The sequence below is a fragment of the Macaca thibetana genome, chromosome 14 (assembly GCF_024542745.1).
Source record: "Macaca thibetana thibetana isolate TM-01 chromosome 14, ASM2454274v1, whole genome shotgun sequence".
In the NCBI taxonomy this organism is placed as follows: domain Eukaryota; kingdom Metazoa; phylum Chordata; class Mammalia; order Primates; family Cercopithecidae; genus Macaca; species Macaca thibetana.
The window spans coordinates 54,695,352-54,941,958 of record NC_065591.1 but is presented as its reverse complement, the minus strand read 5'-3'; the positions used below and the strand labels follow the sequence as shown (position 1 = coordinate 54,941,958).

The 246,607-nt window shown below is 44.1% G+C and overlaps 3 protein-coding genes, 1 long non-coding RNA gene and 1 other non-coding gene across 13 annotated transcripts; 2 read left to right on the top strand and 3 right to left on the bottom strand.

The window, feature by feature from the left end:
* Positions 1–3,471: 3,471 nt before the first annotated feature.
* IRAG1 (inositol 1,4,5-triphosphate receptor associated 1) lies at positions 3,472–129,067 on the bottom strand. Of its 9 annotated transcripts, none has more exons than XM_050757396.1 (21): positions 128,599–128,866; positions 87,671–87,828; positions 69,362–69,468; positions 68,738–68,808; positions 66,291–66,464; positions 65,500–65,577; positions 64,725–64,777; positions 64,472–64,519; positions 62,729–63,346; positions 60,561–60,639; positions 46,091–46,214; positions 43,091–43,121; positions 40,766–40,906; positions 33,310–33,441; positions 31,054–31,195; positions 24,299–24,348; positions 23,641–23,748; positions 21,688–21,752; positions 12,255–12,374; positions 10,843–10,977; positions 3,472–6,990 (listed from the first exon to the last, which is right to left on the bottom strand). In XM_050757396.1, exons 1-21 carry the CDS (start codon positions 128,663–128,665, stop codon positions 6,747–6,749), a joined length of 2,745 nt encoding a protein of 914 aa, XP_050613353.1. In that variant the 5' UTR covers positions 128,666–128,866; the 3' UTR covers positions 3,472–6,746. The 9 variants fall into 9 exon arrangements, with proteins under 9 accessions (XP_050613353.1, XP_050613354.1, XP_050613355.1 ...); XM_050757397.1 differs by having other exon boundaries at positions 69,362–69,465; positions 128,599–128,851; XM_050757398.1 differs by having other exon boundaries at positions 64,472–64,516; positions 69,362–69,465; positions 128,599–128,851.
* On the top strand, positions 24,266–30,060 carry LOC126935668 (uncharacterized). Its single transcript, XR_007719273.1, has 2 exons — positions 24,266–24,381; positions 29,819–30,060. It is a non-coding gene; the product is annotated as an uncharacterized LOC126935668 (long non-coding RNA).
* Positions 129,068–182,808: 53,741 nt separating the features above from the next.
* On the top strand, positions 182,809–211,732 carry CTR9 (CTR9 homolog, Paf1/RNA polymerase II complex component). The gene is made up of 25 exons (XM_050757382.1): positions 182,809–183,481; positions 184,698–184,796; positions 186,989–187,228; positions 187,710–187,827; positions 188,782–188,871; positions 192,186–192,334; positions 193,953–194,060; positions 195,455–195,562; positions 195,667–195,903; positions 196,136–196,225; positions 196,329–196,457; positions 196,569–196,752; positions 198,411–198,499; positions 199,825–200,010; positions 200,089–200,176; positions 200,358–200,506; positions 202,229–202,345; positions 202,506–202,651; positions 203,567–203,638; positions 204,537–204,672; positions 205,142–205,288; positions 206,031–206,188; positions 207,235–207,331; positions 207,544–207,656; positions 210,673–211,732. Exons 1-25 carry the CDS (start codon positions 183,437–183,439, stop codon positions 211,097–211,099), a joined length of 3,522 nt encoding a protein of 1,173 aa, XP_050613339.1. The 5' UTR covers positions 182,809–183,436; the 3' UTR covers positions 211,100–211,732.
* Positions 211,733–229,713: 17,981 nt separating this feature from the next.
* On the bottom strand, positions 229,714–242,547 carry EIF4G2 (eukaryotic translation initiation factor 4 gamma 2). Its single transcript, XM_050759241.1, has 24 exons — positions 242,390–242,547; positions 241,690–242,333; positions 241,420–241,431; positions 239,956–240,082; positions 239,519–239,584; positions 238,595–238,735; positions 237,664–237,766; positions 237,064–237,195; positions 236,916–236,982; positions 236,678–236,829; positions 236,253–236,363; positions 235,985–236,068; positions 235,808–235,906; positions 235,081–235,222; positions 234,825–234,985; positions 234,361–234,474; positions 233,640–233,765; positions 233,387–233,491; positions 233,088–233,303; positions 232,746–233,004; positions 232,212–232,416; positions 231,883–232,094; positions 231,667–231,788; positions 229,714–230,541 (listed from the first exon to the last, which is right to left on the bottom strand). Exons 1-24 carry the CDS (start codon positions 242,545–242,547, stop codon positions 230,476–230,478), a joined length of 3,624 nt encoding a protein of 1,207 aa, XP_050615198.1. The 3' UTR covers positions 229,714–230,475.
* On the bottom strand, positions 234,166–234,308 carry LOC126936752 (small nucleolar RNA SNORD97). The gene has a single exon (XR_007719559.1). It is a non-coding gene; the product is annotated as a small nucleolar RNA SNORD97 (small nucleolar RNA).
* Positions 242,548–246,607: the final 4,060 nt, after the last annotated feature.

Below are 246,607 nucleotides of genomic sequence, written 5' to 3'. Positions count from 1 at the left end.
ATAACTTTCTCTTAATAACTCCTTTAATATTCTGGTAGGCCAGAATTCAAGTGAGACTCCACCTTTCTTGTTCGATGAACACGAGGTTTATCTGTGCTGTGTACTAGCAGAGTGTACTCTATGTTTTTCTAGCTGGATTTTCAGTGGTTTGTGCTTCATGGTAATTATGGAGTTCCGGCTTGTAAGCAATGTCTTGGGCAAAGGTTTATGAGATTTTTCCAAAATGAATGTTTTTTATAGGAAAAGTATATGGATAATGAATTCTTTTTTATATAAGTGGTACTGGTCATAAAGTTAGATATTTTTGTGAAAAATATCAATCAAAAGAAAAAAGAATCTGCTCTAAACAAATGCAGGGAACTTCTAAGAGACCAGGGAAACAGCCCTTACACATCTCCAATACAGACCTCATGACCTGGGTGAGCACAAGCTCCAGTTTCCCAGAGACATGCATGAGTCTATCATCACAGTACCAGGGAGGAAGACAGTCAGAGTCCTGGCCTCTTCGTGATTATTCTTAAAACCTAACACCATGCCCGAAAGAGAGCTAGCTTTCTAGCATTTGTTCACTTATTACAATAAGAACGAAGGAAGACAGGAAGGGGAAGAATGAATCATGGAAGGCAAGGCTTTGTGTCAAGGAGGAGAATGAGAGCCACAGCGATCACCAGCCATAGAATTTCTGGAATACCAACGAAGAGGCCTGAGAAAGGCCGCTGTGCCAGCTTTCTATTGCTGTCCAACAAATTACGATAGACTTAGTGGCTTAAACAGTACTCATTTATCATTTCACAGCTTCTATATATCAGAGGTCTGAGTGGGTTCAATTGGGTCCTCTGCTTTGGGTCTCAAGAAACTGACATTAAGGTGCTGGCTGGGCTGGGCTCTTACTCAGAGGCTCTGGGGAAGAATCCACCTCCAAGCGCATTCAGGTTGTTGGCAGAATTCATTTCTTTGAGGTTGTGGGAATGAGGTCCCTGTTTCCTTGCAGGGTGTCAGCCGGGGACCATTCTCTTCTCCCACAGCCCTTCTATTTTCAAAGCACCAATGACGCACTGAGTCCTTCTCATACTTCTAGTCTCTCTTTCACTTCTACAGTTAGCCAGAGAAAGCTCTCTGCTCTTTTAAGAGACAGGGTCTTGCTCTGTTGGCTGGAGTGCAGTGGCGCCATCGTGGCTCACTGCAGCATCTACCTCCTGGGCTCAAGCAGAGCTCTCTGCTTTTAAGGACTCATCGGCCCACCTGGATAACCTCCCTATCTGAAGGTCAACTGTACCATCTAATGTAACACAACAAGAGTGACAGCTCCTATTCAAAGGCTCCAGGGATTGGGGTGGGACATTTTTGGAGGGCTATTCTAGAAATTCCGCCTTCCACAGTCACTTAACCTTGATTTGATTCTGATCTGCTTTCTGAGAGAAACTCCCACATCCACTGTTTTCCTCAGCCCTTTGCATCCCTCTGGGAGATTAATTTGTATATAATCTTCCTTGTCCACATTTGAAGTGGATATTAGGGAGTATGCCCTCCTTGGGAATAGCACAGCCTTTGCAGTCTGCTTCCTGCTGGCATAAGCTAAGATCCCAAAAGTCTTCTTAATTTTTGTTAAAATTTTATTTTTAATCAATACATAATTATACACATGTACATTTTGATGTTTCCATACAAACAAGATGTAGTGATCAGATTAGGCTAATTAGCATATTCATCATCTCAAACATTTATCCTTTGTGTTCGGGGTGTGCAATATCTTCTCTTCCAGCTATTTGAAAATGTTATCATTATCTACAGTCACCCTATAGTGTCATAAAACACTACAACTTGTTCCTCCTAATTTTATGTCCTTTAGCAAATCTGTCTTTTCCTTTTCTCTTCCCTTTCCAGCCACTAGTATCCTCCATTCTGTTTTTTACTTCCATGAGGTCTTTTTTTTTTTAGCTTTTTTAGCTTCCATGAATTAGAACATGTGGTGTTAACTTTCTGTTCATGGCTTATTTTACTTCACATAATGGCCTCCATTTCCATCTCTGTTGCTGTGAATGTCAGGATTTTATTTTTTACGGCTGAATACTATTCCGTCGTGTATGTACACCATGTTTTCTTTATCTACTCATCTGTTACTGGACACATGTTAATACCACATCTTGGCGATTGTGAATAGTGCTGCAATAAACATAAGGGTGCAGGTATCTCTTTGGTATATTTTCTTTCCTCCCAAAAGCTGTTTCCTCACTTGAACGATCAAAGAGGATTTTAGTCCTGACTTGTGTTTCTTTGTAAATTTCCTCACAAAGTTAGATTTCTGCTTCCATGTGCCAATAATCATACCCCAAATCCTTTCCCAGTCATAATTCCCAGAAGTATTTCTTGTTTCTCAGCACCATACCCCTCAAGTTTAGTGGTGAATACACTAAGTTCATTTGAACTCACAAAGGGCCACATCCTTAATCTAGCCTTTGCCGTAAGGCTGAGTTGATCTGTTCGACTGAGACATTTTATTGGCTCCCACTCCAAGCTCTTTTTAGTCTGTCTGGGATTTAGAAGTTGTCAGATTTTCTCACCCTTCAATCTTTCACATTTCTGAATACTCTATATTCTTTTTCATTTCTGCTCCCACATAGCCAATTATTTCTCCTATAATACCTTGCTAAAGGCAGCCGAGTTTCCATACTCCAACACTGATCCTTTCCACCACTTATAAAGCAATAGGCTAACCATGAGATGCTTTCCAAGTAATCACAGGTAAGACTTTACCATCTTACCATCTTTCTAGCAGTTTTCTTGTTTCTCGCCACATAGCTGGTAAGCTAGAATCTCATATTTTGGAATTTTGCTATTAAAGTACCCAATTTCTGGTTCAAATGTATGCATTAGTAGGGTAGGCTAACTATTATAAACATTCTGGAATCTCTGTGGCTTAATACATAAAAATCTTATCTCTTATTCATGTCACAGTTCAAAATTGGGAGTGCTCATTCAAAGATCCAGCTTCCATCTAGTGGTTCTGCCATGTTCTTGGGTCTCAGTGTTCTCATCTGAATCCTCTGGCTTTGGTAGGCAAAGAAGGGAGTAAAAAAAGGTGTGAAGTATTGGGCGGGAGAGTTTATTTTTAGGGAACTAGATTTGGAAAGTCCACATTCCCCTGCAGCTAACTGTAAGAAAGACCAAAAAACAGTTCAGCTGTGGAAATCAGGTTGGTTAAAAACTCAGCAAACTCAATCACAGCAAAATGTGTTAATTAAAAAAATCATAGACCAGGAAGATACAGGAAACTGGGATCAGGAATGGGGAAGGGAAGAGGAGTAGGAACTGATTCAGCCCCTGTGAGGTAGCCCATAGTACAACGACCAAGGGTTGGGGACCTCTGACTTGGTTCTGGGATGCACTAATATATCCAAAGGCATCTAATTCTTGGTTGGGGTAAGACTGTAACTCAGCTCCATAAAATGAGGAGGCATTTGGCTGCTGCCAGAGGTTTGGAAATGTGCTTTTATTTTCAAACTCAGGTATGTGACACTCTACAGTTCAATGCTAGCACACCTGTGTGAGGCTTAACAACATGAGGAACTGACAGCCAGTGATACACGAATCCAGCACTCCCTCTCCATTTACTCTGTCAGGCTGTATATGGGGAGCAACACATATGGCTTTGTGGCAGCCAGAAAGTGAAGGTCTTTTTAGGAGGTGACATCAACAATGACACAAACACATTACTCTGCAACTGAAGACAGGGAACAGACTCCTAGGGCTAAGCAGAGATGTCAGACTTCAGAGGCATTTGGGGCGACTCTTCTTTCAGATCCACATCCTCATTGAAAATCCAGGGCCTGTTTCTCTCCAGTTCACTACTGCTTGGGCAGCAGCTCCCACTGCTTCAGGCTGGTCTTTGCTTTCCAGAAAAGATAGACCCATGAGTACTTTTTCAGTCGTGCCCTTGCACATATGGCTACTCTTATGCTCCCTTTTGGAGATGTCCTTTTCCTTGACCTCCCTTCTTACAAATGGAATAGGGTGGGAGAGGGCCTGTGCCTGGAAGTACTCTTGCAGGCCTTTCTGTGGGGCAGCTGGAGGTGCAGGAGCTTCCACATCTGCCTTCCTGGCCGTTACTCATCCAGAAACAAAGGTGGGAAAATTGTGACCAAGTGAACAATAAGAGAGGCAGAGATTGAACATTCCCCACCCGGAGTCCTGCTTCCATGGCCACTCTCTGGAACTCCATTTGCATCCTGTCTTTGGCTCTGAGGGCCTCATGTAGCTAAAGCTCCTTCAGTTGTATCCAGACCCCCTGGAAGAGGCCAGGAAAATCATCCACTTGTGCCTCCAAAGTCCCTCTGCCCTGCTCTGTAGCTCTTTACCTTAATGGCACATCCTTGATCAACCCTGGCTTGGGCCTCAGTCATTTTCTAGCTACTGTAAAGGATGCCCCCTTCGGTAAACATCCTGTTTTAAAGTGGGGCATCCTTGGGATGGGGGTCTCTCTGAAGGAGTGACTGCATTGAGCCCAGTCCTTGAGCTTGGAAACGATGTTGCTAGTCTGGTCTCATTCCTGCTCTCTCACAGAGTAGACTGAGAAACAGAATAAGCTGAAGTTAAGAGAGATGTTGCTTTTTGCATTGTGATGGTGGTGATGGTGGTGGTACTGGGAAGCATGCAGCATGTCAGCTGTCCCCAGGCTGCTCTCCACCACCTTGAATGTTTGTTTGTTCTTTTGAACAATATTTACCGACCAACATTCGAACAACGCTCCCAAGCATCAGCCACCATGCTAGGCACTCACCCGAGAGATGGGTAAGACATGGTTCTTGTCTTTGAGGAAAAATGCTAGGGGAAACATAAATAAATAGGCTGTGATATACTATAGGTAAAGGTCAATAATAATAATGTTTAAAAAGTGCCAGAAAACACAGAGGAGAGTGTGACCTATTACATTGTGTCTGGTAAGGAGTATGGAAGGAAGGTCATCAAAGTTGGTATGGAGGGGATAATTTTTGCACTTGGTCGAGAAGAGTAACCTGAAGAAAAGAGAAGAACAGCTGGAGAAAAACTAGTGAGTGGAGGTCCAGTGCTATGAGAGAAACTGTTTAGTTTGGGAGCCAGAGATGGAGTAGCTGATGGGCCACTTTGGGGAGTAAGACTGGAATGTGAGGCTTCCAGCTAGGAGACTATCAGAAGAGTCAAGGAGAGCACAGCTCTGGAGCCAGCCTACCCTGGGGTTGAGCTCCAGCCCCATGATTTACTAGTTGAGTGTCCTTGTCAAGTTACTTGTTCTTTTTGTGCTTCAGTTTCCTTATTTGAAAATGGGAAGGGTAGTATCCACTTCATATTTTTTTTCTTTTTCTTTAGGACTTAAATGAATTCATGCCTATATAATACTAAGAACAGTGCTTGGTTCATAGTAAGTCATATATGAGTTTTAGCAATGAAAGCAAACAATATCAATAACAAAACAAAACCGCAAAACAATGACAATAAAACCCACATGGAAATCAACACCCCTACAAAACTGATGAAGGCAGTGGCTGTAAAAGTGGGGAGAGAAGTTGAAGAGGGGATGTGCTCTTTCCATTCTGTGCTAAACAACTGGGGATGCTCTGAAACATCCCCAATTATACTTGGGTTGGAAATCCTATTTGAACTGAAGCACTGAGGTGCAAGTTTACCCTTGCATGTAGTCACACACAGAGTAAGAGACTGAAGAAGAAAGCACATCTTCTCTCCTCATTCACCTGTGAGGTGGGTTAACTGTTTTCAAAGAGAGAATAGGGAATAGATTGTGCTGTACAGCAGCTCAGAGTCAGCGTTTGAAATGGAGACTAGTGAGTCTGCCATTGAAGCCATGAGTTTTCAGTGTTTTTAAAACATCTTCAATCCATGTGGACAGCTTATTGAACAGGTGCCTGGTAACTGCCCCACACTAGTGAAAATCTGTGGGTTGGCTTGGCATGCATCTTATTTATCCAGAGGTACATACCCAGAGCACACTTTTGAAGGGTTTTTGGCTCTGTGCACATGCATGTTGTATGTGTGTACACAACAGTGTGTGTGGACAGATGCATATATATAATAATTCATATCTTCCCATTTCAAGCACTGAGCTAAATTCAGCCTGTACTTTTTTTTCTGAGAGCCTTTCCTACTTCTGTAAAAAGAAACTCTCATTCCAAAGGAGAGAATGGGAGGCTGAAGTTATTGAAAATGAGATGGGAAATGGGAAGACAGTCACTTTGCAACTCCAAATTCCAGGTCTGATCCTTAGGGTATTAATCATTAAGCAAATTCTTCCTGATAACTGATTACAGAGAGGAAAAAAGAGAGTAAGTTTTTTACTGCCCGCTACCTCCTCCTCCCCTATGCCCCGCTCCCTACCCCCAACCACCAGTGAAGGTGTTTTAGTTCTCCCCAGCCACCTGAGCTAGGGGCAGGAGACCTTCCCTTCCAATAGAGCTCCTTGGTGAAGGTGACTTCTTTATCCACTGGATGCTTTCCCAGGGCAGTTTTGTTGATCCTCAAAGAATATCAAGTCACTGTGTATGAATAGCTCCCACAGAAGTGCCAAATGTTAAAAGAAACCTTCCTCATGACCTGATGGGATGGGATGGGATGGGATGGGATGGGATGGGATGGGATGGGATGGGATGGGATGGGATAGGCGGCAGTGCGTCCACACCTGGGCCTGACGTTATACTTGGGGAAAGGGTGGTAGTCTGAGTGTCTCACAGCAGGGCACTGGCTAGGTGTGAGGTTTCCTACTGCTCTGTAGGCTGCTCATGCTGGAGTCCTGAGCTCCACCAGGAGTCCCTCTGGGCTGCAGAGCAAGTGGATCTTCCAAGGGGCCCATCAGCCTGCTCTGCACAAGAGTTATAGGAATTGTAGAGCCCCAGCACAACAGTCAAGACCAGCATCACTGCAGCCATCATCCAGATCACTTGCCAGTGCTGACACAGTTTGGGATACATGACTTGTAAGAAATGGACCAATTCTTCAAATTTGCTGTCAATGAAAAAAACAGGCAGAGGCTTTAGTATACGGGGCACACATATGATACACAGACCCATAGTTCTCTCTGCGGATAGCTTCTATGCTGTCTTGAGCAATAGTTCTCAAACTCAGCTGTGCCTAGATTAGGTTGGCAGTAATTGTTCAAAATACTCCAAGCATACTGAACGAGGATATCCAAAGTTATGGTCTAGGAATCATTGGCTACATTTTCCCAGGTGATTTTGATTCCACCAGTCCACAGCCTTGATGTTGAGAGCTACTTGTCTAGATCATTCTACCTACTTGTTTGATCATCCATCCATACATGCCCTCATCTATTCATGGGGCGATTCCTGATATCTGCACTCTCCCAAGCCTGGGAGTAGAGGTTTGGCTGGCCATGTATCTTTTTAGCACCTAGCTGCATTAATGGTGAGTTCCAAGCTCTAACCTGTCCCTTGCCTCAGATGCATAATTCATTGTTCTCAGTTCCACATCTAACTGTGTCCAGAGTGGAAGGACTGTGCTAAACTCTAAGAAGCTTGATATCTAGTGATAAATGACAAGGGACTAGATCAACCTCAAGAGTTCCCTTCAAAACATTCAAGAGCAGGCAGAAGATTAGAAGCCTCTTGCAATGTCTGGGTGGTTTGTTCATGATGTTATCTCGACCTCATTAATATTTATTCTCTAATTTCTCCCTCTTCCTCCTTTTCTTTCTTCACTCTCTCCACACTTCTTTCTCCTTCCCTTTCATGTGTCTCTTCCTCTCCATTTTTGCCCCTTTCCCCTCTTGATTCCTTCCCAACTATCTTTCATTTTGTCCTCTCTCTCTCTCTCTGTGGTGTGGTGAAAAGACAACAGGCAGATGGCCTGCTTTGACAAGTCCATTCTAGAGCTCTCTGAAGAAGCCCTGAGCCCCTTCATTAAGCTAGGATTTCCTGCTGTTTTTAACCTCTAATTCAATTTTAAAAAATAATATGAAAAATGAGAATACTGAGGATTCCTAAACCAAGGAGGTGGGGAAAGAGACGAATGTGCTTTCTGAAGATCCTGAGGCTCACACACACACTGCAATGACCAAGCCATTGGCTGAGAAGCAGAGAGCTCAAATTCAGAGCTAGCAGAAAATGCATGACTTGCAATGGATTGAAAGACCCAATAAATGCCATCCTTAGAAAGGGACCAGATGCTCAGAGTGCCTGCCTGGGATGCTAAGGCCACAGGGAACATTGACAGGTTTCTCTTCCATGCGGGAACCCCATCAGATCATTTCAGTCACAATTAAGGGAAGCACGAAAGTGAGCACATTTGCTGATTTGAAAATCATTAACTATTTTCACAACTGTTGGGAAGGGAGGGTTTAGAAGTGGAAGCTTTTTTTCTCTCAGCCCTTTGTAGATTCTCTAGATTCTATTTAGACAGAGTTGGATGCTAAAATGGAGACTTTGGGGCTGTATTTCTATCCTCCAAAACAAGCTGCCGGAGTGGCCTCTCCCTACTCTAATCCCACTCTTAATTGTGGCTCCAAAGGAAGAGACCAAGATCTGGCTGTGTGACCTTAGCTGGTCACCCCATGCCTGGCCTATAAGAGAGGTTAGAAATAGATTAGAAATAGAATTTCTTTAGAAGTCAATTTTTGGCTGTTATAAGTAAACTTCTGTTTCTTGAGAGTTATTGGAAAAGTAAAGGAACCAGAATGTCCTCTTAACCCCACAGAGCTGGTTTGAACAGCTGTTGGGAGAAAAGACAAAAGTTTTATTTTGTCCCCTTATGAGTCTCACTTGTTCAATGTCAGAAGGCTGTGCTCTCTTTTTTAATATGGTTAAGATATTGGGGTTCACCCAAAGTTTATTTAAACTGATCCTCAGGAGAGCAATATTTGTAATATAAATTGTTATATATAACAGATATGTGACTCAGACAAAAAGACTTTAATGTGTGATGTTGAATCTCTTAAGTGATCAGCAGCTGGGCTGAACCCAGTGTTTTAAAAATGCACTAAGTAGGACATGGAACTTTTAATAACCTCAAACCTTGCTTGTGAGTGAGGTACCAACATTTCAGGGGAGAAATCATGTTTGAGAGCAGGTGCATGATAAATGTTACAGGCACCATTGCCACGCACTGATGACCAGGAGCTGGACAGAAAGGAACCAACCTAAGCCTTACTTCCCCGGGGGTTTCATGAAATGGGAGGGAGCCAACAATTGCCTGAGATTGAACTAGCTAGATAAGACATTGATCCCCTTGCTTTGCAAACCAGACTGTTTATATTCCATGTACTCTCTCTCTCTCTCTCTCTGTTTATTTCTCTTTTGTTCTTTCTCAGTGTTTGGAAGTGTTAGAGGTTCCAGTTGGTTTCTGCTGTATTCACGGGTGCCAGAGGAAGAGCTTTTTGTCCAGGGCTTTGGTTGACCGCATTAAAGGGGAGGAGGGCAATGTGGTGGCCTGAGAAATACGAGCAGAGAACCCTCAGGAGGGAGGTGAGGCCTAAGGAGAACAGGATCTGGTTGCTTGGAGTAGGGATTGCACTTTAATTGTTAAACCTGGAGGTTCTTTCACTGGGAAGGCAGTGTGTGATTTGTTTTCAGTGGAGAAGCGTTTCTCCAGTTCTCCTAGTGGCTCTTCCCTTGAACAATGGGGTTGATTAGCATGGGTGGAGACCTCTCACTTTAGTTGAATCCTCCACCAACTGGGCTCTGTTGGTAGCTCCTGTGTGCCTATCCATTTTGCTTCTAATCTTCACTTCATTACCTATTTGTTGCATGCATGTGGTTTCCAGAGTTTTCCAGCAATGAGGCACAGATATATACCCGGATTAGATAATATTTCAGCAGCTGGTTAGATATTTTGTCTGGAGCTGCCCTGGACCCCAAGATAGCCCAGGGGTCTAAAAGCAAATATTTTGGTAAAGTTTTTCCAAGGTGGCTATTACTACATTTTAAAAAATCAAGATTCAAGACTTGTGGTTTAAATACACTAATAGAGACAACACAGCTGAATAAATGAAATTGGGCTGTCCTGAAAATCCAGAATGTTGGCATGGTTATTGTATCTATGGGGTAGAGTGTACCTCTTCTATGGGTGCTAGTTTATCCTATCCCTAAGCATGTACTTCTGCGGGATAATTCAGGCCAGGTGGGGCGAGACCTCATTCCCATAATACTTTATTGCATGGAGTGCCCTGGAACTAAATGAGGTCATTTCTATGATTCTGCATCCTAAAGGCCAGGCAGGAACCACAAGTGGGACAAGATACAGGTCTATATTCTCTTTATCTACATGTTATATTCTCCTCCCCCAACTTAGGGGAACGTACCTTTGAAATAGAAAGTATTTTAAAAGAAAACCCCAAGTATTTCCAAACTAAAGTGAAAACACTGTCTGGGTGACCAAGCTTGATTGGTCAGCATGGTAGGCACCTGCTGGAGACTCACCTTTGCCACTGAGCTGAGTTTGCCCTCTATTCCATGTGTCCTCCCTGTCCCTGTTCTTGTAAGAAACACACTCCAGGCCTTCAAGTCAACTCTCTTGGTCTTGGGCCTTTTCATGCGGATGGCTACCCATAATTTCGTCTGGGAAATGAGCTAACCATGGCTGGGCTGGGAGGGACTCCACTTAGGGCCCTTCTCCCTTCCCATGACTGCCCCTGACCTCTCAAGCTCTTGCAAACTTCTCATTGCTAGCTATCTTGGCTCTTTGGGATTTCCTCTACTTCCTTCCCAACATGCGTGCCCTCTTGGTTTCTTTGGCTACTCACTGGGGCCCGAGATTCACTGCTGCCCTGGACTGGCAATTCCAAATTAGACGAATTGTAACCCATTTCAGCAATGGCAAGGACTCCAAACACAGGCTTCCTACCTGCTTCTTGGGCCCTTTTCCTCTTCCTCAGTTTCTTCTACCTCTTCAGGTTCCTCAGGACTCTCACTCTTCTGTTCTTCCTCCTCCTCCTTCAGGTCTTGAAGTTCTTTGGTCTTCTTTAGACCTTCTTGGAATCTGGGGGGCAAAAAGGAACAGTTGAGTCTGGAAAGGCCAGGTGCAATGCATCCTCTCCTGAGTTCCTAGGGGAGGGGACTTGAGCAGCACCTCCAATAATTATGCGCTTCCTGTGGTTCCACAAAACAGGAAAAAGCTGGGAAGCTCCACTGAATCCCAAGGCAGCTCGTGCCAGTACCATTTCCCCTCACTCCTCAGTCATCCTTCCTGTTTACGTGAAAGTGTGATAAAACTGACAGGGAAAAAATGTGGCACAGGGTCTCCTGACTGGGTTCTTAACCCACAAAACATTCTGTAGGGCTGAGATTGTATTTGTTCTCCACGTGACCGTGGAGCTTCAGCCTCTCATCTGTAAAAGAGGAAGGGTGACACTCATTTCGCACGGTGTTGGAATGTTTTTTGGAAGTGCCAGGCGCATGGCTTAACCTAGAGAGGTACTCAGTAAATGTTTACAAAACCAATGAAGGAGTTCATGCCTATGCATTCCAAGGATAGAGGACAGTGGTGGGTGAAAAAGGCAGACTTTCCAAGAGAAACCTTTGTGGTTTTTCTCCCCCAGGATCAATATTACCCCAAACATACTCTGTTCACTTGTCCTACGCTGAGTGTCTAACACTAGCAGTTTGGCTGGGCAAACCTACCACTGAAGTCCATGGGTTCTGTGTCAGTGGGAAGCTACGTCTTTCTCATGAGCTATGGAGACAGGAGACGCTTAGGGCACCATACATGGTTGGAGGTCATTCTCTACCTTGAGGCTTGGGCCCTGCTCAGGACTTGGTCTCTCCAGTGCTGACAATTGGCCATGGGTGCTATTGAAGCTCAAATGGAGGAGGAGGCAGTTGGAAGTTGAAGAGACTCCATTTATAGGAGGAAGGAGTAACCAAAGCAGTTCTAGGAAGCAGAGCTGCAGCTGCTCCTGGACACTGCTGGCTGCAACATGACTGCTCTGAGCACGTGTCAGGAAGCCTCAGGCACCACCAAGAGGAACCCACCCAGGGCCCCTGATTTCCAGACTATTCTTAGCGGTGGCATTCTGGTGGCTCCCTGCCTAAAAAGAGGGCAGTCTCGTTATTGTCTAACCACACCCTCTGACCCTGCTTCCTCCTGTCCTTCCTGTGGAACAGTCTTGCTATTTCCAATGTAGTTCCTTCCCGTGGCAAGGAGGTCCTGTGGCCACTGGTTACTTCCCTAAAGCCTCTAAGAAACAGGAAGGACCTGTGGGAAGGCATCTTCTGAGACCTGCCAGGTGCCCTCCGGGTGGCTGAGGTCTGACTCACCCCTTGCTGTAGGCTTCTTCCTGCATCCTGGCCTTGGTCTCCTGACTAAGCTCCTCCAGGCAGCTCAGGGCCAGCGCAGGAGCACAGGCTTCACAATCTGGGTCCCCATTTGTCTTTCCACTAGTGAGAAGAGAAAAGTACAGGGCATCATTTCAGAAAAAGGTGGAGGCCTAAAAACAAAACCATGTTTTTGGCCCGATTCCTGATGAGGAGTGAGGAAACTCAGGCTTTTTCAGTAGCTCTCAGATTTTTTCTCAATCCTTCTACCCTGAGACAAGATTTTATAAAGGTCCTAGTCCATGAATAGTCCCCAGCCCATTAAATACCTCACCAGCTCTCCTTCTCCTCATGCTCCCAAACTGGCATTTATTCTTATTCCAGGAGGTGCTGTAATGGGTGCTCTACAGCACTGAGATGAGGAAAATGGGGGCAGACCAGCATGTTTAAGGTCATTCCATTCCTGTTGTCTTTCACCGGAAGACCCTCACTCATTTTTTCAAATATCCACTGAGCATGACTAAGCCACAGGCACATTGTAATGTGCTGGGGGCACATTAGAAAATAAAGAAATGGTTTTTACCAACATGGAACTTAGCAGAAGGAAAAACCCCAAAAAAGGAAAGAAAAAATATGTGATTAATTACAAATTATAACTTTTATGAAAGAAATACTGTACAATGACAGAAAATAACAAGGAGAGAATGTGTTTAGAGTGAATAGTTAGAAAAGGCCTCTCTGAGGTGCTGAAGTTGAAGTACAGGCCTGAAGCATGAGAAGTCAGATGTATTAATAGCAGACAAGAGGGCTGGGAGCGGTGGCTCATGCTTGTAATCCCAGCACTTTGGGAGGCCGAGGCAGGTGGATCACCTGAGGTCAGGAGTTTGAGACCAGCCTGGCCAACGTGGTGAAACCCCTACTCTACAAAAAATTCAAAAATTAGCCAGGTGTGGCGGCACATGCCTTTAATTCCAGCTACTCGGGAGGCTGAGGCAGGAGAATCACTTGAACCTAGGAGGCAGAGGCTGCAGTGAGCTGAGATCACACCACTGCACTCCAGCCTGGATGACAAAGTAAAACTCAGTAAAAAAGCAGAGGAGAGATCATACCAGGAAGATAATGCAGGTTATTTAAAGACTCTGAGACACAAAAGGTGCTGAGTTGTTTGAGAACTTAAATAGAGGCAGAGTGGCAGGAGTTAACTTTTGGACAAGAGATATTTGCAATGCCTGTGAGGTATCCAAAGGGAGATGTCAAGTATACAGTTGAATTCATCAAAGTGAGTCAGGGAAGAATTTTAGGCTGGAGATATTCATTTGATGTCATCAGAACATAAATGTTACTTAAAGCCATGGGGATGGACAAGATTGCTTAGGGAGATAATATGAGGAAAGACAAGAAGAGGAGCCAGGACCAAGCCATGAGGCTTTGCCACACTTGGCTCAGGTGGAAAAGAAGGCATCTTCAGAGGAGGCTGAGCACTAGCAGCCTGAGAGGTAGGAGGAAACCCAGGAGCGGGTGGAGTCTTGGGAGCCAGGAGATAAGAGCACATCAAGGCGAGAAGAGTTAACAGTGCCACACACTTCTGAGTTTGAAGCACACAGACAAGGTGACTATTAGATTTGATAATACAGAGGTCAAGAGGAGCCTCTATGTAATGGTGGGAGCCAAGCACAGGTTGGAATGTAAAGTAAAGAAGGGGAGGTGGGAAAGGGGAAGTTACAGACACAGCAATTCGAGTAGGGAGGAGTGTAGAAGTGTGTGTTGGAGGGAGTGTGCAGCTGAAGTAGGTCAAGGGAGGATGCACATTTGAAGGTAGGTAGAAATGATCTAGTAGAGAGGATGAGAGAAAGGGATGCCCAAAGGAACTCAGTCTTTGCAAAATGAAACAGGGACAGACTTTGGAAAAGTAGAGAATCTCTCCTTGTTTGTAACAAAGGGAAGATGATGATGAAGTTGTTGGGCTGGAGATCTGGCGAAGGAAAGTGAGAGGGCTCCTATGGGAGTGTAGCTTAGGTATTCTCTATAAAGTAGACAGCAAGGTCATCTGCTGAGAGTGAGAGGTAGAGGGGTCTAGGAAGGTCTGTGGAGAGAGGAGAGGTGTAAAAGAGTTATATGAGAAAGAAGAAAAACAGACATGCTAGAACATCATGGTAGGATGTCTGGGTGGTGCTGGGAGATCATTGCGGGTATGAGATCACAAGTTTAAAGGAAGTATCCAGATGGCTATGCTTTCCCTAGAAATCCTGCAGCCCACCTTCGTGTCCTGATTCCCAATGGGAGCAACGTCGTCATGGAGGAGTCCTCCAACAAGGCAACACTGTGAGCAGAGCTTTCTAGCCAGGACTCTGAAAGATCACAGCTGCCACCCTCCCTGACCTCTTAGACAGGGTTTATGAGTGAGCCTTGTATCTTCTCCTCATTCTTGGCATCAGTTTCCCATCTCTTAGTTTTCCTCAGACCTTTTAAAATTTACATTTAGTCAGGCTGGAAACCACAACCCATTGTGAACAAGAAAGATAACGCTCTAAAAATACCAGCTATTCATAACATTTCTCTTTTTGCAAATTACATTATCCACTCCCTTCCATGTGACCTTGGCCTAATGTGCAGTTTCCTATTTATCCAAATCACTAGAGCGAGAGGAGAAAAACACAGCTACAGCCAAGGGCAGGGAAAGTAATTCTTTCATGAAATATATATATATATATATATGAAATGAGATACTGGTATTAGACTTTTGATTTATACACAGCTGTCAGCCTTAGAGGTTCCTTAAGGTTAAGCATGCATGAAGGAGGACAGTGTAGTATAGAGGAAAAAAATTTGCCTGAGGCAAACTTGGATTCAAATCCCAGCTCCAAGACATGTAAATTATTTAATCTTCCTGAACTTCAGATTCTTCAACTGTAAAATGGGGATAGTAATACATACCTGATGGTGGGGGTGTAAGAATTAATGAAGAATTGTAAATAAACTTTCTGGAATATGTTTATTTACATACTCAACAAATTATTATATCTGCTATTATTATTGTTATATAGGAAATGTATTGGTTCATTTTGGGAGCAATCTGAGCTACCTCCAAATATGACTCATAAAAAATCCAGGCAATTATTTATATCATCAAGGAAGAATTTGTTATATATTACTGAGACACGTCAGAGTCAGAGGAACCCTAAATGTGAACCAATTTAAGGTATGGTAAAATTAAAATTACATTTTCATAAAATGGCTTTAGGAAATTTCTCAGGTGCACATGTATTGCATGTCATCACACACTATGCACCTTAGAATTTTGCAGAAGAGTGACCGTAAACAAAGCTCTCATTGTCCTTGGGTCATTGATCTCTAGAGAAGAAAACTTTTCCTTACCAGGGCCAGGAAGCCCATTTCCTTGACCCTTTTACATGCAGATCTTCTGTCCATTTCAGCTCCCCTATAGGGCTCTCATATACATCCTCTCACTTGATCTTTCCAATGATGAGAAGAGCTAAAAATTAACTTATATGTATCAGACTGTGGTCTAACATCTCACTTACGGCTCACAAATGACCCAAGAAGGTTTTACTGTTCTCTGTTTGACAGATGAGGAAACCAAGGCTCAGAAAAATTAGGCTGAGGCATGAGGATCGCATTTCAAGTGATTTCATATCTGTCATATGATCTTGGGACCAGCCCAAGATCATACAACCAGTGTGTGGTAGAACTCAAATTTTACCCTGTGCAGTCTGATATGCACCCATTCTTCTGACTACACTATCTGTCACCTAGGTGGGGTATTATCCCATTTCACAGATAAGAAACCCGAGCTCAGGTTGACTAAGTGACTTGCCTAAATTCACGTTATTGGTGCTGGGACTCTCATCTTGGTCGTCTACGTTTGTGTCAAGATGGACTTTCCAGCCCCCATGAACCCCTGCCTTTCTTTCAATAGAAGTCTCTTCCTTTCACTCTGGTGAGTGAAGCCCTTCCTGCCCTCAGACTGGACTGTGGCTTCTATGGTGTCCCTCTTTTCAAGGCTGCTTGTCTAGAGTGTAAGTGGTTGGGAGGGCCTTTGTTTAATGTGTGTGTGGGGGTTAGGGGGGAATGGGGAGGAGTTGTGGGTAGGGTGGGAAGTGGGGAAAACACAATATGTAAAATGTTTGCTGTCCTCTCCTGACCTCTGAACTGAGCTTGTAGTTTTTTAAATATCTTATCTAACTATCTGGAAGTTTCTCCCTAAGCATCTTTAAGACTAAGCTCAAATGTCTTCTCCTCTGTGAAACCTTTGCGGGTGTTCTCCCCTCCCTCACACCCTCTGGTTAAAGTTGATCTCTCCTTTTTTTTTTTTTTTCTTGAGACAGGGTCTCGCTCTGTCACTCAGGCTGGAGTACAGTGGCATGATCTTGGCTCACTGCAACCTCCATCTCGCAGGTTCAAGTGATTCTCCTGCCTCAGCCTCCCAAGTGGCTGAGATTACAGGAGTGCACCATCACGCCTGGCTAATATTTGTATTTTTAGTAGAAATGGGGTTTCACCATGTTGGCCAGGCTGGTCTCGAACTCCTGGCCTCAAGTGATCCACCTGCCTTGGCCTCCCAAAGTGCTGGGGTTACAAGTGTGAGCCACCGCACCTGGCCCTCTCTCTCCCTTTATTCTGCAACCACACCTCTATGACAGCGTGACTCACAGGGAGGGCATTGATGTTTCAGATACCTGCATATGACTGTAATCATAGGAAGGAGGACGGTGTTTAGGTCACAATAGTGCCTGGCACACAGTGGATACCTTTAAGTGCCTGTCAAGTTGCATCGGTTTCACTATGACTTATCCAGTCCCCACCTAGGAATGTTGTAAAAGGCACAAGTCCTCTCTGTAAATGGTTATTTCCTGAGAACCCAGTGTTTGGGTTGGGCTAAAGAAATCTGTAATCATGGCTGTAAACTGGAGCTGAGCACAGCCTGTGCCTACCCTAGGGATTTCTGGCCCAAAGGCTCATGGATCTTGGCATCTGTTCCCTGCCTGAAATCCTATGTGCTTTCTTTCTGAGATGATTCATGGAAATGAGGCTCATTGTTCTCACACATGCACCAGGTCAAAAATGTTTGTCATTGTGCTCAGCTCTCAGTAATGTGAAGAACTATTTAGTCAAAATATGTTTTTGGGCAGGCAGGTATATTAGATTCAACTTTTCCCATGTGGAAAACAATATTTGAAAGTGACTACTATCCTTTGTGATGGGCATATCTTCTTGGGCTCAGCAATGTTTCCAAGTCACCCCCACTGACATGGTTCCCTCTGACAAGCCCAGCCCAGGGAACCCAAGCTTCCTTACTCCCCGTTACTCAGTCCTAGATACCTGGGGTCCTCCACAAGTTTATTGGGGTGGTGGAGAGGGGGGCGGAATTCACTCCAAAATACTACCAGCAAAGGGGAGTTGCTGACTGTACACATTTAGCGTCCTACGAAATCTTTCAGGAATTTACCCTGGGTGCTTCAAGAGTATAGAAACATGGCTAGTTTTAGACAGTTAAAATTGCTCTGTGATACATTAACATAATAATCCCTTTCTGACACTAACGCTGTGCATCATCTACATCCTGGTTTTGCTGATCCCTCTGTGAACGGTTCCATGCATACCCTGTCTCTCACCCAACTCTACTCTCCATTCCATGCCCAGTTGGTCACCAGGCTCTTTCAAAAATAGCTCTTAAATTCATCTTCTTCTCTATGGTCACACTGAACTTTGTTTTATCCTTCCAGTTGGGCCGTCTATTAAAAGGGTAAGGGCATGTGCTCTGCTATCTACCAGCTTTGTAACCTCAGGCAAGTGACGATTTCTCTGAGCTTCAGTTTCCTCATCTATAAAACAAAGATATTAATAGTATACCTACCTCATGGGATTACTGTGAGGATTAACTGAGATTCTTAATACAAAGCAATTAGTAAAGCACTTGGCATAAAACGAGGTGCAGTAAATAGTTAGCAGTAATTGCCATTGTCAACAGTGCAGTAAACAGTCAGCAGTAATTACCATTGTCATCGGTTATCATTGTCATCCTTATCATTATCATCATTCCTTGAATACTCCATACTTTGTCACATGGACAAAGCCTGGAATGTTGCTAACCTCCTGGTCACCTAGTTAATTATGTACCCTTTAGATTTTACTTTAAAAGTAAGTTCCTAGAGGAAAACTTTGTGGGTTTTTTTTTTTTTTTTTTTTTTTTTTTTTTTTTTGAGACAGGGTCTTGTTCTGTCACTCAGGCTCCAGGCTGCAGTGCAGTGGTGCAATCTCAGTTCGCTGAAACTTCTGCCTCCTGGGGTCAAGCCATCCTCCCACATCAGCCTCCTGAGTAGCTGGGACTACAGGTGCATGCCACCATGCCTGGCTAATTTCTATATTTTTTGTAGAGATGAGGTTTCATTATATTGCCCAGGCTAGTCTCAAACTCTTGAGCTCAAGTGATTCACTTGCCTTGGCCTCCCAAAGTGCTGGGATTACAGGCGTGAGCCACTGCCCAGCCAAGGGGAATCATTTCCTAAACTCCCTCTTCCCCCTACTTCCCCCCTTCCCCCAACCTTACACCAAAATCGGGTTAGGTGCTCATTTTCTGCTGCGTCATTCCCTTAGCAACCTACACTTCCTTACGATCCCACCCATCGTGTTGTATTAGAATAGGCTGCTTCCCATCTGTCTTTCCCGCTAGACTGTGAGCTCCCTGAGTACATACTATGTGCCTGGCCCTTGGTGATTAATTGTTAAAGGAATGAAAGAACAAAAGACTACAATTACATAGCTATTTCTACTTGCAGAACTGCTCTTGGGCTTTGTTTTCTCTTCAAGACTAATTTTAAATATCACTCTCCACCCATATGTTTAAGTCTACAGATTTCTAGGCCCTTGTTGAGTGAAGAGCAGTTCATTACTAAATGACCTCCAAGAACAAGGCTCAGCATTCTCTGAAATCTCACGGAGCAGTGTAATCAGCTCTCAAGTATTTTCCTGTCAACTAGCCACAGGGTATTTGACCTTCTTATCCTTTGCTTAGCCAGCACCCTTCCTGCTTCGTCACTGTATGCTTAGGAAAGGTGAAATCATTTTAATACAAAGCTGAATACAACAATCTCTGAAGCAATGTATATTAAACTATAACACATTATTTCTCTTTCGCAATATGGCTAGGGCAGCTAGAATTGACTAAGTATTTGTGTATAGGACAGAAGATAAGAATTCACTTTTACTCATATATTGTCTGATTGTTACTGCATTGGGAATCAAGTAAATGTTTCCAGTTTTTATTTATTTATGTATTTATTTATTTGTATTTTTAGTAGAGACAGGGTTTCACCATCTTGGCCAGGCTGGTCTTGAACTCCTGACCTTGTGATCCACCTGCCTTGGCCTCTCAAAGTGCTGGGATTACAGGTGTGAGCCACCATGCCTGGCCATGTTTCCAGTTTTAAATGGAAATCACTTAACATCTTTGAGAAATCCAGAAGGGGAAGCTGTTGTTCATCCTGAACCCCTCTTAATCTGAAGATGCCCTCCCCTCTTTGCAACCATTCTTACATGGGTATATTCCCAACTGGAGAGTCAACCCCAGTGTGCTTGACTTGCCTTAATCCCCACTCTGTCCCTATCTCTTCAGGTTCTATAAACCCCTGGAAAGGTGATGGCACTATTGACCATTACCCATTGACGTTCCTAATTTGGGGCTGCTGCTTATTGTCTCCAATTTTGTATCTCAGTTTCCCTTACCAAGGATAATTCATGTTTTCATGATCCCCACTGCCTTGGACAGAAGTGCTCAAATGGATTGGCATAAGTTCTACAGAGTTCAGGCCCTGCTCTGTCATGATTAGAGTCTGTTGAAGAGATCTTCTGCCTTGAGTGGCTCTGCAGGCCTAGAGCTGGGAATGGGGCTAGAGTTGAGGGTTCTCTGAAGTAGGGATTCATGCACCCAAAGGGAAGGTTGGCAAGGAGAATTTTAGTGGGTTTCTCAGTCAGAGCATCAGGTGACCATTTCTGGAGAGATTCTATGACTCTAGGGTGAGGATGAGGCCCTATGACTCTAGGGACTTGGTAAGTTTCTGTAAACTCGGTCACTTCCACGTGGTCCACATGGTGGTGGTTGTGTCACCTCTTGACAATTTCCCTGTAGTGATCAAGAAAAGGCAGAGAGAGAGACCCCAAGAGACCCTCTATAACACGAAGGACCTGTGAGCTTATGGGGGTGAGGTGGTAAAGAGAAGAAATGCTGGGCAAACTTCAAGACTAACAGGTGACAAATCACTGGGTGATAAGCTGGTGGCTGCACATAATGAGAGATGTAGGAAACAGGCTGGGTCTGGAGGTGGGAGCCTGTCTGTATTGAAAAGGGTCCCAACATACACTTTTCCTGCCAGATAGCAAAACTTTTCTGACAGCAAAGAAAAACGAAGGACTAAAGCTGTCTTGAGGCAAGAAAGAAGGAAGAATAAGGTATATGTTCTACCAAGTGAGAAAAGACACAAGGGGAAAATTCCGAGAGGCAGCAGGTGTGATCCAGATGTTTTTCAGCAAGCAAATGAAAGAATTTGAAAAGTAAGCTATGAAGTCCTCTGAGTGCATAGAAACAGCCTCCCTTCCTCTGGCTGAGGATGAAAAGATCTGCACATTGCACAGATGCCTAGAAAATCACAGACACTGCTGGCTGCCAATCCAATATGCATTTTCCTTCCTCGTTCCCAACAGCAACATGATTCTGTTTAGGAATTTACTCTTCTTCATGGAGTCATTTTGCTTTTTGGGAAGCTGACCCTCTCACCAACCCCAGGGAATAGTGTAAATCCCATGATGACAATCCCATTCCCAAAGTGATTCTTTTAGAAAGGGACCTCCTTCCAGATTTGTCAATGAGATAATAGGGAAGACTGGTGAAAGGTTTCTGGGTTTATTCCTAAGAAAGGAACGCGGCAAGAAACAGGCCCTTTCTTCCTCTAGGTATTGTCTTGTCTGGAGGGGATGCCAGGAACTACCAGCCGTTTGCCACAATCCTGATGATGAAGTTAACATACAGCGTGGCCAGAGGCAAGGAAGTTGTAGGCATGCTGAGCTAGAGCCCTGCTGTGCCGTACCAGAAGCAGCTCTACCTCTGGACTTACTAAGTCCCATTGAGTTGGGGCTTTCTTTCGTCTGTAGCCCAAAGAATCCCAACTGGCAGAGAAGGCTCCAGTCTTCTCTGGGCTCTCTCATATTGGGTACACTTGGCCTCAGTCAGGGCATCTTCCCGGTTCAAGAATCTTGCAAGCGGATTCTGAAATCTTTGTGGGTCTCAGACTCTCATTCATTTCCCTTAAAACTTAATTTGCTTTCCCCTGCATTTTGGGGATGAAAATGGGAGGAAGGAAAGTAAAATGGGGAAATTTTCCTGAGAGATCCCTGAAGCAAAGAGGAAAATCAACAAACTTACTTTTCCAAAAGTGCAGGCAGTGCTGAAGTGACAGGTAGGCTGCCTTTCCCATTGGGTGATTCCGACTGAATGAAAAACAGAAGACAGAGAACTGAGGATGTGCTATGCAAGGTAGAAGCCAGAGCTGCTGGGTTTCTGATGATGGGAGGGGGCTGCTGCTTCTCCTCTTTCCTCCATGCCCCCACTTTCCAATCTTCATCTGAGCCCAGACCTTGGCCCTTTCCCCTCGGGCCTTCCCTGTCCTCCTTTCCTCAGCATTCCTTTCCTCTACGGCACATGCAGCTTGCTCCTTTTCCTTCGCCTCTGCTAAGTTTCCTTAAGCAAAGAGGAGAGTTTACATCTTGAGGCTCCATTCTGGAGAGAAGCCATCAGTTTTTCTCTGTCCTGTTTACTGACTGTGACTGAACACCAGTGGGCCTCCTACAAGTGCAGGTCCCAGGCTCCCTGTGATAGATTCACACAAGCCCATCACTGTCCCAAGAGACACAGCTCCAGGTACAATTCTCAAGAGATGCCAGTACTATTGAAAGCTCAAACAATCAGAAATTTCATTACAATATGTTCCCCAGGATTTCCACGTTGTGTTGTTGCAATGGATTTGGTTTAAGTAATGGTTCTCAATGTTGGCTGCACATTAGAATCACCTGGGGGAAGTTTTAAAAAAGTATTGATCCACTCCAGAATCTTGGTGTGGGGCCTGGGGGAAGAATGTTTTAAAAGTACCCTGTGTGGTTTTTAATCTATGGCCCTGATTGCCAGCCCCTAGTCTAAAGGAACATATATTTGGAAAATAAATTTATGCTTTTAGGCAAAGCATGGGAAATAGAACTGTTAAAACACACTAACCAGTCCTCTCCAATATCCTTAAACATTTTTTTCAGGTTGTTCTATTTTAATGGGTAATTTGGGAGTTTAGGTTGATTTCATACATGATTGAAATGCTTGAGGCAGGAAACAGTGAGTACCACCCATTGGTATTACATAGGGCTTGAATTTCCAATTGCTTACACAATCAGATTGTTTCCTTATACGGTAGTGCTAGTCATAGGCAGGGGATAGAGAAACCACTGAAGAAAGAATTAGAGAGAATTAACCAGATGCACAAAGGCCTGGGATACAGAAAATATTTTGTTATATCCAAACTGTCTTTGCCTAAAAGAAATGGAAATGTATTTTTCCTGATTATTACTAATACATTCGTATTATAGAAATATAAAAAGGCATCAGGAAGAAAATAGAAATGAACTATTTTACCATTGCCTAGAGATAACCATTGTTAGCTGTTTCACGTATCTTCTACCAGAAATTTCTGTCTACGCACAGAAACACACTCTTTTAAATAGTACAAAACAGAATTATACTGTTTATACACTAGGTTTTGTATATCCTATTTTACTTGCTTTTGATTCATAATAAATTATGGACCATTCTACAGAAACCCCTTATAGGGATATCCATTTGCTTAACCAGTCTTTTATTAGTGAACACGGAGTTGTTTCCCGCTTTTCATTGTTATGAACAATGCTGCAATGAACTGAGGCAGGAGAACAATGGGTTGGTTGAAGAACTCAAGCTCCTGAAACAGAGAACCTAGGGTTCAAAGCTGTTCTACCACCTATCACACATTACAAACTTCAGCTACTTAAGCCCACTGCAGAGTAGAAAAAAATTATAACCACCTTGGTGGATTGTGGTGTAAGCACAAAAAGAGTTATCGTTTGCAAAGAATGCTGAGCTGCCAACACCATGCTCAAGGGCAGTAGGACTTCCCAGAGTAGTAGAATACATGCAGCCTGATCTGTATTGGGTTTTTGCGCCTATCACTCAGATTCTATTCTGGAAATTTCCTCTCCTTGTTGACCCTGCCCCCATTTGGTCACCCCCCTAGGACTGAGTATGAAGGAAAGGTTATTTTACTATTCCGTGCTGGGAGGCAGGCATCATCATACTTACCAAGGCTGGTAAGGAGGGGATGGGTGATGAACTGGGAGTTTGGCCAGGCAGATTCAGGGCATTAAACTTGGGAACAACGGCAACGCTGACCCTCCGGCGAGGCATATTCTGTGGGGAGAGAAGTGACCAGGCTCATTGTCTTGGAGGTAGCAATAGCCATAATTCAGAAGGGCTTGGGAAAAAAACCTACTCATTTCTAATGCTGAAATGGCATTCACTGGATATTTTGGTTTTGCAGTAGCAATGATGGAATTGGTGCGGAGAGAGTGGCCAAAGTTGACCCAAATTTCCCAAATTGGTGGTGAGTGAACGCTCAATCTGTTCTATTTTAGCTTATGAGATCTTGGAGATACAGAATGGAAATGACCCCACAGTCTCTGGGTAACACCCTGGAGACTGTATTAAAGCTGCCTGTAGCAATATGAAGGCTTATGATCATTTCATGTTGATTCAAGGGATGTATACATAGTTAAGGAAACCACGAGCAAGAAAGGTAAGATGTCAGAGGCTAAACTTGAGACCGTGGGAAGCCGAATAGAAACTCTGTTCAGAGATTCTCTGGCATCCATGGATCCCAGAATGAATGATTGTTTGGGTGACCATGGAAACTTCTGTCATACTCTTTCCAGGAGCCCTGGTATTCCTTGAACATGCATACCTTTCCCAGCGTGAGGGACATGGACCGTGCCGTGCGAGGGACCCCATCTTCTGCAGCAGGAGGGAGCAGAGAAGAGAACACAAGTAAGTTTCAGACTAGGCACCAGCAGGAAACAGAAACTAGGCTATGGTATCCATGAGCCAGAACTGGCCCTCAAGGGATAGCCCAAGGATCTGGGTGTTGGGGACGCTGAGTTTGGCACTTCATCCTTTGAGATGGGGCTGCAGAGTGGAGGGTTTTTTTGGACAAAACCTTTATCCTAACTCCGCTTCTCATTATAGGAAGCCCCAGTCTTGGACCTCTGATCTTTATCTGACCCCACTAAACACACTCTGCATAACACCCTAGATAGTGTATGACAACTACTCAGCAATACCAAGACTTATTGGGTTATTTCATGCTCGTTCAAGGATGTACAGTCAGAGAAACTATGAGCAAGGAAGGTGTGGTGCCAGTAAATAATGAAAACTTGCTGACAAAAGTAGTTTCAATATGTTACCTACCAAATGACTCAGAACAAAGGAAGTTACCACCCCAGGATTTTCTTCTCCTTACTGCATACATTAAGTGATATAACTCATGTAATATGTTTAAACTTCGTACCTGGATAATACTACCACCAGGAAACACCTGAGTACTTTCAGAGAAAGGTATTTGCTAGCTCAATTCAATTTGATTCAGTTTGACCAATATTATTTAGCCTGCATCTCTCTCTCTTTCATATCCATGCATTTTTGGTGTGTCTCTTGAAAAGCACATAGCTGGTTTTTTTTTTTTTCAAAAAAAATTTTTTTTTGAGACTGTCTCACTCTGTCACGAAGGCTAGAGTGCAGTGGCACAATCTTGGCTCACTCAACCTTTCGCTCCTGGGTTCATATGATTCTTATGCCTCAGCCTCCCGAGTAGCTGGGATTACAGATGTGTGCCACTATGTCTGGCTAATTTTTGTATTTTTAGTAGAAACAGCATTTCGCCATGTTGGCCAGGCTGGTCTCCAACTCCTGAGCTTAAAGTATCTGTCTGCCTTGGCTGCCCAAAGTGCTGGAATTACAGGCATGAGCCACCACGCCTGGCCTGTTTTTTTCATAATCTAATCTAAGATTCTCTATTAACCAATAGATTTATACTATAGTTCTTGTGATTAATATATTTGTATTTATTTCTACCACGTAATTTTATATTTTCTATTTGTTTTATTCATTGACTTTTTCCACCCCTCCTCCCACCCTACACATTTGTTTGGAACTTATACATTCTATTTTTAACCTTCAGCATGTCCTCTTAACTTTTGAACATATTGACTTTAAATTTAAAATTAAACAAGATCTCTATTCTTTTCTTGAATAAATCTTAAAATAATAACCCTCCCTCTTAATTATATTGCTTTCCAGTATTTTTATTTCACCTTGCTTTTGTATTCCTAAATTATTCATTATGTTTGTTGGTTTCTACAGAGAGTGCTTATTTAGATTTACCTACATGTTTACAAATGTCTTTGTTGACTATTCCTTCTTGTATCCTACTTGTTTCTTTTGAGCTCAATTTTTTTTTTTAACTTTTATTTTAGGTTCAGGGTACATGTGCAGGTGCATTACATAAACTTGTCATGAGGATTTGTTATACAGATTATTTCATCACCCAGGTACTAAGCCTAGTAGACAGTATTTATTTTTTCCGTTCCTCTCCCTTCTCCTACTTTCTACCCTCAAGTAGGCCCTGGTACCTGTTGTTCCCCTGTTTGTGGCCATATGGACTCAATGTTTAGCTCCCACTTCTTAGTGAGAACATGCAGTATTTGGTTTTCTGTTCCTGTGTTAGTTTGCAAAAGATAAGGGCCTCCAGCTCCACCCATGTTCCTGCAAAAGAGGTGATCTCATTCTTTTTTATGGCTGCATACTATTCCATGGTGTATATGTACCATATTTTCTTTATCCAGTCTGTCATTGATGGGCATTTAGGTTGATTCCATGTCTTTTCTATTGTGAAAAGTGCTGCAATGAACATTTGTGAGCATGTGTTTGAGTTCAATTTCAATCTTCCTTAGGTACATCCTCTAGTTGTTGTTTCAGCGAGGGTCTGTGAGAGGTAAACTTCCTCAATTGTCTCCAAATGGTCTTTACCAAGCCCTCAATCCTGCATGGTATCTTAGCCATTTGTGTTATCTCTAGGTTGACCGTTATTTTCTCGTAGTTCTTTTAAGAGATTATTCCATTGCCTTCTTCTACTATTGCCATTGAGAATTGTCATTCCTTTGTAAATAATCTTCTCTCTTTGATGACTTTTAAGATCTTCCCTTTGTCTTTACTGTTCTATAGTTTCTCTTTGGTGTGTTTTTATTTTTCCTGCTTGGAATTCACTGTATTTTCTGAATCCAATGATTGATGACTTTCCTTAGTTCTGGAACATCCTCAGCCATTCTTTCTTGGAATATTTTCTCTCGTTATCTTTCCCCTTTAAGGATGGACCAATAAATGTATTTGGGACTTTCTCATTCTACATTCTATATCCCATATCTCAATGATTCTTTCATAATTTTAATCAATTTATTTCTCTGAACTGTACATTGGGTAACTTCCTCAAACTTATCTTCAAGTTAACTAATTTTTCTTCAGCTGTGCCCAATTTGATTTAAATGTTATAATCAATCAGGCTAAGCTAGGTTATACTAGTTTAACAGCATAGTAATAATAAGCAACTCCAAAGTATTAGTGGCTGATAACAAGGAAGATGTGATTTGCTTATGCTACACGCCCATTTACTTCTGAGTCTGTAGCAGGCTTGGTTCAGTGTTTCCTCATTCTGGACTCAGCCTAATATTGGCCTTCTAGTATTCTGGAGCAATGATGGTTATCACGTTAGGAGGAAGAAACATGGCAGATTGCATACTAGTTCTTGAAGGCCTAGGTTCAGATGTGACACGTCCTTCTACTCACATTTCATTCACCAAAGCAAGTCCCATGGCCTTGCCTTGTGACTTTAAGGGGATGGGAAAATGTGCCCAGAAGGAGATCTGGAATAACGAAGAATAGCCTCAAATATAGTAACTAACACACCTAAACTCTTGAGTTTTTAATTTCCGTGACTTTATTCCTCACTTTGAGAAGTTCTATTTTATTCTTCTTTGATAACTGTTTTCTTTTACTCTGTTTTTGATCCATTCTTTTATGTCTCCAATGATTTTTAAGTTAGAGACAGGGTCTCGCTCTGTCATCCAGGATGAAGTGCAATGGCACGATCACAGCTTACTGCAGCCTTGACTTCCTGGGCTCAAGCGATCCTCCCACCTTAGCCTCCTGAGAAGCTAGAACTATAGGTGCCCACCACCACATCCAACTAATTGTTTTTTATTTTTATTTTTTGGAGAGACAGGGTCTCACTTTGTTGCCCAGGCTGGTCTCAACCTCCTGGCCTCAAGCAATCCTTTCACCTTGGTCTCCCAAAGTGTTGGGATTATAGACGTAAGCCACTGTACCCAGCTACCCCTAATAATTTTAAGCTTATCTTTAAAAAAATTATCAGATCATTTTATTTTCTGAGGTTCTTAGGATATGATCCTATTCTTTGGGGTACCTGATGATTTTTGTTCATGATGAATTGTTTTCTTGCATATTTTATAATTTTAGGTTGTGAAGTCATCTTCAGTGAGGCTTTATTAGAGGAATCCTGTGTGTCTGGGTGCAGCGTCTGTCTCTCCAGAGTGCTTTTCTACTTATTTCTAATATGTCTTAGAGGCACCATCTTGCTGTTCTTTTCAAATCCTCTGCATATTGCATCATCACTGCTGTCACTTTGTGAGTATGTACTTTTCCTATGAGGAAGGAGAAAGTGTTTTTTCCTACTAGAGCCCAGGGTGAAACAAATTTCCTTGTTTCTCTGCTGGTTGGTGATTATTATTTTTCCTTATCCAAATTCCATCTGAGGATCTAGTCCTTGGACAGCCTTAACTTTCTGTGGGAATCTGTGTCAACTCTCTACCATAGGTGTTCCAGGTCTTGTCTCAGATCACAGGCAAGTGTAAAAGCTCAGCTCCCAGATAACTGAGGTTGCCACTTGTCCCCAAGGAAGCTGCAGGGTCAGCTTGGTTTCAGTTCTCTTTTCTTTTCTCGTATCTGGATATTTCAATTTCTTTTCTTGTGGATTCAGCTATTTAGACATAGGTTTGCTTTATTTTGTCCAGCAGAAATTTCTAAGTGCTTGTGGTCAAAAGATTCTCAAGTTTTCCAGTCAGCCAAAACAGCAGAACCAGAAAATATTCTTTACATGTGAAGAGTTCATATACATTAGTAAACTACCAAGCTTACAAGTGGACAAAGATCATAAATACAGAATTTTTAAAAGTAGAAATACAAATGTTCCATAAACATTTGGAAAGGCCGAGAAATACAATTAAACCAGTAAGATAAGACACAATTTTGGTCTATCGAAGTCATGGATACTTACCAAAAGAAAGAACAAGAATGGTGTCAATGGCACAGTGAATTGAGTATTGTAACCCATTCAGTGAAAACATAAATGGGTTATTTGAAAATAATTTGCTTTAAGAGCCTTAAAAAATTTCTTTCCCCTGAGCTAGTATTTATACTTCTAGAAATCTACATTAAGGAAATAATCCAAAATGCAGACAATTGGTAAATTTCATATTCAGAAAGAAACATATTATTTTAAAAAAATGTATATCACCCTCCTTGAAATCAGGGATATTTTATTTACTGTAGTCTTCAAAACCCCAGGCATAGACAAAGATTGCAGAGGTTGTATAAAAGGCTTAAGACACAAACACTATTAGGGAACAGTCATAGAGTGTCTTATGGAAATACCTGCTGAGTGGTTACGGCCCCTCTGCCTAGCCCAAGCTGAGGTATAGCTTGGAAGAACAACTGGAGTGGAAACAAATATTGGAAAAACATGTACAGCTATCGTTGACCTTTGCTATGGTAAGCGTTTTATCATCCTCCTAGACTGAATATGGGACTCTGTCGTGTGTTCTCCTTGGAAGTCTGCTTTCTTCTGTCATAGCACTGGCTACACTGCCTTGACTTCCCAAAGGTTGGGAGCTCCTTCGGGTCTGTGACTGTGTGCCCTTTACCTCTATATTCCAGTATTATATGGGGCAAGCCAAAGGTACTTAGTAAATGTCTGTAGAATGAATGAATGAGACTCATGGGTAACTGCTCATCCTATAAATCTTAGATAAGGTAGTTTGCAGGAGGCCTTGTGCAGCAATAAATGTAGGAGCCCATGGCATTAGGATTCCTTTGGCGGCAGCTTCCCCAGCTTGCAACATGGACGGAAAATGGTTTGTTAGAAGCCTAGGTGCATATGGGTCAGGAGCCTTGCTGACAGATCCAAAGCAGACAGTCTGGAGCATGTGTGCATGCTGCCTTTGGACTCTGGGACGTGTCACTGATATTCTCCAGGAAACTTGTGAAACCTCCTGTTTATAAAGGTTTCTCCATCTGTTATACTTTCTGTACTTTCCCTTCTGCAGCTCTTGGTAACACGGATGTTTGCATTCCACAGGGATTCCTGTTGCTAAAAGGTCTGTTTTCTCCTGCTGGCCACCCTCATCAGCCAGAGTCCAAACCCTGACAGTGCCCACAGAGAGATCTGGTCCAAGGCACCAACCTCTTCCTGCTGGACTGAGAAAGAGTCTCCGACTGTGTGTCTCTTTACCTCAGCTTTTGCACACCTCCAATATATTGTCCACTGAAGTCAGAATAATCTCAAAATAAAGCCTGATTACATCATGAGGTATAAACTTACCATTAACTCCCCATTGCCTAGAGGTTTAAATTGCTAGCATGGCCTGGCATGTGGCCCTGGTCTACCAAGTCTCACTTTCAACCTGTCACTACCACACCCCGACACTGCCACTATGGAAAACTGTTTGTTTCATCTTCTTTTCACCCCCAATCTCCACATCTTTGTCCATGCTGGTTTCTCCACCTGGGATGTATCTTCCTCTATTGACTGGAGAACTCCTATTTTTACTTTAAAACACCAAGATACCATCCCTCTTTGAAGCCTTCCTTGTCTCCCTTCAAGCAGAATCAGGTGGGCCCTCCTCTGTGCTCCTATGGCAATTCATATAGAACTTCTAAACAAGAATATTTCTTTGAAACATTTGTCTTATCCATGAGTCTACTGTTTTTCTCTGTAACATCTTCAGCCAGACTCGCACTCCACCCTAGCTGCCCAGGTTTCACCCCTCACCTGGACTGTTGCAAGAACATCTTCATGGAGTTTTCTGTCCCTGGTTTGTCCCAGTAATGTAATTGCCACACCATAGTTCAAGGGAATCTTCTTAAGCTACATATATGATCAAGTCATTTTCTTGATTAAAATCATTGGCTGGATCCCTAATGCTTTCCAGAATAAAGCCCAACTTCCTTAGCATGTGCTGCCTAAAAGGGGGTCCCAAAGCACACAGACTTACAGGGTCTAGGGTCACTCTCAGACCCTATAAGTCCAAGAGTTCTAGTAGCCTGTGGGCTTTGTCTCCATGGTCAGCCACTGTGATTTATTGCTTTGGGAGTTAGGAAGTCACTTTGGGAATGCTCATGTTTCCTGCTTCCAGACTGCCCTGCCAGGCCCACTGAAGCAGCTGCTGGGAGGCCCCTGTGGACAGTACTGGACAGGGGTGCTGCTCAACTGGAAATAAGTCATGGGGCTGCTCTGACAGCTCCAATCCTAGCCAAGAGCTCTTGGAAGTCTACCTTGTAGGGCCAAGATGGGGCAGGAGCCTAGGTCCTTACCAGAGGGGCCACAGCTGCGGCTTGAATTCTGATTTGCAAGCTTTTTAAACTCCATGAGCTCCGCATGGTCCTTCTCATACGTCCTCTTTAGATTCTCCACATACTGCATCATCACTTCTGTTGCTTTCGACATGCGCTTTTCCTGCAGGGATGGAGGGTGTGAGTACATGAGGCCACTGGAGGAAAGGCTCCATTGGCACTTATTTGCTCTGATCAAGCCCAAGGGTCTGGGCTAGGAGAATCAAAAGGATACAGGGACGAGACTCTGCCTGAGCTGAGAGGTGGACTCAGCACCTGCACTCAGGGAGAATGGGAAAAACACAGCCACCACACTGCAGGAGGTGACAGGCAGAGGAGAGTTGTTTCTGCTTGCAGAGAACAGGTCAGGGGAGGGTTCATGGAGATGGAATGAAGTGGATATAGGATGTGAACAGCATCTGGGCACATAGACAAGGGCAGGAGGGACAGAGCATTCAGGCCAGGGAACTCCAAGAGGATTCTAGAGGCAGGGAAGCACAGGGCTTATATGTAGATGAGGTTTTATCCTCTGGATAGGAGTCCTCTGGAGAGTGAAGAAAGGCACTATGACAAATTGTGCTGGGACAATCGACATAAACCAGGGCTGCCCAGAAAGCCCAGACACTACAGGTCTCCTGCCTCTGTAGGAATCAGCAAGCAGTTGGGTCTATTTGTAAGTCTGGGTTGTGAAGGACCTCGAATGCTAGACAAAGGAACTTGAACTTACTCTGAAGGAAAAGGGAAGCCATTGAATATCTCCCTTAAAGTAAGAGAGTAACATAATCAGGTCACAGATAGAGATGGGACTCAAGGGAGTGAGACTGGTGTCAGTGAGAGCAGCACGGAAAGACCGAATGAAGCCTGACCTGGCCCAGTGGAGCCAGAGAGGAAGGCAAAGACTGAGGCATAGAAGCCAAGACGAGGGAGCCATTTGGAGAAGGGAGCAGATGGCGTGAGTGGCAGTTGGGCTTAGGCACACGTTTGGGAAGCCTGCACACAATGAGAACAATTTCTCTCTGCTCATACCCTGGTTAGATCCCTCAGAGGATCTAGCTCAGGCCCTGCCTGGCCACAGAGGGACACACCCAGTGGCTTTGCAGGAACAGGTCCCACAGCCATGCATGGCTGAGACCAGCCACTTCCCTAGAGTCCTCCTGTGTTGCTGCTCCCAGCTGGAGTGACTTCCTGCGCACCACTGCTGAGTCAGGTGTCCTTGTCCTGAAGGACACAGGGTGGGACGGCCCAGCGGCAAAGTCCTTTAACAGGAACTGCTCAGGGCTGCACCATCCCAGGAACCTCCTCTCTTGTAACCAGAGCAGCAGGACATAGATTCATGTCATAGCAACATAATAACAACATCTAAATGCTTTACAAGTACGGCAGCAACCCGCTATGGGAAATACTGTGACCATCCTCATTTTATACTTGAAAAGACTGAAGCAGAGAGACCTCGGTAAGCGGCCCAAGGTCACACAGCGAATGAAGGGTGGAGCCCGGATTGGAACTCAGGCAGTGTGCTCCTGCTAAAACATGCGGGGCCAGGGCGGGGCTCTCTGTGGTTCAGGACTTCAAAGTGGCCAAGAGAGAGACAGACCTGGGCCTGTGTCCCGCTCTGCCACTCACTAGTGCTTTTACTTTCTGAGACTCTGCATCTTCATCTGGGAAACAGGATATTTATAGGGTTGCTGGGTGGATTTAATGAGACAAAGCAGGTTTTCCTAAAGCATGTTTTGCCAAATACTAGCTCGATGGGAGTTGAATAGGTATTTTTTGAGAAAAATAAAATGGAGGGCTGTGGGGGGAATTCTTCAGTTCAATATGTTTGGGAACTACGTAGGTAAAGTGAACCAGCCTTCTCCAATCAAAGCCTTGATTAGGCCAACGTGTTAGACACCACTATCCTCCAATCAAAGCCTTGATTAGGCCAATGTGTTAGACACCACTATCCTCCAATCAAAGCCTTGATTAGGCCAATGTGTTAGAAATTTCCAAGAAAGAAAGATAGTATGCAGTAGTCCCCAAACTTGTGCGTCCACAGAAACCTTTTTCCACAAAGCCCCTTGAGGGTTCAGTGATCTGCCAAAAATACTCTGAATAATACTGCAATGGTATACATAGGATGCTTGGCCCAGAGGCAGCCACCTCTAAGTGGTATCTGTAGTTGCCGCTGCTTGGGTGATTGCTCTACTTTATGTAAGTGGAGCAGAGTTGGCAAGACTGGGGGCTGGAGAGGCTCACCTGGCGGACGGCACCCACCACCTCAGCTCTACTGGAGAGGCGGGCAGCCAGGCGGTGCAGGACAGCGATGTCCTCCAGCAACTTCTGGTAGGTCTCCCGGTGCTCACAGTGGTGCCAGAGTGAAGCTGAGGACTGAAGAGGAGTAGGAGCATCAACTGGGGTCCTCAAATAATGTTATGGAGTAAATCAGCAGTCCCCAATCTTTTCGGCCTCAGGGACCGGTTTCATGGAAGACAATTTTTCCACAAACCTGGTGGGGGCGATGAAACTGTTCCACCTCAGATCATTAGATTCTTATGAGGAGGGTACAACCTAGATCCTTCGCATGCTGGGTTCACAACAGGGGTCGTGACCCTGTGGGAATGGAATGCTGCTGCTGATCTGACAGGAGGTGGAGCTCAGGAGGTCATGCTCTCAGGCAGCTCACCTCCTACTACGCAGCCTGGTTCTTTTTTTTTTTTTTTTTTTTAATTAATTTATTATTATTATACTTTAAGTTGTAGGGTACATGTGCATAACGTGCAGGTTTGTTACATATGTATACTTGTGCCATGTTGGTGTGCTGCACCCATCAACTCGTCATTTACATCAGGTATAACTCCCAATGCAATCCCTCCCCCCTCTCCCCTCCCCCCTCCCCATGATAGGCCCCGGTGTGTGATGTTCCCCTTCCTGAGTCCAAGTGATCTCATTGTTCAGTTCCCACCTATGAGTGAGAACATTTGGTGTTTGGTTTTCTGTTCTTGTGATAGTTTGCTAAGAATGATGGTTTCCAGCTGCATCCATGTCCCTACAAAGGACACAAACTCATCCTTTTTGATGGCTGCATAGTATTCCATGGTGTATATGTGCCACATTTTCTTAATCCAATCTGTCACTGATGGACATTTGGGTTGATTCCAAGTCTTTGCTATTGTGAATAGTGCTGCAATAAACATACGTGTGCATGTGTCTTTATAGCAGCATAATTTATAATCCTTTGGGTATATACCCAGTAATGGGATGGCTGGGTCATATGGTACATCTAGTTCTAGATCCTTGAGGAATCGCCATACTGTTTTCCATAATGGTTGAACTAGTTTACAATCCCACCAACAGTGTAAAAGTGTTCCTATTTCTCCACATGGTCTCCAGCACCTGTTGTTTCCTGACTTTTTAATGATTGCCATTCTAACTGGTGTGAGATGGTATCTCATTGTGGTTTTGATTTGCATTTCTCTGATGGCCAGTGATGATGAGCATTTTTTCATGTGTCTGTTGGCTGTATGAATGTCTTCTTTTGAGAAATGTCTGTTCATATCCTTTGCCCACTTTTTGATGGGGTTGTTTGTTTTTTTCTTGTAAATTTGTTTGAGTTCTTTGTAGGTTCTGGATATTAGCCCTTTGTCAGATGAGTAGATTGCAAAAATTTTCTCCCATTCTGTAGGTTGCCTGTTCACTCTGATGGTAGTTTCTTTTTCTGTGCAGAAGCTCTTTAGTTTAATGAGATCCCATTTGTCAATTTTGGCTTTTGCTGCCGTTGCTTTTGGTGTTTTAGACATGACGTCTTTGCCCATGCCTATGTCCTGAATGGTACTACCTAGGTTTTCCTCTAGGATTTTTATGGTATTAGGTCTAACATTTAAGTCTCTAATCCATCTTGAATTAATTTTCGTATAAGGAGTAAGGAAAGGATCCAGTTTCAGCTTTCTACTTATGGCTAGCCAATTTTCCCAGCACCATTTATTAAATAGGGAATCCTTTCCCCATTTCTTGTTTCTCTCAGGTTTGTCAAAGATCAGATGGCTGTAGATGTGTGGTATTATTTCTGAGGACTCTGTTCTGTTCCATTGGTCTATTTCTCTGTTTTGGTACCAGTACCATGCTGTTTTGGTTACTGTAGCCTTGTAGTATAGTTTGAAGTCAGGTAGCGTGATGCCTCCAGCTTTGTTCTTTTGACTTAGGATTGTCTTGGAGATGCGGGCTCTTTTTTGGTTCCATATGAACTTTAAAGCAGTTTTTTCCAATTCTGTGAAGAAACTCATTGGTAGCTTGATGGGGATGGCATTGAATCTATAAATTACCTTGGGCAGTATGGCCATTTTCACGATATTGATTCTTCCTATCCATGAGCATGGTATGTTCTTCCATTTGTTTGTGTCCTCTTTTATTTCACTGAGCAGTGGTTTGTAGTTCTCCTTGAAGAGGTCCTTTACATCCCTTGTAAGTTGGATTCCTAGGTATTTTATTCTCTTTGAAGCAATTGTGAATGGAAGTTCATTCCTGATTTGGCTCTCTGTTTGTCTGTTACTGGTGTATAAGAATGCTTGTGATTTTTGCACATTCATTTTGTATCCTGAGACTTTGCTGAAGTTGCTTATCAGCTTAAGGAGATTTTGGGCTGAGACAATGGGGTTTTCTAAATATACAATCATGTCATCTGCAAACAGGGACAATTAGACTTCTTCTTTTCCTAACTGAATACCCTTGATTTCTTTCTCTTGCCTAATTGCCCTAGCCAGAACTTCCAACACTATGTTGAATAGGAGTGGTGAGAGAGGGCATCCCTGTCTTGTGCCAGTTTTCAAAGGGAATTTTTCCAGTTTTTGCCCATTCAGTATGATATTGGCTGTGGGTTTGTTATAAATAGCTCTTATTATTTTGAGGTACGTTCCATCAATACCGAATTTATTGAGCGTTTTTAGCATGAAGGACTGTTGAATTTTGTCAAAAGCCTTTTCTGCATCTATTGAGATAATCATGTGGTTCTTGTCTTTGGTTCTGTTTATATGCTGGATTATGTTTATTGATTTGTGAATGTTGAACCAGCCTTGCATCCCAGGGATGAAGCCCACTTGATCATGGTGGATAAGCTTTTTGATGTGTTGCTGAATCCGGTTTGCCAGTATTTTATTGAGGATTTTTGCATCGATGTTCATCAGGGATATTGGTCTAAAATTCTCTTTTTTTTGTTGTGTCTCTGCCAGGCTTTGGTATCAGGATGATGTTGGTCTCATAAAATGAGTTAGGGAGGATTCCCTCTTTTTCTATTGATTGGAATAGTTTCAGAAGGAATGGTACCAACTCCTCCTTGTACCTCTGGTAGAATTCAGCTGTGAATCCATCTGGTCCTGGACTTTTTTTGGTTGGTAGGCTATTAATTATTGCCTCAATTTCAGAGCCTGCTATTGGTCTATTCAGGGATTCAACTTCTTCCTGGTTTAGTCTTGGAAGAGTGTAAGTGTCCAGGAAATTATCCATTTCTTCTAGATTTTCCAGTTTATTTGCGTAGAGGTGTTTATAGTATTCTCTGATGGTAGTTTGTATTTCTGTGGGGTCGGTGGTGATATCCCCTTTATCATTTTTAATTGCGTCGATTTGATTCTTCTCTCTTTTCTTCTTTATTAGTCTTGCTAGTGGTCTGTCAATTTTGTTGATCTTTTCAAAAAACCAACTCCTGGATTCATTGATTTTTTGGAGAGTTTTTTGTGTCTCTATCTCCTTCAGTTCTGCTCTGATCTTAGTTATTTCTTCCCTTCTGCTAGCTTTCGAATGTGTTTGCTCTTGCTTCTCTAGTTCTTTTAATTGCGATGTTAGAGTGTCAATTTTAGATCTTTCCTGCTTTCTCTTGTGGGCATTTAGTGCTATAAATTTCCCTCTACACACTGCTTTAAATGTGTCCCAGAGATTCTGGTATGTTGTATCTTTGTTCTCATTGGTTTCAAAGAACATCTTTATTTCTGCCTTCATTTCGTTATGTACCCAGTAGTCATTCAGGAGCAGGTTGTTCAGTTTCCATGTAGTTGAGCGGTTTTGATTGAGTTTCTTAGTCCTGAGTTTGATTGCACTGTGGTCTGAGAGACAGTTTGTTATAATTTCTGTTCTTGTACATTTGCTGAGGAGTGCTTTACTTCCAATTACGTGGTCGATTTTGGAGTAAGTACGATGTGGTGCTGAGAAGAATGTATATTCTGTTGATTTGGGGTGGAGAGTTCTATAGATGTCTATTAGGTCTGCTTGCTGCAGAGATGAGTTCAATTCCTGGATATCCTTGTTAACTTTCTGTCTCGTTGATCTGTCTAATGTTGACAGTGGAGTGTTAAGTCTCCCATTATTATTGTATGGGAGTCTAAGTCTCTTTGTAAGTCTCTAAGGACTTGCTTTATGAATCTGGGTGCTCCTGTATTGGGTGCATATATATTTAGGATAGTTAGCTCTTCCTGTTGAATTGATCCCTTTACCATTATGTAATGGCCTTCTTTGTCTCTTTTGATCTTTGATGGTTTAAAGTCTGTTTTATCAGAGACTAGTATTGCAACCCCTGCTTTTTTTTGTTCTCCATTTGCTTGGTAAATCTTCCTCCATCCCTTTATTTTGAGTCTATGTATGTCTCTGCGTGTGAGATGGGTCTCCTGAATACAGCAGACTGATGGGTCTTGACTCTTTATCCAGTTTGCCAGTCTGTGTCTTTTAATTGGAGCATTTAGTCCATTTACATTTAAGGTTAAGATTGTTATGTGTGAACTTGATCCTGCCATTATGATATTAACTGGTTATTTTGCTTGTTAGTTGATGCAGTTTCTTCCTAGCCTCGATGGTCTTTACATTTTGGCATGTTTTTGCAATGGCTGGTACCGGTTGTTCCTTTCCATGTTGAGTGCTTCCTTCAGGGTCTCTTGTAAAGCAGGCCTAGTGGTGACAAAATCTCTAAGTATTTGCTTATCTGTAAAGGATTTTATTTCTCCTTCACTTATGAAACTTAGTTTGGCTGGATATGAAATTCTGGGTTTAAAATTCTTTTCTTTAAGAATGTTGAATATTGGCCCCCACTCTCTTCTGGCTTGGAGAGTTTCTGCTGAGAGATCTGCTGTTAGTCTGATGGGCTTCCCTTTGTGGGTAACCCGACCTTTCTCTCTGGCTGCCCTTAAGATTTTTTCCTTCATTTCAACTTTGGTGAATCTGGCAATTATGTGTCTTGGAGTTGCTCTTCTCGAGGAGTATCTTTGTGGCATTCTCTGTATTTCCTGGATTTGAATGTTGGCCTGCCCTACTAGGTTGGGGAAGTTCTCCTGGATGATATCCTGAAGAGTGTTTTCCAACTTGGTTCCATTTTCCCCCTCACTTTCAGGCACCCCAATCAGACGTAGATTTGGTCTTTTTACATAATCCCATACTTCTTGCAGGCTTTGTTCATTTCTTTTTCTTCTTTTTTCTTTTGGTTTCTCTTCTCGCTTCATTTCATTCATTTGATCCTCAATCGCAGATACTCTTTCTTCCAGTTGATCGAGTCGGTTACTGAAGCTTGTGCATTTGTCACGTATTTCTCGTGTCATGGTTTTCATCTCTTTCATTTTGTTTATGACCTTCTCTGCATTAATTACTCTAGCCATCAATTCTTCCACTTTTTTTTCAAGATTTTTAGTTTCTTTGCGCTGGGTACGTAATTCCTCCTTTAGCTCTGAGAAATTTGATGGACTGAAGCCTTCTTCTCTCATCTCGTCAAAGTCATTCTCCATCCAGCTTTGATCCGTTGCTGGCGATGAGCTGTGCTCCTTTGCCGGGGGAGATGCGCTCTTATTTTTTGAATTTCCAGCTTTTCTGCCCTGCTTTTTTCCCATCTTTGTGGTTTTATCTGCCTCTGGTCTTTGATGATGGTGATGTACTGATGGGGTTTTGGTGTAGGTGTCCTTCCTGTTTGATAGTTTTCCTTCTAACAGTCAGGACCCTCAGCTGTAGGTCTGTTGGAGATTGCTTGAGGTCCACTCCAGACCCTGTTTGCCTGGGTATCAGCAGCAGAGGCTGCAGAAGATAGAATATTTCTGAACAGCCAGTGTACCTGTCTGATTCTTGCTTTGGAAGCTTCCTCTCAGGGGTGTACTCCACCCTGTGAGGTGTGGGGTGTCAGACTGCCCCTAGTGGGGGATGTCTCCCAGTTAGGCTACTCAGGGGTCAGGGACCCACTTGAGCAGGGAGTCTGTCCCTTCTCAGATCTCAACCTCCGTGTTGGGAGATCCACTGCTCTCTTCAAAGCTGTCAGACAGAGTCGTTTGCGTCTGCTGAGGTTTCGGCTGTGTTTGTTATTGTTTACTGTGCCCTGTCCTCAGAGGTGGAGTCTACAGAGACAGGCAGGTTTCCTTGAGCTGCTGTGAGCTCCACCCAGTTCGAGCTTCCCAGCGGCTTTGTTCACCTACTTAAGCCTCAGCAATGGCGGGCGCCCCTCCCCCAGCCTTGCTGCTGCCTTGCCGGTAGATCACAGACTGCTGTGCTAGCAATGAGGGAGGCTCCGTGGGTGTGGGACCCTCCCGGCCAGGTGTGGGATATGATCTCCTGGTGTGCCTGTTTGCTTAAAGCGCAGTATTGGGGTGGGAGTTACCCGATTTTCCAGGTGTTGTGTGTCTCAGTTCCCCTGGCTAGGAAAAGGGATTCCCTTCCCCCTTGCGCTTCCCAGGTGAGGCAATGCCTTGCCCTGCTTCAGCTCTCGCTGGTCGGGCTGCAGCAGCTGACCAGCACTGATCGTCCGGCACTCCCCAGTGAGATGAACCCAGTACCTCAGTTGAAAATGCAGAAATCACCGGTCTTCTGTGTCGCTCGCGCTGGGAGTTGGAGACTGGAGCTGTTCCTATTCGGCCATCTTCCGCAGCCTGGTTCTTAACAGGCTATGGTTCGGTACTGGTTTGCGGCCCAGCCCAGGGGTTGGGGACCACTGGGCTAAATGTGCCCCCCACAAAATCATCTGCTGACTTTTGTGGGGACATATCCTAACTCCTCAATGTGATAGGGAAGTGGGGCCTGGGTGAGGTGATTAGGTGAGGAGGGTGGAGCCCCCGTGAATGTAATTAGTGCTCTTATAAAAGGGACCCCAGAGAGTTCTGTTCTCTTTCCACCACGTAGGATATAATGGAAAGGTGGTATTCTGCAAGCCAGAGAGGGCCCTCACCAGAACCCGACCGTGCTGGTGCCCTGATCTTGGACTTCCAGCCTCCAGAACTATGAGAAATAAAGGTTTGCCATTTAAGCCACCCAGTCCATGGCCCTTTGTTACAGCAACTCAAACTCACTAAGACACACACCAAGCCTAGACTAAGCTCTCATGAAACCAGCTCTGGGCCCCATCCAGGCTGAGAGAAGTGGCCTCTGCCAGGCCTGGGCCATAGTTTCTTCTGGTGCTTGGAGAAACTCGATGTGAACACACTATCCCTGGCTGGTCTGAAAGGAGGAGTCATACCCAGGCCACCCTGCCCCCTTCTGAGAAGCTCCCAAGGGTTCGGAGGACTTGCCCACAGCCCTGGGGGAACCAGGCCTTTGGGATCTCTGCCTCAGTTCCCCCCAGCTCTCTGAGGAACACTCTGTCAGAGTCTTGGCTCAATTTTTCACTTCAGGAGACTCTACTTGGTACCTGAGAGAAGGATGACACCCTGTATGGCCCTTGGAGACAGTTCCTGCTCCAAGGATTCCTCACATCAGGCTCCACAATTACCGTAATGGAAGCTTTGAAGTTTTCCAGTTCCTTCTCAGTGTTCTCCTCTGTCAGGTTGCGTTCCCTTTCAGCCTGGTGAATTCTAGATTCCAGAGTGTAGCTGTCATTTCTAAAGGCCAAGGACAGTTGTACAAACACGTTCTGTTGGGAACAAGAGTGTGAGAGAGGTGCTAGGAGGAGTTATTGCAGAGGACAAGGCTACAGGTGTGTTCCTTGTACAAGCATTTTGCAGCAGTCCCTGGAACCAGCTGCCAAAGCAGCCATGTGCAAGTGAAATGCTCACTTCACAGGAAACCACAAAAAAGATGGTAAAGCAGTAACCCAAGGCCCATGCTAGGCCCTTCCCAGAATTAGAGGGCCAAATGTATTCTACCAAAAAATAAGAGAATAACACTTCACTTTTCCCTGAATTTTAAGAAAATAACATCCTGTATCTGGATTTAGATAAACTCAGGCCTACACAGCTAATTGTGTAAGCATTTGGATTTATGCTGGGATTTATTGCATGGGGGGTTTTGGAGATTTTGCATGAAAATACTGTGTTGAAAGAAACTCTGTGTGAGATTTAAGCATTGGTGACTTAAAGCAAACTTCAACCAGCATCTAGCCCGAGTATTCCAAATTGTATATCGATAGGAGCTTTAAGTAGCTGCCAGGATATTAAATAAGGCCAGGTATGATTCTGTTAGGTTAAGCTTTCTGGAATAAATAAATATTTCATGCCAAAATTGCAGGCTGCATGAACAGACTTTGAAAAGGTAGTATTGGTTATACATGGAATTCCCGGAATAGTAGGAAACTACTAGGGAGAAGAAATAGACAGATGGACGTCACTCAGGAAGGAAGCAATGGTCTTCAATTTTTTAGCCATCATCTGCCCTGAGTGGTAGCAGATTTATACCCTGCGGGGTCAGTAACCACAGGGGCTTGTGAAGTTCATGTAACATGGCCCATGGAAGGCAATCATCTCCAGATATAGAACTGAAGGCACAGAATTGACCCAATGACGATGTTTATGGCAATATTGAAAACTACTCCTTGTTGAGCATCTACTATATGCCAGCACTGCTATTCACTCTACAAATTCATGTGATCTCACAATAACCCTCTGGGGTGGGAACTGTTATACCTGTTCATGGGTAAAGAGACCAAGACCAGAAACATCATTAACTTGTTCAAGGTGACACAGGGAGTAACGGAGCCAGGATTTCACCTCTGACTATCTGATTTGAAGCCTGTTTTATTTCCACCATGCTGAAAGCTGTGTCCATATACATCTGCGGTCAGCATTTGGACATTAAACAAACCGCCCGTGGCCCATCTTCACAAATGTCAGGGGGTGGGCTTTGAACTCATAGCCCAGTGATGGAAATTTTCCGCCTTATCCTGACTTGGTCAAGTCTATGAATAATGCTCAATGCTTAATTTTCTATACTTTGATTACCCCTTAACAGCAGTGTGACAAAACAAGTTCTGAATTCAGTGAGAACACTCGGATCCAGGTCTTGGTTTTGCCAACTATAGTATCTAGAAACTTGGTGCGGTTATTTACTCACTCAATTTCCTCTTTTGTGCTGATTCTTGCTTCTTTTCAGAGCTGCTGGGAGGATCAGCTGAAAGGATGGCTATGAGTGTGTTATAGACCGCAAGTGCAATGCCTATGTGCAAGTTATTGATACTATCTGCGGTAGATACTTCATACTGTCTGTCTTCCTCTGCTCATCTGGTCCACATCAGCGATTCTCACTGTCTCACCTCTGATAAGTTCTCTTTGTCCACCACAGAATGAAATGCAGATTCCCCTCAGCTCTCTCACAACCCTGCTGGGACAAGGAGGCCCCAGTGAGGAATCAGGGAAGGCCGGATTGCTGACAGCACAGCTTCCTGGCTCTGCTGAGCTGGCATTCTTGTAGCTGAAACCCTGAGGTGGCCAGCCCCCTTTCCCACTAAACCAAAGCTTAGAACTTGAAATCTGATCATTGTTCAGTAATTTTGAAATAAATTTGAAACAATTCTGCAGGCTCCCAGCTGGTTTTGTGTATCTAAGTCGCACATTTAAAGAATATAAACGATCCTTACAGAAATGTAAAATTTCCAGCTACCTTCTCCCCTCTGCCCAAATTTGTCAAAATCTTCCATGAACGGATGTGGGAATGGGGATCTCATGGTTCAAGAGGGCTGGTCATGAATGTTCATATTATCCCACAGTCACTCTTTCTCATTTTTGTCTAAAAATGTCAGGGCTAGAGTCTGGAGGAAGAAATGTTTTAAATAAGCCCAGTCAAGCACAGGCACTAAATTTCATAACACACTTGAGCCACTTACCTCAACTTCCTTTTCAGTGAGTGGAGGGGCACTGTGAAAAAGAAAACACACAGTTGAACTTTATGCAACCTAGTCAATAGACCCAAAGGTGACTCTGAATGACCAGCAGACCATGTGTTTCCCGGGGTGGAGTAAGCTGTGTTGGTGTGAAGGAAAAGATGCAATGTCCCCTTGCCTGTGCTCTGTCACCTGTGAGATACTGACTCTTACAGCACCACAACTATCTCTGTGACTTTGGACAAGTTATTTAATCTCTCTAAGCCCGGGCTTGCTCATCTGCAAAATGGGAATCATATCACCTACCTTACAGAGGTACTATAAGCACTATACGTACTCATGTATATATGTATATGTGTTTGTATGCATAAATATATGGCATCCACACTCAGTGGGCTCTCAGAAAATGTGACCTGTTCATGTTAACTATGAACTCACAGCCTTGCTGTGAGAAATAAGAAAATGCCTGTGATAAGGACTTGATAACTCACACACATCTAAGTTGCCATTGTAGTTGTTCTGGGGATATCCACCCAGGTCTGCAAAGCCTCACCCTCCTCTGTCTGTGAGGGCCATGACAAAGGTGCATGCAGGCCAGAGAATAAATGGTAGGAGAGAGTGACCAGGGTTCTTCTCCACAGCAAGAACTTCTGATGGCTAGAATCACAGAGTGGCAAGAAAGCCCCAGCCGACACAGAGGTGTCCTTTTGAGCAGCTCCTCCTCTGTGCCATTCCCACAGCCAGGGCTCTCCAGCCATAGGCAGTCCCTGTATCTGCACGTCCACTCGGTGTTGCTGCTGCTGCTGCTCTTGCTGGTAACTAAAGCTGGTCCCATCTGAAGCCCAGACAATGTAAATAATACACAGGCCCTTTCCTGTGCTGGGGCGGGGAGGCTTGGGAGGGGTCCTACCAGCATCACAGGACTTGGCAACAGAGCATGCCATTGATAAGCTTCTCAGGAAACACAGCTTCCTCTCTTGAACGGGTGTGAAGGGACCCCAAGAGCAAAGGTAAGGGTCAGCCATCTCTGCAAGGGGCTGGTTCTCACCCCTAGGGAATGATATGAGTGCCTTCCTGTCAGGATGAGGTGACAAGACCCCATGGCCATGAAGTCAGCAGAGTCCAGAACACGGGACAAACAGCTGCAGGGATGTTTGATGCTTACAGTTCTTGTCACACCCATCAGACCCTTGCCTTAACTGTCATCTACAGCATACACATGTGATTTAAATGATTTGGCAAAACTTGCCAGGTTTGTTTCTGACTCCTGGGTTTGTTGGGATATTATGTGAAATGTACGTATTTTTGTAAATTATAAACCAAACATTTTTCTATTTCAATGACTAACATTCTGCTTTTTTGCTATAGAAGACACCCACCTTATTTTTATTTTATTTATTTATTTCTGGGGACAGGGTCTTGCTCTGCTGCCCAGGCTGGAGTGCAGTGGCAGGATCACTGCAGAGGTGGCTTACTGCAGCCTTGAACTCCTGGGTTCAAGCAATCCTCCTGTCTCAGCCACCAGAGTAGCTGGGACTATGGGTGCATGCCACTGCACCTGGCTAATTTTTTCTTTTATTTTTTATTTCTGTAGAAACGGAATTTCACTCTGTTGTCCAGGCTGGTCTTAAACTCTTGGCCTCAAGTGATCCTCTTGCCTCGAGCCTACAAAGTGCTGGGATTACAGGTGTGTGAGCCACCACAGCCAGATAGAATATACCCACCTTAAAAAAAAAAGTGGGGGTCGGGAGGAAGCTCTGAGGACTCAGAGAAGTATGATTTAGGCAGAGAAGCTACATGGCATGTCTGGTGTCTGATACAGATAACTGTGCCTCATAAATGAGCATAGGTACCCGGGGGCAGAACTGTGAGCCTCTAAAAGGACAGAGCATCTTTTTATGTGACCATTTGTATATCTTCTCTGAAGAAATGTCTATTTAAATCCTTTCCCCATTTTGAAAAATTGGTTATTTATCTTTTTATTGAGTTGTAAGACTTCTTTATATGCTCTAGAAACAAGTTCCTTTTCTGATAAGTGATTTGCAAATATTTCATTCTGTGGGTTGCCTTTCACTTTCTTGACACTGTTTGCAGCACAGAAGTTTTTATTTTGAGGAAGTACTATTTATTTTTAAAATCTTGTCTCTTGTGTTTTTGGTGCCGTATCTAAAAAACCCAAAGACATGAAGACTTACATTTTTTCTTTGAAGAGTCTTATAGTGTTCTCTCTGACATTTAGGTCTATGATCCATTATGAGTTAATTGGTGTGTTTTATGTGAGGTAGGGGTCCAACTTCACTCTTTTGTATGTGGCTATCCAGTTGTCCCAGCACCATTTGTTAAAATTATGATTTTTTCCTCTGTAAATGTTACCAAAACCCTTGCATGAGTGGCTTCTTTTTGTCATTTGTCATTTGCACATCTCAAATTATTACTTTATCACAGAGGCCTTCCTTGACCTCCTACCCAATGTCCCACTCCCATGCTATTCTCTAGATGTGCCCTATTTCATGGTCTTTCTACCAACTTTACTTTTTCAAATCATTCATTTGGTTACTTAAATGTTATTTGTACTTTGGGAGGCTGAGGTAGAAGGATCACTTGAGGCCAAGAGTTTGAGATTATCTTGGGCAACATAGCAAGACCCTATCTCTACAAAAAAGCTTTGAAAACTTAACTAGTCATGGGTAAATGGTGTATCTGGGATTGAAACCCATGTCTCCTGGCTCAAAGTCCATTCTCTGCTGCCATGAGCTTCTGGTGACCTTCATGCCTTCATGAGCTGTGCCCACCTAAGAACCCCACCTGGTCTTTGAGTTGAAAACACCCAGCCTGGCCTTTCATTATTCTTTTTGTTTTGAATGCATTATCCCTATCTAGACAATTGGACTTTGGCCCTTCTGGGCTCAAGAATTAATACTGGTGTTCCTCTGTGTCCCACCTAGAATCCAACACAGGGGCCACTCCGTACAGGGTCTTCTGTAACCCACATCCTGATTTTACCTTCCAGGGAGACTCTTGTGGACCCGCAGTTTGCGCAGCAGCACATCAGAAATATTAGGCATGACATCTAGGCCACTCTTTGACTCTTCTTCCTCAATAGCTGGGGAGAGTTCAGAAGAAAGCCCTGAAAAAAAAGTGCTTACTTATGAAATGTCTCTTTGAAATCACAGTAGTAGTGTTGGCAGTTAGCTTCAGGGGGCAAGGAAGAGCTTTAACATTTATAAGTATCCAGTTCTATGTTATGGGTTTTTTATTTGTTATCTTACATTATCCTCACAATAAGCTAGAATTTAGTCATCCCATTTTACATGTGGAAAAGCCAAGGCTCAGGAAGGTTAAGTCACTTGCTCAAGATTACAGAACTAGCAAATGGCATGGCCAGACTTCAAGGTCTACCTGCTTCAAATGTTATGTTCTTCCCTTTGCTTCCCACAGTATTAAGCTGGCAATTGGAAGCTGGTTGGCTCTTTGGCTATAATGTTTGGGGAAAAAACCTACTCCTTGGCAGGCTTCTCAGGAGACCTGTTGTGCAATTATTCCTCCTCAGATAAATTAAATTGTTCTATATTCTGTATACTACTTAGAAATTAGCATCTGATTCCATACCCCATAGATAAGAGATTTTCCAGAGTAAACCTAAGGTTGCTAGATCTTTTACAGATCTCAGAAACATAAGTGCCTCCTAGTCAACAGAGACAATGAACAGCTTTTTGTTTTTTAACCTTCTAAAACTATCTTGGGTCTGTGCTTTGAAGACAGAATGAACAAACCAAGTGTTCTCTTTTCCATAAATCTTTCTCTGTTTGAAAATAGCTCCTGTGCCTCTCTAAAGCTTCTCTTCTCCAGACTCCATTTTTCCAACAGCTCACTGTGGTCCACTGTGGCCCATGGTCTCTAGACACCATCCCATTCCTGCACACATTCTGATTTGTTGCTGTTCCAGAGGCCCAGATGTTCTCTAACAAGCTCTTAGCACAGGAGGACTTTGGTAAATGTCCCTGGCATTGATGTTTGTTATCCATGCAGCACAGATTTTGTATGCCTGACTACAGGCTTACAGTATACTTAGCATTAAGCAAAACTCTCAACCTCTTTAGTTGACCCAAATCAGGCATCCTCATCCTGTACAATGGTTACTTTCCATTTGCATGCAGAACTTCATATTTATCCATGTTTTACTCTTTCTCATGGATTTTAACCTAGTATGTTTCCAATCTGCTCAGTCATTTTCCAGGATCCTAGGCTAGGCTAGAGACCAGGACTATAGGCATAGTTGTAGCCACCTAAAGAGTTAAGATTGGGAATCATGTGAATAGAAAGAAGTCTCACCAAGGGAGACCATGAAGAAACAAGAGGATATCTAGTTTGGCTCAAGGTAAAATATATTTAAATACTTTGAACTTGCCAATAAGAGAATGGTAGGCATGGATTCCTTGGTACTCAAGGTATCCAAGTGAGTTGAAGGATCATCTGTCAGAGATGGGTCAGTTAGCAACTCTTCTTTGGATATAAGATTGAACTAGAAGTTATCTTAGCTACCTGTTACCTCTGTGGTTCTGTCCTGGCATTTATAGCTCTCTGACAAGGTTTCTGTGGTAAACCTTGTGGCACCCCGGCATCATTCTACCTTTATGTTTGTATCCCTATCACACTCAAAAGAGAGTCAACTGAGCAGCAAACTCCTGAGATATCTATAGGATGATTGAAACATGTGAGGTCTAATAATCAAGTGAAATCCATACCAGGGTTTTTGCCTAGAAAAGTTTCCCAAAATGGTGCCTGAAGAGTAATGCCAGAATTGGTGGGTTCCAGGAACCAACCTCCTTTCTCTTGAATTCAACCAAATTAACAACAAAACACTTCAGAACAAAGAAAAAATATACCAGAAACTCTAAGATACAAGAAAAGGCAATAGTCTTTAAAAACATTGACTACAGAAAGAATAAACATGACTAGGAATACATGTAGGGCTTCCACCCATGATAGCCCTTTCTTCTTCTCCAAAGAAACAGTATTGAAAGGAAGATGGGAGAGAAAAAATTCTTACAAAGAGTGCAACACCACAGAATAGAGAGGGAAAGGGATGGAGGGGGCAAGTAGGCAGTTGTCAGAGGAGATTCAGAAAGTTTCCCTAGAATAGAAGGTTCGCCATTCCATCTTGCCAGCATTTCAAAGAGAGAAAAAAACCGCCTGGGCTGCCTGCCATTTTGCTTTTCTTACTGATGAGAAGAAGAGAGGAAAGTCAGAATGATTGCACAGAGTGGATTATCTTGAATGATATGAAGGGATTTATAAGGAAGGAAGACTAAAGATAAAGTAAATAAAACATGCCCCTCTGAAGGAGTGAATGGCAGGAGACACATGGAAAGCCCCAAATACCATGTTCTCCCCCAACTGCTGAAAACCAGTGGCTAAACTCCTTGGAATTGTCTTTTTTATCCCTTCCTTTCCTGGCAGAGGAGTGAGAGGCTGTTGGGAAGCATTGGGTCAAATCTGGAAAATAAACCCACGGACAGCCTGTCTCTACAATTCCAACCCAAATTGGTGAAACAATCTGAAACCCACTACTAACCAACCTCCAAAGGAATAAGATGTGCCCCCAATTTGGTATAACAAACTCATGTTTTGGACTATGAAGAGAGTCATGGAAAAAGAGCAGAAACCAATTCTACAAACAGCTCTATCTTAACTTCCCCTTTTCCCCACCACCCAAGCAGTAACAAAACAAACACAAAATATACAATCCTCAACTAAAGCACTAAAGGGAAGGCAAAGAGATCTCAGCTAAGGTGGGAAGGAGTCAACAAAAATTAACTTACAATACAATATATCTAGGGAAAAGGAATCAAGGTAGAAATGTACAAATCAGAAAGAAAGAAAACGAAAACAGATGGCATGGCAACTATACAAAAATACTACAGACAAAAGAGGAAGGATGGTAGAAAGGAAGGAAAAGGGAAACTTGAAGGAGACAGATGTCAGGATGGAAACATAGTTGCAAGAAACACATCAAAAAATGCAAAAGTACACTTCTGTGCAAAATATATACCATAAATACTTTGACTCTAGAAAAAATAAGAACTTGAAAAAAAATTAAGAAATTAGAGTTGGGATGAGAAGATCATGCAAAGATGGAAGATGATTGCTATTTAAGGAATCAAATTGAAGACCAAAATAAAAGGACTAATCAAGAAATTGGGAAATATACAACCAACCAATTTATTGGAAAAATGAAGGAATAAAGCAGATATAGCTTCAAATGGAATTACAGGAGGGTGGTAGAGATTGGGTAACCATAAGGAATGCAAAGAAGGAAAGAAAGATTGAAGTATATAGAGATAAAATAATGGACCTTGAGTTGAGACACTGATGATCAATCTATGCGTTATGTCGTCTCCAAAGTAGTGAACAAAACAAATGGAACAAAGGACATATTCAAAGATATAACAGAAGAAAAATTTTCCTCACTTGAGGGGAAAGTTGAACGCTTCGGGTTGACAGACCACATCATGTTGAAAAATATATTCAAATGCTTCATACAAAAAAAAAAGGCAGACATCTACAAGGGAAAGTGAAGATTAAGAGGTGCTAGAAATCAGCTGGTCCCAGCCTTCTCCATAACTTTGAATACAGTGGAGCAACATCTACACAGTTCCAAGGAAAACAGTCGCCCAAGAATTTTATAACCATGCAAGATGTCCTTCAATAATTAAGACAAAATTTTCAAATGTGATAGAACTCAGGGAACATAGCACCTCTGAACTCTTTCTGGAAAATTGTTGGAAAACAAAATCCAGCTAAACAAGACATAAATCAGAATAAATTTGGGAAATATGAACCATGGTAAAAGGACCAGTGGTGAACGTGAGATCCTTTTACATTTAAGTCTAAGGCTAAATAACTGTGGAAACCATAATTACAGAATATGGAATGTAAATGTTATAACCTTGACGATGTACAAAGAAGAATTCAAGATGTGTAGAGGTAGAAATGGAAAGGTAGGAAGAAACGTGAAGGTGGGAAGATATTCGGCCATTCTCATCTTTTCCTGCAGGAAGTCAGTAGCTACCACTGTAGTGACTAAATATTCTTATCTTCTGTATTCTTGATGTTCTGTCACTTGATGACTTAATCCTGGAGAGACAGCCCCTCTCAAGGCTAGCTGATTCTTAGAGTTAGGAAACAACTCTCCTTCAAGTGCGTCTTTGAAATACAAACCAACCAATACAGAACCCATACCTGCAAACATCGCCTTTATCAAATTTTCACACACCAAGCCAGTACTCCCCCTAAATCACCCCAGGGCCAGTACCTGACAACTGGGGGCCTAGAACCTGCCAAAATTATTCACACTAGCCAACTCTAAACATACTCAGGGTACCTACCCTGCCTCTACCTTTCCTTCCCAAGAAAACCCCAGTAAAGGCTTGGGGCCATCATTCCCCTCACCACTTCTACCTTCTGACCCACCCTGGTCCTTCCCTAAGGGGCTTTGTGTGATGTGCCACATGTCCTGCTATTAGGCATCTGTGAGTACATTCCTTCATGAGAATCATTTGCAGGTCTCTATGTCATACCATACCTGATTAAAACAAATGCCAGGTCCAAAGTTTAGATCAAATTTAAAACATATAGTACAAAAACACTACCTCAGTAACTCCAAACCCTTTATGCATTTTATAATACATTTTTTGTACTTTTAGAAACCAATTTCTCTTCTTTGGAGGAAGCAATTATCAAAATTCAGCAAGTCTTATAGTTCCACTTCAAATTCAATTAAATTCTAATACTTTTAATTTCAAAAAAGTATATGTAGTATAATCTCCCTCTTTTTCCCTTCTTCCTTCTGTATTTGTGGGGGAGGAGGTGTTTAGTGTAAGCTATTTTTACTTTCTTCCTTGTATTTTTCACTATTGGTTGAATTTTTAGATATGAAGATAAGCCACTTTCAACAAAAGTAATACAATTATTTTCAAATATATCTCCCAGTACTATCTCATTCCAATGAAAATATTTGTTTCTGACCATGTCAGCAACTTGCAAAAATTGCTTTTGGGGCTCTGGTTAAAGATGCTCTGAGTCCCAGGATGGTTCCGAAAAGTCAAAGCTGCTAGTTGGGGATAAACTTTCTTTACCTCTTTCTTCTCAGGGAGGCCTCTTTCCTGCCCGAGACCTGAGGCTCTCAGTCTAGACTGGGGGTTTTGGAAGGACTGTCCATTCAATGTACTTCTCTGCCTCAGCCTACATGTCCCTCAAAATCCAGGTCCAGATAGCCAGCTACCTCCTAGATATTGCCACCTGGATAAGGAGAATAAAAAATCATTTCAAGAGCCACCATTTACTGAACATCAACTATGCAGTAGATACACTTTGTTACTTCTTACAATAGTCCTGCAAATAAAAAATAGCTTAAACACATCCTTATCCACAAATACAGAAGTAGCAAGGGAAAAAGAGGGAGATTCTACTAGATATACTTTCTTGAAATTAAAAGTATTAGAATTTAATTGAACTTGAAGTGAAGTGAAACTGTAGGACTTGCTGAATTTTGGTCATTGCTTCCTCCAAAGAAGAGAAATTGGTTTCTAAAAGTACAAAGAATGTATTATGAAAGGCATCTTCTGGAGAAACTGAAGCTCAGCTAAGTTAAAGTGATTTTCTAGGGTCCAGCTCATCGCTGTAGAGCCAGAATGCAAAACCACGTTTGTCTGTTGCATTTAAGTTGTTTTCCATGGGCATTTGACATGTCCAAACTCAAATTCACCGTCTTCCTTCTCAAGCAGACTCCTCCTCCTGCCTCACAATTCATCACCCTCACAGCCATACAGACAGGTACCTGGTGGTATTCCTGGTCTGCCTCTCAGCTCCATCTCCTCGTCAAGTCCTGACAAGCTGATCTCCAATAGCTGTCAAACTGTCATGTCCACATTCACTACCACCTCATTACCTCTCACCAGGCTACTTCCCTATCCTTTTACCTGGTGTCTCCCTGTCTCTAGCCTCTCCTGTTTCAGGCCAGCTCTCACAATCTGTCCAGAAGAATTATTCTAAAATATAGATTTGATCCTGATGTTTCCTTACCTGCAGGCTTCTCTGACTTTCCAAAGTGTCCTAAATGAAATTCAAACACATTAATTGGCCTTCAAAGCCTCCACTTACCCTGGTCCCAGCCCACTGTTCCCACCGTGTTGCCCACCTCTCTGGGACATGTAGCTCACACTTAGTTCACATGACATTCCTTCTGTTCCTGAAGTATGCCAAGCACTAAAAGATGCCTACATGCTTTTGCTTCTGCTGTCGCCCTGCTTGGGATGACTTTCTCTTCCCCAGATCAAGGTGGCTCCTCCTGAAAGCCTTCCCTGACTCAACCCCACTGAGCTAGCTGCTTCTTCCTCTTTGTTCCTAGGTACTTTACGGCCTGTTAAAGTTTTATCATAATTTATCGTAGTGACTTTTTCTATCCTTACGTTTCCTCTCCTAGACAGTGAAGGTGAGCTCATTTGTTCACACATTTATTTAATGTTTATTGAGTGTTTACTATGTCCCTGACAATGAGCTGGGAGCCAAGGATACAATGCTAAGCAAAACTGACATGCCACATCCTCTGGAGCTCATTGTCCAGAGGGACAGAGATTAATCAGAGAAACATCCAAACAATTTCACACTGAGAGATTTTACAAAAGAGAAGGGATCTGAAGGTACCAGCAAACCCTTCCCAAGAAAAGTGACGTGAGCAGATATCTAAAGATTGAGTGGGAGTTCATTAGGCAAAGAGGGAGAGAGGAAGAACATTCCACGCCGAAGACAGCATGTGCCATGCCTAAGAAGAGGAAAGAATGAGCTGCTGAAGGCAGGCCAAAATATTGTGAGTGAGAGAGTGTGGCCCTAGAATATTCTGGGGAAGTGGGTGGGGTTAACCACCCAGGAACTTGCAGGTTCTACTGAGGATTCAAGTGCTCTTCCTAAGAGCAGAATGAAGCCTCTGAAGATGCTGAAACAGATTTGCCTTTTAGAGATCCCTGCAGCTGCTATGTTGGCCATGGTGTGAGCTGGGTTGGGGGTTGGGAATGCAGGGAGAGGAATCAGGTTGCAGGCTGTTGCGATAGCCAAGGGGACTGATAATGGTAGCTGGGACAAGGCCTTCTCCCTGATGGTAGGGCCTGAACCCTTTCCACTTAATGCATCCCCAGCACACAACCTAAGAACTGGCCCAGTGTCAGTCTCACATCTTTGGCTTGAAATAACCTGCAAATGATCAAAGATCAAAACAGCATACAATAGAGTTTCTGAGAAGGGAACTGATTGTGTTGTTGGAAAGACTAGATGCCGCACAGAAATGAGCCTCCCAGTCCTCACAAACTGAAGCAGAGCCAAAATTCTTCAGACTCCAGAATGTTCTGATAATTATCTTTTCCCATTTCTCAAAGGAACAGCCAACAACCATCATAAGAGACTGGAGTTTTCCCCACGAGTTCATATGCAGGGTTGTATTTAGAGCCTATAAACATAATCTGAGCCAGCTCTCATAAAATGCTCCCAAAGCCTTTTATCCTGGGTATGTGAGGGGATGGGGCTCTTTGATGGGGCTTTCAGAATATGAGAAAAGAAAGTCACAAGTCTGCAAGTATTCATTAAACACAGAGGGTTGCCCACCACATCTCTAGCACTGTGGAGCACAGTGTACGAAAATATCCATTTGGCTGGCAAGATAGAGTTCTGCAACCTAAATGACAGAAATGAAAATGTATGCCAGGTTCCTGCTGGAATAAAGACCAGTATCACATGCAAACATTACAGCAGCTTAGTAAAGTAGGTACTATTATTAACCTCCTTTTAAAGATGAACAAACTGAAGCATGGAGAGAATTAGAACTTTGACCAAGGCCTTGCAGCTGGTAAGTGACGCAGTTTGAGCTCTTAAGCATCCAGACCCTAGAACTGACAGAAAATGAGAGGGAGTATATGTTGTTGGACACCGACCATGGTTAATTTTAGTTTTAAAATTTGGTGCTTATAGGAATCAAATTCATTTGACTGATAATTTTACTTCTAAGATCCATCTTATGCCCTATTAATATTGGATAATAAAGTTTTGCTGTAGGTAGTAGATGTCTAAATTGGTGTATTTTTTGTAAGTTAATCTGGCAGTATGCACATATATATTTAAAAGTAAATACTTTTAATAAATCAATTGCAATTCTAGAATAGTAGCCCATGGAAAAAACAGATCTCTATAAAGATCTATGTAAGAGTGTATTCATTATAACATTGTTTTTAATAGAGAAAAAAGTGGAAACAACATAAATATTAATGAGATAGGTCAAATAATACAGTGTTTCTTACATAATACAATAAAACAGTTAAAAATGTTTAAAGTTCCATATGCTTTAAATGAGAAACTGTCTACAGTATGTTGTTCAGTAGAAACGACAATGCGACAGAAGCACCTAGTCATCCCCCAACATGTCTTGTCTGCCTTCCATGCAAATGGAGTTTAATTTGGGCATAGGGCCAGCTGTCCCACCAGCAGTCACATTCCCCAGCTTCCCTTGCTGCTAGGTATGGACACGTGACCATCTTATCACCCACGCAGTGGGAGCTGAAGGGGTATGTGCAACTCCTGTGCTAAGAAAGGAAGCTTGGACTTCCATTCTCTCCCCTTCCCTCACATGAGAAGCCAGATTTGTCCATAATCCAGCTTTGACCTTGTATCAAGTCTGACACCTCAGGGCATGGCAAAATGACAACAGGGAAGGAGTGAGGGTCCCCAGATGATCATATGGAGCACTGCCTGCTGCTAACCTGATCAGTTCACCTTGGAGTTGTTTCTTGAGAGTGAAACAATCTTCTCTCTCCTATACATTATTGTATTTGGGCCTCTATGTTCTAGCAACTTAGATGTTATCTTAACTAATGCAGGAAAGTTGCAGAGTACTTTAAAAGAAATACTCATGTATAGAATTTGGTAGTACATATAAAAGAAATAAACTATGATCAAATGAGTTTCACTGTCACACCACAAGGGTTTATTTCTATGGAAAATCATTTTCATATATGGGAAATATTTATTAAATATAATACATGATTTTTCAGTAGATATCCATAGCACATTTAACAAAATTCAACATATATCTTGAAACTTGAAAAATATTTTCTTAAAGAAATAAAAAGTTTAAATTCTGTATTTTAGTATTTTATATTACCTATCATATACTTTAGTTTATAACTATAAAATAAAAATTGAAATTGTGCCTCTATTTAGTAACAAGATACAACATGATGCTTGACAGAAAAATATAAAAAACAACTCAGTTAAAAACAGAAACAAGGCTGGCCGTGGTGGCTCACACCTGTCATCCCAGCACTTTGGGAGGCCGAGGCAGGTGGATCACGAGGTCAGGAAATCGAGACCATCCTGGCTAACATGGCGAAACCCTGTCTCTACTAAAAATACAAAAAATTAGCTGGGCATGGTGGTGGGCACCTGTAGTCCCAGCTACTCGGGAGGCTGAGGCAGGAGAATGGCGTGAACCCGGGAGGCAGAGCTTGCAGTGAGCTGAGATCATGCCATTGCACTCCAGCCTGGGTGACAGAACGAGACTCTGTTTCAAAAAAAAAAAAAAATCAAGGCACATGTTCTCCTTATCACCATTATTGAATTAGGGAATATTGCCAAAGTAGTAAAACATATACAGATACACACTGAGAAATACACACACACACACACACACACACACACACACGCATACAACTAAGACAAATGGCGAATTGGATAAAATAAAAATAACAGATGGTTTGATTGTGAATTTGAAAAAGAAAGGTGTTCTGCAAAGTGGTCAAGAGTCTTTTAAGTTAGACACATCTGGGTGCCAGTTCTGGCTTTAGCAATTAATAACCACGTGACCTTAACTTCCCCAAACCTCGATTTCCTTATTTGTAAAATGAGTGAAATAAGGTCACCTCCCAAGATTGTTGTGAGCATTAGGTATCAGAAGGCACTTAGCACAGTATCTGGCATGTAGTAATCACTCTAGTAATAATAATCATACTGATTAATCACTATAGTAATCACTCTACCATTTGGTAACAATATTTTTTATGCAAGAAACATGTATGACACCAAGCACTATTCACCTATGCCACAAATTATTAGCTAGAAAATCTAATACGAAAAGAGTCTTAAGCAAAAAGCTACATAGAATGTGCCCCAGTAAGAGAGATGGAAGATGTATACAATAGAGGAGAAAGAAGGAAATATGTAAATTAGTAGAGGAACAAACCATGTGCCTGAATGAGAACTAAATGTCTGCAAAGTACTTTAAAGGTCTATAAACTGTAAAGCAAACAAAACTTAGACAGTTCTTCTGAATTCAATGTGTAGGTTTACAGCAAACACAATTAGAATGTTATACAAAATAGTGTACATTTCAAATGGGAATGGAGGCCCACAGAGGTGGAGGAACACATTTAAGGACTCTGTTAATTGGTGTCTGGACTGGGACATGAGCTCAAATCTCCTGACTTGTAGTCCAATTGCTCTATTATTTTGCACTGAATCGCTGTATCTAGAATATCAATGAATATTCTGAAAAAGAAGAGCAATGAGGAAAAACTAACCCCATTGCACACTAAAATATAAGGCAGCAGTAATTAAAATGGGGTGGTATTGATCCCAATAAAACAGAATCAGGAGCCCAGAACTAGTTTTTGGTGTATATATGAAAAAGAATGTAACATATGACTAAGCCACAAGAGAACTATAAACACTATTAAAATATTATTGAGGTAAAAAGACCTTAAATCTTAAAATACATATATATTAAAATAAGTTTCAGAGGTATTAGCAAAATAAATATAAACTAGTAAAAAATAGATCTATTATTACAACTGGGGAGAAGTAGTATTTTTATAATGATTGAAATAATAGAAGACTTCTCAAAGGGAAAGATAGGCAAACATGATTATATAAACTCCTTAAAATTCCTCTAAAAAAACACAAAACTTACTAAAAAGCAAAAAAAAAAAAAAAAAAAAAAAAAAGACTGAAAATATATTAAAATACAGACCCCAAAAAGAGATAAAGCCAATTAAGGACTATTATCTATAATATATCAAGTTTACATACATTACCAACAAAAAACAAACAAATCAATGAAAAACCCCAGACCCAAATGGATACACGGGCAAAGAAGTGAGAAGTTAATTCATCCAAAAAGAAAATAAAATGACTATTTTAACATTTTAAGTTTGAGCTTCCTAGCAAATTAATTGAAATAATAATGAAACTTCACACTAATAATAATAAAGTTATAACAATGATAATTACTGATTATTCTTAATATATTCTGAATAACAAGGAGCAGAAGCAAACACCAGTGCGGGTAACGCGTAGGAGAAAGATGTCCATTCAGTCTTTGTCAGTAGCATTATTCATTGCAAGTAATTTGGGAAATGCAAATGTTTCTATTCTTTAACTTTGTGATTCTCAAGTCTGAACATTTATCTCAAGGGAATAATTTAAAGGAAGAAAGAAAAACAGCTAACAGTCCATAATTGTTTATACTAGTGTTGTTAATCCTAGTTCAAAGAACAACAGATATGTTAATACAAAAGGAATTATGCACCCATTAAATCATAACTGAGGAGAAGTTACTCAGTATAAAATAATAAGAAAAAGAAGCCGTATCTATTCATCGAATCAACTGAAAACATTATACATACAGGCAAATATTGCAAAGGAAAAAAATTGTTTTTCAGAATTTATGGGGTTGTGGGTGAAATTTTAAAGTTAAGGTTTTTTTTTCCAGTGTTTTAAATATGCTTTAGTAAATTTAAAATTATAAGTAGAGAAGTATATACTGCATTTTCAAAAGATCCCTCTAAAGATGGTTAATTTATTTAAAACATTTAGCCCTCGAGGAAAAATACCATTTGAAATTTTACTTCTGGGAACCTTCTTACCAAAGCTGAATAAATAGGTAGGTGTAAGTTACTATTGTTCAGACTAGGGGCTTCCACCATTGTTAGTGACATCCTGGACACATTCACACAAGCATCCATAAACAGAGGGCTCTTATGCTGAGACTGGCTCCCAGCAGCTTGAAGCGGGGCAAGGAATTTCAAATGGTGCTCTGTGAAGCCTGGGTCCCTGGAGGTACCTTGGGCCCACAGTCTCAGAAGATGCAGGATCCAAGCCCTTCTATGCCCTTCAACTAGAGCAGCCCCACTTGTGTCTCCCCAACACACTGGTCTCCTACAAATCAGCTTGTCTGAAATGTTGTACAGCTAAAAAAAAAGTTGTAAAACTGTTCATGAGATGGCCAAACCATGAGATTTGGAGTCAGGAGATCCTTGGGCCTCAGTTTCCTCAACTATAAGAGCAAGAATCCCTGCTCCTCTTAGCTAACTGGGAAGATTACATAAAATCAGAGGTGAAAATGGTTTATACTGTGGAAAATGCCATGGGAAATTTATTAATTAAGATTGAATTTAAAGGAGTAAGTGACATGGATGAAACTTGAAGGTGTTTTACTAAGTGAAATGAGCTCGACACAAAAGGACAGATACTGTATGATTCCATTTCTAGGAGGGATCTAGAACAGTCAAATACATAGAGACAGAAAGTAGAAGGTGATCACCAGAGGCTGGGGAGGGAGGGAATAAGGAGTTATTGCTTTAATGAGTGTGGTGCTTCAGTTTGCGATGATGAAAAGTTCTAGAAATGGATAGTGGTGATGGTTGCATAATATGAATGTACTTACTGCCACTGAACTGTATACTTAAAAATGGCTAAAATGGCAAGTTGAAAGTTATATATATTTACAATAAAAAATAGTCCCCCACCCCCTCTGAAAAAGGGAATAGTATATAGAGTAAAATACAAAAGAAAGTCAAGAAAGGAGGAAGATTGCAGAGCCGGTGGGACTAACCCACTGCTTTAAGGAATAGGTATCATAGATTCAGAGAGGAAGGCAACAGCCCAGCAGGAGGGAGATGCCGCGGGGACAGAGGCACAGAGGCAAGAGGGTGAGTGGCCACAGAGAAGAGGCCCTGGGAAGAGGGAAGAGCCAGGAGTCTCGCCTGTTGGAAACACTCATTCCTCTCCACTTGCCCATGCCTCTTTGTCCACCTCACGGCACTATGGTTACAATTACAGATTATTTTCACATACCTATCTCAACGCTGCTGTCACATCTTTTTAAAAATTTTTATTTTGAGACAGGGTCTCACTCTGTACACCAGAGTGAAATCCTGGAGTACAGTGGCACGATCACAGTTCACTGCAGCCTTGACCTCCCAGGCTCAAGCAATCCTCCCACCTCAGCCTCCCGGGCAGCTGGGACTACAGGTGTGCATCACCATGCCTGGGCAATTTTTGTATTTTTTGTAGAGATGGGGTTTCATCATGCTGCCCAGGCTGGTCTCAAAGTCCTCAGCTCAAGCAAGCCACCTGCCTCCCAAAGTGCTGGGATTACAGGCTCACCTAGGCCCCTGCCACATCTCATACAATTTCATTAGTTCATTCAACAAATACCTATGCAGGCCCTAGTAGTGCCAGGGATTGTTGTAAGCAGTGGACACACACACACTCCTGCCCTTGGGGACTTCTTCTCTAGGGATGATAATAGCTGACACCTAGATAACACCTGTCATATACCAGGTACTGTTTTAGGTACTTTACAGATATTAGCTGCTTTAATCTCCATAATCACCTAAGAAGGCAAGTACTGTTCTTAGCCCGGTTTTACATGCAGCGGGGATCAGGCCCAGGGAGGCTGAATAGCTTGCCCGGGTCACATGGCTGAGTGATAGCGGGGCTTACAGTTCCAACTCGCAGTGGGGCTCGACATACTCATGCTGGAGAACGGGGCCGAGGAAGGGTGCTGGGGGCACTGGGAACAGGGCTGGACCTGCCCAGCCAGATCTAGAGGGATCAGAACCCTACTGAGAACATCGGCAAGGTGAGTGCAGACAGGGAGGCAGGGTGGGGACTGAAGCCTCATTTTCAGAAGATGGTTCTGGCAGGAGGTGGGCGGGGAACCGGAGGCTCGGAGGAAGGCGCCTGCAGCTACCCAGCGGGGCAGGGCTGGGATATGGACTTTGTGGTGACAGCAGATTAGAAAGCAAGAGATGGTCGTGATGCGTCGAAAAGAGGAACTCTTCAATTTGGGCAGCTTCTTGGGTGTACGAGGAACAGGAAGTGTCAAAAGTTCAGGCCTGAGGCACCCTTCCAGGCCTACTAGATGCCAGCAGGGCTCAGGGATGGCTGGCAGCAAGGCCTGGGGGCTGGCTGGAAGGAGGCAGGTTTGGAGGTGCTGAGGGGGCAGAAGACACAATCGGATTCATTCATTCACCTGCAAATGTTTCCTGAGGAAGACACAGGAAGTCTTGTGTTTACACATTCACTTTCCTTGATCTGGCACAGATAAATCAGCACTCGCTGAGACAGTATCTGCCCCAATCCCACCTACCTTTTTCCTGCTCAGTCGCTTCACTAAGGTCCGGAAGCTTGAGCCCCACTAAGTTCTGATTTCTCATCAGGATGTGCTCCTTTGTGGTAAAAGAAAGAGACAACATTTCAGATGATGACACTGGGCTGGGTTGTTCTCTTGGCTCTGTCTATGGTTCTGTAACCACTATCTGAGGTGGGAAAGCGGGGCAGCCTGAGAGGTGGGTGGGCAGGTATGGCCATGGTGAGGCCTGAGAAGCACCAGGAAACAGTTCCTCTCCCAGTCCGTGAAGGTGCCTGAAACACTACTGTCGGCACCACATTCCACAGGTGAGGGACTCCCCTTGGCATGGTCTTTTTAAACAAGTCTGTGGGCTTCAGGGTAAATGAACTGCTTGGCCTCACTGTGGCTGAGGTTTGTAAAGGACATACAGGGGCAGAACTAAGGGCTCTGGGACAGGAGGGTCCCCTGGGTGTGTATGGCGCTGCTCCTGGAAACAGCTTTGGTGCTCTCATGGCTGGCTGGATCTTCCTGACTGCTCACTTCCAGGAGCTGCAATTAGCCCACACACTCGGGTCCTAAATGGCCTTTTATGGAACCTCTTGAGTTTTTAAACTCTCCAGAAAAGTGAGGCCTGAGAATTGCTGGCTTGGGGCCTCAGCTGGCAGAGCCCAGGGAGAGATGGGATGCTGACCACAGGTGTGCGGCCCAAGTGGGCTCACACCTGCTCTAAGCCAATGAGCACCAGACCAAGGCCCTGAGTGAAGGCACCTGGCAGAGCTCCTTGCCCCTGTGACTTATGGATCTTCAGTCTGCTGTGTGGCAGAGGGCACTTGGGAATGGTTTGTGCCCCGAGAAAGGAGGAAAGGAAGGGGCCAGCAGAGGGTGCTCGTGATCCAAGTGGAAGTCATGGCCAAAGACCCTTTACCCATTTGCTTAGCAAGTCAGAGGCCCACAGCCCATCAGCTTCAGCACTCTGGAGTCGGGTAGGGGCTGGGCGCTCAGGTGCCAGGGTAGTGGTTAGTGACATGGGGCCTCCAGGTTCCCTGTAACTTCACTGGGTGAGCAAAACCTACAGGAGTGTAGGGAGTGAGGAGGCTCTGATGACCAGAGGCCCATGAAGGCAAATCCCTGGCTGTCAGCCCCTTGGCTCCAACTTCCGCTAGAGATCTGGGACCTTGGCAACCCCTCTGGGCCCTGTGCTGTTCGATCCACTAGTTAGTTGGGTCTTTCTGACTAGGTAGAGTTTTGTGTGTAAAATGTTAACATCAGCAGCCACACCCCAGCTCCCCTGAGCCTTCAGTTCAGAGTATCACGAAGGTTTCTGAATAGGATAGTGGCCAGCATTGGAATGTGTCTGTGCCAGCACAGAAATCCCCTCACTTGTGCTTGAGTGTTATCGGGCACATTCTTTTCTTCCTTGCCCTACATTCCCCTCTGTAGAGGAGCCAGGAGGAACCTCCCGCTCTGGGGGTGCTGGGCCCCACTCTGCGGAATCCAGGTGCCTTGGTTTGTATTCCAAGTGGGCCTTCTGGAGGAGACAGGACTGGTCAGGATTGCTTTGTCCTGTTATCTGGTCTCTATCTCTGGATGCCCCGCCATACCCTGCGTAGGGCGGCAGCCCCGTGCGAGACCGCTGTGCCTGGTTTGATGGCCAGCAGAAGCTGGGGGGGACACCACGGGCACTGGAAGAAACTCACCATGGGCGGAGCAGCCGTCACACTTGCAGATGGACTTAAAGCCTTTGTTAACAGGCATCAGGAAGGAAGGCTTGGGGCCATCGCAAAGGAAATCACTATTTCACCCTTGTTAGCTAATCCTAGGCATGACTGGGCATTCCATCAGGGGATTCCTGTTTATGAGCCACTGCACTCCAGTTGGAGGAGGAAAGCAGCCCAGGACTGAGGGGCCCACATGTCCCTCCACACGTCTGCCTTCCCCTAGATTCTAGACTGAGCTCTGCCTGGTAACTGACATAAAAAGCACCTAAAACGGGTGTTTAGGAAAGAGATGCCACATAAATAGGCCTGACTTCTCAGAGTGGCAAAATTTACGCCTCCACAAGGCCCAAGTCCAGGCCAGAGCTGCCCTGGCCAGGGGCCCTAAGTTTACTTTGTTCAGCCCTAAGGTCTTCAGCCCAGGGGGTACCTGGAGTACACATTCTGCCCAACTGGCCCCCAGGAACCCACCTCTCGGAGCTTGGTCAGTTTCTGCATCCGCACGGGCTGCACTTGTATCTGAAAGTCTTTGAGTCCAGGGGCCTTGGCCAGCTTGCCACAGGCTTTGCCTGCAAAACGTTTTTCTTCCTCTGCCAGTGGCAGCTTGGCAAGCACTTTCTGCAGCCGGGGGCCAGGTTCTTCAGGTCCACCGTCCCAGGAGAGCCCTCGCAGCAGGGGGGGGCGGGACACAGTGGGTGGAAGCTCAGCTTTGGAGCCAGCCTTGGGCCCCATCGGCTCTCCAGCTGGGCTTCTCCCCTGGGGGGCTGGGGGAGCCACTCCTCCCGCATCCTGGGTTGGACTTCTCGGCAGAGGGCTGCCCTCCCAGGCCGTTTTCAAGAGCTGCTTCCCCAGCTCGCTCTCCACGGGGCCAGACTGAGGGCTGTTCAGGGCCATTTTCCCACTGCTGTTTGTGACAGGAGCTAGGCCTTTGGGTGTGGTCTCCCGGTACTGGAGGGGATCAAAGTTTTCCTTTTGTTCTATTGCAATCTCTTTGGACTTCTCAACTGGAGGAGGACGAGGAGCCAGCCTGCCCTGAGACACTTTCCTCTGGTCATTCTGCTTCCTGTCAGCTAGCCCTTTGGGGACATTCTGAAAAAGACAAGGTAGAGCTGGAACCCCGGGGGCAGGTTGAGGGGAAAAAGGTGGGGCCACTTCTGCTGTGGAGTCTCTGCCCCCACACACCTTGCCAAGGGGCCCATTTGTATAAGTGTGTATGGGGTATGAGTGGATGATGTGGGAGGAGAGGGCTTCTGCCTGAGGTTTGTAAAACAGGAAAATGGAACCTGCAATTCAAAACCAGCCAAGAATTTCCCAAGGGATAGGAGCTGAGGAAACTTGAATAGAAAGCAGCTTTGGCCCTAACTCAGTTGCCCCAGATCTAGCCTTGGTGCTGCTTAGCAAGGCCCTTAACTCTTAGGGACCCAGGTTGGTGAACCCTCTGAAATGACGTATGTGTATGTCTGTGTGTGGAGGGGCGTTTTTCCAGGAAGAGCATCCACAGCTTTCAACAATTTCTCAGAGTTCCATGATCCAAAGAGGTTAAGGATCATTGGATGGGGCGATTCTTGCAAAGGTGATGTCTTCCCGCTCAGAAGCTCTAAGATTCTGCAGTGTTAGTTTACTTTGTTCATTCCCCAAGGGAAACCTGGGCTGTGAGCAGCACGTGGGTCTGGGGGTCTGTGTGGCTGCCTCAAGTGTGCTGAGACTCTTCCAGGGGACTGTATCCCCGACCCAGTTCCAGGTGACACTAAATTCTACTGCCGCGCTTGCAACACTGAGCATGTGGGCCCCTCGTTGTGAGCAGGGTGGGGTGCTTCTGTTGCTCATCAACAAAGATGAGGTTTTCCCGGCTTCCTCAGACAGAATCCCAGGCAGGGGCTGGCGCTTTCCTGCCCTTTCCACTGGAGCTGACAGGAGCCAGTCTCACCTGGCCTGGAGGTCCCCCTTGTCTCCAACCAGCAGCCTGACTAGGGGTCAGCGCTGTGAGTATTGCCTCCACGGAGTTCATCCCCCTGAATCCTGCCTCCCCACCCCTCCACCTTAGACTTCTAGTCACTATAGGGCAGGGGAATCTGCTGTTTTCCTGGCCCTGACCCTCCACTCATACGTGTGCATGCACACACACTTGAAGGCTGCCCAGGGGCCAGCCTAGCCTTCTAGGAGACTGTGCCTCCCACACTCAAAACATCCAAAGGGAGCAAAGCTCAAACTCACAGGCTCGCCAGGGTGAGGTGAAGAGATGTCGGCCTCATCCCCCTTCTGCTGGAGAAGGTGAACACGAGTCAGTCAGGAATGGGAAGAGACCATGTTTCCTCTTGAAATATCCCCAAGGAGGCCCCCTAGCATGCCCTCCACCCAGCACCCTCATCTCCAGTGGGTCACGAAGGGGCTCCTGGTATTCGGAGTAAGGGGAGAGACCCATTGGCATAGAAACAGCCCAGCAGCGGGGAGGGGTGGGTCCTGTCACCTGTGGTGGCGCTCCAGGCAGAGGGGATGGCGGACCACTGCACACATCCAAACCTGGAAGGGTCCAGACACTAGTGAGTGAGGCCCAGCAGCCCAGGCCCTCAGCCGTGCTTTCAGCCACATCTCCCTCCCCAGACTATCCTCCCTTCACAGTCTCAGGCCTGGAAGATTTGCTGACTACTTCCCATGTGCCAGGTTCTCAGGTGGGCCCTCACCGAATGTTCAGAGACCACAGAAGGAAACTGAGGCACAGAGAAATCAAAGTCTCATGGCCAGGAAATGTCAGCACTGAGATTTGGGCCCAGCCTGCCTGGCCCCAACCTGAGCGTGCCCCGCTGTACTGATGAGGGCCAGCTGCCCTTCCTGGCACCCTCCCTCTTTCCTTGTTGGCTGGAGGGTGTAGTTCTGGGCACAGCCTAATGAAAGGGAAGAAGTCAGACCCCAAAGAGGCCTTTCCGTATAAGCTCTTGGGGGCTTCTCTGAGCCTCCCTGAGCAAGAGAGGCTGTCCTAGTCCCCTTTCCCACCCAGCCTTCCTGACCCTGGGGTACATCTGCCTCCCAACACAAGGCCAAGACACTAACAGAAAGTCTATCTGCCTCCTCTGGGTGGCCCAGCAAATGGCCCCTGGAGAGGGGTCTTGCTGTGGGTGTGAAGGGGCCAAACAGAGTTCTTGAAGGAGAAGTCTGCAGGCTGGCAGGCATGCTGATCAGTCCAGGCTGAGTTGCCACCCAGAGCAAGAGGCAGGGCGGGAAGTCCCCGGGCAGCTGGGCCTCACCTGGCGGGGTGGGGACTGTAAGCGAGTTGCTTCGAGAGGATGTAGGAGAAGCGCTGGGGCTGAGGTTTGGGGAAACAGCTGTGAAGACAGACACAAATTGGCTGGCATTCGTAAAGGTTTAGGACTTCAACCTGGCAAAGACATCCTTTTAGGTTTTCCCAGGCCCTGGGAACTGGGTCTGCCTTGCTGGGCTCAGGGGCTGATGCTGGACTGCCATATGATGCTCCTGTTACAGCCCAACCCCTCCCTGCTGCTGCCCAAGAGGGGTATCCTCAGGCCATTTGGGGGTTCGAGGATAGAGTCACACTCCTCAGCCTGTCTGGCCTGACCTCAAGGCACTGTCCAGAAACTGAGGCCTGGCGTTGGTTGTCAGGTACAGCTCCAGGGGCTGCTCCTTCCAGACTTCCCAGGGTAGCCCTGACTTCAAAAGCTCCCCTTGTCCTCCTAAGTACACTTACACACTTGCCCAACTTTTTGCTCAGGAAGAAAAGTGAGTCTAGCATAGAGGAAGCAGGAGGATTTCTGGGCCCAGGAAAACGTTCCCTCCAACCCGGAAATTCCCCGTAGACCATCTCCCCTTCCCCAGAGGGCCTAGGATGCTTCCCAGCACCCACAGTTAGAGATCAGGGGAAGGGAGCCCAGGACAGAATCCCTACCTCTGCTGAGAGGAGCAGGCGAGTCCAAGGCAACCTCCTCAGAGGTGAGGTGCCCCCTGCAGCTGGTGCCAGGCCCTTCTCTCCCCACCCTAGAGGGGCTCAGGGTAGCCACCTGTACATCCCGGCCCATCCTACCTGATGGGGAGTCTCCGGGGCTGCTCCTGGACTTCCTCCCACGGCGGGTCAGGAATCGCTCACTCACTAACTTGGCTTCTTCCAGCAGCGCCAGGTTTTTCTTCTTGTCCTCCTCTGAGATGCTGATATCTGGCAGCTGGTCGTTCACCAGGTCAATGATGTGCCCCGTGGGATCTGCAGAAGGAGGGTGAGCTGGGGTGAGAGCCGCTGCATCCATGGCCCCAGGCTGAGGCCATGCCACACCATGCCTCATCCCAGGGACTCTGCCCACAGCTGACCAGACAGCCAAACCTCAGCCCAGTGCCATCAAGAGAGTCACATAGGGACAGACACTGGCTTCCTCTCTAGGCCTGGTGCCTCTGGCTTATGGCCTGTGGTCCTCCATCACAAATGGTCCTGGAGCCATCTCAGGTTCACAGAATTTTCCTAAACTCTGTTGGGAAGGGAAGGTCACCCAGGAGCCCTACCTCTGGCGCCGTCTGCACCCCCAGTGCATTCCTGTTTCCGGTCTGTTTCTTTCACAAGCTAATGCGCTTATGGTTTGTGAATAAAAGAGGGAGACCAAAGATCATCGGCCACGGCCACAACCCCGTGACCACCTTCCCTCCACTCACATCGTTCACGCCCGTTTTTCTCCAAAACTGCCCCTCTGGATGAGGTGGGTGAATGGCACCACCTCTCACTTGGCTGCTCAGGATCACGGGAGTCATTCCCCACTTCTCCCTCCCCCAACATCCAATCAGTTGATCAAGTCCTCCCTGCATTTACCTATAAACATCTCTGGAACCTGTTCCTCATCTCCATTCTTGCTCATTAGCTTTTTTTTTTTTTTTTTTTTTTTTTTTTTTTTTGAGACAGAGTCTCACTCTGCGGCCCAGGCTGGAGTGCAGTGGCACAATCTCGGCTCACTGCAACCTCCACCTCCTGGGTTCAAGTGATTCTCCTGCCTCAGCCTCGCTAGCACTCATTAGCTCTTACCTGGACAACTATGTCTGCCACCTAAGAGGTCCCTGCCCTCAGGCAAGCCCCTCCGTCCTATCCCCCACTGCCTATCAGAGTGGCTATCAGAGCCATATCTGGCCAAGCCATTCTCTACCTCATCTCATGGGGATTTCTCATGCTCCTCAGTGTGGCATCCAAACCCCAAACTGATCTCAGCCGATCTTGCTGGCCCCACATACTCCCGAGTCCCTCCACTTCAGCCCTGCTGGAGTGAACAGCTCCCATTTCGCCTCCATCAGGTTCTATTCTTCTTTGGGCAGCAGCTCTTTGGTTTTCACTTGGTAAAAACCCCTCTGATTCCCCATTAGCTAACCCCCCTGTGCCAAGAGTGGGAATGTGGACCAGTCTTGGCCAATCAATGAACCCAATCCTCTTGGCCACAGAGATTGGCTCAGGGACGGCCATGTGAAGCCATTGAGAGGCAATCCTGGTGTGGAGTATATGGGGAAGAGGAACTCTGCACTGATGGGGCGTGAGCTTGGAGTTGCTGGTAGCTGTTGGCTACCATGTGTTGAAGAGTCTGCCAAGAAGAAAGCTAACACACAAGAAAAAAGGTTCAAGAGATGGAATAGGACAATTGCTAATAATCCACTTTGAGCACCTGGATCTAGCACTACCTGAAATCACAAGTGCTGGCTTTTGTAAATTTTTTTTTGGTGTGAGGTAGTTTGAGTTGGGTTTCTATCATTTGAAAAAGTCCCAATTGGTACACATGGCAGAGTTTCAGTTGCCAGCAACATGCTCCATGGAGGTTCCTGCTCTTTCAGTGTGTTTCATATTCCCCCTGGCATGCCCTTCCTCCCTCACCTATCTGTCCAGCTCTCTAAGGCACAACTCAAGGTATTCCTCCTCTGGAATACCTTCCTAAAACTTCCTCTCCCCAGAGAGACTTGCTTGGTCCCCTTCTTGCCTTGGCTGGCCTAGCTCTTCTGTGCAGTCCCTTATCATACAGGGTCCCAATTATCTGCTCATTTCTCAGTCTCTTCATAGTCTATGAGCAGCATTAAGGCAGTGACCAACTCTGTATGATATCTATGTTCCAACAGCCCAGGGCAGATCGTGAGCCACCATCTGGGGATGAGCAGATGACCAGGGTAGCCGGCCTTACACTCAGGCACCCACTCCAACCTGGATGTGGGCCTCTCTAGCAGAGGCTGGAGGACTCTGCCCCCTAAACCTCAGAAACAAGCTTCACTCAGCTGTTCTTTCTTTCTTTCTTTGACTTCTGCATCTTCCTCTTCGTGCCCTGGTCTTGTCTTTTGAGCAACGAAAACTGAATTAAATATGTTTCTCCTAGACCCAGATGGGCTGATCTACCCTGTCTTGTTGGGCATATAGGGAGGGACCACCTTGAAGAGAAGGAGAGAGTAAGGGGTCAAGCCCAGCCATGCTGCCAGACCTCAGTCTTTCTACTCAAACATGACTTAGATTGCCCTGGTCCTTACCCACAGATGTCAGGGAGGCAGTGGACACCTTCAAGTGTCTGTGAGAAGGCCTCTTGTGGGGACTGTGAACTCTGAAAGACAGAACAGTCATCTTGTTCAGAAAATCAATCCACGACTTGAAAATAGGTGAAAAGATGCCTGTATATTATTTCTTTCTTTCTTTTTTCTTTTTTTTTTGAGACTAAATTTTACTCTGTCGCCCAGGCTGGAGTGCAGTGGCGTGATCTCGGCTCACTGCAGCCTCTGCCTTCCAGGTTCAAGTGATTCTCCTGCCTCAGCCTCCTGAGTATCTGAGACTACAGGCACGCATCACCACACCCAGCTAATTTTTGTATTTTTAGTAGAGATGGGGTTTCACCATGTCAGCCAGGTTGGTCTCGAACTCCTGACCTCGAACTCCCCTGCGGTGATTTATGCTTTTCTTAAAGACTAGCCCTTTCCATGGGAGGCCAAGAAATGGAAAAATTCCAATTTCTCTCTCGTATTTTGAAAAACTGCTTGATTATAGTTTAGTCAATAAAATGATACAAGAAAAAAGAAAAGATTTATTTAAAAATATAGCTGTCAGATCCTCATGTTCTAGGACATATTGTTCGTCACAATGCAAGGATCAGGCACCTGTACCTGTTGGCCAGGTTTTTGTCAGTTTCTCCTTCTGGTGAAGTGGCATCCCCAGTCAGGACAATCGTGGGGGGTGGACTGTAAGATATCCCTGTGGTAGGAGGACCCTGCTGGTTTAGAACAAAAACACAGAGTTAGGCTTGGGCTGGTGGGAGCTTCCAGGGGCAGGAGCCGGAGCATTTATTCTCACATCATGATGATCAGAGCCATCTTGATTAGGGGACAAATGCAGTTTACTCTTTATTCCCCCAGCCTTATTGAGGTATAGTTGACAAATAAAAATTGTATATATTCAAGGCATAGGATGTGATGTTTTCATTACCTCGATACAATGTTTTTATACAATGTCATATATTCCAGGCATACAGTGTGATGTTTTGATGTGAAATGATTACCACGGTCAGGCTAACTAATATATCCACCAACTCACATAGTTACCTTTTTGTATAGTGGACAATACTTAGCAAATTCCAAGTACACAATACATTATGCTGTACATTAGAGCCCCAGAACATAGTCATCTCATAACTGAAATATCAAGTTGAATCCTTTGACCAACATCTCCCCATTTCTCCCACCCCCAGTCACTGGCAACCACCATTCTACTCTCTGTTTCTGCAAGTTTGACCTTTTTAGATTCTACATATAAGTGAGATCATGCAATATTGTCTTGCTGTGCCTGGCTTATTTCGCTTAGCATAATGTCCTGCAGGTTCACCCACATGGTTGCAAATGGTGAGATTTCCTTCTTTTTTAAAAGCTGAATAATATCCTTGTGTGTGTGTATGTGTGTGTATACAGATACAATATTCTATTGTGTATATATTTTTCACATTTTTTAATTCATCCATTGACAGACATTTAGATTGTTTCCATACCTTGTCTATTGTGAATAGTGCACACATACAGGTTATTTGGTTTACTCAGAAAACAAAAAAGATAGGCAGTTTCTCTTTTATTCCCCCAGCAGGCTCTCACCTGAGCTTAACACAGTTCACTATTCATGCATTAAGATTAGGGACACTACAAGCTATCCCTCGTTAGTTCTCACTAGCAATGCAGGAAAAGAACTATACAGAGTCCTCAGATTGAGGCCAGCCTGGCTGGGGAAGAATGATGGCCTGGAGAAAACGTAGTGGCACCCACACACCCCTGATGTTCCGTGACAGTCCTACCTTTGGGTAACTTTGACATTTCAGTAATCGTAGTTTGTTAGAAGAGACTCTTTTGGAGTTCTCTCTTAGGTCCCTCCATCAACTTAAGAGGGTGCCTGTCATTTTCCTTCTCCTCCTTCCCACCCCCTTGACTGGCGTGTGCTGCCACTGCTCCCTCTGTGAGCACCCGACTGCCTTCGCCAAAGACCTGCCTCCGAGCGCCTCAGAGTGTGTCGCTGCCACCTCCACTATTGGTGCTGCCTCCTGCAGCTTCAAAGCAGTGGGTACCCACTGTCCCTACTGCCACTTTCCCTGGGGGGCCAAATCCTTCTAGAGCCCCTGCACATGAAATGTTTTCACCTCCACTAGCCCTGCTGGCGGAGGGTGCTGCCGATGGGCTGGAGCCTCTGGCAGAGCCAGGCTGTGTTCTTGAGCCCTCGATGCGCAGGTGTTGGTTCCCTGCAAGGTAGGGAGGAGGCCCGCTCTCCTTTTCACATTATGCCTTGTTGTGAAATGGGTCTCATACTGCTCTCTGGACTTCTTAAGTCCCACAATTTTAGTGAACCCAGCTTTTCCCATTTTCATTTTTCATCTCTTCCCTTGTTTGGCCCCAAGCATAAGGCCACATGAGCTGGAGAAGTCTGGGTGAGAGTCCAGCCTGGGGAGCACCATGCTGCTTCTCTTGTGGAAAGGATGCTTTTATGTGGAAACTCAGAGCCAGATCCTTGAGGAGATGTTCATGGGGCTCTGTGTTCTTATCCAGGAGCTCTTCAGTGCAGGGAGCTACAGTGGCTGAAGGAAAAGGAGGCACTCAGAATCTCCCAGGACACGGAAGGGAAGCTTGGGCTGTGTAGAAGCAGTAGGAAGCAGCATTGCCTATTGGAAGAGTCAGACAAACCTGGGCTCAAATTTAAACTACTAACTGTGTGTCGTGGACAAGTTATTTAACCTCTCTATGTTCCATGATTATAAAGTCTAACTCACAAGGTTAGTGTGAAGATTAAAAATAACATTGATAAGGTACCTACTGCATGATTGATATTTTTATTTATTTAATTTATTTAGTATGGAGAGGGACTCTCACTCTGTTCCCAGGCTTCAGTGCAGTGCCACAATCATAGCTCGTTGTAGCCTCTGCCTCCTGGGCTCAAGGGATCATCCTGGCTCAGCCTCCTGAGTAGCTGGGACTACAGGTGTGCACCACCATGCCTGGCTGACTTTAAAATTTTTTTCTGCAGAGACAGGGTCTTACCATGTTGGCTAGGCTGGTCTTGAACTTCCAGAATCAAGCGATCTTCCCATGTCTGCCTCTGAAGGCACTGGGATTCAAGGTGTGAGCCACGATGCCAGGCCATGATTGATATTTTTAATGTGCTAGGCTTCTAGCATATGATTAATATTTTAAATAAATGTTTATATTACTTCAGATTTCTTTCTCTTTCATTCAACAAACACTTTATGGTTATCCACCATGTGCCAAAAGCAACTTGAGATATGAAGAGAAGACCCTCAAGGGCTCGCAGTCAAGCAAGGGATACAAGGAAATAACTCATAATAAATATAAGGTATGGCCGGGCGCGGTGGCTCATGCCTGTAATCCCAGCACTTTGGGAGGCCGAGGCGGGCGGATCACAAGGTCAGGAGATCGAGACCACGGTGAAACCCCGTCTCTACTAAAAATACAAAAAATTAGCCGGGTGCGGTGGCGGGCGCCTATAGTCCCAGCTACTCGGGAGGCTGAGGCAGGAGAATGGCCTGAACCCAGGAGACGGAGCTTGCAGTGAGCCGAGATCGTGCCACGGCACTCCAGCCTGGGGGACAGAGCGAGACTCTGTCTCAAAAAAAAAAAAAAAAATAAAAAAATAAATAAATAAATATAAGGTAACAAGGGATGGACCACATTCTGTGAAAGTTCAGAGGAAGGAAAAGAAAACTCTTTAGTGAGAGGAGTTGAAGAGGACTCTATAGAGGAGTGGACTTTTGAGCTGGGTCTTGAAGGATGAATAGGAGCTTGCACAGCAAAGATGTTAGAGGACAGGATTCGGCCAAAGGGAATAGCATTAGCAAAAGGCATTACTGGGAATCAGGGATTTGTTAGTGTAGCTGTTGCAGGTGCATGGACTATGACATGTGAGATAGGAGAGGTCAGGGCTGGGGGAAATGTGAAACTACAATAAGAGATTGAGCCAGCTTCTGAAGGACCTTGAAGCTACTCTAATGAGTTTGGTCTTTATGGTTTTGGAGATGGGAAGTCCTGAAGGTTAGGCTTGAGAATAGCTTAACTACCCAAAGGGAAATACAGAAATGTTGACAGCAGATCATCCATGCATCCCTCTATTCATACTGGTTGAGATGACAGAAGAGGCCCAGTTATTAGAATATCCATCATCCCCTATAGGAATTCTGAGGAGTTCCCTGGTAAATTGGAGCTGTGTCACTCTCCATTTGGAAACCTAGAGTTGGCCAAGAGGGAGTGACGAGAAGTCGGCATGGTGCTTGTGGCTGAAACCAAGACTGGCTGACCTGTCCTCATGACCCCAGAGCTCCGGTCCCTCCGAGGACAGATACCCATGCTTCTGTCAAGGACTCCAAGGACTCCCCCTAGAAGAGACATCCAGGGAGTTTTCTAAAAAGCAACAACTCATTCTCTGGATAGTATGCCTTGAGGGGCTGGTGACAAGCTTGTCCTCCTGTGGCTTTATCCCTCCGTTCCTATAAGGGTACAATGGCCAAAGGCCTGCTCTGTCTCACAGGAAGATTATGCAAGTAAAAAGAAATGACGAATGTGTATACACTTTGGTAAGTGTCATATGGTCTATAAGTACCCTTGAGTCATGATCATTATTAAAATTAACGGTGGTTCTATTCAAGGTGAGCCAGTTTTTCCCATCTTTTGTCCAGTGGGCTCCCTTGGTGGGAGGCCAGCAAGCAGCAGAGAAGCTGGGGATTTCCAGGGGACCAGAAGGGAGGTGGAACAATGATCTGGGGCCCTGAGGACATGCAGTGGAACAGTATTCACATGGGCTGGGGAGGTTAAGAAGGGGAAGCAGCGTGTCAAATGGCAGGTGGCCAGATAGAGGGGGCAGCAGGCAGGGCCAGGGGCAGGTGCCAAGCTTAATGGGAGAGCCAGGGAAGAAGAAGGAATAGGGAATTTTCTACTGTGTGGGTTTTTTTCTGGTGAGTAGGAAGAGCTGAAGTCTTTCCAGAGGAATCTCTTCACATCATTAAAAGGGAGTAGCATTAGCAAAAGGCATTACTGGGAATCAGGGATTTGTCAGTGTTTCTGGCAGGTGTGATCTCTTGGATGTCAATTGAGATGAGCATCCTCTGACACATATTCTGAGCTCAGAGGTGCAAATTAGAGACCCATGTGCCTGTTTGCTAGCAGTGTTTACAAGTTTTTAAATTAGTTATCAATGTTCCATAATTGTAAGAATTCACATAAAGGTCTGGATAGCCTGCTTTTCCTTAAACTGAAAGATCAAACAATCTTGGGCCCACATTTCTGCAGAGTAACCCGGTTTGAGCTATCCTAAATTGGCTTCCTTCAGTGATTTGTGCTCAAAGGCATCTGAGTTACTGCCCTGTGTCATGTAGTTTTCATCCTGGCCTGGTTTTCTAGAGCACAGGAGGTTTGTGCTTAAAATCTCTCCCGCCCACATCATCTGGGCAGCCTCATGCCTATCACCATGGGAACGCCAATGGAAACTCTGACTGTGCTTATAGCATGCATGGGCTTCTTTCCCTGGATTTTATTCTGACCGTGAAAATTTGAGCTCTGAAAGTTGCCTTTTTCATGTCTGTCATATTTAGAGAATTTCTTTCTTGTATGAGTCCTCTGATGAACAAGAAGAAATGCATTTTGGCTAAAATATCATTTTTACGTGCATTCTATCATATGGCTTCTACCACCCCTTGTGGTGGGGCTTTACAAACTCCTGGCATGCATTGATGAGGATGAGCTATTTAAAGTGGCAGGAGGGCCAAGCGTGAGCTAACTCCATGTTGTAGTCTGAAAAAATAATTGTGGTGGTATTAGGAGAGTTACAGTATGTATCCATTTCTAAGAGTTTCATATATTCAGGCTACAAAATAAGTAAAATACATATTTTATTTTATTTATTTATTTATTTTGAGATGGAGTCTCACTCTGTCTCCCAGGCTGGAGTGCAGTGGCATGATCTCGGCTCACTGCAACCTCTGCCTCCTGGTCAAGCAGTTCTCATGCCTCAGCCTCCCGAGTAGCTGAAACTATAGGCATGCACCACCATGCCCAGCTAATTTTTATATTTTTAGTAGAGATGGGGTTTCACCGTATGGGTCAGGCTGGTCTCCAACTCCTGGCCTACAGTAATCTGCCCACCTTGGCCTCCTAAAGTGCTGGGATTACAGGTGTGAGCCACCACCCCTGGCCTTTGTTTATTTATTTTTAATCTTATTGACACTATCTACTTCTCAAAGCGATTTAAAGTAACCAACAATAAAATATAAGACATGAAAACATGAGACTATATAAATGCGGGAATGATGGATGATTTGACAAACATAAATATCCCGCAGACAAAGAGAAGCTCATGCTCCTAACTGTCTATGATTGGGGGTTGTGGTTAAACTATTTGCCCTGAAACCTAATGAAGCCGTGATCCATGTGGCCCAGTCTCTGAGAAGGCTCGCCTTACAGAACTGTTCAACAGAAACAAAACCAACATAGAAGGAACTTCTTTCTGTACTCTCACCTTTCAAACGACATGGAAGGGGAACAAATCTTCACTCCCATCCTCACCTCTCCTCTGCCTTTTTCTCTTTGCTTCACTTTTCTCATGCCCCGCTCTCTGCTGACTCTTCCCCTGCTTGCCTCGCTGCTCAGATCCTCTGTCTACCTTCTCTCTCAATTTCTCCCGCTCCAGCCTTTACTCCCGCAGCTCCATCTAGTTATTTTTTGTGCAGATTGTCTTCATTTGTTCGTATGATTGACTCACAAACATTTACTGAAGAGTCTTGCAGAGCAAAGAACTTCTCGGAGAAGAGAGGGGCACTGGGCTGGCAGTGATCAGATTCTGTTTGGCATCCAAGAAAGGCATGTAGCCTGTGAACACTCCCACATTATTGGACCTTATTCTGTCCATTCATCCAGCAAACATTCATTGAATGCCTGTTGTGGCCAGGGTCTATGCTAGGGTCTGGGGAGACAAAGGTGAACTGGGCAGGCCTCTGCAATGCTTCTCATTCATTAGCATGATGGAATGGGGAGAGAAGGGGAAGTAACCTCCACTGTTATTACTAATAGTGCCCTTGGTGTTGATACCTACCAGGTAAATGGGTACAAGGCACTGGAGTGAGCTGCCTTCCGATAGAAACTTTCTCTGCTTGCTGGCTAATGGCTACTTGAAGCAAAGCTCTTCTAACTGTAGGCACCTCACTGGGGAGGAGGACCAGGAAAGAGGTGCCCACACAAAAAGGCAGAAACAAGCCATGGGTGGCAAGTGCCAAGCATGTAACCGCAGACACTCACAATTCTAAGTGGCTTACAAGGCAGGAAGCATAAAGCAATCAGGGGGAAATCCTCTAATCCCTTGATGGAACATCCTGGAAGGCTCTTCACGCTTGCCTTCTAATGTGTGCAAAATACCCAAGTCATAAAATCATAGTGTTATTTCCCTCATCAGCTCACAGAATCACTGAGCAGGCTCTGGGCGACTTCTCCTTTTCTGCAAAACTGTTTTTGTGGGAACATTCAGGTCTTGTGGGGGCTGTTTTTCACTCTGTCAGGGACTGGGGAGACAGTAATCCAGGAGAGAGTGTGTGGGAAGATTCTAGGGGCCCTCTGGGGTGAATTCTGCCAGATTTTAGTGCAGTGCACACACGTATCCCTGCTCCCATTCTGAGCTGCCAAACACAAGGCAGGCGTTCAAGAAAGCTTGGGAGAACCGTGAGACCAAGTATCACTGGCCAGGCAACTTACTGGCTTAGGGGCTTCCGGGCCTCAGGCTCAGAAGTCACACCACCTTATGGCATACTTTTTAGCTGTATAACCTTGGGCAAGTTACCTTGCCTCTCTGTGCCTCTGCTACCTAATCTGTAATGGAACTATCTCACAGGGTAGTTATAAGAATCAAACAGGTTGATATAGAAATAGGATTTCTGGATAAAGCACAGGATGTCCCTGTTATATTTGAATTTCAAATGTACAACAAATAACTTTTTAGTATAAGTGTGTCTCAAATATTCCATGGACATAACTGTATTATTTCTCTCTCTCTCTCTCTCTCTCTCTCTCCTGAATCTTGCTATGTGCCCAGGCTGGTCTCAAATTTCTGGGCTCAGGTGATCCTCTCACCTGAGTAGCTGGGACTGCAGGTGTGAGCCACCATGTACAGCACATAATCATATTTTCATTTGCCAAATCTGGTAACCCTAGATGGCAAGCCTGTGGAAGGGCACCTAGCACTGAGCAAATGCTCACTAAGCATTAGATGTTATGTTCCCTTATTATTCCCTTTGGGATTGAATTAATGACTTTGGCATTTGGTTTGGAGAAGATTGTTGCTCTTAGTTCTGGGTCTCATCAACCATTTGGAGTTAAATTGGGAGGGTCCAGCATTTCTCCTGCGGCTTCTGACCACATAAGCCCAAGTGATGAAGGACCCACCTCCAAGGCCACCTTCAACTGGCTCCACTCCCTGTCTCACCCTCTGCTTCTCAAACCAATCAATGCCCTTCCTGGGTTACAGACATGGAAGCACAGAAACAAACGTGGCTAGAGGGAAGTGGCAGTTACTCAGGTCCACTGTACGGTGGGCCCTGTCCCAGACCCTCCTTGTGTTCTCACCAAATCCTCCCAGAAACTCAGTGAGTAAACAGGACACCATCTACAAATTGGGGGTGATAATACCTCTGGCACTCATAGAATTGTGAAGAGGAAATGAGAAGATGAAAGTGCAGGCCACGAGTATGGAGTAGAAGATTGATATCTTTCTTTTTTCTCTTCTGCTTTTCTATTTTGATCTCCACTTTATCAATGCAAAAATTGACTTGTCCAGGGCTGTGCCACTTGTAAATAGTGGAAGTGACTGAACACAGGCTGTGTCCTTCCCATGACACCATGCTGCTCTTACAGCTGCATCCCCAGTCTTTGGTCTCACCTCCCTTGGTTCCCGGTGCCCTGCTGGCCTCTGACACTCTTATTCTTCCAAGCTGCACTCTCCTTAGCAGAAGGTACCTCTTCCTCCAGGAAGCCTTCAAACCAGCACGAAGCTGAACACACAGCTGGAGAAAGGGACAGCAGGGACAGAGGATGCCTTTGGTTCACTGCCCTTCTCACTCATCCGTGGGCCCAGTCTCCCTGGGGGTCCATTTCCCTTCCCTGGAATCAGCCAAGCACTGAGGGCTGGGTCATCTCCCAGAAGCTCACCCTCGAATAAGCCAGCAAGCCACATTTTGTTCTCCTTAAATAAATCTTATAGAAACATTTCAATGTTTATTTCACTCATAAATTCTCAGGAATGCACAATAGTTTTCCTAACTGCCTGGGCACAGGGATAAATATAGGCCAGTGTCATAGATGGGAATATTAGCTTCCTTTCCCCAGAGTCACACGGCTAGGCTCAGGCTAGGAAACCGTAAGGAATAGCCCCAGCCCCAGCTCCAGTCCACTCCAGCACAGGAAGGCATTGGGGGTTTAGATCCTGTAGATGGGCACTGGCAGATAGCCCAGGAGAGGAGGACCCGCTGGGAGGCAACGCGGGCTAGTGAAGAAGTCCGGTAGGCCTAGACCAGAATCCCACCTGGGTGACCTTGGGCAAGTTACTAGTTACCAAACTTCTCTTTCATGGTCTAAAACATTATATAGAGCTAATAATCACTATTCTCTAGGCTTGTTTTAAGTATTAAATGAGAGAAAGCAATAATAATGACAGTGAAGGTGCTGGTGGTGAGTGGGCACTGTGAGACTGTATCCCCAGATCCCTGTCTTATAGCCTGGAGGGCAAACAGGGACTGCCTTGGTAGAGAGGAGATCCAGCAGCAAAAGCAGCCAGTGCTCTTACAATAGGATAAAAGGACTCTCTGGGCCGGGCGTGGTGGTTCACACCTGTAATCCCAGCACTCTGGGAGGCCAAGGTGGGTGGATCACAAGGTCAGGAGATCGAGACCATCCTGGCTAACACAGTGAAACTTCGTCTCTACTAAAAATACAAAAACAAAATTAGCCGGGCATGGTGGTGGTCACCTGTATTCCCAGCTACTTGGGAGGCTGAGGTGGGAGAATGGTGTAAACCCCGGAGGTGGAGCTTACAGTGAGCCAAGATCACACCACTGCACTCCAACCTGGGTGACAGAGCGAGACTCCATTTCAAAATAATAATAATAATAATAATAATCTCTGGGGACTTGAAAGAAAATTATTATCCCAGCGGCAAGTCCTAGGGGCACAGGAGAGAGCAGAAGTGACTCTGCTGAGGTCTGCTGGACATGGGACTCCTCCCTGCCAAGCACAGAGGGCCAGTTCCCTGGCTCCCCGAAGGCTCCACGGTGTCCTCCCTTGCACCAAGGGCCTGCCCTGCCTCTGGTGGATCCTCTTTCCTGCCATTGTGCATTTATTTCTAGAAGTCAGGGATAAAGAACAACTGCCTTGTTGATCACTGTTTTTACTCTCATGCCAACAGACTCTGGGAGTGTGGAAAAGCACACAATGTGTGTTAGCTTTATTCCAAGGAGAGTAACTCAGCTAATAGTTCATCCATCATATCTTCTATCCTCCCTTCCTTCCTCCCTTCCTAACACTACTCCACCCTCCATTTATTCTGCTTCTTAACGCAGTCATTTAATTATCTAGCCAGCCAATTATCTACCCAACCTATCACAACACAATCAAGCATCCATCCACCTTTCTACCTATCCCTCCCTCCCTCCCTCCCTCCTTCCCTGAGCTCCCACCGCAAGCTGGAGCCTATGCTTATGGGTGGAGATACACATGTGAAAGGCACAGTCTGTGGCCCCCAAGTAGCTCACACATAGCCCGATGTGGGGAGACAGAAAAACAAACAACAGCAATCTGTTTCATTTGCTTACAATAGGAACTAAGGGAAAATAATTGGAATATGCATTTCTGACTGTCCGTAACCATCAACATTTCTAAAACACTTTTTGCCTTGTTTTAGGCACCTCCACAGCTAAATTCTCACAGCTCTTACCCTGTGACCAGAACCACTAGAGGCCAGCCTGGTGGAACTGTCCTCTTGAGCTCTTTTTCATAAGGATGGGGCATCAAGCACCTGCTTCCCATGCCTGGGGCCTCTGGTGTCCTTGCCAGGGCCAGGAAAGGAAGGACAACCTGGCAGGATGACATCAGCAGGAAACTTGAGTTTGAATCTCCATTTGACCATAGCACAGCTAGGTGATCTTTGACAATTACATAAACTCTCAGAGACTCCATTTCTTCATTTATAAAATAGAGATAATAATATCTACCTTGGAGGGATTAGACCACGTACCAGGTGCCCAGTATTTGCTACCATTATCTTGTATACCAGATACTAATATTTTACTGATAATTTATTTTATTTTATTGAAGGCCTTAATTGAGGCTGTTCTTGCACAGGATGTGATAAGTGGAAATGAACTCAGAATATGAATTCAGAATCCTCGATGGAAGCATCCAAGTACTTCCTGGTTTCTGGTGATTACAGTGCCCTTACCTGCCTCAGTTTTCTCATCTATAAAGTGGGATAACAGTCATGCCTGTGTCTTGGAGTTGTTGTGAGTTGTTATGTGTAAAGTGCCTAGAGCAGTGCCTGGCACATGGGAGGCACCGTATGAGGGTTCTCACTGGGAAAGTTGGGGGGCAAGGGGATCCCTACTCTACACAGTCCTTACCAGGTTCCAGGTGTTTTACATGCTTTGTCTGTTTCTTCTTCTTCTCATTCCTGACAGATAATTGGTCCTTTGGGTCATATGACTTTTCTCCAGTGGGGGAGCGCACACGGTTCCCAAGGAGTTTCCAGGGAGGTATAGGCAGAACCTCTCTGTTGGCCAGTGAGGACAGGGCTTGAATAGCCAAAAGGAGTCAAATGGATAGAGAAGTTGGCAATCTGCCTTCAGCAGTAAAGTATATGGCTAAACTCGAGATATTCCCATAGACAGCACAGAACAAGGCTTCTCCAGGTCCTGATGGGAGAAGGCCGTGGGAGAACATAAGAGCAAATTGGATCTGACAGAACTGGCATTTGGTAGTAAATCTACCAGGAAGTGAGCTTCCTAAGAGCAGGACCTTAGTTAGTTAATGCTCAATAAACATTTGTTGAGCAAAATTCAATAAACATTGACTGAGTAAATGTACTTCATTTCCTCAATTCCATATTTATTGAGTGCCTACCATGTGTAAGTGAATAGTCATCCCTTGCCTCTGTGCTCAAGCTCTATTGCACATAATGGGGTATTTTTGGAATAGAAATAAGAAAACAATTAATTATAGCCCATTTCCTCAGCTTACAACCATTAGACAGTAGAATCAGGCCTTGCTATTTCCTTATTATGTGATTTTCAACAACTGGCTTAACCTTTCCAAGCCTTAGTATCCTCATCTGTGAAATGTACGTAGTCATCACTACCATGTAGGAGTGTGTTCTGAAGGTTAAATGCCTAGAAAACACTATGAACCTGTGTGTTAGTTTCTTTCCCTTCATCTGGATGAGATACCTAACTTCTCTAAATTCACACTTTCATGGGGGTGACTCTCTCTGCTCTGTCTACCTCACAGTGGTTTTGCACTTGCAATGACACATGTGGAAACTTTTTGCAAACTATTTTGTGCTATAGAGACTGAGCACCTCTTGTGAGCTAAGTACTTTGCTCATCACTTTATATATACTATTCTGATCATTAAAGTCAAGCTGACTGGGTTTGAATTTAGCCTCAGTCACTTCCTTAGCTATGTTACTGCATATTACTCTTCTGTGTTTAAATTCTTTATCTGTTAGTGGGAATGCTAATAGTATTCCCAGGAGTATTGTCAGAATTAGGTGAGATGATGTAACATACAAAACAAGCCTAATATGGTGCCTGGCACATAGTGAGTTCTCCATAAAGGTTAGCTGTTGTTAGTGGCTATTCCTATAACTCTTAGTTTCTAGATAAGGAAACTGGGGCAAGGTGAATCACTTATCCAAGGTAGCAGTCAAGGATGTGAAGCCTAAGTTCTTCCTGCTCTGCCATGCTGCTTCTACCTCACATTCCTATGAGCCTTTCCTGTACCTTCTGGAACTTCCGGCTGCTTGGTCATCCTCCTCTTCTAAAAGGACAGATGGGTTGACTCTGAGCCCAGCCCACTGACAGAGGATGTAAGCCAGGAAAGGCCTCCTACAACCTTGCTCACTATTTTTACTCTCATGCCAACAGACTTTGGGAGTGTGGAAAAGCACACAATATGTGTTAGCTTTATTCCAAGGAGAGTAACTTTATTCCAAGGAGAGGATATCTACTATCCTCCCTTCCTCCCTCCCTTCCTAACATTAGTCCTCCCTCCATGTCTTCTGCCCTTTAATGCAATCATTTAATCATCTAGCCAGCCAATTATCTACCCAACCCCAGATTTCTTATGGTGGCACTTATGTCAGTCCCCATTTCTGAGCCAAAAGAGGAGGAAGGCTAGCAGCTCCATGGCCAGAGGTTCTAGGTGCTCCACAAGCAGATCCCTTCTTATAAGGGCCACACAAACAGGACTGCTTCTCCAGCGCACACTCCAACCTCATCTTGTTACTTAAAAGTTAGGGGAGGGGTGGGGCGTGGATGCCACTCATCAGTGGAGTGCTGCAGTGACCTTAAGTCACAACAGCTACTGCATAACAGGGCTGAGCATCCATGTCTGCCTAGAGCATCAACGAATGAAACACAACGTAGATGCTCGGGGAGACCCAGAGTGTCTCATGTATGTGGCCTAAACCAGGCAATAGCATGGTGGACTGTGTTTCTAGGAGTCGACGTGCCCTTCCCCTTCCTCAATGTGTCCATGCCCCTTCCTCATTCTTCAGCCAAGCAATCAGACAGCCCACTCAGGTTAAAGTTGGGCTGTTTGATTACCTGGCTGAAGGAGAATGAGGAAGGGGCATAGACAGGCATGTGACATGCAGCTTTGGTTGCTGGCCCCATGAGCTTGTGCTCCCGAAGGGCTGGCAGGCAGAAGGGTGGTGCTTTGGCATTCCCCTGACAGCGAGCTCTGAAGTTGGCCCCTCTGAGGTGAGTGGCTTTGGGAACACAGGACAACGTACTGTTGGCCCAGGTCCCAGAGCTCTCACAGAGGACCCAGGGGCAGTAACAGTGCTCAGTGCAGGGTATGGACTAAGCATGGGCTCTGGGGTCAGGCTGCCCGGGCCCAGATCCTGGGCCTGCCACTTATGAGCCGTGTGACCTTGGAGGAAGGTAGTTAATTTCTCTGTGCCTCAGTTTCCTCAGCTATATAATGGGAATGATAATACCTACCATAAGGCTAATTATAGGTTAAATGAGTTAATACGGTAGACAAGTACCTGGCACAGGGTTAGCTATTATTATTAAGTGGCTTTGTGTGCAATGGAGGTAGGGGAGCAGGGGGAGGTGGTAGGTAGCTGGGGTGCTGGAACTGGTGATATGAAGAGGTGAAGTCTGCTTATGAGTTCACACTGATCTGCCGCTGGGGGCTTCTAAAACCCTTTGGAAGAGGATGGGAGTTGTTCAGGTGGAAGCGAGAGACAATGAAAACTGGGCTCTTTCAGTTAACGTGAGCCTCTTTGTACCCTCAGGTTTACAAGGCACTTCTGAGATGCTGCACTGTCCAGGTGAGTCAGCTTCCTACTGTGGCTGCTCGTCACAGTCCAGGAAATCATCCAGGCCTAGGTAAGATTGCATCTGGAGCCTGGGGCCAGGTCCGGGACCCTACAGTGAGGGGGAGGTGGGCTGGTATGTGTCCTGAGCGGAGGTTAGGAAGGCTCTGAACACTGTCATGGGAGCAAATACTGAAGAAACTAGAGAAAAAGAGACTCTGGGAAGACTCAGAACTGCCTTCCTGCATCTGTAGGATTTCACCCCACTATAGGTTGTATGGAGGGCAGAACCAAGGGAGAGTCTTAGGGGAGGCAGATTCCAGCTTGACCAGGACAGAGCTGGCCAACCAGTGCACAGGCTTCCTTGGGAGGTGGTGAGCTTTTCATTATAGAAATATTCCTACAGATTCCTACACCAGGCCCAGTGGTACATGCCTGTAATCCCAGGACTTTGGGAGGCCGAGGTGGGCAGATCACTTTAGGCCAGGAGTTCGAGACCAGCCTGGCCAACATGGCGAAACCCCATCTCTACTAAAAATACAAAAATTAGCCAGGCATAGTGGTGCAGGCCTGTAGTCCTGGTTACTAGGGAGGCTGAGGCATGAGAATCACTTGAACCTGGGAGACGGAGGTTGCAGTGAGCCGAGATTACACCACTGCACTCCAGCCTGGGTGACAGAGCAAGACTCCATCTCAAAAATAAAAAGATATATTCCTATGGATCCCTGAGACCTACCTCAAGAGATTCCAATTCAGTAGGTCTTGGATGGCTGAGGAATCTGGTATTCAAAAAATTCCCAGGGTGACTGAGTGGGGTTCACATTATAGAGAGCTTTGCCTGCCTACGCAGAGCTTAGATGTGACCTGGGATTCTTCTAGCACTGGCAGTCTGTCATTCTGTGGTCCCCTAAGGTCCCACGCTTGTGTCCTGACAGCGTCTATTCCTGCTAGAACCCCTTGGCTACAAACTCTTCCCTTTGAGTCTCTCCCTGTTCAAGGGCCAGTGCAGAAAACCCCACTCAGGACATAGCCTTGCAGAGTACATCGTTGCGGGGCTTTTTTTGTGTGGTATTTGATTGCAGCTTCTGATTAAGGACCTGAAGGGTATGTCTGTCTGTGCATGCATGTGTATCTGCGCATGTGTCTGTGTGTGTGTATGTGTGTGTACGTGCAGAAAGAGAAACACGATCTAGTCCTACAGATTTTGTGTTTGTATGTGAGAAGGCCTCGGCTAGTGCTCATGCCAGTGATGGGAAATAGGGGCTGGGACCTGAGGAATCACAAGTAGGGCTGGACCCCGGGGAGCTGTAAACTTAGAGGGATGCTCTGTTCTTTACCTGCTTCACAGACTGGGAATTCGGGCAGGATTGGGACTTCCAGCCGAGTCATCCTGGCCAACCCCGCTTCCTTGGCTCCCTGGCCTCAGATGCTCCTAGGGACTCAGGTTCCAACCCCCTGAAGGCTCCAGGCCAGCTCCTGAGGCCTGACCCTCCCGAGGCCGTGACTACCTGAGAAACCCAATGTGGGTTGTCTGGTGGGTGCAATAGTGGGAGAAGCACTTTACCCACCATGCCTGGTTGCCTTCTGAAAAGCTTTGAAATGCCCAGGGCAAGGCAGTAAGGGAAGAGGGCAAAAGAAAGTTGAGTTTGATGTGGACTTTGGTTGGGGAGTCTAAACTGCCCCAGCTTCATGGTCCCTCAGGCTATAGAAGGCACTTGAGGGCTGGGCTGAACAGGCAGAGTCCAGGAGGCAGCAACTAACCCTTGTACTGGGTAACACACAAGAAACCAGCAGCACGGCAAAGTTGACAGACTTGGTTTCAAGTTTCTTGGCCAAGACAAGGTCTCTTGACCAGAACGTAGAGGAGCTGGGATTGAAGCCCAGCTTGGTATGACTGCACAGTTTATATTCTTAAATCCTGTGCTACATGTCCTCCCTGATAGGATCTAGGCCTCCCAGCTCCCGGCTCCCCTGAATTCCTCCTGGCCTTCCTAATCATCATGGTTTCAAAATGCTCATAGGTACAGCACCATTAGGTTGGCACGATGCATTTCTAGAGGTTGCCACAATGTGGGGAGGGTTCCATGAGCCTGCCTGCCACGAAATTGAGAGTAAGGGATATCTGATTGGCTAGTGGGAGCTCCAAATTCCAGTTCCCCACAAGTTCAGTCTCCCTGTGACCCTGAGCCAGAACCAGACTCTTATTAAATAATGGATGGTCTCTGAAGACCCTTCAAGTGCCATGATTCTCTCTGCGCTCATGGGAAATCAAGACTATAGACAGAATGTTTGCAGGTACTGATAGCTTCTGCGTTATTGGGGCCCAGCAGAAGGACCCCTGAGGGAAGAATGCATGAGGGAACATTATTTTTACAAATGGGTAGATTCTTAGTGAATATTCTCAAGTTATGATTACATTTGTTTTCTTACACATTACAACTCTGGGAACTTAAATAATAAACACTTTAAAAAGAATGGCCCTTTGGATCTCCATATCCCAAACCCATAGGATCAAGATATTGTAGAACTTGGCAGTCTTATGGGTGGGGAGATGCCCTTCCCTTGAATGTCTAAGTGACAGGTGTTTATGTTGTCTGTTTTGTGTTTCCTGAGGATATACTTTGAAAGAACTTTTAATTATAAAGCTTTGTAACCAGGAAGAACTTAACTCAATATAAAAGCCTGTCTTCATTGACAGCAGAGGTGCATCTTTGCTGGTCTTTCATTATCTTATATTTTAGGAATGCTTTTATTCTTGGGGCAGCTGTTTGGGGGAGTTGCCCAGGATGTAGGAGCTAGATTTTGCCTGAGAATCTGATTCAAGGGCACTACCATTGTTAGTGAAGTGGAAGGGGCCCGGGATGGTCATTTTCAGAGGAGTCCAGGGTAAGGAAATAGGGATGCTAAGGAGACAGAGGCCAAGAAAGTCACGGCCTGAGGGTCTGGAAGCAGTCGCCTTTGAACGCAGTTGTGAGTGTCTTGTCTCCTTTCCTTAATCCCTAAGCTTTTGGAACTTGGCACCCTCCAGCAGCAGGACCCACTATTTCCCAGAATGGGGGCCTGGACTTGATAAAACCCTAGGCTGGGCTGCCTGAGGCTGAAGGGCTAGGAGGTTGGCCCACTGTCACTTAGACATTCAAGGGAAGGAAAACCCCCTCACCCCTAAGGCTGCCAAGTTCTGCAACATCTTAATCCCATGAGTTTGGGATATGGAGCTACAAGGGGCCATTCTTTTCTAAGTATTTACTATCTAAGTTCCCAGAGTCGTAATGTGTCAGAAAACATATGCCATCATAACATGAAAATATTCACTAAGAATCTGTCCATTTGTAAAAATAATGCTCCACTCACAGATTCTTCCCTCACTTAACAAGTGTCTATCCCACTGGCTCAGTCAGTTTGGACGACTGTTTGATATAACAGGATAATACCATTTCAATGCAAATCAACTGCAAAGTTCATGAAATCAAAGAAAACAGTGATGGAGAATTTCACATGCAAGGTCTTTGACCAAGGAGATCAGATAGAGCTTATCAATTAAGTGAAGAAAATACAATGAGGATGATGCTCAAATAGGTTCTTCAAAAGGGAATAATTTGAATATTGAGGGATTGAAAGAGATCCTTAGGAAAATGGATGAAGCCCTTAAGTATTATATTAAACAGATAGAGTCTCTTAATTAGGTGCTGTAAAGTAAAATGTGAAGAGGATATTACTATGTGAACAGATCATTTTGCTGGTATAATAAATAAATATACCCACACCAAAATCAACATTTTATTCTTTCTTCAATCTGAAAATTAGTACATAACCTATATTTCGTAATCTGTATAGCTAAAAATAGCTTGTTTTGAATGCCTCATTTGTACAATAAAAATCTCAATGTCCCTTTAAATTAACTTGCTTTCATCATTTCCTTTCTATTATAAAATTTCACTGAAAACCTTTTTTGCTATTTACTATACAATTTTGATCTCCATTTCAAGTGGATTCACTTTAAGTGGCCTTTTCTCGTGCCCACTCCCCTGACATAAGAGGTTCTCAGTGCTAATGGTTCTCATCTAAGTCTTTCCCCAGTTTCAGAGGGAGCCTGCGTGGTTTATAGTTTGGCTTCTGAGGCCTCAGTCAGACACAGCCTAGATGGTTGGTTCTATACTCAGAATATTTGGGGCCTCGGTCAATTCAAACCAACTCAGAGTAATTGGTTCCTCAGTATGGAAGCCACATACCTTCTCCAGGTACCCACTGCAAACTACATGAGCTGTCAGCAAACCCTCTGGCCAGCCTAAGAGCTGTGGCCTCAGCCCAGGGTGCTTGGCTTGGCCCCCAGCCAGGCTAGCTGAGGGCAGAGAGGGGGCACTTACTTGGCCGGCAGGGCTCTGGGCTGCCTGTGGCTCTCCGGGGGGCTCCTCGTCCTCGGGAATGTGGGGCATGGCAGCCTCCTGCTGGGAGTGGCCACGTGTGCCCGGAACCTCCGCTGCGTCAGCCCCAAAGATGCTCCAAGAGGCCTGGGCTCCACAGGCTGGGGAGACGCCAAAAGGACAAGTCAAATCCGTTCCCATCCCTGTCCCAAGCTGGGTTCCATTTCCCGGAGCCACAAGCCACAGTGAGAGCCGGCTTGAGTTTGCATCAACACCGGAGGTCAAACCAGGCTAGGCGAGGGCATTTGGAATTTCATTTCCTCCGGCTCTCTGGCTTTGTTTACAAAGTCAGAGGTGACCTTAGAGATTTTGCATCTAATTTGGTCTTTACAGTAAACACAGCTATCCCAGAAGGGAGAAAAGTGCTTCAAACTCCTCAAAGCTGTAGCTAAAGGAAGATACTCCATTGAGATTAGATTGGCAGTTGTTTACCACTTACTGAGCACCTACTGGGTGCCGGGCCCTGTCCTAGAAGCATCACCATGATCTAATTGAATCCTCAAGATGACCTCTGATGTAGGCATTAATATTCCCATTTTACAGATGAGAGAACTGCCGCAGAGAGTGAAAGTTACTTGCCCCAAATCATACAGAGAACCAATAATTTGAAGCCAGATCTTCCTGATTTTGAGGCTGGGGCTCTTTTTGCTATACCACACAGTGTTCCTCAGCCATGTAGATGGGGAGTAAGGGGTGCTGTTTCCTGACTTCTTCCCTGACACCTCCCCTCATGCTCTTCTTACCCTCAGCACACTCTCTCTCATTTGAGTTCGGCCCTCACGGGGCCTACACCAGCTCTGCTAAAACCTGGAGGCTCAGGCAGGGTGAATTCCGTGTGCCCTGTGCCCACCCCCAGCAACCTTAGATTGACTCCCAGAAGCCAGGCTATCCCCTCCCCATGGTGCAGCAGCCCGGGGCCACTGGGGTCCCAATGCTGATCGGGACTGCAATCAGCACAATCTCATCCACCTCCTACAGTGACTGGCTCAGGGACAGACAATGGACCCAGCCTACATCCATGAGCTTCCAGTAGTGTTCTAGGACCAGATGTTTTCTCCTGCTCTGAGTGGTGGAGTGTGAAGATATGAGACCTGGTGCTACGGACACCATTTTGCTTCCATGAGGAAAGCGAGACAGAATCTAAATGACACACACAGAGGAGGGCAGAGCTAAGGCACCTGCAGAGAAACAGAACTGGAGCCCTGATTAAAGTATGCCTGAAGCCCAAACACTTTCTGGACTAGCCAGTGACACGAACAATTAAGCCTCTTGGTGTTGAAATCACTTTGTGTTGGCTTTTTGTTACTTGTAACTGAAAACATACTCCACTACTCTTTCATGCTTCTTGTCTGTCAAGATGCCTAGGAGTATGATCCTGCCAACAACCCTGAGCCAATGGGTCTAGCTCCTCTGCTTCCTCTTAGAAGAGGTTTCCATAGGGAAAGGCAGGATAGCAATGTCGAAAGAACACAGGCTTTGGAACCGGATATCTGGGTGTGAGTCCTCACTCTGCCACTCACTGGCTATGTGACCTTGGAAAGTTGGCTTCATCTCTGAGTCCCGCTTTTCTTGTTGAAACAGAGATAAGAATGCCTCCTGAGCAGGATGCTCCAAGGATGAAACACACTCACTTCAGAGTAGGTTCCCATAGAAGCCACCTGCATGGGGGTCTGCAGCCCAGGAAGTTTGGCCCAAGTTCCAAGGGCTCTGCCTGGCCTCTCCCCATTGTTAAACTCCCTTTTTCTTCTCTTAGTGGGGTGGGCAATACCTTCAGGGATCTATAGAACTAACAACTGGCCTGGTTCTGCAACTTTTAGAGATTCCCCGAAGGAGCTGCTCCACTGGAGAGTAGATTAAGACCACCGTGCAGATAACATAGGCAGGCGAACTTTGGCTGATGGGACACATGGTGGGTGGGCATGGAGATGAAGGACACTGTCATTTACTGAGCACCAACTGTGTTCCAGGTCCTCTGGGAGGTACTGCTGACTGCTGGAGGCTGTAGGAGGAAGAGCCAGAAAGCCCTGCACCTCCCATAATACTTGGTGTTCTTCCTGTCCTTCAGAAAGGGCTCAGAAAGGCCCTAGAGCCAGAGTGCTGCAGAACAGGCCTGAGCTGCCATCAGCCCAGCTCTGACAGACCCCCCCACTCCCCACCAGCCAACACACATACCTCTAGACTCCTGGACTGGGCTCCTTGAGATAGGCAAGGTGTCAGATTCATCCTAGGTACCCAAAAGATTCAGCAAAGAATGATTGTTGATTTATGTTTAAAGAACTAGGGACTTTGAGTCCCAGGATTGGTCAAGGTGACCGCCATCTTGACTGCTGTCTTTCTCTGTAATGAACAAGTTAGCCCACTCAGCTCTGGAACAGTTAGGGTAACCCCTACTGGTCACCTCAAGAAATCTCAAGTAGAGCATCCATAGAGTCATTCATTCTTTCACTGCCAACACTTTACACCTACTCTACCAGGCCTGTGCCAGGGGCTGGTGACACAAATATGATAATCTTGGCCCTCAAGGAACAGAGTCCAGTGGTAGGAGACACTGGAGAACAGTATAATGGGGTAAATATTTTGAAAGCGAGAAGTTGCAGGACCCCAGAAAAGGGTTGCCTAACTATGGAAACTGGGATGGTGGGACATGATTTTAGCTGATTTTAGCAAATATTTCACATTAGAAATGACGTTTGAGCTGAGCCGTAAACACAAATGCTGAGTGGAATTTCTTGGAGCAGATTAGCTGGGTGTCTAGTGGGGAAGATAAGACAGGATGGGGAGAAGCCATACTGGACAGACTTCACCTGGCTCTTGGGAATGAGAACTATGGGGCCAGGTCATGCTGTCTATGTCTTCCATGCCAAATTCTTACTATATGAATAAACTGAGCATCAGGTTCACCCAAAGGTAAGCTCTGTGATTAATTTCTATCATCTTTACTTGGATTTCAGCAGCAGTGGCATCAGTGGTGCTGGGTAAAGTATTTGGTAACAGGGGTTGAGGGTAGCAAAAGAGTAGCTACAAACCCTGATTCTACTAAAGGAAGTTGGCTACATCTCCTAGGAAACCTTTTTAAGTTATGTGTGATGTATGTACAGGTCCAGGCTGTCTTAACAGGTGTATGGTTTCTAAAACATGGGAGGTGACTATTCCACTTTTCTTTTGTCTTAATCTACACAAAGTATATTGTGCTCTGCCTGTTAAGAAGGATTTAGACAAATTGGGACATGTTTTGAAAACGGGAAGCAGAAGCTAGGAGAACAAAATTTGTGTTTAAAGAGCTAGAGAACTTTAGCCTGGAGAAGAGGAAGTGCAGGGAGAAATAAAAATCTCTTCTCAGATGTTTGGAAAGCATTCATGTGGTTCTACTGTCCCCAAAGAATAGATGTCATAACTAATGACTGAAAGGTCAGATGGCGGCAAGGGACAACCTTCTAGTGGTTGGAACCACCTGAGGATGAAACAGGCTGTTCTTTAAGGTAGTGAGCTCCCCATTCCTTGGAGGGTTCTGGTAAAGGCTGGGACAAGGGTCACAGGATTCCTAACCAGTTCAGGGGCCTTTTCTAACTCTGAATGTCCCTGAAATCCTGGACTCTTTTTAGCTACAGCAAACTGAAAGACCTGACAATTCCATCCCAGGATTCTGGGATTATGGTCTGAAGTCTCATGAGACATATCTCATTTTCTAACCCTCCACTTTCTTTCCTCCACCTCCCTCTCTTCCAAAAAGAGCTTAAGTCAGTCTCTGTGACAGAAAGCAAAATAGAACAAATGAATTAAGTCAGATGTCAGCTGCCACAACATAAAAGTAGAGTGGATGCTGGCTGAGGCCCCACTCTTGACAAGATGGAACCCCAGGCTCCTCAGGGGAAGCCCCAGCAGCCCCGCCTGCCAGGGCCATTCCCACGCTGCTCCTGCCCTGTTTGCTGTCTCTCCCATCCATTATTATAAACTCACTGCTTAAAATAGCAAGGTAAAAGCAGAGTCCCTCCCCCAGGGTGACATCTGGGTTCTGCTGGAGCTTGTGGGCACACGGACCTCACATCCATCACAGCAAAGTTTAGAATATAATCTCCAGGAAGTGGTGATCTAGAGCACCAGCCCATAAAAGGAAAAAATATTTAGCAATGTTTGGTCTCCAAGCTGTTCCTTCTTTAACCCATGTTCAGGGCCCTTCTTGCTGCCTCTCCGGTCTGGTTAAGAAAGGGTTAGGTGGGCCAGAGCCAAGAGCTAATCAGCTCTTATGACTCTACTCATTCTGCCCCCAGCTAGTGCCTAAGTAGAACCTGGCCCATTTTACAGGCCTGGAAACTGAGGTGCAGAGACGGAAACAACTTGACTGGTTCAGCTACCCTTGTATCTGGTGCAAATTTTCCAAGAGACTCTGCTGGGATAACTATCTAATCATTTGTGCAACTGAAGAGGCTAGAAGTTCCTAAACCATATTTAAATATTTTATCTGCCCCGCTCATGAAAGAAAACAAACTAATATGCTTTTGTTCATGCTTGCATTCTTCAGTTATTTCTAAGTTGCCTAGTGAGCATCAGACACTATGCTAGATGTATTTCAAGTGCTATTTTCTTTAACCCCCGTGAGATAGGTTTTATTATTTCCATTTAATATATTAAGGATCTAGGGCTCAAAGAGGTTTCACAAATTGCTCAAGATCACACAGCTAGTAAGTAGCTGGCGAAGGGTTATAATCCAGGCTAGTCTGACGCCTAGGCCCATCATCTTTCCTCTCTTCCACTCTGGCTTCTTCACCAGGAGTTTTGCTTGAGTGTGGCAGAAAAGCCTGCCTCCCAGGGGACGGCTACAGTGAGGCTAAAGATGGTGGGAGGCAGAGGGGAGGAAACAGGACCTACACTTCGGTTGTCGGGCCAGGGGTCTTATGAGGGCTAAAGAGTGGCCTACAGTTTAGCCTGCATGTCCTCTGGAAGGTGATAGCAGCAGGTGGAGGAAGGGGAGGTCAACCCTGCCTTGTAGGCTTCAAAGGCCTTACAGTATCCTAGAAAGCACAGAGCCATCATCAGGACACAGGGTTCAAGAACAGAATTTACAGAGACTATCTCCTTCAGTGCTTTCAGCAACCCTGTGAGATGGGGAGAGTAAGTAGTATTATTATTAACATTAAAATTAGACCCATGTTATAGATGAGGAAACAGAGGCCCAGAGACTTGCCCAATGTCATCACTCATGAATGGCAGTGCTGGGAATTCACTGAATCTGGGTCTGATGCTCCCCTTTCTTGCAGGGCCAACACTATTCTCGGCAGGCAGCAGCAGTCTCTTATCGTGGCCCCAAAGATGCCTCTCCCAGAGCCTTGTGACCTGCCTAGAAGAAACCAAACTCCTCTCTGAAACCACAATATCTCAGGAGCACGGCCTGTAAGCTGAGCGGCTCTCAGATTCTCTCTGTGAATCTCTGAGCATTGAGGGAAGAGCCAAGAAGCCTTTTCGGGAAACAATGGGTTAACCTAGCCTCCACTGACCTTTCTGGAGTGACTCAGTATTCTCAGAAGGGAGTTTTTTTTTGTTCTTCCAGCTTTGAATTTTTGCTTTCATTTTAGCAGCACAAAGAATGTGAAAGAGATTAGGTTGCTATTAATACCACGGGTCGATCTCTAGATGAACAACTGATGGGGGGAATTGTTTGGGGTGACTGCACATGGAGCTCTCTTAGCCCTTCTGCAAATCCAGAGGGTGACGGAGGGGCCACTGGGAGCCCACCAGTCTTACCCATGCACCCGTTTTTACCAATGGGGAACCGAGGCCCAGAGAGGGGCAGGCATGTGACCAAGGCCACACCCACGGGTGAGGGGCAGAGTCAGAGGAGGCCCCAGAGCCCCCACGCCCCGAGCCCGGCTGCTTGCAGCAGCTTTCTGACTTTTCATTTTGACGGTTTTGCTCATAGTAAAGGGTAAGCCATTGTGTCTGTGCTGTGGAAGCAGGTGTCCTTCGGCAGTGGCTCGTCATTGTCCTTACTCTCATGGTCACTCTCGCAGGAGAGAGGATGGTCCCCACAGGAGATCTGCTGAAAGTGCTGAGAGGTGCCTCTGGGGTTGGGCCTGACCAACTGCAGAACTGGGTTCTGCACCTCCATACGTGAGCTGGAGGGGGACCCCGCCTCGGGAAAGCCCCATCCTGCTTCCTAACTTTGGCCTGCTCACGGGGCTTTGTTGCTTTGCAGATTCCGTTCTAATCCTTTCTCTGCCTCTCCCTTGCTGGATAAATCTCCCCTGGCCTCAGTTTCCTTATTTGAAAATGGAGGTAATAGCACCCACCTTTTAGGGTTGTTGTAAGGATTAAATCAGGAAATACATGCAAGCTGCTGGCACATAGAGTACACTCAGCACCCTTGCCATTCTCCAAACAGGGCAACTGAGTTCTCTAAGCACGGCATCAACAAAACCAAGCCCAGGCTCAGAGAAACTCTGGTGTTCATCCTAGTTGGCTCAGAGCTCCCAGATTTGTCTCCTGCAAGTAAAAGAGACTCAGTCCTGGTCTTTGCTGTGGACAGTCCCAGGTCTGTGCTGTGCTCAGTCCCAGGTCCATGATCTTGTCAGTCCCAGGTCTGTGCTGTGCTTGCCCCATGTCTGTGCTGTGCCCAGTTCCAGGTCTGTGCTGTGGTTACCCCATGTCTGTGCTGTACCCAGTCCCAGGTCTGTGCTGTGCTCAGTCCCAGGTCCATGATCTTGTCAGTTCCAGGTCTGTGCTGTGCTCAGTCCCAGGTCTGTGCTGTGGTTACCCCATGTCTGTGCTGTACCCAGTCCAGGTCTGTGCTGTGCTCAGTCCCAGGTCCATGATCTTGTCAGTTCCAGGTCTGTGCTGTGCTCAGTCCCAGGTCTGTGCTGTGGTTACCCCATGTCTGTGCTGTACCCAGTCCCAGGTCTGTGCTGTGGTTGCCCCAGGTCTGTGCTATGCTCAGTCCCAGGTTGGTCTGGTTTCAAAGCCACAGTTCTTTCCACTATCCCTGTACTGATGATGACTCCCTGAAAACAGAGGTTTTCATTCCACAGGTGAGACATGAGGCCTAGCGTGGACTCCCTCCTGGAAGAGGGTCAGCCACAGTGTCTGGCCACGTAGGTATTTGTGCTGTGCTGAACGAGTGGGTAAGTGAGTGACCGAAGGGGGTAGAGCCACCCCCAGTGTGTGGTAGAAGCCCCAGGATTCTCTCTTGAAAGTGGATCTAGATTGAAGGGAATTGTGGGGGAGCAGGAATGGTGAAGGGTAGAGATGCAGGGAGAAAGCCTCGGTGGCAACAGAAAAGGGAGGATGAGGAAGTGGAAGGCACTTCCCCCATGACTGTGTCCCCTAAACAAAGTCATGCACCCCAACACTCCTGGGGTTTGCACCTCTGTGGGAAACCTTCTCAGCGCCTGATATTCTCCAGCCCTGCTCTCCACTCCTGTGGATCTCGTATAGGCTTTGTTGGCTGGGGGTGCCCTGGGAAGGAGCCAGTACCTGCTCAGACCAATGACAGGAAATAAGCCCAAACATCTCCCCAGGTTTCCTTTCCGGCTTGTTCACTTCAGGAATTCTTTTTTTAAAAACAGGTCCACTTGAAAAATTTTTTTCTTCTTCAAAATATGTGCAATTGCTCAATCGGAGGCAGTTCAAAGGCACCGAGAATAGCAGCAAAGTATCTGAGCCTCCCATTTAGTGCCTAGCAGATATAAATCTTGCCCAGTTCTGTTTGTTCCAGGCTGCTCAGCAGCCTCTTCCCTGAGTCACTCACTCCAGAGTGACATGAGTCATCATCCTGGGGTCAAGGACCACACGGCATTCCCGGGTCTGTGAGATCCCATAAAGGGCAGGGCACCGAGGGGTCTCCAGGAAGACATGGAGGATCAGGAACTGTCTCCTAGGCCCTAGGCTTGGCTCTGCCTCCCCACATGGGTGACTTTAGAGAGTCACTGAGCCTGAGAAGTAGGTGGATTTCTGGGACCTTCTAACTTGTACTTTGGAGGAATCTCTTTAGTGGTGCACAGGAGCCTGCTTGTTCTAGCTCATAAGAGTCTAATGTAATTTTGAAGAATTTTGTGAACTGGCGGTTAAACACAGACATTATTAAAAAATAAATTATAAGAACTTACATTAAACAAAAAGGAGATACTCAAAATAACTGCTTTTTAATTATTTTACTACAGTTTACTATTATCTATGCTCTTAGGAAGATTTATTTCTATTGTCTCTGCATGGTGGAAACACTCTATAATGATCTGCTACTGCCCATCTCTTCTCAGTTCCATGATCAGTGAGGTGGAGTTAGTAGCTTGCCATTGGTCATAGGGGAGTATCTACACCATGGAAATCGGCAAATGCTACATACATATCAGGGCCTTTTCCCCCAGAGAGCTGGCTGTGAAATATTGCCAGCACGCAACTGAGCCACTCAGCCCCAGGTTCCCTGATTCTTGCTCCTACCAGGGTGCAGAAGGAACACAGATGACTTTAATATCACCCCAAGATAACATAGTTATGGAGATTTCATTGCCAATTGTCTTTGGACAACTTTTCTCAAGTGGACCATGGATCCCTGACACTCACCATGTCCCTGACAGAGCTCATTGTTTCTTTCCCTCCCCAGCCCACTCCTCTTGTGCCCTAGAGAATGGCACTCAAGCTACAAACCCAGAAGTCACCGTGACTCCTTCATTTCTGTCACCTTCCACATTCAATTAGATGCCTCTGAGTCCTGTCAATCCTAGTTCAGAAATGCCCTTCCTCCCATCCCCGCCACCCCTGCCCATGGCTCTGTGTGACCTGAGTCACTGCAACAGCCTCATGTGTCTGCTTACCTCTGGCCTGGTCCCTTCCAATGACCCTCCATAATGATACCAGAGCAGTCTGTTTGAAACATAAATCGGATCATCCTTCCCCTTCGTAAACTCTTTGAGGATTCCCTTTTACCATGGGGCTAGTTCTGAGTCAAGCTTCTAGCCCCTGTCTCGGGGCTGATCCCCTCTTTCAGCCTTCATACACCTTATGCCCCAACCATAGTGGACCAAAAGCCAACCTCCAAACATGCCCTGCTTTTTTTTTACATCCTTTGCATACATCCTCCTCCTTATACTTGGGCTGCCTTCTGTCCTCTCTCTATACCTTATGGGTTCCTACTTATCCTCCAAGACCCATTTCACATATCCCCTCCTCCTTCCTAAACCCATTCCTCCTCTTCAGCTCAGGAAAAGTTACTCCCTTCCTGTGTTAGTTTCCTACTGTGTCTGTACCAAATTTCCACACATTTGGTGACTTAAAACGGCACAACTTCATTATCTTACAATTCTTGAGGTCAGAAGTTCAAAATCCATCTCAGGAGGCTAAAGTCTAAGCATCGGCAGGGCTGTGCTTCTTCGGGAGGCTCTAGGGGAGAATCCATTTCCTGCCATTTCCAGCTTTAGAAGCTGCCTACATTCCTTGGCTGGTGACCCCTTTTTCTCCATCCTCAAAGCCGGCAGAGTCACTGGCATCTTTTCTCCCCTCTGATCTCTGCTTCCCCCTTCACATTTCCTTCTCCTCTGACTTTCACCGTCCTGCCTCCTTATAAGAACTCATGATTACATTGAACCCGCTCAGTTAATCCAGGGTAATCTCCATCTAAGTATCCTCAATTCAATCATGTCTGCAAAGGCCCTTTTGCCATTTAAGGTAACATCTTCATAGGTTCCTGGGTTAGGATGCAGACATCTTGGGGAGGGGGTAGTATTCAGCCTACTGCCCTATCCTCCCAGGGTACTTTGCACAGAACTCAACCCAACTAGAATATGAACACCTCAAGAGCAGGAACTCTGCCTTATTCATAGCTTTATGAATATTCTTATAAATATTCATATTTTTATGACCTGCCTCCAATACAGTGTCAAACACAGAGTAGCCATTCACTAAATGTTTATTGAATTAATAAATGAATGACACTGTATTTCTAAAAAGAAGATAAGAAGGTTTTACATAGGCCAGGTGCAGTTGTCCAGCCTGTAATCCCAGCACTTTGGGAGACCAAGGCGGGTGGATCACTTGAGGTCAGGAGTTCAAGACCAGCCTGGCCAACACGGTGAAACCCCATCTCTACTAAAAATACAAAACGTAGCCATCATCTGGGTTGCTATATAAGCAGGTGGGTAGCCTTGCCTGCCCTCATTCTCATTGAACTTCCCCAGGTTAATGGCCAAGTTTTTCTCTCGATGATGTACCTGGGTTTCATGTCTTCCTTGTCACACAGATGTGCAAATTTCCCCCATAGTATTCAACAACTAAAACCTCACAAAAGGGCAGGGCCTCCTTCTCTGACACCTTCATGCTTCTATCCTACCACCTAGGAGTAATTTGCAAAGTGAGTTTTCGGATTAACTTATCAATGACTCTTCTAGCTTTAACCTAAGCCCAACAGAAGACCACAGAGCAGCCCCACTAGCCTTTCTGGCTTCGCTTGGAATGCTGACCAAACCTTTTCCTCAAACAGCTGGTTGTGTGTGTTCAAATGAGGCAGCACCCTCGTGTCTGCTGCCATGGTACTCTGGAACCATCTCCTTCCTGACAGAGCAGAGCCAGGAGGCTTTGCAAGGTGGTCACTGTCTCTAAACCCAGACCTGGACTCATGGCTTGATTCCTGCTCCAGCAAAGGCACAGACTCTGGTATTAGGGTTCCTGGCAATCCAGCACCTGGGATTGCCCATTCCCATGAAGCAGACCTCTGGGAAATGTACCTTATTTCAGGGAGAAGGCAGGAGGCATTGCACCCACCTGATGGGATCTCACTAGGTCTTGACGGCCTTGGCTCTTTCAGAAGCCAACAAGTGGGCTGAATCTGAGCCAATGGCCTCTTCCTTGGATCTCCTGGCCTCTGAACCTGAAGATGCCCTTTTCTTAGGATGGGGGCAAGGATGGATAAAGGCAAGCTGGTGTTTTGTCCAGGCCCAGAGATCTGTCAAGGGCCATCTAGACCACCAGGAACCAGAAGCGGCACCCTATTGCCTTGGATTCTTTAGAAATTTTGTTCCAAATAAAACTAAAACTTCCTTGCCTTGGCAACACCACAGCCAAATAAGTAAATAAATAAGTGAAAAAAGAAAAGAAAATTAGCACCCAGTTCCCAGTGTGGCTCTCTCATTCAGTTCCTCCTACTTCTCCTTCATCTCCCCTTCCCTTCCCAGTTTTGTTCTAGGAAGAGGTCATCAGGGTCTATTAGGAACATGTAGGAATACATACAGGAATATACATAGAAACTGGTTTGGGAAAGTTAGAAGGAAAAGATGGCCTCCATGGTGCCTGCCTAAATCATTCAACCATTCTAGAAAAGCTTGTTGAATGCCTCCTATGTATCAGGTACTGTGCTGGGCACTGGGGCTCTGGGGTGTGTCCTCCAAGCCCACCTCCTCCAGAATGGCCTCCCAGATCTCTCCTGGAAGCTATATTCTCTCTTGTCTGTGACAGCACTGTGTGGCTATCCCAGTCTGCCAAGCAGTGGTTTCTGTATCTCATTTGCAAAGTCTGAGGGCAGATAACTTTCTTTTATGTTGGGAACATAACACAGGTACAGAGAAAGTTCTCAATACCTGGTGGGTCTCTTCTTTTGAAAGCAAGGACTCTAGGAATCCAGCCTCACTTTTCACATGGCCTACTACACACCCAGCACAGTGTGGATATGCTAGCTCTTGAACCATCTCAGGTCTGTGAGAAAGGAATTATATCTCCATTTTACATATGAGGAAACAGAGCCTTAGACAAGCAAAGTGACTCGCTCTAGGTCACATAGTCAGAAGGCAGAGTCAGGATTAAACACTGGGTCTCCTGTGCCCAAAATGGGATGTTTGGCTCTTCCTTAGAGAGAGCTTATTCCTGTGCTTCTCTAATCCTAGCAAAGACAGAACAAGGGTATTAGGAGATATTTTTTGACAGGGCAGGGCTCTTGATCATTCCAGATCCCAGCCCTTCTTCAGGGCCGACAAGAACAACACCAGCTGAGACGCAGCCCCTCTCTGAGGAACTGGAAGTCCTTCTCACGGCATCCCCTGGGGTAGATAGGAAGCAGCTGTGACTGTGATCATCTAAGACCAGGAGGAGAGAGTGTTCTTCCCTGCTGGGATGGAGCACCCCAGCTCAGGTCCCTGCCTCCTGTTCATCTCCACTCTGGGAATCCCAGTTCTCCAAAGCCATGGAAATAGGCCCAATAACCTTGGACTGGGCTTCTGGGCAGAGTCTGGTGTAAAGCGTGCTACAGAAAGCTAAAACAGGATTGAGATGGGGGTTCAGGGACAGGGCCTTCTGGGTAGTGAAGAGCAGACTGCCGTGTTAACTGCCTGTGTAGGAATGAGTTCCTTCACCATTCAGGCCTCAGTCTCTCCATCTCTATAGTAAAGGCTGGGCTAACTTGCCAGCCTGATCCCTGCTTTCTGTCCCATGAGTTCAAGTCCATGTTGCCTATTGAAAGCAGTCACACAGTAGGAAGTTAGGGGCCTTCCTGGCATCCCAGGGCTGGAAGCAGCCATCACATCCCCCTGATCACAGTGATGGGCTGGAGGGTGAGCATGTGAGCTGACGAGAGCCAATGACATGCAAGAAGACTTTACTGGGCATCCTGGGAAAGCCATCCTTAACTGCAACCTTGAGTTCCAGAGGGTGAAAACAGAATCCCTCTTAAGATGATGAAGAAGAACTTGTCTAAGGATGAAATCAATGTAAGACAGAGCACAGCTAAGAACCAGAAAGAAACTAGGTCCTGAGGCTTTCTTCTCAGGTCCTGATCAAGCCATGCCTGATATCCTCAGCCTTTTCTGTTTTGAGAAACAGTGAATACCCCTTTTTTCTTAAGTTGGCTTGTATGAGCTTTTCTAGTACTTGCAATAAAGAGTTCCAACTGGTGCAAACAGCCTATCCTTTATAATGCTGCCTGTGGGGTCTTTCTTGGCACCAAAGTCTTCTCTCACCTCTCTGCTCTGCTGCTTACCTGAGAATTTAAGCTGGGAACTCTGATCTAGAGCTGATGAGCTCACCCTAAGTTATTCTGTAACTTAGAATATCACCATGCCCTTTTCCTCAGAACCTGTTCCTCTTTCTGCATTCCCTGCTACCATTGATGTGCCCAGCATGTGGCCAGAAACCCCAGTCCAAACCACAGAACCTTCTCCCACCTCTCCAGCATGCCTGTCCCTACTTCTTCCTACTAATACACACATCTAAACTCTTAAGGCTCCAGAGGAGGGACTCGGTTTGACCAACCTCCATGTTCCTGCCTAGAAGATAGACTGGTACACACCAAGATATGTTTGTTTAGTCAAATTTCAACCTTCAAATGATTTTCAAACATCATTACTTCCTGGGGGTGACCACTCCACCTGCCTATCCCTCAGCTCAGAGTTGGATAGGCTGTCACTCTCAGTCCTCCCCAGAAGAGCAGACCCCAAGACCTGGACAATGATTGACTGTGCGAACAGGCTCACATCCCTCTTCTTGGAATCCCAGCACCAGAGTTTAGGGTGGGGACTCCCATGCACAGGACAGGAAGGAAGTTCACACCTTGCCCATTGAGGCCAGTAGCAGGGTGGGAGCAGCTGTGGATGTTGGCCAGGGTCTTTTTGTCACCAGTAGACTCTGAGCTGAACTGCAGGATGGTGGATGTGTGCACAAGAAGCTACATGATAAAGTAAATGTCCCTTGGTTATCCAGATCAATGCAACCAGCTGCATTAGCTGAGTCTTTAAGCCCAAGTTGAGAACAGGCTTTGGCGAACAGTGATATGCAATGGCAGGGGTGGGTAGAAGCCGGGAGGGTAGAGCGTGGGAATGGCTTTCCCAACAGCAAGCTTTGGTGATGGGAGGCACATGTATTTCAAGGTCCTACATGCAACTGTGACTGCTTAATGAGATGAGATTGGAAGTAACCATAGAGAATTTCTCCCCAGGGGAGTCATTTTTCCACCATGGAGAGGTGGGGATGGTCTGGGAGTGATTCTGAGGCATTAGCAAGAGAGAAACTGACATTTATTGTACCAGGTGTTCTATCTGACTCTTTACATCCCTTATCTTATCCATTCCTTACAACAGCTCTGTGTGGTACAATTTTTCCCATCTTACAGGTGAGAAAATTGAAGCTCGGAAAGGTGAAGTAATTTGTTTCAGACATCACAATTACTAAGTAATGTAAACAGGGTTTGAGCTCAGGGTAGCCTAACTCCAAGGCTAGGGTTCTGCTCAGTATACCATAATGAAGGCTTCTAGGCCAATACAGAGCCAGGCGACAGCAGCAGCAACAACTTCAACCAAAAATGAAAGGCTGACATAGGACCAGAAGAGGTTTTTCTGGCTAAGGCTTCACCAGTTTGTCATTGTGGAGAAGGTATCATCCCTAACAATCAGCTTTACCTATGTTCTCTGTTAGCCTGCAGTTTGTTATATGTGCAATATCTCTGCTTAACTGGTAAATAGCACAGAGTTTATCCAAGGGGTTAAGCTGAGTCATTCTCATGAAGCATTTTCTTGTTTTTAGAAAAATCTGAGTAAAGAGAGATCTGAGGGCAGGTTAAGGCCAGGGTCTGCCGGGAGATGCCTCAGCAGTTTTGCAGGAGCTGTTCTGGGCTGTGAGTGGGCAGGCAGGTGAGCAGACCCCCTTCCTGGCCCAGGTTCCACAAGGAGCATAGGCAGTGGAAATCACTGGGTTTTGGCAGGGTTTTCTTGGATCACACTAGCAACATTACCAAGGCCTGAGTGGAGCTCCTGCACCTTGGGGAACATTTTTCCAGGGTGGCCCCCAGGCTCCTTACGTCAGCCCAGGCACCCCTCTTTCCTGTGCCCACAGTTGGTATTTCCTAGTTATAAAATGATTTTTTCATTAATGCATGATAGAATGTAGAGGAATGTAGATACTTTCAATATGACAACATACATTTATAGAACAGAAGTTGTTTTTTTTTTTTTTTTTAAGCACCTAATTTGGAGTCACCCTGGATCCTAGAAGCCCCAAAGGCCTGGAACATTGTTCTCTTGGCCTTTCATCTCTTTTCCTCTGATCTTCTGGATCCCCTACACAGGCCCTTCCTCTAGGGTTGGCAGAGTTTGGGAAAAGCAAAGGCCCTCTAGGGTCCTGGGCTGGAATGCTGGCTGGAGTATGGCTGGCAGGCTTTGTGGTTGGGACTGGTTGGGAGCAGCAGCTCTGCTGCTGCTCAGCCTGCAGGTTAGCACTGGAAGGCCCAAGTTGGGCAGGGGCCCCAGGAGAGGAGGGAGGGAGCAGCTACTTAATGCTTTCCTGATATCCTCTTACTGCCTCAGTTACCTCCCAATTTCCTACTCATCAAAATCTAGCCATCCTGCAGCCCTGTTCATTCTGCATGTCCAGATGAGAAAAGCTGATAACCAGAAAATCAACTCCTGGGGTGGGTGGAGGGTGGTTCTCCTATGAAGTAATCCATCTTCCACACAGCTGGAATTCTAAAACATAGCTGTGGTTGCAGACCTCCCTCAAGTCAAACACTTCAGTGGCCCTCTGTGTGCTGACTCCCAAATCTGGCTGCTTACTAGAAGCATCTGAGGTGCTTGATAAAACGAAGATTCCTAGGCCCTTCCCAGATCTACTGACTCAGAATATCTGGGAATAGGGCCCGGAAATCTGTATGGCTAAAAGCCCCTAAGGAGAATCTGATCCAAAGACCAGAGCTGGAGAAACCCTGGTCCACAGATGAAGTCTGGGTTCCTGGGCACTCACGCAAAACTTTCTGCTCTGAGACTGCCAAACCTCTCTGTTTTTTTCTCTAGCCACTAGCACCAAGGGATCCTGCACCCCAGCCTCACCTAATGCTCAGTTTCCAGAATATTCCATGTGCCATCAAACCTCAGTGTCCCTCCCTCTGCCTAGAAGGCCATCCCCCCCATCTGTCTCCATGAAAGACCCTACTCACCCTTCAGGAGCCACCTCATGATCCTCACCAGATTAAACCCTCTGCCCCATTTCCTTTTAGCATTTTAAATTGTTTAGTTGGAAACATAGACTTTAACCTTCTATTTGCCACTTTCTAGCTCTATGACTTTGGCTCTTGAATTTCAATGTCCTCACAAACTATTATGAAAAATATTCAAATTTGAAAAGAATGTAAATATACGTAAATTCAATATACAGTGTCTAGTACAGGGTCTAGCACAAAATAACTAACAAAATGGTAACTTTTATTATTATTATTCCTATATTATGATGGCATTCCTCTATTACAGAGTTCAACAAACTATGGCCTTTGGGCCAAATCTGACCAACTAATGGTTTTTGTAAATAAAATTTTTTCAAAATATAGCCACAACCATTCATTTGTATATTGTCTATGGCTGTTTTCATGCTATGAGGGCAATTGAGTAGTTGAGGCAGACACTGTCTGACCTACAAAGCCGAAATATTTACTAGCTGCTTTTTTTTTTTTCAGAAAAGTTAGCCAACCCTGCTCTAACATAATTGCAATTATTTGTTTTTAGTTTGGTCTCCTCCATTTGACTGAGAGACACTCAAAGATCTTCATGGCAGACTCCTATTCGTCCTTTAAAACTAAGTCTTTCTTATCTTTGTATCTCTAACATTTGGTACATAATTAGGGCTTGGTATATGTTAAATTAAAGTGAATAATTTTTTTTTTTTTTTTTTTTTGAGACGGAGTCTTGCTGTGTCTCCCAGGCTGGAGTGCAGTGGCGTGATCTCGGCTCACTGCAAGCTCCGCCTCCCGGATTCACGCCATTCTCCCGCCTCAGCCTCCCAAGTAGCTGGGACTACAGGTGCCCGCCACCACGCCCGGCTAGTTTTTTGTATTTTTAGTAGAGACGGGGTTTCACCATGTTAGCCAGGATAGTCTCGATCTCCTGACCTCGTGATCCACCCGCCTTGGCCTCCCAAAGTGCTGGGATTACAGGCTTGAGCCACCGCGCCCGGCCAGTGAATAATTTTTTAACCCAGTTTAAGTACACACATCTCCTGAAAGCCCTGGTGGGAAGATGGGGTAAGTGCAAGTGCCAGCAGACCTGGCTCTGAGCCTGCCTCGTTCCTGGCTTCAGGATCCCACAGTCTCACTGCCTCCCACCACCCAAAACCCAGCACTGTGTGCTTTGCAGCTGTAATATTTCTCCTGATAGAGAGGGGAGGAAGAACTCCTTCTAGGAAATTGGCTTTTCAAAGGTTAGTATATTCCCATTATCCAAGAGTGTACAAATGGATGGTCTAATGGTCCCCATGGTCCTTAGGGGGCAATTTGGTGGACCCATTTTTACTAAATGACCTAATGGATTGGTATTTTTTCTCTGGAGATTTATGTGTTGTTTAGTTTTGACTACCCATGAATTTGCATTTCCTGACCAAAGCTCCTTTGGAGAAGAGAACTAGGATTTCCAAGCAGTGAGACCGTTTCTTTGTGAGCTGGTTATGAAACTACTCTGTGACCTTGGGCCAGTCACCCGCCTCTCTGGGCCTAGCTTTCAGCTTCTGTATAACAACTTTCAGGCTTGACTCCCTGGAGTTCCAGCCAGAGGGATGAACCAACTCATGGTGAGTGAAAACAGTGGCCTGGCAACATGCAGCTTGATAGAGAGTCTTCCCTTTTCCATGCTGCAGTAACACATTCCCTGTCCTCCCCAGCAAATACAGCGACTCATTTCTACTGCCTTTTCTTGAGACTTAAAGAAGATGCTTTAGCCCTGAAGTAGATCTTCAGAAGATAAGAAAATGCCCTGGTGTGGAAAACTCTGTGCTGGATGAAATGGAAACACTCAGCTCTCCCCCGAGGCCAGATGAAAAGCACATGGATAAGAGCCCAAGTCCATCCCTTCCTTGAGCCTTTGGGAGCAAAAACCCGCCCCCTCTTTCAGAAAGTAGTTCCCCCGCTTACCCTTCACCCTCCTTGCAGACACCCCCATGGGATAAAATACTGAGCCTGCAGGATCCTGGTTATCTGGGGGCAAATCGGTGTAACTGTGGATTGAACTGACTTTTATTGATTTCCCAGCAGGTGATTTATAACTGCCTGCTTCCTAAAAGGGCTTGTGGCCAGATGGCAATAAAAACACTCAGAGGCCAAGCGAGTTAAAAATAAATGCTGAAAAAGAGAGCGGAGGAAAGAGGGAGATAGATAGCTCCACTAGCTGAGGTGGGATGACTGCTCAGTCCGGATAACAGGGATGGGAATCTTGCTTTTCAGTTCCTACTGACATAACAAATTGAGATCAGCAGCATCTTGTTTTTGGATATTGCAAGAATTGCAGAGAAAGGAGTAGCTACATCTTGAGCTTCCAAAACTAACCCTTAGCCCAACAGAGAACAAAATTAAAGCGAGATATTGCATTTTAGAACTTTATAAAGCTCACTTCATAGAGGGACTCCTCATACAACTATGTCACCATAGTGTTCACACAACAGGATCTGGAAGTATTTTAAAGCCGGCAGTGTAAATCAAAATTCTAGGTGTTATGTGCTAATGGCTGGTCATCCACCCTCCCTGACGTGGCTTTAGAGTAGTCCTTAACTAAAATGAGTTCTAGGATCATGCAAAACCATGCACAAGGATCCTTTAGCTCAGTGGAAATAGGCAGTGCTTTCTCATTCTGGCCATAGGTCACTGTTATTTGGTGGTCATGGAGAATGAGTTATTTAACAAATCCTGTCTTCACTAGTTGCAACTAACCAGAAATCAGATCTCTCAAAGGAAAACTAAGAAGGTTATTGTTATGGGCTTAATTGTGCCCCCCAATCCTCCTCCTAGTTCTTATGTCAAAATCCTAACCCCCAATACATAATAATGTGACTGTATTTGGAGACTGGGCCTTTAAATAGGGGATTAAGTTTAAATGAGGTCATTAGAATAGACTCTAATCCAATCTGACTGGTGTCCTTATAAGAAGAGGAAATTGGGATGCAGAGGCACCAAGGATGTGCCTATACAGAAGAAAGACCATATGAGGACACAGAGAGAAGGTGGCCATCTATAAGCAAGGAGGGAGGCCACAGAAGAAACCAGGCCTGCTGATACCTTGACCTGGGACTTCCCTAGAACTGTTAGAAAATAAATTTCCATTGTTGAAGCCACCTGGCTTGTGATATTTTAATACAGTAGCCCTGACAAACTAATATAGCTATTGATAGAATCTCTCAGCCATATCAGATTTAAATTCAAGTCTGTTTCAAACACTTAATCTTTGAAGTTGCGATCAATACATTTTGGAGAATAATTGCTTTAGTATTTTTCCAGGCCAACCACAAAACTCCTTTCAGAAACTTTCTAATAAAATAAAAATTCTCTAGACTAGGTCCCAAGAATTCTACCTTTGAAGAAGTAAAATTATCTCTATTTGCAGGTGATATGATCTTATATATACAAAATCCTGAGTAATCCACTTAAAAAACTATTAGGACTAATAAATGAGGTCAGTAAGGCTGCAGGATATATGATTGATATAGTACAATTAATTATATTTCTATACACTAGCAATGACCAATCAAAAAATGAAATTAATAAAGCAATTCCATTCAAAATAGCATCAAAAGCATAAATACTTAGGAATACACCCAACGGCTGGCCGGGTGTGGTAGCTTACACCTGTAATACCAGCACTTTGGGAGGCCAAGGTGAGTGGATCACCTGAGGCCAGGAGTTTGAGACCAGCTTGGCCATCATGGCAAAACCTCATCTAAACTAAAAATACAAAAATTAGCAGGGCAATGATGGCGCACACCTGTAGTCCCAGCTACTCTGGAGGCTGAGGCAAGAGAATCGCTTGAACCCAGGAGGTGGAGGTTTCAGTGAGCCAAGATCACACCACTGCACTCCAGCCTGGGTGACATGGTGAGACTCTGTCTTAAAAACAACAACAACGACAACGACAACAAACAAATAACAACAACAAAAACCAGAAATATACTTAACAAAATAAATGCAAAACTTTTACTCTCAGAGATATGAAATATTTTTGAAAGAAATTAAAGCCCTAAATTGTTGGAATGCCATCTCATTCCAATTTCATATGGAAGCACAAGGAACCAACAATAATCAAAACAATCTTTAAAAAGAAGAAAAAATTGAATTATCTACACATTGCAATTTCAAAACTTACTATAAAACTATTGTAATATAGTATGATACTCTACACTATACAAGAAGAGACATACACATCATACACATCAATGGAACAGACTTGAGAGTTCATGAATAAGCCCTTACATTTATGGTTAATTGATTTCAACAAAGATGCCGAGACAATTCAATGGAGAAAGAATAGTCTTTTCAACAAATGGTTCTGGAACAACTGGATAACCACATGTAAAAGAGTAAAGTTGAACCCCTTCCTATACCATACACAAAAATTAACTCAAAACATCTAACTGGGAGAGATATAACTATAGAATTCTTAGATGAAAGCATGTGAGTAAATCTTGGTGTCCCTGGGTTAGACAATGCCTTCTTAGATACAACACCGTAAGTGCAGGCAACAAAAGAAAAAGTAAATAAATTGGACTTCATCACAATAAAAAACTTCTGTATTGAAAGTGATGCTATCAAAAAAGTAAAAAGACAACCCACAGAATTGAAAAAAATGTGCAAATAGCATATCTAATAAAGGACTGGTATCCAGAATAAAGAACTCTTATTACACAATAATAAAAAGATAAGTAATACAATTTAAAAATAGGCAAAGTATTTGAATGCACATATCTCCAAAGAACATATGCAAATGGCCAATAAGCACGTGAACAGATGTTCCACATCATCAACCATCAGGGAAATACAAATCAAAACAGTAATGAGATACCACTTTACACCCATTAGGGTGGCTAAAATAAAAAAGACAAGTAACAGCAAGTGTCGACTAGGATGTGAAGAAACCAGAACCCTTATATATTGCTGGTAGAAATGTAAAATGGTGTAACCACCTTGGAAAATAGCTTAGCAGTTCCTCAAAAGGTTAAACATAGGATTACCGCATGATCTACCAATTCTCCTAGATATGTACCCAAGAGAAATGAAAGTGTATATCCACATAAAAACAAGTACACAATGTTCATAGTAGCACTATGTATAATAGCCAAAACATGGAAACAAACTCAATGTCCATAAAGTAATTAATGGATGAATAAAATGTGGTATATTCATACAATAGAATCTATTCAGTCATAAAAAGGAATGAAGAGGCAGACTCGGTGGCTCATGCTTGTAATCCCAGCACTTAGGAGGCTGAGGTGGGCGAATCACTTGAGGTCAGGAGTTTGAGATCAGCCTGGCCAACATGGTAAAACCCCGTCTCTACTAAAAATACAAAAATTAGCTGGGCTTGGTGCTGCGCGCCTGTAATTCCAGCTACTCAGGAGGCTGAGGCACGAGAATTGCTTTAACCCAGGAGGCGAAGGTTGCAGTGAGCTGAGATCATGCCACTTGCACTCCAGCCTGGGTGACGGAGTGAAACTCTGTCTCAAAGAAAATGAATGAAGTAATGATATGTTTTAAGTTTCATGCTAAAGTATGAAACTTAAAATGAATGAAAGGATGAACTTGAAAATATTATGGTAAGTGAAAGAAGCCAGTCACAAAAGGCCACACATATTATTTTATTTATATAAAATGCCCATAATAGAGAAAGCTATAGAGACAGAAAGTAAATTAATGGTTGCTTAGGGCTGGGAGGATGGGGAAATGAGACGTGACTGTTAATAAGTATGGGGTTTCTTTTTGGATGATAAAAAATATTCTGGAATTAGATAGCTGCATAACTCTCTGAATATACTAAATTCAGAGATGATGGCTGCATAACTCTCTGAATATACTAAAATCCATTGAATTTACACTTTAAGTAAGTGAATCATATGGCATGTGGATTATATTTTAACAAAGCTGTTTAAAATTTTTTTCTAACTTCCATTAAAAAAAAAAAAAAGAGAAGGAAGCTAGCTTTGGTCCTTAGTGCCTTGTGACCTCTCTGGGCATAGATTCCTCAAACATAAATATTAGACATTAAGCTCGGTGATTTATAAGGTGCCTTCCATCTCTGAAATTGCTGAGTGTACATAATGTAAGAAAACAGGTTGAGGAAAAGAGATAGATTATGTGTCTAGGATGGGCTTGTGTGAGGTGAAATGAAGGAGGAGGCAACAACAAGAAGATTAAGAGAAATAGAGATGAAGGGGCAGGGACACGGGCTCAGAGAGACAGAGACATGGAGACAAGACTACACCCCAAAAGAAAGACAGACTCATTGGGATGAATGTGCAGATTACTCATCTGTTCTTCCATTTAACAGATATTTACAGAGCGTCTACCAAGTGCCAAGCTCTGTGCAGTAGTAAACCAAGTAGACCAGGGCACTGAGCTCAGAGGTAAGAGACATAGCAGTAAGCAGGCAATTTGCAAGCAAGCACAAAGAGCGAGAGCTGGGATGCAGTAGTTCAAGATGCTCCAGAAGTGCACAGATGCAACACACACCCCACATCACTCAACATGCACAACATTCCCAAAGGTAGAATCATTTTTGTAGGGAGAGCCACTCCTCATCTGAGGCATTTAGAGTTCTGCTGCAAAGACATTCAAATAAACGGGTTTTTACAAGTATGGGCACGAATGGGGGTGACACCTTTCAGTTCTCACCCTGAAGTCTCTATAAAAATTAGGCTGAAGGACAGGACTCATCCCTCACTCCAGAGCTTCCCAGTACTCTTTCCCTCTCATCGGGAGAGACTGGCTTTGGAAACAGAGAGGAATGTGGCCTACTACAAGCACGCTGCTCCTCTGGGCTTTCAGCTGGAAACTTCCCAGAACACATTCTGTTCCACGCTCCTTTCATCCCATCCAGACCTGGTGACCTGGCCCAATAAAGGTATCACATGTTGCCCCTTCCTCTGTCTTGTGGCTTCTCTGCTGCTGACAGGCTCATGAAAGGGAATTAAAGCTCCACAGAAACGTGACTGCTCCCTGCACAGCGTCAGTTCCCTGCCTGACTCAGATTCAGCCTACTCTGAGGAGGGAAGGTCAGGGACGTTTTTGGATATCTCTTGCCCGGGTCCCTCTTCTTCTAACTCCAGATTTAGCAAGAATCCAAGCTGCACAATATTCCTGAAATAGCCTCAAGTCACATCCTAAGATGAGGGTTCATCCCCTCATATGAAGGATTCCCTTTGGAGAAGATGTTGGGGGCTTTGGACACCGTGTACTGCCACACGAATAGGAAATGCAGAGTGACCCGGAGCAGAAAGGAGTGGGCACCGCCCTGTGGATTCTGGACAAGCTGCACCAGTACTGGGCTGGGAAACAGCCCCTGGGCTCCCTGAAGGCCTCCCTGGCTGTGCACCATTTGGAGCAGCAGTGAATTAATGTGATTCAGGCTCCAAAAATAGTAGCCAGAGCATCTAAAATTGCTTACCACCCTGGGCTGGGCCAGTCCCCTGGGAATGTCAGCATTTCTAAAATGTCCCCATTCACCCAGAGTGCCTTTGTCAGACCCCAAGTGGGATCGGGGCCACTGTTAAGCTCTCCTGGGTCCGTTGGCTCCTGCCCGATTCCCCTCTACTGTGTCACGTGCTCTGCCTCCCAAAGAGGAAATGCTAATTTATGCCTGCCACTTGTTGTTACCAGGTCCAAGAACTTTAACACTGCAAATGACTTGCAAGGGCAGAAATGGCTCCTTGCAGAAGTAGCCTGGGTGGCTCTCTATCATTGAGTTGGGACTTATTTCCTAATAATGATGACTGGGGAAGCAGAGTCACCTGAGGAACCCTGAGCGTCTGGTCTGCTGCTGATGCCACAGGGAGCCATTTCCACAGTGGCTTGTCTTTCTCTGATAAAATTATTTTGGAATCTCAGGGAATTTCATCATCATGAAGACTTGTCACTCTAGGCCTACCTCAGTGCCTTTGCACATCCTGTGCTCTATGCAGGAAACACCCTTTTCGCCCTCTTTCCTGACTGACAAATGCCCCTTCATCCTCTTATGTAGCGCCTTCCTGAGAGTGGGAAGCTGCAGTCTTTACTAAGTTTGTCAGCAATGAATGCTCTGGAATGGCCACCTTCGCCCAGGTTACACTCCCATGCCTAGAGATTCACACCCTGCATTCTTCTGCACACTGATCAACCATGATTCTCAGCTGCCTTATTTATGGACAGGAGTGAGGAAGGAACAAGCCTCTCCCCTGCCTCATGGAGGCTGGCCTCCCAAACAACTAAATGGCCAGGATCTGTAACCACTGCATGGGCTTCTTGATTTCAATGCACTTTGGGTATCTCTCTGCCTAGAGAATCGTGATTTGATCTTTATGATCATGTGCTTTAGTTCTCAGGTTCTTAGCTGTGATGCTCGTACTGCCTCTTAGTGGCTTCACTTTGCCTCCCTAAGAGATTCCAGAAGAGCAGAACAGAGAAAGTGATGGAGGGGTGAGAAGGAGGATAAGTTAATCTACACCTTGGCTTATTCCTATGCAGTGGGAGAAAACAGTTTCCACCTCAGAGTGGTTGAGAGGATGACATGAGATGTGTAAATGACTCAGCACAAAGTCAGTACTTTGCGGGGACAGCTGCATTTTTGCCCATGTGGCCCCCAGTCCCCCTTCTTCTGGTAACAGCAGCATATTCATCACACTTGTGCTTGGGATGCGGGTGGTCGACCCCACTGTGGAATTGGAGCTATAACACTGGACTGGCCCCACAGAATATCCCATGCTCCCAGCTCTGGGTTGTAATTGAGGAATGAGCACATGACTCAGACCAGGTCAATACATTCAGTTCGGTGGCTTCTGTTGGAACTGTTGGAGGAGTTCTTGCTGCAAGCATTGCTGAAAGGATAGGCTGGGAACTGCAGGTGCCACAGTGCCACCATGCAGGAGAAGTCACCTAAGAATACTTCTAATACCAAGGAGAGCCGAGAGAGAGAGGGAATGAGGCCATGGATCCAGCCATGTCCAAAATTGCCCTAGAACTCTCAATGATACGATCCAGAACATTCTGCTAATTTGCTAATCTAATTTGAATCCGTTTCTACTCCAGGCAAACCAGAATCCTGGCAAATGCAAAACTCAATATGTTTGGAGGTTCACCCTTCTCACGGCCATTGCTCTGGGGCGGGGGTGCTCCTTGGCCTCTGCAGAGACAATGCCACAGCTCATCTCTCCGTCCTCAGTCTCTCGTTCTTCAGTCTTTTACTGCACTGACTGTTCTCAAACACAGGTTTAAAAGATGCCTTGACTCCCCACTGCCTGGAGATCATGTCCCAACTTCCTCAGATCCACCTGCAAAGCTCCACATCTGACCGTAATTCCCTTTGCGCATCTCTCCCATGACCTTCCCCTCTGGGTCCATGCATACTCTGTGCCCCACTCATGCCAACCTCTTCCGCACTCTGAAATGCTCCCTCCACTCTCCCAACCCTATCCCTTTCCCAGGAAGTTCCTCACTTCCTTCTTACCTACCTGGCAGATCCACAACTACCTTCTCTTCCAAGAAGGCTTCATGGATGGCCCCAGACTGAGTCAATGTCTCCTTCTCCTGAATCAATGTCTCCCTTGTACATACTATAGTACCTCTTGGTGGTTATGACGTGAGAGTAATTTATACATGTTTTTGAGAGCAGGGAGCATGTCTTACTCCTTTCAGGATCCCCTGGGACACTTGCACAAGATTTGCTCACTCTAGACCCTCCGTGAATTTTCTGACACAAGACTTTGGCTTCCAGCTGACAAACCCTGACTACCCTGTCACCTCCCCCCAACCATACTGTGGGAGAGGGGTGCCTACACTTTGGGTCACGTTTCCTCTTCACCAGTAAACTTCTTTTTAAAAAAAAATATTATGATAAAATATGTGTGACATAAAATTTATCATTTTAACCATTTTAAAGTGTACAATTCAGTGGCATTAAGTACATTCACAATGTTGTGCACCTATCACCCCTACCTAGTTCTAGAACTTTTTCAATATCGCAAATGGAAACTCTGTACCCAGGAAGCAGTCACTTCCTGTTCCCCCTTTCCCACAGGTCCTGCCAACCACGAATCTGCTTTCTATCTCTGTGGCTTTAACTGGTTTTGGATAGTTATATGAATGGAACCATACAATATGTGACTTTTTCTGTCTAGCTTCTTTCACTTAGATGTTTTTGAGGTTTGTCCACATGGTAGCATGAATCCATACTTCATTCCTTTTTATGGCTGAATAACATTCCATCATATCTATCTATCTATCTGTCTGTCTATCTTATCTTATCTATCTATCTGTCTTATCTTATCTTATCTTATCTATCTATCTATCTATCCATCCATCCCAGATTTTGTTTATTCATTCATCAGGTGATAGGCATTTGGGTTGTTTCCTCCTTTTGGCTATTGTGAATAGTGCTGTTACATTGTTATACAACTTTTGTTTGAACACCTGTTTTCAATTCTTTTGCATATATACCTAGGACTGGAATTTCTGGGTCATATGGAAATTTTACATTTACCAGGAAGCTGCTTATCCTTGCTCTCTCCAAGCCTCACCAACATACTGGGTCTATTTAACTGCCTTCACCCTGAGAGGGCCCAAACTTCTCAGAAGGAAGGGATTTCATCTTGTCATCTCCCAATGGCAATCCTTAAAGGATGTTCTTAGTTTTTAATACTGACCTCTTGCTGTTTAGAGCTTTCCTTTGTCTAAGACATTTCAGACATATGATTTAATTTGTTCCTCACAGAAATACGATAAGAAGGAAACTATTATGTCTGTATTTTAGATGCGGAGGCTGACAGATTCAGAGGATGAAGTGATGCGGCAAGGCCACACGGCCATTAGGAGCCCAGCTGAGACTGACCCCAGCCCACTGCCCTTTCCACGCCACCACAGTAGCCCTCTCTCAGTTTGCCTTTTTTCCCAAAGTCTTTGTAAAATACCCACCTTCTGAAATGTATTCTCAGACCCACCATTGTTTAGAAATGCCCTCTTGGTAGGCGACTGGTCGATGTTGGCACAGACCTCTGCACACACTCTGCCAGTTGGCACCTCATTTATAATCGAAGCTTTTTTCCTGGGGCAGATTCTGCCTGTACCAAACAGACCAATGTTTACCTTTTCTGGGTCTTCTGTCACCTTCTGCAATCCCAGGTTAATGTTCCCTTTTGATGCTGCTATGAGTCGAAATCTGAGTGTGCCCCACAAGCTCAACCTCAGCTCTCTAAATTTCCTCCCTGTTCTTTTGTTCAACCCAAGGTCAACCCAAGAGTATCCCCTTCCCTTTCTCAGGAGGAAACTATCCTTGGACCGAGGGATCCCCTGACGTCTTTGGAGTAGAAAAGAGGCACAAGGTCCTTCAGCCTGACATGGTGAAGTTGTCTATCCTGCTCCTTGGAAGCTTCCAATCTTAGTGTCCTAGTTCTACATGAGACCAGGGGACTGTAGAAATAAGCAAAACAGGCAACGATAACAATAACAACATTCTATCCATCAGAGGCGTAGAGCTTTTTAAAAGCATACGATTCAGTGGCATTAAGTACATTCGCAATGTTGTGCACCTACCTCCCTTATCTAGTTCCAGAACACTTTCATCATCCCAAATGGAAACTCTGTACCCATAAAGCAGTCACTCCCTGTTCCCCTTCCCCCCAGACCCTGGCAACCACAGATCTGGTGCTTAGTGCTTTAGGCATATTTACTCATTCAATCCCCCAACTGCCCTATGAGGTGGATGCTACTTTGCAGATAAGGAAACTGAGGTTCAATGTGATGCTGTGACCTCCAGAGTCACAGAGCTAATGGGTGGCCAAACAGGGATTGAAGCCTTCAGAGCCATGCCTTCCCCACTCTGGCCCACTGTCTGTCTCTCAGGCAGAAGCTTTGTGAGCTGACCTGGCTCACTGAGAGCCTTTCTTAGCAGTTCTGCAAGCAGCGAGGACTCTCTAGATGCCATGTGATCCATCCTGTGTCCACCCAAGTAGGGATACCACTAGCCACTTTTCCCAAAGTTGTATAGAGTTCTATACAACTCCAGTTCTGGGCGACGTTGTCAGGAGCTCTGAAAAGAAAGGTTATGTGTTTCATTATATTTGGAAATATCAGCAGGAGATAGGTTTCTGTCTTGCAGGACATCTCAGAGCCTTTAAGAAGCAAATGTGCAGTATAATCTCCAAGAGGGGGGGGAAAGGATATAATATTTCCCAAATTTATTTGACCACGAAATGTTTTTCCAGGGAGTATCTCAAAGTGTCCTCTTTAAAACTCCACTCTGGGCCAGGCACACTGGCTCACACCTGTAATCCCAACACTTTGGGAGGCCCAGGCAGGCGGATCACCTGAGGTCAGGAGTTTGAGACTGGCCTGGCCAACATGGTGAAATCCTGTCTCTACTAAAAATACAAAAATTGGCCAGGCATGGTGGCGCATGCCTGTAATCCCAGGTACTCAGGAGGTTGAAGCAGGAGAATCAGTTGAACCCAGGAGATGGAAGTTGCAGTGAGCAGAGATTACACCGCTGCACTCCAGCCTAGGCAACAAGAATGAAACTGAGAAAGAAAGAAAGAGAGAGAGAGAGAGAGAAGAAAGAAGAAAGAAAAGGAAGGAAAGGAAGGAAAAGAAAGGAAGGAGAAAGAAATAGCCACTCAGAAATGCCCTAAACCCTCTCAGGTTAGAGGGTGTCCAGAGGTGAGAGGGGACAGTAATTTTGTCCATTGGCCCTGGAGCTGTGCTGCCTGGGTTCATATCCCAGCTCTGCCATGTGACCTTGGGCAAGCTGCTTCATCTCTCTATGCCTCAGTTTCCTCACTTGTAAAACATGGATAATAATAATCGTGTGAATTAAGTAATATAAACTTCTTAGAACAATGCCTTTCGTGACATAGGGCTCACAAAAGTCTTAATAAGGTCCTTGGGGCCGGGCGGGTTGGAGGGGGCAGTGAGAGGGGTTATGTTACCTATGATACATAAATCTGTAAAATCCAGATAATCAATGAAAGATTACACAGATAGCATGGTTTCATGGTCCTCAGGGAGGGTCAGTGAGTTCCAGTGGGAGGAGAAAGTGCTATGCAGATGTTAGTTAGCTGCTTGATCCATTTTCCTGGGTCTTTTCAAGTTCACCAGGTCTCATCTACTTAGGGAGCTCTTAGGGGGTGCCCAATGCCTTCTGGAGGCCCCTCAAATTCTGGTGCCTATGAGTTTCATCCCTTCCAAGGAACAGAAATCCTGTCCTTTTGTCACCACCCACTACTCCTGTAGGGCATAGTCATCTGCTCCCAGAGCTGGAGACTTTGGAGAAGCTGGCCCTACAGTGTGAGAGGAGAGGGGCCAGGTTCTAGTGGCTGCCTGGACCATCGTTTCCAATCTGAGCAGTAAATATCTAACGCATGAGTCAAGAGCCTTGTTAATAAAAAGGAGAATAAATAGACATTCCCTTTAGCAGTAAATTAAAAAAAAACAAAAAAACACAACCTTCCATTAACTTTGGACCCGATGCCAGTTCTAACTGTCACCAAACGACTTGAATGGGATTGTAGAAAGCAAACAATAACAGTTGACTCTTCAAACACACCTGCAGTCCTCCTGCTTGTCACGGACAGTGCCCAGCACAATTATTACTCTGGGACAGGCTCCATTATGCAACTATTGGGGTGAATCACTGGGCCTTCGGGGGTGACTGGTTCACAGATGAGGAAAATGAGAACTTGGAAAGAAGATTTGATTTGCTCAAGAGCACAACATGAGTTGAAGGCAGAACCAGGTCTACAACTCAGGACCACTGCTTATACGCTGTCTTCATTTCAGCCTAGGAAGTGGCACCAGGGATGGATGCTGGAAGACCTTAACTGCCCTTAAACCTGAGCGGTTTCATTCATGCGCGCATTTGTTCATTCACTTAATGTCCCTACCAAACGCCTGCTGCAAACTTGCCATGGTGCTAGCTTTCCTTAGTACCTTTCTATAAACCCATAATGATCTAACCCTTTTTGACATCTTATTGTCCCAGCTCTACTCTCTCCCAGCCTGATAAACTCCACATATGAGTTTCTATCTGTTGATGGGCTGCATGCACTTTGCACCAAGGGCAATATGGCCTTGGCTCTGCCACTTTCTAGCTGTGTAATCCTGAGTGGACTACTCAGCCTCACAAAGCCTCCATTTTCTCATCAGTAACATAGAGTTATTATTATAACCTGTATCATAGGATGCTGCAAAAATATGGGATAATGTACGTAAAGAACTTAACATAGTATTTAGCTGGTGCTCAATAAATCACAGATGTTACAGAAATAAGCACATTATTATTGTTCTTGACATGTGAAACAAGTCTCTGGAGATTCAGCAAATGGAATCTTCCCCTCTGGGACTCTAAAAAGTCAGGCTCTCTTTGTTCATATGCCTAAGCAACTTTTGTGCTTTATAAACTATAGGAATCGTGATATAGGGACAACTTGCCAAATGTTTTCAGGTCTAATGCAACAGATCCTTGATGTCTATAACCAACCATATCTTTTTTTTTCCTTTCTGGGCCCAGCTGGCCTGAGAAATAGTCTTCCTCTAAGTCTGATAAGGTCTGTGAACCCCAGACCTGTTAGGAATGTTGGCTATACATGGAGATAACCACAAGGAAATGGGGCTGCCCTCCAATGTATTAACAAGGTTAAAAAAAAAAAAAACCCTATACCCAATGGACATGATTAGTTACCTATGGAAGTAACCCAAGAAATTCTCTGTATATGGGGTTGCAGAGTTGGGAGGCTTAACAGACATCTCTAGAAGGCAGGACAGAAAGACAACTTTAAATAAGTAGGTGTTGACATTCTTCGAATACACTTTTACTTTAAGCAATTTTCCCTTCTTTAGTACGAACCCCTGTATATGACGGATGGCTTCCCCACGACCACATTTATACCCCACAATCCTGTCCCCTGGCCATGACTGATTGATCCTGATCAAAGCTGGACTTATCAGATTATTTCTCTCAAGAACTAGAGACCAGGAGCTTCTGGAACCTAGTCAAACTGGGCCTGTGGCCTGGGCAGTGGTCTTCAGAGTAGAGTATGTCATCCAGGGAATGCAGGATGATTTGGTGGGATATAGGAAGGAAATTTAAAATAAAAACCTTCAATTTTTAATTAAAAATAGTAACAAGGTACACTTCTTAATATTTAATAAACAGGTTGGCAATGGTGCTGGTTCATGTATTGAAAGGCCACTGTTACGTCCAGTTTGTGAGCTGTTATAAGGGCTCACGGGGAGTTCTACAATGTTACGGAACTGATGTAGCACCCTCATGTATCCATTTGCTTTCCCTGAAGGGTGACACAGTTTGTGGGTGCCCAAGTAAGTAGGTTAATAAAACATATTTATCTAGTTTTAACCAAACCTAGTATCATAAAATGGGTATGCGGCTTCAAAGGCTTATGCAAAAAAAAAAAAAAGTACAATGAAAATACTTCTACCAATAAAGCTAAAAGTAACTCTCAAAAAATTTTTTACAAACTAATGGATGAAACTGAAAATTTAATATAATAATTCAGGAAGTAAGGATGTCCCTCTTCCACATGAGGTATCTGAGTTGGTTTTCCTCTGCCCTCCTTCCCTTTCTCTCTGCTCTGCCCCCTGGCTCTCTGCTGTGTGCTTCAGGATGACACCTATGGAATGTATAACCTGGGCTCCTTTGCTTGCTGGCTGAGTTTGGCCAACGGACCAGTAGGGGATGGGAGGAGAGAGAGGCCTGGGCCTTTCCTTCCTTGCTCCAGCACCACATCTCTGACAGTGACTGTGCCTCTCCTTAGCTACAGCTCATTCTAGACGGACCCTCTTCCCTGGCTGTTGAGCTCACTGGCTTCTGGTAACATGATTTTCTTCTCTTTCCCCTTGAAGAAGCACATAGAGTCATGACTAAAGAACACTTATTTAGAGAAAGCAGAAAAGTCATTGACACTGTTTAAAAAAAAAAAAGCATGATTTTCAAAATATTATTTCATCTTTCTTATTCTTTAAAAAATTCTATTTTTATATGTTTTATAAAGTAAAACATTAGTACAATAGCTCATGAATATGATTTATAATAAAGAAATATACATAAATTGGAGGTGCGTGCTAAAAAAATTTTCTCTAAACTAATAAGATGCAACATCCAAAATACCTGAAGACCACTCCTGTAGAGAAAAGGCTGGCAAGTTCCTACTGCTGGGACCCGAAAGCTGCCCTGGGTCCTGCCTTCCTGAGGCATTGCTGTCTACCTACCTTTTCCTCTGATTTTCTCAAATACCTTATAATAAATCCCACTTTCTCTTAAGTGAGCCAACATAGGTTTCTGAGACCTGGCAATCAAAGAACTTTAACCAATATGTAGGTGGGATCTGCAATTTCTTGTGTGCTGGAACAGACTATGTAGATATCACATAATAACCACCATTGTATAGAGCATTTTTCTACAGCAAAGAGAAAGGCTTGTCCACACTTCCCAGAGGAAAGAGGCCCTTCCTGAGCTCTGGGGAAGTCTCTCTGCTGCAGGCAGAGGTGGCTCATCAGGCCACATCACAGCCTAGGTGACCCACCCCTCAGAACTTTCTGCCTTCCCCTCATTGGAGAGGGCTTCTCTCCCATTATATATCGGCACATAGACATTCAGCATTGTATACTTGGCTGGGTGCAGTGGCTCACATCTGTAATCCCAGCACTTTGAAAGGAGGCTGAGGCAGGTGGATTACTTGAGGTTAGGAGTTCGAGACCAGCCTGGCCAACATGGTGAAACCCTGTCTCTAGTAAAAATACAAAAAATTAGCTGGGCATGGTGGCACACGCTTGTAATCCCAGCTACTTGGGAAGCAGAGGTTTCAGTGAGCCGAGATCACACCACTGTACTACAGCCTGAGTGGCACAGCAAGATTCCGTCTCAAAAAAAAAAAAAATTAAAAGAATTGTATACTTTAGTAATCTCAGTGCTTTAGGAGTTTGAGACCAGCATTGGCAACATAGCAAGACCCTGTCTCTAAAAACAAAATGTTTAAAACATAAGTCAAGTGAGGTAGTATATGCCTGTAGTCCTAGCTACTTTGGAGGCTGAGGTGGGAGGATCACTTGAGCCAGGGAGGTCAAGGCTGCAAGTCAGCTGTGACTATACCACTGCACTCCAGCCTGGGGGTCAGAGTGAGACCCTGCCTCTCTTGAAAAAAAAAAAAAAAATTGTATACTTCAGTCTCTTGTGAGTTTGATTATTGTGAGTCGGTCTCTGCATAAGCAATCAACTAACCAATTCCAGGTCACTAACCAGGCTTAGGGATAGGTCCAGGACTCTAGAACAGCCCCAAGGTGATGCTCCTTGGGGAAGCCTCTTAGAATCCAACTAGCCTGGTTTTTCTTGACACCTAGCCTTATCATCATTGCCTTGCAACCTACATCAGGGACCAGTTAGATCTCAGGTGGGAAACAAGAAAGATGTCTTAGGTAAGAAGCCCAGGAAGACATTACATTCTTTCTAACATTCTTTCTACCATACCCATACAAGTCGAAAATATAACAAGAGAGTCCTTGGGGAAACCTGACCATTTGGGGGTATCCAAAATAGAGGAGACCCGTGTGTTCAATATTAATCTGGGCTCCATAATAATAATTACTTTTTGGGTACTTATTCAGGTATAAGTACTTTAGATCTAGCAATCCGTATCATAGGTAAGGGGACTCAGAGGTTAGATCATTTGCCCAAGTCAAACAGTAAGTTGTGGGGCTGGGATTTGAACAGACTGGGTGACCTTGGCAACATTTATAGACTTTTAGGGCACAAATCTTGGTGAGCCATAGAAAGCGACTCAAGACACACAATGTAGGACATGGCATTTCTTGCCAGTAAAAAGCTTATGATTCTAAATTTGTATTTTTCCTTCTAAATAGAGGAAGGAACTTGTTCATAAACAAAATTAGGAGACCTGATAAAGATCGTTACATACTGAAAGAAACCAAGAGAGGTGCAAAAAAGAGCAAGCCTAGTGGGGAAGCTGCTCCAGTGTCCTGCCCCAAGAGCTCTGGACCTCAGCTCTGAGCAGCAGCACTGGGACCTCCAGGGTCTTATAGGGGCAGGAACGAAGGGTCAGGCATTATCACTCTGTCCCGCAGCCGGGCCTATAGGCCACAGAGAGATGGAAAGAGATGGGGCGTGGTGGTCTGATGGTTTTGGTTAGACTCTCATTCTTCTCATACTAGTTACTATCCTCCTTGAATCAGTTTGTTCACATGGCTAAAGTACAGATTTAATGAGATATTGTATAAAATGTGCCTGGCACATACAAACTTGCTCAAACAATTGTAGTTCCTTTCCCATATATTTTCTCATCTACCTGTAAGAAGTAACCCAGAAGAAAGGAGTTAAGTGATCACTTGCTCCCTGTCTGGAGTTGCCTAAATGAAACTTCTGTGAAAAAAGGAAAATTCATCCCCACAGATACTTCTAGTCAGATGCTTGCCTTGTCTAAGGAAGGTCTCTGCATTAAACAAGTTCCCCACCAGGCATCTCTGGAGAAAAGGTGAGGATTGATCAACTGGAAAAGGGAGGAGAGGGGGTACCCATGGGACCATGTGGCAACTCCTGCAGCCTTGGCCCTGCCTGTCTCTCACTAGGGCAGGGCACAAGTCTCACCAGGTGCCCATGAGAGACCAGCCTTGCAAGTGGGCGTTAGCCAGGCCCTCACTGTGGTACCCCAGAGTTCAGTGCCAGGCTCTTCCATGCCTGGAGAATGGCTATCTGATGGTGAGTTCTGAGAAATGTCTGCATGAAGAGCTCAGCCCTCCCTCTTCTGTTTCTCTAGGGAATTAGCTGCTTTCAGGGGACACACTTTCTGCTCTGTTTCTCCAAGCTTTAATATTTAAAGGGCCCTACTTTCCCCAGTGAGCATCCCATAGGGCTGGGGGATAAATCTATTCAATACAGTATTAGAAAACCTACTTGCCTGTTGATCCAAACCACATTCTCCAATACCAGCTTCATCAGTCATAAGGGTGATATTAGTCTCTGAATTCCCAACAAGCCTTAGAGCTTCAGTGAAGGACGAGGTGTTATTTATTGGGCCTCCTTAAAGACTTCACCAGATACAGATGCCCAATCCTCTTGAGAGTAAGTCCACCACTCTACTTGGGGTGTTTTTGGAGTTGAGAATAGGACCCAGGATTGTGCATGGTCAGAGCCTCAAACCCAGTACAGAAGTCTTCTTGCTGGAATCTCTGGAGGGGAACAAACAGGGGCTAGAAATAATAAGAGCTAACGTATACTGAGCGCTAAGAATAGACACTGGGCTAAGCGATTTAACTTTGCAAAATGGACACTATCATTACCGGGCGAGCATCCCAAACCTGAAAAATCTGAAATCTAAAATGCTCCAAAATCCAAGACTGTCTGGGCACTGACGAGACACTCAAAGGAAATGCTCATTGGAGCATCTCAGATTTTGGATTTTTGGAATTGGGATGCTGAACTGGGTAAATATGATGCAAATATTCCGAAGTCCCAAAAAAAAAAAAAAAAAAAAAAAGTGAAATCTGAAACACCTCTGGTCCCAAGCATTTTGGATAAGGGATACTGAACCCATATTACAGGAGAGGAAACTGAGGCTCCAACAGATTAGGTGCAGCTCAAGGGATACAGCTGGTCAGTGGCGGAGCCACACGGTCGCTCCAGGGTCCGCACTTTCCATAGGGACACTGTGCTGCCTCCATTACAAGATGTCATCTCCCCACTCTGATAATAAGAGAAGAGCTGGCCAACACTGAGTCCACCTCCTGACTCAGGGTCCAGGGTTATTTTCACCACACCTGTATGAGCAAAGTCATGGACGCCTTCAGGCTTTCTTCTCCTTCTGATGAGCCAGCAACCTTGGGGTCTCTGGAAACACCCTCTTGATTGGCTTGTCAGCCACAGAACTCCTCTCTGTGTCCCTTCCCTGGTGGCCACTCTGGGAACCACATCCCACCCCTAGAGCCAGGCTGTGTGCAGTGTATAGTCTCATCCCTCCCAGCCTCTCTCACTGAGCCCATTGGTTCCTAAATTCCTGTTGGTTTTGCTGGGACGACTCAACTTCCCCAACACCCTGCACTCACCAATACCGGGATTCCACCCAGTTCATACAACCCGATTTCCACCAAGCTGTGGTGGAATGACCCGACTCATTCATACACCATGCTCACAATTTTTGCCATGTCTGTGTTTCACTTATGCATTTATTTACTTAATATTCTTTCATTTAAGGAGCAATGGGCCAGAAAATGAAGACTGAAACCCCACTTGGCCATTTACTAACTTTGTATTGTTAGGCACGTTTCTTACCCTCTCTGTGCCCCAGTTTCCTGATCTGTATAAGGAGGACAATGACAGTAACTACTTCAGAGGGTTGCTGTGAGGACTAAATGAGCGACTGCAGGTAAAGCATTAGGAAAGTGCCTAGCACATGGCACACACTCAACAAGTGTTAGCTACCATTGTCATTACTTTTATTTAAAAGGGAAACTTCATATTCCTACCTTAAATGGATAAAGCAATACCACTTACCACAAATAGAGTTATAAAAATAAATAAAATGAAAACAGTTATTAAACCTTAGGTAAGGCCTGCTCTCATTTTGTCAAGAAAGGAAACAAACAGAAAGATGTTGAAGGCATATGAGGCTTAAATGAGGGTGATCAACCTTTTGGATTTGTCCAGGACCTGTGCCAATTTTAGCACTGAAGGTCCTGCAGCAACTCTCATTCCTGGGTGGCCCTGGACGGTTGGTCACCCTGCCTCAAATAGAGGCTTTCTCTCCTTCATTTAAAGGAATAAAAAGAACTTAAGAAGGAATAATGTTCTTACAATGTGATGTTGTGTGTTTAAGGCTGGGTCCGTATCCCACATACAATCATCTTGCAGAGCAAGCCCACACCACACAAACCCACCTCTGAGAGCTGAGTCTCCAAATGCTATAAATCTATGGAAAAGCCGTCACGTCACATGTGCTACTGAGAAAGTCCCCAAAGAAAAATTACATTTGTAAATGCCAAGAAGAGGAACGGTGATTAAATTGCTGCACAGCTAAAATGACTCTATGTTATAAAACCATTGAAAAATCATGTTTTGGAGAATCTTCAATGGTATGGAAAAAAGGATTATATTAGAATGCTCAGTTGTAAAAAGCAGACTAAAAAATAATATATACACTAAGACCCTAGTTTTACAAAATATAGAGAAATGTAAAGAAAGAAACACACCATAATATAAACAATACTTATCACTGAGGAATGGGATTCTAGAGGGTTTTTTTATTTCTTTATATTTATTTCTGAATTTCTTATTTATATCCATTTCTGTATTTTCCAAGAAAGTCTGGCAAAGAACATGCATTACTTTTTTTACTAGAAAAAACTGAATAAAAGTTACAAATTACAAATAAAAAAGTAATAGGAAGAAAGTAACCAGAGCTAATTAAGCCCAGCCTTAGCAGACTTTTTTTACATCTGTTCCCTGCTAGGAAAAGTTTTCAGTCTGGCCAGGTGCAGTGGCTCATGCCTATAATCCCAGACTTTGGGAGGCTGAGGTGGGCTGATCACTTGAGATCAGGAGTTCAAGACCAGCCTGGGCAACATGGCAAAACTCCAACTTTACTAAAAATGTAAAAATTAGCCAGGCATGGTGGTACTCCCTGTAATCCCAGCTACTTGGGAGGCTGAGGAATGAGAATCGACTGAACCTGGGAGGTGGTGGTTACACCACTGCACTCCAGTCTGGGTGACAGAGCGAGACTCTGTCTCCAAAAAAAAAACAAGTTTCCTGTCTGAACAACTGTCCTCTGCTTTCCACCTCCCCTGGAGAAAGTCCTTGCAGAGAAGGCAGGGCTTGTCCAGGGTCACGGGCATGGGCTGCCTCTGCTAAGACTCTGAATTTGAAGGCCCATTGATGAGGCTTCCCTGGACTGTCACCTGAACTCAGAGTCTAGCCTCCAAGGTCCACAGGACTAACATGATATCCCCTTTCCCTCTATTCATGATTTTCCCATGATTTGGACTGAGATACTCAATAACTGCCCCAGGACCTAAGTTACTAACTGGAGGCAAGGTGACATCTAATGCAGGAAGTACCCACTTCGGACCAAGGTGGCTTGAGCTGGAGTCTACCACCTACTGGCTATATGCTTCTCTCCTCATCTCTAACATGAGGCTTAAATTAAATAACAGATCTAGCACAGATCCTGGCACAAAGTAGCAGCTCAGTTAATACCAGTTTTCTCCCCTCTTTCCTTTTGTATCACTATCTGAGAACTCAGCTCTCCATCTCCCTCTTCTGACTCAGCTCCCCAAGGGGCAGGGGCAGGGCCAGAGTCTAGGGGCCCCAAGCTCTCTTCTCCCTATCTACCCAGGCCTCTGCATCTACTCAGTCAGCAAACAGAATTCCTCTGCTGATAATAAGCCCCAGAGAAAGTGGCTGAGGGGCAGTCCAGGCTCTGTGAGGTGACCCAGGAGAGGAGGCAGGGGGAGAGAGGTGGGTAACTTCAGGCCCCGACATTGTATTCTCTCAAGTCAAACTAGGTGAATCTGATCATCAGGCACATGTACAAAATCAACCTGGGGCCCTGTATAACCAGAACCCACTTTATGAGCATTGTGTCCATGTGTTCACAGAAACGTGGTTGAACCTGAGTACTTTGTGTGCTCCCAGCATCATTCTTGGTGCTAGACACATAGCGGGTGAGGAACAGGATAAGGTCTCTGCCCTTGCAGGGCTCAGTCTGCTCCTCCAGGAGGTGTGGGGTGCTTCTGCCCACCTCTGTTACAAAGGCTTAGAGGAGAGACGCAGGGCTTTTTAGAAAGCTGAGGACCCATCATGTATAGTTCAGCCCATCGGGCAAGGAACCTAGCTTCCTTACACAGACCCACAGAACTCCTCATCCCCAAACCATGAGCCCTCTCAGCCTCCCAGGGATTCAGTTTCAAGTAAGTTTCACATGGCCGTAACTTCCCTACCCAAGATACTATTTAAATTCCCTGTTTTGTCACTTGGTGGCTGGGTGAGCTTGGACGAGTCATTTAACATCCCCTAGCCCCAGTGTCCTCACCTGGAGCAGTGAGGTAAAGACACATCCCTCATGGCATTCTGTGAGGGGCATGCAAAGTCCCTTGTGGAAAGCCTCAGATGCACCGTGTTGCAAGGGGGCCAGTGATTCCCCCGCTGCACTCTGACACGAGGTCCCAAGCAGAGGGGAGCTGACCATGGAGGTCAAGAGCCTGCGGAGACCACAACCTGGGGCCGAGCACCAGCTGTGCAGCCTCTCTGTGCTAAAGTGTCCTCTACAAAACCAGGGTGGAAAGAATGACTCCTGCTTTGTAGAGCTGTGGGAGTCATGAGTTACTGTATGGGAAGGGGAACAGTGTTCAATACACAGTAAGAACCATGTGTTTATTTTCTTGCGGAAACACATTTATGGGGATAACCAATCATGTCGTAGCAGCTAGCACATGGTTATCCTTCCAAGATGATAAAGGACACAGGAATGCCTCCCTTACCTCCAAGCATAAAGATAGGTACATCTGCTGTGAACATAAACAGCCACCCACCAAACATGCATGTGCGCGCGCGCACAAACACACACACACACACACACACACACACACACACACTGGAATCATTGATGGCACAAACATGATAATGACAATGGTTTTCTCCATTAGGTCAAAAATTGCAAGACACAGTTGGAAGTAGGATCATACCCTGGCATTCACGGCTGTGTTGAGAGGCACGGGCACTGGAGTTAGAGTCATACAGACCCGGGTTTGAGTCCTAGCACCACTCCATCTTGGTAGAATGACCTTAGGCAAGTGACTTAACCTGAGTTCCCTCCCCCATAGAAGTGTTGGGGTAGGGGAGTGCAGGGGGATGGGCAACTCCACCTGCCTCACTAGCATGTCATTGTCCCTCTGTGGGGGCAACACAATCCTTGGCAAGTCCTGACTCCTTTGGACCCCCCAGCCTCACAGTCCCGGGAAGCTTCCTCCTTTTCCCTGCAAAAGACCCTGCTCAGACCAGCTTTACTTCCCTGCGCCACCCCGGCGAGCAGCCTGAAAAGTGTTAGGAAACAACAGCTGCTGAGTTCTGGGAGGCTGGAGCGCTGGCCAGGGGTCCCAGACCCCGGGCTGCTGTTTACTCAAACTGCAGAGCCTCTATAGCCTTTACAACTGTTTCCTGGGCAGGAGGGAGCAAGACAGCTGGGCCTCTCTCTGGCCTCTGGCTTCCACTGGCTTTTCCTCTGGAAAAAGCCAGTCCAAGTGCTGCTCACTCTAGGAATCGCTTCAACTCGGAGCCCTGGAGGAGAGCAGGGCCAGGCATGAGCCGGGCACATACACCCCCTCTAGGGAGCGGGGAACTGCACAGGCCAGGGGAAGCTGGAGACAAAAGAGGAGACAGGGACAGAGATAAAAACAGGGGCTGTGACCAGAACATAGGATGGGAAGGGCAGAGACAGAAATAGGGGCAGGGTTAAGGATCTAGACAGGTCATGCCGCCCAGGTTCAAGGCAGAGGGGCGTAGGGGGACAGAGAGAGAGAGACATGGGAAGCACAGAGGGGAGAAAGCCCTGCCTAGCAGACTTGCCTAAGCTGAAGACCCCATTGTTGCCACAAACGGGCCCACAGGAAAGCTACGGGTTGCAATCGCCTGTCACGACCCACATTTTCACCCTGAGCTGTGCACACTTTCCAACAGCAAGCAAAAGGAGCACAATCTAGTTAAGTTAGGACTGGCAAGATTCACTTCTGATTTAAAACTTAAGACAGCAACAATAAAGATACTCAGCTGAAATGCCACCCAAGAAAGCCAGCTCCCCTGGAAAGTTAAAGTTTAGCGCCCCCATCCCAGCACCCTGTACCTTTAAGGAGGAGAAGATTCCCTCTGCTTCCCAGCCGAAGAGGCAGGTTATTCTAGGATATAGGGGAGGCTTACCTAAAACTGAGTTATTCTCCTTTCCTCCTCTGGCCAGCCTCCCTTCACTCTGGGGAGCTTTTACCATTTAAGGTCAATGTTACATCTGGCTCCGGAGCTCGGAGCCGAGAAGCCTCTGGCTGTAGAACCTCGGCCGCACGCCTCCTCTGAGAGGGGCTGGGACTTAGAGCCGAGAGCTCCTCTGGGAGCCCCCTCCGGCCTGGCTCGGGGCATAATGGCAGGGAAAGCCGACCAGCTGGCCTCAGGGTTCAGGGCAGGCTGGGCCTTTGGGGCAGTCGCTCACCCTGGGCCCTTCCGATGGGTATCCACACAGCAGATGGCAGTCCCCATGGCAACTCATGCCACTGGACACTGTCCTGGCTGGACGGGGACAAAGGGACCCTGCAGATCTCGCCACCCGCCTGGAGCCTCCAGCAAGCATGTGAGCCTGGAGAAGACCCTGGGCCAGCGCCAAAAGAAACTGGGAATGGTTCCTGTCCTGGGGATTTGGGGGCAGGGGCTGCTTCCACTGCGTTAAACTCTTGGGATTGCCAGAGAGAATGGCCTGGGAGATTCAACTACTCCCAGACTTACCAGACTTGGCACAGGCCCCAGGGGTGTCAACCCTGCTCCTCCACTTAACAGCCTGTGGTCTTAACATCGTGGAGCCTCAGTCTCCTCATCTCTAAAGTGGGAATAATAATGATAATGCCTAACTCACTGGGTAGTCAGGGGATTAAATGAGATATTAGTCAAGTGTTTAACACACTGCCAGCATCTCATAGAGCTAGATCAGCACGAATGAGCTTCCTGCCCCTGCCCAGGAAATCCACACCCTGTCCATACACACTCTTCACCTGCCTTGGGTATAGGACCCGCCCAAGACCAGGGTCATGGAACTCCAAGCTGGCGGCAAGCTACATGGGGACTTCAGCCCCTTCTGTGGTTAGAGTGGCACAGAGAAACCCTAGGTAAAGTTGCTAGATAAGTTACAGGACACCCATTTAAATTTGGATTTCAGATAAACATGGGACATACTTGTACTAAAAGACTGTTATTTATCTGAAATTCAAATTTAACTAGTCATCCTCTATTTTTGTTTGATAAATCCCGGAACCCTAGTTTTGGCCATCCTTAGCCATCTAGAAAACATTCAGTATTCATGGTAGAGAGCACTAGGGATTGGAGCTCCAAGGCCTATGGCCTCAAGCCCTCCTGGCAAACACAGTCTTTATGCTCAGCTCCTGGCCACAGATCAGTGGTGCAGCAGTGGCAGACGTTCTCCACTGAGCCTGGCCCACTGAGCCTCCATCCCTTCCTCAGGCATGTGGTTCTGAGGAAGTCCTGTTTTTTCTGTGTAGTTGTTGTAAGAGAGATCACTAACAGGGGTGTAGCGCATGAAGTCTGCTACCCTCATCAATAATTGTTTTTCGTAAATGAAACCAGAGCAGGCTGTCTTAGGTAGTAGCCAAGCTTTCTCTCAAGTGTCCATACCTGTCCACGTGGAGGTGCAGGCTCCCCACACAACCCCCGTCCCCTGCAAAGCCACATGGCAGTAACTACTAGAATTGCAAGTATATGGTATAGAAGGAACCGACCAAACTCTTCAGTGCTGTTTCTCCAACTTCAATGTGTATTAGAACCCCCAGTTTTGAAGCTCCTTGGGCTCCTCTTTCAGAAATTCTAATTCTATGGATCTGAAATGGACCCAGAAATCTGCATTTTAGTGAAGACCCTTGGGTGATTCTTATGCACTTGGTCCAAGGATCCCACTTTAGGGAATGTTGCTTCAAAGGTTGATCTTATGAGTCCAGCAGCAGGTACTACAGGGACAATCAAAATCAGAAGTTGAAATGGAACCTAGGGCTGGCTCTGTGTGTGTGTGTGTATATGTGTGTGTGTGTGTGTGAGAGAGTTCAAAATCATATATTGTATTGAGCACCTACTATATTCCTAGCATTAGATTAGATGCTTTACATAAAAGCACTCTATGTATCCTCACAAGTACCTATGCCTTTCCTTTAAAGGAAACCGAGGCTGGAAGAAGTAAAACAACTTGCTTGATGTTCCGCAGCCAGTAAGTAAGTGACAGTGCTGAGATGTGAATTCAGGTGGTCTATCCCTAAAGCTCTGTCCTCTTTATCATGCTGCCTACCCTTCAGCCAGGGTTTCTGAACCCAGGGTTCATGGATGACCTTGAGGGATCTCTGAGCCAACTGACATTGCATGTAAGCCACTATGTGGTTTGTGTTTCTCTTGGGTAAAGACCCACAGCATTCACCACACAAAGGTATCACCAAATAACTTTTTAATCATTGCATTAATGATACCATTTTATAAAACACATGACTGGTCAGTGTGTAAAAATGGAACAAGTTCTATAGAGGATAACTTAGCACTATCAAGATTATACCCTTTGACCCGATTCCACTTCTAGGAATTTATTCTATAAACACACTCCCACACTTGGGAAACGACAAATGAACAAGGTTATTCATTGCAGCGTTATTTACAAAAGCAAAAGGATTGGAAACAACATAAATGTCTAGCAACTGGGGCCATAAAAGAAGATGGAGTGCAGCCACAACAAAGGGCAAGGAAGCTCTTGGTGTACTGACCTGAAAAGACTCCAAGATACATTAAGTAGAAAAAGTAAAATAACAGTGTCTATCAAATGCTACTATTTGAATGAAAAAGAGTGTGTGTGTATGTATTTTAATATGTACATATATACACACAAATACATATATACACTTATGTTCATGTATACATACAAGTTCATATGTGAGTATGCATATCATCTCTAAAATTAGCACGAGAAATGAATAACATTTAGATTAGTTGCCAATGGGGAGTAAAACTAAGTGACCGGGGTAAAGACTGACCATGGTACGCCTTATTGATACATTTAAAGTTTTGAATTGTATGAGCAAAACGTGTTTACATTCACAAATAATAATAAAACAAAAGCATTGCTATAAACAGGGATTTACTCACTTCATCTTCCAGCACTGCTTCCCCCAAGTGTCAAAGGGTATTGGCATGATCCTGACTAAAGGTTATTATAATTTTTTTTATTTCTTACTTTGGAATAATTATAGATACACAGGAAGTTACAAAAATAGTACAAAGAGTCCTACATACCATTTACCCAGCTTCCCCAACGGAGACATCTTATATCAGTGTTGTACAGTATATTTCAAAGCCAGGAAATAGGCACTGGGATGCTACTGTTAACTAGACTACAGATCGTATCCTAAAGGTTATTTTTAAAAGCATAAATTTCTCACAGCTCACTCATCCATTTAAAAATGTTTATTGGGCACCTTTAGTGCGCCAGACATCATGTTGGACAAGGGGATGTGGCAGGAACTCCTCAGACCCATCCCTCCCTCGTGTCAGGTAGACTAGTAAAGGCGATCCCTTAACTCCAGTGGGAATAGCATCATGGAAGCCTGGGATCCAGCAATGCAGAAGGAGTGCTGACCACAATTCTAAAAAAGGAACTGTGTCCCTTGCTATCATGGAGCTTCACAGCTTGCCCAAAAGCTGACTTTTAATCCTTAAAAGAGCATGAGCAATTACTCTGGCTATATTTATCCTTGTTCCTGGAGCCACACAGGGATTTGGCCTCGCTCTACCAAAATCTTCAGCTCCTCACTCATTCCCATCAGAGACAGTCATGTGTCCTCCGCCTAAAAGCAGGGGCCCAGCAGAGGCACACTGGCACATAGCTCGGGGAGGCTCTCCCAACAGGCCATTTAGTCCAAGGCCAGGGAAGAAGTTTTAGAGTCTCGGGCAAAAGGCACATCCTGGAACCAAGGGGAGCCAAGCAAGGAAAAACAGCTTCTTGCCAAGAATGCTGCCAGCTCTGCAACCGCTTGCTGGTTGGCTTCACTGGGTGTTTTGACTTCCCTACCCCTTTTAGACAGGAACTCTGTGATATGCTCAGCACTCAGCCTCGGATGAGTGAGTGAGCAAATAAGAGACCACATCTGCAGGAATTGCATCCAGGCAACAATGACAGGTATCATTTACTGAACATGGTGCCCGGCACCATCAGCCACTTTATATACTGAACATGGTGCCCAGCACCGTCAGCCACCTTACATATATGGTAGAGTTCATCCTCACCAAATCCATGTGGTGCGGAGCTTCTCACCCTTATGTCCTAGATGGGGAAACCGAGATGCAGGGCGGTCAAGATGCCTGCCGATGTCTTGCAGGGCATAAACCCAGATCTCTCTGACTTTAGAATTCCTGGGTGTCAGGTTTGAGACTACCGACTTTGAGAGACACAGGTGTCTCTCCCTGTCCCACAATCCCATTAAAATGATAGCAAAGAACTCCTTAAAAAGGAATAAATTCTTACAAAAGAATGGAGGGAGAGGGCAGGCATGGAAACTGGGAAGAGCATGGAAGAGAGGCGCCTAATGAGGCAGGGAGAAGGAAGCTTCGGCCTAGCCCTAGACGACACCTAGAGAGGGAGTTCACCAGCTTTGAGACCCCTGAGAGGTTCTGGACTTGAAAAACCAGGGGTGACAAGGACAGGAATGAGTTATGGAGCCAAACAGAGAGGGGATGAATTAAAGTTTATGGGCGGAAGGGGCAGAAAGGGAATTAATTCAAGAAAATTTTGTAGTAGATTTGGACTAGATGCCATCAGGCTAAAGTCAAAAAGAACTATAAACAAATATTGAATAGACTTCTTTTTCATAGACATGTGTATTAGCAATTCTGAAATACTTACTTTGTATTCTGTGGTTGAACAAATTAGTAAATATTGGATAATGAGAGCAAAGTTTCTCACTGTCAAAGGAAGGAGTTACAAATATGAAAAAGGAGGGAAAATGGAATAAATTACGCAGTATTGTGTTAGAATTATAGGAATTGGAGTAAACTAGATTGCTAGATAGGCAGATAGATAGATAGATAGATAGATAGATAGATAGATAGATAGACAGACAGACAGATAGATAGATAGATAGATAGATAGATAGAGATGTACATGGGTATATGCCTGCTGCCATGTAAGACATGACTTTTCTCATTCATCGTCCACCATGATTGTGAGGCCTCCCCAGCCATGTAGAACTGTGAGTCCATTAAACCTCTTTATTTCCTTTATAAATTACCCAGCCTCAGGTATGTCTTTATTAGCACCCTGAGAACAGACTAATAATGTAAATGGGTACCAGTAGAGGGGGTGCTGCTGTGAAGATACCCAAAAATGTGGAAGCGACTTTGGAACTGGGAAACAGGCAGAAGTTGGAACAGTTTGGAGGGGTCAGAAGAAGACAGGAAAATGTGGGAAAGTTTGGAACTTCCTAGAGGCTTGTTGAATGGCTTTGACCAAAATGCTGATAATGACATGGACAATGAAATCCAGGTGAAAGTGGTCTCAGATGGAGATGAGGAACTTGTTGGGAACTGGAGTAAAGGTGATTCTTGTTATGTTTTAGCAGTGGCATTTTGCCCCTGCCCTGGAGATCTGTGGAACTTTGAACTTTAGGGAGATGATTTAGGGTGTCTGGCAAAAGAAATTTCTAAGCAGCAAAGCATTCAAGAAGGGACTTGAGTGCTGTTAAAAACCATTCAGTTTTAAAAGGGAAACAGAGCATAAAAGTTCAGAAAATTTGCAGCCTGATGATGTAACAGAAAAGAAAAATCCATTTTCTGAGGAGAAATTCAAGCCAGCTGCAGAAATTGGCATAAGTAACCAAGAGCCAAACATTAATCGCCAAGACAATGGGGAAGATGTCTCTAGGACATGTCAGAGACCTTTGTAGCAGCTCCTCCCATCACAGGTCCAGAGGCCTAGGAGGAAAAAATGGTTTCATGGCCCCAGGGCCCTGCTGCTGTGTACAGCCTAGGGACTTGGTGTCCTGCGTCTCAGCTGCTTTAGCCATGGCTAAAAGGGGGCCAAGGTACAGCTTGGGTTGTGGCTTCAGAGGGTGCACACCCCAAGCCTTGGCAGCTTCCACATGGTATTGAGCCTTTGGGTGCACAGAAGTCAAGAATTGAGGTCTGGGAACCTCTACCTAGATTTCAGGCAAAGGAAATGTACAGAAATGCCTACAGAAGTTTGTTGCAGGGGCAGGGCCCTCAGGGAGAACCTCTGCTAGGGAAGTGCAGAAGGGAAATGTGGGGCTGAAGCTCCCACACAGAATCCCTACTGGGGCACTGCCTAGTGAAGCTATGAGAAGAGGGCCTCTGTCCTTCAGACTCCAGAACGGTAAATCCACTGACAGCTTGCACCATGCACCTAGAAAAGCCACAGACACTCAACACCAGCCCATGAAAGTAACTAGGAGAAGGGCTGTACCCTGCAAAGCCACAGGGGTGGAGCTGCCCAAGAGCATGGGAATCTACCTCTTGCATCGGTGTGACCTGGATGTGAGACATGGGGTCAAAGGAGACCATTTTGGAGCTGTAAGATTTGACTGCCCCGCTGGATTTCAGACTTGCATGGGGCATGTAGCCCCTTCATTTTGGCCAATTTCTCCCATTTGGAATGGGTGTATTTATCCAATGCCTGTACCCCCATTGTATCTAGGAAGTAACTAACTTGCTTTTTATTTTACAGGCTCATAGGTGGAAGGGACTTGCCTTGTCTCAGATGAGACTTTGGACTGTGGACTTTTGAGTTAATGCTGAAATGACTTAAGACTTTGGGGGACTGTTGGGAAGGTATGATTGGTTTTGAAATGTGAGGACATGAGATTTGGGAGGGTCCAGTGGCAGAATGATATGGTTTGGCCATGTCCTTACCCAAATCTCATCTTGAATTGCAGCTCCCATAATTCCACACATGTTGTGGGAGGGACCCAGTGGGAGATAAGTGAATCATGGGGGCAGTTTCCCCCATACTGTTCTTGTGGTAGTGAATAAGTCTGATAAGATGTGATGGTTTTATAAGGGGAAGCCCCTTTTACTTGGTTCTCGTTCTCTCTTTGCCTACTGCTACATAAGACGTCTCTTTACTCTTCCTTCACCTTCTGCCATGATTGTGAGGCCTCTCCAGCCATGTGGAACTGTGGGTCAATTAGACCTCTTTCCTTTATAAATTACCCAGTCTCGGGTATGTCTTTATTAGCAGTGTTATAACAGACTAATACAATATTCCTGCCAAAGATGCATAACCTGACTGTAATCGTGAGGACAAATCCAAATCCAACAAAACTAGCCTGTACTCTTCAAAAATGTCAATATCATAGGAGACACAAATAGAGCAGTTATTTGAAGAAAACAAAAAAGGATACTAAAGAGACATAACAATTGAATGCAACAAATGATCCAGGATTTTCTTTTGCTCTAAAGGACATCACTGAGACAATTGGCAAATTCCGAAAAAGGTCTGTAGACAGTTCAGGGTTGGGGGTAGGCAGGAGATGGCTAACTAGATAGAAGGATAAAACAAAGTATATATAAAATATAAATATTTGGGTAATGTGGGTGAAGGATCTACAGTAATTGTTTGTACTATACTTTTTTTTTTTTTCTTTTTCTTTTTTGAGATGGAGTCTCACTCTGTCACCCAGGATGGAGTGCAGCGTCGTGATCTCGGCTCACTGCAACCTCCGCCACCCAGGTTCAAGCAATTCTCCTGCCTCACCCTCTGGAGTAACTGGGACTATAGGCATATGCCATCATGCCTAGCTAAATTTTTTTTTGTATTTTAGTAGAGACGAGGTTTCACCATGTTGCCCAGGCTGGTCTCGAACTCCTGAGCTCAGGCAACCCACCCACCTCGACCTCCCAAAGTGCTAGGATTACAGGCATGAGCCACTGCCCCTGGGCAATTTGTACTATTCTTGCAATGTTTCTGTAAGTCTGAAATTATGGCCAAAAAAAGAGGGAGTTGGAGTCTATAAGACAAATCTCAATATAGACAAGATCTAGAGACACACATCAGTCACCCCTTTACTCTCACCCTCTCCCCTACCTCTGCAAGCAGAAAGCAAGTTTGGCAATGAGATATTTGATTTTACAACCCCCAACAACAAGAACAATAGCAACAGAGGGCTCTTTCTAAGGAAACTGAATAACCTGGGATAAATTAGACCAGCTCCTGTGGGAGCTGCTGCTGCCCCTAAGTTAAGAAAGCCCTCTGCAGTCCAGCATTTGGGGGTGGGGTGGCAAAACAGAATGGGCTGAAAGCCCAGCCCCATCCTCTAAAGCAGAGGTCCTTAACCTTGGCTATATGTTAGGATCACTGCTTTAACTGTTTTCGGAGATGTGGCCCCAGGCATTGGTAATTTGCTAAAGTTCTTCAGGTGATTCCAGTACTGTGCACTGTCCTGATGCACCAGTTCTCAAAGTTGGCTGCACATTGCATCACCTAGGGAGTTTTTTAAACCACTGATCAGCTGGGCTCTGTAGCTCACACCTGTAATCTCAGTACTTAGGGAAGCGGGAGAATCATTTGAGTTCAGGAGTTCAAGACCAGCCTGGCCAACATGGTGAAACCCAGTTTCTACTAAAAATACAAAAATTAGCCAGGCATCGTGGTGGGAGCCTGTAATCCCAGCTACTCAGGAGCTGAAGCAGGAGAATCGATTGAATGTGGGAGGCGGTGGTTGCAGTAAACCAAAATTGCGCCACTGCACTCCAGCCTGGGTGACAGAACGAGACTCTGTCTCAATAAATAAATAAATTAATTAATTAATAAAACTACCGATGCCTGGGTCCTATCCCCCACCCCAAAAATGTTCTGATTAAATTGGCATGATTTGTGATTTTGGAAAGCCACTCCCTAACAGGGAATTACAGTAAAGTGGAACAATCCCCACCCTTGAGCAAAGCGAGCCAGCAAAGCAGGCCACCTGTGCACTCAGAGCTAGCAGCTCCTCTATTGCTTCACTCTTACCTGGGCAGCAAAGGACAACCAGGTATTTAAGGAAAGCCCACATGAAAGGAAAACATAAAACCAAACACAGTCATGCCTCAGGGTCTTTGCACTTGCTCTTCCCTCTGTCTGGAATGCTCTTCCTCTAGGTCTCCACATGGCTCACACACTCACCTTCTTCTGGTCTCTGCTCAAACATCGATTCCCAAAGAGGCATTGTCTGATCACCCTATTCATGATATGGAGCCCCACCCTTGCCAAGGCAGTCCTATCCTTATTTTCTGTTTTACTTCACTGCACCTATTACCATCTGACAAACTTTGTATTTTAATTAATTAATTTATTTATTTCTCTCTCTCTCTCCCACAGCCTCCCTGATATGAGTTCCATAAGGATAGGGTTTTTGTCTATTTTGTTAATCTCTCTTTTCCTGGTACCTAGAATAGTGTATGGACATAGTAGGCCTGCAATGAATTTAGACTGAAGAAATGAATGAGCAGAAAAAATATGGTCATGGAGAAAACAAAGACAATCCAGGAAACAGAAGATAATTGTTAAAGTAATTCTAACTAGTATCCACAGAAAGATTTTTTTTAAAATGCAATCTAATTTTAAAAATGAGAACAAAAGAGAACTCTTGGATATCAAGATAGTGCCAAAATTAAATTTCCAAAGGTGAGGTGGGAGAATTTCACTTCCATAAAGCAGAACAGACAGATAAACGTGTAGGAAAGAGAAGAAATAAGAGGCATAGAGAACCAAACCACAGGATCCCAATGAATAGAAATCCCAGGAAAAAAAAAATAAAACAAATAAAGTAGAAGGAAGGACATTATCAAAGAAATAATAGAAATTTCCTCTGGCTCAAAGGACATGAGTCTACAGATTGAAAGAACTCACAGGGTGCCTTGCACACAAAAATGAGAAAAGGCGTACACTTGGACATAACACTGTGGAATTTAGACCAACAACGAAATAGAGAAGAAGCCAAAAACTTCCAGGAATGAGGTGGGGGTCGGGGGAGGGGGAACAGGACACCTGCAAAGGAATGAAAATCGAAGTAGTGTAAGTGAGCTCCTGCAACGTCTATTATGGCATAAAGTCAAAGGATAAAGTCTAAATCTCATAAATTACTTTTATAATTTAGAGTTATGGCAGTAACCATCCAAAGAGACAATTAAAGAGGTCCTCTTGGGGTATGTCTATAATTCATACATTATTTATATTATTCATCATTACAGTAGTATCCATCTAAAGACACTGTTAGGCTGGGCATGGTGACTCACGCCTGTAATCCCAGCACTTTGTAAGGCCGAGGAGGGAGGAATACTTGAAGCCAGGAGTTCGAGACCAGCCTGGCCAACATGGTAAAACCCTGTCTCTACTGAAAACACAAAAATTAGCCAGGTGTGGCGGCAGACACCTATAATCCCAGCTACTCAGGGGGCTGAAGTGGGAGAATTGCTTGAACCCAGGAGGCAGAGGTTGCAGTGAGTTAAGATAACAGCACTGCACTCCAGTCTGGGAAACAGAGAGAGACTCTCAAAAAAAGGAAAAGAATTTAAAAAGACATTGTTAAAGGGGTTCCTTCTAGCAGCGGAACTTGGGGTAGGAAACCAGGAGTTTTTGTTACAAGGCTTTCTCTTCTGATTATTTTAAAAAGCAATGTGGAGGTATTGCTTTTATTTAAAAATTATTTTAAAAATAAAATAAGAGCCTAGGTGTTGTTTCCATTAGAAGGAGGCCCTGAGGTAGGCTGGTGGGGAGAAGCGGGGAGCAAAGGGGTCTTGGCACCCTGACTGGAGGGAACAGCTACTGAAAACATTGTCATCTACTTTCTGCATTCCGCCCCAGGAGCACGACTTACCCATTCACTCCACAGATGTGCACTATGCACAGACCTTGTGCCTAGGCCTCTGCTAGGCAGGGAGGCTCCGAGGTGGGCAAGATATGACTCCTGCCCTCCAGGAGCTGATAGTATAAGACTCCACCAAGTCAGGAACATCCATAATACAAGCTATGTGAAAGTGGTGTGCAAGCTCTGTTGGTGTGCTCACATGAGGTGTTGTTAGTAAAACTATTCTATAAGGAAGAATACAGTCAGTACCATGGGTGGGCAGTAGTTGGGGGTCATTGAGCTTGAATCAAGTGCTGCAGGAGCTCTGAGGAGGAAGTGGAGCACTGGGAAGATTTGCTTTCTTGTTGACATTTGAGGCAGTTATTAAGTCCAAATAGGTAAAGGTTTCAAAGGATGGAGAGTGGGTCAGGGAGGGTCTTCTTCCTAGGGAAAGAAGTAGTACATGCCTAGGTATGGCGAAGTGTTCAGGAATGCAGTAGTAGGGGTTCTGTTTTGGGGCTGGCTGAGTAGGTCAGATAATGAAGAGCCTTAAACCCCAGGCTTGGGTGTTCGAACTTACTTTTATGTGGGCTGGGAGCCCCAGGAAGTTTCTGAGCAGAGAAAGTGTCTGATATGAGCTGGGCTTTGAGAAGATTGGTCTAGGGCAGGGGACAAGTCAGGGGATTATTGCAAAATGCCATGGAAAGAAAGTGGACTTTGGAGCCAGACAGACTCCAGGGAACTGTGGAAAAATTAATTAACCTCTCCAATGTCAGTTTCATCATCTTCCAACTGACATTGGAAATGTCAGTTTCCAATCAGTAACACTGGGGATTGCCTTCAAGAAAGTTGGCAACTGTTATGGCCTGGGTACTGGCCACTTAGTTTGGGTACCAGTGACTGTCCTGCTAGAGCTGGGTCCTGGAGGTCCCTGGAAGTCCCAGGCATCCATCAACCCTTCAGTTGCCAAATTATGACAAGGACCAGGTAATCCTAGGGAAGGAGCCAGAGTGACTGGGGTGATAGGGAGAGGTCTCAGGGCAGCAGCAATATACAACTGGCAGGGAAGTACCTTAATATTTGAACAATTCATGGCCACAGTGGGGTGGATGGGCCGAACATTAGCCTGGGCCCTCCTGAAATACCCCATAAAGATGTGGCCCTCAGGAGATAGAAGGCTGTCCAGGATGACCAGTTGAGCAACTGATGTAAAGTAAAATCATTTCTTGAGATGAGAAAGCCTGGGAGGAGCGAGCTGGGGACATAGGAGTAATGGACACAGAGTATTATTTTGGACATGTTAAGTTTGGTTGACTGTGAAACATCCAAGTAGAGATGGCACTTGGACAGTTGAACATGTGAAGCTCCACAGAGAAGTGGGAACAACAGTGATGAGGTGGGCAGATGAGAGAGAGACTCGAGAAACTTGTGCCCTAACTGCATGTGGGACATGGGAAGAACAGAGCGAGTGACTCCAAAGTTTTGATGTCTGGACAGGTAGAGAGAAGTTAATGCCCTGAGGAAGCCATGAGCAGGAGTGCATTGGTTAAGGATGACATGAGTTCAGTTTGAAATGCTGGTGGGAGGTCCAGATGGAGAGGCCCAGCAAATGGTTAGAAATGCAGAGTGACAAGGATTGTGGCTTAAGAGAGGTGCAGACTGGTGACATCGATTTCAGAAGTATGGATTTCTAGGAGAGCTTTAAGTCACAGGCCTTTGTAAACTGATTAGGGTGGATGTAAGAGAAAAGAGAGCTAAGAGAAGAAAGTCAGAGAGAGAGAGAGAGAGAGAGAGAGAGAGAGAGAACATAATAAAGGCTTGGAAAGAGAGAAAGGGGAAAATCAACACAAAAGACCAAAAAATGAGGAGCCAGTAAAAAACTGGCAAGAAACAGGAAGCTGCTGTCAGTACATGGAAAAGAGGAGGAGGTGGCCTGTAGAGTACTGCAGGGAGCCCAGGAGATGAGGATTGCAAACAAGCTATCAGATCTTAGAAAGCCTTGTCAGTAGACTTGTGGGTTTCATGAGGTCATGGAGGTGAAGGCTGTGAGGGTCACTTCATCATTCACTCAGCAACTATTACTGTCGTATATGGGGGAAGAAGGAGGGAGGTCGTGAGATGGACTGTGATACTAGGGAGACCTAGAAGTCCCGAAATGAGGTGGAAGCCAGGTGAGGATTTCAGAGCAGGCAGTACTGCTCTTTGGAGAAGTGTGGTGGATGAGTTCGTTCCCTCCTCTGAGCTCCCCTGTACCCTGTGCTCACACACATCCTTAGAGCAGAGCTTTCCATGGCTGTCTACCTGCTCACAAGGGTGAGTGAACAAGACTGTTCATGGCTGCAGGTGGTCAGTTGGGGATTGTGGTAGCCCCACACCCTACCAATACATTCAAAGAACAGGTGGGAATCAGTATCTCAGCCTATCTTTACCCCATTCATAGCCCGTGAGAATGCTGGAGCACACCAAAGAGAAACTCAATATTGCACACCTATCATCTGATGTTGGGACTTTACATTTTTTTCTTTTTCTTTATTATTGTTATTAATTTACATGGACAATGGTCAGTGGCCTAATGTTGGGGCTTTTCTGCCTCCTCTACCTGGTTGTGAGGTCCTCAAAGATAATGACCCAGGCAATGCATCTTTATAATAATAATAGTAACAGCAATGACAACAGTAAAGCATAGATTATCTATTATGTGCCAGGCGCTGGGCTAAGCCCCTCCTATGGATAATCTCATTCGATCCTCACTAAAGCCCTACAAGGTAGGCATGTTGTTGTTATGAACATCAACCCATTCTAAAGGTGAGGAAACTAAGGGTTGGGGATGATAAGTAATTTGACCAAGGTTACAGCTGTCAGAATGCAAGCTTAGATTTTAATTCAGTTAGTCAAATTCTAGAACCAGCATCCAAAACCAGCAGCTCACACTGCCTCCTGATGCAATAGCCCCCGTGCCTAGTTTAACATCTAATACATGTTAAGTGAAAATGTTGGCTGAATTAAACTGGGAAGAATAAAAAATCTAATTACGGGGTATGGAGAGATAGGTTCTAGGTCTTTGAGGGGAGATCTGAGCAACTTGAGCATGGAGAAAATGAGTCAATAGGGAAGAGAAAACGAACATGATAGGAGCCTTGAGAACACCAGAAACACCATGGGAACACAGGAATTGAAATCACATCCTTGCTAAGAGGAGAGGCCCAAGTGTAGCCAGTTTGGGGTCTGAGTGAATAGAGCCAATGGCTACTTGCCTGCTGGGCTCTGCTTGGTTCCAGGCACAGGCCAGGCTAGGCAAGGATGAAATGAGGTATGGACTCTGCCCACAAGGAAACCTCTACATGGCTTGCCCATACGAAGATGGGGCAGGGCTGGGAATGCTAGAAAAGCTGTAGATGCTCTGGGGAAAAAGAGGTCTCTGACTCCTGGAGTGGTCAGGAAGGACTTCATAACAAAGGCAGAAGCTTCGGTGGGGCCTTAAGTGTTGAATTGAATAGGGAAAATCAAGAGAGGAGGAAGGGATTCCAGATTGGGCCAGCTGGGTGAGCGGACTCTGCTGGACCCAATAGCAGAATGGATGGGGAGAGTACAGGATTCTTTGAGTTGCAAAGAACAGAAACCAGCTCTGGCTGACTCAAATGTTAAAGGGGCCTGTGTCAATGATAACTGAACCCCCACAGAACCCAAGGACCGGTAATTAAGTACACCCAGACCTTGACGGAGCAGGGGGCTGTCAGGAACTGAAGCCCTTACTCTGTCACTCTGTGTGAATGTCTGCATCCCTGTCTCCCACAAGCCATGTGATCTCACAGGCCATGTAATATCTCTCTCTCTCTCCCCCTTCTCTCTGCGAATCTATTTTCTCCTCCTCCTCTTCCTCTTTCTCCTCCTCTTCCTACCTCTTCTCCTGCTTTTTCTGCACACTCACCTTGCTATGGGCCATCATGGCCTCTCAGCTCTAGCCTTCTCCTGCCCCAACCCTCTGACAGCTATCTCCTGTTTCAGATTTAAAAAAAAAAAAAAAAAAAAAAAAAAAAAAAAAAAAGACCTAGTTTGTCTGTTTAAGCCAAGTCTCCAAAATTACTAGCTAACTTTAAGGCAGATATCCCTCTCTGACCAGATAGCCATAGCTGGGACCATGTGATAAACAGGGTGACTGTAGGTGGGATAGGCAATAAAATATGTCAGAGAAAAGGAGCGAGGAAAGGACCTCGCATTTACTAAGCTCCTGCTATGAGCTAAGAACTGTGCCAGGTGACCTGCATTATGTGATTTAATGGCCCAGTGAGATTGATTTTATTATTCCTATTTTACAAATGAAGACACTGAAGTTAAGAGAAATTAAGCAATTTGCCCAGAGTCACAAAAGTAGAAGGTAGCTGAGCTTGAATTCAAATTGAAATCTGTCCAACTGCAAAGTCAATGTTCTTTCCACAGGACCACTCAGTCAGGGAATGGGGGTTATTCAAGCTAGTTAAAACCATTGAACTTAGTCTAAGGAGACCACAGGGTTCAAACCTTGCAGCTTATAGGTATTTGCTATGGCAGCCCTTCTTAACATTTTTAGGGTTCCATAACTCTAAGAATCTGATAAGAAGCTATGAATCTTCTCCCCAGAAAAATACACACATGCCTATACCATTTGGCATTTACTTTCATGGGATTTACAGACTTCCTGAGGCTCATCCACTGGCCCCCACCTAAAAGTCTTTGCTCTACAGCATCCCTGACTATTGATTACTTACCCTCCATTTGAGAGAAAGGGTGAGAGAGCTCATTACCTTATGTGTAAGCCCATTCTAACCATAAAAAGTTCTATGTCACTTTCTCTCCTTTAGTTCTCTCTGAGGAGTAATACAGAACCCATCTCCCTGATTCCCTGGCAAATATCTAAAGACAGGTGACTACAGCATGTCCAAGGCTCCAGCTGAGGCCAAACTCCTGTTGTTTGTTTAAAACCTGTCCCATGTGGGTTTCTTCCACCGAACACCACACACTTTGCCAAAGTCCCTCTCATAATGCAATGCCTGGAATAGCGTCGTGGACTGCTTGTGTCATCCAACCAGCATCCTCTTTATTCAGGGGATTCTGATTTCCTATGACCAGTACACTAGACTTCTTTGATTGTGTTGGCTCTTGTATCAGCCATGTCATTACTTGGCTCATAGGAAATCTATGGTCCTCTGAGACCCTAAGATCTTTATCACAGGAGTTGAGCTATCCCTACTTTGCCCTTTCCTAAACTATCCTGAGAAACACTATGTTTCTTCAAACACAGGATTTTTATGCTGGTGCCATGACACAACAGATTGTTTATCTCACTAAGGAAGAGTCAAATCTTTCTCAGATTCTCCCTTCTAGCTTCACATAGTTTTTCTGTTAAACGGAAAAAAGAAAGAGATGTGGAGCAGAAAAGGATTTCTGAGGTTTTCACGTTGACATTCCACCATTAGATGAATGCTAACAAAAGCTCGATTTCACTAATCCTAAAAGGAACTTGATCTCCAGATGCACTGGCCTTCCTGGTTCAATGCCTGCACCACGAGGCCTTGTTCCACAGCCCAGAGTTGGGTGTTTTTTCTTTTTAAAAGTCTTTGAAGTTAAAAAGTGCACATATTACTTTCAAAGAGTAAACCCAAATGAAGTTTTGTAAGCAGATTTGTTCAAGTGAAGGCTAACTGCATTAAAGAAAGAAAAAGAAGGAGGAGGAGGAGTGGGGGAAGGAAGGATGTATCTGTTCCTCATCTCTCTCATGCGCAACACTTGACGGCTCCAGGGCTGGGGCCCCAGACCCAGGTTCTTTTCTATCCTCACTCTCAAGATGATCTTATTCAAGCTCATTATTTTCAATACCATCTACATTCCGAAAACTCTCCAATGTTTATGTCCAGCTTGGACTTCTCCCTTAACTCCAAATCATACACCCAGGTGCCTACTCAATACCTTTTCGGTGGCATCTTATAGACATTTCTAACACGTATCCAACCCCTAATACTTGTTTTTCCCTCAGTCTTCTCCATTTCAGTCAATGGCAAGTCCATCCTTCAAGTAGCTCAGGCACAAAACATGAGTCATTCATGATTTTCCTCCAGTTCCCCACGTACCCCACAGGGAACTCATCAAAAAGTCCTTTTTCTCTACCTTCAAAATATATCCAGAATCTGGCCATTTCTTACCATCTTTACTGCCATTACCCTAGTGTAAGCAACCACAATTTCTTGCCACGTAATCAACATAATTGCTTCCTAAATGCTCCCCTGCCCCCACAAAGCAGGCAGAGTGATTCTTTTATTTATTTATTTATTTATTTATTTATTGACAGGGTCTCACTCTGTTGCCTAGGCTGGAGTGCAATGGTGATGATCACTGCAGCCTCAACCTCCCTGGGCTCAAGTGATCCTCCCACCTCAGCCTCCCAAGTAGCTGGGACTATAGGCATGTGCCACCATGGCAGGCCAATTTTTATATTGTTAGTAGAGATGGTGTTTCCTCCCGCCTCAGCTTCACAAAGTGCTGGGATTACGTGCCTGGCCTGATTCTTTTCATTTATGAGTTAGAACATGTCACTCCCTGCTCATAACCTTCTTTTTTTTTTTTTTTTTTTTTTTGAGATGAAGTCTCATTCTGTCACTCAGGCTGGAATGCAGTGGCGCAAGCTCAGCTCACTGCAACCTCTGCCTCCTGGGTTCAAGTGATTCTCCTGCCTCAGCCTCCCGAGTAAGTGGAATTACAGGCACCCACCATCACACCTGGCTATATTTTGTATTTTTTAGTAGAGATGGGTTTTCACCACGTTGGCCAGGCTGGTCTCGAACTCCTGACCACAAGTGATCTGCCTGTCTTGGCCTCCCGAAGAACTGGGATTACAGACGTGAGCCACCACCCCTGGCCCCTGCTCATAACCTGCTAATAGCTTCCCACATCACTCAGTATGAAAAGCCAACATCTTTTCCATGGCCTAAGAGGCCCTACATGATCTAATCTTGGTTTCCTATACCTTATCTCCAGTCTCACTCCTCATTGCTCTTCCAAGTGATCTTCCACTCTCGGGACCTTTGCACTTACTGTTCCCCTGCCTGGAAGACTCTTCCCCAGTTATTATCTGCTGGGCTCACTCCCTCCATGTTCTTGAGTCTCTATTCAAATGTCACCTTATGCAGGGTCGCCTTCCATGACCATCCAATCTAAAGCATCACTTTCTACCCTGTCACTCCATCCCCTCTTTCATTCCTTTACAGCATTTATTGCTATCTAAAATGTGATATACTTATTTGTCTGTTGTCTATATTCTGCCTCAAGAATGTGAAAGCAGGAACTTTGTTTTGTCAGCTGTTGTGTTCCTGGTGCCCACAACAGCACATAAGTAAGCAGTCAGTAAATGTTTCTTGACTGACTGGCTGAATGAATTAATGAATTTATTGAGTACCTACTAAGTGTCATTATGAGTCACATTTTATAAATTAGTCAACTGAGGTTCAAAGATCTCATAGATAGTGAGAGCCAAGATTTGAACCCATATCTAAGGATGATAACAGTGTTGGATCTGGATAGGATCATATGACCACCCCCCGCCCCACCCCATCAGAATCTGACATGCTATGTCTGTTCTCGTGCTTGGGTATGCCGGAGACCCTATCCCACTCACATGGCCTGAAGATTGTCCCTCTCAAAGCCAGCCTACCGTGACAGATGGCACTCTCCTTCTACTTGACAGACAAGCTCTTGAGGTCCTGCATGGCTCGTGGCTTTTGGGATCTTGGTTTCTTCAGGGGCCACGCAGGTGAGAGCATTCCCAGGGTCCTGCTTAGCCTCAGGTCAGACTCCTATGACTCCAGGATGCTCCAGGTCCTCGGTGGATGGCATGAAGACCACCTCTCCAGGATCCATCCCACCTGACCCTGTCTGATCCCAGGCTGTGACCTGCCTTATGCAGGAGTGCCCCTGCCCTACCAAGGTGCTCAGCCCTCAGCATTTAGTCCCTGCCATGGAATCTGAATGCAAATCTTATACATTTTTAAGCTCTTTGGGTTTAATTCCTCCAAAAATTTCACAATGAAACTGGAATATTTGAAGAACTCTCACCCAGAAGGAAAATACACACATCTGAAGCACCCACATGCATCTGCCTTATTGGCACATTGATCCCTTATTATTTTCATCTTATTAATTCATGTAGGCATTTATTCATCCCACAAGAATTTTCTGAGGGTCTCCTTCACAGACTAAGCCCTTGTGCTGGGTGCTAGACATGGGGCACAAATTAGACATACTCCTTGCCTCAAGTTTATAGTCTAACAGGGGAGACCACCATCATCATCACCATCCCATCATCGTCACTGTAGCCAACATTCAAATGCTACTTCTAGTGCTAGGTACTGTTCTGGGTATTTATATATATTAAGCTGTTTCATCACAGGTTAATTCTGTAAGTTAAATGCTATTCTTATCTTCATTTTACAGATGAGGAAACTGAGGCCTAGAGGGTTGTGACTTATCCAAGGTCATATAAGTGGCAAAGTTAGAATTTGAACACAGACAGTTTAGCTCCAGAGCTCATACTCTCTTCCACTCTACCTTAATTCCAAAAATTAAGTATGAGAGTTTATGCTGACATGCAGCTATGGACACAAAGATTTTCAGAGCCACATTTCAGATCCAGTGGGAAAGTCATAATCATTGAAGGAAACCAGTCAGCCAGTCTTTCAGCTTCTGAGACATGCCCTTGAAAAACATCTCTCCCAAAGTGCTAAAGATGAACATCTTGGACACATGCAAAAGTCGAAGAGGGAGATAGGAGAAAAGGAAAACAAGCAGGTCTCAAAGACTTACTTTGTATAATACCAGATACCATAGAGGGCAATTTATATACATCACCTACTCTCAAAGCATATTCGCAAAAAGAGTTTGGTCTGCATTTTCCTGTTAAGATAATGAAACTTAAAGAAATGAAATGCCTTATCCAAGATCACACAGGTGCTATATGGTAGGACTAGGCATGAACACCCAAAGCCCATCTCTTTCCTTTAATCCAGTTACTGACACTGAATTCAATTCTTTCCCCCAAGAAATACATTTCCAAAAGCTATCTAATCAAGTCAATGCAATCTAACGCCAAGGTCATAAAAAGAGATTTTAACAAAATCAAGTGGTTAACGACAAAGAAAAAGTAAACATTCCACTTCTGCAGATCAGTCTTCTTGACAACAGCTTACCTGGCCAATTTGTTCCATTCATTCAGTAAAGCCATCCAGCTCATGGTTTGGTATGTCAGGAAGAGACTTTTCATTGAGGTGTTCTGGGACCATGTGAGAGTAAGACCAAGCAGGACCACATTTTCTCTCCTTCCCTTCCTTGGGACCCTGGGGCCTGTACTGTTGTTTATTTATTTTTTACATCATTCTAAGTGCAATGTTCCACAGCCTCACTACCTCTTTTATTTCAACAATGACAAAAATTGCACAAATATCTGAGCGCAACTTTCAAACATGAAGAAATATCTATGCTTCAGAATTCACAAATGCCCCATCCAAATCATTTGTTTTTGTAACCTTGAACTTTCCCATTTAAAATAAACCATGTACTAGATGAAGAATTCACTTTGGATCTGAGCCTTCCTTTGTGATCTTCCTTCCTTCTTCTAGATTAAAAGTAAAAGATATCTTCTTAAAGCATCTAAGCCTGCCTTAGATTCTCCAAAAGCTAGTTTAAAAAAAAAAAATTTTTTTTTTTTTTAATAGAGATAGGATCTCGCTATATTGCCTAGGCTGGTCTCAAACTCCTGGCCTCAAGTGATATTCCTGCCTTGGCCTTCCAAAGTGCTGGTGTGAGCCGCCGTGCCTGGCCCAAAAGCTAGCTTTGAGGGGTGCTAGAGACCTCCCTCATCTTTCACGGATAGGAATAATGCCTGTTTTTTTCCTGAATATTTAAGCATCTTGGGATTGGAAAACTGCAAGGCAGAACTCTGGGGACACAGCACCTAGGTGGTGGGTTCCCCAAGAGCAGCAAGAGCCTGAGGAGAGTGGGTAACCCCCTCAAAGGTGTACAGACTTTGGCAGCCACCTTCGCTCTGCATGTAAGCTGTCATCCCTTGGCCCAGAGATTACCTGCCTTTGTTTCAAATGTGGATGTAGAGGGCAGGGGTGGGAATTCTGGTGGGCTAAAAATGTGGTGTGAGCCAAACAGGCTGTGAAAAAAAAAATAGTGTTTGCTATTAAGCAAGCCACAGCTCAGACTACAAGAGACAACAAAGTGGGGTTCACCGAAGCAGAACCAGACTTAATACCAGCTTGAGACTGAGCTCCATACACACCAGAAAGCACAGAGAAAAACAGGATGGGATCTCAGGGGCTACAGCCACAGGGACTTCCCAGGAAGGGGAAGAGTGGAGATCTACAGGGTCAGTGGAGAAGAGTAGGAATAGAAGAGTTTTACTCTTTTAGAAGCCTGATGACCTACCACAGTCCCTAGGGAACATGGTGCAAGTGGCCTTTGCCCAAAGCAGGGACCCAAAGCCACAGCTCAATATCACAGCACAAAATTCATTCCTTCAATAAGCATATACTTTTTTCTACTTCCTCCTAACTAGTCTCCTTGTTTCTTGCTTCTGTCCAATCCAGTCTCCCCGTAACAGCCATGGAGAGACTTCTAAAATTGACTCTGTTGCTTATGGTCTCCGGCAGAGGGGGACCAGGTATCAGGGACTGAAAGGCCTTGGTCCCTTGCAGGTCCTTCTTCATGTCTCTGCCTGTTTTCTCAGATGCTCCCTCTGCTGCTGCAGTGCTGGGAACCTTCTCCAAAGGGAAAAAGGATCTCCACTCTCCATCTCCACACCCTGAAAGTCAAAACTTAAAGCTGCCCAGTTCCAACTCAAAAGATCAAGGCTACCCTGGAGTGTCCTTGATTCCATCTGCTCCCTGACCTGCTGAGAGTGGACACCTTTTCTGACTCACTGCATCTCTACTGTATCCGCCTCCTCCACACTGGGAGCTTCCAACTCTGCCAGGAAATGGGGCAAGAGGGGCAGAACCCCAGAAGCAGACTCTGCAGCCAGTTCGCGGTCCAATGTTAACTTGACCTAATTCACAAGGAGAGGTTCCCATTTATAAAGAAGCAAACCTATTCAGGGAAGACCAACTTGGGGACTTCAACACCCTGAAAATACTCCAAGTACCAGAGTCTTTTCTTTCCAGGCCCAGACTGTTCAAGGTCTTAAGCAGCCCAACACTTGGCATTTGGAAAACAAGCAATTACCATTTCATCCGAACAAATGACATTCTAAAGTCTAGTTAGGAAGACAGCCTAGTGAGAGATTTGTTTTCTGAGTTGTAAATGTACTTAAAGGAAAAAAATGTCCTGATGATCTAAAATTCATATTACCTTTGCTTTTGCATTCCTCAAGTCCCTCGTATAAACAAAAATGAAATTATATGAAATTAGAATTGCCCCCCTCTCTTCAGTTAATCTATTAAAGCAGGGTTAGATCGGCATAACTTCTCCTAAAATAGTGTTTCTCAACATGTGGTCACCTCTGATACATACTTTAAATATACATTCCTAGATTCTACTCCAGATTGCAGAAGGGGAGTGGGGGAGGGCACAGTTATTTCTAACAGGCTTTCTAAGAAATTCCCATGGAAATTTGAGAACCACTGTCCTAACTAGTGAAAGGCAAAAAATAAAAATAAAAAAATAAAAAAATACAAATACAAATAAAAAACAGACTCTTATGAGCTTGTGTGAAATGGAAGTTTTGGAATCCCCCAGATGCCTGTAACTTCTCTCAAAAAATATTTCATGCAATTACTTACAGAAGGCTGCTAGCATGTTGTAAATAGAAAAACAAAGACAAGAATACAAACTCCTCAAATCATAAGAATAATTTACTCCAGGAAGGTGATGGGTTGCCCTTGGTGCAGAGATGGGAGGAGACCTATAAAGACAGAGACATTCAGGTCTGGCAGCTTCCTCTCTGGTTGCTGCTATAGAAACAGACAGTGATATTGGGGGAAGACAACCTGCCATCAGGCAGGGCCAGGAGGCAGAATAGCAGGAATGCTGAGGTGCCCCAGCTTTGCTGGGGTGTCCATCCTCCTCCACACAGCTTCATGCTTCACTGCATGCCCTCCACATCCTATCAGCCGCAGAAAATGGTTCCTGCTTAATTTAAGCCAGTCGCAGATCCCACTCAGGTTTCAGTCACGGGTTTAAACATGCCCAAACCTGGCCAATGAGATGGGAAGGCAGTGTCTGCTCAGGGGCTTCTGGGAAATGACTCCTCCCTATAAAGAAGAGCTATGGAAAGAGACCATTCCTTCTTGTCCAGCACATTGTGGAGTCTGCTACAAAGACTAGAACTGCAGCAGTCATCTCGCTACCAGTCGGAGACTAAGCCTGGAACAGAACAAAGAGATAGAGCTGAGGCCCTGAAGTTTGCAGCCAACTTGCCTCTGGCCTTCTAATTTTGTGAGATAATAATAATCTTTAGCGTTTAGGCTGCTTTGAATTGGGTTCCTGTTAAATCACATCCTAATGGCTAAAGGGAACTTCTTAAAACCCCCAACTCTGTGGATGAGAAATGTGAAATCAGAGAGAGAAATTTGTATTATTGTAAGAGGTGACGCTTTAGAATTTTTTCTAGCAAGAAAATGGCTTTGTTGAGGAAAGCACCTTGAGAACTATTAGGCAGGAAGAGGCGCTTCAAAGATCCGAGTGTCAGCCGGGAAAGAGGTGTCAGGTGGCGGACTGCTCTGTGTTGTAAAGGAGGAAGCGAGACAACACTCTGGAGGAAGACATGACAGTAATGGGAAAGAGACGCCAACGAGAAGGCTTTGTGGTTTCTGAGCTGATCCCTGTCCCTCTGCTAAGTTCATAAATACTCCCTGTGAGTGGATTCCTTGTAGTCCCAGTGAAGGGATGAATTGTGCATACAGGGGACGTGGGGTATTTGGATCAGCGATGGCTTACACAGTTGCAAGAGCCCAGAAGCAGAAGCACCATGAGAATTCACAATAGACTTGGGGAATGCTTTGGACTTCCCTAGACTGTGGAATTCGGGATTGGGAGCAATCTTTCCCAGAGCTCAAATACTAAGGGGAGCCTGACAATTAGGTTATAAGGGCAAGTTTGTCACCCCATTTGAAAAGAATGCCAATGGCTTCATCAAAGCCTCTCTGGATTGTAGCTCATCAGTAGAGGTGCAAAAATCCTAGAGAATGTGAACAAAAAAAAAAAAAAAAAAAAAAAAGGAAAAGAAAAAAGAAAATAAAACAAAATCCAATTTCAATGTTCAGCATTTGAAGAATGGAGTATCCCTGAGAGGTGGAGTAGCTGGAAATACTAAACAAATATAGAGCCATTCCCACAAAGCCAGCAATGAAGAAGCTAGTGCAGCTGGAAGAGTGTGGGCCTAGCTGCCGCTGGCTCCAGGAGAAGAGGTGGGTCATCGTCTTTTTGCCAGACCTGGCCAGATGGAAGTATACCATCTGCCTGGCCCCTGCATCTGCATGTAACAAGGCATCTGCTGAGGCTATCCAAAACTAGCACAGCCTCATAGACAAAGCTGAGTGGCTGCCCGCCACTCCCCCTTCCTATTTCATGGGAAGAGCAATGAAATCATTAGAAGACCCAAGACACATCTCTAAGGATGATAGAGGATCCCAAAGGGCCCAAGACCAGCTGGCACTTCCATATCTTTCTCACAATGGAATCCTGGGCCTTGGAAAATGTGGATGACTTTGGAGAAGAAGCACTGGCTACAGAGATCAGGTTGGGGATGGAATTTGCAATTCTTGGACCATAGCACCTGAATAAGGGCAAACCTGGAAGCCACAAGATAGCCTGGACAGTGGCTGATCTGACCAAGAGACCTGAGTATGCAGCTGAATGGAGAAAATGCCTAGTCGAAGCTGCACAGCTAGGCAGGGCCGGTAACAAAGCTCCTGGCTCCAGGAGACCTGCCTGGGGTTCCAGCTATTGCCAACCTGGGCTTCCCTGCCTCCTGCTCACTACTTAAGATGCCCCACCAACTTACTTGATGCAGGTGAGGGACAGGAAATAATTGTTGCTTACAAGTAGATCACTGCATATACCAGGCAGAATCCTTGGTATGACCTGCCACTGGGTCACATCTAAGCTCCTTCTCAGCTACAGAGTAGGTGGGGGAAGACCCTTCTGCTTGTCCTGCTCTAAGTAACCATTCATCCGCTCTGATTCCTCATCCGTGAAACCCACCCCAGCCATCTTAAGGTGAGACTCGTCTCTCTCCTGGACTGTTGCCGCAGCCCCTAATGTGGTTTTCCTGCCTCCAGCTCTACTATATAAACCCATGGCACAGAAAGATGCCTGGTGAATCTTCTGAAAGCATTCTGATCAGATTGTTAATTTGGTCCAGATCTCTACATGTCATCTTCGTTGCTTACAGAATGAAATCTAAATCATCCATGGGACATCCAAGATCCTATATGATCCAGGCACAACTTTCCTTTCTAATTTCATCTCTCGCCCTATCCCTACCACCATCCTACGCTCAAACCACACCTGAATGCTATCCTTCTACAATGCCCTGCATGTTTCAACCTTCCTAACTTTGCTCCATCTGTTCTTTCCACTCCTCCCTCTTTACTCATTGAAATCCCATCCATTCCTCACAATTCAAAACAAATACCACCTCCTCCATGGGGCCTTCCAGGTGCCTTAATTGGAAGTAACCGCTCTTTTCTCTCTGCCTCTTGGTACTTGCCATCACCTAAATAGCTGTCCTTGTTGCTCTCTGCCTATGTTGCAATGAATGCTTTTCCACGTCTTTTTTTTTTAACCCTCACTTGAATGTAAACTCCTTGAAGCCTGGATCATATATTATTATTCAGCTGTAATTGCTAGCATGATGTGGATATTCAATAAATATTTGCTGAATCAGAGCTGAGCTAGAAGATGAAATTAGAAAGGAAATTCCAATTTCCTTTAATAAAAGAGAGAGAAGAGAGAGGCCTTGTGTCCTCCATAAAACTAGCACAGCCTCATAGATGAAGCTAAGAGTGAAGTAACAGCAGCCTCGGGCTTCGCCATTCTCCAAGGGCTCACTAGGAATCCCCAGCTGTCTCCAGCCTCACGAATCCTGCTGCAACATTCAGAGACAGAGCCTTGACCTGGTGAGAAGTAGACACAACAACTGTCCAAACTACAGGTCATCTGGGTGCTGAGCTGCTGAGACATTGACACCAAAAGTGCATGTCCCAGGCCAGGTGCAGTGGCTTATGCCTATAATCCCAACACTTTGGGAAGCCGAGGTGGGTGGATCACTTGAGGTCAGGAGTTCAAGACCAACCTGGCCAACATAACGAAACCCCTGTCTATTAAAAATACAAAAATCAGCTGGGCATGGTGGTGCATGCCTGTAACTACAGGTATTTGGAGGCTGAGGCATGAGAATCACTTTAACTCAGGAGACAGAGGTTGCAGTGAGCCAAGACAGTGCCATAGCACTCCAGCCTAGGTGACAGAGTGAGACTCGGCCTCAAAAAAAAAAAAAAAAAGTATGTCCCAGACACTCAAGCTCCCCACTCTTGGACCTTACTTTCAGAGCAGTTTTCCTGAATATGGCTCCCCTTGGAGGAGGGCGAAGGGAGAATCAGCCAAGATGTTAGGCTTCAACTAACCCTGCCAAGATGGACTGGGTGTGCAGAAGACTTATTGGTCATGGAAGCTCTTCTGTTCCACCTGCATCACACCCAGTGTCCCTTGGGCTTTCCACTTCCCCATTGCCTTCCATGTGGCATAAGAAGGGCTGCTTATCAGCTGCTGGGCACTGCTTCTGTGGGAATCGAGCTCTCCTACAGAACAGGGAGAATGATGGAGGCTTCCCTAGGACTGCCATCCCCTCCACTTCTTAGGGAAAGAATTCCCAGTCAGACTGGAATCTGCAGTGAGGCATGAAGCATCTTCATAGTGACTTGGGTTGGTGGTAGGGTCCAAAGGAGGCCCCAGGCCCTAAGGATCCAACATGGGCACCTGGCTCAGGTGTAGCCTGCATGACACTTGGGAGCCCACCACTGCCACTGCCACTGTCATCACTGTCACCACTGTTTAGAGAAAAAGGGGTGAGGGAGTTTTTCGGCATTTGGCATTTGGCTTCTACACATGGACTTGGAGGCTGGTGGGGCCACCAACTGACCTGTTACTACCAGTGTGTGACTGATACAACAGGCATCTCAAGGAGAATGCAGCTCACTGGAAAAGGCTGAATGGTTACCATTTAATTCCACTAAAATCCCATCAATATTCAGGGCTTTAGTAAAACTTATGACAAATAGCGACAGCTTACTATGGGTTGAATCGTGCCACCCCCAAATTCACATGGTGAATCCCACCCATCAGCACCTCAGAATGTGACCTTATTTGGAAATAGGGTTGTTGCAGTTGTAATTAATTAAGATGAGGCCATTAAGATAGGCTTTAATCCAATATGACTGATGGATGTCCTCACTTAAAAAAAAAAAAAAAGAAAAAAGAAAAGGAAATGTGGACACAGAGACACACACACAGGGAGAAGATGGCCATCTCCAAACCAAGGACAGAGGCCTGGAACAGATGCTTAACTAACAGCCCTCAGATGGAACCAACCCTGGGAACACCTTGATTTTGAAATTCCAGCCTCCAGAGCTGTGAGATGTTAAGTTTCTGGTTGTTTAAACTCCCAGTTTGCAATGCTTTGTTACGGCAGCCACAGGAAACTAACACACTTTTAAAATCCTCACTGTAAATCATGCTTACTTATTTCAGTCGTCCTTATGACAACTCAATGAGTGAGATATTTTTATTTGGCCTCATTTTCCAAATAAGAACTGCGAGACCCTGAAGAGTTAAGAGATTCATCCAGGGTATTAAGTGGTTGAGCCATTATTCAAACTTCGCTGCTTGACTGTGAAGTCTGCTTGACTCTGAAGTCCCTTTTCTTTTCTCTACACCACCCATTGCTGCCTCAGACAGAAGGGATGTCCTTATGAGTGATGCTACCATGCATCCTAGGCTCCAGTGAGCCATGCCTGGTGGTTGTACTTCCCGTTTAGATGTGCCCAATTCATTGTATTGTCAACACAAATGGGCTTCCTGCTCAGACCACTCTGGACAGACGAATATTGGCAGTTCCCAGATGGCCACACAGGAGCTGGGGCCGACAGCCTAGTGAAGGATGACAATTGTGGCCCAGCTGATAGGAGGATGCTTGAAGGTGAGGCCAGTATTCAAGGATCTGGCAGGTTGGGTCACTGTTCTATAGAGGGAGTGGCTTGGGCACTAAGAGAAGCCTGTGAGGATCCTGGGTAGGCAGGAGACAGGTGGGCAGTTATGTGGGATGGGGCCTGGGGAGATATAAGCACAAGATAAGGAGCAAAAAGGCAGGATCTGGGACCCACAGAGACCGGGGAAGCTGCAATTCAAGGTCAGAGTGACCCAGGACTGACCAGAAGGTGGGATGTGTGGGAGGCCACAGGAGCCCCTCAGGGAAGACACTGCCCCAAAGTCAGAGGAAACTGGTCTCTGAGGATGATTCCTTGGGTCTTTGGTGGGAATGAGATAGAGAAGAGAAGGCACTTCTTGCCTAATTTCCAGAGAAGTAACTACCATTGGACAAATGAAGCAAAGGGAACCAACCCTGTGCAAGGCAGTTCACTCAACGGCAGGCACAGAGCTGCTGTGGGCTTTCATGTGGCTTTCACATCTTCTGGCCCTGCGATGTCTGGTTCAAGTCCAAGGATCATGAAAGGCCTTTAACGGCTGCTGGGCAGAACACTCCCCTCATTTATCTTCTGATTCCAGGCCCTGACTTCCTGGCAGATAGCATACCAACTGGCCCAGCGGATGTGCTCCAGCCCCTTCCTGAGGTTCCCCTGCCACTATCAGCCAGCCACCATTGCTTCCTCAAGTGGCTGGGGCTTCCAGTATGGGCTTCCAGGCTCACCAGATGCGACCCAGGCCAGCCTCCGGAAGTGGGTACAGGGGACTTGCTCCCCCTCTGAGCTCCCCTCACCCATCTTCCCACCATGCCAATATTTTTTGGCCGGGCACAGTGACTCATACCAGCAATCCCAGCAATTTGGGAGGCCAAGGCGGGTAAATTACTTGAAGCCAGGAGTTTGAGACCAGCCTGGCCAACATGGCAAAACTTTGTCTCTACTAAAAATACAAAAATTACCCAGGCATGGTGGCACACGCCTGGAATCCCAGCTACTCAGGAGGCTGAGGCACGGGAATCACTTGAACCCAGGAGACAGAGGTTGCAGTGAGCCAAGATCATGCCATTGAACTCCAGCCTGGGCAACAGAGTGAGACTAGGTCTCAAAAAAATAATAATAAAGAAAGAAAAATAAAATTTCTGTACAAGGCAACATTTCAGAATCCCATTTTAAGTTGAGCCTATAGCAGAGTGGCAAATACATCCCATCAACCATCCAATTCTGACTAATTGGTGACAGCTGCCTGTAGCACTGTGTTGAGAAGATTCCAAATCAGCTTCTGGGCTCAGCAAGAAATACTTCCGTGATCAATCAGGGACATTTGCCAAAAGAGTAAATGTGGGGAGTGGAGCGGCAGAGGCGTCACATACTTGTAATTCCGTCTGTGGCTCTCCTAGTATTTGTGGCCACTCTCTGTTTTTCTTTTCTTTTGTTTTGTTTTTGAGATGGGAGTTTCGCTCTTGTTGCCCAGGGTGGAGTGCAATGGCACAATCTCAGCTCACCGCAACCTCCGCCTCCCGGGTTCAAGTGATTCTCCTGCCTCAGCCTTCTCAAGTAGCTGGGATTACAGGCATGCGCCACCACACCCAGTTAATGTATTTTTAGTAGAGATGGGGTTTCTCCATGTTGGTCAGGCTGGTCTCAAAATCCCAACATCAGGTGACCCACCTGCCTTGCCTCCCAACTGCTGGATTACAGGCGTGAGCCACCACGCCCAGTGTGGCCACTCTCCGTATGCATGCCTGACCCTAAGCTTGTCAGCCCCGTGGGGCTGGGCACTGAGGTTGATGCCTGAGTCAACTCAGCCTCGGCATTTCAGTGCAGCACAGGGGCTGGCACACAGCAGGCCTCCATATTCATGGGCTGTTCTGCCAGACCTTGTGAAGATCATCTCCATTCTCAGATTTCAGAAATGCACATCCTAAACTATGGTTTCTTTCCACTTCCCCACACAGAGAAACTTAAGTAGCAAAGTAATTCTTACAGACCTTGGAAATAACAATTTCACAAACAATGTCCCAAGAGCTATAGTCATCCTTGAGATATTAGGTGGGGAATATGTTCATTCACTGATTTAGTCAACTTGTTGAAGATGTGAGGGCTGTGGGGAGGGTCACTGGGGCAAGGCACTCATATTCCATATTGTCAGCAACCTCTTCCTTCCCCCAATCTTCCTCCACCCCAGGGAGCTTCAGAAGCTCCAGATTCCCTCCCGTCTGTTGGAAAGAGTAATTCAGCTCTCCATTACTCTGTCCCCAACCCTCACCATCCAAACCCTTCTGGATGCTCAGCGGAACTCCCCATTCAACACCCACACTCTTCACTCTACAGAAGGTTCTTCCTCTTGCATATACTATTATATATTTCACAGCTCTCAGAAAAATGAGTGAATTCGATCTGTACATACATGAAAAAAGATGAAGAGAAGAAAAAAACAGCCAGGTTGCAGGGCAACATATAATGTGTGATACTACTATATCCACGAGGTCTGGCAGGCTGCATGCCAAACTGTTAGCCATAGTTACCTGCAGGGAGGAAATGAGACTGGGGGGTAGGTTGTCAAGAACATTTGTGTTTTTACTGCATATAATTGTACTGTTTAAACTTTTTAATAATGAAAATTTGTTAGTTGTGTAATTAGGAACAAAAAAAACAGGATTTCAGCATCGGAAAAGCAGGTCAAGGAATGCCAAGGCCCTGCCTTCTTGAAGAAGTAAATTTCTACACTCAGCTGGTTTGCTTGAGGGCAGCTGCTCATTTATCCCCAGCTGCCTCAAGAAACAGAGAAAAGGAGGGCCTTCCTGTTGGATGTGTTGCTTGGAGAGCTGGGCTTAATGTGCCTGCATTAAATGCTCTTGCATTACTGCTGGGTAACAACCCTTCTCTCTCTCTGCTGTGGGGTGCAGCCTTTCCAGACCCCTTGCTTGCATGCAGGCCAACTAGGGTGGTCCAGGCCTGGAAGACGGTTTTTTTTTTTTTGAGACAGGGTCTTGGCCTGTTACCCAGGCTGGAGTGTAGTGGTGCAAACATGGCTCACTGCAGCTGAGTAGCTGGGACCACAGGCACATGCCATCCTGGGACCACAGGCACATGCCATCATGCCCAGCTAATTTTTTAATTATTTGTAGAGACAGAGTCTAGCTATGTTGCCCAGGCTGGTCTCAAACTTCTGGGCTCAAGCAATCCTCCTGCCTTGGCCTCCCAAAGTGCTAGGATCACAGACATGAGCCACCATGCCCAGCCAAAGCTACTCTTTGATGAGCTCTTCTTCCTCAGGTGTGATACATGCCAGAGACTCTGGGGTTCACCAGGACCACAAGCTTCTGTTTGATGAGGAGAGGTGAGCGGGCTCTGAACTGCAGGTGTCTTTCCTCACCTTCCTCAGTGAGATTAGTCAAACTTGGCCAAGCCAAAACCAGTAATACTGATGAGAACAGGGAACTCCCAGCCTCAGCTCTATTTTGTCTACCCTTGATTCCTTCTCCTTTTGTCCACCATGCCTCAACTCATAGGAAACAAAGAGGATGGATGAGTCAACAGGCTGTGGTTTTTAACCACATTAATGGATCAGAGAAGACAAGAAACTTGAATGCCCTCCCACATTAGATGAGAAAAGAGGTTCCCTCCTGGGAGAGGAAAATGCCTCTTAAGTTAGCGCTGGTTGTGGAAACGAGGCCTCAGTTCCTTGACACATAGATCCCTCCAGAGGGCTGCTTGAGTGTCCTCACAACATGGCAGCTGGCTTCCCCCAGGGCTGGTCATCCAAGAGAGACCAAGTCATATCTTTTGTGACCAGCCTCAGGGTCACGCATCACTTCCACCACATTCTATTCATTAGAAACGAGTCAGTAAGTCTAGCCCATACTCAAAGGGAGAGGAATTAGGTTCTACTTTTTGAAGAGAGACATAGGCAGGTCCGAATGCCGTGATGTTTACAACTAATTGATCACAACCAGTTACAGATTTCTTTTTTTCTTCTCTCCTTCCACTGCTTCATTTGACTAGACTTAAAAAAAATGAAAAGTATCAAAATATTTCTGGGCATGTTTTAAAACCACTACAGATATGACTTATCTGGCCAGGTACAAGGTGCTAGAGACATAGAAATGAATCAAAATCCCTGCCCTCAAGAAACTCTCAGCTTAACACAGGAGACTGATATGTTACCTGGATTACAATAAACCAGGGATCACATGGACGAAATTTTCTACTGGGATGTGGGCAGGTGACAGTGAGAGAGGAGTCTCAGTGGGGACCTTGATGTGGGCCTTGGAGCATGAGTAGGAGTGTGTTAGCCAAGGTGAAATGATGCTCAGCACCCATGCTGGTGATCACCTCCTCCTGGTGATCCTTCCTGCACTGCAGAGGCTCATGAAAGAAAACTACATCCCCCATTCTCCTTGCAGGCAACCCCTCCAAGAGGATTTAGGTCCTGCCAATGAGATGTGCTAAAGCTTAGCTCCCATGCCTTTTGCTATTTCTGCTGACAAGCTCTGACATGGAGGTGTGTGCTTTCTTGGCATCATAGGTGGCAGCAACCCCACTGTTCAGATCCTGACTCATGGGTGTCCAGGGAAAGGGTGGGACATCCTTTTGCTATGAGATTGTGGCTAGTATGGCATGGTTGTGGGGTGGCAGTAGTACAGAGTAGTGGGGTGGCTTTCTGAGAGTAGAAAATGCTCAGACCTGGTGGGGTGCAGTCCCAGTGCTTTGGGAGGCTGAGGCGGGTCAATCACTTGAGGTCAGGGGATCGAGACCAGCCTGGCCAACATGGTGAAACCCTGTCTCTAATAAAAATACAAAAATTAGCTGATTGTAGTGGCATGCATCTGTAATCTCAGCTACTCAGGAGGCTGAGGCAGGAACCGCTTGAACCCAAGAGGTGGAGGTTGCAGTGAGCTGAGATCATGCTACTGCACTCCAGCCTGCATGACAGAGGAAGACTCTGTCACAAAAAAAAAAAAAAAAAAAAAAAAAAATTCTCAGACCTTCCAGAACCCCTTCTGGAGTTGGAGGGTTACGGGGGTACTCAAAGCACACAGACAGCTTTCATCGAATTCTTCCTCCAATGCCTGCTTCTCCTGGCCACCTTTACTTCAACTCTTTTATATCCTTAAGTGTGTGAGGGGCATAAGTGATCTTAGCTTGTGAAGTGCAGGGATTTTGAAGCCTCAGTTGCAAATGAGAGTTACACAGTTCCATTTTAACAACCAATTACTCCAAGTTAAAACCCATAAAATGCCAACCAAAAATTAATCTGGCCCCCTCCAGTCTTTTATTGTCTCCCTTACTGAACTCATCCACACACCCACACGCCATGCTGTCAAATAGAAGTGGCACTGGATTAATTTCAGAGATAAATATGGGAACTTTGGAAAGTTTACAAACTCAGCAGTTGTCAGGAATCCAGCTTTGCTTTGCTGACATTCGCCCATGGTTTCTGGCCTGAGATGTGCAGGTTAGAACGGAGCTCATCTCCTACCAGCCCTGAGCTGCTGAGATACAGACTCATGATGGGGTTTTTATTATCATTCTTGTCTTAAGGCATCACCATCACATACCAGCTTTCATGGGGCTCTCGCTCTCCAGCACCACCCCCGCACACACCCACACACTGCCCTAGACACTCTTTGGAGCCTGACATCCCCACATTCACTTGATAAATATTTACAGCTGAAGAGACAGCAGGCTGGAAAGCACATGGCAGCCATGGATCCCACCCACAGTGGGACTCACTTGGTGTCGGCTTGGCTTGTAAACCTCTCTGAATGCAGGGCAAGGCGTCCTGGGGAAGAAGCTATAAACAAGCATTGCTTGGCTGAACCCCTAATTGACAAAATCTTGAAACCAGAGACTGAGTCTAAGTTTCCTGCATAGCCCATGAGCTTTAGATCTCAGTGGGCACACACCCTCAATGGAAGACAAACTTGAGGATATGATGGATTTGACGTTTGAAAGATGACTCTCCTTTGCATGTAAGTCAAGAAACAATATCCAGACATCCCCCAAAAGACTTCCTCATGCATATTCTCAACATTTTCTAGGTTCTGGACTCATTTGAGAATATGATTAAAGTTGTAGGTACTCTACCCAGAAAAAATACACAAAGGCACATACACACAGCACTTGCATGTAATAACTTTAAAGACCGAAAGATGAATTAGATCCAAGCCTCTGTCTTCCAGGAGCTGACAGTCTTGCAGAAAAGGTAAACAACAATAAACAAAATGCATATCAATATAGATGAGACAGTGACCCACACTTTGAAGGGCTGCGGAGCTTATGTATTTTGAGTTCAGGGAGACAGAGATCAGGTTGTGAGGTAAAGAGCCCAGCAGAGGGCAAAGGACTCAGCCCTAATTGCTATTCATGTGTACTCCAGCTGTCTGCCGAGGGCCTCTGCTCCTCAGCACCTAAGTGAGATGGCCTCAGACTTCTGAATCCCATGGACTGGAGATCCAACACCCTCCCCAGTATTTCTGTTGGTTCCCTGGGAGGACTCGTGGTCTCCCGCTCTTTTTACCTCTCAGAACTCTGGCTTCCTCTCACATCTCTTCTGTCCCCATAGTATGTTCTCCCCATAAAATTCAGTCACTTCATTTGTTTCCACAACAAAAAGTTGACCACCGCAAGCATTTACACAGGCTTTGTGGAAAAATGGGGGTGGGGGTGGGGTTCTTGGAAAAGTGCCACATAATACACACCTGGCTTCCGCCATCTGCTGAGTCCTTCTGCCTTCTCTCCATACTTTTGTCTCTTTTCCCCTCTTTTTCAGGAGTAACTCAAAAAGTTCCTAAAGATTTAGTGTGAGAGGACACCGAGGGCTGGGGCCCACCCCAGTGAGGTGGGGGTGTGTGAGTGGGGGGAACTACTCTCCTTGCAAGCCCTTATCAAGGCATCTTTCCAAAACACACACAGAGTGATTGCTCCAAGAGGAATTCGGCAATAAAAATCTCTCCATACCATTTATATTGGTTAGCTGAAGAGACAAAATCCACTCTGGGCAGATTAAGCGAGAGAGGATTTATGACAGGGTATTAAGTGTCTTACAAAACTACTAGGAGGGATTTAAAAGAGACTTTAAGTTGAGATTTCAGCAAGGCTTCCCAAATGAAACCTGGGCCCCATGCCAATAAGGGGGCTGCTGGGTCGCCTCTGACCAGGACCCGCTCCCAGCAGAACAGATGACCCTCGCCTCCCAACGTCATGAGGATGGTGACAGGGCTCCAGTGCCAGTCTCCCCACGGCAGTGCCCGCAAAACACAGCGGGAGCAGCAGGCAAGGGTCTTCCCTGGCTTCCGCCCAGATCTCCCACAGTGCATCTGATTCGCAGAGCCTTAACGCCCTCAAACTCCCTGACCGCATGGGAGTGTCTGGGAAATGTAGTTTTTAGCTTTCCAGCCCTTGCAATACCGGACAGTTCAGTGGAAGGCAGACGGAATGAAAGTTGAGTGTCAATCTACTGTGTACAGATAAAACACACCATATCATTTCGAATGGGGGGAGAGAGGAAGAAGGTGGAGGGGAGAAGAGAATTTGCTTTTATTAGGCACCTACTGTAAACGAAGTAACTTATATCTCTTAATTCCTATAACACGATGAGTAGGCCTTATCACCATATTAAAACTATGGGAACTAAGGCTTGCAGAGAATAAGGTTTTTTTTGTGGGGTTTGTTTTTTTTTTTTTTTTTTTTTGAGACAGGGTCTTGCTCTGTCACCCAGGTTGGAGTAGTGCAGCAACATGATCACAGCTCACTGCAGCCTCAATTTCTCAGGCTCAAGCAATCCTCTCACCTTAGCATCCTGAGTAGCTGGGACCACAGGTGCACACCATCATGCCCAGCTAATTTTTAAATTACTTGTAAAGATAGGGTCTCATTATATTGCTCAGGCTGGTGTGAAATTCCTGGGCTTAAGTCATCCTCCCACCTTGGCCCCTCCAAAGCACTGGGATTACAAACATGAGCCACCGCACCCAGCCCATACAGAAGATGTGACCTTTGCTCCAGTCACATCAACACAGCTGCATCCCAGGACAGTAGGGGAAACTCCAGAAATCATACAAGCTAAGGAAAGGTAGCTTAGCTTATAGGTCCATCTACTAGAAATTCCAAATGTTCTGCATGGTCCCCACTTTGCTGTCCTCTATTCACAAGTTCCTCCTATTCTGACTATCCTGATCATCTCAGGACCCACCTTGTCTTCCAACTTCTGTCTGAGGCAGCCATCGGGGTGACACTCCGCTGGGCTGACAGGCCCACTGACACCCTTCCAGAAGCACAGAGGCAGCTTGTCAGAGGACTTCTTCTTGTAGGAGCTTGTGGCTGTTTCTTCCAACATCATGGACAATTCAGGAACATCCGTATGCAGTGGCTTCATAACTCCAATCCCAACCTCAGCCTCTGGGGAGCTGTCCTGCAGTCTTGTTGTTGTCCCCCACACATTTCATCACAAGAGAGGAGTCTCCACCTTCCCCACTCAAGCAGTGGCCTTGGGTTCGAAGTCAGCTTGTCTGTCAGTTGCCAACCATGCTACAAACTTGACTAATCTCTGAACTCCAACCTCAGGGCCCCCACTTGTAGTTTCTCACAGAACTCAGACTTGTCTTCCTCAGATGTATATGGGCCTCCCAAGTGGGCTTCAATTCCTCAGAACCTTCCTCGATGTTCTTTTGTGCAGAGAATAACAGAGGCTGGTCTTCTCACAAGCCTAACATGAGAATCTAATGGGGTCAGGCGCGGTGGCTCATGCCTGTAATCCCAACACTTTGGGAGGCCGAGGCGGGCAGATCATTTGAGGTCAGGAGTTCGAGACCAGCCTGGCCAATATGGTGAAACCCTATCTCTACTAAAACTACAAAAATTAGCTGGGTGTGGTGGCGGACACCTGTAATCCCAGCTACTTGAGAGTCTGAGGCAGGAGAATTGCTTGAACCCAACCAGGAGGTGGGGAGGTGGAGGTTGCAGTGAGCTGAGATCTTACCACTACACTCTAGCCTAGGCAATAAGAGTAAAACTCCGCCTCAAAAAAAAAAAAAAAAAGAAAAGAAAAAGAACCTAATGGGATAATTATGAGATGCCCTCACACATGTTTAGACCTTAGTAAATCCCAGTTGTTTGCCTCTACTCCCTTCCTGTGGTAGGCCACTTCTGAAATGATCTTGATGATCTGGGTACTCATGAAACCGCCTTTGCAAAAATTTCAACTGAGAAATTTATCACAGTGAAAGAGATCTAACCTAACTGACTCCATCTTGCTTCTAACCTCCAAGCTGTCCGTGTTCATTCCTGGGCACAGGCTGAACTAACTTTGGGAGGAAGTCAGTTTATAGTTTAACTTTGAAATAAAGATAACAGCCCTTTCCCCAAACAAACCCCCTTCCTGCCTGGGGACTAGACTGCCTTTGCAGGACTAACAAATTCGCCACAAGATTAGAAATTGTGGTTTAGGAGTCATGCAGCTGGAGGCTGTAAGATTCTGAATCTTCCCAAATTGCATCCTGGGGCTAACATCACTATTGTAAAGCCTAAGATCAGTGCTTGGGATATTTTGCAGACCCTGCACTCAGAGGATGAGCTGGTACCACCCAGACTGATAAACTGGCTCATCCAGTCACGTGGCCCCTACCCAGGAACTGACTCAGTGCAAGAGGACAGCTTCCACTCCCTATGATTTCATATCCCACCTGACCAATCGGCACTCCCCACTTCCCGACCCCCTATTCAGCAACATATCATTAAAAACCCCAATCCTCTAGTTTTCAGGGAGACTGTTTTGAGTAATAAAACAACTCTGGTCTCCCACACAGCTGACTCTGACTCTGTGTGAATTAAACTCTTTCTCTATTGCAATTTCCCTGTCTTGATAAATTGGCTCTGTCTGGGCAGCAGGCAAGGAGAACCCAATAGGCAGTTACAGTCACATCCTGGTATGTCTCCTCATCTGTGCGTGTGTGTGTGTGCGTGTGTGTACTGTACAGAGTGAGTTGCTTCTAATATAATAAGACTAAAGTGATGGGGTGTCACTTCTGAGATTAGGCTCTAAAGGACTATGACTTTCATCTTCCTTGCATTCATTCTCTCTCTCTCTCTCTCTCTCTCTCTCTGCCCCCCTAGCTAGTGAGGCAAGGGGGGTGCCCAGGGCACAGAATTGAAGAAGACACTCCTTCCCTGGCTCATGCAAGTGCAGGGTCAGCACCTGAGAGCGAGTGTCTCCTCAAATGCTGAGCCCCAAGTGCCTTGCCTGCCTCACCTTCCTTCTAGCCAGCTCCCAGGGCAGACCTAACCCACACTCCTATCCCAGCCTTGACAGTCTCTGAACAGGTCCTGGCCAAGCATGGTGATCAGATTTCCTACCACCTCCAGCTTGATTTCTCAGCCAGATATCAGAGGGGGCACCAGGATCTCTGAGAACCAGCTCTTCTGTGCCAGGCTTCCTGGCACAGAAAAACCAAATATATTTAAATCCCTCTGTCCTCATGTCTCCATGAAGGATACTGGTCTTTTGTATAGTAAGCAGCTCCTTCTTCTTTCATACCAATAGCCAGTGACTGAGGTAGTCCAAACTGAAGCCCACCCCACTTCCCACCAGCTTGGGACAAAAACACAGAAAAGCACTGTGCATGAGCTGCCTTCCTGTGCCCTCTCAGTATGGCGTAGTATATGAGCATGGCAACGTTTATATGAGCGTAGTATATGAGCATGGCAACGTTTATATGAGCGTAGTATATGAGCATGGCAACGTTTATATGAGCGTAGTATATGAGCATGGCAACGTTTATATGAGCGTAGTATATGAACATGGCAACGTTTACCAGCAAGGGACTTTAGAATGCCTCCGAATCTGCCAAGCACTATGTATTTTAATGTGTATGATGACAGCTATCATTTGAGGGATGCTAGGCACTATGCTAAGTTCTTTACTTGTGGTTTTTGGTTTGATTTACTCAAAGACCTTAGGAGGTAGGTCTCATTTTTAGGGATGAAACTCAAGTCTCAATAGGTTTACTAACTTGTCTGAGATCACGGTTAATACATCATGACCCTGGGACTTGAACTCAGTCTAGCTGGGCTCTAAGCCTGTGTGCCCAGCACTATGCCACATTGCCTCCCCAGCAGAGTTTGACTTTCCAAGGTCCACTGGGCTTCTCCTTCTTACCATGATCAGAATCCTGGTATAAGAGTTTCTCTGCCAGGTGCAGTGGCTCACGCCTGTAAGCCCAGCACTTTGGGAGGCAGAGATGGGCAGATGACCTGAGCCCAGGAGTTTGAGACCAGCCTGGCCAACATGGCAAAACCCTATCTCTACTAAATACAAAATTAGCTGGGTGGTGGCATGCACCTGTAGTCTCAGCTACTCAGGAGGCTGAGGCACAAGAATCACTTGAACCCCAGAGGTGGAGGTTGCTGTGAGCCAAGATCACACCACTGCACTCCAGTCTGGGCAACAGAGTGAGACTCTGTCTCAAAAAAGAGAGTAGAAAGTTTCTCTATTCTCCCCATTCCCCCTCCATCACTCCCATGAAAGTTTAAATAAACATGAAAAGTTAAGTAAACATACAAATAAAACTTGCCTCCTACCTCTTTAACACTTCCCTTCCCAAGAAGCCCACCTAGACCAAATCACATGCAGGAGGCCGCTATGAGGGTGGCAAATGGCATTCTGTTCTGGAAGGCCAACCTCAAACTTTAGAGCCAAGAAGCCCTGGCTTGGAAGTCCAGTTCTACCCCTTTGTAGCTGAGCGGGTGATTCTGTCTCAGCCTCATTTATAATCTGTAAAATGGGGAAAGTAATGCTCACTTCTTAGGGTGCTTAATTCACTCATTAAATGAATACATTTAAGTATATATAATATATACTGATATAATTGAATATATTACATATATAAATAATAATCCTGTGCCTTGAGTGCCACCATGTCAGCCAAGGTTTCCTGCCCTTTGAAATGTCCAAACATTGGCTGGAATCTCATCTTGGCCTCTGCAAGGAACACAATCCATTTAGAGATTTGTTACAGATTTCTGTTGTGTCACTTTCCTTTTTAAGGCAAAGCGGCTACAGTGGGCCATGGTTTTAAATACTATTTTCTTCTTCTCTGTTATATGCATAAGGCTCCAAGAACCATGTCAGGTGCATTGTGGTGACTTTGAGGACCAAGAGGACAAAGGAGGGGAAGGAAGGAGAAGTCCTCCTTAAAGAGGAGGCTGGACCCCTCATGGGCTTTCCCATAAAAAAGTTCTGGGAGCAGTAGTTCCATTCTGAGGTTTTCAGGCATAAGAAACAGAAAATTGCCAGGCGCAGTGGCACCCGCCTGTAATCCTAGCTATTCAGGAAGCTGAGGTGGGAGGATTGCTTGAGCCTGTGAGTTTGAGCCTATAGGAACCACGATCATAACCACTGCACTCCAGTCTGGGTGACACAGTGAGATGGAAGGAAAGAAGGAAGGAACGGAGGGAGGGAGGGAAAGAAAATCAAACTTGAAGGCCTTAAACAACCAAAACAATGTATGGGTTCACAAAATCTAAAGTTTAGAGGTAACACGGGCTTCTGGCACAGGCTGTTGAGAGCTCCCAGCATTTGGGGGGCTGCAACTCTGCTTGTCTGAAAATTTCTCACCTCTGCCTCCCAGTCGGCTTTTTCTAAACCAGTCTTTCCTTGAGGTAGCACAAGGCAGCTGACAGCGTCCAGGGCTCAGCGCTTCCTCACTCATGTCTGGGGGATCAGTGTGGTTGTATGCCCACCTCTAAAACAATCGCAGTGGCCAAGGGAATGCCAAGGGGGCAGGGATTATGTTGATGGGTTTAGGCCAATTGGAACTGACCCCTGCAACTAAGAGTTGGTTTGATCCTAGACTTAAACCACATTGCTGCTTTACACAATGGGCTGGGGGTGTGGAAGGGAGAGCAACTGCAGGAATGGCAGCTGCAGGTCTTCACCCCAAAGACCCTTCTTCAGTGTGGGTGTAGGTGGATCGTGTTGTGTGTGTCAGTGTGAATGTGTGATGCGTCAGTGTGTGAAGTGTGTGCTTGTGGGGATGAGAGTGTATTGTGCACATGATGTGACTGTGTGTGTATGTTGTGTGTGATTGTGTATATATGCTAAAGTGTGTGTGTATGTTTGTATTAGCTGAGAAGACCATATGCTGGACTAAGTGTGGCTTCCATTTTTTTTTTTTTTTTTTATTTTTATTTCAATAGGTTTTGAGGTATAGGTGGTTTTGGTTACATGCATAAGTTCATCAGTGGTGATTTCTGACACTGTCACCCCAGCAATGTACCCCCAGCAATGTACGCTGTACTCAATGTGTAGTCTTTTATCCCTCACTCCCCTCCCAACCTTCCCCCAACTCCCGCCAGTCCCCGAAGTCCATTATATCATTTTTGTTGGGGCTTTCCATTCTGACTCTGCTGCTGCCACCTTGCTGGCCCCCAAGGGGCTCCCCCATCCCCGCACCCTCACCCCAGTTCATGAGCAAAATCCCTTTTCCCCTAAGCAGAGATGACAGGGTGGAAATTTTAACAACTTTCCTAACGAAAAAGGAGAAGAGAAAGGAAATCCATTCAGAGAGCATAAGAAACCCAGAAAGTCATTTCTGACAATGTATGTCCTTGAGCCAATTATGACCTCCTACTTCCACCACCCTGCTCCCTGCTGTCTCAGAGCCTTCCCAGCTCCCTGCCTGGCGCTAACTGCTGGACACCACCCTAGGACGTTTGTCCCCTAGCAGCCAAGGCCAAAAATCCCATTTGCACATTTGTACTCACCATTCCACCTCAGGGCCCTCCGTCACCCCCACCCCCTCCGTCAACTTCCCCCACCCAGAAACTGAGTGACCTTCAAAACAAGGGCCCCACGGTAAGAAAGACGGCTTCCTTATACTCTGTGGCGAGGATCGGCACATGTAAACACAAATAGGAACGTTGCCTCAAGCGCTTCATCAGCGCACTCTAGAGTCCTACAAAGGACTAGACAAAACAAGGTCATCTCCCGAAGTCCCAGCCCAGTGCCTGGCCGCCCACCCTTTCCTCCACCCAGGGCCTGCTCCTTCCGGCAGATCCCAGTCCAGTGCAGCCCTCTGCTGCCCTCTGCTGGGCCCTTGCCTACACAGCCCCGGGGCTCACCAGTAACCAAGAACACCGGGGGTTCTTGGCCAACCTTTTCATGTTCCTCTGTGGTCCGGAGGCTGGAACAGGTTCACCAATATTTTCACCCACCCATCACTCCTCAGCGTGCTGGAACCTGTGAACAGTCACCTAGTCGTTCTGAGTCTCATGTCCTCGATTTTTTTTAAAAGCAAAACAGAGGTTATAATCCCTACCTCACAGGACCAGGGTGAAGATTAAAAGGGTTTATACATTCATTTATGAGTCATATGTTTACTGCATCTCTACTGTTTGCTAGACACTGGGTTGGTACTAAGGATACAAAAAGAAACTATCCCTGCCCAAATGGCACTTACTGTTCTGTATACACAATACAAAGTCGTGAATCATGATAAAGGAACTTAGTAGGATGCTGGGATAGACTAAGACAAGGGGAAGCTTCCGAGAAGATAAGGAGGCAACTTAAGCATGAATACGAGTCACATCCAAGGGGTAAGGGGTTTGGGGCAGGTCTTCCAGACAGAGGCGCAAGAAGGCTGTCATGAAGGCCCCAGAAAAGGTCATAGGAGGTAGGGAGTAGCTGTAGCTGGAGGGCAGCCAGAGGGGGCAGGGCCTTGATGAGAATGCAAAGGGGTTTGGACTCTATTCTAAGTGCTGTGGGAGCCGTGGAAGGGTTGAGAAGTGGGGTTATGAGGCAGTGGCTCACACTTGTAATCCCAGCAGCTTGGGAGGCCAAGGTGGGCAGATCACCTGAGGTCAGGAGTTTGAGACCAGCCTGACCAATATGGTGAAACCCCGTCTCCACCAAAAAAAAAAAAAAAAAAAAATTAGCTGGGCATGGTGGCATGTGCCTGTAGTCCCAGCTACTGAGGAGGCTGAGGTGGGAGAATTGCTTGAACCCAGGATGGGGAGGTTGCAGTAAGCCAAGATCACTTCACATCACTGGGTGACAGAGGGAGACTCCATCACAAAAAAAAAAAAAAAAAAAAAAAAGGGCCAGTGTGGTAGCTCACGCCTGTAACGCCTGTAATCCCAGCACTTTGGGAGGCCAAGGCGGGTGGATCATGATGTCAGGAGTTTGAGACCAGCCTGGCCAACATAGTGAAACCCCATCTCTACTAAAAATACAAAAAATTAGCCAGGTGTGGTGGCACACACCTGTTATCCCAGCTACTCTGGAGGCTGAGGCATGAGAATCTCTTGAACCCAGGAGGTGGAGGTTGCAGTGAACTGAGATTGTGTCACTGCACTCCAGCCTGGATGACAGAGCAAGACTCTGCCCACCTTCCTCTCAGCAAAAAAAAATTTAGCCAGGTATGGTAGCACATGCCTGTAGTCCCAGCTGCTTGAGAAACCAAGTCAGAAGGATCACTTGAACCCAGAAGTTCAAGACTGCAGTGAGCTGTGATTGCACCACTGCACTCCAGTCTGGATGACAGAGTGAGACACTGTCAAAAAAAAAAAAAAAAAAAAAAAAAAAGCAAAGCATGGTGTAGAGGACAAATTATCCCCTTTGTATAAATTACAACACTGACACACAATGTAGGTAAATGCAATTTTTTTTTCTGGAAAGAATCATAGAAAAGTATGCTTTTAGGAAGAGAAAATTGGATGAGAGGAAAGAAAATTGAGTCTCTGTTTTCATTTTGTATCTTTCTAAAGTAAAGTTAAAGGATTTGAAAATTTTTACCTTGGATTTATATTATTTTTTGACTTGAATTTTTTTTAAAAACCTGGTGCTCAATTGTTCAGTATCAATTTATTGCCTCTCAGCTCACGGAATGAGCCTTTCAATGTATGCTCTGCACTAAGCAACAGATTTCCTTTAAGTGTCTCTCCCTTAAAGTGGGCATGATGTTAAGCTTTCTCAGTTGGAGGCTGGAGGGACGTCGAAGGAGGAAAAGACCTTCCTGCCATTTTGCCAAGGTTGAGGGTTGGTGGGGTGAGCATGAGGACACATGGTGACTTTGCCCCAGTCAGGCATGCAGAGCACTGTGTCTCTGAACCCTGTGGCTCGGCCTAGCCACAACCTTTCCAGAGTCCTCTCAGCAAAAACCAGAGCCCCTGTGCAGCCCCCGTGTGGCTCACATGCTCTGAAGGCCTCCTGCCCAAACCAGTGCCCTGACCACCCAGACCACCACATGCTGATGGCCTGCATGTCTTCCTGCATTCTAGGGGTGGCCAACTGCTTGTCCAGCAACTCCAGCCAGCTCCAGCCTGTCCTAAACAGACACTGCTCTTGGTGGCTGAACCACACCTTCTCCAGTGAGATCTGAATTACTCCCAAGGTTGGCTTCTTTCGGTGCCCTGCCTCAGCCCTAGGGTACTGAGCAGAGTTTCTTTACATAGTATAGTAATCCTTTCAGCACAGTTAATAATTCCTTATATTATCCTCAGCCAACTCACACAGGAATAGAAAAACAAATACCCCATGTTCTCACTTATACGCAGGAGCTAAATGATGAGAACATATGGACACAAAGAAGGGACCAACACACGCTGGCGCCTACTTGAGGGTGGAGGGTGGGAGGAGGGAGAGGAGCAGAAAAGTAATTATTTGGTACTGGGCTTAGTACCTAGGTGATGAAATAAGCTGTACAACAAACTCCTGTAACACAAGTTTACCTCTATGACAAATCTGCACATGTACCCATGAACCTAAAAGTTAAAAAGTTAAAATTTAAAAAACAATACAAACAAAACAAACAAAAAAAACCTTTCCCTGTTTGACCTAACATGTGCCTCCCTTTCTTCATCTGTAAAATGTGGACTATAACAGTACCCACGTCACAGGAATCTTGTGAGGATTAGTTAATATATATACAAAGCATTTAGAAGAGTTCCTGGCACATCATAAATACTGTATAAATGATGTTACGTGAGGAAAAGCTGAGGGGAATAAAAAGTCTAGAGGCTGGGCGCCGTGGTTCACGCCTGTAACCCCAGCACTTTGGGAGGCTGAGGCGGGTGGATCACCTGAGGTCAGGAGTTTGAGATCAGCCTGGCCAATATGGTGAAACCCTATCTCTACTAAAAATACAAAAATTAGCCAGACATAGTGGCACACACCTGTAGTCCCAGCTATGTGGTAGGATGAGGCAAAAGAATCACTTGAACCCAGGAGACGGATGTTGCAATAAGCCGAGATTGCACCACTGCACTCCACCCTGGGTGATGGAGTGAGACTGTCTCAAAAAAAAAGCAGTCTAGAGTCTGGTAGAATGAGTACTGTCTTCAAACATCTGAAGGACTGTCATGTGCAAGACCCTTTTACAGAAAACTGTAACAGAAGTGGAAAACCATGGGAAGAAAGGCTTGGCTCTTTATAAAGAATCGGAAATGGTTTGAGCTGCCCTAGAGTGACCAAACATTCCCAGTTTGCCCAGGACTGTCCCGGTATTAAAACTGAAAGTGCCATCTTGGAGAACTGCTAGGACAGGCAAATGGGGCCAAGAGATGGTTGGTCACTCTAGCTGTCCCCCAGCAAGGCATCCTTCCTGAAGCAGAGAGTACCTGTTGCTGATGGAGCTGAGCAGAAGCAGAGGAATCCTGCTTCTGGGATTCAGGGATGGTAGAGAAGCTTTCCCCACATGAGGAAGGAACTGGGACTAGATAAACTTTAATCCTGATAAGGCATATTTTTGTGGAAACAACTTGGATCTGGAGATAGAAAAAAACCCACTTCAAATTCTGTCTCTGCCACTTCCTAGCTCTGTGATCTTGGATAACTTGATTAATTTTTCTGAGCTTCAGTTCCTTGATCCATAAAATAGGAATAGTCATTCCCAACTTGTAAGGCTGTTGCATGGATTAGACATAATGTATGGGGGGAGATTTGCACAGTGCCTGGCACAATGTAAGTATCCAAGAAATTATAACTTCTCCCTCTAAGGTCCCACTCTAGGATTCTCTAATCCCCAGGTTCTCTAAGCTGTGGTTCTCAAACCAGCAGCATCGACAGCACCTCATGAGAAGTGCGAATTATCCACTCCACCCCATACCTACTGAACCAGAAACTGGGAGTAGGGCCCAGAAATCTAAGTTTGAGTCAACTCTCCAGGTGATGCTTGTTACCCAAAACATTTGAGAAGCACTGCTTGAAGGGACTGTCCTATCGCTGAAATCAGAAAAGTAGAAAGTCTCCCCAAAACTTGAAAAGTTCTCCCTTTATTCCACTGTAAAATAAAGTTATTTTAAAATGCTATTAACATTGGAACATAATTTTTTCAAATAAAACAGAAGGAATTAAAAATAGTGCTGATCCCAATGCTTTTTCTTTTTTTAAATTGCCTTTGTAAATAGCCTTCACGTGCGCCAGCGGTCTGCACTCTGGCGTAGATAAGTCAGTATGACCTGGCTTTGACACATCCTCAGACCAACAGCACTGATGAGTTGACTAAGTTTGGTTACACTGTGTTAGCCACTAATGTGGCCAACCATAAACTACACAGTCAAATTTATTTTCCACATTAACTGAGGAAGCAAGTGTGGGTAGAATAGTTGGGAAAGAATTTTTTTTTTTTTTTGAGACCGAGTCTTGCTCTGTCGCCCAGGCTGGAGTGCAGTGGCGCAATCTCGGCTCACTGCAAGCTCCACTTCCCAGGTTCACACTATTCTCCTGCCTCAGCCTCCCGAGTAGCTAGGACTACAGGCACACACCACCACGCCTGGCTAATTTTTTGTATTTTTAGTAGAGACGGGGTTTCACCTTGTTAGCCAGGATGATCTCGATCTCCTGACCTCGTGATCTGCCCGCCTTGGCCTCCCAAAGTGCTGGGATTACAGGCATGAGCCACAGCGCCCAGCCAGGAAAGAATTTCTTAAATGGTTACAGCATACTTCTTTATGCATAAAAGCACCCCAGGGGTAAGTAAAAATAATTCTCATTGGAGTGCATGTTAATTTTTTTCTCTGCCCTGACAGGTCCCAGAACACGGTATGTTTATAACATACATAAAGATAGAGAAAGAATCAGGAAAAAATATTTTAAAACAGTTCTAAACCCATTTTATAAAGATCTTTTAATATACAAAATCCAAGATCATTTGGTCAAAATGACCCATCTTGTTTTTAATTTGAAATACTTCTTACAACTTTTAGGAATGAATGTGAAGAATAATCTTTTCAAGGTCCTGAAAATATCTTCAAAATATTTACTTAAACACTTAAGCAGAAAGTTTCTTCTACACAACGCAGTAACATGCAAAGTCCATGTGTACATTTGTCAGGTAAATGCACCTGTAGCAATAACTTAAGCATACCTTAGAATGACTTTGTATGGTAGATACACCTGAAATGTGTGTGTTTCCGAGCTAGGGAATCCGTGCATGGCCAACCTGGAGATTCTTTCCTTGTCAATGAGGAACATCTGAGCCTGTGGCCCATCCAGTGGAACACAGGCTATACAGGAGATTGAGGCCCTGAGTTCTGGGTTAAATGAAGGTTGCCAGGTGGAGGTTGTTAGCAGGAAAGTATTAAGTGAAAATGCTGTATAAACTGCATGCTGTTTGCAAGCAGTATGGTTTTCCTGCCCAGCCCGCTGCCTCCACTAGGTCATACGGTTATGCAGTCCATCCCGCCGCCACTGGACCGTTTCTGTAGGTAGGTAAGGCGGGTCTCCTGCCCAGTCCACCGCCACTGAACTCTCTCCTCTATATGTGAACCCTAATAAAACCCCATGTCTCCTTTGCTGGCTCTGGGTCTCTTTGACCTTTTGAACCTGGAGCTTTCCCTATTGAGGTTAATAGGGGTTCCACACAACATTTGCTTTTAGAAACAAAGTTCTTTACTATGTTTCCCTTTTTTTTTTTTTTTTTTAATACAAGAAAACTCAAAATTTATGTAATGAGCATTTTCCAGCATTCTTACCCTGGGAGAGGGGGTGTTCAGAAAGTATCTCTTCAAGGACAGAGGCAGAGGGAAGACAAGACCACACACACAACAATGTATTTTAAAGAGAAAAGGGTAAATATACTGTGATATACTGTTCTCCAAAGCTGAATATAGTTCAATGCCAAGCTATCTTGGGAGACGATAAAAATATAAAAGAGAGAGTTCCTTGTAGAAGGATAACAAGGAAGGCTTCCTGGAGGAGAGGGAACACACAACGGATGTCAGATAATCAGTAAGTTTTAATGCTATGACGTGTGCTCTTGTTGCTAGCCTTAAAGAGTGTTCTTGTCAAGATTTTGCTCATGATACCCTTTCTGCATAAAACATCCTTCCCACAATTCTGCTTATTTAAATCCTACCCATCTTTCAGGGCCTACCTGAAGTTCTATCTTCTTTCCTTCCTTCCTTCAATAAGGATCAATAATAAAATCCTTCAGGAGGGAGGAGCCGGGTATAATGGCTCACACCTGTAATCCCAGCACTTTGGGAGACCAAGAGTTTTTCTTCAGACCAAGGGTTCGAGGCTAGCCTGGGCAACATAGCAAGACCCTGTCTCCACCAAAAGAAATAGTAATAATACACACACACACACACACACACACACACACACACACACGAGGGGAGAGATCATGTGCTTCTTGTCACTGGGGACAAGAAAGAGAGGATGAGAAGAGCTGGAGAGTCTATGTTCCACCTGAAGTGAGAAAAATCCAAGAGATAGAGTAGTGACCGCTTCCAAAGCAATGACCACTGCTAAAGCAATGACACATATGCATTGAACTAACACCTGACACCCCATCTTATTTTCCACACCAATCCTCGGAGACAGATATGACTACCCCAGCCCAACCTCACTCCCACCCTTGTCATCTACACTGTTGACAGATTACTGTGCCCCTGTTATAGGGTTGTTCTGAGGATTAAATGAGTTTCTGTATGTAAAATTCTGACACAAGTAAATATTCCATACCTGTTAGGTGTTGTAATTTAATTACTACTAGGGGAAGTAAAATCAATGACAAAAGTAACTTGTTCAGACATCCCAAAGATATCACATACTTAGGGATAATATCCATGCTAATCACTTGCCTTGGAGATTCCCAGACCAAGCAGACAATGTTAAACACCAAACCCACCTGAGATACAGACCTGTGGTTTTAAGTGCTTAGGAGAGACTCTTCCCCCATTGCACCATCTATAACTTTTATACCCAGAACATCTGTGTTGGTGGGATTTTTTTTTAGTTCCCCCACTTTTACTTAGGGTGTAATCTTTTAATGGTTCCAACGTGAGCCCAAAGCCTCTAATTTTGTTTCCGTGTGAACATTAAGACACAATTCACTGGAATATGGAACATCCTGCTATCAGCCACCACTACCTGGGTAGTCTTAGCATGGGCTTACATGCCTGTTCTTCAGATTATTAGATAGCTCAGCTATTCATTTATGAGGACATTTACTCTGTGTGTGTGTGTGTGTGTGTGTGTGTGTGTGAATCTGGCAGATCTAGGTGTTTTTAGCGGGAGGGTTTTCTGGTTATTCAAACCTGCCAGAACTAAGATTTCTATCAGTGTTTTACTAACAGTCAAATTAGGTGTGTTGACCTGTATTTCCAGTTCTTACCTAAGGGAGCATTTTATGTAATTTTAAATTCCTGAAAATAGAGTGATGTTTTGGAGATGAATATTTATTGAAACCCCAGAGGAAACTATGACACAGGGTATTCTAAGACAACTGCCCAGGCAACTGTACTGATAAATTATAACCCTAAAACTTTTGCCTAATGATGATTTGTCCTAATATTTCACAAACAGACCTTATTTTAATAATTAATAGGGAAAAGTATAATTTAAAAATTCAGCTGCAACAACATGGGATACTCAGCCATAAAAAGGAATGAAATAATGGCATTCACGGCAACCTGGGTGGAGTTGGAGACCATTATTCTAAGTGAAGTAACTCAGGAATGGAAAACCAAATGTCATATGTTCTCACTTATAAGTGGGAGCTAAGCTATGAGGATACAAAGGCATAAGAATGATGTGATGGGCTTTGGGGACTCGGGGGTGGGAGAAGGGTGGAGGGGTGACGGACAAAAGACTACACATTGGATACAGTGTACACTGCTCGGGTGACAGTTGCTCCAAAATCTCAGGAATCAACACTAAAAAATTTATCCACATAACAGCAAACACCTGTTCCCCCAAAACTACTGAATTTTTTTTTTAAAAAGGAAAATAATAAAAATAATTCAGCTGCAGAGATGTGTCCTGCTGATAGGCTTCTGTTATGGGCCGTATTGTGTTCACCTCAAAATTCATTTATGGAAGTCCTAACTCCCAGTACCTCAAAATGTGACTATATTTAGAGACAGGATCTTTAGAGAGGTCATAAATTAAAATAAAGTCATTAGGGTGAACCCTAATTCAATGACTGAAGTTTTTATAGGAAGAGGAGATTAGGATTTAAACTCATAGAGAGGGAAGAACATGTGAAGCCACAGAGAGAAGATGGCCATATAAGAGCCAGGGAAAGAGGCCTCAGGAGAAACCAAACCTGCCAATGCCTTGAGCTCTCACTTTCAACCTACAGAATTGTCAGAAAATACATTTCTGTTGTTTAAGTCATCCAGTCTGTGGTACTTTGTTATGGCAGCCCTAGCCCCAGCAAATTAACATAGCTTCGTATTGTTTCTTAATAATTTATACAAACTACTTAAAACACTTTGATTTGTGTCCTGCTATTTAAAAGATATCTAACTTAAGATCTAAACTATTATTTAGGTTGAGCTTGGTGGCTCATGCCTGTAATTCCAGCACTTTGGGAGGCAGAGGCTGGAGAATCACCTGAGCCCAGGGAGGTCAAGGCTGCAATGAGCCATGATCACATCACTGCCCTCCAGGGTGACAGAGTGAGACCCTGTCTAAACATATCTATATCTATATCTACACACACAAATAATTATATATAACAAATTATATGTATATATCACTTGTTAAGATCAACTTTCTTCACTCCTTTTTAATAATTAGCATATTTTGCCAGATGTGGTGGTGTCTGCCTATAGTCCCAGCTACTTGGGAGGCTGAAGCAGGAGACTGCTTGAGCCCAGGAGTTTGAGGCTGCAATGAGCTATGATCGTGCCACCATACTTCATCCTGAATGACAGAGTGAGACCCTGCCTCAAAAATAATAAGTTAATTAAATAATTAGCATATTTTATCAACATATAAAATAACTTACTCTTCAGATTGGCTAAATGTATATATTTACCAACATTACAGCCAACTGCAATATCAACAACAAAAAACTAAGAATCTTAGCAATCTATTTCGAACATGTACTCAACAAAACCCACAGTGGCCAAATACACTAATTGCTATGCCTTGATCTGGTGCACTCAGGCTCAATATGGAGCATGGCGTTTTGTGAATGGACGTTATGCAATCATGCCAGTTGAAATAAAATATTTGAAATCGCTCCAAAACTGGTTCTACAGCTTTAAAACATCTAATTTCATCAGTGTCTGCTACAGTTAGGGAAAAACAAAAGGTTGCTTGTAGCAACCTGTACCAAGAGTGTAGTTTAAGTCTCAATTGTTGCCAGGCCCCTGGTAGGTGATTCTCTCTTCATTGTCCTCGATGATTCCTTGCCGGCCACCTTCCTCTTCATGCCCTCTGTGTGCTAGAATTCCTCAGGCTGGGAACTAGGCCCTTCTCTTGTCACTCTCCATTCTCTCTCTAGGTTATCTAATCTAATTTAATACCACAGTTTTAAAATTCATCTTTATGCCAATGGCTCTCAGACTTACTTCTCCAGGTTAGAAACTGTCTTCTGAATCACAGATCTGTATATCCAATAACTGACTATCTGAAATCTGCATCTGGCTGTTGCAGAGACAGCACAAACAACACATGTGAAATAGAACTAGTGGTCTACCCTTGCCCAAATGTGCTCCTCCACTAATCTTTCCTATTTTAGGAAATGACACATCATTCACCCAGTTGTTCATGCCAGAAGCTGGATGTTCTTCTTGACGCTACTTTTTCAGTGACCCTGGCCTATATCCAATACATTGGCAAGTCCTAGTGACTAAGGTATCAACAGATGATTGACAGATAGATGATAATCTTAAATCCATCCACTTCTCTCCACCTCCACTGTCTTAAACCTATTCCTATTTATCATCTGTGACCTGGACAGCAGTTTCCTAAGTGGTCTGCCCACATCCTCTCAAGACACTTTCCTATCCATCTTCCACAACATAGCCAGAACAATCTTTTAAAATTAATTCTTTTTTTTTTTAATTTTTAGATAGAGTCTCGCTCTGTCGCCCAGGCTGGAGTGCAGTGGTATGATCTTGGCTCACTGCAACCTCTGCCTCCAGGGTTCAAGCGATTCTCGTGCCTCAGCCTCCTGAGTAGCTGGGATTACAGGTGTGCACCACCACACCCAGCTAATTTTTGTATCTTTAGTAGAGACGAAGTTTCACCATGCTGCCCAGACTGGTCTTGAATTCTTAAGCTCATGCAATAGGCCCACCTCGGCCTCCCAAAGTGCTGGAATTACAGGCATGAGCCACCACGCCTGGCCAAAATCAATTCTCTTTTATTCTTTCTCCCTCTCATTGACACATACCCATCACTTAAAACCTTTCAATCACTTTGCATGTAAGATAAAACCCCAAATCATTAATATATACTAAGTCAAAAGAAATTCTGAAGGACAAAAGCATTTAGAAAAAAAAAGTTTACTTACAAAAACACTTGCAAAAGTATACAAGTGAATTTAGGCTTTAGAAGAACTGATACATCAAATGCACACATACCAAGGTTTACAGTTAATTGCTTCATGGTAGGAAAACGGCAATTTTCTCATATGACTGCCATATGACCCCAAGCTCCCACATGTCTTCAGACTGTAGCATTACAAAAGTCAGCAATTAACTTGTAAGAGAGTCAGTAATATATGGGAAATGCTGAAAGTTTTGTTCACTTTGGAGACTACAGATAGTGTGATACTCTTGTTTCACGGTTTATTTCAGAACACAAAGTATTTTGTTTTTCCTGTGGGATATAATGTGTACACTCATTCATTTTGGAAACAGGACAAGATGTCAGTTTTGCTTTATATGAATAAAGCCCAGCATGTCTGGGTACTTCTTATACCAACTTCAACTTACGCCACTCTCCCCCTCATTTTCTACATTCTAGTCACATGACCTTGCAGGTTCTCAAAGCTCTTCCCCAACATGCTGTCCCCTCTGGTACACATTCCCCTACATACTTTACCTGTCAAACTCATTTTCCCAGATGCAACTTAATGTCACTTCCTCCAAATCCCACTCTAAATTGAGTGCCCCAATCATGGCACTATGCATTATCAGGTATGATGCTTTGGATGCAAATAACTGAAAAACCAAACCTATCAATAGAGTTTTTAATATCAGGGAGGCTTTTGGGCATGGAGAATAACAATCACCACTATTTGTACTTTTGTTTAATGCTTACTTTATAAACTTTAAAATGTATTAAACAGTATTTCTGGGAAATACTGTATGATGCCATCCAATGCAGTATTCACTAACCACATGTGGCTATGGAACACTTGAAATATGACTAATCCAATTAAGGAATTTAATTTCAAAAAATTTTAATTAATTTAAATTTTGGAAAAACTAAAGTATGCGAACCTATTTTTTCAACTGCAAACTTTATGAAATCTAAACACAGATCCAATATTTCCACTTAAAATCAGGCAACTGAGACAGTGTATACATGTGAAATACATACCGAATTTTCAAGACTTAGTATTAAAAATGTAAAAATTATCTGAATTTTTATATTGATTACATGTTGAAATGAGATTTTGGATATATCACGTTAAATAAAATATATTACTAAAATTAATTTCTTTTTTTTTTTTTTTTTTTGAGGTGGAGTCTCGATCGGTCCCCAGTCTGGAGTGCAGTGGGGCCTACCCGGCTCACTGCAACCTCCACCTCCCGGGTTCAAGCGAGTCTCCTGTCTCAGTCTCCCGGGTAGCTGGGATTACAGGCGCCCACCACCGCGCAGAGCTAATTTTTGCATTTTTAGTAGAGACAGGGTTTCACCATGCTGGTCAGGCTGGTCTCGAACTCCTGACCTCAGATGATCCGCCCGCCTTGGCCTCACAAAGTGCTGGGATTACAAGCGTAAGCCACCGCGCCCGGCCTCTTCTGCAATTTTATTTAAATCACAAATACACTAGATCCTCTTACATGCTTCGAAGAACCAAAAAAAAAAAAAAGACATGAATTATCACAATGATTACCGAATTAATTGTAAATTTTTTATTTAAACTAGTCACAAAGGTATCATAGGTATGACTTACACCCAACGGGGACCAAAAGATGAACTAATGATTGGATTGCAGAACGAAAGATAGAATTATCCACAACAATCTTGGGAAGACAACAGGATTGGCCAGGCCCATCCCAAGAGGTCCACGTCAGGCAGAGGCCCCGCCCACCGCGGGACCAAGCGGCTACGCCTTCCAAGCTTTCATCTGGGGCCGAGCCAGCGCTGAGGAAAGTCAAACGCCACATGGTTCCGAAGGTCCTGCAGGCTCTCGGGTCACACCCTACAGCCCTACAGCTGACACGCCAACGAAAGCTTCTGAACCGCCAACACCAAAACGGAAACACCGGAGCCACAGGGCGAGCTCGCGTAGGGCACGCTCCCGCGGGAGTGCTTCCGGGACAGGGGGCGGGGTCGCCGGAAGTGGCCGTCCGCCGTCCGCTGCTCGTTGTTTAAGCGGCTGACGGGAAGGAGAAGCCAGAGCTCTGGCGGCGCCGCGGGGCGGCAGTCAAGACCAGAGCCGGAGCCGTCACTCACCTCTGGACTAGCCTGAAGCGGAGACTACCGGCTGCGGAGCGGCGGGGCGAGACACTTGCTCGCCTTCTGACCCCATCATGTCGCGGGGCTCCATCGAGATTCCCCTCCGGGACACTGACGAGGTAAGTGTCGTGTATGGAGGCGGGTGGGGGCCGTGAACTTGTACGATCGCCCCCACCGACTTCGCTCGACTTCGTTTCTGAAGCGAAAGCATCCTCCTTCCCTAAGAGCCCTGATCAGAATCCCTGGCCAAGGTCTGATCATCTTCTTCTTCAGCTCCTGTGCCCTCTCGGGCAGGGAGCACCGCGTCTCTGCAGCCTCAGGGCCACTCGGAGAAGGAGTTCTTGAAAGTTCCTCTCCAGCCTATTCGTATTTGACAGTGCGCTACTCTTTTCCTAAACAACACGCGGGAGCAGAGGTGTGAGAGTACCCGATAAACTGTAAAACACCTCGCAGATTACAGAGGTGGGCTCTGATGTTACCGGGGTTTATATGCTGCTCAAGCTCGAGATCTTTCCCTGGGAATATATAGGAGGTCACCTCTTCTCCCTTAGAAACTCGAGTCTGTCATGGTGCACTATGTTCTCTACATCAACTCTCCTTCAGCGAGATAGCCCAAGATTTAGCCGCCCCTGTGTGCTGATAGAATTTAACCTCCTCTCGTTTACCTATGTCTCACTCATGGGTGGCCTGTGGCTTGTCTGAGTAAAGCTCTCAGCTTTGATGTTCAGTCTTCTTGTATATCTTATACTCTTATTTTTATTTTTTTTGTTTGAGATATAATATTGAGGTATAAAATTCAGTGGTTTTTAGTGTATTCGCAAAGTTGTGTAGTCATTGCCTCTAATTCCAGGACATTTTCCTATTATTATTTTTGTGCTTACAGTCAGGACTGTCTGTTACACGCAGGTGCCACCTCCATGATTAATGTGTGCAGTGGCATTCAACTTTGCATGGCCTGTAGGGTCATGCATCTCAAGGAGTCAGACCTATGGCATGAGAGTCTCTAGGGTGCTTATCTGCACTTTACTTGGATTCTATGTTAAGTAGGATTTTGTTTTGTTATTTTTGAGTAAGCAGACCATTTCTAGCATTTTATAGTTCCAGTGATTTGGGGACAAGTAGCAGGGTTTGTTTGCTTCTCTGTGCTCGCTCTTTATTATAGTATAACCTATTTGTCATGTACTCCTTAAACATTAACATGTATTAGCTCAACCGTAGTGAAAGTGAACACCTACTCTATGTATATGCATGTTGATTATATTCAAGAAAAGCAGCACAGATGAAATTTGAATTTTAAAGCGGAATAAGAGTTAAGACCTACATTTTGTATTTTAGGTCATTGAACTTGACTTCGATCAGTTACCGGAGGGAGATGAAGTTATCAGTATTCTGAAACAGGAACACACACAACTGCACATATGGATTGCTTTGGCGGTCAGTATTCAAGTAGCAAATATATTTTATTTGTTGACTGGAAAATATGTAGTTTCTGTTTTCAGATATAGTAATAGCCAGCTTGGCTGCATGATAGATTAATTATACCATGTGTATGGAAATTAATTGTGTTAATAATTTATGAAACAATAAGGCCATTTTCCTAAGTGATATGCTACTCTACTGGTGAATCAGTGTATGTTGGTAAAGGCAAAATTCATTTAAGTACTACTCTATATTGAATATGTGATTATTTAGTGCTTGCTCAGTGAAGGCTGCCTTATGGTTTATAGACAAGGTGAAAAGAAGGGAAGTGCTTCTGTGTGAACATTGCTGCTTAACATTGTTTCCTATAATAATAAAACATTTCCCTAAAAATATTCTAGAAAGTGATTAGGTTCCAGGAAAACCCCACAGAAGTTCTTTTGGGTGAAGTTTATCTCAGGCTTACATTTTTTGTCCTATTTAGTCTCCTTCAATGTGAATCTTACTGGAGATTCTCAAGAAAATCCAGTCAGAAAGCCTAAAATTCTATATCCTCTACTTGCCAGCATCAGCTGCATAATGATGTTTCCTTTTTATAGGAATAGGTAATATAAATGTTACAGTCATTATTCCTAAGGAGATGTGCCACACTGCTTTCATACAAACATACAGAAGAGTCTCCTAATATTGTCTTGAAGAATCAGAGACATAGGTCTGGAATTGGGCTTATATCCCATGCTCAAGACTGCTCTAAGAGTTTCTTCCTTTTGGATGTGGATTTACAGAGAAGTATTTTCAGTGACAAGCAGTGCCTTCTTGACTTGAAGTGCCAAGTTTGCTTATTCAATGGAGACCAAGCCTCCTTGTCACACACATTTTTTAAAACCATACAGTAATTTAGGGTGTGTGTGTGTGTGTGTGTGTGTATATATATATAAAAAAAATTTTTTTTTTAAGTACATATGCCTTCCTTAACAGCACTTAAACAAAAATTAGAATATTGGAGGATTAGCATGGCACCTGTAGTAGAATAGATTAATGAAACATTGTGGGATATAGATTTTTATAGGGAAAAGAATGTAGGCTTTGGGGTTAGATCAAGTCTCGGCATGGCTGCTAACTAGCTATGTGACCTTAAACAAGTGATCTAACTTCTGAGCATATGTCCGCATTTAAAATATAGAGATGTTAGCATCTACCTCATCGAGTGGTTGTACAGATTAGAGAATATGTATATGAAATTCCTTTCATGGTATATGACCAATAGTCAGTGGTTAATAAATGGTGGATAGTCCACATAGAGACAGAGTCTCTCTATTTTGCCCAGGCTAGACTCAAACTCCTGGGCTCAAGCCATCCTGCCACTGCAGCATCCCAAGTAGTAGATTACAGGTGCATACCACCACACCTAGTGGATATTTCTTTTATTATTTATAAGTCAGACAGATGCCTAGAGAAGTTATTAAACAGGCCCAAATCACAGATAATTTTTGGTAGATCTAGAACCAGAAGCCAAGTTTTCTATTTAGAATTCTTCATATCTTTCACTCTTGTTTTCTCTCTTAGGCTCCACTTGTCTGAAAATTTTAGTTAGAAATCAACTATTGCTAGATAAGTAGCAGATTTGGAACATTTTAAGTCACTCCAGTTTTTTAAACAGCTTTATTAAAGTCTAATGGATTTATAATAAATTGCACATATTTGACATTTACCATTTGATAAGTTTTATCATCTGTATATACCTCTGAAGCCATCACCACAATCAAGGTTAATGAATACATCCATCGCCTTCCAAAACTGTCCTCTGTACCACTCCCCACAAGCCCCCCACCCCACCCCTAATCCCTGTGCCAGACAATCACTGGTCTGCTTTCTGACACTAGAGATTGTTTTATGTTTTCTAGAGTTTTATATAAATAGGATCACACAATATGTACTCTTTTTTTTGGTCTGATTTCTTTCGTTCAGCATAATTACTTTGAGATTTATCCATGTTGTAGCATGTATTAATAGTTCATTCCTTTTCATTGTAGGATAGTATCCTTTTTATGGATACACCACAGCTTGTTTATCCATTCACCTGTTAATCAACATTTTGATTGTTTCCAGTTTTTTGTTATTACAAAAAAAGCTGCTATAAACATTTATGTACAACTTTTTATATGGACATATGCTTTAGTGATTCTAATTTGTTTCATTACCTATAGCTGGAATACTACAAGCAAGGAAAAACAGAAGAGTTTGTAAAATTGTTGGAAGCAGCACGTATAGATGGCAATTTGGACTATAGAGACCATGAAAAAGACCAGATGACTTGCTTGGATACATTGGCAGCGTATTATGTACAACAGGCTCGGAAAGAAAAGAATAAGGACAATAAAAAGGATCTTATTACACAGGCCACCTTATTGTACACAATGGCCGATAAAATTATTATGTATGATCAGGTAAAAATAAAGTCAAATTTCTTTCCATTTATGAAGGGGGGAAAAGCACATGAAAGCAAAATGTGTGTGAGAGCAGATTTTTTGAAAGAGTTTTTCTTCAAATAACATGGTTGATAGAGTCAAAAAGAAGAAAGGTTCCTCATTAAAATTGGAATGCTTTGGTTTTTGTACTGTTTAAGTAATATGGGCAAATTTAGTACATAAAACTTGCACCAGTAATTTTATTATCTCCAGGTGAATTTCAAGGATATTTTAAGGAATTAAAATTTTTCTTTTGGTCATTGTTACTGGCGCAGAAGACTTACATTTCAGGATAATTTCTCATTTTGTAATTAAGAATTACTTGTTATTAGCTTAAGCACATTACATTTGATAGGGGAATTTGCATTGTGCTCCACCTCCTTGCTATTTGGTTTTCACTTTAGTGTTACACGTTCATGGTATATGGGGGTAAAGTCTAAGATAATACATTACTTTATAGAACCATTTGTTGGGAAGAGCCTGCTTTTGCCTCCTTGAGGGTGACAAAATGGATCAAGCTGATGCACAGTTTCATTTTGTACTCAATCAGTCTCCAAATAATATTCCAGCCCTTCTTGGTAAGTGATCTTTGGCAACATATTAGGAAACAATTGTTTTCAGCATATGCCTATAATATATTTCTTTGTAATAGCTTCTTAATAACTCAGCTAGACAGCACAGTAGAAGAGCTTTATGTTGTTACAAATGAAATTGCCTACAACAAATATTGTTGAAATTGTGGAAATAAAATATATACCCGTTAAGAGTAATTATTATTTAGGCCAGGCACAGTGTGATTTCAGCACTTTGAGACCCTGTCTCGTTATACCTGTAATCCCAGCCCTTTGAGAGACTGAGGCAGGAGGATCACTTGAGACCAGGAGTTCAAGACCAGCTGGGGCAACATAGCAAGACCCCATCTCTACAAAAAATAATTTTTTCAAAAAAGAGTAATTGGTTATTCACTTCTGAAGAGCCAATAAGCAATCTCTACTTAGACAACTTCAAGCTATTTCAATTATTATTTTATAACATTTTTTAAACTGTTTTTAAGTTCAGGGATACAAGTGCAGGTTTGTTACATAGATAGACTTGTGTCATGGGGGTTTGTTGTGCAGGTTATTTCATCACTCAGGTATTGAGCCTAGTATCTATTAGTTATTTTTCCTGATCCTCTTCCTCCTCCCACCCTCCACCCTCCAAAAGGCCCCAGTATGTGTTGTTCACCACTGTGTGTCCATGTGTTCTCATCATTTAGCTCCCACTTATAAGTGAAAACAGGCAGTATTCAGTTGTCTGTTCCTATGTTAGTTTGCTAACTTCATAACATTTCACATAAAAACAGGAAGTTTTATTTTTAGACATAAATTAATATACTTTTATGAAAAACGAATTTTTAATATGAAATTTTGTTCACTGTTTTCAAGTATTTCTTACTGAGCGATGTATTTAACTTAGATAAGTTAGTGTAAAGCATAATAGACTTGTGGCCTTTAATCAGACACTATGTTTATTTTTAAAAATCTTTACAGGTAAAGCTTGCATTTCCTTCAACAAGAAGGATTACAGAGGAGCTCTTGCTTACTATAAGAAAGCATTGCGTACTAACCCAGGATGTCCAGGTAAGAGAAAAATTTATGTCCAAACTGTGTATGACCCAGCTTAAAACATTGAGGATTTGTCAGTTGCTTATGAAGTTAGTTATGAAAAGATATTGTTAGATTATTGAAGTGTCAGAATCATGATTTTTTTTTTTTTAGTGCTACGTTTGAGTCAAAAACTGGATGGTAAGGCCAGGTGCAGTGGCTCATGCCAATAATCCCAGCACTTGGTAGGCTGAGGCAGGAGGACCACTTGAGCCCAGGAGTTTGAGACCAGCCTGGGCAACGTAGTGAGACCCTGTCTCTACAAAAAATGAAAAAGTTACATCAGCATGGTGGCACACACCCATGGTCCCAGCTCCTTAGGAGGCTGAGGCTGGAGGATCACTTGAGTCTGGGAGGTTGAGGCTGCTGTGAGCCATGATTGTGCCATTGCATTCCAGCCTGGGCAACAGAACGAGACCCTGTCTCAAGGGGAAAAAAAAATAGATAGGGGCTGGGCGCAGTGGTTCATACCTGTAATCGCAGCACTTTGGGAGGTTGAGGTAGAAGGATTGCTTGTTGGGCCCAGGAATTTGAGACCAGCCTGCACAACAAAGTGAGACCCCCGTCTCTATAGAAAATCAGCTGCACATGATAGTGTTTGTGGTCACAGCTACACAAGAGGCTAAGGCAGAAGGATTGCTTGAGCCTAGGCATTTGAGGCTGCAGTGAGCCATGTTCATGCCATGGCACTCCAGCCTGGGCAACAGAGCAAGACCCTGTCTCAAGAAAAAAAAAGTCTGGATAGTAGATTATAATATAATCTTTTTGCCCTATATTATTTTTCTTTCCGAAATGTCATTCATGTAGCAAGTTTTTATTGAGTATGTGACAGGCACAGTTCTAAACCCTGAGAATGTAGCAATTAACCAAAGAGACAAAAGTTCCTACCCTCATGGAATTCAGTTTTCAGTGGGCAAGATAAATAGTAAAATATGTATGATGTGTAAGCTACCAGTAAGAGCTAAGGAGAAGAATAAAGCAGAAAAAGGGTGTGAGAAGCATCAGGAGTTGCTTAGAAAGGATGACCAAGGAAACTCATCAGAGATAGTAACGTTTGTGTGAAGACCTAAAAAACAACCAGAAGCCAGGCAGATATATAGGAGAAGACCACTCCTAGAGAGAAAGCATAGAAGGTACAAAGGTCCAGAGGAAAGAGGAAAGTTTAAGGAAGAATAAGGAGGCCATTGTATCTGGAATGGAGAAAGAGTGGGGGTGAGAAGTAGTAAGAAATGGGGTCAAAACTATAACCAGGAACTGACTAATCACACAGGGCATCACAGATTATTGTAAGGACTTTAGCTTTTACACCAACAGAGACGGGAAGCCATTGGAGAGCATTGGGCAGAGGAGTGACATGATCTGACCTATATTTAAAAGGATTGTTGGAGCTTTGGGGTTGAGATTAGAGTGGGGCTCAAGGGGAGGGGGTCAAGGACAGAAGCAGGGAGAGCAGGAAGAAGGCATCTGCAGGCAGGCAGGTCAGAGGTGATTGTGGCTCACACTAGGGAGGTAATAGTGGAGTTGGTACAAGTGGTCAGATTCTACACGTGTCTTGAAAGGAGAGCTGATGGAGTAGATATGATGTGTGAAACAGAGAGGAAGAGTCAAAGATAACTCCCTTGCACAAGCAATTGGAAAAGTAGAGTTATATTTTATTATATTTGGGAAATAGTTTAAGTGGAACTAGTTTTAGACATGAAAAGTTTGAAATACCTTTTAGACATATAAGTTGGCAAATTAAACAGTTCAAACTTAAAGCTTTTCGAGCTTTATCCTGAGCCTTGAGAAGAATGTGGCTATACAATCTGAGTCACGTGGCATGCAGTTGCAATTTCTGCCTTTTTTTTTGCTGTAAATAATTAAGATCAAATGGTGCCACAAATAAGACCCCCCTCACATGGAGCAATAAAATAATCTTTTTAGAATATAGCAATTTGTAACCAATCAAATTGCTGTAACATATGCACCTGGTGTTATATTTTAAAATGTTATAATCCTGCTAGAACTTCTCTGTTTCCCCCAAATAATTAAAACTTTAACTTTTTCACTTTGGAAAACGCTGATATCACTCATTTGGAGTCAGTACTTTTCCAGTGGCCATTCTCACAGCTTGCACCCCAGTAAACTCTATACTTAATCATATTTTCCAAATCCCGTTATTTAAAATTGACAAAGAGCTCAGAAAGGCTGGAATTCAGGAAAGAGGTCTGGGCTGAAATCATCAACATATAGATAGTGTATAAAGCTGGGAATGAGTGCAAATAGAAAAGAGGTCTGAAGGTGGAGCCCTAGAGCACTCTGGCATTAAGAGATAAGGAAAATAAGGAAGAATCCGCAAAGGAGACTGAGAAGATAATAGCCAGAGGTATAGGAGGAAAATAGGGTAAGTGCATTGTCCTTAAAAGCAAACGTAAAATGTTTCCAAAAGAAGATGATGACCAACAGTGTCAAATTCTGTTGTTAGGCCAAGTAAAATAAGGACAGAATTGATCATTGGATTTAGCAGCATACAAATCCATAGTGACCTTGATAAAAGCAGTTTTACTGGAATAGTGGGGTGAGAGCTTCACTGGAGTGTATTCAAGAGAAAATGGAAGGAAAGGAATTAGACATAGCAAGCGTAGCTAGATCTTTCTGGGAGTTTTGCTATCAAAGGAAGAACAGACATGATTGACAACTGGAAAGAGATATTCAAGAGAGGATTTTTATAAGATGGAAGAATGTTTATGTATAGATGAGAATGAATGATCCAGTAGAGAGAAAAAATAGGGGAGGGTTGCTGAAGCAGTATCCTTAAATAGATAAGAGGGCATCTAGTGACCAGTATGGCAATTGGCTTTAGATGGGAACTTGTTTGTGTTTTCGCATGGTCTTGAAATGAGGTAGCACATGTGAGCATAGCTCTGAGGGGAACAATGGTATGTGCACATAATCAGTCACATTTAAGGTCTTAGTGGAACTTTTGTTCTCTGTTTAAAAATCATTCTTCAGTAATGAGAAATTGAAGATATGGTTAGCAGCATTGTTAGAAGACAAGAAAAATACCAGTATTATAGTATTCTGTTCTATGGTGAGAAATGTGTCGGTGATAGGGGAGAGGGTTGGAACGTGGTATGATGTAGCCTCCAAGGAAACCAAGTTTGTGATAGATCAAAAGATTTTATAGTGTAGTTATACTGAGGTTAATTTGGGGGATTTTGCAACTCACAAATAGAGAATGTTTAAGCATTTTTGTAATTGAACCCTAAAAAATGCCCTAGTTTAACAAATTGAATGACTTCATTTTATAGCGGAAGTTCGTTTAGGAATGGGTCATTGCTTTGTGAAACTTAACAAACTGGAAAAAGCTCGTCTGGCATTCAGCAGAGCCCTGGAACTCAATTCCAAATGTGTGGGAGCGTTAGTTGGACTGGCTGTTCTAGAACTCAACAATAAAGAGGTATGTAAGTGAAAAAAGTATCTAGCTTCTAACTGCTTTGTCAAGCCCACAGCCTCTTACCTAAAACTCTCGGAGCCAGATGTGTCTTAGAAATTAAGACTACAGATTACAGAAAGGTACCTATACTTTGTAATGTATAATACCCAGTTATTGGGGCACTACCCCAAAAGCAAACTTACATTTGTGTGGCAAAATGATAGACTGTTCACACTAGTAGGATAGTGTTACAATTCAGGTAGTATTGCCACCAAATGAGTTTGCTCCAAGATTACCAAAAAAAAAAAAAAAAAACACTTGTTTTTTAGAGCATTTAGATTTCAGAATCTCAGATAAGGGGTTGTAGACTTGTATATCAGTTTGGAATGCTTCCACTGCAAGTAACAAAAAACACATCTCAGTGCTTTAAACATAAGGGCTTTTACTGTTCACTAAACCAGTTGTCAAAGGTCTCAAATTTAATAGCTCCTTGTCATCAAACCTATGATTTTATATAATTCTGTCCTCCCTTCCTTAATGTGCAGCCTTTCTTCATCATGTCTGTCACCTCATAGTCACAAGATGGCTGCAGCATCTCCAGCTTCTCGTTAATTACATTGATCTTATAAAGAGAGAGGAAAGGGAAAGGATAAAAAGGCATTCTCTTAGAGAAGCCCTGTCTTGTATTGAGAAGGAAGCTCTCCATTATGCTTCCCTTTATGTATAATTGTCCAAAACATGTATGCCCAGGTTTCTCAGCCTCATTACTATTGACATTTTGGGCTGGATAATTCTTTGTTGTGGGGAACTGTCCCTTCCATTGTAGGATGTTTATTTTAACAGCATCCCTGGCCTCTACCCACTAAATGCCGGTAGCATTCCTCCAGTTGTGATAACCAAACATGACTTCATCCTCAGTTGAGAACCACTACCTTAGGCCAGAGGAATAGATTATCTGGACTGGTGTAGGTCAGTCATGATTCATGCCCCAGGCCTGGGGAAGAGGGGAAGGGAGCTTTCCTTCCTAAACTCAAAAGATTTTCACAGGCTACAAAATCTGGATTCTGTTAGCAGGATAAGTGATAAAATGGCTGTTGGGTAATCCACCAGTATCAGCCACATGAAGAAAACAGCTCGGTTCAATAAAACCAAAGGTGGTAAAGGCCAGGCATGGTGGCTATCACCTATAATCCCAACACTTTGGGAGATCAAAGCGGGAGGGTTGTTTGAGCCCAGGAGGTCAAGGCTGCGGTGAGCTGTGTTCATGCCAATGCACTCTATCCTGGGCAACATGTGAGATCCTGTCTGGAAAAAAATAAAAATGAATATAAATAAATAAAAACAAAGGTGGCTTTTTGTGGGAGAAGTAGGGGCAGGGACTAATAAAGTAGGTAAGTCTCAAGCAAGAACTGAACAAGAAAATAAAGAGGGGAAAAAAAGTGACACACAAAAAAATTAAGGATTAAAAGGGAGATTTAATTACAAATGCAATACAGATATTTAAAAATCATAAGAGGCTTCTAATCTGTTTTAGTGTCTGATCTTAGGGTTTATAACCTTATTTCTTGTGACTGAAGAAAACTTTGAAAAGTGCTGATTTAGTATTGTTTTCACTCCACCTTGTTGCAATGTTTTCTTTTAGGCTGATTCCATTAAAAATGGCGTCCAGCTTCTTTCCAGAGCCTATACTATTGATCCTAGCAACCCTATGGTATTGAACCACTTGGCAAATCACTTTTTCTTCAAAAAGGTAGAAATCATTTATTTTTAAATTCTGATTTTTGTTTTTCTATACTGCAATCGATATTTTATTTCTTTTTTAAACTTGGAAAGAAACTTGAAAATGTCAGATTTTCCCCCCCTCCAAATTATAGAGTTTGTTGTATTAGTTACGTGGGGGTACATACGTTTGTTTATTCATTTATTTGCTTAATATTTATTGACCCCTACATACTGTACCCAACACTGTGGTGGTGATGTGGAGATGAGTAAAACATGGTTTCTGTACTCAGGGAGTTCAGTTTCATAGAAAAAGCAGCCATGTAAACAAATGTAAGTGTAAAAATAAAGGTATCTACTCATTTATGGTAGAGAAATGAGGAAGTGGTCAGGTGGCTAAGGTGAATTTTCACCAAGGCTGCAGAGCTTTTGAACTAGGTTTTTAGGAAGAGGTCACCAGAGAGTTGAAAAAGGAAAGACACACATATCTATGAAATAGTATATAATATTTTTATGGTAGGCAATGCTTTGGATTCAGATAGTGGAGCATTTGTGTAATATCAGAATTTGGACATACTATGTAGGGAACAAGGAGTCACTGACGGTTTTGTTTATTTTGCATGTTGATCATGTTGTATTTTTTAAGTTGCCACTAATTCTGTAGAAGCAGTGGTATTTTAGGTTTCTTAAAATACTAAATCTACTGAGAGTAGTGGCTCATGCCTGTAATCCCAGCACTTTGAGAGGCTGAAGTGGGAGGATTGCTTGAGCCCAGGGTTTCAAGACCAGCACAGGCAACATAGTGAGACCTCATCTCCACAAAAAATTTTAAAAATCAGCTGGACATGGTGGCACATACCTGTAGTCTCAGTTACTCAGAAGGCTGAGGTGGGAGGATCACTTGAGCCTGGGGGGTCATGGCTGCAGTGAGCCATTGCTGTAGTGGCACCATTGCACTACAGCCCATGTGACAGAGTGAGACCCTGTCTCAAAAAAAAAAAAAAAAAAAAAAAAAAAAGTGCATTTTATGAATTTACTTATGTAATCTTCACAGTAATTCTATGATGTAGGTAATCTTATTCCCATTTTGTGGATGGGTAAATTGAGGAAGAGTTAATAGTCTAAAGTCAATAATTCACTATGAAAGGAGCATATGTTTCTACAGCCAGAGAGAGTAAAGCACTGTGGTTAATAGCTATGTGACCTTAGACTAACCACAGTGCTTTACTCTCTGGCTGTAGAAACATACTACCCTTTCATAGTGAGTTATTGATTAGGCTATAACTGTTATAGCACTGAAAGGCAATTATTTATGGAGAAGATGGAAATGTATCTTACAGGTAAATGAAATGTTAGTCTAAGATAAAACAGCTATGCAAGCTAGTCTTATGAGTTCACTCAGTTGACTTTCTGATCTTCGTTCAGGATTATAGTAAAGTCCAGCATCTGGCCCTCCATGCATTCCATAATACAGAAGTGGAAGCTATGCAAGCAGAGAGCTGCTATCAGCTAGCTAGATCATTCCATGTTCAGGTAATTTTATAACTTCTCTAAATGTCTAATCTTTTTACTTATGGTGTTTTAAGTCTTTCCAATACTTCTGTTCATATTCGTCTTGTTTTATTTTCATTCTTTAGGAAGATTATGACCAAGCTTTTCAGTACTATTATCAAGCCACACAGTTTGCTTCTTCCTCTTTTGTGCTCCCGTTTTTTGGTTTGGGACAAATGTATATTTATCGAGGTGACAAAGAAAATGCATCTCAATGCTTTGAGAAGGTTTTGAAAGCTTATCCTAATAATTATGAAACTATGAAAATTCTTGGCTCTCTGTATGCTGCCTCAGAAGATCAAGAAAAACGAGATATTGCCAAGGTACGTCTTTTTTTTAAAGTCTTAGCTGTTTACTGTTAGTTATCCCAAAACTTCCATTTCTCTTTTCCTGTTATTGCTAGTAGAAATATGATATAAACAGTTTTGTTAGCTGAGCTTGTTCCAGTTTAGATAACAAACAATGGACTTATTAAACAAACTTAAATAGCCCCCACTTTTAATTTTGACAACCTATTCATGGAATACTTCAGCTTAACAATCTCTTTTATCCCAGGGCCATTTGAAGAAGGTCACGGAACAGTATCCCGATGATGTTGAAGCTTGGATTGAATTGGCACAAATCTTGGAACAGACTGATATACAGGTGTTTGAGTCATGTTTTTTAATCTCCCACATGATGTGTTTTTTGTAAGCCTGGTGTAGTGTTTCTCTTCCACTTATACCTTTTTCTGTCAATCATGATACAGGGTGCCCTTTCAGCCTATGGAACAGCAACACGAATCCTGCAGGAGAAAGTGCAGGCCGATGTCCCCCCAGAGATTCTCAATAATGTGGGTGCCCTCCATTTTAGACTTGGAAACCTAGGGGAGGCTAAGGTAGGAAAATAGAAATATTTCCTTCTTTTATACTGAATCAAGTTGAATGCACGGCTTTTTAAAAAGTGTATAAACTAAGTCTTTTAACAGTGTGATTTTTCTTTCTCATAGAAATATTTTTTGGCATCATTGGACCGTGCAAAAGCAGAGGCAGAACATGATGAGCATTACTATAACGCCATTTCCGTGACCACATCATACAACCTCGCCAGGCTATATGAGGCGATGTGTGAATTCCATGAAGCAGAAAAACTGTATAAAAACATCTTACGGGAACATCCTAATTATGTTGACTGTAAGGATTTTAAACTTCTTTATGTAATGAAATCCCTTCATTCCCACAAGAGCAGCAAAAATTTAGCCTGAAAAAAAATTTAGATTTGATAGTCAAAAATTTTTAAGGTTCTGATGTCCCCATTTCTCCAGGGCAGATTTGTGGCCTTAAAACAAAGGTGCAGCTTTACTTACATTTGTGCTATAAATAAGCAACTAAAACCAACTGGACCATATTTCAATGACTACGCTATCTTCAGTGGGTCAACTACTTTTGTTAGGCTTTTAACAACTCCTTGGCGTATTTGATAATGCATTTACCTTTGAAACATCCTGTTTTGATTTCATATGAACATTTTTGCAATGTTTATAAAGAGAAGTGCTTTTCCTTGAAATAATTATTACTAAAATGTCCTAATTTGAGTTTTGCAACCTATACATTGTAAAATATGGAAAGCTTTTAATTAAAAAATAATTTAGGCCTGGCATAGTGGCTCATGCCTGGAATCCCAGCACTTTGGGAGGCCAAGGCAGGGGGATCACTTGAGTCCAGGAGTTCGAGACCAACCTAAGCAATCCCAATAGCGAGATCCCATCTTTATATTTTAAATAATAATAATTTACATAGGGTACTTAATTTTATTTGTGTGTATGAGGGTTTTTTTTTTTTGTTTTTGTACTTTCTTTAAAAAGAACCTAAAGCATGATGTTTTCACTCTAGTAAATCAGGAGCTTTTTTTGTGTGTGTGTGTGTGTGTGTGTGAGATGGAGTCTTGCTCTGTCACCCAGGCTGGAGTGCAATGTCATAGTCTCGGCTCACTGCAATCTCTGCCTCCCGGGTTGGTGCGATTCTCCTGCCTCAGCCTCCTGAGTAATTGGGATTACATGGGCCCACCACCACGCCCAACTAATTTTTGTATTTTTAGTAGAGATGTGGTTTTGCCACATTGGTCAGGCTGGTCTGGAACTCCTGACCTCAGGTGATCTGTCCACCATGGCCTCCCAAAGTGCTGGGATTACAGGCGTGAGCCACCATGCCCGGCATATCGGGAGCTATTAACTTAGTGCCTGTCATGCTGTTATGGATGCAAAAGTGATTTAAAATAAGCAAGATTTCAGTAGAATGCCAGACTGAATTTGAATTGATTTGATAGGCAGTAGTGAACCATTATTGGTTTCTTTAGAGAAGTGACATTTCCTAGAGAAAACAACAACTTACATTTGTGTAGCACTTCACTGTTATTTAATGGAAGAACCCCAGTTAGAGCCCAGGTCTTCTAAGTAGTAATACCTATTCATCAGACTTTCACTATTTTGCCATATTACAAGCAGCTTTTTTTTAAAAAGGTAACTGACAATGGTGTGCATTGGAGAGAAATTAGAAATGGGCCAGTTCCAAGCTTTTTAAATAACTTAGCTTGAGATAAGGACTTAGACCAGGGACCTAGAATTGGGAGTGGAGTGGCAGAGGTAAGTCTTAGATTTCAGACAGTAAGTCTAGTTGGTGACAAAATTATTCTTTAACTTGTTGGATTGATGATTGATTATTGACCTTTGGGACTTTTATGTTTCTTGTATGGCTGTATTAATGAAAAAAATTTGTTTCAAAAGTACGACTTTAAAATTATGATACTTTATAGCTAATATTTGGGATATAAAAACTTTTAAATATGTTTTCAGGCTATTTGCGCCTAGGAGCCATGGCTAGAGACAAAGGAAACTTTTATGAGGCTTCAGATTGGTTTAAGGAAGCTCTTCAGATTAATCAGGTTGGTAATATTAACTCTTAGGTTTGAGAAATAATTATTTTCACTTTTCCTTCCCCATAAATCAGTTTTTCCTTTTAATGGCTACATCTTCCTGGTTTTGCCATCTTTTTGTTTTGTTTTGTTTTGTTTTCATTCACTCGTTAGATACTAAAGAATGTATTAGGTTGCATTATTAATCATGTTATAAATAGGGACCATGTTTTTTATATAAATCTTTCCTATTGTCTTCCTTGTTCTTTCTTCCCTTCCCCCATCCTGTCCCTTCACTCCACTTCAACAAATGTGACCTGGCTCCTGTGTTTACTCTAGTTTACTTCACTTTCAGTTTAGTTAGTACCATATGAGAGAACTTTATAGAATCATAGTATCTTAGGATTTTGGATGGAACCATAGAGGTCATCTAAACGTTTTGAGGGCCCACAAAAAGAAATAGATTTCACATCATAGCCTAGTACACACAAATGTGTATGTAGACAAACAACTGAAATGAAAGTTTCACAAATCATTATTTGCTTTTGCCAATGGACGACACACTGATATTTTTACTTTATTCCATTCTGTTGCATTTACTATGCAGATAACTGAATACTAACTAAATTGATTTTACAACTCACTAATGGGTATCAACTCTCAGTTTGAAAACCACTGTTATGTGGGGGTCTACAACAAGAAGTGTGTATTTTCAAACAATTTTTTAATGATTTAACAATTTTTGTAAATCATTTTCAGGCTTCTGCAGCTGTAGATTCTCATTGTGAATCCCTTGCTTGCTCATGCATAAGTGTATTTGCAATACCAAATATACAGGTTTAGTATTTTTGCCTGTTAGTGATGGTTTCACATGTGTAATGTTTTGGTTGAGATTTTAAATGGTGGACGAGTACTATGGATGTGAATGTGGGGAAGTAATTTTAATCTTATGTAATTGGTCACAAGGCCTAATTTGCAGTAAGTATTGCTGTTTTATTTAACAATGCCTTGTTGCTTTGTATGCATTAATGTTTGGATGTAAAGATTGTGTGTCTATCCAACAGGGAGCCACAGTATTTAAATTGACCAACCTAATGTTACAACTACTTTGAGGTGGCCAAATGTAAACTGAAAGCCTTAATTAAAGTGGTACAATTTTGTATAACTTAGCATCAGTAGTTCAATAAATTTGGATTGCCATGCAAAAAAAAAAAAAAAAGAAACAAAGAAAAGAAAGAAAACCACTGTCATAATATAGCTTGTAAACCTCTTCAGTAATCAACTGTTGTGGGAAGATGATTGATCTATCTCAAACTAAACTGCAGATTTTCCTTCTTCATATATGTATGTTTCAGGATCATCCAGATGCTTGGTCTTTGATTGGCAATCTTCATTTGGCAAAACAAGAATGGGGTCCCGGACAGAAGAAGTTTGAGAGGATATTAAAACAGCCATCCACACAGAGTGACACCTATTCTATGCTAGCCCTTGGCAACGTGTGGCTCCAAACTTTACATCAGCCCACCCGAGATCGAGAAAAGGTAATCTCTTTTTGTCCTTTTAAACAAAACTGATACTCTACTTTCTTGTTTGAATCTTAAGAGTGCTTGTTTCTATAGGAAAAGCGTCATCAAGATCGTGCTTTGGCCATCTACAAACAAGTACTCAGAAATGATGCAAAGAATCTGTATGCTGCCAATGGCATAGGTGATTATAAAACTTGAGTACCTATAACAATTTGTCTTAAATGAATACTTTCAGAGGAATGTTTGTAAATCAGAATTTTTCTTAAAATGTGATGAATGTAGTTGTTTTAAAATATAATTTTTAGTTGTTTTTCTGGCTCCAACTAGAAAATTCTTAAGTGTGAACCTTTTTATATCTTTAGGAGCTGTTTTGGCCCACAAAGGATATTTTCGTGAAGCTCGTGATGTATTTGCCCAAGTAAGAGAAGCAACAGCAGATATTAGTGATGTATGGTTGAACTTAGCACACATCTATGTGGAGCAAAAGCAGTACATCAGCGCTGTTCAGATGGTAATAGCTTCTCTTTCAAGATATTTTTATATCTTGTTCGTTGTTGAGCAGATATTTTCTTAGCCATTCTGGCCCTGTCATGGAACTGCATGCTATCTCTTGTGATACTGTGTCTATTTAGAGATTTATAATTATATAATGCTAAGGCCAGGCTTTGGTATCCAGACAGAGATGGAAGTCCTGGTTCCACCATTAATTACATGCCTCAGGCAAAGGACATCCCTTCTGAGCCAGTTTTCCTATCTATAAAATGGAGATAATTGTACCCTAACGTCATAGAATTGTGTGAGGATCCAGTATGAAAACTACTTGGCACTAGCATGCCTAGCATATTAGTAATACCCAGTTAAGTAGTAGGATTTAATATTCATTTGTGTATTCAGTTTCTGAAACTGAACTGTGAGTTTCAGAAAGGTTAAATGACTTATTTAAAAGAAAACGGGCCAGGCATGGTGGCTTACACCTGTAATCCCAGCACTTTGGGAGGTCGAGGTGGTCGACGTGGATGGATGATGAGGTCAGGAGTTCAAGACCAGCCTGGCCAACTTGGTGAAATCCTGTCTACTAAAAATACAAAAATTAGCTGGGCATGGTAGCACGTGCCTGTAATCCCAGCTACTGGGGAGACTGAAGCAGGAGAATTGCTTGAACCAGGGAGGCGGAGGTTGCAGTAAGCCAGGGAGGCGGAGGTCGCACCACTGCACTCCAGCCTGGGTGACAAAGCAAGACTCTGTCTCGGGGAAAAAAAAGAAAGAAGAAAACAGGGATAAGATTTAATGACTGTAGGATTTTTTTTATGCTTACATTTGTTGAGTGCTTGAGTTTGAAATAAAAGTCATACTCACCATCCATAACATTAAAAAGTAAAAAGGATCTTCGGCTCTCTGGGATATATTATGGTCAGAAAGGAAAAGCTTACAAAAAGTAGAAGAAAAGAACAATCCAGGCTCTGAGAAGTGGTTTACCTTTTTCTAAAATGGGTGGGTTATTATCAGTATTCAGAGTACTGGAAAGTCGATAATCACAGAAACTCACAGAACCCAGATTGTATATGGTAGCTTCAGAGGCTGTGGTTTGTGAGGTTGGCCTTCCTGATCTGCTGAATGATAATGTTGCCTTTTATAAATGCAAATTACTAGGGATATTCAGGAAAAACCTGTCTTAACCATTTTTCATGAAAAAGGTTCTTACCTATGACAAGAGGTATTACATGGTCAAAAAGTACTATGTTCATGTCACAAATAACACTAGTATTGTATTGGTTTTACCAAGAAGTTAACAATCAGAACTGTAAGACTCCTTGTACTCATTGCCAGTAGGTATGTTCTGCCAATTGTTAAGAAAGGTATAGACAGTAAAACCCAAAGGACACAGGTATATGATTTCTAGTCAGTGGTCAATAAGCTGATTCTAGATAGTATTGCTAAAAATATGAAAAAGGCTTTCCAATCTGTTTACCCCTTCTTTCAGTGTTGGTCCACATTTCAAATGGAAAGAAATCATTTCAAGCATCTAGTTTTTCTAATGGTCAGATTTTTATGTTATCAAAATGTATCCTGATGAATGTCAAAAATCATTCCCCAAGTTATTCTTTGGAATTAACCATTCAAAGGGTAAAATACCTTTTTACAGAGCTTTAAAATTGCAGTGCCATTTTGCTACAAAATGAAAGTGTCATTTATTCTTTGTTGTGTTTTAATTAACTTTTTTCCTTTTTTGTAGTATGAAAACTGCCTCAGAAAGTTCTATAAGCACCAAAACACTGAAGTTGTGCTCTATTTGGCACGGGCCCTCTTCAAGTGTGGCAAGTTACAGGAATGCAAACAGACTTTGCTAAAGGTAAAAAGGAGAGCTATTATTCCCATCCATTTCTGTGCTACATTGTATTTTTTAATTCTTTGTTATGCATATTCACATACCTACTACTTAATAATACCCTGCTGTCTAAAATCCTTTTCATGTCACTTGACCATATGAAATATTTATTTTTTATTCACAGGCTAGACATGTGGCACCCAGTGATACAGTTCTTATGTTTAATGTGGCCTTGGTCCTACAAAGATTAGCTACCTCTGTCCTGAAAGATGAAAAAAGTAATCTGAAGGAAGTACTTAATGCTGTGAAAGAACTGGAGCTTGCACATAGGTAAAGATTTTGTAGAAACAACCTATTAAATGCTTTGTTTGGTCTATGACCATACCATCATGAACGCTCCCGATTTTGTCTGAAATACTTTGTTTGTTTAAAGCCATTTGTCTCAAGCTGCTGAAAATCACTTACTTCTAAAGGTGGTCTATTAGAATCATTCCAGCAATAGTTAAGCCAAAGCAGACAGCTGCTGCCACCAGGTGGTGCCAAACTATAGTCAGGATCCTGCCAGATTTGGATCTTGTAGCTCAACCTGTAGGACTGGCTGGCTAGCTTTGCAAACTTGCCATAGATTTTTCATTAATCTGACAGTAATGTGACCCAGCATTTTACACATGTGAAATTTTTTAGACACTTAACGTTGGTTTTCCATTTTACACCAATGTGTCTTTTAATGGGATGTTGATTTTCATTGAACTAGGATTCAGGTTTTGCCTCTTAAATAATGCTTAATAGTTTTATTCAGTTCACCTCAAAATTTATTTAACCATATAGTATTTATATGGTGATTCAGTGTGTGGTGAAATTAAAACCTGTCATCTATTCAGGTTTTGTCCAACTTTATTTGTATTCTTGTTTAACAATTCTTGCCTTGCCTGGTAAATTATAAGTGCTTTCATGGCCTGAGCCCCCTAACCTCCGTCCTGACATATTTAGTAAATTTCATGTTTAGTAAATAGTCGTTGCTTGAATTGATTTGTGGTTATTTGTGAATTTACTGATAATATTAAATATAACTTAGACCATCTTGATGAACATGTCTATTAAATGTAATGAGTGGCATAAATTTGTGTAAATCAGTTAATATGCAAACCTATTCTCAGATTTTGTAGAACAGATTAAATTTTTTAAGGGCTTTATTTCATTACAATCTCTTTTTTTTAAAGTAAAGTATTTTTTCATTTCATTTAGATACTTCAGTTATTTGAGTAAAGTGGGAGATAAAATGAGATTTGATTTGGCCCTTGCTGCTACAGAAGCCAGGTAATGTTACTATTTATGGAAGGTGACTTTGGGTGAGGCAGTGATATTTGCATGGGCTGGGAAAGTGACACAGTAGGGAACAGAGGTTCCTGACCTTCCACAGGTCGGTCTTTCACACTTCTCTTGGGGACTTTGTAATCTTTACCAGGATTTTTTCCCTTGAGGGAACTGGGCAAATTGCCTTAGAACAAGTACTTGAGTTGTGGGGGAAATACTTTTCTATTTTACTTATGTCAGCTGTGTCAGCCTAGTCAAGATAAAATTCACGACTCTGAGTTATATGGAAAGATAATGTTGGAAATCTTTTTAGCTGTGCTTTCAGAGGACATTTATAGTTTGGAAACTTAACATAGTTGGCAGTATTGGCTTATAATAAACTAAGTTAATTTTGCTAATTAAGACTTCATACATTGGTATAGTGTGGGATGTGTAATGCAAAAGTAAATTATTTTTTTTGACTGGGTGCAGTGGCTCACGCCTGTAATCCCAGCACTTTGGGAGGCCGAGGTGGGCAGATCACCTGAGGTCAGGAGTTCGAGGTCAGCATGACCAACATGGAGAAACCCCGTCTCTACTAAAAATACAATATTAGCCAGGCGTGGTGGTGTACACCTGTAATTCCAGCTACTCAGGAGGCTGAGGTAGGAGAATCGCTTGAACCCGGGAGGCAGAGGTTGCGGTGAGCCAAGATGGCACCATTGCACTCTAGCCTGGGCAACAAGAGCAAAACTCCGTCTCAAAAAAAAAAAAGAAAAAAACATTTAAAAAAAAAAAGACTTCACATAGATCAGCTAATGGTCCTGCTTCAGATTTTTTAATTTGTGTAAGGAAAATAGATGTGCTGAGTTTTTCAATATAGTAGTTGCAGTCATGTTTCTCTAAACCTGAAATGTTCTAGGCAGTGTTCTGACTTACTGAGCCAGGCCCAGTACCATGTGGCCCGGGCACGCAAACAAGATGAAGAAGAGCGGGAGTTGCGGGCCAAGCAAGAGCAAGAAAAGGAACTGTTAAGGCAGAAACTTCTTAAAGAACAGGTATCTTGTATTTTCCAGTTATACTGGAATTAATTGTGTGCATGCATACACTTTGTATGTTTAAAAAAAAAGTCCTCTGCCAGGTGTGGTGGCTGACGCCTCTAATCACAACACTTTGGGAGGCTGAGGTGGGTGGAGGGCAGCTCACTTGAGGTCGGGAGTTCAACACTAGCCTGGCCAACATAGTGAAACCCTGTCTCTACTAAAAATACAAAAATTCGCCAGGAGTGGTGGCACACATCTGTAATCCCAGCTACTTGGGAAACTGAGGCAGAAGAATCACTTGAACCTAGGAGGCCAAGGTTGCTGTGAGCCGAGATTGCACCACTGTACTCCAGTCCAGGCAACAGAGTGAGACTCCATCTCAAAAAAAAAAAAAAAGAAGTCCTCTACTTAGGATGGTAGCCATTAATTTTTCATCATAAGAAAATTTTCAGTGGTGTTTCTTTTCTACCATTTTTCCTCATAGGAAGAGAAACGTCTCAGAGAAAAGGAAGAGCAAAAGAAACTTTTGGAACAGCGGGCCCAGTATGTGGAGAAGACCAAAAATATTCTTATGTTTACTGGTGAGACTGAAGCAACAAAAGAGAAGAAAAGAGGTGGTGGTGGTGGACGGGTAAGATATAATTCCTGCTAGCACGAGTGACCTCAGTCTCTGTCTTTGGCTTTGAGAAATAAGGATAATTGGTTAAATTCCTTCTGTACTTACTAGTTTTGACTTCCTCTTTTGTTAAGAGACAGTCTTCCAACACAGAGAATGATTTCAATGGTATCCAGTATTTAGCAATGCATTCCAAGGTTAGCTAAGTATATTTTACCTTGTAGTTGTCTTTTAAATAGTTGATTTTTGCAAAGTTTTAACCGGTTGAGACTTTTATCTCAATTAGAAGTCTTTAAAATATGGGCCTAGCCAAGAACCTTTTCCACGTGACTTAGTAAAAGATCATTCGGGCCAGACACCGTGACTCATGCATGTAATCCTAGCACTTTGGGAGGCCGAGGTGGGCAGATCACTTGAGGTTAAGAGTTTGAGACCAGCTTGACCAACGTGGTCCATATCTCTACTAAAAAGTACAGAAATTAGCCAGGTATAGTGATGCATGCCTGTAGTCCCAGCTACTCGGGAGGCTGAGGCACAAGAATCACTTGAACCCAAGAGGCAGAGGTTGCAGTGAACCGAGATTGCCCCACTGCACTCCCACCTGGGCAAAAGAGTAAGACTTCATCTCAAAAAAAAAAAAAAAAAAATCCTTCATTGTCAAATGACTGATAGGATATGGCCCCTTTCTGTACCTTAGCATTCTAACCACATTCCACCAACCACGAAATAACTAACTGTAGGCTTGTTTGGATTTTAGCGTTCTAAGAAGGGAGGAGAGTTTGATGAATTTGTCAATGATGACACTGATGATGACCTACCTATATCCAAAAAGAAGAAGAGAAGAAAGGGTAGTGGCAGTGAACAAGAAGGTGAAGATGAGGAGGGTGGTGAGAGAAAGAAGAAAAAGAGGAGAAGGTAATGTCATCATTAATGTGTTTTAAGTAACCTCGTAAAAGTGGTGAAAGACCTTTTACCTTCTGAATCTTTTGATGTTTAGAATTTATGAACACTTGATCCAAACAGTGAAGCTTTTTGTGCCCCCACTTCCTACTTTAATCCTAAGATAGACCCCAGTACAAAATCCACTGAGTACCTGGGATTTCCATACATCTCCACAGCTTTCCTTCTAAGAGCTACAAGTTAGTCATAATTGCCTTTCTTGTGTCTCTAAATATTTATTGGAAAACTTGTGATTTAGAATAAGACCTGGATTGTGTCCACACTAACTGTGCATGTGCAATGTTGGAAAAATCACTAAGCTTCAGTTTCCTCTCTGTCGTTGGTAACAGCAATGCCTACTTCATGGGTTTTGCTCAATGCATAAGATGTGAATGTGTGTGAAAGCACCTTTAAAACCGCTCAGTGTTCTCTGCTGTTAAGATCAAGGATGCCCTACCCATTTCTTATGTGGAGGTGCCTCCTAAGCTAATTTGTCCTTCTCTTATTGTGCTATCCTGGAGTCCAGGAACCTCCATTCAGCTATCTTACCCCTAGACTGCCCTTCCCAACCCTTGGCCGACTGTATTTGGGAAAGAACCTGATAATTCATTAAGACACAGACTTGTGAAATTGAAGCTGTGGTGAGGATATTAGTAGCAGGCCTGGAATCAGTAGTTGGGAAAGAAGGAAGAGGAGGGGAAAGATGTTGAAGTCTGGAGCCTGTGTCTTTTCTCATGTTCTCTATCACTCCACCAAGTGCAAGATTCAAATGCAAATTAATGAGACCTCAGCAGTGACTAAATTAATCAGCAGACATTGCATAAATACATCATTTTACAGATTTCTGAGCCACGTGCAGCAAGAGTAAGTTATATCTTCTGCCCTTGAGGAGTGTACAGTATGATTGAGGACAGCACCCATATGGAAGAGGATTCAGAATGAATAATAATTTAATGGCAAAGTAGTCTGGAACTTTATAGGTAGGCTCTTGACAAACTCTCTTTTGGTGTTCACTATTTAAGACTTCCGAAGGGAGAAGAAGGATCTGATGATGATGAAACAGAAAATGGCCCCAAACAGAAAAAACGACGTCCACCAAGAGCAGAGAAGAAAAAGGCTGTAAGTTTATAGTACTGTGTTTTTCTGTCCCCTAGTAGACATGAAAGATTGCACTAGAATACATTCTTTCCTTGCAGCTTTCTCAAGCACGAATGCTTGTTTTCAAAGTTCATCAGTGGCTGTTTGATTGTATCATTGTAATGCAAACCCAATTTAACAAGATGGCCTAATGTAAGCGTCTTGACAAATCTATTATGTTTGACATTCTTTAGCCCAAGCCAGAACGTCTGCCTCCATCAATGAAGGGAAAAATAAAATCCAAAGCCATAATTTCATCAAGTGATGACTCTTCGGATGAAGATAAACTTAAAATTGCTGATGAAGGGTAGGATATTTTCTCTTTGTAAATTCTTCTCATGATGTAGATAAATCAAAAGTGATTACTAATCTGCCTGTCTATACTAGAAAAATATACTTTTCTTTCTTTTTATTTACAAATAATAAGAGGGGTGGGGACAGACTTGAAAATTGGAGGAAATAGATAACTGGGAGTGTTGCTGTGCCGAAATGTCTTCTCCGCAGCTTCTTAGAATCTGAGAGCTGGAAGAAAGTTTAACTTGTCATTTTGTCCTACTACATCTTTTCTCTCAAAGAAGAAAACCTTTTTTGAAATCTCATTTCTTCATAGATATTAGCTGAAATTTCCTAGATGACACCCTTCTAAATGAAATGTATCATTTTGCTGCCCTACTGTTGACATACTAAAAGTGTTACAGGTAGCCAAGTCCTGGTCATATGGAGATAGGCTATTTCTTTTTATTTATTTGTTTATTTATTTATTTATTTTTGAGATGGAATTTTGCTCTCGTTGCCCAGGCTGGAGTGCAATGGCATGATCTTGGCTCACCACAACCTCCACCTCCTGGGTCCAAGCGATTCTTCTGCCTCAGCCTCCCGAGTAGCTGGGATTACAGGCGTGCGCCACCACACCCGGCTAATTTTGTATTTTCAGTAGAGACAGGGTTTCTCCGTGTTGAGAGAGAGCCTATTTCTTGACTGTTTCCTCCCCTGTTGTGCAGTGGTAAGTCAACAGTACCTGCTCCGTGGAGGACTTATCCTAGACTCCTTCCGCGAGGCTCTTCTTTAGTTCGTGGCCCACCCAGTGAAGCATAAAATCATTTGTCCTAAACTTGCCCCTCAAGCTCAAGTTGTCCCCCATTTGGATTTCTCAACCAGGTCTCTTAATACTGTACTACACTGTGTTCTTCTGTAGCCATCGTTTTCATTTATTCATTCAACAGACATTTGAACATCCAGTGTGTGAGATAGTATAAGTGCTGGTAATACAGAGAGAAAAGATAGGCCCATAAATTCTCCAAGGAATTTCTGCTTCAGAGGCAGTGGAGAAGAACAGATAAACCAAAACCATGTTGTAGACTGGGTGCAGTGGCTCACAGCTGTAATCCCAGCACTTTGAGAGGCCAAGGTAGGTGGATCACTTGAGGCCAGGAGTTTGAGACCAGCCTGGCCAACATGGCGAAACCCCATCCCTACTAAAAATACAAAAGTTAACCAGGCATGGTCGTGTGTTCCTGTAATCCCAGCTGCTAGGGAGGCTGAGGGACAAGAATCGCTTGAAACCAGGAGGCAGAGGTTGAAGTAAGCCGTGATGGCACCACTGCACTCCAGTCTGGGCGACAGAGTGAGACTCTTGTCAACAACAACAAAAAACCCACATTATAGTTGGATTAATGTTATCATGTAAATTTGCATTATTGCTCTCCAGGAACCATACCTAGTCTTGAGTTTGGGTGATGGTAGGAGTTGTAAGAGATGTTTTTTTTCTAAAAGAAAGGGTGTTTGAGTTGAGTCTTAGAAGAATTGGGATTCCTGAGGCAGAGGTTAGCATGTTGAGGAGGCTAAGGCTTCTGGTGGAGATTGGACTCATATGGTGGTAATCTATAAAGAACCAGATTTGCAGTTCTGGCCAGGTGAGGTGGCTCACGCCTATAATCCCAGCACTTTGGGAGACTGAGGCAGGATGATCACTTGAGGCCAGAAGTTTGAGACTAGCCTGGGCAACACAGTGAGACTCCATCACTACAGAAATTTTATAAAAACAAAATAAACAAAAACAAAAAAGATCTGCAGTTCCCTTTTTCTCTGAAGACACCGGCTGACACATCTGGATTGTTTTTCTGTAAAGCACTGTTTAGCCCTTGTCCCCATGGTGTTATCCAGGTCTGTTTAGAGACGTGCATGATCAGTGTAATGAAATACATGGTTTTCAAAGACTGAGCACTGTTAAATGTGTTGGCAGAAAGGTCCATTGTGAGATGCTGAGTGGCTTCCAAATCTGTACCTGAGGTCAAGGCCAAGTTTGTTTGAGCCACTTGCATCAATTAAGCTTTGTCCTGACCATCATAAAGTGTGTTTGCTTATTTGGCGAGATGGAATGGAGTGAATTGGATCCCAGGGAAGACCCACAGGTCTTTAATATGTATACAGAAAGAGAGTAATATATTTCACCTCCCTCACCGTTCCTAGACCGAACTCTGGGATTCAGTATTCCTTTATTGGAATATCTGTCATGAAAACCAGAACTAAGGAAGGTGCCAGAGAAGTGTGTCTGCTCCAAAGGAGCGGTCACAGTGGTTAAGGGAATGTTCTTTCCTCAGAGCCTCCAGGAGACCAAGACTCTGAGGGTGCTGCCACCATTCTAAGCATAAGCATGACTTCCCCTTTCCTTCACATATCAACTGAGAAGTAGAGGGGAGAGCTTGGGAGCAAAGGCAAATAAACCAAAGGGCCCCTTTAGCCCCAGTTCCCTATCTTGAGCAAGTCTGGTCATGGTGGAGGGGACCTAGTGCAGTAGCAAATCTTAGGACAGGAATAATGACCTCACTCTTCAGGTACCTATTAGCACCGATGGCAATAGGACAGGGAAATGTCCTTTGAAACCCTTTTCTGCCTTTGGAAAAGGGTTAATTCTTCAAAGTCTTCAAGCCAGTTGAGATCCTGGATTTCACCTTTGTTGCTGTTAATTTGCTTACAAAGATAAACAAATGTATCCCTTCCTTTTCATAATTTTATATATGAAATTGGGAAATGCTTCATTCTGATTAAAAGTGCCCAGTGAATCACCCTCCCGGTTTATATTTTGACTTATGGCTAAAGTGCCTTATCTTTTTTTCCTTTTTAAACCTTTTTGAATTGTGAAATATATCACATTTACAGAATAGTACACAAAACAAGTATCACAAAATGATACCTGTGTAACCACTACTTAGGTCAAGAAATAGAATATTAAATGCCCTTATGTTTTAAAAGTACATTCTCTGCTCATCAAGGCCCCAGTTAGCCAGAATCCTCAGCTTCTAACCAATGATCATCTTTGCCAGACATCCCAGGAACAGCAACAGCAACAGTGACTCAGACGAGGACGAACAGCGAAAGAAACGTGCCTCATCAGAGAGTGATTCTGATGAGAACCAGAACAAGTCTGGCAGCGAGGCCGGCAGTCCCCGGAGGCCACGAAGACAGCGGTCAGATCAGGACTCAGACAGTGACCAGCCATCCAGAAAGAGAAGGCCCTCTGGTTCTGAGCAGTCTGACAATGAATCTGTGCAGTCAGGGAGAAGCCGCTCAGGAGTTTCTGAGAATGACTCTCGCCCAGCTTCTCCAAGTGCCGAATCAGACCACGAATCAGAGAGAGGATCTGATAATGAGGGTTCTGGCCAAGGCTCTGGAAATGAATCGGAACCAGAGGGATCCAACAATGAGGCCTCAGATAGAGGCTCAGAACATGGGTCAGATGATAGTGACTAGGTTTTATTTCATCAATAAGCTTCATCTCTGGAGGAGACTTTTTTAATATATGAAAGCTGTGATAAAAATGTTTCAGATGTTTAGTCAATTGTGAAATTTTTCTTAAGGCAATTTTCTTTTCTATCAGTTTGTATATTACTAAGCCCCAAGAGACATTTCCTGTGCTAGAGTCCAATATTTGAGTCTCTTGTGCAAATGAGACTATTCTTTGTGGTACAATTCCACCTATCATATGTGAAAACTGCAGTAAAAATAAACCCAGATGCTAAATCATTCCTACAAAGGTTTGACTGAAACTGTGGCAGATGGCTCATCTTTATATGTTAAGCAGCATACTCTTTTGATTTTTATTGCAATCTTTTACCAAGTGGTGCACAAACTTGGTATTGATGTCTTTATTCCGTTTTGAGTTTAGATTGAGAATATTTTATTTTCTGAAGGCAGAGATATCTACTGTATAATTGCACCAAAGTACATTTGAAAGGAAGGTTTTCAATAGTGTAATACTGCAGCGATGTAGATAAAATCACAAATATATAATTTGTTAGGTTGAATAAGGTGTGGAAAATGCTTTTCTGTTAGTAGAATGCAAAAACCTACCTAAGCCACGTAATAAATTCTTTTACCAACTTTTATGGGTAATTTTGTGTCTTTTTTGTTTTGATATATTTGTGCATGGCAGTTTAGCAGAAATTATGCAAATATTTGAAAAATCCTACATTAAGCCTCAAGACTTATAATTCTTATAGATTTGTGGAGTGTTTATTTTAAAGATGCAAGAAAACAAAGGTACCAGCATGTATTTTTATTTTCAGTAATTCAGTAATTAACAAGAGTAACATTTTAATGTAGCAGTTTGTAAGAGCTTTAATTATTGTATTCAACAAGTAGTATTAAATGTGCTATATTAGCCATTGAAGTGAGAATGCAGAGATAAAGTTCCCTTCTTGTCTTCAGAAATTGAGTAAAGATAAATTTATTGCCCGTGTGACGTGAGAAATAGGGTGATGATGTTTGCACAGGTTGTGGGAGCAAAAAGGAGGTTGGAGGAAGCAGTGAAGACAAGGTTTCTTGAAGGACAGGAGCCCTGAGATGACTCAGCCTGAGCCAGGGCTCCTGCCTGTACTTCAGGATCAGTCTCCCATTTCTTAGTGGAGTTGGTGTCAGCAGGAGCAGGCAGCATAGATAATGGGCCTAGTGCAGTGGCTCGTGCCTGTAATCCCACCATTTTGGGAGGCTGAGGCAGGAAGATTGCTTGAGGCCAGGAGTTTGAGACCCTCCCTGAGCAACCTAGCAAGGCCCAATCTCTACAGAAAAATTTAAAAATTAGCCAGGCGCTGTGGTATGCACCTATAGTCCCAGCTACTTGGGAGGCTGAGGCAAGAGGACTGCTTGAGCCCAGCAGTTCTAGGTTACAGTGAACCGGGATTGTACCATTGCACTCAGCCTGGGTAACAGAGCTGAGAGCAGAGATACTGGAACCCAGGAGTCCGGGACTGGGATCTCACTTCATGACACTAACCAGCTATGTGACTTTGGGCAAGTTACTTCCCCTAGATAGGCCACGTGCCTCATCTAAATCAAACCATTTCTCCACTGTTAATCTTGAAAGCCTCAGTTCAGTGTCACAATTAGAGAATAAGACTTGCATTGTCTTTGATGTTCATTTGGAACTAGACCAAGCACCACAATTAGAGCTATTTAATTAAAAAATAAATTTTGTTGAAATTTACACAAGAAAAAACATTATTCTGAATCCGAAGCTTTAAACCCTTTCCCCACTGAAATTACTTAACAGTCTTTTTAAGCAGACTATCCCATTATAGCAAAAGACTATATACCCAACTCAGGAATGTTGTGAGGATGATGAGTTAAGGTAGGTTAAATGATGAATGCACTGTAAATTCCCAATAAAATTATGCATGTGATTGAATTGGTTCTGAATGTTTGGCACCATTCATCAAGCTTGGCTTGTTTAGCCTAAGTGGGGACTAGGTCAGTTACTCTTTCACAGGTCATCCTTTAAAAAATTCTTCCTAGTTCCCTTTGAGAAAAATATTTTGAATCTCCAGGAAATGTGATTTTCCTGGAGCTTTTAAAGTATCCCTTGTTTTGGTTCCACTAATGAACAATTTCCATCCCTGGGAGTGTAATTAGCCAAAACAGGCAAGAAAGACCTTTTAAAGGATAATAATATCATCTCCTCAAACTGGAATTTGGAGCCTATGATCAGTGCAGCTTTTGTCGCAGGGGTAGTTTCTGATGCTCTGGTCTTTTGGGTGTGTTAGGAAGTATGGGCTGGTGGCAGCGCTTCCTGTAATGGCATTATGGGCCCAGGAAAGGCTATGTGCTACAGGCAAATCAAATGCGTCTAGACTGCAGTGCATCCTCCGATTTGGGCCCGAGCAAATGAGACTGCAGCTAGAGGCAGAGATTCTCACTTTGGATCAGCCCCTAATGATAGGAAGGCTGCCCTGGCTCCTAGTTTGACTTTGACACTCACTTGATGTGACAAAATGCTTCACTTTTCAGCCTCAGTATCCCTATCTATAAAATAGGTTGTTTATGATCCTTTTAACATTCTGGGGGCTTTCCCAATTATTTTATTCATTTATTTATTTATTTATTTATTTTTGAGACAGAGTCTTGCTCTGATGCCAGGCTGGAGTGCAGTGGTATGAGCTTGGCTCCCTGCAACCTTCACCTAACTGGGTTCAAGCAATTCTCCTGCCTCAGCCTCCCAAGTAGCTGGCATTACAGGCGCTGGTCACCACGCCTAGCTAATTTCTGTATTTTTAATAGAGACAGGGTTTCGCCATGCAGGCCAGGCTGGTTTTGAACCCTGACCTCAGGCGATCCGCCCAGCTCAGCCTCCCAAAGTGCCGGGGTTACAGATGTGAGCCACCGCGCCCAGCCCAAATAATTTTAAATATGGTGTCTCTACCTCAACTGCATTATTCACTTGAGGTGTTTCTAGTAATTGAAAATCTTTTCTGCTATTTTAAGCCTAATTTCTTATAGACACATATATTTTTGCTTATGAAATACATTTATTTGGGCTAGGTGTGGTGGCTCATGCCAGTAATCCTAGCACTTTGGGAGGCTGAGGTAGGAGGATTACTTGAGGCCAGGAGTTCAAGACCAGCCTGGGCAACAGAATGACACCCTGTCTCATTTTTTAAAAAATACATATATATATATATATATATATATATATGTGTGTGTAATTTTTTTTTTTTTTTTGAGATGGATTTTTACTCTTGTTGCCCAGGCTGGAGCGCAATGGCTCTATCTCGGCTCACCGCAACCTCTGCCTCCCGGGTTCAAGCGATTCTCCTGTCTCAGCTTCTGGAGTAGCTGGGATTACAGGCATGTGCCACCATGCCTGGCTAATTTTGTATTTTTAGTAGAGACAGGGTTTCTCCATGTTGGTCAGGCTGGTCTCAAACTCCCAACCCGAAGTGATCCGCCCACCTCAGCCTCCCAAAGTGCTGGGATTATAGGCATGAGCCACCGCACCCAGCAAAAACAATTTAAAAAAAATTTATAAAGAAGTATATTTATTTGGCTCTTGTCTTTTGCTGTTTTTTTGTTTTGTCTTTGTTTTTGTTTTTTTGAGACAGAGTCTCACTCTGTCGCCCAGGCTGGAGTGCAGTGGCACAATCTTGGCTCACCAACCTCCACCTCCCAGGTTAAAGCGATTCTCCTGCCTCAGCCTCCTGAGTAGCTGGGACTACAGGCACATGCCACCATGCCCGGTTAATTTTTGTATTTTTAGTAGAGACGGGGTTTCGCCATGTTGGCCAGGCTGGCCTTGAACTCCTGACCTCATGTGATCCACTTGCCTCGGCTTCCCAAAGTATTGGGATTACAGGCGTGAGCCACTGTGACTGTCCCCTTTTGCTGTTCTTTATTCTGCTTTACAGCAGAAGTATTTTGATAACTTTTTTTTTTCATTTTAAAAACTGAGTTCTGGAAAATATCTCAATTTTTGTGCATATGCCTTGATACAGCTGATCAATTCTGGGTTGCCACTGCTCTAACACTCTGGAGGGCAAGTATATTTGTTCATGAAGTCCACAGCTAAATAGTGAAAAGAACACTTATTAGCAACGCATGTGGGGCTGGCTTTTCAGGTGTCTTCTGCAGAAGTCACTCAAGTTGTGAATTTACCTTCTTTTTAATTCTGTCTCCTAAACAGACCTCAATCCCGTGGGTTCGTTCCCCAGGGTGTTTTCCAGGACATGCTAGTTCCAAAAGATACTCCTTAAAAAAGAGTTCTACAGTCAAGTTAGTTAGGAAAATGCTATAACAATTAGGAAGTTTTGGTGACAATTCACAGAAAACGCTGTTTCAAACTGATTTAGCAAGAAGGAAAGGCCAGATACGGTGGTTCACGCCTGTAATCCCAGCACTTTGGGAGGCTGAGGTGGGTGGATCACCTGAGCTCAGGAGTCCGAGACCAGCCTGGCCAACATAGTGAAACCCCGTCTCTATTAAAAATACAAAAATTAGCAGGGCGTGGTGGTGCACGCCTGTAATCCCAGCTACTCAGGAGGCTGAGGCATGAGAATCACTTGAACCCAGGAGATAGAGGTTGCAGTGAGCTGAGATCTTGCCACTGCTGTCTACCCTAGGCAGCAGAGATTCTGTCTCCAAAAAAAAAAAAAAAAAAGGAAAGATAATTGTATCCTATAACTGGACATCTGGGGGGATTGCTGAAAGGAAGCTAAGTTCAAACAGAAGGTTCAGTATTATGAAAGACTCAGTTTTATTCATGCTTTTTATCATGCATATAGAAGAGTATATGATGTAATAAATATAAATACCTCTATATCCCTACCAGAGGCTTCCTGGGTGCCCTCTCCCAGTTGTACCCCTCTCCTTTCCCATATATGCTATGTTTGAGCAAAGTGTTTAAACCTGTCTGGGGGTTTAGCCCTCTTCTGACGATGTAGGTCATAATTTGAACATTGGTATCATTGTGTGTTACCGTAGAAAGTGAGGCGTCAGGCTCCTTGCCTCTGCCCTGCGTGACCCCTTAGTGTTGATTGAAATGATCTATTTATTCCCACCAGACCATGAGCTTGAGGACAGAGCTTATAGTGTTTCCATCTATTTTCCAGGGGCCAATCATAAAGTTTGGCAAGAAGTGGATGCTAATTTATATTTTGAATATAAATTTTTAAAACTGAATTAACTAAACATGGAGGCTGTGGAAAGGATTGGACTGTCTGCTCTGAGGCCTCTGGCAGCTCCATCCTGCTCTTCTAGCATGTGTTTTAACAAATTCATTTTGTGGAACTCAGGTTTCCACTTGCACTCAGTGGTAGCATGTGGCATGAGTCCAGGTCCCCTTCACAGACGCGGCCACAGCAGATGCACTGCCAGACTCTCCACGTGGCTGGAAATGGTCAGGCTGCTGTTTCTTACAAATCATCCTCATGCCCACCAGATTTTGTTCTCATTTTGACAATTGTGAAGGCATTGAATGTCCGTCTAACTACTCAAAGATCACTACTCTTGAGCATAATCTCAATAAATGAACGTGTAGGTTTGTCTTGAGTTCCAGACAGGGGGGAATGTCTGTGATATTATCTTCTCCAGAGGGGGATCAATGCCAAAACCTTTGTTCTCTTCTGAACTGCTTTGAAACAATACTGTTCTTTGAAACAATACTGTTTTGATCTCCCATGGGAGCTGCTGCTCCGATTTCCTTAACTGAAAAGAAGTGGCGACTTCATTTCCTGCCTTAGCCCGCTGTGGATTGTCCTGGCCTGCATGTGTGTGCCTGTGCCTAGGTGCAGAGACGCTCCTTAATTATCTCACCTCCTGCTGCTTCCAGCTTGGAGTGGAAGCTAAAGCTATCAGGCCAAGGAGGTGGGAGAAGGGAGCACCACCATATTCCTTGGCTAGAAGCAACTGTGAGGGACAAATGCTGGGGCTAATTTAATGGATTTAAAACCTTGTTTCCACAGCCTGCAACCTTCTTGTTGAACTCTGGCATGGGAACTATGCACTATATGCACTATGCACTATAATTTCTGAAATTATAGAAATTTCAGAACTTGGGTTCCCACCCTTTTGATCCTCTAGGAAGACTTGGGACCCTCCCTTCTGGACTCTCATATTGCAAACAGCTGATCTTGTTCAAAACCCCTTTCAAGGCAGCTCAGAAGTTCTCAGTAGTCACCTGAGCTGCCAGTGTGCTCCCCATGTCAGCTGTGGTGTGGCTGGTAGGCCCTTGTTCCTGTGGCAGGGATGACAAATGCCTTATAGTTATTTGGCTCTAGACAATGGGGTTGGAGCATGAGGAAAGGGTTGGCCTTTGCAAAGAGCTGAGTCCCTTCATCCACACAAAAGGAAATCATGGGTCAGTGCAATTATTGGCAAGTCAGTAGCTTAGATGGTAGGAAGATATAGGGGATGGAGTTGCTTCTCAATGAAGTGGACGCTGAGGCCCAGGGTCACCGTGGCTGGGAAGGCAGTACAGTCCTTGGTGGTCAGCAATGGGGCCTGGGCAGATTAGGTTGGATATCAGGGCTCGTCAGATTTTAATGGGCTAATCACCTACAGTTTCTCATTCAGTGAGTCAGGAGTGAGACCAGACATTCTGCATTTCTAACCGGCTTTCAGGTGAAACGAAGCCAAAGACTACACTCTGAGCCGGGAGGTTGTATAGCATTACAAATGTGCCCTTTCTGGGAGAACACCTTCCATTTTCCTTTCACTGAGGCTTAAAAGCCTGACAAAGCAATTTCATCAGCTAGGGGTGGGGTGTGGAGAAGCGGATGTTACCAGGGGAAGGAGGAATGAATGAGAGGAGGTTAGGGAGGAGACGATGTGAAACGGCTGTTGTGGAAAGCGGGAAGGTGAGCATACCGGGGAGGTGGTGAAGTCCAACGGCACAAATTTTTTTTTTTTTTTATACTTTAAGTTCTAAGGTACATGTGCACAACATGCAGGTTTGTTACATATGTATACATGTGCCATGTTGGTGTGCTGCAACCATTAACTCGTCATTTACGTTAGGTATCTCTCCTAATGCTATCCCTCCCCACTGCCCCTTCCCCACAATAGGCCCCGGTGTGTGATGTTCCCCTTCTTGTGTCCAAGTGATCTCATTGTTCAATTCCCACCTATGAGTGAGAACATGCGGTGTTTGGTTTTCTGTTCTTGCGATAGTTTGCTGAGAATAATGGTTTCCAGCTGCATCCATGTCCCTACAAAGGACACAAACTCATCCTTTTTTATGGCTGCATAGTATTCCATGGTGTATATGTGCCACATTTTCTTAATCCAGTCTGTCACTGATGGACCTTTGGGTTGATTCCAAGTCTTTGCTATTGTGAATAGTGCTGCAATAAACATACGTGTGCATGTGTCTTTATAGCAGCATGATTTATAATCCTTTGGGTATATCCCCAGTAATGGGATGACTGGGTCAAATGGTATTTCTAGTTCTAGATCCTTGAGGAATCGCCACACTGTTTTCCACAATGGTTGAACTAGTTTACAATCCCACCAACAGTGTAAAAGTGTTCCTATTTCTCCACATCCTCTCCAGCACCTGTTGTTTCCTGACTTTTTAATGATTGCCATTCTAACTGGTGTGAGATGGTATCTCATTGTGGTTTTGATTTGCATTTCTCTGATGGCGAGTGATGATGAGCATTTTTTCATGTGTCTGTTGGCTGTATGAATGTCTCTTTTGAGAAGTGTCTGTTCATATCCTTTGCACACTTTTTGATGGGGTTGTTTGCTTTTTTCTTGTAAATTTGTCTGAGTTCTTTGTAGGTTCTGGATATTAGCCCTTTGTCAGATGAGTAGATTGCAAAAATTTTCTCCCATTCTGTAGGTTCCCTGTTCACTCTGATGGTAGTTTCTTTTGCTGTGCAGAAGCTCTTTAGTTTAATTAGATCCCATTTGTCAATTTTGGCTTTTGTTGAACGGCACAAATTTTAAAGGACCTGGGCCTTCAGAAGAAAGGAGAGGTGGCCGGAAAGCAGAGTAGACACTGGCCATGCCAAGGCCATTGGGCATGAGACGAAAGGCAGCAGGGGAAGTGATGATGTCACAGGACAGCCAGGTTTCCTTTAGAGCAAGAGGATGACAGCACTGTCCAGAGAATAGACTGAGGATGTGGGAAATTTCCTGCTGATAGACCGTGAGGCCCAGAGGGTATGCAGAAAGGGTTGGGGAGGGGCGAGGGAGGGAGAATTGGGAGACATTAGCAGGTGTACGGAGAAGTTCAGTGTGAGGTCCAGGTCCATACTGGGGCCCTTGGACTTCCTGTGGGCTGAGGCAGGGCTGAAGCAGGCTGGGAAGACAGGTAACCAGTTCCGACGGCACAGAGTAGGGCCACTGGGGATGCTCTTCCCTGCATTCGGGTGATGCACTGATCCTTTTCTGGAGGCACGAGGGAGGGGCAGTAAAACTTCAGGAGAGGCGTCACTCCTGGGACAGGAAGCCGGGGTGCCCCTCTCCAGGGCCCAGGTGTCTCAGCCATGGAGTGGAAGCCCCATGCACACGACCTTGTCTCTCCAGGGCATGTTGTTATGGATGCTGCCTTCTTAGAGCAATGTGGTCAGACAAGGCTGTCCCCACGCACTGGTGACTTGGTGGTTACAGCTCAGCATTTCCAAAGATAAAGCAATAGTTGTGGGGTTTTTTGTTTGTTTGTTTTTTGAGACGGAGTCTCACTCTGTTGCCCAGGCTGGAGTGCAATGGCACGCTTTAGGCTCACTCAACCTCTGCCTCCTGGGTTCAAGCGATTCTCCTGCCTCAGCCTCCTGAGTAGCTGGGAGCACCATGCCCAGCTAATTTTTTGTATTTTTAGTAGAAATGAGATTTCGCCATGTTGGCCAGGCTGGTCTCAGACTCCTGACCTCAGGTGATCCACCCGCCTCAGCCTCCCAAAGTGCTGGGATTACAGGTGTGAGCCACCGCACCCGGCCAATAGCTGTGTCTTGAGCTTCAAATATCATAGATGCCTGAGTATAAGGTGTCCTGAATATAACGTGACCCCATGCCCACTGTAAAGGTTCTCTCTCTCCACCCAAAAGATTTTTCACTAACTTAAATTTATAAACTTTGGGGATGTAGATGAAATAGTTTAGTTTCTACTAATAATACTTATTAAATTTAAAATGTGTTTAAAATCACACGTTCATAAAATGTTGAGAACAAGTGCTTTCCTCCATTCATATTCCATAAAATAATTTCACTCAAATTTATCACAGAATCTTTGTCCATTGTTGTACTTGAGCCATTTTCGGAATCATCTAACAGTTTTTAGGAGAACGTTGCCTTCCCACCCATCATGTTGTTTGAGGTCCAGGACTTGAGAGTCCGTGGCTCTGTGGCTGAATGTGTTGTCCTGAGCTGCCAGCCCTCATCTGCATCGCATTAGGACAACTGGCCTTCCCATCCATCCTGTAAGTGGGCTTTTCCCATCTTCATTTAATGTACTGCTCTTTCTTTTTTGTGTGAGAGAAGTTCTCGCTCTGTCAGCCAGGCTGGGGTGCAGTAGTGAGATTATTGCTCACTGCAGCTTCAACCTCCTGGGCTCAAGTGATCCTCCTGCCTCCCCTCCCTGCCAGCTAGGACCACAGGAACACAGCATTGTGCCTGTCTAACTTTTTAAATTTTTGGGAGACAGGGTCTCACCATGTTGCCCAGGCTGCTCTCAAACCCCTAACTTCAAGTGATTCTCCTGCCTCAGTCTCCCAAAGCAGTGGGATTTCAGGCATAAGCCACTGTGCCCAGGCCAATGTACCACTTTTTAAAACAAGCTTTAAAATGCTTGTTTATAACTTTTGCAAACTCTTGAGATTTTACAACCATGTCCCCAGGAATAACAACTAAATCTGTATTCAATTTCTTTCACACCAAGCCTCTCAAAGGCCTCCATAAACATCAAAAACTAGCTACTGATTGGGATCACTTCAGGTTAATGTGTCATCCCCAAACTGTACATTGTTGTCCAAACAAATGTAATTGACAGGGCCTCATGTAATTGGAAATTGTCAGGCAATTATTGTGTGTCAATTAAAACTAATAAAAGTAAAAAACATAAAACTAACAACACATGTATAAGATATGTATTCTAAAAATTACACAATGATGAAAACAACATCAAAGAAGATGCAGGCTTGGCACAGTGGCTCACACGTGTAATCCCAACACTTTGGGAGGTCAAGGTGGGAGGATCGCTTGAGCTCAGGAGTTCAAGACCAGCCTGGGCAACACGGCAAAATCCCATCTCTACAAAGAATACAAAAAATTAGCCAGATGTGGTGGCGTGTGCCTGTAGTCCCAGCTACTTGGGGGCTGAGGCAGGAGGATCACTTGAGGCTGGGAAGCAGAGGTTGCGGTGAGCTGAGATGGCACCACTGCACTACAGCCTGGGTGACAAAGTCAGACCCTGTCTCAAAAAAAAAAAAGTCTTAAATAAAGAGATTTATCATGTTCACGGATTGGAAGACTCAGCATAGTAAAGATGTTTCTCTACCAAAAAAAAAAAGAAAAACAAATTGTTATAGCTAAAATGTCAGGCTTTTTTTCAAGGGGATAAAAACTGCAGGTATTGGCCAGGCGCAGAGAAACACGCCTGTAATCCCAGCACTTTGGGAGTCTGAGGGGGGGTGGATCACTTGAGCCCAGGAGTTCCAGACCACCCTGGGCAACATGGAGAAACCCCATCTCTACAAAACATGAGCCGGGCATGGTGGCCCACCTATAGTCCCAGCTACTTGAGAGGCTGAGGTGGGAGAATCATTTGACCCCAAGAGGTTGAGGCTTCAGTAAGCTGAGATTGTGCCACTGCTCTCCAGCCTGAGCAACAGAATGAGACCCTGTCTTCAAACAAAATAAAAGCAAAACCAAACCAAACTTGCAGGTATTTATAGGTTGCCACATTTTGTTTTATTTCCCCCATCTTTGGAAATCAGCTCCAATTTTGACTGCTGTAATAGAAAAAATGCAGGCTTTAGAGTTATTCGGACTCTAAATCCTAGCTCTTCCTCTGACAAATGATGTGACTTTGAACAATGGCTCCATCCCCCTCAGCTTCGATTTCCTACTGTTTAAATTGGGATAACAATGTCTACATCCCAAGACTGTTCTGAGAATAATATAGTCAGAGTTCAAAAAGGTTAGGCTTTTTTTCCCACTGATTTTTTTAAAGAGCTTTTTGTGGTTAACCCTTTATTGTGCACATGGCAAATAATTTATCCTTTATAACATTTTGGGACAAACAGATTAATAGGCAAATCTGTCAACATTTCCCTTCATGGTTTCTGGATAAGTATATTTTTGTCACAAAGAAATAGATGTTCCATGAAGTTAAAGCTTAGGCATCAGGGTCCCTCACTTGCCTGGGCCTCTTCCAAGGCTGCACCTAATTTTTCATTTGTGATTTTGTTTCCTTTTTCCTAAAGAGACCCCCGCCCCACCCCCACCCCCCACCTGGCAAATATAAACTTCAGGCCCCACAGAATCTGAACTTCCCCAAGTAACATGCTTAGAAAAGTCACCTCACCCTAGTCCGGGCATGGTGACTCACGCCTGTAATCCCAGCACTTTGGGAGGCTGAGGCGGGCAGATCACCTGAGGTTAGGAGTTCAAGACCAACCTGACCAACATGGCAAAACCCCGTCTCTACTAAAAATACAAAAACTAGCTGGGCATTGTGATGGGCGCCTGTAATCCCAGCTACTCGGGAGGCTGAGGCAGGGAGAATTGCTTGAACCCAGGAGGCGGAGGTTTCAGTCAGCCGAGGTCATGCCATTACACTCCAGCCTAGAAGAAAGAGGGAGACTCTGTCTCAAAAAAAAAAAAAAAAAAAAGAAAAAAGAAAAAGAAAAAGAAAAGTCACCTCACCCCAAATTATGAAAAATTTTAATATGCTTAGCTTTATATCTTTTCTTTTGGCTTATTTTCTAATTTTTTAGTACTAAAGTTGATTACTAATTTTCTTCAAAGAAGTTTTCTCAGCACAAAATAGAGCTCCACTGCTCATTCATTTACTCATCTTATTTGCTAGCTCATCCAAGCCCTTCCCTCACCTTTCTGCACCCAGCTGAGTTGTGAAGCAGCTGGTGGTTTCTGGAGAGGAGAGAGGAAGGGACAGAGCCGGAGGGCACGGTGGCCCTGGATGGAAGTGATGGTGCTGGGGTTGGGGGCAATGTATTAGTTTCCTAGGACTACCGTAATGAACTAGCACAAACGGGGTGGCTTGAACCACAAAAACGTATTCTCTCATTGTTCTGGAGACTAGAAGTCCAAAATCAAGGTGTCAGCAGAGCATCAGAAGGCTCTAGAGAGGATCTGTCCACTTCTCTCTCCTAGCTGCTAGCATTGCTGGCAAACCTTGGCAGTCCTTAGCTTGTAGAGGCGTCACTCCAATCTCTGCCCCTGTCATCATGTGGCGTTCACCCTGCATGTCTGTGTGCCACTTCTCTTATCATAAGGACACCATTATATCAGATTAGGGCCTCCTCTAATGACTTGATTATATCTGCAAAGACCTTATTTCCAAATAGGAAGGTCACATTCACTGGTACCTGGAGTTAGGACATCAGCATATATCTCTGGGGGCTTGGGACATAATTCAACCCATGACAGAAGGATTAGGGGCTGATTCTTCCTCACCTCAGGTCCTACGCCCCAACCCTCAGAAGTGCCTGTCCCTCCCTGCGCTCATTCCACCTTGGTTACACTTCCAAGCATGAGGAGCTCATTGCCTCTGCAACGGGCCCTTTACTTTCTCTCTTCAGTTTCTGTCCCCCACCCCAACGTGCATTTTGGTGTATCTGGTATAAACACTGGCCCCTAAGTTACAGTGCAGGGTTTGAGTCACCACCCCATGACTTAATAGATGTGTGGCCCAGTACTTAAAAACAGCATGCATGATATGGTGTGGCTCTGTATCCTCACCCAAAACTCACTTCATCTCAAATTGTAATCCCCATAATCCCCACATGTCGAAGGAGGGACCCGGTGGGAGGTGATTCAATCGGGGGCGGTTTCCCCCACGCTGTTCTCATGATAGGGGGTTCTCACAAGGAGATCTGATGGTTTTATGTTTGACAGTTCCTCCTTCACACTCTTTCTCTCGTTGCCTTGTGAGGAAGGTGCCTGCTTCCCCTTCACTTTCTCCTGTGATTGCAAGTTTCCTGAAGCCTCCCCAAACATGTGGAACTGTAAGTCAATTAAACCTCTTTTTTAAAAAAATAAATTACCAAGTCTCAGGTATTTCTTTATAGCAGTGTGAAAACGGCCTAATACAGTGCAGAAAAAGCCTTCATAACTACTTGCCAAATACATGAAAGATCTTGGGCAGGTGCTTTGCTTCTCTGAGCCTGAGTTTGGGGCTCAGATATGGGGATAGGGAAGGGAGATAGTGAAGCACCTGCCTCAAGGATGTTGGGATGATTACAAGGGATGACTACCCTGATACACTTGGTGCAGCCTGGCATATGTTAACTCCTCGTAAACATTAGTTACAGTAATCATAATATGCCCTAGAGCTCAGGATGCAGTGCAGGCACTGGCTGGTCTTAGTGAAGACTGATACTAACAAATGATAAAAAGCAATCCTCCAAAGACGGCCCATCTCACTCAGCATAAAAGCCAAAGTCCTTACTGGGTCTGACTAGTTCTCTGCATTGACCAGCGCCCTTGCCCTCTGCTTGGCCAGATTGTTCCTCAGACAGGCCAGGTGCATTCCCAATCTCAGGGCCTCCAGCTTGGCATCCCCTCTGCCAGGAATGCTCTTCCTCCAGATGGCTGTAGAGTTCACTCCCTGGCATCTCTTAGATCTTTGCTTGAAGGCCACCTCCTCCTGAGGCCGTCCCGGAACCCCTCTTTCAAGCAGCGCTCACTCCACTGCCTAGCCCTTATTCTGCATCTCTACATACAGCACTTTTTACTGCCCGGCGCTGTACGTGTGTTGATTTACTGTCTCTCTGCTATCACCCAGAAAGTTTGTTCCGAAAGAAGACTGTCTCATTACTGTTACATCTCTGGCCCTGGAGTAGCCCCTGGCAAATCTGTACTCAGTACATATTTGCGAGACGCATGGACTTGTAGAACAGTTCCACAGCTGTCCATCACTGCTGTTCCATACCTGGCGATGCGGCCCTTCGAAACGCACCGGAGAGCTGGGCAGACCAAGGATAATGTCACAGGTAAGTCAAATAGAGCCTGGGAAGGTGCAGCGATTGGCCTAGGCTCCCAAAACTGATGACCCGGGAAGCTGGGGCCTGCGCTCTGCTCTGTGGTGTGGCTTTGCGTGCTGCGCAGCTGACCAGAGCACCTTTAGAGGAGCCACTGCTCATTTACCAGTCACATCGTCGTGTCATGCACCGCTGACAGGAGACCAAACCCAGGGCAACATTCTCATTCCCCCTCTCCATGAGCGTGACCGGTGGGTCTCGGTCTTGCCTCCGCGTGGGCTGTACAGGACAAGGGCCAGAGCCTTGCAACCCCACCCCCCTTCCAGGGGTGGTCTCCCGGCAGCCCGGCAGAGGGCGCTGTGGGACAGCGTTGCTGATCGGTTGGGGACCTGGGTCCAGCTCAGCGCCCTGCGCTCCTGCTGGGTCAGGACAGGCAAGGGCAGGGCTGCGGGGCGGGGCAGGCTGTGGAACTTCAATGTCCTGTGTCCGCTACTCTCTGCCCTGTGCTCAGGTGTCTCCTCGTCCAGGGCTCTTGCATATTCTTGGAGAGCTTTGCTTGGAAATTGTGTCTTAAGCTAGTGAGAAAGTGACTCGTTTTTGGTTTGCATGAGGCTATGGTTCCAGAGTTAGAAAGGGAGGGAGTGTTGGTTTGCTGCAAAGAGTTTAGGGATGAATATTGAGTTTGAAGTGCTTGTGGCACATTCAGAAAAACTGTCCAGGGGCTGGTTGGATGTGCGAGTTTGACATTCTGGAAAGGGGTTTGGGCTGAAGATACAGGTGTCATCAGCGGTTAGCTGGTAATCGAATCCTCAGAAGTGAATGACCGTGTTGAAGAAGGGAGGCAGAACAGCAACATTCAGGGGACAGCTGACAAAAGAGGGCTTTTAAAGGAGACTGAGAAGCTGGGAGAAAAACAAAGTAGGAAAGAGGAAAGTCAACTGGTGAATGCTTTTGATTGATCAAGTAAGACTGAGCTATACCTTTCAATTAGATCTAGCCAGTGATCTTGTTAGTTCAGAAGATGGAAGCAGTTCTCCTGGGGAGGAATCTTAGAAAGGCTACTACTGGGAGGGTGACATTCATATCTATTGGGCTGCTATATGGGATGCTCTCCCTATTGACTTTCACATGTTAACTTGTCTAGCTCTCATGACAAGCCTTAAGTATTAACCCTGTACAGTTTTTTTTGTTTTGTTTTTGTTTTTTAAATTTTTGAGACAGGGTCTTGCTCTGTCTCCCAGGCTGGAGTGCAGTGGCACCATCATAGTTCGCTGCAGCTGCAAACTCTTGGGCTCAAGCAATCCTCCCACCTCAGCCTTCAGAGTAGCTGGAACTACAGCTGCACGTTAGCCACGTTTTCATTCATTCATTTGAGACAGGGTCTCCCTTTGTTGCCCAGGCTGGAGTGTAGTGACGCGATCATGGCTCACTGCAGCCTCGACCTCCTGGGCTCAGGTGATCCTCCCACCTCAGCCTCCTGAGTAGCTGGGACTACAGGTGTGCACCACCACACCCAGCAAAGTTTTTTTTTTTTTTTTTTGTAGACACGGAGTTTCCCCATGTTGCCCAAGCTAAATTTTCTAAAACAATTTCTAAAATAATCAAGACTCAGATAAAAAAAATCTTACCTAAGATCACCCTGCTGGTAAGTGGTAGAGATTATCCCTAGATCGATCTACAACTTGAGTCTGAGGTCTTTCCACTACTTCTTTCCTCTATGTCCACATCCTGCCATGTAGGATAATTTTATTAATTCATGATTAGGTTGAACAAATATTTGAGTGTTTACTGGGCACTGTTCTAGATGCTGGAAATGCAGCAGTGAAAAAAACTGTCAAATACTTCATGCTGTTCATATTCTAGCAGGAATCAGATATAAACATGCAGTATGTCATGTAATGAGACATGGAGATACAAAAAGAGGGATGAGGATGTGCTTAGTTTTTAAAATATATGTGAATTTCTTTCCTGCCCTTTATGATCTGCAGGAGGTTATCAGAATTGACAATGAGGACTTTACTAATAAAAGTGACGTTTGAGCCAAGACCTGAGGAAGGGGAGAAAGCCAGTCATCCAGTTATCCAGAAGAAAGGAGGAACATAAAACCTCCAAGGTAAGAAGATGCTTGGCATGTCCTAGGAGCAGCAAGGCCAGTGTGGTGGGAGCAGAAGGATTAAGTGCCAGCAGTAGGAAATTAGATCAGAGAAACAGGTCGTGGGGCAACGATGGGGAGAGGGGTAAGGAAATCAGATGCAGGGCGATGTAGACCGAATTAAGTATTTTGACATAAAAATCCCACTAGGTGGGACGCCATTTGGTGGGTTTTGAGCCAAGTGGTGCTGTGTTGAGAAGACAAAATGGAGGCGAGGGCTAAGCAGGAAGGCCAGTTAAGGCTACTGTGGTACCTAGGTGAGAAATGAGGGTGGTGGTTGAAGCAAGTTGTTCAATTTCTAAAATGTTTGGAATGCAATCAACATGATTTGATGCTAGACTGGATGCAGAGTATGACAGCAACTGAAAAAGTGTTGAGATCAGGCATCTCCCATTGGAAACTGAAAAGCAAGAAAAAGGAGGTGTCCTGGGAACAAGTTAACACTTTCAAGGAATGAGTCCAACTTGTCAAATGCTGCCTACAGGAGGAACAAAACCTACTAGATATATGGAGTTACTGGTGACCCTGAGAAAATTTTGGTGTGGGGAACCTGGGGGGTGAAGCCCTACTGAGGCTTAAGAATGGGCAAAATTGGACAACTTTCAATTTTGCAGTATATAAAGGAAAAAAATTGGGGGCAGTCAAGATGTGCAATCTTATTTTGAAGTCACCATGAAGTGAATGAAAATTAGTCACTGCATGCTGATACTAAAGACCTTGGCCATCGTGCAAGGTACATCCCAATTATATCCAAATACTGCCATTCCACAGTATGGCAGGTTATAAAGTGCACTGTTAGGTGTCTTTAGAACAAGGTAGCAGCAGTATTATACATTCTCTACAGGTTATTTTGAGTAGCTCTTGACACATATGTGGTGGTAAGATTAAAGCATGATTCTGTAAGCAATAACAAACCACTACGCACTGGGTTTAGTTTTTTATTGAGACGGAGTTTCGCTCTTGTTGCTTAGCTGGAGTGCAATGGTGCCATCTTGACTCACCGCAACCTCCGCCTACCAGGTTCAAGTGATTCTCCTGCCTCAGCCTCCCAAGTCACTGGGATTACAGGCATGCACCGCCATGCCCTGCTAATTTTGTATTTTTCTGGAAGAGTACAGGGTTTCTCCATGTTGGCCAGCCTGGTCTTGAACTCCAACCTCAGGTCATCCACCCACCTTGGCCTCCCAAACTGCTGGGATTATAGGCGCAAGCCACTGCACCCGGCCCAAGTCTAACACTTCCTTTAGTCTGATACCCTGGCTGAATTGGGGAAATTCCGGCAATAAGAGGAATTGAATAGCTGATCCATCTGTCTAACCACTTGCGCCTTTTGCTAGGTTAAAAATTAGTTTCCTCCCCTTGGTGGGGAAGGTTGGGCAGATAAACAACTTACAGCTCTTTTAAAATCTCAAGTAGGTTCATACAAATCTCTGCTTAGCCTTAATTTTGCTGTACTCAAAGTACTCACCAAAAGCTTATGACTTTAACAAGGTACCATAACGCAAGGTTTAGCTTCCCTGGCCCAAGTAAGACAGAAAAACATTGATTGGCTCTGCCCACCACCCGTAGGAGCAGGTGCAGGCAGCCTCTTCTGACTTCAAGTTTCTGATGGGTTCAGCAGTGATCATCTGCCTTGAGGGTCTCCCCCATCACCAACAGGTTGTTCTTCGGTGTTGACATCAACCAGAACTCCAGTGGCACACTTCGAGAGTCCTCATCCATGCCAATGTTAGAAGTAACCCTAGGATTGTCAGAATGTTCCAGGGCTGGAGGGAAATCCTTTATATGTGCTTTTGGAAAACATGCAGAGGTTTAAGTTGAATCAAAAGTCAATTTTACTGGGACAATGGAATTTTTCCAGGGGAAGCAGGGATCTTCCTGGACATTCAGGGGCAGCTACTGGGAATGATGCTTACAGGACAGCTAAGCTTATCCAGACATCATCATGTATTTCAGTCTGACAAAAGATGTCAACAAATTGTAGTTGCTATGTGTAGCAATGTTCCTCCACATTCATGAGACTTGTAATCTTTGATTATAAAAATCATTTATATTGGTTAGTTTTAGTAACTCAAAGCAAAAATAACCACCTTAATTAAATCTTGGGTCTCATCATGAAGAGTCTAAAAATTCCTTCTGGAACTCAGGCTTGTACAGCAGAAAACCAAACATTTGAAAGCCTGTAAGTCAAACTAAGGTGGGTCTCCTATACCTCAACAACAAAGCTGACTATTCTCCCACAGATTGTCGATTCCATTTACAGCCAGCCACACATCACTACATCAAGTATCACAATGTTTATTGATAGATACAAGTATATAAAATCAGGGCATGAACATGACTTGATAAATTAAGTAGACTTAATTTCAATACTATAATAGGAGGGACCAATTCAAATTCTCACCATTTGTTTCACACCCACAAAAACCACTTCAAGGGCATTAACGATCTCTCAAAACTGATCAGTTTTGTGCAAGTAAACCATGTTTCTTTTAAAAAGACTTGTGCACTTGCCCAGGCTCAAGGATATTAAAATCTAGCACATAAAGCCCATTACTAGAGGTAGAAATACAGGCAATATACTATTACGGCAACAACCATCAATTACAGTTAAGAATTTTTCTGTAACAACCAAATGGATAATCAAATATTGCAACAACTCAAGTATTACTGAGCAAAGTGCATTTCTACAGTATTCAGTGTTGCTATTCAGTTTTCTAACTTAAAACAGCCTATGATAACTGGCAGCAAAGAAGGTCCTTGCAATAGACTGCCTCTGCTTGAGAACTTATGATGTAATTATTGCATGCTGCTAATATACTATCTAAACATTAAAGATACTCCTAAAATATTTGATGGTAGACTATGATTAAGACATTACACTACAAAAAAACCTTATGCAGAAGAAAATCCTAACTGACGTGCTTCTGCTTTAAATATTGTGAAAACATTACAGCGGAATGAATTTTCGCAGTGGTTAGGTCAAATGCAGTTACATCATAGCAACAGTATGTTTTGCACAATTTAAGGCTTTGGCTGGTTCTTTAGTCAGCTTCTTCCTCTGATTCTTCTTCTTCAGCAGTTTCTAGCCAGGTTAGCCACTGATTCACCTATAAATTAAGATTTGTAACTTAAAATAGTTCACAATATAAATGGAAATCCATCCAGAAAGTTTTAGGTGGTACTACAGTTTTAGAATATGAAACAAGGACATCCTTACAACAATTTGTATATTAAGTTATGCAAACAGTGGTGTATTATCCAGATTTGGGACAACACAGAGCTAGATATAATCCTGCACGGATGAGCCTCATGAATCTAGTTTATAATCAGCAATAAAAAGGTAGCAAGATGCGCTGTAGGACCAATGTTTCTCAAAGCCTGGGCCCCCTGGAAAACTAGTAGCATGAGAATCACCTGGATTTTGTACATAGACCTACTAAACCAGAATCTCTGGGATTAGGCCTGGAACCTACTTTTAAACTGCTCTTCAGGTGATTAATGCATTCGCTGTGATTTGAGAATGCCCTGATGTTCCTCCCCTAGGGCTACCATTTCATTCAATAAGACACAATTAAATTGTGAGAAATCAAAAGCATCTCTTTTTAAAAAAATAAATATATATTTAAACTGTTCTTTTTTTTTTTTGAGACACAGTCTTATTCTGTTGCCCAGGCTAGAGTGCAGTGTTATGATCTCAGCTCACTGCAACCTCTGCCTCCTGGGCTCAAGACATCCTCCCGAGTAGCTGGGACCAGGACCACAGGAACATGTCACCACGTCTGGCTAATTTTTTATATTTTTTAAAGACAGGGTTTCACTCTGCTGCCCAGGCTGGTCTTGAACTTCTGAGTTCAAGTGATCCTCCCACCTCGGTCTCTTAAAAGTGCTAGGATTACAGGCATGAGCCACGTGCCCAGCCACAATTTCCTCTTTATTGACGTTTTTTAAAAATCTTAAATTGAAACTTGTACAGTCACTCCCATCTATATCAGTAGCTATACTCCTTGAAAAATTTGTTAGCTACCTCTAACATCTTATACACCACTAGAACTGATTCACTGTGTAGCTTTACTTAATCATAGCTTTAAACAGTGCAGAATGAAATGTATGGGTGAAGAAAAACTACTAACTAGGACTATCTTCCCTGTATTTCAGTTGAAAAAGGCTCTTAACTTGAAGTTAATACCAAGCAAAATGAAATAAGCAGACCAAATTTTTAACAAAAGACTTACCTGGAACAAAGCCTTGCCTTTTCCCGGAAACTCTTGGGTTATATCTTCTTTCCAAGCCAAGAAAGCTTCTTCTTCAATAATCTCCATATCATAGAAGTGCACAAAAAAGCGAAGTAACATGCCTTTAAAAAAAATTAAAAAGAAGTAGTAAGCCCATTATTTAGTGTGCTGTTTAAGACTTGCCCCACACTACTCCTCTGATACAAGTCCCCTCACCTTTTGGGAAGTTGCTGTTATAGCAGTGCACCTGAAGAGCATACAGGGCGCTGACTTGTAGATCAACGTGATCATGAAGAAATTTCTGCATTACTGGCTTGAAAGAAAGAAGTAGTTGTTTTTCCTGCTCTAACTGTTCTTTGGAAGGAGCAGAGGATGAATCTGTTTCATCGCTGGGGGGGTTTACTTCACTAGAAATGTACTGTAAGAAGCTGGACAGAAAGAGGTCTTGTTAGAACCAAACAGCGAGTTTTCTTGCTTAGTCTCCTGCCTTGTAGACATTCTTTTCTAGTACATGAAACATTACTACATATAGAAAACCATCTTACCTAGTCATTAAGATGTTCACAAATCCTTTATCTACATGAAGTTTGGGAGAGATGTTATCTTTAATCCATTTATATATGGTTTGAGGGGATGGATCCAACTTTATTTGCTTCAACAGTTCCTTCTCCAGTTTGAGGAGTGGGAATAAGAAACTCAGTCCCTTTCCTTCCAAAATCTCCAACATGCGGTCCTTATTCTGATCAATTTCTGAAGAGACAAAACCACTTGCATCATCTAAAAGTTCATTTTACCAAGTTGTCCTGTCCAGAGAACAGAACTTCACAAATGATGTCCCCAAGTATACAAGATCCATGTAGCAGAATAGAGAACCAACCCAGCAAATGAAAAAACTCAATATACGGATCAAATGAAAGTAGTTTAATCATACATCTTTTTATTGGTAAGATCTGCAGTATGTTTATCATTATCTGAGCAGGACAATCAGACCATCTGACCTACATAAATCCATTCGAGGTACTAAAAATCTCTAGATATACTATTAAAAAAACAAAACAAACAAGTCAGCATTCTCTTACCTGGGAGCATTTTCTGCATATTGACCTTGCTTTGTTGAAAAAGTTCTGTTAACCATTCTCGATCTTGTAATTTAGCTAATTGCTGAAGACAAAGTAGGAAGAGAGGAAAATGGGTGCCACTTTCTAGTGGTTGAGCTAGTTCTGAAATGCTCACCAGCTCTGAAATGATGGCACGAGCTGCAAACTGTGCTAAATATGATTTCACCAAGGGGATGTCAACCTCCAGTTTGGGACACTGGTCCAATACATTCAGGAAAGCCTTAGAAGAAATATACAACAGTTTATCAGTTCTCGAATTTGAGTGCTAAGAGTTCTTACCACACAATCAGTAAAGTGTCCTACCTGCATGAAGTTGTCACTTGTGGCTATCCCTTCCTGTTTGAGTAAACTGATCAAAGAACTTGCTTTTTCTTTATCTTCATCGCTTCTATCTAGTGACAGGATGATTACTTTGCTTAACATCTCAGGAAGAAAGTGTTTAGGAGCCCTCATTTCTCTTACACCATTGACAGCCTCATTTGCATTTCCACTATTTAGATATTCAGTCACAACAGTTTCCTGTGAAGAACACAAGTATCTTTAATGTTTTCTCTATCTCAAATATAGGCTGATTACACTAAAATGGGATATTTGAAACTTACAGTTAGTTTAAGTAGTTCTTCCTTTGATGGCGGTGGCTTTTTGCTGGTCTTGGCAGGCTTTTCCTGGATAAGTGGTGGATTAGTTTTGAGACCAAGCTGAGGTGTCTAAAAAACAAGCAATGACAAGACATTTTTTAAAAGAAGGAATATGAAGTTAGGGGGAAGAACATACTAAATTTAGAAAAAAAAAGTCTTCAGTCATCTTTAGAAAATAATGGAACAACAGAAAATGCTATCACACTATGGTCTGTACCTGTCCCAGAGGTGGTGTTTGAGTGCGTGGTGGTTGTGCACTAGGAGGAATCATAGTTATCTGGGGCTGAAGCTTTGGCACTTGGTTTTTATTCATTAGGAAAGACTGAGCAGGCCTCAGGCTAATCTGGAATTGAAAATAAATCAAAATATAACTAAATTAACAACATGCAATTGGTGAATATATTAAATACAATATCTAAAATCCTATACAAACATGACAGAATCTAGGGAAACATTAAGCTTTTTATAAAACTAAAGAAGGCACTCCACATTAACAGGTTTAATTTTTGACAAAAAATTTAAAGATCTGATGATGCATACAGTAGTAAGATACTACTATAAATCTTACATTTATGAGAATTCTCTTAGAATTAGCATGACTAAAATATTCAAATAAAAAACTGCAAATTTAGCCAGTTTAGAAAATGCCTTGTTTTATCCTTAAATCACCCTACTTACAAAGAAAGAAACCACAATATCTTGACAACCATTTTCCTTGCCCTAACTAATAGACTTTAGCAGACTTGCCCTCATATCTCATAATCTTCACTCACAGGATGCTGGACATTCAAAGAAAGAAAAATTAAGTACAGAAAAGAGAGAAAAATGTAAAGAACTCCAGCATTAAGTCCTCTTAATAACGCGTCTTTTTATAATCATCGGGCAATAAATTTCTGAATTGACAAACTATGGTATATAAGTAACATAGGCAAATGTACCTCATCTGCATTAAGCTGTCCTTTCTTAGAAAACCGAGGTGGCATATCCTTCGACTGTCCTTGCAGCTGGGATAAGAGTCCCTGACTCTGGTTATGGTAGAGCTGGCTTAGCCCCTATTTCAGAAAAGGAGAAAGTCAGTCTAGATAAAAAGGGGTCCACAAATTACGGTAATCAAGTACCAAAGGGATGAGCCAAGCCAAAAAGAAAGTTTAATTGAATCTGCCCAGAGAAAGTAAAAGATGAAACAGGGAAGAATAAAAATCTAACCTAACTGTCAAAGTGATGTCATTTTACTAATACTTTACTAATCTTAAGGATAAACATTTTAGTTTGAAATAAATGTTGCAAATATGGTTTAGAAAACATGCACACTCCTAAAATAGTTCCATGTTTTAACAGCAAATGAAATCACATATATTGCAGAATTTAACACTTATTGCCTAAACACTCAAATCTTACTTACCTGGCTTTTCATAAACTTGCCTCCCATCTCTCCAAACTGCGACTGTGTGGGAGGCATGATGTGTCCCCCATGGCCATTGAACAGTTGATTTGAACGATGACGTCCCATGGTGGGTGAAAATCTATCCTGGATAACTCCTGGACCAGTACCAATTCCGCTACCTTAAAATACATATACGGACAACTCTCAAAACTCCACTGACAAAGTTAAACTGATTTTTCAGCTTAATGAAACCACTGTTTTTTTTCAAAATTACCTGGCATTTGTCCAAACATATCAGCAAGTCCTCCAAGTGGGTCCCTATCTATTTTCATCCTGGGTGGCATGAACGGTCCCTCCAGAAAGAAGTCACTTCTCATCCCTTGAGCCATGGGAGCAGGAATAAACACCCCTAGATCCTTTAGAAATGAAGTGAATAAGCACTTTTTGTCTCTGGACCCTATTTTACTTAAAACTAAAATTCTTGCAACTGGGGGGAAACCTAGAATATTAAAACCGTAATTTATGCTATTTCTGTAAATAACTTCTTCCAAAAATGGGAGACAAGGCTGGGCATGGTCGCTCACATCTGTAATCCCAGCACTTTGGGAGGCCCAAGCCTTGGTTTGCATGAGGTCAGGAGTCCAAGACGAGCCTGGCCAACATGGTAGAACCATCTCTACTAAAAATACAAAAAATTAGTGGGTTGTGGTGGCGAAGGCCTATAGTCCCAGCTACTGGGGAGGCTGAGGCAGGAGATCGCTTGAACCTGGGAGGCAGAGGTTGCAGTGAATCGAGAATGTGCCACTGCACTCCAGCCTGGGTGACAGTGAAATTCCGTCTCAAAAAATAAAAAAATAAAAATGGAAGACAAGACACTAAAAACATTAAGCTCCGCCACTAAAATGAGACAGACCCCTCAAGTGTTCGGGGTGGGTGGGGAGGAATACCATACTACTCTACAAACACAAAGTCTATGTGACAAAACAAAAACCCAATCTTACTTTTACTGCATCTTGACGGATTTGATTGATCGTCTTTGGTCCATTGTCAAGAAAAGCCTTGCGAGGAACCCAATGGTGTTCTCGCAACTCTACGGTATCCTTTAATTGAAAAATATATTTCAATATTCCTAAACCAAAAACTCAGCTTATCAACACATTTAAAGAAACCAGTTTTACCTGCAGCAGGAAACGAATCCTCGCTGGCAATTCCTTACTTAACATCAAGGAGCACATTCGGGCAAAGTACTGATCCATTAAGGACTGGTAAGAGAAGAATACACTCATTGGAAGAGCTAAAGCAAATGTGTTCAATTTACAGTTTTAAGACTTCTAGATTACAACCCAGTTAATGGCTAAATATGGCAATCCCCTATGATGTCACAAAAATAAATAGCTTGATTTAAAGACAAACTACTTGTACTGCTTCCATCAGCTACACACATACCTTGGCTCGTTCATGGTCTAATCTAGGTCCCACTGTCCTCATTATCTGACAGAGGCACTCCAAATCCTCTCCCATATCTTTGAGTTGGACTCTCTTCTTCTTTTCCAAAAGCTGCAAGAATAAAATGCCGTGGTGACAAAATTTTACAGTTACTCTGGTTTAGGCGTAGTACTTTCCCTTTACGTTTGCACTGACTCATTCACAGTTCCTACAGAATCTAGTATAGTGCTTTCTACCAATCTGATCAGTTCTAACCCTACTTTGTCAAACACCACATATTTCAAATTATTATTCTATGTTTGGTAAATTTTGTTGCCCATTTGTATTTAACTAGTCAACCTCCCTCTCAGATGAATAATTGACTCATTTCCCCTAAATAATGATTGACTACATTCACCTAAGCCTAACTTCCCCGTCACACTTACTGTTTTGATGCACTTATGAAGGATAGATTCGTGAATAAGATCAAGCTTGCCAAGCTCTCCAATGAATTTGATGTTTCCCAACATCTTGATCTTAGCAATGGCTCTCTGTTCCTCCTCCTCGGGGAGGAGGGGATTTTCACGCTTATCATAGACTGAAAAAAATAACAATGAAGTAAGACAACATTCAGAATTAAGCTGAAAATATACAGTACTACTTAGTATCAACTGTAAGTCTTACCATCAACATTTCTAGTTCGGTTTTCAAATTCATCTTGTAATTTGGAAATTAGGAGGCGTCTGAATGTCTAGGAAAAAAGACATTTGTCATGCCTTAAGGAAATTTTTCAAGTCAACTTTAAAACAAGCAAACAAAAACTACCACTTACGGTGCTTTGCTTCTGTCCTGGTTGACCCTCTGCTGCTGGGCCATCAAAGTTTGGTGCATCTTCTGCCAATCGCAGACATAGCTGAGCATACAGTGAGCTATACTTTGGCTCTTCTAGGGCTTTGTCCACAATCTACAGAAAATGTCATTGCTTAAACTAAATATGAATACTACTTCCAAGAACCCTTCCTTTAGGAAAAATACAACCACCTAAATGTTAGCTATTACACTGTACCAAAAATGTCCAGTTATACCAGTTCTCATCTAGTCACATCCATCTCTCCAGGGAGTCAGAAAATGGCATGGATATCAAAACTTTCAAGTCTACATAAACTGTCATACAATGCATTTCCAAGACCAAAATATGGTGTTTTCCACCAAAGAGCTTGCTAAGCACCACCATTTATCTCTTCAAGCATAGTATGAACATTTACCTCTTTAATCTAATGCTACTGAAGTCAGTGGTTCTTTCTAATCACTATCAGTATTCAAAAATCACACCTCAGGGTTTTAAGTAGTAATCCAAGTGTAAAAAAACACAACTTGAGTTTGTTAAACAGTTCCCTCTCCCTTTTGAGTTAAGCCAATATTTAAAACTTACCAGCAGTATGACCCCTTTAAGGATGAGTTTAGACTCTACACCCACATTGAGGAGCTCAAGGCATAGCTTGTCAAACTTTTCAGGAGTAAGCTTATTTAGTATGCTGGAGAAAAAGGAATCACATTTTAAGTGTTAGCTAATACACAGAATTTGAATTGAAAAACTGCTTTTAAATTACACTGATTTTTCTTCCACTTGCTCCCTTTAATAATCAAGACATGTTTTCTTACTCATCTAAAACCAAAGGAATGCTGAAATAAACCTGTTATTTTAATTACAATGATTTGAATTAGATAGGGGGGTTCCCAGCTGTTTGACAAGAATCCTTTCTCACTTTCTCAAGGTTAGAGTGCAAAGATCTCATTATCAAGGCTAGACCATGAACTAAGACCATTATATTCCCTGCTTCACTGGCTTAAATAACATAGCACTTCCCTTAGCCAGCGCAAATGTTAGCACAACAGGATTATGGATTGCAATCCGATGGCTAAAAGCAACCGTAAGCCCAAAAAAACAACGTTCAAGATACATTTTTTCTTTTTTTTTTGAGACAGTCTTGTTCTGTCACCCAGGCTGGAGTGCAGTGGTGTGATCTTGGCTCACTGAAACCTCCATCTGTAGGGTGTTCAAGTGATTCTCCTGCCTCAGCCTTTTTAGTAGCTGGAAAAACAGGCGCCTGCCACTACACCCGGCTAATTTTTGTATTTTTAGTAGAGATGGAGTTTCAACATGTTGGCCAGGCTGGTCTTGAACTCCTGACCTCAAGTGATCTGCCCACCTTGGCCTCCCAAAGTGCTGGGATTACAGGCATGAGCCACAGTGCCTGGCTAGTTCAAGGTACCCTTGCCTTCTTAGTAGTACAGCACACACACCAAACACAGTTAATCCATACTATTTCCCATTTTTTAGTAAAAGAGACCTTCCAACTTACCCTCTTACTTTCCTGAAGATTGCATCATGTCGTTCTTTTTCGTTTGCGGAGTTGTTTGCTGCGGAGTTGTCATCTCGTCTAGTGCTTCGTGCAGGAATCCATTTCTGAGCGTTTTGCCCTGGGGTTTTCCCCAGGAACTCGCTAATAAAAATCAGCAATAACACTTATTTTCACACAAATGTTAAACATCATAAATTCTCTCAAACAGAGAAAGTAATTTAGGCTTTCTCGACTTCCCCTCCCAAAAAGTCAACTCTGGAGATCAGTGGTTCTGTAAGGGTAGTGTGCCATCAGAATCACCTGAAGGGCCTGTTAAAACAGATTGCTGGGCCCACCCAGTTTCTGCTTTCACTGGTTTGGGGTGGGGCCTAAGAATTTGCATGTCTAGTAAATATTCCCAGTATCAACGCTGTGGATCCAGGAACCACATTTTGAAAACTAATTTTTTTTTTTTTTTAAAAGAGATAGGGTCTTGCTGTGTTGCCCAGGCTGCTCTCAAACTCCTGGGCTCAAGCGATCCTCCCACTTTTGCCTCCCCAAGTTGTTGCTGGGATCACAGGTGTGAGCCACTATACCGGCTGCCAATGAACACTTTCTAATGTTTTACTGACCGTGTTGCATGTGTACCACTTTACTAATACCAATTAGTAGGAATAATAGCTACTAATTTTGGAAAAAAAATTAGTAAAAATAACCCAAAGAATAAGAAAAAAAGTAAGTTTGAGAGTCTCAACTCATTTAGATAATTTGGCTAAGGAATAATCAAGAGCTGATATTCTATATTTAGGATACCCAACAGAAACCATGCCCCTTAAGATTAGGAGTCTTGATGGCTATTGCCTTAATTACACCATCACATGGGAAAGACTTTTAACTTAATTTGTTAAATAAAGCTCAGTTTTTTTTTTCACATGTTTACCACACCTGTTGCCAGCAGTCTTGGGATAGTGCTGAGGTGCACCCCTACTTCCTCCTCCGCCCGAAGAAGCACTATTTAAAAGAAAAAAACTTTTTAGTTTACTGTATCCCAACTATGTCTCAATCAAAAAGAATAAACCATCTATTTTGTGTTTTGCTTTTCTTGTAGAGATGGGGGTCTCGCTATTTTGCCCAGACTGTAGCCAGGCCTGTATTTTAGTGTTCGTATGTTATGCTACAAATGAAGACTAAACTGGGACCCAAAGGAAAGGCAAATACTTGATTTTATTCTTCAGATGGCAGTTCTTAGAAGGCTGTCAATGAAAACTTAAGAACTTTTCAAATGAAAATTGCAGCCCATTAAGTCGGAATTATTTGCCATGGTATCTAAGTTTTGGGACTGGCCTTTTCAAAAGGATTCCCCAAAATCAATCTAGACATACCTGAAACGAGAAGCACCCCCTTCTGCAATCGCACTCTCCACTTTGGCGGCTTGACAACGAAGAATCTTCAAAAGAATAATATTAATAGATGGGGTGGGGAGGGGAGGGGATGGGAGAAATGAAATACCTGGAACGAGAAAGAGCACCAAAATGAGACACTTCTAACTAACATACAGATCTATAAGCCTTCATTCAATTATAACGTATTTCAGATCCTGGCACTGTCACTGCATTGCAGATCTGTAAGACTAACATAGGATGTACTCAAAACACAAATAGACAATTACATTTTGTTTAGCCACCTGGAAATTCCCCGGTGTTCAAGGATGCAAAGAGACTTCGTAGAACACAAGAGTATTTCAAACGGCTCAGAACGAATCTTTTGAAAAACCCACATTCTACTGTCTTTAAAACTGAGCACTGAGATCAATAGAAAAATCTAACTATAGACACGAGCAACATCACGTGGAAAATGTCTGCCCTAGGAATTTTTACTGCCTCGACGAGGAGGCCAGCGACTGCATGAGGTCTCTCCGAAAGCTCTTCAGCAGTTTTCCCCTGTCCACCCTTTCGCCTCCTCCCCGTGGAGAGCTCGTGGAGAGACGCGCGAGAGGGGGCCGGGTGTACGGGGCTAGCACTCGCAAGCGGAAGACCTGGGCTACAACATGGCAGCAGGAACCTCCGCCCCGTTTTTCCCTTCCTGGGAACAAAAGAGCGGAGCATTCCTCCCACCCAGGCGCAAGTTAGGGAAGTGCTTCCGACAACCTCCCCGCGAGGCCGCGGGTCGCTCGGCTGGGAGGAGCAGCTGAGGCCGCCCCCGCCGGCCCGGCGCCCAGCTCTTTGTTCTCCAGGCAGGAAGGCGGCCTCCTGCCCACCCGCCGCCTCCAAGCGGGCCCCCTCCTGCCCCATAAATCCCCCTGGGACTGACAACCGCCTCGCCACGGCCTCCTCGGCTGACAAAACAAGCAGAAATCATCACTCTCTCTTTTCCTCCCCCCAAAGGGCAGCCCCGCCGACTCCAGGCCCAACACACCTCCCCGCCGGGAGGCCGGGCTCCGGGACACCTGCGGTTCCCTGGTCCCGCGCCAACGGCCGGGCCCTCCCTGCCGGCCCGCGTGCCTCCCGCCTCGGCGCTCGCGGTCCGAGCCGCGCTCCCTCGCCGTCCCAGCACACCCGTGCCTCGGTCCGCCACGGCCTCGGCCCTGCAGGGGTCGGCCATCCGGCCATGACCGCACGGCGGTCTGGCCAACACTGACGTTTTCCTTCTACTCCGTCAGCAACAGGAAGAGATAACAAAGGCCAAGACTTTCCAGGTGTCTGAAGCGCAGAGGAAATGCTAAAAAAGGGTCGCCCCACCCGGCTCCGCCTGCGGCCGCCATTTTGTACCACTCGAGAAGAAGCGGCCAGGGACGGCGGCCATTTTAGAGCGCTCCACTCGGCGGCGGCGGCGGCGGCTCCACTCACCTTCACCGAGAACTCAGCAGCTGCCACCGCAGCTGCCTCCTCAGGATCCGGTCGTCGGGGATAGGGAAGGGAGGGGAAAGGGGAACGGAAAACAAAAAAAAGGGGGAGGGAAGGGGAAGGAAGGAATCGGGGACGGCCTGAAACTCAGCTCAGAGGAGTCACTGCTGCAGCCGCCACCCGGTACCCACCGCCACCTCCATAGAGCTCCGACTCACTGCTGGCGCTGAGGCGTGTCTGAAGCCGAACTTATCGCTCTTGGGGCAGCCGAACCCACCAGAGCCGCCCCGAATGGCTCCTTCGCCGCCCAATCAGCGGCCCGGTTGCCGTCTGCCACCAATCCGCGCAGGGCAACGGGGAGGAGCCACAGGGCTGAGCTCGGTTGCGGCGCAGCCCCGCCGCAGTGCGCAAAGCCATATTCGCGAAGTCTCCGAGGCTGAGGCAGTGGCGTAAGGGGCGCGGAGCGCTGCCGAGATGTGGGCTGCGTGCGTAAAGCCGGAGAGCCCTTTTGAGTCTGCGTTGGTGTGGCTGCTGCTTCTTGCTCCAGTCCCTTTGTTCGCTGAGTCGATATCCCATGCTCCAGTTGTATCATCCCCTTTTCTCCCGACCTCGTTTTCTCACCGGGAATATGGGAAGAAAACGCACCTTTACCTCCCCGGAGCCCTGTGCGTGGCGAGTGAGCATTGCTTTTCTTGGCGCCCCTTGGAGCTGTGGCTGCCCTCGCGTGCCTGGCCTCTCCAGGGGCCGGGCCTGTCGGGTTGAGGCCTGGCGCCCCCGGGCGCAGTGCCGGGACACTACCCAATTCCAGGTCCTCGGCTTCGGCAGCCTTAGGGAACCCAGAGAGTAGTGGGGAGGAGGCGAGACTTGCGCCCTGATGCGAAAGGAGAGCTTCATTCAGCTCCTTATTGGCCCACCCCCTGCAGAGTGAATGAGAAGGGGATGAAAGGAAGGGGTTGATTGTCTGTCTTTGTACCGCACACAAGAAGCAGCTTTTCCCATAGGAATGTCCCGCTGGCGGTCACCGAGGAAAACACCCTGTGTGTCAGACTTCCGCGGGTGTTTGGAGGATTTCAAATTGCTGGCTCCTGGGTTGTTTTGTTTTGTTTTGTTTTTTAAGTGCACGTTAAACATTGTCAGTTGTGTATTTTCATTTTATTTAGGGTCAACCATAATAAATAGGATTAGGCTTTTCAAAGCCGGCAAGTTGAACTTTGTATACTTCTCAGGTAATGTGTTGATGAGTACCTTATTCCATCGGTTGCGACACTGGCTACACTAAAATGGAGTCATACTTCCATAAACTTAAACAACAAAAATGTCCCCATCTCCATTTTAACATGTAGTACTTTCACAGTGTATAGTCAAAGGCAAGAATGTGTGTGTTTTAACATGAATGACTTTTAAAGAAAGTGTTCAGTAAGAGGCAGGATTTTCAAAGACCCAAACTTAATCTTTGATGTGTCAAAACAGCTCTTGGTATTAGAGCACCTGGTCCTTAATACAATTTTCAGGAAAATTGCAGTTTTTCCTGCGACATTTAAACGTGATAACAGAAGGCTGTGGTGTGGCTCTACAGGTTTCTAATACAATTCCAGCATCTGTAGATCTTTGCTATAGAATAAAGTCAGCATTCCCCACCTTACTGTTACTACACTTACTGCTATTAAATCAATTTTACTTGAACTTTAAAACTTGGAAGAGATATTCTAAAAATATATATATATATTTTGGGGTGGTGGTGGTGGTGTAAGTTTTGTTTTAAATACAAGAGGTTTCACTTTGTAATTTTTTGGACCCTTCTAGCTTCATGATAACACCAGAATAATGTTTCTTTATAATTTCTGTAGGGCTTTAAGGTTTGGAAAAATGCATTTAGTATATGTGATATTTTGACATAACTGGTTTACATTCCATATATCTGATAATGAACGAATACATTAGTTTACTAGGAAGAGTAGTAGTCAAAAACTATTGTCTAGACTTCAAAGAGAATATTCACCTAGCCCTAAAAGTCGGATGTTCTTATAATTAAGACACTTAAAATTCAGTAATTAAAAATTTAAAAAAGGTTTTACTTAATATTTTATTTAATCTTTGCTAATTGTGAACCCTTTTGGTATGGGCTTTGCAGATATGAGTTTATGTGAGAAATTGACCTGGAAGGGAGTAACCTAAGGTACAAAGAGTAAAAATACTGATAAAACAATCTTTCAATTACCTTTCTGTCACTTAAATAGAAAGATTTCAGATTGAAATCAAACCTGCAAAGCCCATTGCAGAAGGGTTCACAATTAGCAAAGATTAAATAAAACATTAAAACCTTTAGGAAAAAAATATTTTTTTGAGACAGAGTCTCACTTTGTCACCCAGGCTGGAGTGTAGTGGCGTGATCTCTGCTCACTGCAGCCCCTACCTCCTGGGTTCAAGCATTTCTCGTGCCTCAGCCTCCTGAGTAGCAGGGATTACAAGCATGTGCCACCACACCCAGCTGATTTTTGTATTTCTAGTTGAGACTGGGTTTCACCATGTTGCCCAGACTGGTCTCAAACTCCTGACCTCAAGTGAGCCACCCACCTAGGCTTCTCCAAAGTGCTGAGATTACAGGTGTGAGCCACTGTGCCCAGGGTAAAAAATTTTTAATTATTGAATTTTAAGTGTCTTAATTATAAGAACATCCAGCTTTTAGGGCTAGGTGAATATTCTCTTTGAAGTCTAGACAATAGTTTTTTTCAAATTGAAATCTATTAAGTGAGGGAAATAAACATTGAAACTTTCTAAAGTTTCCATCACATCATGGATATATGAAAATTCAATAGCACTTTGGGAGGCCAAGGTGGAAGGATCCCTTGAGCCCAGGAGTTGGAGACCAATCAGGGCAACATAGGGAAACCCCCCTTCCCCCGTCTCTAAAATTTAAAAGTTAAAAAAAGATCCGGATGTGGTGACATGCATTTGTAGTATCAGCTACTTGGGAGGCTGACATGGGCAAATCCCTTAAGCCCAGAACTTTGAGGCTGCAATGAGCCGTGATCACGCCACTGCACTCCAGCCAGGGCAATAGAGTGAGACCTTGTCTCAAAAAAAAAAAAAAAAAATTGCTGGGCACGGTGGCTCATGCTTGAGCTCAGGAGTTTGAGACTAGCCTGTGCAATGTGGTGAAAACCCGTCTCTACAAAAAATACAAAAATTAGCCTGTGTCCCACATGCCTGTAGTACCAGCTACTTGGGAGGCTGAGGCAGTAGGATTGCTTGAGCCCTGGAGGTCGAGGCTGAAGTGAGCCATGATCATGCCACTGCACTCCAGCCTGGACAACAGAGCGAGATTCTATCTTAAAAAAAAAAAAAAAAAAAAAAAAGGTTGGCCGGGCGCGGTGGCTCAAGCCTGTAATCCCAGCACTTTGGGAGGCCGAGACGGGCGGATCACTAGGTCAGGAGATCGAGACCATCCTGGCTAACACGGTGAAACCCCGTCTCTACTAAAAAGTACAAAAAACTAGCCGGGCGAGGTGGCGGGCGTCTGTGTTCCCAGCTACTCGGGGAGGCTGAGGCAGAAGAATGGCGTAAACCCGGAAGGCGGAGCTTGCAGTGAGCTGAGATCCGGCCACTGCACTCCAGCCCGGGCCACAGAGCCAGACTCCTTCTCAAAAAAATAAATTAAAAAAAAAAAAAAAAAAAAAAAAAAAAAAAAAAGGCATTGTCTGGAATTTAGCTTTTAGTTCATTGAAAATTGAATTCTAAATATACCCACTTCAATCTGCTAGTTTTCCACTTCCATTTTATCAGTTTTCTCTAAGTCCTAACTTGTTAACTCATATATTTTTGCCTTATTTTAACTAATCATGTCAAGTGCTGGTTACTATTCTAATACATACTATTTTGGAAGCATCTACCATCCTCTCTGTGCTTATGAATTCCCTAATCATATACTTTCAGCCCAGATCTCTCACTTTACATCCAGTTCTGAATTTCCAACAGGCTTTTGCTCAGAGATGCAAACTTGAAGCCATAGTTTGGGCCACAGTAGTTTTAAACACTTGAATTTGATATTCACACAAATTTTTACATACAAATCCAGATTTCCATCTTTTCATGAAAAATATTAAAATATGGCAACACTGGGCCTGAAAGTCTCATAGGGCAACGTTCAAGCATAACTAAGTAGAACTGCCTCCTCTCGATGTTTTGATTTCTCCAAGTTGCATCTGACTTGATTCACTCATTTATGTTCCCATCTGGCCTCTATAGCCATTTTGCTTTTTTGAGTTGTTTGTTCAAATTCAACAGATTCCATATGTAAACTGGTCATCTTCCTAAAAGGAAAAGTAGTCAAACCAGTTGAGATCAAATGTCTTCTCTATCACTTACTGTGTAACTTTGGACAAATAATTTAATTACTCTTCCTCAGTTTCTAAATCTGTAAAATGGGAATGATAGTAGTATTTATATGGTTGTTGTAAAGATTAAATGAGATAATGTATGTAAGGCACATAGGTTAGACCCTGACTTAGAATTTAATATTAGTTTCCATATTCTCAACAATATTAACCAGCTGTTTCACAACTACTTTAATTTTGTTAAGGATCCTATTGTTGTTCTATGCTAGAAACTTGACCATATTTTTTTTTGCTTTTGCTCAGATTTAATATTCAATCACTTACTGAATCCTGGTGCTACTTCTCTCTAAATGTTTCTTGCAGTCATCTTCCTCCCTTCAACATCATTGTATGTATGCTAATCCAGCCCTTACTAAACTTTTCTCTTAGATTATTGCAATATTCTTGTTGATCTTCTGTAGTCTTTGCCTACTAGTCTGTATATTCCTGTTAGTCTTTCTTCAAATACCTTTTTTCAGCCAGGCGCAGTGGCTCATGCCTGTAATCCCAGCACTTTGGGAGGCCGAGGCAGGCAGATTACAAGGTCAGGAGTTCGAGATCAGCCTGGTGAACATAGTGAAACCCCGTCTCTACTAAAAATACAAAAGATTAGCCGGATGTTGTGGTGCGCACCTGTAATCCTAGCTACTCGGGAGGCTGAGGCAGGAGAATCGCTTGAACCCAGGAGGTGGAGGTTGCAGTGAGTTGAGATCATGCCATTGTACTCCAGCCTGGGCAACAGAACAAGATTCCGTCTTGGGGGAAAAAAGAAAATAAACTAAACTAAACTTTAACATTATTACCATGCTCAAGAATCT

Bases quoted from the DNA above. Each gene is read 5' to 3' on its own strand.
- IRAG1 (XM_050757396.1), bottom strand. From the start codon at position 128,665: ATGGTAAAAGCTCCCCAGAGTGAAGGGAGGCTGGCCAGAGGAGGAAAG. The intron at 87,829-128,598 runs GTAAGCCTCCCC...GCGTCTCCCCAG, and splicing joins GGAGAATAACTCAGTTTTAG to CCTGTGGAGCCCAGGCCTCT. The intron at 10,978-12,254 runs GTGAGTCAGACC...TTTGCCCCCCAG, and splicing joins GAAGAAGCCTACAGCAAGGG to ATTCCAAGAAGGTCTAAAGA.
- CTR9 (XM_050757382.1), top strand. From the start codon at position 183,437: ATGTCGCGGGGCTCCATCGAGATTCCCCTCCGGGACACTGACGAG. The intron at 200,507-202,228 runs GTAATAGCTTCT...CCTTTTTTGTAG, and splicing joins ACATCAGCGCTGTTCAGATG to TATGAAAACTGCCTCAGAAA. The intron at 202,346-202,505 runs GTAAAAAGGAGA...TTTTATTCACAG, and splicing joins GCAAACAGACTTTGCTAAAG to GCTAGACATGTGGCACCCAG.
- EIF4G2 (XM_050759241.1), bottom strand. From the start codon at position 242,547: ATGTTTAACGTGCACTTAAAAAACAAAACAAAACAAAACAACCCAGGA. The intron at 233,304-233,386 runs GTAAGTTTCAAA...TGTTCTTCACAG, and splicing joins AAGAACTACTTAAACTAACT to GAAACTGTTGTGACTGAATA. The intron at 233,005-233,087 runs GTAGGACACTTT...ATTTCTTCTAAG, and splicing joins CAAGTGACAACTTCATGCAG to GCTTTCCTGAATGTATTGGA.